The 288,358-nt window shown below is 45.0% G+C and overlaps 1 protein-coding gene across 1 annotated transcript; it reads left to right on the top strand.

The window, feature by feature from the left end:
- Positions 1–94,601: 94,601 nt before the first annotated feature.
- CRHR1 (corticotropin releasing hormone receptor 1) lies at positions 94,602–243,314 on the top strand. The gene is made up of 13 exons (XM_066588102.1): positions 94,602–94,879; positions 170,627–170,708; positions 173,439–173,558; positions 212,949–213,034; positions 217,185–217,291; positions 221,154–221,274; positions 225,259–225,412; positions 226,212–226,272; positions 227,296–227,368; positions 229,204–229,289; positions 229,410–229,545; positions 241,766–241,807; positions 242,455–243,314. Exons 1-13 carry the CDS (start codon positions 94,841–94,843, stop codon positions 242,593–242,595), a joined length of 1,248 nt encoding a protein of 415 aa, XP_066444199.1. The 5' UTR covers positions 94,602–94,840; the 3' UTR covers positions 242,596–243,314.
- The last annotated feature ends 45,044 nt before the right edge of the window (positions 243,315–288,358 follow it).

Genomic DNA, 288,358 nt, shown 5'->3' with positions numbered 1-288,358 from the left:
ACTGCATTAATCACGGGGAAAAGTGCCTGTGTGAGAGAAGCCAAAGGGGTTACAAACTGTAAAACAATCATTAGTAAATATTAAAGGGATTACCCAACTTTTTAATATTAATGGCCTATTCTTAGGATGAGCCTTGAACATTAGATTAGCGAGGTCTGTCTCTCAGCACTCCTGTCGATCAGCTGATAGAAGGGACCGTAGCATTCAGGTGGGAGCTGCAGCTACTTCGTTGTTTACATTGCTCTGTACTGCACAGTGCTGACCTTTTAACAGTGGCTGCTTTTGGTATTGCAGTGTTGTCCCACTCAAGTGAATAAGATGCACTGTCTGATTTAATTTCATTTACACTTTTAAAGAACTACATTAGCCAAGTCTAAATTAAAAGGTCGTCCGGCTGTGAGACGATTTTTAAAAAATGGATCCAAATTTGGTAAAACAATAAATGCACTGCTACTTATATTCCCTCTTTCCCGGCAATCCAGCCCTGCGACCCTCCTGGTCTTTGTTTAGAAACGGCTACCAGCTGACCGCTGCAACCAATCAAGGGTCACAGTGGTCACATGAGCTTCTCCTAGCTTCACCGCTCAAATACTGGGAACCATGATGCCAGGAGAACGGTACCTGCCCGATGCGGCCTTCCATTGGCTGCTGTGGTTAGGTGGTAGCTGTTCATAAACAAGGACTAGTAGGACCAGTCGCAGCGCTGGATTGCTGGGGTAGAAGCCGGGTAATTACAGCTGTGGTTATTGTTTTAACAGATTTGGATCCATTTATAAAAGATTGTGTTACACCCGAACAGCCCTTTTACATTTTACAAGCATTTTACAAGGGGGTGTTCAAACGTAGGAGACTCCAGAGGGTAGGTGGCCTCCACCAGATCCAGCCATTGAATCCATCGGAGGCATCACCAGTAACGGTAACCTTCAAGCGTTCACAAGCCTTACCGGTTATGCGGGTTTGCAGTAGGACGAAGGACATTTTTTTGTTCCGACATCAAACTTTCATAAACCACCACTGTTGAATACGGGATATCAAAGTCTCTCCTGTCTCTTCCAGGGACTATGGTTCGGAGCCAAATTGTAAGAAAGTGGAAGCAACACGCTTCCTAGTGATTTCACCAATCTATAGTCACACCGGAACTCTTACACAGATACACCCAACGCAAAGATTCTGAAGAAACTCCTCTCACGCAGTTTAGTGGAACCACAACCCCTGTCTACCACCTGTGTCCACGGGGCAATGTCCTTTTTATGTGAACTGGACCTTCTTTTTCTTCATCCGCACCGAAGTAATGCTGCCATCCCTGCAATTCCATGTCCTACCTCTTGGTACCTGCAAGGCTGGATTAACAATGGTGCCAATGGAACCCTGGCTTCAGGCCCCGTGTTACCATATGTTCAGGGGGGCCCGCCTGTTTGTTCTTCAGCGGGTTGAGGGGGCCTCAAACAGTGGTTCTCACAGGTTCGGCTGATCCAGTGTGAAGCAGTCAGCCCAATTTTGTAGTCGTATAAAAAAAAAACAATTCTATACTCACCTTGCACAGCACTCCCCCAAGCCACTCCGGACCGGTATTCTTCTCTTCCTTTCTTTCGGGGTCAGTGTGGTCACGTGATATATGCTGTGACACATCACTGGTGCTGGAGGAGTCATTGTGGTGGTCTGGGTGTGGCTAGACAAAAAAACGGAGAGAGAATGATACCAATCAGGTATGACTCTACCCGTGATCACTGGAGGTCAATGCACTGTAATCAATGTCACTATGTAGAGCTGGTAAATATTATGTAGAGATATACTATCACTATTAACCCTCGCTCAGCTTAAATCCTCTGAATGACTTTTAATGCCTACATAGAGGCACCTGTAATCTTTTCGCAGTGTTGGCCACTGCAAAAATGCCTCATCCTCTGTTTTTTCCCCTGCTCCCATAGGAGTCTATAAGACCCGCCGGCGTATATTGGCCAAATGATAGTTCCAGAACTATCTTGTTGCCCAACGTATATGTGCCAGCACGTATTTTGGTTGCATTTGTTCCATTTTTCAGTTTAACATTTTTTACAAACCGTATATTCGCCATGTGAAGGGATGCAATGGAAACTAATGGCTCAGATGGTCGCATAGATCGTCCGGGCGTAAAGACATCGCTGTTAATGCACTCGTGTGAAAGAGCCCTTAATATGGCCCTGGCACAATACGTAAAGGGATTCTCCAGTTATGCAAAGTCGCTGTCAAATCAAGGCTAATTAACCCCTTCCCGCTCCATGACGTATCGGTACGTCATGGAGCGGCGGGGTATGTATGAAGAGAGGTTGCGTGGCAACCTCTCTTCATACAGCGCGAGCGTCAGCTGTTTATAACAGCTGACACCGGTGGGCAATATCCGCGATCGGCCTTTCGGCCGATCACGGCTATTAACCATTTAAATGCCGCTGTCAATTCTGACAGCGGCATTTAAATCCCCCGGCATTTAAGTCCCGCACAGATCAGAGGAGCCGTGCAGGTGTCATGGCACCCGTGGGTCTAATGAAAGGCCCCAGGGCTGCCTTACCAGACTGCCTATCAAGCCATCCCCGTGGGGTGGCTTGATAGACTGCCTGGTAAATTGCAGTATGACGTAATGCTATAGCATTACGTCATACTGCAGGCGCGATCAAAGCATTGCATGTTAAAGTCCCCCAGGAGGACTTCAAAGTAAAGTTTAAAAAAAATCAATAAATCAAAAAAAGTTATAGAAGTTTAAATCACCCCCCTTTTGCCATATCTATTATTAAAAAATCTAAATTATAAATTAAAAATATGTATTTGGTATCGCCGCGTCTGTAAAAGTCCAAACTATCAAAGTAGTGCATTATTTTTCCGGCACGGTGAACGTCATCCGAAAAAAAAAATTAAGAACGCCAGAAATACACTTGTTCAATCACCCTGTCTCCCAGAAAAAACGTAATAAAAAGTGATCAAAAAGTCGTATGTATTCTGAATTAGTACTAACAGAAACTACAGGACATCCCGCAAAAAATGAGCCCTCGCTCAACTACCTCGACGGAAAAATAAAAAAGTTATCGCGCACAGAAGATGGCGGCAGAAAATAATTGAAAAAAATTAAATGTCTTGGCAAAAAAAGAGTAGTATAGTAAAAAAAAACCTATACAAGTTTGGTATCGTAGCAATCGTACCGACCCATAGAATAAAGTTATCATGCCGCTTTTGTTGCCGTTTGTGCGCAGTAGAAACACGACACACTGAAAGATGGTGAAATGTCGTTTTTTTTTACATTTTACTCCACTTAGAATTTTTTTAACGTTTTCAGTACATTAGATGGTACTTTAAGTAGGACCATTGAAAAATACAACTCGTCCCGCAAAAAACAAGCCCTCATACAGCGACGTAGATGGATAAATAAAGGAGTTACGATTTTTTTTGAAGGGGGGAGGAAAAAACGAAAATGGAAAAAGAAAAAGGGGCCGCATCATTAAGGGGTTAAATGTTATTTAAGTTTGCAACGTGGTTCTGTTTCGGATTTTGTGTTTGTAGCTCTATAAACCATCACCTTTTCCTGGCACTTTAGAAGTGTTTATTCACAGGTTGCCGTGGATACGTCCTGTAGACATTCCAGTGCTACAAGTAGGGCTTGCTCAGTAAGAACAGCCAAGAATGGCTTTTTTGGGATTTAGCTCATCGGATCAGACTGCTGACCAATAACAGGGCAACACTTAGTGGAGATGCACAGAGGAAGGAAGTAAAGAGCAGGGAATTGTGGTGAATGTAGTTTTGGGTTGCATGTCAGCAAAAAGATAATGGCTGCGCGATTTATACCCATAAGCGGCTGTTTATAAACATGGCGCAAATACCTGTCATATCTAGAATTTTTGGAAATTCGCTTCACAACCAGAACACCTGTTTAAACAAACTTTGCAAATGACTGAACACTGGGACTCCATTACACACATCTTGTTTCTGTCCCAGGGTTATTTCTGTATCCCCAAATTTGGAAATTAAAATTGAAAATGAAATGCTGTTAATTTCCAACATTTATATAGTTTGGTCAGCTGGTAATGTTTGCATACAGATAGCAGTGATTGTTCTCAGTAAGAGAAACCAGGTAATCTTGTAGATATGATAGCTTTTAATGGCTAACAAAAATACATGATGTCACAGCGAGCTTTCGGGTTCTTCTTATCAACCCTTCATCAGGCTGTTGAAACAGGTTTGGATGGGACACAAATAGACCATACAGATGCAGAGTAAAATACAAAAGATGAGAATAGCGCTCCACAGAGTAAACACTCCCAGCAGTCTAATTTTCGCCGTCTAATGGCCAAATTAGACGCGCTTGCGCAGTCCGGGTCTTCTTATCTTCTCAATGGGGCTCCGTGTAGCTCCGCCCCGTCACGTGCCGATTCCAGCCAATCAGGAGGCTGGAATCGGCAATGGACCGCACAGAAGCCCTGCGGTCCACCGAGGGAGAAGATGCCGGCGGCCATCTTCAGCCGATAAGTAAGAAGTCACCGGAGCGCGGGGATTCAGGTAAGCGCTGTGCGGATTTTTCTTTAGGTCCCTGCATCGGGGTTGTCTCGCGCCGAACGGGGGGGTGGGGTTGAAAAAAAAAAACCCGTTTCGGCGCGGGACAACCCCTTTAAATAAATCCACAGCTATTGCTGGAATCCCGCTGAGCTAGAAAGCAGGAGAGCTATGCGGATGTTCTTGTTCCCTCTCGGGAACCAGATCAAAGGAATGCCTGAATATAGTAAAGGTAAAAACCAACCCGCGCTCCTTTATGCAAAAAAATCTTTCAGATGGTGCTCCCGGCTTGGGATGTAAAATCTTCTTTTATTGTACAACGCGTTTCATCTCATAAAGAGACTATATTCAGGCATACAGATGCAGATGGAGGGGGGGGCACCACTTTTGGTCTAAATAACTGTTCACACACAGAAATTTGAGACTTAAAATAACACCAGACAATCTGAGCAAAAAGATAAATAGATAAATACTTAATCAGCCCACTGAGCTGAGGAATGGGACAATTTTATGATGTCTGTTATCTCTACATTACAAGCTGCACATAGAAGGAGATGGAAACACTACCTCTGCAGCACCTATTGGATGTCATGTCAACATTCTTGCAATCAATTTCTGAATTTTTAAGAAAAAAACAAAAAAAAAATCAAACATGGATTTGGGAAGAAGACACCCGTCTTGTAGCAAACCTTTTTATTTTAATACAAATAGCTGTCCAGGATGTGTATGAGATCAGTTACTAATGTATGGAGGTAGCTATATTTACTCTTCTATTATCCAACCATTGCAATAACAGCTCAGCTATAAGACTGCCAGATTTGTCACAAACTGATTTGATTGATATCTTATGTGAATGGAATAAGCCTCCATTAATAACCTTTCTTCCAACACACGAGCGCTCAGTAACCCTCCGCTCAGAATATAAATAGTAATGTTGGCCTCACTTACAGATCCCTCACTGAGCCGACATTAATTACCATGAATGCTGAGGACTTGAAATGCAAGGTGAAAAGCAGAGGACATTCGTGGGGTCTGGGTGCACTAATTACCATTCAGGACATATTAAGGCTTGAAATGTTCATGCCTGAAAAACAGGCTAAAATAATGGTTAACGATGTCACCGGCATTGACACAGTGGGTGATGTTTTCTTACTGCAAAGGTCCAATAAAGATATATATATAATATATAATAAATATATTCCAGCAACTCCTTACTATATCTACCTATTACTGAAACTGTTCCATGTGCAAGAGTAATGCTCATGCTCTATTGTACTTGTACGGTCAACAGAATACACTTAGGACCTGGAAATGTCAAATGAACAACTGTGGCATGCTATGATATTAACCCTTTCCAATCCACTGTCCGACGTCTAAAGACATTCTATTTGAAGGCTGTACAGCTCCAATGTTGGAAGACGTCTGGCCGGGTATTCTTACTGTAGATTACTAGCCACTCTGTTGTCGGGGGCCTCTGCAGCAAAGCCGCAGTACTGGCTCCAGCCAGCAGATGGCGCCATTGTATAATGGCAGAAAGAGAAAGCCCCCTAGGAAACCCTGAATCCAAAATTGGATTGCAAAGGGTTAACATAGTGCATTGTGGTGTAAGGGGGTTTGGCGGCCTGTTGCCCAATGGGTGGGCTTGTTTTGTTCCATTACAGAATTACTGTGAAAATTTATGATGGACAAGCTTTGGCTTACTTTACTCTATTTACAGCATTATGGCTTCTCCTCTGTTGCTGACCGTATAGTTAAGGGACCTATACATGGGGTGGTTATCGCCTGAATTCTCGCTGGAAACAGTTGTTCCATGTACATGCGGCCACGGACAGAACTAAAGACCAAGCGACTATCGGGACATGTAAACAGGAAACACTCAATGCTTGACCCCAGCTGGCGAGCCTTCGCTTTTCTGTATTGTGGATGACCACGGATGTTCTCCGCCAGTCATGCGCAGTGCAGATTATAAAAATATATATTTGTCTTTCCCGTGCCGCCGCCAGGCGGTGACGCGATTACCCGCGGCCTATCTGCAATGTCAATTGCGGATGCACCACAGGTTGGACGGCTTCCATTGACTTCAAAGGAAGCCATCTGTGCGGATTCAGCAGAAAAGTAGAGCATGCTGTGATTTTAAATCCGCTCATTGAAAACGCAATCGCTATCCGCTCATATGAGCGGATAAGCAAATGTTCTATTTTTTCAATGTGTGCGGAATACCGCGTATCGTCCGTGTGGGTGACGATTCCGCAATTGAAATCCAGTCTTGTAAGACTGACCTTACTGTGAATGGAGGTGGGTGGACCAGAACAAGATCCGGTACTCCGTCTCCATTCACTTGAACGACTTCAGCTCCTTTGTAAAGCACAGAAGTGATAGTCAGGCAGTGGCCCATGGGATGGCTGTCTGGCGCTTATGATTTGCGCTTTTACTGGTTATCACACTGGCTAAAACATAAGCACCAGTCTGTTCAAAGTGTAGAGCCCATATAAGGTTGCCACCATAAAAGACAGTTATTTTATCAGGATTTATTTATTAGGTCCGGTTAATCTGATATTCAGTAGAACCCAATGGCCAGGGGCGTAAATATAGAGGATGCAGGGGATGTGGTTACACCCGGGCCCAGGAGCCTTGGGAGGCCCATAAGGCCTCTCTTCTCCATATAGGGAGCCCAGTACTGTGAATAAAGCATTATAGTTGGGGGCCCCATTCCAGGTTTTGCATTGGGGCCCAGAAGCTTCAAGTTACGCCCCTGCCAACGACCCAGCATAGATCTCACCCTGCTGTCACCCGAATATTGAAAATGTACAGCGATACCGTATGTTAACCACTGAACATTCGCACAGGATCTGACTAGAATTCCTTTGTGCCCTGGATTTCTACATGGAAGTTTCCGACTTAAAATATTTTATGAGGAGGATTATTCCCATCATACAAACTTCTGATGCCAAAAACAACAAAACTCTAAAATAAATGTCTACAATATAATTTTTACCTCAACATCGTACATCTCAATGTCAACCTGCCTTCCTTTCGAAAATTCAAAAATGCAGAGCCCCGGTAAGGTGATCGAGAGTAAAACAAATTTACGGGCAAGTCAGAGAAATGTTGTTCAACAACTAGTGTTTGGCTACTGTATTTAAGGAACGCTTTCTACCATTTTATGACATCTTGGAGCTTTATGGTCAACATTTAGATAACTTTGACAATGTACGTGGCAAAAACATTTTTGAGCTAAAACAAACCACCTTGATCGGAGCTAAATAAGACACCACTGTCTATTTAAGGATAGGGAATTAAAATTGAGGGTAGACATTTATAAAATGCTTGTTGATGCATCAGGAGAAGGATTGGAAGAGGTCACATCATCCAAAATTGGTCATCGAAGACCGACACAAAAGGCAAGAATCCCGATTAACTTTATTCAGATAGATGATTATATGCAAAATGAAAGGAGTCGTCCAAACAGGGGGCCCACTGCTTGGTCTACCCACCAATCAGCTGACTGGCCGGCTCTTTGTCAGTGCAGCAGGCTAGACGTTGTTATCGTTGGTCAGGACAACCCTCCAGTCTGGAGTGCATAATTGATATGCAAGTCAGTACCTACATAGTATGAATATCTGAGGTTCTAGGATAGGGGCCTTTCTCTAAATGCACCTTTTCCTGGGTGTTGGCAAGTACCGCCAACAGTGGAAAGGGGCTCCTCTCTCTCAGGAGTCAGGATCTGGGATCACCGCCTGGGCTCGGACACTGGTCCATAAAGATGGAAATAAGCCTGCTCACATGCCTGCAGCAGGAGGGGCAGAGACATAGTAACATAGTATGTTAGGCTGAAAAAATAATCATGTCCATCCAGTTCAGCCTATTGCCCATTGTTGATCCCTATAAGATCCCAGGGACATTCACATGTTCTACGTTTGATGTTGTGTACCTGATCCGGCAAATGTCCTGTTGGGGGTCTTTATGTTGTGGAAACAGGTCAAAAACTTAAAGCGAGGATGAGATCTCATCGTCATACGATTAGAGAGGGAAAGACGGAATTCCCTGTGGCCGAGCACTTTTCTAGTCACAGACACCACATAGAACCTATGAAAGTTATGATACTGAAGGGTGATTTCAAGTTACAAAGCCATAGAAGAATTTGTGAATATAAATTTATAACAACTTTTGATACTAAAGGTATCAATTCTGCAAGATTACTTGGTTTCTCTTGCTGGGAACAATCACATTTTCCTCAGTATCGAGAAATGACAGTATCTCTCTCTCTCTGGCCTAAGTCTGTGGTCACTTAGCGGACCAATACTAATAACGACGCCTCTCTATGAACAACTTACAAATGTCTCTGTTGTAAGGTCCTTGTTGCAATATCTCAGTATCAAGGTCAGGTGCTGAGTTGCCACTGCCAGTGGTGGGTCTCACAGGTGACTACAGTCATCAGAGGCACCAAAACCTGTCAATCTTGATGCAACGGGGATGCCCCCAGAATGCAGAAGCTCTCTACCACATGCTTCTTGGCTTTTCTCTTCAGGCTAGGTACCGACCAAGTGAAGGCCGTGCCAGAAGGCCAGAGACAGCACCCAACTAGCAGCCACAACTCAATTTTAGCTCCTTCTGGCATGGATTTCTTCTAGGGTAGGAGCTAAAAATGGCCAATGGCAGAGCAGATAATTTACTCTATATAGAAACCCAAAAAGAAAACAATAACAATACAAGACCACTAGGGGCAGCATTTTACAAAACATTTTGTCACATCAACCCTGATAACATAAACAACACTTTGAATATAAATACACGGAGTACTTTGGGCCCATTGATTCATGAACCCATCTAGACATCCGCCTTATACTTGGTTGATTTTCATTGCAGCTCTAGTAGAACAGAGTTGTAAATTGTGACTATAGTTTAGCTACTTTGATCTAGTCTGGGAAACACCCTCTCTCATCATTGGCTCAGGCTGCCTGTTCTGTAACCTGAACCAATGATTAGTCAGGGGGTGTGCCCTGGACTACCTTAGATCAGGCACTGTAGCTAAGCTATAGTCACAGATATCAGTTTTGTAGCTGGGCTTAAAAGCAGCCAAGGAGGAAAAATAAATAGCAGACATAAGCACTGACTTGTATATCAATTTTTCACTCCTGACCGGAGGGTTGCTTTAAATCTATGGACCCCATTTAGCTTCTGTTCACATAAATGCAGCCTACAAATACAGCTAATGTCACAAGATTGTCATTGTATTCCTCTCACAAGGTTCAATAGTCGTGTCGAGCCATTCCATCAATATACTATAAATATATGTAGTATAGCTCTAGTAAGACCACCTTGGCATAAAAAAAAGTGAAAACAGGGGAAATTATTTCTGCACGCCATACCAAGTCAGATATATAGAGGAGTTTTTAGTACACTATTGAAAATAACAATTCTCACTGACAGATAAGTAAAAATAGCTGGAACTTTTATTTCCAGCAATAACTTTTACATCTGTCCTTCTTGCCGGCTTTATTTTGGTTATGGCTAAGTTTAAGATGCAGCCGACAAACATCACGCCGGGTGATTTAGCACAGGCAGTCAGTATGAACTCTGTTGTCAGAGCAGAGACAGCTGCGATTGGATGCAGAATGACTTATCTTGAGCATGGAGATAAATTTATACAGCCGAAACTACCTTTTAACAATCCCAAACTCCCCTCTTAACCCTTGCAGAAGCAAGTTGTTGTGTCTCCTGAGTACATTTCTACTTACTTCTCCACCCATATTTCAGCCAGTCTTCAGTTAAGTTTGCACATAAATATATAGCCTGTAATCAAACCCCAAGGACCATTTTTACGCTAATGGACACAATCAGGATCTTAAATGGAGTACTGGGCTTTATTGACTGCCGTTCCTGTTGCATACAGAGCTTAAAGAAAAGCGATATGACCCCGGCAAACCTAAATGCTATGGAGGCCTGTGCTGAACAGCTACAGACAGTAAATGATCAAATCGTAAATCTACCATCTTCTAAAGCATTTGGTCAGGGACTACAGCGTGGCACAGCTCCCCCCACTTACAGGTGCATCCATAATGAGATTGCAGCCTGCGTTCCTACATTAAACATTGATTTCTTGGAATGTATGAGAAGCTGGATCGATCACTGCTCTCCACCTCTTTTCCCAATGGCAATTGCGCTACTCATTGGAAATTGGAGGTAAGTTCTGGATATAGATAATTCCAATCACCTTCTAAATATGCTCATGGTCAAAAAAATCAAGGAGGAGTTGTTGGAATCAAATGAAACTTTCTCCGTGTGATTGTCATTTTGATATAAGGAAGTGATTACAATATCAGAAGAAAAGGAGAGTTTATTGGTGGAAAACTGACCCCTCAAAGGGAGGTTCTAGTACCCCTGTTGTACCGCCTCTAGATTGGATACAAGATGTGATACGGCATAGAGGCTCTAGTACCTTGTTGTACCGCCTCTAGCTTGGATACAGGATGAGATACGGGCAGGCATGGAGGCTCTAGTACCCCGTTGTACCACCTCTAGCTTGGATACAAGATGTAATACAGGCAGGCATAGAGGCTCTAGTACCCTGTTGTACTGCCTCTAGCTTGGATACAGGATGAGATACGGGCAGGCATGGAGGCTCTAGTACCCCGTTGTACCGCCTCTAGATTGGATACAAGATGTGATACGGCATAGAGGCTCTAGTACCCTGTTGTACCACCTCTAGCTTGGATACAGGATGAGATACGGGCAGGCATGGAGGCTCTAGTACCCTGTTGTATTGCCTCTAGCTTGGATACAAGATGTAATACAGGCAGGCATAGAAGCTCTAGTACCCTGTTGTACTGCCTCTAGCTTGGATACAGGATGAGATACGGGAGGGCATGGTGGCTCTAGTACCCTGTTCTACTGCCTCTAGCTTGGATACAAGATGTGATACAGGCAGGCATGGAGGCTCTAGTACCCTGTTGTACCGCCTCTAGCTTGGATACAAGATATGATACGGATGGGCATGGAGGCTCTAGTACCCTGTTGCGCCATCTCTAGCTTGGATACAAAATGTAATATGAACAGGCATGGAGGCGTTAGTATCCTGTTGTACTGCCTCTATCTTGGATACAAGATTAGATACAGGCGGGCATGGAGGCTGTGTAACACTGTTGTACCACCTCTAGCTTGGATACAAAGTGTGATATGAACGGACATTAAAAGGGTCTCGTACCCTGTTCTACAACTTCTACCTTGGATGCAAGATGTGATATGGGTGGGTATGGAGGCTCTAGTACCCTGTTGTACCGCCTCTAGCTTGTACACAAGTTGTGATACAGGTGGGCATGGAGACCCTAGTACCCTGTTGGACCACCTGTAGCTTGGATACAAGATGAGATATGGGCAGGCAAGAAGGCTCTAATACCCTGTTGGGCCACCTCTGGCTTGGATACAAGATGTGATATGAGTCAGCATGGAGGCTCTAGTACGCTGTTGCACCGCCTCTGGCTTGGACACAAGATGTGATACGGGCGGGCGTGGAGGCTCTAGACCCTGTTAGGCCACCTCTAGCTTGGATACAAGATGAGATACAGGTGGGCATGGAGGCTGTAGTACCTTGTTTGGCTGCTTCTAGTTTGGATACAAGATGTGATACAGGCGGGCATGGAGGCTCTAGTCTCCTGTTGTACCGCCTCTAACTTAATTACAAGATGAGATATGGGTGGGCATGGAGGCTCTAGTACCTTGTTGGGCTGCCTCTAACTTGGACACAAGATGTGATACATAGAAGTCCAGTTTCATTGTTCACAACACTACTGTAAACATAGTCAATGGTGGGTGTCAAAGGCAGTACTCGCAATGGGTGCTGTGAGACCAAATGACTGGTAATGGTTCCAACAGACATAGGGGCCTGTAACGATGGTGCCACCTGTCTCTGGATGGCAGACAAAACAGTTGGAGCTGCTTGTGCTTGTCAGAGGATCAGAAGATCCTCTCTATTGGTGCATGCCCTAAGCCCTCATGTATCTACTGGTCCCAACACTTCCTAACCATCTGATCAGAACGGCCAGGTGGCGGGCAATTTGTGAATACAACCATCCAGTTTCTCACATTCCAATAATGCGCCCCTCTCAAACTCTGTTTACGGGGTGAAAGCTCTTTGATTGCTTCGTAGAGACATGTACTGGTCAAGAAACTCTACACAAGTAGACCACAAAGTCCTCTATACACAAGTAGCCTCTGAAAGCCTTTCTAAAGGCAAGGGTGAAACCACCTTTAGGGCCTCATGGGGCAAGACTGTTCATCTAATCACACTGCAACTCTAATCATTAGCATTTCTGCTTGAGGTCTCAGTCACACGGGCGTTCTGACGCACGAATTTTTGAACCCATCAGTTATGCGTTCAAAAATTTGTGTGACCGAAGCGGGCATCACGGAGGAAAAAACGCTGCTAGCAGTGTTTATCTGCTTAAAAAGAGCACTGCCCGCTATCCCGGCTGCGGCTGTGGCAGCTGCAGCAAGGGATTCCTTGGATGTGAAATCCGTGGATGCTGTCACATCCAGGGGTTTCACCTATGGTCAATGGGGCTGGCGGCGGCTGCAGCGGCCCCATTGAAATACAGAGAACATCACGATCCTCTGCTACAGCTGTGACAGCTGTGGCAGAGGATTTCTTAATCTCCGCAGTGAGTCCCATTGCCACTGGACACTGTGACAGCATTGTCACAGTGTCTAGTGAAAATGGGACTCCCCACAGAGATGAAGAAATCCTCTACCACAGCTGTCACAGCTGTGTCAGAGGAGAGCAATGTTCTCCCATTGAATTCAATGGAGCCAGCAATACAGCCGGCTCCATTGAAAGCAATGGGATGCCGGCAAGCGGTGCAGTGATTTTCAGGAAAGGGCTTAAAATATAGGCCCTTCCCTGAAAATCAATCCAAAAATGTGTAAAAAATAAAAAAAATCTATACTCACCTCTCTGCAGCTGCCGGGGCTCAGCAACGTCCAGCCGGCTCTTCTCCTGCACTGCTCTGAGTAGTATTCAGCAGGCGGGAATTTAAAATCCCCGTCTGCTGAATGGGCTGCCTCTGATTGGCTGAGCACTTTGACCAATCAGAGGCAGCTCTCAGCTATTGAATGACAGCTAAGAGCTTCTTTTGATTGGTCAGTGTGCTCAGCCAATCAGAAGCAGCACTCACTCATTCATGAATTCATTATCTCTCCCAGTCCTGCAACCATTCAATCCACATAAATCTAATGCACTCCACAAAGAAGACACTGACAAGACATTGAGACATGACAAACATAGAACATTATGGCGGGGCCCTACTAACTCTGGGCCACTACACTAACTGCTCCTCTCACTATAATTGCTGATTCTGTGTACCGACCTCTGGCTTCTCTTTGACTATACTACCTGCCTGCTCCTTTTGTACTGCAACCAATACTACCTGTGAACCCACCTCTGGCTTCCCCTGACTATATTACCTGCTGCTTCTTTTGTACTGCAAGTTGCAACTGATACTACCCGTGTACCGACCTCTGGCGTCTCCCTGATTACGCTACCTGCCTGCTCCTTTTGTACCGCAACTGATACTACTTGTATTTCGACATCTGGCTTCTCTTGACTACGCTACCTGTCTGCTCCTTTTGCAGACACTGATACTACTCGTGTATGGATCTCTGGCTTCTCCCTGACTAAGTAACCTGCCTGCTACTTTTGTACTGCAACCGATACTACCCGTGTACTGACCTCTTACTTCCCATATCTTACCTGCCTGCTCCTTTTGTACAGCAACTGATACTACTTGTGTAGCAATCTCTGGCTTCTCCCAGACTAAGCTACCTGCCTGCTCCTTTTGTACCACAACCAATACTACCCATGTACCGACTTCTGGTTTCTCCTGACTATTTTACCTGCCTGCTCCTTTTGTACCGCAACTGATACTACTTGTATACTGATCTCTGGCTTCTCTCTGACTACACTACCTGCCTGCTCCTTTTGTACTGCAACCGATACTACTCGTATACTGATCTCTGGCTTCTCTCTGACTACACTACCTGCCTGCTCCTTTTGTACTGCAACCAATACTACTCGTATACCGACCTATGCCTTCTCCCTGACCATGCTATCGGCCCGCACTGGTCGCAACAAGAGACTCCGAACCTGCACCTGGTTGTAACAGTTGCTTTAATAGATAGACTGCCGCTTTCCTGCATGGAATAAAGCCGTGACCCCGGAGTGAAGCATAAAATCATGTGAGAAGTTTTCTGTGGATTAGTTTCAGTGTGAATCCTCATTAGATGGGAAAATCCAGAGAACTGAGTGACCTCCAACAAGGCCGGGTCATCGGTGCTAGACTAGCCAGGATGTCACTGCCAGTCTTGTGGGGTTTTCTCTTGCAGTGATGTGGAAGGTATATGGAGAATGGCGGTATTTGAGGAAAAACATCAGCAAATAACTGAAGTGTGTGGCGTCAAATTACAGAACGCCATGCAAGTGTTGTGTACAAGCATTGCTATGCGTTCTCGTAATGTATCCTATTGATTTTGGCTTGCTGTGAGATCAATGTTGTGCAGAAGTTTGTAGCACCAGCGAGTAAGGTTACATTCACTCGTATAAGTATGGGGATTGGCATAGGTGTCTGTCAAGGAGCATTAAATGTGTGTATATATATATATATATATATATATATATATATATATATATATATATTGTGAGGGATTAGCGTTTAGGATCGGTAGCAACCTGGGCATAAGCAGTCAGAGACAGTGACACTTGCGATAAGGTCTTTAGTCCAGGCTTCGCCTGGGTTTATTTCAGTGCAACCAAAGCAAAATACAAGCCTTAACTCCAGGTAAACATAAAGTAAATCCTGCTCGTCCGAGCACTTACTAAACATGTAGCGTCCCTGTCTACATACCGGTAACCAGATGGCTCCTGCACACAGCCAGCCAGGACTCTCAGACCTGCAAAGGTCTCAGCTCTCCTCCTGGCCCTGTAGGTCCAGGCTTTATAAGGCCTGGTACCAGCCTCACCTGGTACGTGGGAGTGACCATCCCACCCTTCACTTTGGTCACTCCAGGAAAAGCCGGCCCGGATTATGCGGCTTGGAGCCACTTACTTGCTACAACGTGTCAGTAACTTAGTGTTACTGACACCATACTGCCGGCTTCCTCCACCGAGCTCAGGCTGCTCGGTGGCATGTATCTGCCCAAGTGCTCCCTAAAGCCGCATAGGAGAGCATCCTAGGCAAAATGTAACGGCCCTCCAGCACTTTGCCGGTCACTGTCTCACAATATATATATACTACTATCCAAACTGGAGATACAAAAGCCATGTACTAGAAGTGAGTGTGTCACATGTCACATACGGGCAGTTTATAGCAAATTCACATTTCGTCTGGAGGGATCACTAATGAAAGGGAATCACCTTGTATTCTCATTAGTATATGTTATGCTGTTAATTCTCACCTTCCTCCCCTGAGTAGCAATTTTGACTGCTTTGTGGACAAAGGTTCACATTTTTGCACATTTTCCATTCTTTTTCTCTTTTTTAAATCTTTTCTCAAAATTGTAATTGTGCCATGAAAATAAAGTTTTACTATCAGAAGAAGGGTTACACACTGACCACTTTATGAGGGATACCAGTCCTTTCACAATTGGAGTGTCACATCTGACAGGAACGTGACAGTACAGCCAGAGGCAGATATTTCTGTAACTAAGCATGTTATCAAACTAAAGGACGAATAAACTGAATATTTTATGTACCAACATAGATGACTAGGTATCATCTTGTTTTAGTAATAATATATGTATTCTATTATATGTACATATATATCTGTAATTTCTGTGATTGTTTCTCAAATCAGCCTATGCTAATACGCTTACATATATATGTAGTGGTATTGCCTCCTGTTATAATAAGTAGCAAGTAAATAACAGCAGCTAAATGGTTAACTTGTCAATATTATACACTAGTATGTATTAATGTATTATTGTCCTCTATCTCCTAGGCATGGTTCTCAGGTTCAGGCTGCCCTCCTACAGGCTTTTCTCATGAGAGAGACCTAAATTCTGACAAGAGAAGCTACGCATCCCCCACCTTCGCATTTTTAGGATAATGAACACAGTATAAGTTAAATTTCTTCTTGCTTCTTAGAAATCACGTGTTTTAGTAGTAACACACACCTTAAGGCATTAACATATGTTAATTATTAGAACCTAGAGCCTTATGAGTTCTTATGACTTTAGGGGTATGTATTTCTATTTCTACATCATTTGGAGTATATCTGTACCATGATGCTATCAATAAATCAGAAGAGTACTGGTTTTGATAAAAGTATTGTGTCAGTCTCAGTTATTCTGCATGCACGCACTTATTAAAAAACAATTTGGAACAGGCAGTGAAGTCACAAGGACCTAAGTGTTGCCATAACAGTCTGAATCACCCAAACCAGGCAAGCCCCTTAAACAGAGAACCTGCTCCAAAAAGGGTGACCCAAAGCAGGAAAGTAGTCAAGTCGTAGTCTGAGTTGAACAAGCAGCACTGACTGCAGAATGCTAAATCAAAGGTTACTTAAATACTAGGCCCAGAACTGATCACTAGTTTTCAGAACACTGAGCACTAAGACCAGTAAACACAACCCTGGCCAGAACACTAGAAGTATAAGCAGCATCAGTTTAAGTCAGTTCAAGTCACCGGTACAAAAGGAGCAGGCAGGTAGTGTAGTCAGGGGAAGCCAGAGGTCGATACACAAGTAGTATCCGTTGTGGTACAAAAGGAGCAGGCAGGTAACATAGTCAGGGGAAGCAAGAGCTCAGTACACAGGTAGTATCGGTTGCAGTACAAAAGGAGCAGGCAGGATACTTAGTCACTGTGATCAGTGTGGGCCGATAGCATGGTCAGGGAGAAAGCCAGAGGTCGGTATACGGGTAGTATCGGTTGCAGTACAAAAAGAGCAGGCAGGTAACATAGTCAGGAGAAGCCAGAGATCCATACACAAGTAGTATCAGTTGCAGTGCAAAAGGAGCAGACAGGTAGCGTAGTCAGGGGAAGCCAGAAGTTGGTACACAGGTAGTATCAGTTGCGGTACAAAAGGAGCAGGCAAGTAACATAGTCAGAGGAAGCCAGTGGTCGGTACACGGGTAGTACTGGTTGCAGTACAAAAGGAGCAGGCAGGGAGCATAGCCAAAGAGAAGCCAGAGGTCGGTACACAAAATCAGCAATTATAGTGAGAGGAGCAGTTAGTGTAGTGGCCCAGAGTTACTAGGGCCCCACCATAATGTTCTATGTTTGTCTTGTATCAATGTCTTGTCAGTGTCTTGTTTGTGGAGCGCATTAGATTTATGTGGATTGAATGGTTGCAGGACTGGGAGAGATAATGTCTGGTATGTTCTTTCCAGTCTGAAAAATGTGTCATAATTAGTGTATGTTTGTGGTCATGTAATCATGATAGATATATATATATATATATATACTAGCGTACCCGTCGCGCGTTGCTGCGAAGACAGACATACATACATACTTCGTTTTTATATATATAGATGACGGCAGCAGCGACCACTGAGGGCTGCTGTGGCTTCTTGGGAAGATAGCCTAGTACATGTTTGCCCACTTCTAACTCCAATGGAGACTGACTGTAAATGGCTGGCGTGCTCTAGTATTTATGTTTGCCCACTTCTAACTCCAATGGAGACTGACTGTAAATGGCTGGCGTGCTCAAGTATTTATGGTTTCAAGCTGTACGTGTCATTGCATACAGTCTATCTATCTATCTATCTATCTATCTATCTATCTATCTATCTATCTATCTATCTATCTATCTATCTATCTATCAGGGTTATTGCATACAGTCTATCTATCTATCTATCAGGGTTATTGCATACAGTCTATCTATTTATCTATCTATCTATCTATCTATCTATGACATCAGGAAATGAGAGAATTAGATTTTGTAGGCCGCTGCTTCCCCCTTGCAGGCTGAATAAAATAGCCGTTGGGTGGAACATACAATTTATCCGGCTGCTGTGGCTTCTTGGGAAGATATCCTAGTACTTGTTTACCCACTTCCAACTCCAATGGTAATTGGCTGGCGTGCTCTAGTGGTTCCAAGCTGTACGTGTCATAATACAGCCTTAATGACATCACAATGCAGCTTTATAGAACATGTTGGGGCATGTTCAAGGGCGTCCGATGTTGATGACATCAGTGATGACATCACAATAGCAGGTGGCTTACTTACTCGATCTACGTGGGGGGGGGGCGTAACTTTCGACGACGCTCGCGTGCCATTTATCGTAGGATATTTGTACTATGCCTATAATCTTCCCAGGAGTGTACTTAACAACTTCCCAAAGTTTCATGGCGATCGGATGAATGGTGTAGTAGCGCATAAAGGACAAACACACACGCAGACACGCACGCACGCACGCACGCAGACAGACATACATTCAATTTTATATATATAGATGTGTGTGTGTTTGCAAGGATGAAATGAGAGGAGAGTTAGGGAGTCGAGTCTAGCAGTCTAGGAGTCTAGGAGACGTCTGGCCATACAGAAACCAGATGGATCGGTCTGTGTGTGGAGCACAGAGGAGGCCAAGCAACTTCCTCGTGCTCAGCCTGGGCCCATTCGACCCAGGAGGCCTTGGCACTTCTGCTGAATGCTGAGAGAAGGACCAACCACTTTATAGTGAGAAGAAGAGAGAGTGAGTGCTTGCTAGTATAGAGAGTTTGTCATGAGAGGAATTTCACACATAACTTGAACTGTGGATTATCTGGATGCCCTGGGAATCCTCCCAGTTGCACCACTATGACTTGTTGTTTCTGTACAAAGACTGTTTGTGTGGATCTAAGTTCAAAGGTTTACAGTAAATTAACAGAATTGACTATTCTCCGAACCGCTCTATAGTAAAAGGAGGAAGAAACAGCAGAGTGAGTGTTGACCGGTGGAGAGAGACTTTACCGGGAGGAATCACACAGATAACTTTGACTGTGGATTATCCGAATACCCTGAGAATCCTCCCTGTTGCACCACTTTGGATTGTTATAATTGTACCAAGACTGTTTGTTCTGAATTACGTTCAAGAGCTTTGCAGTAAACGGACGGAACCAACCTTCCCGATTCTTGTTCAGAAAGTTACCTTGTTTGTGGACTACTTTATTACATCTGACAGATCAGCCGCAGAGGATGGAACGGTGGCGTCACGAGTGATAACTGGACTTAAGGTAGCCCTCGGTTACAACCACTGTGATCTCCCCCAGCAGTATCGTGGTCGGGTCCTGAGCTAACCCCAGGGGAAGAGATGGTAGAGCCCTGTGACAAGGTCATTCTCTACCTCGCTGTCTCCTCGGCTGTGAGCTCAATCCTCAGATTCTGCATTAGTAGCAGAGCTTGACTAAGGGCTGAGAGCACAATCATCAGGCAAGGGAGGGAGGTACAAGGCCAGGTTTAAATAGGAAGTTTAATCAGGAAACCAGGGTGGAGCAAAACAGGAAAACAGGAATTAGATTAACAGGAGGAAGTGCAACGGCCGAGCCAAGCGGGACAAAGTTAGGGAGACCACGGGTTTTGCAGAAGGGTTGTCACGGGTGGCTCTGTGGTCCCTCCTGACAGTGACGTCAAGGGGGTTCTGCAGTGGCCCAAAGAACGTACCATGGTACGCTTAACAGGAAGGCCTGCTTTGTCACGGGTGACGCCAGTACTCCAACCGGGACCCTCAGGATGGAATGCCGATGAAATAATTGAGACGAGTCCAGTAGGTTGTGGTAGTAATCTAGGAGTATGCAGATTTACTAAGCTGAAGTTTGTAACAGTTGAAAATACTGAATCTCCAATGCGGTACTTGGTAATGGTACAAGTAGATACAGCAGTATACCTTGAACTGAATACGATGAAGAATACAGCAATATGGACTTAAATAGAAAACTGACTTTGATGCTCTTGCCTTTCCTTTCTCTGTAACTGATTTGCAAGACAATTTCCCCACTAGTTGCTCTAGCTGAAGGGATGATTAAGATTTAACAAAGTGTAGGTGAAGCAGAGTGTAAGGTGGTCGCTAGACTAATCCTGGCTTTGAGTTCACCGGGTAGGTTCGAACTCACTGTTTTAGTGGAAGACAGACCTCAGAAAGATCCTCCTCCTCTCTGTTGTGGATCACCAAGGGAGCGGAATGAGACCTCACTCAACCTTGGGAAGAATGTGTGATAACTGCTTGTTCTCTTGCACAAGTACCTCCTCTTCCTCCGACACGACCTCTCTCCTTTAACGCCTGACTACAAACTGCTCTAACTGCTCACTCTCTCCTCCTTTTATCTCCACTTACTCATTCCCGCACTTCCTCTACTCCTCCCACTCTGCATAGGGAGGTGTCGCTGTTTTCCCGTCCTTATACTCTGTACCAGTGAATTTGAAGCTGACTATCAGCCAATAGGGCACCAGCTGCCATCAGGGCTAAGCTCGAGACTTAAGGGAGAAACAGGGTCTCTCCTACGGACGGCACCTTCTATGTCAAAGGACGGCACATAGTCAGGTGTGACAGGACAGGACTTCCTGTAAGTGTTCTGTAGGACCTGCTGGGCCACTACAGAAGGAATAAGGACAATGTTCAGCAAATGAGCTACCCATGTCTCCGAATAGCTCAGCAGGATGGGCCGCCACCTGGAGCACAGGAGCTCCTGGGTTTGAGTCCTGACAGCAACAGTCCAATTTCAAGACAAATTGAGTTCCAGGTCAAGAGAGGCATGGGGATATATTACCTGCATTTGTTCTTCTCCGCCGTCCCTCTGATCTGCCATTTTCAGGACCTGTTTTCGGCCGTTCCAGATGGCTGCAGAAATTTTCTATCTACCTGATCACATGAACAACTCTGGCCAATCAGAAAGCAGTATAATACATTATTTATTAGTATAACATAGTATAGACTTCTAATGTTTTATACTGCATTATGTATTATTAGTGCACTATGGGGATTAGGTAGTCTGAAGATTGTGTCGGCTAACTTGGAAAACCAAAAACAGGACCTGAAACCGGCGAATCGGAGAGATAACAGGGAAGGACAACTGCAGGTAACATGCCCCCTGCCCCTCTGAGACAGAAGTTTTTTCGGAAACCGGAGGGTCATTTTACCTAAGTTATGGTGCTTACAGTTTAGGTGACACACTCTCTTTTCTTACTCACCTAGTCTCTCATCCCTGCATTGCTCCCCGGAGAAATCAGCGCATGCGCACCATCCTGACTCTTTTCAGAAGGCTGTGCATGCGCACTCCCATTCATCTCTATGCACGCCCTGACTTTGCCAGGGGGCACACCCCAGGAAGAGGAGACAGGGTGAGTATGAAGAGAGGCTCCCTGGACTCCATGTCACCTAAAATATTGTATAAGCACCATAACTCAGTTTATGGTACTTATGGTTGATGGCGGGTTCCCTTTAACTGACACTTAGCAGTAACTACCTCTTTCCTCAGAATGTAGGAAATGCCTATAGATAGACACCGTAAATATTTTTAGTCTGGAGATTCCAAACCAGCATGACCCGAATCCACCAAGAATAGATTTTTTTTTCTGCTCTTAATTAAAAAAGAAATTCTCCTTCATTGAGCGGTGTTTCCCAAAGCTCTCGTCTGGAAGCCAATTAGATGTACCCCTGCCTGAGAACAAATGGGATAATTACAGGCTCAGTCAGTCAGACCATTCTACCTCTTCATATTCTGTTCTAGGAGGGGCACTTGAGTGAAGGATCAAGAAATATTGATCTACAACAATCATGACATACAGCCTACCTCTTTGTCACCATCAGGCTCCGTCGTGCGCCGCAGACGACACACTATACATTTTGGAAGGTTGGGTATATGCCTTATAAGGAACGGATTTGCAAGGTTGGGGAAAGAATCTGCAAAGCTCACTGGCTCAGATAGCCTCTGCAGCAATCTCCACGGCAGAGAATGGATACAGCTGCACCTTCTAGCCATCCAAAAAAAAAGGAAAAATCAATGCCAATATGTGCTGGGGCACCCTGGGGACAGCAATTTAACTTGGCTGATATTACCCGCGTAGTAAATTAGTTTGAAGGCCGCCAGCTGGTTACTGTTGATTGGTTAGCTGGAAATTTTAAGCCAGTCTCTGTAAAACACTGCAAACATGGACAATTAACTTGTGGTTGCTTATTTCAGCATAAGCAGTTAATTACTATGGCTAATTAACAACTACTAGTAACCGTAGCAACCAAGTTCAGCATTGCAGCAATTCTTTTTTTTTAGCCAACTAGTTATTATGTATTACCGCCATTGTAAATAGTACTAATTGTTCTTCCTCTTTGTCATCTTTCTCGATTTTTTTCCAAATCGTTTATACTGTGGCACATAAAAGGTTGGTATATATATTGAGAATGCTTGGTTTGGTCGAGAATGTGGGTAAGTAACTGGTCAGTGCTAGAAAGCAGAAGGGGGTTATGAATGGTACATACTCTGATTGGGTCACCGTTACTAGTGGGGTATCACAGGGGCAGTGCGGAGGGGTCACCGTTGCTAGTGGGGTATCACAGGGGGCAGTACTGAGGGGTCACCGTTACTAGTGGGGTATACCAGGGGGTAGTACTGAGGGGTCACCGTTACTAGTGGGGTATCACAAGGGCAGTACTGAGGGGTCACCGTTACTAGTGAAGTACCACTGGGGTCAGTACTGAGGGGTCACTGTTACTAGTTGTGTATCACAGGGGCAGTACTGGATAAATTGAAGGCTTGGGCTGAAAAGTGGCAAATAAGGTTTAACATTGATATATGTTTTGCACATGGGCAGGAAATCCATGTCACCATTACACACTAAGGGCTCCTTCACACGGGTTTTTTTCGTATCAGTTTTTTGCGAGCCAAAATTAGGAGTGGAACTTACAGAGAGAAAGTATGATGGAAAGATTTGCATTTCTACTGAAAAAGTTAATACTTGTGTGAACCAAACCTTATATAGATGTCTTAAGGCCCATTTACACGCAACGATTATCGCTCAACATTTTCTCAAAAGCCATCGTTTGAGTGATAATCATTATGTGTAAATGCTCCCATCTTTAACTTTTCGGCTGAACGATGATTTTTAGGTGAGCATAAAATCCATTGTTCAGCGAGAGAGAAGATAACACAGACCACAAGCTGTGTTTGCTGTCCATGATGCTGTATTCTCCATGGGAGCTGCTAATTACATTGTATTCAGCTTGCAGCCTCTTGGCAAAACAAAGGAGCTGAATGCAAAGAATAGACCACCTGCTGTTTTCTGCATACAGGTCCTGGAGGCTCATTTACATGCCAATGAAGGTGATAAGCTGCTAATGGACATTAGTGTCCGTTAGCAGTTTATGCAAAACAATCGCTCACAATTAGAGATGAGCGAACCTAATTGGCCACGCCCCTTTTTCGCCCGAGCGCCGCGATTTTCGAGTACTTCCGTACTCGGGCGAAAAGATTCGGGGGGCGCCGTGGGTGAGTGGGGGGGTTGCAGCGGGGAGTGGGGGGGAGAGGGAGAGAGAGGGCTCCCCCCTGTTCCCCGCTGCTACCCCCGCTCCGCCACACCTCCCCCCGGCACCCCCCGAATCTTTTCACCCGAGTACGGAAGTACTCGAAAATCGCGGCGCTCGATCGAGTAATTACTCGAAACGAGTAGATTCGCTCATCTCTACTCACAATCTGTCTTTTTTTGAATGATTATCTTTGCATGTAAATGGACCTTTAGAAGGGAGCATCATGTTCCCTAGGCAATCTCAGATCAGTGCTGGGGTTTTAGAAGCTAAATACATACAATTAGCTTATTCCTGGGGTGGCTTTATTACAAAACGGTTTATCCTCATGGGATAGCCCATTTAAATAACAAATAATAAGAAAAATAGAAAACAACACTGACCAATTTTGAAGGTTTCCACATCGAAATACCACTCAGAATAGACTTTAATATTTCTTCTATTTAATTAAACAAAAAGGTTTCAAGATGTCTGGAGTGCACAATCACCTTTAGCTTTGCAGAGATGTAATTCTCTTATCTTCCAACCCTGAAGAGACCGAGCATTTGAGATTAAATCAATATACCTGTTTGACAACGAACTTAAAAAAAAAATCACTGGTTTTCCTGCGTAAAGACGATGATCACTCATCTGTCTAAATCTGTCACAAATGGGAACAGTGGAGAGTGACAACCCATAAGTCATTCTCGGAATCAATAATTAAAAAGACAAGGCAGGATTAGTTTGTGGACTGTGCTACTGCATTTGTGAGGGAAGGTGAGTCTAAGACAAGATATACGATTGTTTAGTAAGGGCGCGTGGGGCGGTACGGTATCACCTTGGAACTGCTTAGGAATGATCTTAGATTTCTGTTAAAATGGAATAAGGGGACGTCAATGACACATTTCATACACTTGCAATCAAAGTTATTCAACCTCTGAATTTTTTGCCAAATTTACAAACTTTTAGCTGTTAAAAAAAGTAAAAACAAACAATTTAAATATCTCAAAACAAATAACAAGCAGTTTCTCCAAATTCAACCCAAAGTGCCACTTTTACTGACAACTGCAGTCTCAGAATTATTTTACCTCCCTGAATAGAATCCCTCAAAAGGGCACATTTGCAAATCAGGTGTTGTCTCAAGTACACCTGATGCAACTAATCAAGGCTTTCATTACTTGCATCAGGTGTGCTTGAGATAAAACACATCAAATACCTGGACCGGTGAGGGCTTTGTTGACTCTTTTTTTTTTTTTAATTAATATTTATTGAAATTTTTCATATAAACATACATACTAACACAGAATGGGTCTGAGCACGGTATCCACCTGGCTCGCCAAGACAGAATATATGCTCTTAGTGAAGCAAATAATAGCTTGAGCTAGCACGCAGTCCCAATGCGGGAATAAACTTAAACGACGCGCCTGGGCACAAGAGAACATTTTCAATAGGAGACATAAACATAGACGTAGACCCCTTATACATAAGAGAAAAGGGGGAAACAAATGGGGGCGGGGGCTAGGGGGGGAGGGGGAGCGAGGGACGGGTGGGAGTAGGGAGAGGGGGGAGGGGTTAGGTTGGGTTAAGAAGCTCAGTCTGCTCCATGGGGTTTACATAGAGCGTATCAGAAAAAAGGAGGGCAACGGATGAATTCCAGAGAGGAGAAGCCTCTAAGAGGGGGGGTGACGGCGGGGGGGAGTTGGGACTTCGTGGTGGCCCAAAGTACTTACATTGTGCAGGGTCAGTGCAAGGATCTCAACTTGTCGTCTGCTCCACGTTGGCTCCAGGAAGGACGTACCCCACTGCTCGCCAGGGGCCCCATGTCTCTATAAATTTATCATGGGTCCCATTCACCCAGCTTGAGAGCTCCTCTAGGTTAGCGAGGAGGTTCACTCTATCCCTCCATAAGTCTACAGTGGGAGGCTCTTTTTGTTTCCAAAGCAAGGGAATTAGGGCCTTGGCAGTGTCCAATAGCAGAGCGATCAATTTGTGTTTGATGGGGTGAAAGGTAGAGGTCGGTCTCCACAGGAGAACCACCCCAGGGGAGAGCGACAAACCAGGTGACAGCTTTTTCAGAACCTCGCCCACGTCTCTCCAGAAGGGGGATATACGGGGACATTCCTACCATATATGTAGATATGAACCAGTATCCATCTCGCATCTCCAGCAACTGTCTAGTGCAGCTAGTTTGTGGTCATAAAGCCATTGTGGGGTTCTATACCACCTTGCTAGAAGCTTGTAATGTGATTCCTGAGAGGTGACGCAAGGAGAGAGACCAAACGCAGTCTCTAATATGAGCTTAGTATCACTAGGGGATAATGATATATGAAGTTCTCTCTCCCACGAGACGAGGAAGGCAGGCTTCGCAGGCTTTGAGGGGGAAATAAAGTGTTTACGGATGTAAGATATTTTTCTAGAATTGGAGGAAAGCCCCTCAATTACCGATTCAAATGGGGTGAGTGGTCTGGGGGTTTTGTGTGTTTTCAGAAAGTCATTTAGGACTTTCAGCAGATGGGTAGAAACGAGGAACGAAAGCGTGCGACCCGGGAGAAGGTCCTCTAGGGAGGAAAGGGGGGCCACATTTGCTAGGGACAAAGCATCTTGAAAGTTTTTATTGTCTAGGATCTTCCAGACTCCCGCGGAGCAAGAGTCTATCGATAGGCCCATGAATCTATGTAATGCTGACAGGGGTGCATATGGGGAAGGACCAGGGGCGAGAGTCTTCCCTAGCGTTGCCCAAGTCTCTATTACACCTCTTAAAAGGGGGTTGCTTCTCTGTCTTCCCCTACCTCTCCCCCGCGGGAACCACATATCCTCAAAGAAGGTGGGACCGTAGGCTCCCTTAGCCAGGGACTGGATCATAGGGTCTTTAATCGGGAGGACCAACTCTAACCAGTGGTTGAGTTGGGTAGCCAAATAAAGCTCCCGAGGGCATGGCAGGTCCACTCCACCTTCCGATCACCTCTTGATGAGTAGACAGTGAGCAAGCCTGGGTCTCTTGCCCGACCATAGGTATCTGGTAAAAATTGTGCGTAGAGCCTTGAAAAAAACTGGAGGGGATGTGGATCGGAAGAAGTCTTATTTTGTATAGGATAATAGGGATAATGTAGGATTTTAATATATTTTTTCTTCCTAGCCAAGATATGAACGGGAGATCATAGGAACGCAGTAATTTTTTAATTTTCGGCAATAGCGGGGGGAAGTTAGTCTGGTACAGGTCATCAGCTTTTTTTTGTGAGCTTAATGCCCAGAAATTCCATGTTTGTGTCCGTCTAGGCAAGTGGGGATCTATTTTTAATGGCCTTGAAGCTTTGTTGACTCTGATGTTTGATTGCATGTTAGAAATATGGTGTCAAGAGAGTTTTTCAAAAAGTTAAGAGAAGAGATTATTGTCTTATACAAACAGGGAAAAGGATACAAAACATAACAAAGACAAGGAAAGTTCCTAGAGATACAGCTGAAACATAGTTTGCAAGTTCAAAGTTAAATGGCACACTGGCTACAGTACCTATACGTGGCAGAAAGAGAAAGCTATCATCGGCTGCCACCAAATTCATGAGGAAGCAGGTGGCCAATAACCAATAATGCAATATTCATGAACTGGAGGTCATTGTCCATGAGGAATGGGGTAATATTTCTCAGAAGTGCTGTCAGAGGCTGCTGTCTGGCTATACATCACATCTCCAGCAGCTCATAACAGCCAGAGGTACTCCACTAAGTACTAAAGACACTTGTTATGAAGGGGTTGGATAATTCTGTCAGTAAAGGTGACATTTAGTGGTTAATTTGGAGAATCCGCCTGTTAGGATAGTTGTGTCGAGCTGTTTAAATTGTACTTGTTTTTTTGCAAACAGCTGAAAGTTTGTAAATTTGGAATGTGGGCGGAATAAGTTTAATTGCAACTGTACAACATGACCTCTTAGGAGTACAAGCCATTCAGTAATAGAGAGAGATTACTAGTAAACTGCGGGGCTAGCCCTTCTTATCCCAACAAACATTGGACATTACATATAAGATATGGCATACAATGTTGCAATTTTACATCACTTGTAACTTTTTAACCTCTTAACGCCACAGTTTACTTCATGGATACATGATATTTAGCATAACAGGATGTAATCTTATGTTCGGTGTTTAAAGTGTGGCAATCGCAGCCACACTGTAGTGATGGCTATCACTACTTGCTGCTGTGGGACCAATGACAGCAATTGAGGTCAATGACTGACCAATCAGAGCGCAGGAGCCCCAGCTCACGCTCTTTATAGTGTGTCATTAGAGATTCAAAAGAGAGATCTGAGAGAACATCGTGTTAAAAAAAGAAGAAGGCTGGATTCACACGGGGCGGATTCTCGACGGAAATCTCGCGGTTTGGCCGCAGTGAAAAACCGCGAGATTTCCGCCGGGAGTACCGCTGTTTCAAAACCGGAGGCAGTTTTGAAGCGGCCCGGCTGCTCGCTCTTCCGCTGCGGCCAGCGGGAAAAAAAATGCTGCGGTTGGCAAATCAGCGCCGCAGCGGCGGCTTCTGGCGGCTTTGCCGCAGCGGATTTGCCGTCCCGTGTGGACGAGATTCTGAGAAATCTCGTCCACATGGCTGGCTAATCCTGGGATTAGCGGCCACATGCAGATTTGCCGCGGCGAAATTCCGGACGGAATTTCTGCGGCAAATCCGCCCCGTGTGAACCCAGACTTACAGCGATCGTTGCTAGTGCAGTGTTCGTGTAGGTGGTGTAGTGTGATCAGTGTATCAGTGTAGTTAGTAAAGTGTGATCAGTCACTGTAGTGTTAGAGTAGTCAGTGTATTTAATATAGTGTCTGATCCTGTCGGTGTAAAACACAAAAACTCCACAAAAACAAAAAAGAGTTCCTACTGTGTCCCCGTCTCCCTGCCTGTAGACACGCATGCTGTGGTCAGTCAGTGTAATAATAATAATCTTTATTGGTATAGCACCAACTTACAGTGTCAGAGTATCGATCAGTGTAAAAAACAAAACAAAAAAGTTCCTGCTATGTTCCTATTCCGTAGTCACCCATCCCGTCATTCGTCGGTGTAGTGTCAGCGTAACAAACTAGAAACAAAACATGCAAAAAAAGTTCCTGCTGTGTTCCCAACCCCGCCCCATGGTGGTCACCCTATCCCAGTGATCTCCCAGTGTCCTGTGGTCACCCACCCAATAAAAAAAAAATGTTGTGCTTTTTTTGGTTGCATAATGAATTTATATCTCTACAGTATAGTCGCAGGAAGTTTACTACGGAGGACGCTTATGCAATAACTGCGCCTGAGTCAGACTCAGCTAGTGAGGATGACCCTCCTTTCTGGCATTATCCTCTTCATCATCAAGCAAGTCTGAACTCCCTGTATTCCTGAGACTACGACCAAGGACTGCCACTTCAGAGAACCCCAATTCATCTCATGCTCAATGGACTACACAGAAAATTTCGACCCCAGATCCCTAATTTACTGGGAACTCAGGGATACAATTTTAGGCCTTATTCCCACGAGAACATATTAGCCGCCGTTTTCAAGGCCAGACGAAACACGCTACATTGGGTGAGAAAAATCTGGTGAACGGGCGCACAAATCAAATGTTTGAAAACCGTTCAGATGGCCTGGTGAGGCTTAGCTCCGCCCACATCCCGCCCCTTGTCCATAGCTATCAATAGGATGAGGCGGGGCTTAGCTCCACCCCCGTTATGCCCCATCCCATTGCACAGAATGAGCGGTGAGCCTGCACGGGGGGGGGGGGAGTGGGGAGGAGAACAGAGGGAGGGACTTTAGCAGCCACACTGCTAAACTTCCTCCCACTTACAGCCGCTGCCATGGGCTCCATCTTTTCTTTGTAAATGGGAGAGGGATTTAAAACTGGTATTTTCTGTAGATCAATAGGTTATATACAGTGACTCATAAATCATCTACTGCTAGTAATATACAGGAGGCGGGTTATAAGGCTTTATCTCGTTGGTACAGAGTACCTTCTAGAATATATACTTTATTTCTAAATGGGAGACCAAAAAATTGGAGAAACAATGTGTTTCTACTAAAACTTCCTAAATATAATACCATTATCTCTTCCGCCTTGGAAGATTATTTTTAAAATAATGTCACTCCTGTTGTGTCTCCACTTAGTATCTGGAATGCTCACAAGACATTTATTAGAGGGGTCCTTATTAACACCTTCCCGCCCCATGATGTAAGGGTACGTCATGGGAGCTCCCACTGTGACAACCAGCTGGCTCTCGCGATAACATCGCGAGAGCCCGGCTGGTTGCTATGGCAACAGGACGCCAGATACCGCTGTAATAAGGGCGCCTAAGATCGCTGTAATAAGCGATAAGGTATGCCTTATCACAGCAATCTAGAGTGCAGTGGTGAAAGTCCCTCAGAGGGACATTGATGTTGTAAAAAAAATAAATAAAAATAAAGATCAAAAAATAAAAATGTAAAAAAAAGTTACAAAAACCCTTTTTTTTATGCTTTTTCTTATATTAGCATAAAAATGTAAAAAAAAATAAAAATATCCCACATATTTGGTATTCACGCGTCCGCAACGACATGTACAATACATTGAACATGCTTTTTATCCTGCATGGCAAAAAGCATTTTGCATCCCAAAAAACGCAATAAAAGTGATAAAAAAAAGTATGTACCCCAAAGTGGTACCAATAAAAACTACAGCTCGTCTCGCAAAAAATAAGCCCTCATAGGGCTCCGTCCATGGAAAAATAAAAAAGTTATAGCACTTTGAATGCAGCGATATAGAAAAAAAAATTATTTAAAAAAAAGGGCTTTTATTGTGGAAAAGTGGAAAAACCTAAAAAAAATATAACAATTTTGGTATCGTTGTAACCGTACCGGCCCGCTGAAAAAAATGTAGTGTGTCATTTATGCTGCATAATTAACGCTCTAAAAAAAAACCCGCAAAAATCTATGGCAGAATTGATGCGTTTTCTCTCCCTACGATCATAAAAAAATAATAAAAGTTTTACCATGTAGTCTATGTACCCAAAAATGGTACCAATAAAAACTACAGTTCGCCATGCAAAAAACAAGCCCTCATACGGCCGCGTCGACGGAAAAAGAAAAAAGTTATGGCTGTTGAAAAATGGAGATGAAAAAATACCAAAAATCGTTTTGTCCTCAACGCCAAAATAGGCCATGGCATTAAGGGGTTAAAATTGGTGCACAACACAAAAGGGGAAAAAATCTATACTAACAGATTGATAGACCAAATTTCCACTATTGAAGACCAAATTTCAAGAGCTCCCTCTGAATCCTTTCATAAAGAACTATTTAACTTGAGACAAGCGCTCAGAGTTAACATGATGGACAATTTCGACCAAGAAATGAGATCCTCGAGGACATCTTTCTATGCATCCAATAACAACCGTCACGAATGATGGCTGAACTTGTTCAAAAACTGATTCTAAAACCCCGTACATTTTTGACCCCCAAAATCCATCAGTTAAATTGCATCACCCCTCACAGATTATTGAATCTATTCGTCAATATTACGAAAAACTCCACAATCTGAATAATAACAGCACTCCCCAGCCATCCACCATTACTATTGAGAAATGTCTAAGACACATTAATCTCCCAACTATCTCGGAAGCCCAACTTAATTTTCTTAACACTCTATTGCTCCCCTCAGAAATCACACATACTATTAAAACTCTAAAATCTCAGAACATATACTTTATTTCCTTCTACTCCATCCATGTGTTGGAGATGTTGGCGAGAGGAGGGTAGACCTACTACACATATTCTGGGACTGTTGGCAAACTTTTAGCCAGAGGTACGGTGTATATCTTCTAAATTCACAGATTTTTTCTTACCAAAGTCTTCTGCCTTTTTTCTACTCTATCTCAGCGATATAACCCCATCTACATACAAATGCTCTGTGATTTGTCATTTAGTTAACCCATTCCAATCCAATTAGTATCCTGGTTTTCCTAGGGGGCTTACTCTTTTTCTTCCGTTATACAACGGCGCTATCTGCTGGCTAAAGCCAGTACTGCATGAGGTGACACATTGGATAGGTTCCGACAGCAGAGAGGCTGACAATATACAGTAAGAGAACCCCGACGGATGTCTTCCAACATCAAAGCTGCACAGCCTTAAATCATAATGTCTTCAGAGGTCAGACAGTGGATTGAAGATGGTTAGTGCTGCCAGGGTTTTTATACCGGCCCTTTGGAAGCAAACTAACCCACCTACAGTAGACTACTGGCTTACGGTAAAAGGTCTAGGAGATGATGATGATGATGACGGAGGATCTCACTTCCTGTATTAAAGATAACCAAAAGAAATTTCTGAAAACATGGCATCATTGGATCTGTCTCCAAGAGTCGCCTGAATATAAATGTCTTCTGTTAATGATATCTGGGAAGAGTCCAGCAAGAGCTTCAGTTGGTAAATACATTTTCTCTTTTTCGTTTCTACTTCCCTTTCTTATTTAGACCCTGGGGAGCATTCTTTCTGTTTTCTTTTAGTTGCATTTAGATAATAGTATATAATAACTTTGTCATATACAGTGAATAATGTACTTTAACCCCTTAAAGGCATGGCCCATTTTTATTTTCATTTTCAATCTTTCCTTCTCATTTTCAAAAAATCATAAGTGTTTTTTTTCCCATTTACATAGCTATGGCCTCATGCAGACAGCCGGGTTGGATCCCCCTGCAGCGACTTGGCGGTCACCTCCTCCCAGCGTCTGGCTGTTGCATAGACGCGCATGCAAAGACCAGAGCCTGCGCGTCACCAGTGACGTTTATGTGTGAGCCCCGGTGAGGTTTGCACAAAAATAGGACAAGCTGCGATTTGTTTGCTGCGAAGGTTTCACGCGGTCATATCGCAGCTGTCTGCAGAGGATTGCATTATCTAATGCAATCCTATGGCAGCATGCAAATTCTGCAGGAAATCCCGCAACAGAATTTCCGTCCAAGTGCATTTGGCCTATATGAGGCTTGTTTTTGTGGAACGAGTTGTATGTTTCAATGATACCATTTAGGGCTCAGTCACACGGGCGCATCGGCATCCGTACACCGGCGCCGATGCACCCGTGTGACTGACAGTTAGAAGACGTCCGTCTCTCTCCAGCGCTGTTGAAAGAACACGACTGGCAATGGAGCTGGTCACATGTTCTTTCCTCCGGCGCTGCAGAGAGACGGCCGTCTTCAGGTACGTCCGTCTCCTTCCTGCAGTAACACGGGCGCCGATGCGCCCGTGTAACTGAGGCCTTAATGTACCACATAATTCTTTGGAAAATGAAAAAAAGACCCTTAATTCTGCCATCTTTGGAAAGGGGGGTCTTGTTTTCACGGTGTACATATTGTGGCAAGAATGACATGATAACTGTATTCTATGGGTCAGTACTGAAAGGGAAGAGGAGACAGTTCAACAGAAAGACTTTACCTAATCTGAGAGGAAAGTTCTCTGAGGGCATAGCCCTAATTTTTTCGGATCTGGTTCGTCTAGATCCACAATAAACACAATTTTTTGGGACTTCAGAGTGTAAGTCTACTCTTACCACAACCTTATAATTTTTCCTGAGTGCCATTGCAACTCCACTTATTCATGAGTAGCGGATAGACTATACAGATGGCAGACTGAATCCCTATAGTGTGGAGGAGAGCACCTCTCAGCTCACGGTGCGTGAAAACACTGAAATACCTTAAGACCACCATACTCCAAGGTTTCTCTTACAAACAACCACAACCCCGCTCACGCAGACCAATAGAATAAAATGGTTAAAGTCGCAAGAGAAAGGAGCTGTGAGCCGCCAGAGACACCAAGAAGACAAAAAACCAGGCAGATATGCAGAAATTCCTTAAAAAAAAAAAGCTCCCAATCTCCTGGCGTTATTACAAAACCACCTCCATCACAAAATGCTCCAGACCTCGTGTCCCAAGACTCAGAGCCAGACAGCGAAATGGAGGAAGACGAATACGACCTCAGCACTCAAATCTCTAAATGCTTTCTGCAGAAAGCCCTTATTAAAGTGACTCAACCAATAATGTCGGAACTGGCCGACATCAAATCGAAATTAAAACAAATGGGCCACAGAGTGGAGGATCTAGAGGAATCTTGTTCCGCCATTATTAAACACGCAAAAGCCACCTCACAAGTAATGGAGACCCACCGCTCAAATCTGGACAGAGCCCTCACACTAATCGAGGACCAAGAGAATCGTAGCAGACGCTGCAATATTCGAATAAAAGGTCTCCCCGAATCTTGGACAGCGGAGTCTTTACGCAAGGTCGCTGGCGAGATCTTCACAGACCTTCTGGGAGAAGAGCGGGCTGCACAAACCCAAATAGAGTGGTTGGAGCAGCGCCTGGACAGAAGGAATGAGAAGAGGTGAACTTTTTTTATGGTCTTCTCTGAGGTCTGAAGGGGGACTGAGGTTCTATTCATTATGGGGTCTGATCTGGGGTTTCTTTTAACTATGAGGTATAATTTGGTCTGGGGGAAATTGCCAGGATGTTCTGGGCTGAATGGAGAAGAAAAGTAAAGTGATTCACCAGATTAAATATTTATTCTGCCTGTATCGGTTTCTTTTAAAATGTGTTTAAATCTCTTTTATTAGAGGTATAAGGTGATTTTAATTTGATTCGGGGAGAGCACAATTTTCCCAATTTGTTAGGGCACCAAATCATCTTGTCCCGGCCCCGCCTAAAGGGCAGAGGTGATCTACTCTTTACTGTAGGGTTACTTCTATGTCGAGATTCAATTGTGTTGAAACACGGCACACAATTATTCTAACCAAGACTGATGCTCTACAATCAATTATAACTGAGAACAGCTAAAATCCAGAAACTAAAAACTGCATGTACAGTTCCTGACCTCCCGTGGCAAGCCAATTTCCATCTCTCAATTTTAATACTTTAGCACCTAAATATGACCTGAACTTCTCATTCAGTATGGATAAAAGACAAACGCTACATTCCCACTGACTGCACGTTACCATTTGTACAATATGTATGAACATTATATCTTGTAGTATAAAAGGAAGAAATGTTGTTTATTGGACACAGATGTTTGCCTGCCTTCTGGGCCATTCTGACCAGACTGTTAGGTGATTTTGGGACAAGTGGATGCGTGAGGGCATGCACACAAAAGGTGACTGGGCTCAGGACTCCCTCAACAGATCACCAGTTGAGAGGATCATCTGATCATCCGACAAGCACAAACAGCTCCAACTATTCTGTTGTCTGCCATCTAAAGACATGTGGCACCATCATTACTGACCCCTGTGTCTGTTGGAACAATTTCTAGGCACTTGGCTGAAGAACATTTGGTGTCCCAATGCCCATTATGTATGCTGTCTTTTGACACCCACCATCACCGTTGTTTGCAGTGGTGGCATGAATGACAAATCTAGGCTGCTCTGGAGTGGAACCGAGTTGTTTTCAACAATGAATCCACGTTTAGTTGGGATACTAATGACGTCTATGTTCATGTCTGAAGACCTCAGGAGGAGCACCTCTATCGTGCCTTTGCTGTGAAGCAGCACACTGCTCCCACTGTTGATGTGATGGTCTGGGAGGCCATGATATACGACAGTCAGTCACCCGTAGTAGTGGTACGAGGGACAATGACAGATCAGCAATATGTTCAGGATATCCTGCAGCCACATGTGTTCCTCTCATTGCTGGGGTTCCAAGACGCATTTTCCAGCAGGATAATTCTTGGCTGCACACCACAAGGGTGTCATATAAATGTCTTCACACAAATTGCCACTATGGTCTGCCCAGTCACCAGATTTAGTGCCAATGGAATATATGTGGGGCCATCTGGGACACCAAGTTTGGCAGGCTGCAAGTTTGCTTGATCTAGAGGATCAGTTACAGCAAATGTGGACCAATATTTGCTGCAGAATACTATACAGAACTGTATGCCTCTATGCCCGCCCGTATTACATCTTGTATCCAAGCTAGAGGTGGCCCAATAAGGTACTAGAGTCTCCATGCCCACCCATATCACATCTTGTACTCAAGCTAAAGTCGGCCCGACAGGGTACTAGAGCCTCCATGCCCACCCATTTCACATCTTGTATCCAAGCTATAGGCGGTACAACAGGGTACTAGAGCTTCAATGCCCGCTCATATCACATCTTATATCCAAGCTAGAGGTGGTACAACAGGGTACTAGAGCCACCATTCCCACCCGTATGACATCTTGTCTCCAAGCTAGAGGCAGTACCACAAGGTACTAGAGCCTCCCTTCAAGGGGTCAGTTATCCTCAATAAATTATCCTTTTGCTCTGATATTGTAATCACTAATATCAACATTACAATCACACAGAGAAAGGATCATTTGATTCCAACAACTCCTTCTAGGAAATGGATTTATTTTTTTTACAATGAGTGTATTTAGACACCCCTGTCAGTAGAATAGATTGCATGTTATTACCATGTCATATGTCCTAAACCATGCTACATATGATGCAGACCCTTGAAGACTCTTGTATTTATTTCCATATGTTAGTACTTAGTGGGGCTCCATTTGCTCCATAATGACATGGGATACTCTCCATGGCATATTTTCAACTATGTCTGATACACTTTAGCTGATATTTTCCTCCATCCTGCAAACATCTAGATAGTTCTCTCGTTAAGTTGAACGTTGTTCATATTTGCTGACCTGACCTTCCAGTTCATCCCAAAGATGTTCAGTCTGGTTCAGATAAGGATCCTCTGCAGCCGGTCCAATCGTGGATTATCCATATCCTCAAACCAATGTTAAACAGCTTTGTCTTGTTGGAAGTATGGCTGACCATTCATAGAGTATTGTTACATTTTCGGCAGCATATTTTTATCTATAATCTGAAGGTACACCTCCGTGTTTATGGTTCTTGCCACTACAACCAATGGACCGAGACCATGCCACGTAACACATCCCAGACCATAACGGAACCTCCTCCATACTTAACTGTTGATACAACAGATTCAGATAAAAGATGTTTCCCAGGATCCCCCACACCCTGCCATATGATGTGAAGATGGCGTATTGTGATTCGTCAATCCATAAAACGTTCAACTGTCCAATGATGACGCTCCATGCACCATTGTAGATGAGCAGATGCATTGCATATAAACTATGGCTGACACCTCCAAGGCTATGCATCTCTTGTAGAATGGCTTAGGACATGTGACATTCTAATAAGACACAATCCATTTGACTAATAGAGGTGTCCAAATACTTTTGGTAGGCTAGTGTATATAGGACTTTCCTAACTTAGAAGACTGTACATGTCTCTAGTATTGGAATAGCTGGCAGTGTAACAGATATTCAGCTTTTTAGGTTTGGTTCAGCAACAACTCTGGAGCATTATTGATTTTCCTCTTAACTGTGGCTCTGCTTAAACCCCTCTATAACTTTCTAGGGTGGAGTGGTCTGGATAATTGCTCTGAGTGCCTATCTGTAGACTTCTGAGTGGTCATCACTTGGCTTGTTACAGAGAGTAGTGAGAGAACTATGATATTGCGGAGAACACAAAATGCAGAGCTTTACCACCAGAGAGGAGTGCAATGGTTGCCTGAGTCATAATTTGCTAATCGAGCTTCTCCCATCGTAATCTATGTTCTGCAAAATATGTGAATCAAGGGAAACAATTGGCTCTTGTTATAAAGTTTAGAATCCTGAAAAGACCATTTCGAAATATTAACCCCTTAGTGACGGAGCTTTTTTGTTTTTTTTCTATTTTCGTTTTTTTCATCACCCCTTTTAAAAAATCTTGGCTCCTTTATTTATCTATCGACGTTGCTGCATGAGGGCTTGTTTTTTGCGGGACGAGTTGTATTGTTCAATGATATTATTTAATGTACCGTATAATGTACTAAAAAACTTTAAAAAATTCTAAGTGGAGAGAAATGGAAAAAAATGACATTCCGACATCTTTCGGTGCGTCTTGTTTCTACGGCGCGCAAACTGAAACATAAATTACATGATAACTTTATTCTATGGATCAGTATGATTACTACGATACCAAACTTAGATAGTTTTTTTTTTCTGTACTACTTGTATTTTTTTTTTTATATTTAATTTTTAAAAATTATTTTCTGTCTCCAGCTTCTGCGCACAATAACTTTTTTATTTTTCCATTGACATAGCTGTGTGTGGGCTCATTTTGTGCGGTACATCCTGTCGTTTCTGTTGGTACCATTTTTGAATATATACGACTTTGTGATCGCTTTCTATTACATTTTTTTCTTGGAGAGAGGGTGACCAAAAAAGCGAAATTTTGGCGTTCTTTTTTGGACGACGTTCATCGTGCAGGGTAAATGATGCATTACCTTGATAGATTGGACTTTTACGGATGCAGCGATACCAAATATGTATTTTTGTTTTATTATCCAGATTCTCTTACTGTAAATTTGGCAACAGGGTTTTTTTTTTAAATAATAATTAGTAAAACTTTACTGTTCTTATTTTTAGATTTTCTTTTAGCCCCCCTAGGAGACCACAACATGGGATGCTTTGATCGCTCCTGCAGTATGATGTAATGCCGCAGCATTACATCATACTGCGATCTGACAGGCAGTCTATCAAGCCATCCCCATGGGTAGTCTGCTAAGACAGCACTGGGGCCTTTCAGAAGACCCCCAGCTGCCATGACACCCATACGGCTCCCTGCGATCTCATAGTGGGGGGCCATATGAGACTCCCGAACGTCGTTCGGGGGATTTAAATGCTGCTGTCAGAATTGACCACAGCATTTAAGGGGTTAACAGCCCCGAGCGTCCGTGCAGCTTGTCGGGGCTGGTGCTGTAAGAAACAGCCGATGCCCACGATGTATGGAAGGAGACGGCAGTGCAATCTCCCTCCATACACGTCCTGCAGCTGCAGAACGTAAAAACATTATAGGGCAGTCACTAAGGCGTTAAGTGACATAAGATAGCTGTCATGTATGTGACAACTGGAAACGGTGGCAATGTTTCAGGGGAATGGCTTCCCACCCAACAATGGCCAAATTTAAATTTTGTATCCGGGGAGGATACTATTAATGACCTATCATCAGGATAGGTCATCAATAGTTGATCGTCCGGGGTCAGTTCCTCGGGAACCCAACCGATCAGCTGAGCTGGCACATGCTGTCAGTGCTGCAAATACACACGTGCATTTGTTGCGCTGCGATGCAATAAAAAGACCTCCATAGGGAAACATGTTATCAAGTGCTATAACTTACTCTCAAGTTCCAGTTGGGATACTGCTGTGGCGCTCAGAGAAGATCCTACTCCTTACCATGGCTCATTTGTTCAAGCTCAAAGTGTATGCAGTGCAGATGCCAGAGAGGAGCTTCACTAAGTGCTGCAGCAGCGTCCCATCTGGAACTTGAGAAGGAATTATAGCGCTTGATGATACTGTTGCTGCCTGGCCAGAGGTTTAGGGGTGGGGTAGGCATATAGAGGGGGTCGTATTACTACTGGAGCCACTAAAGGGAGCACTAATACTATTGGGGCTAGTAAAGAGGGCCCTATTAGAGATGAGCGAGCACCAAAATGCTCGGGTGCTCGTTGCTCGAGTCGAACTTTTCGTAATGCTCAAGAGTTTGTTTCGAGTAACGAACCCCATTGAAGTCTATGGGCGACTCGAGCATTTTTGTATGGGACCGATGCTCCGCATAGGTGATGACTTATCAAACACCAGAAAACATCAGAAAGTCATGGAAACACCACAGAAACGGATAGGGAAGGGCAGGGAAAGCATGCAGGGCTGCATCTGAGGCTCCCAGGTCCCACTATTAAGCCAAAATGGGGGCAAGAGTCTGGCGTCACCCCCCCCCCCCCCCTAACAATTTACTTCGGACAAACCCTCATTAGTAAGGCACACACGCTGGCACATCTTAGCTAAGCACCCTACCTGCAACCAAGGACAACCACTGCCTGCGGGTGACACCATTGCCTCTTCTCCTGGGTTAGTTCCTGGCATTTCTGTCCAGCCCCCCTGCACGACCCTCTGTCTACAGCGCACACAAAAGTTTCCCTGCACAGCGTTCAGCTGCCCTCATGCCACACGCTTGCTTCATAGCTACACCACCCTCATGTCTATTTATAAGTGCATACTGGATGAGGAGGAACCGGAGGCACACACTGCAGAGGGTTGGCAGGGCCAAGTAGTGACCCTCTTTGAAAGTGTGGGCGATAGCCCACAATGCTGTTGAGAATTGATGATAAATTGATGTACGATCAATTGTACGATACAATCCCTTGCCACCTCTGTCACAAAATTGTCAGGAGCCGCAAACGTGGGCATAAAGGAGACTCAGGTGCCAGCACTTTTACACATCTCCACAATGCAGCAATACTCTGTGTGGGAAGCACGTGAGCGGGTCCAGGGTCAGGCTCGGTCCCAGCCTCCACCTTGTGTGACCCAAAGTGCCGTGAGTTATATAGCAATGGGAAATGTTTCCTAACACAATTCATTCTGTGTAGGTGTCAAATAGCTCAACACTGCAATGGGAAGTCTTTGAGTTCCTTGGGCTCGCCCATGGCAGAGTTTCACCCCGCCCAGGACCTTGGCCCACATTTCTACCCTAGTCAGTCAGTGTATTTGTGCTAGACAGGTAAAACAACGCAATGGGAAGTCTTTGTGCACCCACAGCATAGGCGAGCCCAAGGAACTCAAACATGGTATTATACATGAGGAAATCAGAGTGCCCAAACATGGCAGAGTTTCACCCCACCAAGAGCCTCGGCCTCGGCCCACATTTCTGCCCTAGTCAGTCAGTGTATTTGTGCCAGATAGGTAAAACACCGCGATGGGAAGTCTTTGTGCACCCACAGCATAGGCAGACCCCTGTAACATTTCTGTAGCAAGAGTATAGGCGGACCCCAGTAACATTTCATTCTATGTAGGTGTCAGATAGCTCAACACCGCAATGGGAAGTCTTTGAGTTCCTTGGGCTCACCTATGCTGTGGGTGCACAAAGATGATATTACAGAGGAAGAAATGAGAGTGCCCATACATGGCAGAGTTTCACCCTACCAAGGACCTCGGCCTCAGACCACATTTTTGCCCTAGTCAGTCAATGTATTTGTGCCAGACAGGTGAAACACCGCGATGGGAAGTCTTTGTGCACCCACAGCATAGGCAAGCCCAAGGAACTCAAACATGGTATTACACATGAGGAAATCAAAGTGCCCAAACATGGCAGAGTTTCACCCCACCAAGGGCCTCGGCCCACATTTCTGCCCTAGTCAGTCAGTGTATTTGTGCCAGATAGGTAAAACACCGCGATGGGAAGTCTTTGTGCACCCAAAGCATAGGAAGACCCCAGTAACATTTCTGTAGCAAGAGTATAGGTGGACCCCAGTAACTTTTCTGTAGCAGAAGTATAGATGGGCGCCAATAACATTTCTGTAGCAAAAGTATAGGCGGAGCCAGGAAAAATTAGTTTGCTAACAGTATTGGCAATGGCCTGAAAAATTGGTGTACCAAGAGTACAAGTGTACCCCTGAAAAATTGCTCAACCACGAGGGCAGGTGAAACCCACAAACATTTTTTAAAGATACAGCTCGTTATTGGTTAATTTGTAACAGAGCCTGGAGGCCGAACTTCGCAAAAGTTGGTTTAAGTTTAACTTTTAAAACTTTAAAAACTGATAAAACATTTAAAAGTTTTAAACAAAGCATTTTGGGCCGCATAGAAATTGGCAGTTCAGCGTGATCACATGCTGTTTTAGGAGGAGGAGGAGTAATAATATCCAAGAGGGATACACAAAGCTAATTCTCCCCTTTTTTTGGGTGATAGAGGATGCATTTTTCTCCTGTTGCAGCAAAAAGATTCTTTAGGATCCGCTGCTTTCCACCGGTGGAGAAGAGAAGTCTGGGGAAATCCAGCCTTTGTTCATCTTTATGGGGGTAAGCAGGTTGACGCTGTCAGTTGACAGGTGGGTATGCTTATCCATGATGATTCCCCCAGCTGCACTAAACACCCTCTCTGACAAGACGCTAGCGGCAGGGCAGGCCAGTACCTCCAGGGTGTACAGCGCAGGTTCGTGCCACGTGTCTAGCTTTGACACCCAATAGTTGTATGGAGAAGAGGCATCACGGAGGACAGTGGTATGATCGGCTATGTAATCCCTCACCATCTTTTTACACTGCTCCTTCCGACTCAGCCTTGACTGGAAAGTGGTGACATAGCCTTTCTGGGGAGCCATAAAGCTGGCAAAGGCCTTGGAGAGTGTTCCCCTGTCTGCACTGGACATGCTGCCTGATCCCCATGCCTCCCCTGCTAGTGGGCCTTCTGAACTTCTGCCACTAGCGCTGTCAGATGGAAAATTTAGCATCACTTTTTCCACCAGGGCCCTGTGGTATTGCCTCACCCTCGTACCCCTTTCCTCTTCGGGAATGAAAGTGGAAAGGTTCTCCTTATACCATGGGTCAAGAAGGGTGTACACCCAGTAATCCCTGTTGCGTCTAACGTGAGGGTCACGGAAAGGCAGCCTAACATGAAGTCAGCCATGTGTGCCAGGGTCCCAGTACGCAACACATTGCTGTCCTCACTAGGAAGATGACTTTCAGGATCCTCCTCCTCTTCAGCCCATACATGCTGAATAGATGAGAGGCAAGCAGCATGGGTACCCTCAGCAGTGTGGCCAGCTGTCTCTTCCTCCTCCTCCTCCCTCTCATCCTCCTCCTCCAGAACGCGCTGAGATATAGACATGAGGGTGGTCTGGCTATCAAGTGACAGGCTGACTACGACTCCGCTGCCCATGTTGCAGCTGGTATTCCACTATTGTTCTACGCTGCTCGTACAGCCTGGCCAACATGTGCAGCGTAGCATTCCACCTTGTGGGCACGTCGCACAACAGTCAGTGCTCTGGCAGCTGAAACCGACGTTGCAGGGTCCTCAGGGTGGCAGCGTCCGTGGTGGACTTGCGGAAATGTGCACAGACGCGTCGCACCTTGCCAAGCAGGTCAGACAAGTGGGGGTAGTTTTTCAGAAACCGCTAAACCACCAGATGGAAGATGTGGGCCAGGCATGGCACGTGTGTGAGGCTGCCGAGCTGCAGAGCCGCCACCAGGTTACGGCCGTTGTCACACACGACCATGCCCGGTTGGAAGCTCAGCTGCGAAAGCCAGAGATCAGTCTGCTCTGTCAGACCCTGCAACAGCTCGGGGGCCATGTGCCTTTTGTCACCTAAGCTGATTAGTTTCAGCACGGCTTGCTGACGCTTACCCACCGCTGTGCTGACGCGCGCTACCAACTGCTGGCGAAGTGCTCACACTTCTTAATTGAGAGGTAGAGGTGGCGGAGGAGGAGGAGGGGGAGGGTTTGGAAGAGGTGGCATAAAACGCTGCAGACACCAGCACCGAGGTAGGACCCGCTATTCTGGGTGTGGGTAGGACGTGAGCGGTCCCAGGCTCTGACTCGGTCCCAGCCTCCACCAAGTTCACCCAATGTGTCGTCAGGGAGATATAGTGGCCCTGCCGCCAGTACTTGTCCACGGGTCCGTGGTTAAGTGGACCTTTTCAGTAACCGCATTGGTGAGGGCACGATTTATGTTGCGGGAGACGTGCTGGTGTAGGGCTGGGACAGCACACCAGGAAAAATAGTGGTGACTGGGGACCAAGTAGTGCGTGACCGCTGCCGCCATCATGTTTTTGAAAGCCTCCATTTCCACAAGCCTGTATGGCAGCATCTCCAGGCTGATTAATTTGGCAATGTGCACGTTTAAAGCTTGTGCATGTGGGTGGGTGACGGCGTATTTTCGCTCCAACGCTTGTGTTAGCGACAGCTAAACGCTGCGCTGAGAGGCATTGCTGGATGGGGTCAAGGACAGCGGAGGTGAGGGTGTGGGTGCAGGCCGGGAGGCACTCGTGTCTGTGTCCTGGGAGGGAGATTGGATCTGTGTGGCAGGTTGTGGCACAAGGGAAGAGGCAGTGGTGTGACCCGGAGGTGGTGAATGGCCTTCGTCCCACCTTGTGGGGTGCTTGGCCATCATATGCCTGCACATGCTAGTGGTGGTAAGGCTAATAGTGGTGGCTCCCCGGCTGATCTTGGTGCGACACAGGTTGCACACCACTGTTCGTCGGTCATCCGCACTCTCACTAAAAAACATCCACAACTTTGAACACCTAGCCCTCTGCACGGAGGCTTGCCGCAAGGGGCTGCTTTGGGAAACAGTTGTGGGATTCTTCGCTCTGGCCCTGCCTCTACCCCTGGCCACCCCACTGCCTCTTCCAACCTGTCCTGCTGCTGCACTTGCCTCCCCCTCTGAAGACCTGTCCTCAGTAGGCTTAGCAAACCAGGTGGGGTCAGTCACCTCATCGTCCAGCTGCTCGACCCTTACCCCTACTCCTCATCGTGGCAGATTAAGAATAGAGCAGGGCCCAAATAAATTCCCCCACTGTACAGCACTGACAACTGTGGCTAATTCACCGCACACAGAGACTTGTAGACAGCGGAGGCTCTATGCTGTGACTTGAAAAAGGTAACCTGCTGTCTTGCGCTGATACCTTGGGGTAATTTACTGCTCACAGAGACTTGTAGATTATAGAGGCTGTATGGAGTGGGAGAAGACTCTAAAACCAGTGGATAGTGCTGGTAACTGCGGCTATCTCAACCCCACCAAGGAAATGGTATTGTGAGACGCTCTGCACAGCGGCTGAGCTGAAATACTTTGCAGTGGCCCAGGAAATATTACAGTACTGTTTAGCGGTGAGATCTCTGTTTAATGCACTGCAGACACAGAACGGTATAACTGAAGTCGTTTGCAGTAGGCTAGGAAATGTTAGAGTGCAGTTTCACGGTGAGAGCTGGTTGTACGACACTTCAGGCTGAGAACGCTATTACTGAAAGGCTGGGAACAGGCCTAGATGTGTAATACAAAAGTTGATGCACTACTGCTCCCAGCAAGCCACAACTGTAAAGCACACAGTCAGATGTAGCCCTAAGAAGGACAGTTGGGGTTCTTGTATGGAGGATCAGGACTGTATAACTTTCCCTATAGAAGCAGCTCTGTCCCTAAACTCTGCATAATACAATGCAGACTGAGAACGCTATAGTTGAAATGGCCTGCACAGCCCAAGATGCTTAAAAAAAAATTGGTGCACTACTGCTCCCAGCCAGCCACAACAGTAATGCACACTATGAAGAGTAGCCCTAAGAAGGACCGTTGGGGTTCTTGAAGACTGGATCCTACTCTAACACTTTCCCTATATCAGCAGCAGCACTTTCCCTAACCTCTGCCAGCATGCGTCTGAGGCGAGCAGCGGGAGGGATCACTTTAGGTACTCGACGGTCACCTGATCGGCCAGCCACTCACTACTGTGCGGGGGGGAGGGCTGGCTCGTCACAGCAGGAAGTGGTAATACCTTCTCCGCATGTCATGTGCAAGGAAATGCTATTGACTCGAGTACCACGTGGTGCTCGTCTCGAGTAACGAGCATGTCGAGTACCCTAATGCTCAAACGAGCATCAAGCTCGGACGTGTACGCTCATCTCTAGGCCCTATTACTACTATGGCTACTAAAGGAGGCACTATTACTATTGGGAACACTGAGAGGGGGCACTATTGGAGCCACTGGAATAAAAACATACATTATAAGGCATACCCCAAAACAACACCCAATTTCACCTGTATTGGTGGAAAAAAGTGGCAACCCCTTCTAGGGACATTCCGAAAGCTGGTGTTTCTGCAAACTATAAAGCTGTTAGAGAACTAGCCACTGCCTAAAATACATTCAAAAACGTATATTTAAGTACAATACAGCACTTATGCATCAACATTTCTCATATAACACCGTGTGCAGATCTTCAGGGTGCCAGCTGCATGTTTCGGGGTACCACATGTATAAATATTGGTCCGAGATTTGTTAAGAAGTTAGTTTAAATAAGTCTTGATCCACCTATGTGTACTTAAACACATACACACTGTGTGGAGGAGGATGAGTGGGAAGACGTTGTCAGGTAAATGTTCTTGAGTCAGAAAGTAATTTGAAGAATTCTGAATAATTTACTGACTGCAGAAGCACTGCCTTCATCACACATTACTATCAGATGGAAATAAGTGCTCTTGCTTGGTGATGAAAGCATCTTCAAGCCCATTTTTCTTCATTAATGAAACCACTAGGTTATTAGCTTAAATCAGAGGCTCTTCCTCTTATAGACAGTAGTTAGGAAAGTTCTGGGTTATTATCTGCCCAGCACAATGCCCCCTATTATTAAATGGGTTGTCAGAGGTAATAAAAAAAAACATGTTGCTCATGCTAAAACATAATGATTAAGCTTATACTAACCTAGGTCCCTGCATGTCCTGCGGTGCAGCTCTCCCCTGTGACATAATAATTACAGGCTGCAGCAGCCTCTTCCTGAGACATCACAGGCTGCTGCAGCAAATCACAAACCTCAGCAGTTTGAGGGAAAAGTACAGTAGCAGCTTCAATGGTAAGGAGTGGATGTGAAGGACAATTGTTCAAACTGGAAAATAGTAGCCATTAGTGGCCAATTTCTTTAAAAAAAAAAAAAAAGCAGACAGAATCCCGATAAAGATGAACCAGCCAGAGTAATTCACATCTAAATGTGCCATTTCTCTCTGAACTGCTGGCCTCTTTTACCGGTCATGTGATCTCAGCTCAGGTTTACTTGGGGTTATGGGTTTAGTTTCTAGTCAATTTCTCAGTCTGTGTGATGCTGTTACATGGATCCTATTACAAAAAACTGCCTAGAGGGGAACATAGTCACTCCTATCACAGTTATTGATTATGATCACACAGCTACTGTCATACATTTATAATAGAGGAGATCACAGCTTGTCCCCCTGACTGGATACTTCTGGTCTGTAGTTTATTTAGGGGAATATAGATGATAATGATAATTAAACTGTCTCCCTAGCAGGTGGAAATAGTATAGCCTTTATCGAATACTATTATTACCACGAGGCCGGTCAGGGATCCTGGGTGGCAGTGGTGCGGTTCGCCACAGCGTCCTGAGATGACATTGCGCCCTCGTTCAGGTCGGCGAGTGGTGTGTGGGCGCTGCGTGTGGCAGGAGCAGCCATGCGCGCACGTGTGCCTGCTGTGAGAGGCGCACGCACTCTATCTCTGTGAGTTATAGTGGCTGGCTGGGAGCTCCGGTCAGCCAGCTTGATTAGTCTCCGCCCTAGGGGTGGAGACTCCCAAATATAGTCTGGCAGCTGCTGATAGCAGTTGCCAGTTATTGGTTCCATCCTCTGTGTGTTTGACCTCGGTCCTGCTCCTGTGGAACTTACCCTGTCCCGATCCAGCTCTGCCTGTGTTCTGTGGTTTTCTTTCCTGTTTCTTATTCTATTTGTCTAGCCTGTCAGTACTAGTGAGTAGTCAGCTGCATACGTACGACGGTTCCTTCCTGTCCTGCCATTAGGCAGCATAGGGCCAGAGTTGGCAGCCTGGACGTGTCCACCTTCAGGGCTATCTCCAGGAAGGGACATTGGCGTGGGTGAGAGTCAGGGACCCCGCATCATGTGTACCTATGCACCCCACTAGTACTGTAACAACTGTGCTAATGCATCATGGGATTGAAAAAAAGGAAACCAAAATCTCTTACCATCAAGATGGTGCCTGATAAGTATCAGACAGGAGGCTGCACTGAATGGAAGTGAGGGAACCAATATCTCTTACCATCAAGATGGTGCCTGATAAGTATCAGAGAGGAGGCTGCACTGAATGTAAGTGACTTTAATATACATAGTAGACCTACAGAGTGTCACAGGTGAGGGAGACAGGGATGGAAATATGTGTTTTTGCTGGAGCAGCTGTCAGGTTGTGCTGCTGGACTCTGTGTTGTATTTCAGGGTTCCAGGAGTACACCTTCACAGGTAGGGGGTTAATTGAGCTGGCTGAGTGTGGTTGTTCTGGTCAGCCAATCTCCTAGGTTTGTGGGTAGATATATACCCCGCCCCTCTGCAAGAGGAAGCTGTATTTCCTCAGTCTTTTCTTGTCTTCCTGTGTTTGTGTCATGTCAGCTTGCAGCTTGCTGTGTATGTAATGTCTGGTCAGCTTGCAACTTGCTGGGTGTTTTGTGTCTTGTGCTGTCTGTTTTGTGTCTTGCTAGAGTAGGGACCGCAAGACACGAGGAGCCTTGATTGCGACCTTGCGGCTTAAGTTCATTAGCCAATTTACGAACTAATCCCTTGCTTTTATATTCAGCTTTACCATCTGCTTTAGTGTGCGAGGTTGAGTGGTAAGTGTGTTTATCATCTGTCAGTTACCATTTTGTGCATTGGGTTTGTCTGTACTTATCCTGGTTCCGTGTACCACCTATTCAGGGAGAGGCAGGGCCGAGGTTTTAGCTTGGGGCTGCCTTTATCAAGGCGATTGCATAGCTTGTAGGTAGGGCCTAATCATCTTCCCTGCAGCATAGGGTCAGTTTCCCTATCCTACGTTCGTGTGGGCCCGGTTGCCCGCACGAACGTAACAGCAGCTATTTAAGAAGAAAGAAAACTATACCAAAACTATATAAAAAGAAAAACAAGAACACATTTGAGGGAAAAGCTGCAGTCTGGACAGTACATGGACAGTATTAACCCTTTCCAACCCACTGTCTGATGTCTTAAGACATTATGATTTAAGGCTGTACAGCTCTGATGTTGGAAGACATCCATCGGGGTTCTCTTACTGTATATTGCCAGCCACTCTGCTGTTGAAACCTATCCAACGTGTCACCTCATGCAGTACTGGCTTTAGCCAGCAGATAGCGCCGATGTATAACGGCAGAAAAAGAGTAAGCCGCCTAGGAAAACCAGGATACAAATTGGATTGGAAAGGGTTAAACTTTCATTAATCTGAGGGATGCCCACTGAAATGTAAAAGTTATCTGAGCCATGCAGGTCTTCTTTACAAGTAGAATTGACGTATAACAAGGTCAGCAATGACGACTCCTCTGGTCTATCCACCCCTTCAATCTGAGTAAACATATTAAATTAGTAAAACCGTTCTATATACCTTACAGGAACTTTAGCGGTCAACTGCAAATTTAAAGGGCTACTCTGGTTAATGTTCTTTAATTCATTATGTAACTAGTCCCCCAGTGTATCTAAGCCAGCCAATATTACCTTGGTTAGTTGTTCCTTTCTCTATAAAATTACCTGGCGTCCTTCTACTCAGGTGGGTCATGTGATCTCATTCTGACCGCCTGGGAATTACTTAGCTTATGTTTTTTCAAAAGTTAGTTTTTCAATCAGCATAATTCCTGTGTGATGGACCCTACTATATGAGCTCTTTAGAGGGGAAACACAGAAACTCCTATCACAGTCACTGCTGATGACTAGAGGCTCCAGTCACAGTTATAATGAAGGAGATGATAGTTCATCTTCCTGATGTTATACTTATGGTCCTTAGCTTATTTAGGGGAATATACAGAGTAGTGGTAGTTACAGTGTCCTCCTAGCAGGCAGAGATGGTACAGGCTCTAGCTGGTCATGTGGTGTGCTAATGCAGCAATGAATTGACAATATAGAATAGAAAGAAGGGAAAAATCTCAACATCAAAATGGTACCTGGTAATCATCAGATGGGAGGCTGCACTGCAAGAAAGTAATTAAAACATACATATGAGACATCCAGAGTATAGAATACTGTAGTTAGACCAAACATTATAAACACCCACACTGTCATTAAAATAGACCACTGGCACCTGAGACAAAATCGGGTATTGACTTACCAATTTCAGAGAGACCACAGGGCTAGCTATCAAAGCCAGACAAGGCCCTACCTTCACAGGATGCCATTGAGCAAACGCGTGTTTGCATGCTCAAGCTCAAACTTGAGTGCGAGAACCAAGTCATTTTCCTCTTTTAACCCTTTCCAATCCACTGTCTGACGTCTGAAGACATTCTGATTGAAGCCTGCACAGCTCTGATGTCGGAAGATGTCCGACTGGGTATTCTTACTGTATATTACTGGCCGCTCTGTTGTCAGGGGCCTCTCCGGCATGTCACATACTGCAGTACTGGCTCTACCCAGCAGATGGCGCCATTATAAAATGTCAAAAAGAGAAAGTCCCCTAGGAAACTCTGAATCCAAAATTGGATTGCAAAGGGTTAATTACTAGAGATGAGCGAACACCAAAATGTTCGGGTGTTCGTTATTTGGAACGAACTTCCCGCGATGTTCGAGGGTTCGTTTCGAACAACGAACCCCATTGAAGTCAATGGGCGACCAGAGCATTTTTGTATTTCGCCGATGCTCGCTAAGGTTTTCATGTGTGAAAATCTGGGCAATTCAAGAAAGTGATGGGAATGACACAGAAACGGATAGGGCAGGCGAGGGGCTACATGTTGGGCTGCATCTCAAGTTCACAGGTCCCACTATTAAGCCACAATACCGGCAAGAGTGGGCCCCCTCCCCCCTCCCAACAACTTTTACTTCTGAAAAGCCCTCATTAGCATGGCATACCTTTGCTAAGCACCACACTAGCTACAACAAAGCACAATCACTGCCTGGATGACACTCCGCTGCCACTTCTCCTGGGTTACATGCTGACCAACCGCCCCCCCTCCCCCCCACAGCGCACACCAAAGTGTCCCTGCGCAGCCTTCAGCTGCCCTCATGCCACACCACCCTCATGTCTATTTAGAAGTGCGTCTGCCATGAGGAGGAACCGCAGGCACACACTGCAGAGGGTTGGCATGGCTAGGCAGCGGCCCTCTTTAAAAGGGGCGGGGCGATAGCCCACAATGCTGTACAGAAGCAATGAGAAATAGAATCCTGTGCCACCTCCATCAGGAGCTACACACGTGGGCATAGCAATGGGGAACCTATGTGCCACACACTATTCATTCTGTCAAGGTGTCTGCATGCCCCAGTTAGACCGGGCTTTTTAATTCATAGACACAGGCAGGTACAACTCCCTATTGTGAAGTCCCTGTCGACCCACAGCATGGGTGGGTGGCAGGAAGCCACCGGCGGTACATAGAAATATCCCATTGCATTGCCCAACACAGCTGAGGTAGTAATGTCGTGCGTAATACAGGTGGGCTTCGGCCCACACTGCATGCCCCAGTCTGACCGGGGTTCTTTACAAGTGGACACATGTAGGTTACACTCCGTGTGCACCTACAGCATGGGTGGCTCCCTGGAACCCACCGGCGGTACATAAAAATATCCCATTGCATTGCCCAACACAGCTGAGGTAGTAATGTCGTGCTTAATGCAGGTGGGCTTCGGCCCACACTGCATGCCCCAGTCAGACTGGGGTTCTTTACAAGTGGACACATGTAGGTTAAACTCCCTGTGGACCCACTGCCTGGGTGGGTGCCAGGAAGCCACCGGCGGTACATAGAAATATCCCATTGCATTGCCCAACACAGCTGAGGTAGTAATGTCGTGCGTAATACAGGTGGGCTTCGGCCCACACTGCATGCCCCAGTCAGACTGGGGTTCTTAAGAAGTGTACAGATGTATTAAAAACTCCGTGTGCACCTACAGCATGGGTGGCTCCCTGGAACCCACCGGCGGTACATAAAAATATCCCATTGCATTGCCCAACACAGCTGAGGTAACGTCAGCTGTAATGCAGGTGGGCTAAAAATTAATTTGATTACACTGTAGGCGAGGGCCCACAAAAATTGCTGTATCAACAGTACTAATGTACATCCGAAAAATTGGCCATGGCCAGCCAAGAGGGCAGGTGAAACCCATTAATCGCTTTGGTTAATGTGGCTTAAGTGGTAACTAGGCCTGGAGGCAGCCCAGTGTAACGAAAAATTGGTTCAAGTTAAAGTTCCAACGCTTTTAAGCGCATTGAAACTTATAAAAATTGTTCAGAAAAATTATTTGAGTGAGCCTTGTGGCCCTAAGAAAAATTGCCCGTTCAGCGTGATTACGTGAGGTTTCAGGAGGAGGAGCAGGAGGAGGAGGAGGAATATTAAGCGCTGCGGAATATGTTGGCGCTATACAAATAAAGATTATTATTATTATTAGACACAGATTGATGAAGCAGAAATGTCCCCGTTTTGGATGGTGAGAGAGAACGTAGCTTCCATCCGCGGGTGCAGCCTACGTATTGCTTACGTATCGCTGCTGTCCGCTGGTGGAGAACAGAAGTCTGGGGAAATCCAGCCTTTGTTCATCTTGATGAGTGTTAGCCTGTCGGCACTGTCGGTTGACAGGCGGGTACGCTTATCTGTGATGATTCCCCCAGCCGCACTAAACACCCTCTCCGACAAGACGCTAGCCGCAGGACAAGCAAGCACCTCCAGGGCATACAGCGCTAGTTCAGGCCACGTGTCCAGCTTCGACACCCAGTAGTTGTAGGGGGCAGAGGCGTCACCAAGGATGGTCGTGCGATCCGCTACGTACTCCCTCACCATCCTTTTACAGTGCTCCCGCCGACTCAGCCATGACTGGGGAGCGGTGACACAGTCTTGGTGGGGAGCCATAAAGCTGGCCAGGCCCTTAAAGACTGTTGCACTGCCTGGGATGTACATGCTGCTCGATCTACGCACATCCCCTGCTACCTTGCCCTCGGTACTGCGCCTTCTGCCACTAGCGCTGTCGGCTGGGAATTTTACCATCAGCTTGTCCGCAAGGGTCCTGTGGTATAGCAACACTCTCGAACCCCTTTCCTCTTCGGGAATGAGAGTGGGCAGGTTATCCTTATACCGTGGATCGAGCAGTGTGTACACCCAGTAATCCGTCGTGGCCAGAATGCGTGCAACGCGAGGGTCACGAGAAAGGCATCCTAACATGAAGTCAGCCATGTGTGCCAGGGTACCTGTACGCAACACATGGCTGTCTTCACTAGGAAGATCACTTTCAGGATCCTCCTCCTCCTCCTCCTCCTCAGGCCATACACGCTGAAAGGATGACAGGCAATCAGCCGGTGTACCGTCAGCAGTGGCCCAAGCTGTCTCTTCCCCCTCCTCCTCATCCTCCTCATGCTCCTCCTCCTCCTCCTGTACGCGCTGAGAAATAGACAGGAGGGTGCCCTGACTATCCAGCGGCATACTGTCTTCCCCCGCCCCCGTTTCCGAGCGCAAAGCAGCTGCCTTTATGGTTTGCAGGGAATTTCTCAAGATGCATAGCAGAGGAATGGTGACGCTAATGATTGTAGCATCGCCGCTCACCACCTGGGTAGACTCCTCAAAATTACCAAGGACATGGCAGATGTCTGCCAACCAGGCCCACTCTTCTGAAAGGAATTGAGGAGGCTGACTCCCACTGCGCCGCCCATGTTGGAGTTGGTATTCGACTATAGCTCTACGTTGTTCATAGAGCCTGGCCAACATGTGGAGCGTAGAGTTCCACCGTGTGGGCACGTCGCACAGCAGTCGGTGCACTGGCAGCTTAAAGTGATGTTGCAGGGTGCGCAGGGTGGCAGCGTCCGTGTGGGACTTGCGAAAATGTGCGCAGAGCCGGCGCGCCTTTACGAGCAGGTCTGACAAGCGTGGGTAGCTTTTCAGAAAGCGCTGAACCACCAAATTAAAGACGTGGGCCAGGCATGGCACGTGCGTGAGGCTGCCGAGCTGCAGAGCCGCCACCAGGTTACGGCCGTTGTCGCACACGACCATGCCCGGTTGGAGGCTCAGCGGCGCAAGCCAGCGGTCGGTCTGCTGTGTCAGACCCTGCAGCAGTTCGTGGGCCGTGTGCCTCTTATCGCCTAAGCTGAGTAGTTTCAGCACGGCCTGCTGACGCTTGCCCACCGCTGTGCTGCCACACCGCGCGACACCGACTGCTGGCGACATGCTGCTGCTAACACATCTTGATTGCGAGACAGAGGAGGAGGAGGAGGAGGGTGCTTTAGTGGAGGAAGCATACACCTCCGCAGATACCACCACCGAGCTGGGGCCCGCAATTCTGGGGGTGGGTAGGACATGAGCGGTCCCAGGCTCTGACTCTGTCCCAGCCTCCACTAAATTCACCCAATGTGCCGTCAGGGAGATGTAGTGGCCCTGCCCGCCTGTGCTTGTCCACGTGTCCGTAGTTAAGTGGACCGTGGCAGTAACCGCGTTGGTGAGGGCGCGTACAATGTTGCGGGAGACGTGGTCGTGCAGGGCTGGGACGGCACATCGGGAAAAGTAGTGGCGACTGGGAACTGAGTAGCGCGGGGCCGCCGCCTCCATGATACTTTTGAAGGACTCCGTTTCCACAACCCTATACAGCAGCATCTCAAGGCTGATGAATTTTGCTATGCGGACGGTTAACGTTTGAGCGTGCGGGTGCGTGGCGGCGTACTTGCGCTTGCGCTCCAACAGTTGTGCAAGCGACGGCTGGACGGTGCGCTGAACTACACTGCTGGATGGGGCCGAGGACAGCGGAGGTGAGGGTGTGGGTGCAGGCCAGGAGACGGTAGTGCCTGTGTCCTGAGAGGGGGGGTTGCATCTCAGTGGCAGGTTGGGGCACAGGGGGAGAGGCAGGGGTGCAAACTGGAGGCGCTGAACGGCCTTCGTCCCACCTTGCGGGGTGCTTGGCCATCATATGTCTGCGCATGGTGGTGGTGGTGAGGCTGTTGGTGTTGGCTCCCCGGCTGAGCTTTGCGCGACAAAGGTTGCACACCACTGTTCGTCAGTCGTCAGGCGTCTCTGTGAAAAACTGCCAGACCTTAGAGCACCTCGGCCTCTGCAGGGTGGCATGGCGCGAGGGGGCGCTTTGGGAAACACTTGGTGGATTATTCGGTCTGGCCCTGCCTCTACCCCTGGCCACCGCACTGCCTCTTGCAACCTGCCCTGCTGATGCCCTTGACTCACCCTCTGAAGACCTGTCCTCCTGAGTAAGCGTTGCACACCAGGTGGGGTCAGTCACCTCATCATCCTGCTGCTCTTCCTCCGAATCCTCTGTGCGCTGCTCCCTCAGACTTACTGCCCTTACTACTACCTCACTGCAAGACAACTGTGTCTGATCGTCATCGTCCTCCTCACCCACAGAAAGTTGTTGAGACAGTTGGCGGAAGTCCCCAGCCTCTTCCCCCGGACCCCGGGAACTTTCGAATGGTTGGGCATCAGTGACGATAAACTCCTCTGGTGGGAGAGGAACCGCTGCTGCCCAATCTAAGCAGGGGCCCGAGAACAGTTCCTGGGAGTGTTCCCGCTCCTGAGCAGGTGTCATTGTAGTGGAGTGAGGAGGCTGGGAGGAAGGAGGAGCAGCAGACAGAGGATTCGGATTTGCAGCAGTGGACGGCGCAGAACTGCGGGTAGACGATAGGTTGCTCGAAGCACTTTCTGCCATCCAGGACAGGACCTGCTCATACTGCTCATTTTCTAATAACCGTCTCCCGCGTGGACCCATTAATTGGGCGATGAATGTGGGGACACCAGAAACGTGCCTCTCTCCTAATCGCGCAGCAGTCGGCTGCGACACACCTGGATCAGGAGCTCGGCCTGTGCCCACACCCTGACTTGGCCCTCCGCGTCCTCGGCCGCGTCCACGTCCTCTAGGCCTACCCCTACCCCTCAGCATGCTGTATTACCAATGATTTGATTTCACAGGCAGCTAATAAATTGGTGCAAGACTGCAGGCCAAATATAATTTTTTCCCTTATTTGAAAACGAAAGGCCCCACTGCCTCTAGTGAATGTATAATCTAAGTTTAATAACTGTGCTGTTTTCCTGCTAATGTGTCACAGAACGTGAGGGTAGCAGAGTTATTAACTGTGGCAGAGCAGGTATTTTTTTTCCCAATTAAGGAAAGCAAATGGCGAAGCCAGGAGTAAAACGTAGCTGGGTGCGTCTGATTTTTACAGGTTGCACACGCAGCCGACACGTGTCCACCGCCCTTAGGACGGACAGAGGCAGGACAAATAGAATTATTTTCCGTTTTTTTGCACCAAAAGGCAGCACTGCGTATATTCTATGAACATGAGAAGTTTAATAACTGTGCTGTTTTCCTGCTAATGTGTCACAGAACGTGAGGGTAGCAGAGTTATTAACTGTGGCAGAGCAGGTATTTTTTTTCCCAATTAAGGAAAGCAAATGGCGAAGCCAGGAGTAAAACGTAGCTGGGTGCGTCTGATTTTTACAGGTTGCACACGCAGCCGACACGTGTCCACCGCCCTTAGGACGGACAGAGGCAGGACAAATAGAATTATTTTCACTTGTTTTACAAGCAAAAGGCAGCACTGCGTATATTCAATGAATAATAACTGTGTTGTGGCCCTGCCTATACAATTCTTTCCCTGCAGTATCAATGGAGGGTGCAATGCTCTGCAGAGGCGATTTTGAGAAGCAAAAAAAAATGCAGCACAGCTAACAGCAGCCTGGACAGTACTGCACATGGTTAAATATGGCCCTAGAAAGGACCGTTGAGGTTCTTGAAGGCTACACTCACTCCTAACACTCTCCCTGCCTATGCAGCACTTCTGTCCCTAATGCCGGGTGCAACGCTCTGCAGAGCCGATTTTGAGAGAGAAAAAAATTGCCACTGCTAACAGCAGCCAACACACAGCTATCAGTGGCCCTAATAAGGACCTTTGGGGGGTCTTGAAGCCTACACTAACTACCAATTCTTTCCCTACAGCAGCTCCAGTACAAACAGCACTGTCCCTCATCTAACTCACACGGCATCTGAGGCGAACCGCGGGAGGGGCCGACTTTTATGTTCGGGTGACACCTGATCTTCCCAGCCACTCACAGCAGGGGGGTGGTATAGGGCTTGAACGTCACAGGGGGAAGTTGTAATGCCTTCCCTGTCTTTCAATTGGCCAGAAAAGCGCGCTAACGTCTCAGGGAAGGAAGTGAAAGTAACCAGAACACCGCATGGTGTTCGTTATGAATAACGAACATCCCGAACACCCTAATATTCGCACGAATATCAAGCTCGGAAGAACACGTTCGCTCATCTCTATTAATTACCTGTGTATGGTCCCCCTCTGCTGGTCCCACTGTGCATCATCCCTCAGTCAAGGCAGATACCAAGGACTACAAGAAAATGGAAGGAAACATTGCCAAAAGCAAGAATTTAACATGAATTAACAGTTGCAAACTTGAGCCACCCTCCTACATCCTTCATTGCCTCTTGCAGTCTCCAGCAACAAGGGAAATTTACTTGTAACCATTAACTAGCATCATAAGTGGTTAGTCTAACAAAGACATTAAAGGGGTTGTCCCGCGCCGAAACCTAATTTTTTTTTTTACACAGACCCCACCTTAGTAGACAGACAAACAGCATCCATTTGTTATTTAAAAAAAAAAGATTCGCTTACCTGGATCCCCGTTCTGCAGCTTTGAAGATTCTTCTTTCAAAGATGGCACCGTTGGTCTTCTCCCACGGTGCACCGCGGGTCTTCTCCCATGGTGCACCGTGGATGTTCTTCTCCAGTCTGCGTTCCACTGCCGATTACAGCCACCTCATTGGCTGATCGGCACCATGTGATGGGGCGGAGCTACGCGATGACGCAATGAAGAGGGAGGAGCCAGGACGCAGCTCGTGAGCCCGGACCATCAAGAAGAGGATTCCTCTCTGCGCAAGCGCGACTGTTCGTGCGACCAGAGAAGAAGTTTGATCGTCGCCATGGAGACGAGGACGCCAGCACCGGGAGGGGGTAAGTGTATAACTTCTGTATGGCCAATATTTAATGCACGATGTATATTACAAAGTGCATTAATATGGCTATACAGAAGTGCTTAACCCCACTTGCTTTCGTGGGACAACCCCTTTAAGTTCCTTATTTACGCCCATCATTCCCAGTAGCAGGTCCTACAGGAGGAGAGCTTCCCTTGCCTACCAAGACCAGATGAAAATGGACATTAATTGCCTGTCTTGTTGTTGAATGTCGGTAACTAGTGAGGATTCACTTTAAGGTGTATGTCTAGTGGCCCCTCTTTCACCTGTACCACCAAAAGTCGGGGAACTTCCAATCCCCAGTCGGGGCTAGTGCATGAGCTTGGCTGATGGTAGCCCTTCTATATTATTCGCAGGTGGAGTGGGGGCAAGTTCTCTGGATCAACATAATCATTCTGGAAGTCCCAGTCATCTTAAACTGGGAACTCTCCTCCCTGCTCCTCAGACCAGTAAACGGTTGCATCCAGGCCCCTCTCGGCCCACTCACCCAAGTATAAAAAATTGTCTAACCTATCTCTAGGTTGTGGCAATGGAGAGAGAGATCATCTCTGGCCACAGACATCTCCTAGGTAATAGTCCTTCAGAAAACCAAATCCTTGTAGGGGATCAAATTGCAAATGACGCTGCTCCGCACCAGTATACAATTTGAGTTCAGCTCACACTTCAGTCTCTACGATGAGTCATTGAGACTTAGATCAGCTAATCGTGCCCTTCTATCTCCTCCCACCATTGAGGCAGTTCCCTCCACACCACAGATGCTGGTCTATGACATAATTGCTGTTAACTGGAAGATATAACTGGTTGAGGTCTCTGGATCATGGCACCTGGAACAGTGTCCTTGGGACTTACTACCCCCTCTGTTTCATCAAATGACTTAGGAAGCAGCTCTTCTCTCTAGGTAGTAATGTCGATCCTGCCGACTATGCCAGGATAAGGAAGCCTCCAGCCAGGGGCACCTCAGGCAAAATTGTGCATCGCCGTACCACTTTTGGAAAGACTGTGGGATTATCTATCGAGGCAGGGCAAGAACCCACGGCCATCAGTGCCATTGAGCAAATGCTCGGCCAAAGCCACAGTCTTGCTTTGTTGGATCACCACTCGCAGACCACATTATCGCAGCAAAAGGAACAAAAAACTTTTATTCATGAACACTTTGGCTTTTGTTTTTTGTTTTTTCCTGGCATCTTCCTTGACCTCCAGAAGATGTAGTTGGATTAAGCAGTAACAGGTACTCCATCAGACAGACCTCCATTTCCACCAGTTACTTTCAGACCTCTGCAGCCTACTAATGGTGTTCTGTCTCAGCTGCTGCAGCTCATAGACCCTGCTCGCTTCCATCAGCATGAGCTCAAACTTGGAGTGCGGCAACCATACCCCCAGAACCCTGATCAGCTTTTAACCACTTGTGTGTCACCAAGCAACACCTACCTAGGCCCTCCTCTGCTGGTCCTGCTCTGCATCACCCGTCAATCAAGAAAAAAGTTTGGTACTGATTGATCGGCCCACATACCTCAGATAGGACAGTTTCCATCCTAAACACATCAAAAAGTCCATTGTCTAAAGCCAGGCCATCAGATACAACCGGATCTGCTCGAACCCAACAGACAGAGAGGAACATGTATACCATCTTAAAAGAAAATTTTTAACTCAGAGCTACCATCCCACCTCAATTGATGACCAAATCACCAGAGCCACCAGGATATCCAAAAATCAACTACTCCAATATATGGAGAAGGAAGGAAATGGACGTGTGCCTCTAGAAGTGACCTACAATCCACAGCTAGAGGTACTAAGGAAGACTGCAAAGAAACTCCATCATACCCTATACAAGGATGACCATCTGAAAACCATATTCCCGGACCCTCCACTTCTGTGTTACAGACAACTTCCAAATTTGAGGAACCTTATAATCAGGAGCGCACTGCCCTCTGACACACAAAAAGGAACTTATCCCTGCAATGTAAGGAGCTGTAAGACCTGCTCACATGTACTGACTGCAGACAGGATACGGATCCCCAACACACAACAGGACTATAAGATCCCAGGGACATTCACATGTTCCACATTCGATGTTGTGTGCCAGTGCGGTAAATGTCCTGTTGGGGGCCTTTATGTTGGAGAAACAGGACAAAAACTGAAAGCGAGGATGAGATCTTTTTTGCCACACAATTAAAGAAAGAAAGACAGAATTCCCTGTGGCCGAGCACTTTTCTAGTCACGGACACAACATAGAACATATGAAAGTCACCATATTAAAAGGCAATTTCAAATCACAAAGCCATAGAAGAATGTGGGAGTACAAACTTATAACAACCTTTGACACTTACAACAGAGGCATAAATTCTTCAAGAGGATTCATACGTGACCGAAAAGTATGAGAAATCTACAGCAGAAATAACACTCGGGCCTGGTGACCCCCTAACACTAATTCTGAGACCATAAAACTTTCACATCTTTATCAGAGGACTATTTAAGTACTTATTTATTTATCTATTCATCCTGTTCAGATCTATTTCATTATGCCTGAGGAAGAGCCCTAAGTAGGTTCGAAAGCTCACTAATAACATCATGTATTTTTGTTGGCCTTTAAAAGGTATCATATCTACAAGATTACTTGGTTTACTCTTACTGAGAACCGTCAATCAAGGGTACAAGAAAATTAAAGTCAACAATGGCACGCTGCTGTCACCCTCTTACACAAATCCCAAAAAGTTAATGAGTAAAAGTTTCAAAGCAGATCCTATGCAGTTGCGTAATATTAGAGATGTTGCATTCTCCTCATGTACATAAGCCTGACTCTCCATTACTTCTTCTTTTCTATATATTTGAGTCTGTGTGACACAATGTAATAAGTATTCGCTATTTCTCTTTCCCACCCAAGTATGTCTTATTGATTTCACTCAACTTGTAACTTAAAGAGTGCATACTGAAACCAACCGGCCCCCGAGAACAGCGCTGAGTAATCCCTCTTTCTTTCTTCCTCCCTTGAGTGAATCTCTCTTCCAGCAGCCATTCTTCAGCTGGTGCACAGTTCTCACGTCCCCAGTCCCCTGTGGCTCTAAGTCTTCAGTCTTCCTGTGCTCGCTGTCATGTTAAACACACTTCCCGCTTGTTCTGCCATTTTCTGCTGTCACAATTCTATTTAATTTTACCTTTCAAGTGGAGCGCTGTGTTTCCTCCCTTAGGTAAATAACTGCAAACTCCTGCAGGGATGGGGAGGTGTAAACTAAATCTGCTCACCCCATTACACTAGGGGAAATCCTGAGATTCATGCACACATTTTATCTACATTTATAGAGCACAACTTGCCTGGAGCTTTTTAGCAGTTTTCCTTCAGGGTGTGATGATCTGGATTATATTAAAACGGGAGTTTTGTCACCCAAAACATATTAGATAGACCCAGAAACAAGACCGGGGAATGCAGTTTGTTATTCTAACCCCTTTCCACCTATATATGCAATGGGTGTACAGGTGTGTCCTCCAACTGCAGTAGTGGGGATGGGTGAGAACACCGATTCCTGCTTTTAAACCCCTACTTGCAATCATCCATGTTGATTGCAGCATAAAAAAGTTGCCCAGAGGAAGGGTGCTCCCTCTGTGATGTTAAGCTCTTCTGCCATGTAATTACAGAGGGCCAATGGGATGCCATGGCAAATGGATGCCAGTCAATGACATTCGGGCCTGTCATGGCCTCTGTGTAAGCAATAATGCATTATAGTGCAGGAGTCCCACAGTACATGATCAGAGAATTGTAGGTTCAACTCCCTTACACGGTCATAAAAAGTTGTACAAAGAATAATATATATATATATATATGTATAAAAGAAGTAGTGAAAAAAACTTTTTTTTCGCACTTTCCCCTGTTTTCTTTCAAGAAGAAAAAAAACACAATTGGTATCATTGCATCCATAACAGCCCCTACAATAAATTCAGCACATTTCTTATCATACATGGCAAACACTATAAAAAAAAAAAGCAAAAGCGCAATGCCAAAATGTTTTTTTTTTGTTGTTCATTTTACTTGACCAAAACGTGAAATAAAAGTGGTCAAAAAAGCCATATGTACCCCAAAAGGTTACCATAAAAATTAAAAAACAATAGCTTGTCACACAAAAAAAAAACAATCTGTGACAGAGCTCTGTTGGTGGGAAAATAAAAAAGTGATGAGAATTTGAATGTAGTGATACAAAATCTATAAAAGTTTTCCCCAAAAGATTTTATTATGCAAAAAATGGAAAAGCCCACAAAAAAATTATCATGTTATTTATGCTGCATGATTAACTTAAATTGCAGAATTGATGTTTTTTCTCCCTGTCCTCCATAAAAAAAATGAATTAAAGTTATACAATACATTATATGTACCCAAAAAATGATACCAATAAAAACTACAGCTTGCCACGGAGAAACGTCGCATAAGGCCATGTCAGCGGGAAAAAAAAAGTTATGACTCTTTCATTATGGAGATTTCCAAACACAGGAGGAACAGAATTATTACCGAAAAGTGCTACATACAGCAAACATAAGTGAGTGTGCGAGCTGAGTGAGTGTGTTGTATTCTAAGTGTACTGTATTCTAAGGCCCCATGTCCACGGGGAAAATCAGGCCTGCTACGGATTCTCCATGGAGAATCCGTAGCGGGTCCCTCCTGCCCCGTGGACATGAGCGCTGAAAATAAGAATAAATAAAAATAACTTACCCGCAGCGGACCGGGCAGCTCTTCTCTTCTTCACGGCCGGATCTTCTTTCTTCGGCCGGCGGATGTGCTCGGCACGCCGGTTGCGTGCCGCGCGCATGTGCCGGGCACATCTGCGGGGCCGAAGAAAGAAGATCCGGCCATGAAGAAGAGAAGAGCTGCCCGGTCCGCTGCGGGTAAGTTATTCTTATTTTAGGTCTCCCGCGGATCCGGACGGCTTCCATAGGCTTCAATAGAAGCCTGCGGGAGCCGTCCCGGCGGGAGACCCGCACGAAAATGGAGCATGGTCCGGATTTTTTCATGCTCCATTTTTTTTTTATTCACTTTTATTGACCATCCGCGGGTATTTATCTAACCGCGGGTGGTCAATGCATCCCTATGGGGTGCGGATCCGCGTGCGGGTGATCCGCTGCGGATTTAAATTCATCTTTCGCCCGTGGACATGAGGCCTAAAGTGTGCAGTTTCTAAAGTGTATCACTTGGGATTAGTGAGTTTGGATTCAAAGACTTTGGAAGAGTCGCTTGTATATATTTACCAGTAATTATTAGGACATTATAGTAGCAGTGTTTCTGGTGGCACATCACACTCATAGTAGCTTGATTACCACACAAGACAAATACAGCTTGCCTCCTCCCACAGCAGTGACATCACCACAGATCCTTTAGCCCACTGGATCTCTGTGGTGGTGGTAGGTTGTTGTCTTCTTTCAGGACTGCTGAGTTGTGTCTTCTGAAATAATAATGGCTTTGTTGTATTCTCATTGTGTTATTTGTGTCCTCCCCTTCCAAGAGCCCTAACTGTGTTCTTCTGTCAGTCAGATTCTGTGTTTTATATATGTTGTAGGATCTTCAATGGCGTCACCGGGGGCGGAGCAATGACATGAGCAGGGGTGGAGCATGAGAAGCACTCACACACATACAGACAAGTGGTCATTAGTAGTTTGACTGCTTATGGGCTCATGTCCATGACCATGCTTTCACCACGTATTATGTGTGTGTTGCACGGCCGTGTGATACATGGTGATTGTAGTCAATGAAAGTCAATGAAGTTTCATTGATCCATGCACATGACTGTGTAGACACTGCGTATCGATACGCATGAGAAATAGATCACAGCATGCTCTATTTCTCTGCCTACTATGCAGCTTGAGCTCTATACATTTGTATAGGCAGCATATGAAATGCTGTCCATATGCAGGGGGAGGGGATTGTCTTTATGTAAAATCCTGTTTAAAGCCCAAAATACGGGAAAATATATGGGAGGGAGAGAGATATAAACTATAGATCTCATAAATGTAACAACTTTCTGTCAATGATTACAGATAATGACCCCACCCAACTTGTACAGGACCCGACTAGGGGGACGGTCATTTTGGACATAATATTAAGCAACAGACCTGACAGAATAACAAGGGTGCAGGTTGAAGGCACCTGGGAAGTAGTGGGGAGCTACAAAAATACTAAAGTTTAGGAAGGCCAAGTTCGTTCGGCTCAGAGATGGCCTTAATCCTATTGACTGGGATAATGTCCTCAAAAATAAGAGTGCAAACAATAAATAGGAAATGTTTAAAACAATTTAAATATTCACTCAATAAATACGTAAAGAGGGCAATAAAGAGCAAAAGAAAGGGTTTAAACTACTAAAACAAGAAGGCAGCAAAGAAGCACTAAAAACGTATAAGGAAAAAAGATAAATGATATAAAAAGCAGATAAAAGCAGCAAAGATGGAGACAGAAGACACATTGTCAGAGAGAGTGAAACTAACCCTAAACTATTGTTTAACTATATAAATAGTAAAAATATTAATCCTGAAAGTGTTGGCCCTTTAAAAATTAATGTAGATAAAATAGTAGAGGGTGATGATGGGAAAGCAAATCTATTAAATAGTTTTTTTCTCCAGTGTATTCACAGAAGAAAATGAAATGTCAGATGAGAGGCTGAGTAATCAACTAAACTCTCCGCTAAATGTCACCAGTTTAACTCAGGAAAAACTTAAAATATTGAAATAGACAAATCGCTGGACCCTAAAGACGAATATTCCCGAGTTTTAAGTAAATTAATTAATGTGTAAGACGGACCATTACTTTTTACTTCTATTGTGAGTAAAATGTTTAAAGGGTTTCTAAGAGATGCTAGCGGCTAGTGCTGCTAAACCACGCCAGCTGACTCTATTGAGCTATTAAAAGTATTTAGGGCGGCCGAAGATGCATCTTCCAGCCGCAATCCGGTCATCCGAAAAAGCGCAGTGCCCGTGTGCAAAAGGCCTTAAGGTCACTGTTACTACTGGGGACACTAACAAGGTCAATATTACTACTGGAGCCACTAATTGGGTCAAAATTATTACCTGGGTCACTAATGGGGTTACTATTAGTACTTTGGACCCCTAATGGGGTCACTGTTACTGCTGTGGCCATTAAAGGGGTCACTATTATTATTACATTATTATTATTATACTTCAGATAAGTCTTCAGATATGTGTTGGGTGCAGCGTCCTGTAAGGTGACACCAGACACATGGCATACATTGAGGAGCTGGAAGAGCAAGATGCTGGCTTGTCACCACGGCACTGACCACGCTCCCTCCCGGAGGAACGCACACAGCCAAGGCCAGGGCAGCGCTGGGCCTCTTCCAGACACCCCCGGTACGGGATGCCCAATAAACGTTAGGACAGGTGAAGGGGTTGTCACAGGTGACGCTACTGTTCCGGTAACCCTCGGCATCAGCATCGGCGGGGAAATAAAGGAGCCATAGACAGTAGTATAGTACCTCAGGACCCCGGGAACGTTCAGGGCCTGGAATAACTTTTACTTGAAACTTTAACTTTAGCAATACAAGGCACATATGACAGAATTTGAATAGTGCAGGAATTAGAGAAGCTAGAGTACCTCCACATGGCAGATCCAGACTTCAGGCCGCCTGTGTGTGACTAAATAAAGACGCGTACCTCCACTCAGCAGGACAGAGACTTCAGGACTCTTGAGTGTGAACAATGACTGTAGAATACCTCCACTGGGTGGTCCCAGACCTCAGGAAGCGCGGGAATGAAAAACAAATAGTTGAGTACCTCTGCACTAGGCCTTGTAAGACTGTACTTGCTCTCTGCTCACTCTTTCTCTCTGGGGCTCACTTACAATTCCTGCTGATTCTTGCGCTCAGGAAACCTCTCCTCCTCTTCCATCTTCAACCCATGAGGGCTGAAGGTGCCCCCATGTGCCATGTGCCTCTGCCTCTGAAGATGGACCCTTTTTCCCGCTCTCAAGCACTCACTTTTGTAGCCTCACTCATACCACATGACAGGATAGAATGGATAGATTTACCAGACAGGCAGCTCACACCAGACATTAAAGGGGTTGTCCCGCGAAACAAAGTGGGGTATACACTTCTGTATGGCCATATAAATGCACTTTGTAATGTACATCGTGCATTAATTATGAGCCATACAGAAGTTATTCACTTACCTGCTCCATTGCTAGCGTCCTCATCTCCATGGTGCCGTCTAATTTTCAGCGTCTAATCGCCGGATTAGATGCGCTTGCGCAGTCCGGTCTTCTTCTTTTCTGAATGGGGCCGCTCGTGCCGGAGAGCGGCTCCTCGTAGCTCTGCCCCGTCACGTGCCGATTCCAGCCAATCAGGAGGCTGGAATCGGCAATGGACCACACAGAAGACCTGCGGTCCACCGAGGGTGAAGATCCCGGCGGCCATCTTCACCAGGTAAGTAAGAAGTCACCGGAGCGCGGGGATTCAGGTAAGCACTATCCGGTTTTCTTTTTTAACCCCTGCATCGGGTTTGTCTCGCGCCGAATGGGGGGGCTATTGAAAAAAAAAAAAACCCGTTTCGGCGCGGGACAACCCCTTTAACTCATCATTTACTGCAGCTATGCAATACACATACTAGAATGACAAGACAGTTTTGCACAGCACACCAACACAAGACATTACATGTATGACATTTATGGAGGGGGCCAGGAAAGCATGTGCTGGGCCACTACATTGAGTATCTTATGTATTACTGCTTTCAATGCCTGTATAATAAATGGGGTATTTTGTCCCATTTCACACTTTCCCTTGGGCAGCATTAAGGCTTGACGCATCCCTGACACTGATTTATCATTACCTGTTTCAGAGGACTGCAGCAAATTGCTACGTGGTGATTCTATAGATCCTTTTTGCCAACTGTATATACACTATTCCAAACCATCACAAAAGCGCTTGCATATGTCAAGACTACCGGTTCTCTCATAGAAGTCAAGAGAATCAGTCTTCTTAGTCTTCCTCCAGCTATAAATATCTCCCGGTATAAGCTAGGTGTTTTATTCTTGACTCTTATTCCTCCTTACATCCCCCATGCGTCAGGGGAACCGAAGCAATCTCATCTTACACAATTACTGGTCACAAGTGAGACAAAGCTCTATAAGGGGACAGAACATGGACACACATCACACCGTAGTCCCAATTATGACATCCCAGCACAAGGCTGCTTTCTGCGACGTGGGGGCTTATGTGAAGAATTCTGCCGCATTTCAGAATAAACATACTTTGATTCCGACGTCGCTCTGAGTCGCCGCGGTGGAGCTGCGCGCCTCTCCCTACCCACATCATCTAGAGCAGGGGTGTCACACTCATTTTCACAGCATTAGGCTGTGTTCCCAAGAGGCGGAATTGACTCAGAATTTCCTTGCAGACCTTCCACGCGAAAACTCCGCTGCATTTACAGTAGCAGCAAAGTGGACAAGATTTTGAAAATCTCTTCCACATGCGGCAGAAAAAACTCGCACAAAACCCGTATGGAAACTTCGTTGCAGCGCAGAATTTAAATTCCCCTCCTCAACGAGGAGGTGAATTCCGCACTGGAATCCGCAATGAAACCCACTTCAAAACCTGCGCCAAATAGTGCGGATCTGGAGGCAGGCTGATCTGCAGCTGGATGTCAATTCCGCCCCGTGGAAACCCAGCCTTATGGTTGCCTTTAAAGGGCCAGTTATAAGGCCTCATTCACACGGGCATATTTGCGCTTCATATCACCCGCATAATTTTTAAACCCGTAATGCAGGCAACTTAAACCCCATAGATTTACATTGGGTACTCAGGCATTCAGTTTTCACATATTTTTTGCACTTCAGTCCATATTTTAGACCGAAATTGCCCATTAAAGTCAATGGGATTGCATAAATATGCATGATAAATGTGTATTTACACATGAAGATAGGAGAAATCTACGGGACCTTCTTGTGGTTTTTTTGCACACATGAAAAATGCAATGATGATGCACGCAAACAGAGATTGAATACGCACAGTTTCAGGCCCTTTCCCATGAGCGTATAGTGGCCCTCCGTTTTCACGGCCGGCTGATTCCAATGCATCAGATCACATGGCATGAATCCTGAGACGTAAAATCGCCCGGCTGGCCAATATAGCGCCGGACGTTTTTACGTCTGCTCAAAAGATAGTCCTGGAACTATCTTTTGGGCCAGAATACGTCGGCCGCTGCATGGGCTCCCATGGCCGGAGGTGGGAGGTGGGAGGGAGTTTAGCAACGTGGCTGCTAAACTCCCTCCCTCTGCTCTTCTCCCACCATGCAGGCTCACCTCTCCTCTCCCGCCGCTGGCTCTTTGCGATTGGAAGGGATGGGGAGGGGGCAGAGCTAAGCGCCAGCCTGTCCCATCTCCTCCCATTGCTGGCTGCCGACAAGGGGTGGGGTGTGGGTGGAGCTAAGCTCCCACCCTCTTCCCACCCCTTGTCCATAGCTATCAATGGGAGCAGGCGAGACCAGCCGGCGCTTAGCTCTGCGATGGGGAGGGAGGGGAAATTGGCGACAGTATGGTAGTCCTGGCGCCAGGACCCATGCCATCTGAACGGGCGCACAAATTTGTGTGCCCGTCACCAGTTTTATCTCTCCCAACGTAGCGTATATCTGCTGGCCGTGAAAATGGCCGGCCAATATACGCTCGTGGGAAAGAGGCCTCAGTCTGTGAAAACTGCATATTTCATGGACCGAAACTGCATCCGCCCGTGTAAATGAGTCTTAAATGTAATTACTCCTTACCATGGATAGGAAGCTCTCTGCAATATGATGTGGTTTCTTCCCTTCTACCTCTTGAGCTTCCTAGGGTGCCCGGGTGCCCTATGGCTGTCAGAGCTGCGGAATAGTGCAGTGAGAAGGTGTGCAGGAGCTCAGAATCCAAGATGGCACCCACTCCCTGTGCTGGCACTGCCATCTCTGCCAAGTGTTGGCTGTGTCATCTGGGAAAAAAACACTAGAGGGTAGGCACCCCGACGAAGGAAAAGAAAACAAAAAGTGCATAATGGTTCATGTTTAGACGTAACGATTATCGCACACTTTCTTTTATTTGAGGGACTTTTGAGAGATAATTGTTACTTGTAGATGGGGCTTAAGAGCCAGGTTGTTCAGGCGAAAGAGGCGTTCTGTTTTGGGGTTTTTTAGGTTTGGTTCCTACATTGCTTTTTAATATCATGTAATAAAAGTAAAGTTTAAAGTTTTGAGCGCTGGAAGACTTCTAAATTTTTAGCATGAAGCCAGTGACAGCTTCCCTTTATGGATTCAGGAAATTTTTCCCCTTTTTTTTAACCCTTTCCAATTCAATTTGTATCCTGGTATTCCTAGGGGGCTTACTCTTTTTCTGCTATTATACAGCAGCGCTATCTGCTGGCTAAAGCCAGTACTGCATGAGGTGACACGTTGGATAGGCTCCGACAGCGGAGAGGCTGGCAATATGCAGTAAGAGAACTTCAACGAACATCTTTCAACATCGGAGCTGTAAATCATAATGTCTTTAGATGTCAGACAGTGGATTGGAAAGGGTTAATTTTTGGATTACAAAAGTCATAATGTTTTTATTTTTTCATCACTATAGATGTATAAGGGCTTGATTTTTTAAAGATGGGTTGTTTTTTTCAATTACACCCTTTTGGAGTCACTGTTTTTCTACGATTTAAATTTCGACCGTTCATCATGTGTCATAGAAGTTACATTTAGGCCTCATTCACACAAGCGACGCGCCTCCACGCTGGCCGCATCGCGGCCGAAAATTGTGTGAATGAAGAATAGCTGCATTTTCTCATCCATTCACACGAGCCGCATATTTACGCCGCAGCCCGGAAAACCCTCGGTCGGCATAAATCCTCGGAATTACTTCTAATGGCTCAATAGAGCCAGCTGTCATGTTTTTGCAGCATTGATCGCTGCTAAACTCCCTCCCCCTGCCTTTTTTAGCAGCTCCCGTAGAAGCATATGGCAAGACCTATCTTTTCCGTCCGCATGTAAAATCAGTTGCCGAATTAGGTCGCCGATGTTCTATCTTTCCCGACATGACATTTTAACACGCCTAAAAATCCAATGCTTTAGATGGTCACAATTTTTTATTGCGGCTTAATTTGCCATGTTAAAACCGCATTATTCTGCGGTTCAATAAAATTTTGGCAAAACCAACTTTAAAAAAACTTTTTTTACATTTAATTCAACTTGATCCTGCAATCACCTGTGTAATACACTTCAATACCTCTGTATTGCAGTGTATTATACAGTACCTGACAGTTTTTAATTAATAGGCATCCTATTGGACCTTGCATCGGGTAGGGCCTATTAGTCTTCTGGATATGGCAGCCATAGTATGGTCTCCAGCTTCCATACAATATAGTCAGAACCCAACAGTCAAACTGTGAGGGTCCATAGGGCTGTCAGAAAGAGCCCCCTTCCTGTGTCAACCACCTAATTAAACTAGCAGTATTGGAATTTAAACAGCTTGTTTCCAGATCTGAGTTCCCAAAACCTCACCTTTTGTGGTGACCCAGTACACCATCCTGGTCTCCTCCATTAATGTCATACATGTATGTCTTATGTTGATGCACTGTGCAAAGCTGTCTTGTCATTTCCAGTATGTGTGTTGCACAGCTGCAGCGCCTGAGAGGTTAATATCTAATAAAATCCAAGCCTGCATGTAAATGTATCAAGTCTGTCACGCCATGTGGTATGAGAGAGGACATAAATAGAAGTGATTGAGAGCGGGAAAGTGGTCCATGTCTTCAGGAGTGTTGCTGTTCAGGAGGTCCAGGTACATGGGGGTGCCTTCAGCCCTCATGTGCTGAAGCATGGAAGAGGAGGAGAGATTTCCCGTGCTGCTTGTGAGTGGATGTTAATGGAGTGAGCCCCCAAGAGTGAGAGAGCAATTGTGAGTAACTACTTCTTCTCAAGACCAGTGCAGAGGTACTATCTCCTTATCTAAGTTTCCTAAGCAGCTGCCCAGAGCCAGGATCACCGCGTAGAGGTACACCCTTTAATTGTCCCACCCACACGTCTTCAAGTCGGGGTGGAGGTACTGCAAGAAAATAGTCTTTGTTCACACACGTGTGCCTTTGAGCCTATAAGAGCCATGTGGAGATACTACATTTTTAAGTCAATTGCCTGCATTTGAACTGCCTTGTATCATCTGTTTCAAGTTTTACAAGTAAAAGTCTATGCCGGGCTCTAACCATTCCTAGGAACCCATGGTACTCAGAACTGTTTGTGACTGCATTAATTCTCCGCTGAGAGTCATTCCGGTGTGTGTAGGAATGGTGGTGTCACCCTTGACAACTACAATCCCTGTTATCCTGTTAGTGAGCATTCCCTATCCTAGGGGTGTCCTTGGTGGCTTGTAGTGATACTCTGGCCTTGGCTGCGGTAACTCCCTCCGGGAAGGAGTCTAGTAAGTGCCACCATGACAAGCCATCACTTTACTCCAAGCTCCCCACGCATGTCACACTGTACTTTTCTCAGCAGATTCAGTGAATACTTTAACCCCTTACGAACATGGCCATTTTTTTTGGTTTCTCCTCCCAACCTTCAAAAGATTATTTCTCTATTATAATAACTCTATTTTCCCACTAACATAGCTATCTAAGGGCTTGTTTTTTTACATCACATGCTGTATCTTTCAATGGTAATATTTAATGTACCATATAATGTACTTTAGAACATCTAAAAATGTTAAAAATTCTAACCGGAGTAAACGGGGAAAAAAATGTAATTTCACCATATTGAAAGGGAGGGGGTATTGTTTTTACGGTGAAATTCTGTGGGCCAATGTGCTTACAATTATACAAAAAGTCTATTTAGATTTATTTGTTTTTTGAAGTATCTACTTAAAAAAAACAACTAAATATTTTCGGTCGCCATCTTCTGACCACCATAACTATTTTTTTATTTCCATAAAACTCCAGTGTTGTGTATTTTTTTCCTGCTCGCCTCTACTGTTCTTTTTTTTTGATAGATTGGACTTTTATGGACATGGCAATTCAAAAATTTTTATTTTTTTTCATGATTTTATTAGAAATACAGGAAAAAGGTTGTTTTTTTACTTTAAATATCTTTTATTTTTTACAATAATAATCTTTATTTCAACTTATTTTTTAGTTCCCATGATTAGATAGTTCATATACTGTATATCATTTCTGCCAGCCTTCTATTAGGACAGGCCACAGGCACGTTCTAGAAGGCAGAAATACATGGCAGCCTTGGGGGCCTTTAGAAGCCAACTGAATGGCACCTCGTGATCTTCTCATGGGTGGTTGTTTGGGACTCCTGAACTCCGATCAGCGCATTTAAATGCCGCTTTCAAAATTGACCTAAAAAATTCTCTTCGGTGGACAATAAGAAGTCTCTTGTAGGTGCGGGCGCTGTCATGTAGGGGGACACCCAATCAGTGATCGCCATGTGATAATTTCCCTTTATTACATCTAGAGGCTCACAATAAACAGTAAAAGATTCATTACAGCTCCTTGGCAACCCGCACCGTCTGGCTAAAAATAAAGTCTTGTCCTGTGGATAAAAAAGCTGTCCGCTTTTCGCATGTTAATTAGCCGGGATGCGGCGGCGTTCATTACTCTGTATATTTTATTGTCCCCCTATTAGTAGATTTGCTGTAATCACATCTCACTGCTATTGAGCGCAACACAAAGACTCTGCTCTTATCTTCACCTTTGTGGATATCTTTCAGTCTGCCATTATCACATCTCATAGCCCACCGCTTGCTATATGTGTAAAAACTATATATCAACCATTACTCAGTGTCTCTTGTCTTGCGGGGGTGTGTGGACTCCTGCAACTACAAGGGTCTGTCCAGACTGGGCGGACATTGCTGCAGAATGTCTATAGCAGACCTGCAGCGCAAAATCCACGCAAATCTGTGCCGTTTGATGTGGATTTTGGTCCGGAATTCACTCCTTTATTTGAAGAGGTGGAAATCTGCTGCAGCAAGTCGATATGCTGCAGATTTAAATTCTGCAACGCATGTCAATTTTCGCATACATTTTGGGTAGAGATGAGCGAACGTGCTCGGCCACGCCCCTTTTTCGCCCGAATACCGCGATTTCCGAGTACTTCCGTACTCGGGCGAAAAAATTCGGGGGGCGCCGTGGCGGCACGGGGGGTAGCAGTGGGGAGTGGGGGGGAGATGGAGAGAGAGAGGGCTCCCCCCTGTTCCCCGCTGCTACCCCCCGCACCGCCACGCCTCTCCCCGCCCCCCGAATCTTTTCACCCGAGTACTGAAGTACTCGAAAATGGCGGTACTCGGGTGCGTAAGTACTCGAAACGAGTACGTTCGCTCATCTCTAATTTTGGGCAGATTTTCTCCGCAGTGCATGAACCAGACTTTGAAAATCTTGCTCTATACTGTAAATGCTGCAGATTGACCGTGCAGAAAATCCGCATGGAAAATCTGCAGCAAATCTGCCCTGTGTGGACTTACCCTTAGGCCTCGAACGAGTAGTGCCTTAGCCGAGTATCTCCCCGCTCGTCTCTAAAGATTCGGGGGCCGGCGGGGGGGGGGGGGGCAGGGGCGGGGAGCGGTGGGGAAAGTGGGGAGGAACGGAGGGGAGATCTCTCTCTCCTTTCCCCCCCCCCTCCCGTTCCCCCGCCCAGCCGCAACTCACCTGTCACCCGCGCCGGCCCCCGAATCTTTAGAGACGAGCTGGGAGATACTCGGCTAAGGCACTACTCACTCGAGTAATGTGCCTTAGCGAGTATACTCGCTCATCTCTAATTGTTATGCCTCATTTACTGATCCATAAAATAATGGAAGCCTAGTCATAATATGACTTTAATGTATAAATAAAATGTGCTTATATCACTATCAATAATAGTAGAATTAGAGCTCAAGAAGCAACGACTCTAAACTCATAGCAGCGGCGAACGTAGAGTTAAACTACAAATAACCTTGAGCGTAAAGGTAAAACTGCTGAAGGATGTGCAGATCGGAGTGTGGGTGCATGTCTTAGAAACACATTTTTTATGTACTGTACTTTGATATTTTAAGCATGTGGGAGTATATGTTACTACATTAGAATTAGAGAAATGATATCACACTGAAAAAAGTTTTTTTTTCTTTAGTTTCATAAATATAATTAAGTGGGTTTGCAGAAGTTTGAAGTTTAAAGTGTTTTACTGTATATTTTACAGCCCACATTTAGCAATTACAGCAACTGTGTGCAACTATTAGATCTTGTAGAATCTCTTAAGACATTATGTGGAAACGTGCCTCCCAATGTACAACACATCACTGATTGTTCAATACAAGTCATTAGTAACTTATTCAAAGAGCATGTGTGGGGGCTTCGGTTGGGGGATCGGTGAGGAGTGGGAGGGGTAAATCTCAGGGATGTTTTTCAAGGCAAGAGGAGAGTTTAATATTGGGGTCTGCTGCTTGGAGAGATGAGAAGTGAATGAAGGCAGAAACATGATGTTACACAACTGAGTGTCTTCGGAATCCTGCCAGCATAGAAATGTATGCTTACTCACTGTAGGGGGGTAAATTGAGTCTTGGGGTGAGTTAATGTTCAAAAGTTGAGATGACTGGTCTGTTGTCTCCTCCCTACATGAACCATCAAAAAACTAGTTGTATCTGCTTAACAAATTGGGGTGGGTTTTTAATGGGGAATGTTTGGAATAGATAAAGGAATCATTGAACAATATACATTTTTAGGGCACTTATTCGCCCCAAACCAGGACAGGTATTTATTAAGTAGATATTTAAGTCTCGCATCATCCACTTCGGCAGTTCAGTTGGTATAAGAAAGACAGGTCTGCGGATATGTTCACTACTAAATATTGGAAAGAGGGCAGAGGCTATTTAAAGTAAAATTGTTTCTGATAGTAATCAACCTGGAGAGGAGACCGTCTGTACGTATTTGTGCTGATGCGTCAACACACAGGCAAGGATAAGATCTCGGTTAGAAACTTGGGGCCAAGCCCGAGTTGTTCAAAGGAGGACTGGAGGAAGCGCCAATGTACCCAGTCAATTCTTTTTTAGCATCAACTGCTAGAAGGCAATTACTTCAGTATTAGTCAATAGTGTGGGAGGTCCCTCACAGGTTTCATCTAGCTGACAGGATTCCCTTTTTGCTATCAATTGTGGTCAGATGTTTTATGCATTTGAATATCTAAGTGCAAGAAAATACAGAACATACTTACATATGCCACGCTTGGACAGTTGTAAAGTGATCTAGCACTATTGTAAATAGCTATTAGCAAAAAAACTTTTCTGCGCTCAAAGAATTGTTCGTTTCAACAAGTGATGGTTGTCCAATAAAAAAAAGGGGTTACACTTACTCAGGAGGAGGGGGGTATGATGACAAAAAGCCCCCTCCTTGAAGTGATGTCTCCTTTCTGTCCAAGTAAACGTCACGTTCCAAGCGTTAGATAGGATAATATCACTTTTTTATTCCAATATACGATAAAACGGGCAACGCGTTTCTGTGCTTCTCAAGCCATATTTAGGTAGTACAATAGACATACCTTGTAATACTATATAAAATGTTGATAATCTGTAGTTTTCATTTACTAATCCCTCATCTTTGGTATGAATAGACAAATAAAATCAACTTGTAAGCTATGCCTATAGACATTACATGAGGCTTACCCTTTGGTCCTGGCCAATTAACTGCAACTCTCCTATACAGTATGTGTTCAGGGCTTACTATTTATGACAGACCATCATGAAGTAACACATAATTGGCATGGCTACTACTGTGTGATCTAGGACCATAGACAACTTGTCATCCAAGAACAGGACATCCTATACTGTTGCCCAATTTTCTACCATCTTGACATGTTGTCCCACACATTGTACACATTTATTAGGTAGCCTATTGCAATCCCCAAAGGAGGGGGGATTCAAAAACAGAGTCACCACACTATTTGTGACTTCCACACATGCCCTTTTTGTCCAGGAGGGATAACAGTCTAACAGCATTTTCTTGGGCAAATGAGATGGCAGGATGATGCCCAGTCCATGATTGATCAAGAACCAACCAGGGGTCACCAAGCCATGTTCCAACAATTATTGGGGCAGTTGTGCTCTGGTGTTTTTGTGATAACACAGGGGCACCAAGAATGTTATTAAAACATGACCTGATCTCCTCCATAATGAGTAGTATACATACAAAAAGGCTTAGTGGAGGCGTATGAGTACCTATTCAACAATTATTCCGTTTTTCTTGATTCTTAACAAACTTATTGTCGCAATTATTTTCCAACATATTATTTAAGTCCAAACCCGGGGTATTAGAACCATAATTTAAAGGATATACATGGTTCTAGTGGGTATTTGATTCTTCTTTTTGGACGGAGACTTACATACAATGGTTGACATGGACCCAATTATCTTTGCCTTTCAATTTGACTGAAGTGGTAGTCATCACCTCAACTGGTATGGTCCATCAAAATTGGTCCTTTTGATGGACCATACCAGTTGAGGTGATGGTCCATCAAAAGGACCAATTTTGTTGGTCCTTTTGAGGACAACCCAGTCACCTGAAAACAGAACTATGCGACTCCTCTTTTGAGTCTAGATCTAGAATCGAGGAATATACACATTTATAAGTGACAGTTAACTCCTATCATAAAGCATTCACATAGGAAGTGACATCCTCATGCCAGGACAGGAGGAAGTTTAGGTCTGTTACAGGTGCCCTACCAATTAAAACTTCATAGGGGCTCAACTCAGTCTTACGATTAGGCACAGGTCTGACTGAGTAGGGGGCTATTAAAATGTGTACCTGGCTCCCTATATACACATACATAATTACTTCATTTGACTATTTCTTTAGCCATAGTTTTGGTGCTGATATCTTTATTTTATTTTAAAAGCCATGCCTCTAGCCGAGAAGAGGTCTATGCAAACCAATATAAACTCCAAAACACCTACCTCTGTATGCAGTCAATCCGCAGTCACTGAAACAGATAGTCTGGCCCTGAAGTAAGAGCGAGGAGGTACTTTGACCAATTGGCCTGGATTATGATGGGCGCATACCATGCAGCCCTATACAAACCATATCACAGCCATGTTGAACCCTGGGGTAATCCAAGCAGAAGACGCTATACCACACAGTACCTCCTTGGATTGATCGGTTAGCTCATGGCTCAGGTTTGACACCTTGTAGTAGAACTGCAGTCAGCATTAAATTGTTATTTAATGGCTGCCTATTGTGCGGGACCTCAGGGGGTACTGAGGCGTAAGGAGAAACAGCCCCTTTTTTGAGCTTGACCAAAACAGAAGCTTCCCAATTTCTGTTTTGCTGGTCTCCCATAGCATTTATGGGACCTGAGTATCAGACCCCTTGGACACAAGGGGCCCAATGTTGGCCATTACCAACAGAAGTGATCCAACACCTATTAGCTATTATCACCTACTGCCATGTCCTCATTATTTCAAGGCACCTTTGTACAGAATTGCGCAAGGATCCTGTGTGTGACCAGTAGTTCCGAAAGTCAAGAGGAACTGGGAGCAAGGAGTACCAAAGGGGCTGTCTAGTTATGGGCGACCGATGGCCCACCTCAGGAAAGGCCAAGAATAGCTGCTCGCTGGGCAGCTTCACTTCGGCATTCTGCCAGATTACAATGGACCAAGTTCCCATTGAAAGAAATGAAATTTGTGCCATATGGCTCATCAGTTTCTAATTGCATCCCTACTATTGAGTAATATTATATTACTGATGTCAGTTGATTAAATGGCTATTTCTGAAGTCTGAACGTAGACTGCAATGTTTTATTTATACACAATCTGTATCATACCAACAAAACTCACTTTTTATGCTTCTTGCTTCAAATACATGCACTGTAACCCTCCCTTTTCTAGACAAGTCTATGTCACTGCTTATCCTGAACTTCTAGGTTCATGAATAGAATTCCTGAGCTTCAGTGAAGACTGACACTTAAAATAAGCAAAGGCATAGGAAAGAGGGAGCAGTAAGTGAGGGTGAAATTGTGCAAAATTAAGCTGATCAGAGCAGATTTTGGTTTTAATAAGATAAAACATAACAATAATATCTGAAAATAGCCTGAATAATTCCCATAATTCACCCTCGAATTCCTTTGAATCAATTTGCAGGACTAAATGCAGAAAACGTATCATTCCATACTTAATCTTATATGTATATTTCCCTCTGGATCTATATAATGATAACTATTCTATAATTATTTGCGCCTGTATTTGATTAGTCTGCTTTACTTATTCCAGTCTGTAGCTTCCACTTGTTTATCATTAGAGATGAGCGAGCATACTCGGTAAGGCGATATACTCGAGAGAACATCGCCTTTTTCGAATACCTGCTGGCTCATCCCTGAAGATTCGGGGAAGGGGGGGGGGGGTGCAGGGGTGAGCGGGAGGTTGCGGAGGGGATCGGGAGGGAGAAAGAGAGGGGCACTCATAGGCACTGCAATGGCCTCCATTAAAACTGGTCACATATTTCTAGATCAAGACAACCTGGAAATAGAATAGAATATTAGCAGATGCCTTTGTAGATATTTTCGCTATTGTTTTTAAAATTGCCCCTCATATCTGCCCACGATACCATCCCATATGGGCCATACCCACTCTTAACAAGCACATTAACTGTTCACCCACCTCAGACCTGAGGGTGACAGTACCGTCAGGTGAGAAGTGGAAGGTCTGTAGCACTTCTGCAGTGTTGCTGACTGGGCATTGTGCCCGAATCTTATGCATGGGGAGACAATTTTGCCCCACCCTCCCTAGTCGATATCTAATCCCCCCAGCTTCACTTCCATTAATTCCCCCCAATGTGCTTAAAATCTGCCCCTAACAACCACATGCGGATCCACTGCCGAAACATATGTGGTGTTAGGGATGAAATCTGCTGTGTGGACATACCTGTACTCTGCAGGTCACTAAAATGGAACATTCGTTGCTTGGTACCAACAGGTTATAGCCGGTCACGGGGGCTCACAGCAGCGGGGCACCCTGCGCTCAGCCTATTGTCTGCGGACCTTTCTAACTAAAAGGAGTTTTCCAAAGCCAACTTGTGGCTATAAAAGAGTTTTCCCTTACAGCATTGATGACCAAGATATAACAATAAGGTCCGATGACTACTTTTTCAAGTAAAATATATCTCACACTGTAGAATGAAAAATGGAGAAAATTAAATCTATATACTTGATTTTAGAATTCAGGGTGTTCAAAATTCTATTGTATCATTAACCGAATGGTCTAAAACCATTTTTTTCCTGTCGGATTCCCCATGAATACATCAGAAGATATTGCCATGCCAGAGGAGTAACTTGAAGCTCCCGGGCCCCGATGCAAAACCTGTAATGGGGCCCACAACTATAATGCTTTACTTATAGTACTGGGCTCCCTATATGGAGAAGAGAAACCTTATGAGCCCCCTAAGACTCCTGGGCCCGGGTGCAACCGCATCCCCTATAGTTACGCCCCTGGCCATGCCCCAACCAACACCCTATTGCAGTAGAGAGGTGCTGTACCATATGACAGCACACTGAGTGCCTAGAGCTCCCAGGTGTGGAGTCCACAGCCACAAGCATATGGGCCTTATCTTCAGTTGAAAATTGGGCTCATTGATATATAAGCTTGCTTATATAATTAGCAAGGATATACACACACAAATATACAATGGTAGGGGATAAAAATTCCCATTTGCATGCATCATCTTATAAAATTTGCCACTATCTTCCCTTCCCCCTTTCCAAATTCAGCGAAAGGAGTGCGGGAAGAAGTGTACCCTGGGACGCCAAATCTAGCTGTATTTGGAACTATGGAACTATTTTAATTGTCATGTGAGGGTTCTAGCAGGACGGTTTCATTAATTCGTGCTCAATGCAGAATTCCTGTGCATTCCATAACATTAAAAGTCCTACAAATAATAGTTGACTACTAGTAACCCTTTAATGACCAAGACTGTTTGCACCTTAACGACCAAGTCAAATTTTGGAAAACTAGCATGTTTCACTTTAACATAGAATAACTCCGTAAAGGTTTTGCATATCCAAGTGATCCTGACATTGTTTTTTTGCCACATGTTGTACTTCATTTAGGTGGTAAGAATAGTCCGATAGAATTTGTGTATATTTATTAAAAGTGCCAAAATTGGGAAAATGTAAAAGCAAAAATTGTTATTTTTTCATATTTTCAACTGCAATATCTCAAATACAGTATGTGCAAACATACTGTGCAGGTTTTTATAACATATATATTTCCATCTGTTTACTTTATTCTGGAGGCACATTTGAAAAACTTTAGTTTGTTTTTATCCATTTAGGAGATGTACAAATTTAACATTGATTATCAACATTTTGAGGAACACTTTGTTTTCCTACATCAAGCCAAGATTGCAGACTCATAGGTGTCAGAATGATAGAAACCCCCACAAATGACCCCATTTTAAAAACTACACCCCTTAATGTATTCACTGGGGGGGGGGTCAGGAGTATTTTGATCCCTCAGTTTTTTTTCAAGAGTTAATGAAATTTGGAGGCGAAAAAATAAAATGGATAACGGTGATCATGTGACCGGGAACCGCATACAGCAGTCCCTGGTGACTCTCAACCGTGTGCAGGAGGTCTTAAATTTGCCAAGCTCTCCAGTCTTCTGTGCATGCACGCCCCCACGGCGCATGCGCAAAAGCCCGTAGCAGGTCCAGATTGCTGATGGACATCACGGAGTACCGGTGTAAGTATTCTCAGCTGCCCTATGCATCTGATTCATGAGGGCAGCTGAAACTTTAATTCTTTTTCACTTTTTTGAATTTTTCTGTGATTGCCAGTATCCAATGGATACCGGCAATCACGGGCCCGGGGTCCTCATTCAAAATAAGTTGTGATCCAGAATTCTTATAATAATAATCATTATTTATATAGCACCAACATATTCCGCAGAGCTTATATGGCAGGGGGAAACAAACACAACCACGATAACATGTAGTAATCAATGGATGAAAACCGTAGTGGTGAGGGTCCTGTTCCAATGAGCTTACATACTACAAGTAATGGGGTGATACAGAAGGTAAAGGGGCTGGAGATGTGCACGGTATGGCAAGGTGGAGAGTGTGGGATGCTATACTCATAGACAATGGTCAAATTGTGACTGCAGAGGGTGGTTGATTGAGGCTAGCAGGGATTGCAGTTGGTAGGACAAGGAGCATGTTATCAGGTGGACTAAAGAGGGATTGGGTTTAGGGCATGTGGTATGCCTCCCTAAAAGGTGCGTTTTTAGAGCATGCCTGAAGTTTAGTGTGCCTGGGATTGCTCGGATAGTTTTGGGTAGCGTGTTCCAGAGGACAGGTGCTGCTCTGGAGAAGTCTTGGAAGTGGGAAAGAGAGGTTCAAATTAAAGGGGAGCTTGAGGCCCATTTAGACACAACGATTAACGCTCAAAATTAGCTCAAAAGTCATCTTTTGAGCGATATCGTTGTGTAACTGCACTGACATTGTGCAGTTTTCAAGTTTTCGTTAACGAATCGCTGATCGTTGTCTTTCAGCATGCTGAAAGACAACAATCAGCTTATCAGTAATTCACAGCGGGATACAGCTGATACTATTGTTTCAGCTATATCCGTCTCCATGAACACAGCCGGGGTATGAAGAACACAGCAGTCCAGCTGTGTTCTTCATACTCCGCATGGAGCGCACAGCTGTATACCAGCTGAGCGCTCCACGAAAAGCTGGGGTATGAAGAACACAGTGGTCCAGCTGTGTTTTGCATGCTCCCCTTGGAGCACTCGGCTGAGTGCTCCGAGCAGAGAACAGCTGGATTCTGCATACCCCGCTTGGAACGCAAGGTGATCGCTCAACATTTGAGCATTCACCTTGCCCTGTAAATGCACACAACGATTATCGCTCAAAAGCCTCTCAAAAGACGTAATCGTTGTGTCTAAACTAGGCTTTAGTCTGATTTTGTTAGCGGGGCAGAGGGCGCAGGTTGGCTGATGGATTGAGATAAGGGAAGCAATGTTATTTTAAAAGTCCTCTCTCTTTTGACCCGTGTTCCATGTTTGATAAAGACCCCTCTCATTATGCATTTAAATGCTTTCCACTGGACTCTTAAGGGAGTTGGGTCAGAGGAGTGATGCACAAGAAAGTCACGTATAGTGCCACGTACGTCAGAGCAACAGAGTCTTTCAGGAGATTGTCATTTAGGTGACGATTCCAAGGTCTCGTTTTGGCATTAGGGATGGTCAAAGAGAGAAATACTGGGGCGTGATCTGACTCAAGTGCATTTCCAATAGAGGCCTTTGGGTTCCATGTCAAAGCAGAGTGGCTCAATAGAAACAAATGTGTGCGACTGTATGATTGGTGGGTGAGGGAGAAATGCGTGTAATCTCTATCTCTGGAATGTAGTAGCCACCATATGTCTACCAGCTGAAGTTGTTGAAGGAACTTAGTGAATGATCTCAGTTGCTTAGAAGGGCATGTTCCGTGAGATGTAGAGCAATTCACAGTTGGGTCAAGTTGGAAATTAAAGTTGCCCCCTAGAACTGCCACCCCCTGTACAAAGTCTGACAGTCAAGCTAAAGGGCCATCTAGACACAACGATTATCGCTCAAAAGACATCTTTCACTTTTCTGCCGAACGATGAACAACTTATCCCAAGTTTAATCTTAATGAAAACAAACCAGCATCGGGGTCAATAAGGGTGTCCAGGACCTCATGTGGGGTTACCTTATGAATAGCGACTGAGACTCCTCTATATTTCGCAGTGGGATTTGTGCTGTGGAACCATGTGGTATAACACCTATCGTGGATGGTATGGATGTGCCCAGATCAGAGATCTCTATTTCTGCATTTGATACAACTTTTGTTTTCGTTTTTGTGCAACATTAAGGCCACTCTCACAAATGGCCCCAGCAAAGCGCCGCAATTTAAATCGTGGTGTTTGCTGCAATTTTGCTTTTTTTTCGGAGGCAGTGTTCCTGTCTCTGACAGAGGCTTTAGGGCACCCCATCATTGATGAGGTGTGCTAAATGCAAAACACAGAACAGACAGCGCTCAAAAATCGCAGCGCTAGAAAGTGCCGCGTTCAAGCACATCTCTGCAAGGCTTCATTGAAATCAATGAGAGCGTTATACCGCGACTTTCAAATCGCCGCACTAATTGCGAAAAAAAAGTCTGTGTGAGAGTAGCCTCGTCCTCCTCTGTGGGCCCTGTCATGGGCACAGAAGAAGGTCAGAGGACAGTATGAAAGGGAGAACAGGTCACTCCAAGAAGGTGAAAGCTGCGAAAGGTGGAAGATCTTGTGGGTGACAGAGTTCTTCTATGTGGCCCTCGTGTCAAGCATGGAGTTGAAGGGGAAATCCCCAGGAGTAGGTCAGGTTGTGGTGACGGGATTCCTCAAGCAGAGGCCGTAGAGCCCCATCGTTTTTGGGTTTTGGAGGTCTGGTAGTAATTATTGTCCTTGATAAAGAACAGGCCGTCGATCCCATGCTTTATGCACAATTTATTCCTTCAGTTGGTATCTGTGGATTCGACAAGAATCTCAAGGGTGGTTTGGATCTGAAGGTTGCAGTCCTAAGGATTGGTGAAACATGTCTATTTTCAATGCGGTATCCCAAGGTACTTCAAAGAAGTCATTGAACACATGGAGGAGGGTCTCCTCCAGGTGCTGCTCATCAATCGTCTTAGTCAGGAAGCGGACAATTCACCGGATGACAGGAGCGTGCGTTAGTGCTTTTGGACAGTGGTGAGAGCATCCCCTTTTGTTGTTCCCCATTGTACTTGGAGAGAAGGCATTGTGGAGTCTTTAGGTGGGATGGAGGCCTATCTTCGAGCAGGAGCTGAAGAAAGAAGTATCTTCACTCCGCCATAGCTAGGCCATGCCCCCATTTCACAATTTTGTGATACAGAATTTCACAGATTGGTGAACCTCTGACCATCTTTACTTCTGGGAGACTCTGCCTCTCTAACATGCTCTTGTTATACACAGTCCTGTGACTTAGTAGAAAATTGACCCTCCAGCTGTTTTTCATTTGTGCCATTTACTTTTCCAGCCTTTTGTTAACCCTGTCCCAACTTTTTTGAGATGTGTTGCTGCCATCAGTTTCTAAATTAGTTAATTTATTTAAATGAAATAGAAACATTGGGAATAAAATATGGTTAGATGAGATTTCCAAATCAATGCATTCTTTTTTCTTTACAATTACTTACATTTTACACAGCGTCCCAACTTTCTTGGTATTAGGGTTGTACAAACATCTCCCATATTGCGGACATACTTAAAGGGAGTCTGTCAGCTCAAACTTGCTGTCCAAACTGCAGGCCTCATGTTGTAGAGCAGGAGGAGCTGAGCAGACTGATATATAGTTTATGAGAAACAATTCAGTGTAACTTGTATTTTATTCATTTAAACCTTTGCTCATTCTGAGCTGAACAATCCAATAGGTTGTCCTATCAGTGATTGACAGATTTTTGTATAGGAGTATACATATAGGGGTAGCTGACAATCACTAATAGAGCCGCCCATTGGATTGTTCTGCTGAGAATGTGCAGAGGTTTACATGAATAATATACAAGTTACACTGAATCTTTCCCCATAAAACTACACATTATTCTGCTCAGCTTCTCCGGCTCTATAACATCATGCCTGCAGTTTGAACAGCAAGTTCAGGCTGACAGATTCCTTTTACCAAATGCTACCGCACAGACAGAGGTACAGTGTAGAATTAAACAAGGATACTTCCTGCAGGAAAATCATTAGAAATTAATTTGTTTGGGTATGGGTTGTGTCAGTTTGGGCTTGACTGTGCATTTGGTCTTCTTTGACTCTGATAGATGTGTCAACTGCTGGTGTATACCTAGGGGGCAATTAGTTCCTTTCTGGCCTGGGTTCTGTGCTGGTTAGAGATGAGCAAGCACCCAAATGCTCGGGTCCGCGTTATTCGAGTTGAGTTTTCTTAAAATTCGAGAGCTCTACTCGAGTAACGAATCCCACTGACTACAATGGGAGACTCGAGCATTTTTGTATGTGGGACGCCGGGTGCCGAGCTTTTTTTTTTTTTTTTCTAGGTTCCTCTCTCTCTCACAGAGGGGAGGAGCCAAAAACTGGGGCGAGGTCAAACACGGTTCGATGCTCGTTTGAGTAACGGGCACCATCAAGTACGCTAATACTCGAACGAGCATCAAGCTCGGCGGAGTATGTTCGTTCAACTCTAGTGCTGGTCAATTTCAGTTCAGTCTCCTTCTGTTGTGGAGTGAGGTTCTCTCTGCATCTTTCTGTGGTTCTTTCAACAGCTCTTCACATAAGTTCAGAGATTAATTACTGAGATTTATGCTTTGAAGTTTTGGTCTACTCATGGTGGTTTTTCCTTTGTCAGTTATCAGGGTTAGTGAGTGGCACAGGCAGGAGGCTGGATGCGTCCTTATCAGGGCGGGCCATCCATGAGTAGGTAGGGCTGAACATTGCCTGAGCGTTTAGATTTTGATTTGCAGTTATTGCACGCATGAAGCAGACATGACTGTATGAACTAGAGAGAACAGAATTGAGGATATTTTTCCTGCTTATCTTTCCATGTATTGTATGCAAAAATGATAATGATTATAATCACTGTAAAATACCTCCTCCATGTCTAGCTTTTCTTCACTTGATTTAACTCCTTAGGGCCTATTTTGGACCTAAGTATGTGAGAATATTTGGGTATTTTCATTTCCGCTTTTTTTTAAAGCATTTGTCATACAGGATAAAAAAAGTGTGTTTAATTTATTGTTTGGGTTGTTACTAGAGATGAGCGAGCATACCCGTTAAAGCAAATTACTCGAGCAAGTATCGCCATTTTCAAGTACATGCCTGCTTGCCCGAAAAGATTCGGGGGACGGGGAGCGGCGGGGGAGAGCGGGGAGGAACGAGGGGGGGGGGGAGGGAGATATCTCTCTCTTTCCCCTGCGCCGCCCTGCTCACTCCCAAAACCCACTGCTACCCCCGTTGGCCCCCAAATCATTTCAGATGAGCAGGCATGTACTCGCTTGAGTAATTTGCCTTAACGAGTACGCTCACTCATCTCTAGTTGTTACTGATGCGATGATACCAAACATGTGTTTTTTTTATTTTTTAAACAAAGTGGAAATGTACTGAAATAAGGGTTATTTTATTATTCTTTTAAAATATTTTTTGTGACATTTAAAAATAAAAAAAATGTATGTCTCCATTGGGGACTTGAACCTGTGATCTCATGATTGCCTGGATAATACACTACAGCACTGTACTGCTACTTTATCACTATACTTGCCTATGGCAAGCCCTTGCAGACCCAGAAGCCATTGACTGGCATCCAGTTGCCATCATTGGCCCTCCCTCATTTCACGGCAGAGCGCCCTCTCCCTGTTAACCTTGTACATGTCGCAATCAATATAAATTGTGGCATGTAAAGGCGTAACAGAGGGCATCAGTGTTCTTTCTCGTGAACCCTCTCCTTCTCAGTGTGTATATATATACGTCCTAGGTCGAGAAGACGTTAATATATTGTAGAGGACTAGAATTAAAGACCTGCCTTCTTTTTCTAGAACCAGTGCAGAGTGTGTCCATAGGTTATGTCTGGTATTGTAGTATTCATGTGAATGGGGTTGAGTTACAATATCAATGTAGACAAGAGTATAGTGTTTTTTGTTTTTTTTTAAAAAAAGCAGCAGCTATTTTGCCAGTCCAAGATAACCTATGCTAGCCAAAAGTTTTAGACAGCAACGTCGTGAATGACTTGGCTTGTGAAGGCATTCCCCAGGGACGCCAATGGATGAAGTACACCAATAACTGCACCCGGTCATACAGGAAAAAAATTAAACACATTAGGGCACATAAAGTCAGTAGAAAAAAGTCTAAAAAAAATCAGTATTTATGGAAATCTGAGCTCTACAGTGTATGGCTAACATAAGTCCAGACATCCAGATACTTTAGGAATAATATAACAAAGCATAAATTAAAGGGACTGTCCTACATCAGAGACTTATCATCCATAGAATAGGTAATAAATGTCTGAACTCTGTGGGCCCCTTTATTGGAACTCCGAATAATCATCAGGCTTTGGGAGCCCAGTAATCAAATATTTATCACCTACCCTGTGGGACAACCCCTTAAAGTGTTTATGTATATTTCTAAAGCTGTCAATGCCAACATTATCTCTATTGTTTCTACTGGGTAGAGAGGGGGGCAGCTTGTGAGTAGACTTCTAGGCCATGCAATGCTTCTCTGGGAAATTCAGTATGCAAATGGGAGATGGTACAATGTCTCTGCAGTGCCACCTGCTGGTAGGCAGCTTCCCTGTAAATCTATGTCCGACCTTCTAATAGGCCTTGTAAGATAATGAAGAATATAAGACAGAGTCTTCTCCAGAAGGAAAAGCTAACTAAGTCCAGACAGACTATTTCAGGGTTTTCTGATATCTTTTCCTTCTGTAGAAGACTCTGCTTTTAGCTTATATGCTACTTTACAAGACCTGTTAGAAGGTTGGACACTGACTAATAAGGCAGTTTGCTTCTTATAGCCGATACGGCAGAGGCAATATACCATCTCCCATTTCATCGTACAGTAAAGGAATCACAGAAGCTACATGGTCAGTCATGTCAATCCACTTAAAGAAGAGTACAATGAGTATCCGATCTAAGGGCTCATGAACACAGCCAGATTACAGTTCAGTTTTGTCCAGAGCCAGAATAGTGGTACTATAGAGGGCCATGAGACTCCTACTGTACCTCCGTGTACTTCTAATTTCATACTCAGTTTTTTCCATATGAATTCAAGAGGAAAAAACAATTGGTGCTCTACAGAGATGAGCGAGCATACTCGTTAAGGACAAATACTCGAGCGAGTACCTGCCTGCTCGTTAGAAAAGATTCAGGTGCAGGCGGGGAGCGGCGGGGGAGAGCGGGGGGGAACGGGGGTAGATCTCTCGCCTGCTCACTCCCGCAACACATGGCTCACCCCCGCCGGCACCCGAATCTTTTCTCACGAGCGGGCAGGTACTCGAAAAGGACAATACTCGCTCGAGTATTTGTCCTTAACGAGTATGCACACTCATCTCAATGATGGAGTGAATTAAAAACCGCTGTCGGATGCAGTAATCTGCGTCTGAAAGCGGCAGTAAAATCGTGGCGTTTTGCCGACACCGTGTGTGAGAGTGGCCTAAGTTGGCAAGTTCTCTCTCGATGCGCCGACCTTGGTAGGTCATTCAGGTTATTTCATTTGTCTTGTTCATGCTTGGACTAATTGTTTTCCTACAAAACTCAAGTTTTTAGAGCTTGCAAGTAATCCAGAAAATGTAGGGAAAAAAGATCACGATGCAAAACCAGTACAAAATCCAAGATCCCAATACGTGCAAGAAAATGTCAAGCACAACAATGGAAAACCTGCTGTGGAAACCAAATCCACTATATCTAACCCCCCCCCCCCTCCCAAGAGCGTGTTCACATGTAGCGGATTTGCTGTGGCTTTTGTCATGGACTTAGTTGCAGTTCTGCAGCAGATTTCACCCCGATTCAGTGTGATTCAATTTGAATTCAACTGAGGGCAAAATAACACGGGAGCATGCAATAATACGCTCGCCGCTGTGGAGCATATGAACGCATGAACCAGGGTTTCATTTCTTTGGACTATTCAAACTCCACCCTAGTGTGGCAGGATGATGGCTCTCGCCCATCTTTTTTTGCACTTAGTATTAACGCGCAAGATAGTGAAAACGAAACCATTGAAATCCCGGTTCCGTTTCGCCCCGTTATGCCACCATGATTTTCACGCCCCCTGTGTTTAAGCATGAAAATGTGAAATCTGCTGCAGATTCACACCAAAATCCGCTCCAAATCAGCATTTCCGCCGTGTGCGAAAACAGCTTACGAATGCGTTCACACGGAGCTGATTTGCTTTGGATTTTGTCTCCAATTTTGGTGTGGATCCGCCGCAGATTTCAACCTTACAATTAAATTCAAATTGAAGGGGTGAAATCTGCCGCAGATCGGCACCAGAATCCGCGCCAAAATAAGCATCCTATCAGTTACATATGAACGCACCTTGCAGTAGTTTGTGTTACTGTCTCCTAGCATATGTGCCAGGGTTGTGAGGCGTGACTATGATAGAACCATCAACATGATTGATAGACATGGAGAGAGAAGGGAAAAAAGGGGAGGTGTGAGCAGTAAGGAATCCGGAGGCTGAAGCTACCGTAGGCGCAGTGCAAATTGGGCAGGAGAAAAATTATGTAAAAAAAAGTTATTATTGGTGTTAACCTACAAATCTGCAGATAAAAGGATAAGTTCATTGCTTGGAGCTGAATCATTATAGGAACACCTCTGACCGAAGACCGCGAGAGAGAATGCCGTTCGCAATGTCTAAGACGTAAGGTAATCTTCAGTTGACTCCAAGGTGCTGCTTTCCTTTAAAGTTTGGGAATAGATGGGGCTAACATCTGCATGTCGGTAGAGGAGAAGCAAAAAAAAAAAACCCAGAAGAGCAGCCTTTGGAGCAATGTGCCTGTGAGCAGATATCCAGTATGTGCAGTACATGGAGTGTGTGGGAGAGGAGGAGGAAAATGCAGCGCAGAAAGGAGGAAGCTCCTGTAGGTGAGGATGGTAAGACAGAAGTAAAAAGAAAGAATAATTGCATGGATACAGAAAAGGGGATCTGCAAGAGAGGCGCGAACAAATACAGGGAGGGGTGATGAGAGTTTGGACTATATCCAGCGAATGGGAGACAGAAAAAAAAAGGAGGTAGGCTGCTCTGCTTCTTTGGTAGGAGGTGAAGGGATTCCCCCATATGAGGGGAGCCCCCCCTCCAGGTTAGGAGAGCAAACAGCTGATGTCCCTGCCTTTGCTGACTGTCACAATACGCTTTGCCTCTGCAGTGCGGGGACGTTTGGCTGTGTAATCTCTGGAAGGGACGCCAGGGGCTACGAAGGTCTCGCTGACAACCTGCTGATGAGCTGCGAGGACTCGCCCTGAATAAGACAGGACATTACGGCCATCGAGAGGGTGAGACTTTAATATATATTAGGGGGACCAAAGAGAGGGCTGCAGAATAGAGTTTCTCTCTGCTCGTTCCTAACGAGAAGCAGCAGTGAAACATTTGTAATAACTTATCTCCTGCTACATGCACAGAGACGGGAATATTAGGGTTACGGCAAACTCGGAGGTTTTAAGGCTATTTATTGAATACTGGCAAAATGCTTGTTAATGAGGTTTTTTGTAATATAATGCCAAGCAATGCATTTGAAAAGGTAATGTCTAGTATAGGGTTCTGGTCATGGATACATCTCGCACGTGAAAGCGCAAGACTTGAGATTTAATTATTCTAATCTTTAGTTCTATAGCGCCAACCTATTCTGCAGCACTTTACAAGTCACAGGGAACATGCAAAATAAGATATTACATGCAGTATTCAACCAGTAAGCAGTTTGGACGATAGGGGTGAGGGTCCTGCTCGCAGAAGCTTACAATCTATTGAAAATAGAGGGGCAAAAGAGGTACAAGTGCTTGTTCCGTGCAATGGTCCAGACATGGTTTTTTTTAAAGAATTGGGTACTTTACATATATACATGAAGCTGTATGAGTCGATGATCAGCCTTGTCCATGTATGTACAGGTATGACGTGTATTAGGTACATGGGCTATGAGGGATACAATGAGAAGAAAGGGGTCAGATACCCAAGGTGGAGTGTGGAAGTGGGGTAGATGGAGAAGAGTTATGGAATATGATCAGTCTCCCTGGAAGGATATGTTTTTGGGGTACGCTTAAAACTATGCACATTAGGAATTAGCCTGGTAGTCTGGGGTAGCGCATTCCAGAAAACTGGTGCAGCTCGAGAAAAGTCTTGGAGACTGGAGCGAGATGGTTTGGATTAAATGGGAGCTTACTCTGAGGCCATTAGAGAATGTAGAGGATGGCAGACAGAGATGAATGAGGAGATGTAGGGCAGTGCAGCACTGTGGAGGGCTTTATGAATGAGAGCGATGAGTATGAGTTGTATTCTACATTTAACGGATAACCAGTACAGTGACTGGCACAAGATGGACGCATCTGTGTAGTGATGGATAGAGGGTGGAAGCATCGGTGTAGGGACTGGCACAGGATGGAAGCATCATTGTAGTAACTGCCACAGGGTGAAAGCATCTGTATACTGGCTGGCAGAAGATGGAAGAATTGGTGTAGTAATTGGCATCAGGAAGAGGTATTGGTGCAGCCACTGGCACTAGGATTGAGGCATTAGTGTATTGACTGGCCGAAGGTATAAGCATCGGTGTAGTGACTGCCACAGGGTGGAGGCATCGGTGTAATGACTGCTGCAGTGTGGAAGCATCTGTGTAGTGACTGCCATAGGGTGGAGGCATTAGTATAGTGATTGGCACAGGGTGGAAGCATCGTTGTAGTAACTGCCACAGGGTAGAAGCATCGGTGTAGTGACTGCCACAGGGTGAAAGCATCTGTATAGTGACTAGCACAAGATGGAAGAATTGGCGTAGTAACTGGGTAGAGGCATTGGTGAAGTGACTGGCACTAGGATTGAGGCATTAGTATAGTGACTGGCCCAAGGTATAACCACCGGTGTAGTGACTGCCACAGGGTGGAGGCATCAGTGTAGTGACTGCTACAGAGTGGAAGCATTGGTGTTGTGATTGTCACAGGGTGGAGGCATTAGTATAGTGACTGGCACAGGGGGAAAGCATTGGTGCAGGGTAGAAGCATCAGTGTAGTGACTGCCACAGGGTGAAAGCATCTGTATAGTGACTAGCACAAGATGAAAGAATTGGTGTAGTAACTGGCGCCATGGTAGAGGCATTGGTGCAGTGACAGGCACTAGGATTGAGGCATTAGTGTAGTGACTGGCCCCAGGTGTAAGCATCAGTGTTGTGACTGCCACAGGGTGGGGGCATGTTTATAGTGACTGGCACAGGCTGAAAGCATTAATGTAGTGACTGACTTAGGGTGGAAGCATCGGTGTAGTGACTGGAACAGGGTGGAAGCATCGGTGTAGCGACTGCCACAGGGCGGAGGCATTAGTATAATGACTGGCACAGGGTAGACGTATCGGTGTAGTATCTGGCACAGGGTGCCGGCATTAGTGTAGTGTGTGGCCAAAGGTATAAGCATTGGTGTAGTGTGGAGAGCTTTATGAATGAGAGCGATGAGTATGAATTGTATTCTACATTTGACGGATAACCATTACAGTGACTGGCACAAGATGGACGCATCCATGTAGTGATGGACAGAAGGTGGAAGCATCAGAGTAGTGACTGCTACACATTGGAAGCATCGGTGTTGTGACTGCCACAGGGTGGAGGCACCTGTATAGTGACTGGCACAAGATGGAAGAATTGGTGTAGTAACTGGCACCAGGTTAGAGGCATTGATGCAGTGACTGGCACTAGGATTGAGGCATTAGTGTAGTGACTGGCCCAAGGTATAAGCATCAGTGTAGTGACTGTCACAGGTTGGAGGCATTTGTATAGTGACTGGCACAGGATGGAAGCATCAGTGTAGTGACTGGCTCAGAGTGGAAGCATTGGTGTAGTGACTACCACAGGTTGGAAGCATCGGTGTAGTGACTGCCACAGGGCGGAGCCATCCGTATAGTGACTGGCACAAGATGGAAGAATTGGTGTAGCAACTGGCACCAAGGTGGAGGCGTTGATGCAGTGGCTGGCACTAGTTCTGAGGCACCAGTGTAGTGACTGGCCCAAGGTATAAGCATCAGTGTAGTGACTGGCACAGGGTGGATGCATTTGTATAGTGACTGGCACAGGGTGGTAACATCAGTGTAGTTACTTGCTCAGAGTGGAAGGATCGGTGTAGTGACTGCCACAGTATGGAAACATTGGTGTAGTGACTACCACAGGGTGAAAGCATCAGTGTAGTGACTGCTACAGGGTGGAGGCATTAGTGTAGTGACTGCTACAGTGTGGAAGCATTGGTATAGAGACTGGTACAGGGTGGAAGCATCGGTGTAGTGACTGTCACAGGTTGGAAGCATTGGTGTAGTGACTGCCACAGGGCGGAGGCACCTGTATAGTGACTGGCACAAGATGGAAGAATTGGTGTAGTAACTGGCACCAGGGTAGATGCAGTGGCTGGCACTAGGACTGAAGCACCAGTGTAGTGACTGGCCCAAGTTATAAGCATCAGTGTAGTGACTGGCCCAAGGTATAAGCATCAGTGTAGTGACTGGCACAAGGTGGAGGCATTTGTATAGTGACTGGCACAGGGTGGAAACATCAGTGTAGTTACTTGCTCAGGGTGGGAGCATCGTTGTAGTGACTGTCACAGTGTGGAAACATTGGTGTAGTGACTGCCATACGGTGGAGGCATTAGTATAGTGACTAGCACAGGGTAGAGGCATTGGTGCAGTGACTGGCACTAGGATTGAGGCATTAGTGTAGTGACTGGCCCAAGGTATAAGCATCAGTGTAATGACTGCCACAGCGTGGAGGCATTGGTATAGTGACTGCTACAGTGTGGAAGCATCGGTTTAGTGACTTGCACAGGGTTGAAACATTACTGTAGAAGTTGGACAAAAAGATTAGCCTCGCTGCTGCATTCAGGATAGATCGGAGAGGAGGAGATTAGTGGAAGGAAGACCAATCAGTAGCGAGTGGCAGTAAACAAGCTGAGAATGGATCAGGGCAACAATAAGAGTTTTTGATGTCTTCACAGTAAGAAAAGGGAGGAGTCTGGAGATGTTTTTAAGGTGCAGGTGCCTTGAGCGACAAGTGACTGAAGGAGCAGAGGAAAGGAAGTATGCAATCGTATACAAGCAGGGACAAATAAGGACTCCAAAATATAACACTGACTGGCAATATCTTCTCGAAGGATGGAAGGCAGGTTTCTAATAGGCAGCATTATTTAGCTTCCACATACTAGTCAATGCATATATAAGCTGTGGACAGAACTACAAAGTGTGTTCATAGCATCATAATAGGGCCAATGACAAGAAAGAGCGAAGTGTCCAAGAAACCATTACTGGACACAAGCCAAGTAACGCTTTTACCAGGAAGCTGACAGATTTCTAATACCCTCTCACCCAGATTCAAGGATCCATAGCACATTTTACTTGAGTGAATTTCAAAATGTTCCCAATGAGATAATTGAAGGCTCCATTACAGAAACTGGAGAAACCACGATGGATTTTTTTTTTTATGAGCCATTTTAGGGTCTTCCTGGAAAAATGGTATTTAACCCAGTTTCTGGCAAAAATGTAGCAATTACAGAGGAGAAGCAGGAACATGGAAAGAAATAAGAACCAAAGTAATAATAGAAATGCCCGTGTATTGTAGAGATATGGGCAGTTTATAACCGTGGCAAAGAAAGAGCGCCCATTCACCACAAGGTTACGACGTTCTAATTCATTTATGGTGTCAGACAGCTACCACATTGATTTCAGTTTACGCCGGCTGTAAACCATAGCAGCTTCCATGTGACAGTATTCATAGCATGGAGGCCGCTTACCTCAAGGACCCCAAGGACCGCAGTGAACGTTTACCGCCTATGTGCCATGTGAATCGGCTTCAGTTCCGCCATGCTTCTCTGCTCTTGTAAGGAGAATCTACACCAAAGCAATGCAACAAATACTGAAGAAAGGAGGAGAACCTGTAAGTGGGTGCATGTAATAACTCATAATGTATCGGTGAGGTGCATCTCGTAAGGTAGAATGACATAGCAGGAGTTCACTCATCTGTTATACCTTAAGAATATAAAAGCCTATAGAATTATAAAAAAATATATATTTTTCCTTCTAGATTTTACATTTTCTACGGGGCCAAAGGACACTCGCTTGAGCTGTGATCATCGCATGAGAAGACGGCTACAAGGAGGAAGAACAGTGGGATCGTACCTTGGGAGAGAAGGAGAAGGAGGGTGGGAGAGGAAGGAAAAGAGGAGGAGGGAAAGGGAAGGAGTGCAGAGAAGGATGGCAGAGGTAGAGAGAGATGCAGGAAAGAAAGGAGAGAGGAACTGATAGAGTCTACTCAACCTAGAGTGCCGAAGAAGGGAAGATATAACCAAGTGGATACAAAGGAGGAGAAGGAAGTACAAACGGAAAGGAATGGGATGAAGTGTATAGAAACGCAGTCTTTCGGGATCAAATGCAAATAACAACTGGGGTAAAAAGGTAGGATAAAGGGAAAATTTGCAGAGAAAACCTAGCACATCAAATGCTGTAGTTTACCTATTTCTATTCTGTAGCTCTTCTCCGGATACATCCACCTGCTCTCTTGTTGGACACTGCTTTTACTTGGGACTACTTTGCATCATGTGTTCCTCTGGGCAAAGAATAACTTCTTCTTACCCTTTATTAGCCCCTGTCATGGCATAACTCTCACTAAAATGGTTGGGCGCACATCGACCAGTTAGTCTAGAGAAGAGAACTTCCCTCCTCGGACTTTTGGACCAGTTTGCTCATTTTGTCAATCTTGTTGACCTTTAAATGACAACATGCATGCGGCCAGGATTTCATCGATGCTTCTAGTCCAGGTAAGAATTGCATTTATTGATACAAGGCATTTTGCTCCGACTGTGAATAAATAAGATGTGTGTGAAATCAAAGAAAGCCCAGAACTAGTACAGACGGAGAATCAAAAGCGTTCCAAAGAAAGCGTGCTGCTTCGTGCATTGTCTCCACGGCGTGATGTGGGTATTTAGTAAATAGGTTAATCCCATTGGTTTAAGAAGCCTAGGAAGAAACTTTTGTGGATTTTTTGGGGGTTACTTGGAGACAAGTTTGCATAAAACAAGTAAAACATCCAGCACACATGTTGGTCAGAAAGAATAGAATGCCACATGATATACAGAACAACCAGATGGAAATGCACAAGTGGACAACTTTTACTGATCTATGGATGCTTTTGCATATTACTAATTGCAGGTTACTAAGCACCTCCGAATAGTCATCTAACCTCCCCCTGCCCCCCTTACTACTGTAGGACTAACTACCTCTTGTTACATCTGATCGCGCTCTCTTAGGCTGCCTTAATAAAAGTGTATATCTCATCAATATTCCATCCATATTCTCTCTATACTACACAGCGAAAGTTAATCTATGAGTCTACTTACATAAAATATGCATTATGCACCCGTTTTGCAGGCAGGGAGAGTGAGAGAGATCTCTCTTAACCCCCCCCCCCCTCCCCCCCCCCCCCCCCCCGCTCTCCCCCGCCGCCCCCCAAATCTTTTCGGACGAGTAGGCAGTTATTCAAAAAGACCGCTGCTCATTCGAGTAATTGCCTTCTTAACCGAGCATGCTCGCTCATCTCTAGTAGAGAGTGATTCAGTTATGAAAGCACCTGAACTGCATCCAATTTTGCATTCACAGGTTTTTTTTCTGTTGGCTTAAATGGATCTGTTTTTGCCCAATGGTGGTCCAGATGCGAATACCGATGCGTCCCGTTTCATCATGCGTCTTATTGCGGATCCGTATTATGGTCATTTACAAATACGCACATGGGAGACAGGCCTTAGTGTGATCTTACAAGAGCGCTGGTCTTCCTTGCTGTATACCCTAAGGGCCCATCCACATAGCTCCGTATTTTTTGCTGGAAGAACGTCCCAATCAGCTCATTTACGGGAATCGGCAGATTACGCCCAGGGAATTGTGTAAGGTGCTGCATATTGGCTTCAGCGTGTCGAAAACGATGATCTGCAAATTTGTGTGGATGAGCTGATCGAAGCGCTCTTTATGTGGTGGTGTAACAGCTCCGCACGGCCGTCTGTAACGGGGTTTGTCTTTCACGTCGCTGTTGAAAACTACCATTTGATGGATGTCAGTGGATGCCATTTTTTTCTGCTTTACACCTTTGCTTTATACGCACTTTCATGACAAATGGCATTTTCTAGAGATGCTTCTCCATTGCCATCTGTAACATGGCGACAACATTTACCAGATATGGGCAGGAATGTTTAAACTGCATTTTCATACCGCCAACGTCCGTTTTTGACATTGTGTGCCAACATAATAAGGTCGGAGCCTTAAAGGCCCAGAGCCAGAGTCCTTAGCGTACTAAGAGTCCTGGGCCTTCTACCAGGCCACGACTCGTATTTCAACCTCTGGCCCACTGCTGTCCACGGAAGAAAGCGCAAATGATGGGATGTGCACTGTGTAGCCATGTCTGGTCCCATATATATTAGGACAAGTACTAAGGGTGCACTGTGTAGTCATGTCTGGGTCCCCCATATATTAGGACTAGTACTAAGAGTGCACTGTGTAGCCATGTCTGGTCTCCTATATATTAGGACAGGTACTAAGGGTGCACTATGTAGTCATGTCTGGTCTCCTATATATTAGGACAAGTACTAAGGGTGCCCTGTATAGCCATGTCTGGGCCCCCTATATATTAGGACTAGTACTAAGAGCGCACTGTGTAGTCATGTCTGGGCCCCCTATATATTAGGACAAGTACTAAGGGTGCACTGTGTAGCCATGTCTGGGGCCCCTATATATTAGGACAAGTACTAAGGGTGCACTGTGTAGTCATGTCTGGGCCCCCTATATATTAGGACAAGTACTAAGGGTGCACTGTGTAGTCATGTCTGGGTCTCCTATATATTAGGACAAGTACTAAGGGTGCACTGTGTAGTCATGTCTGGTCTCCTATATATTAGGACAAGTACTAAGGGTGCCCTGTATAGCCATGTCTGGGCCCCCTATATATTAGGACTAGTACTAAGAGCGCACTGTGTAGTCATGTCTGGGCCCCCTATATATTAGGACAAGTACTAAGGGTGCACTGTGTAGCCATGTCTGGGGCCCCTATATATTAGGACAAGTACTAAGGGTGCACTGTGTAGTCATGTCTGGGCCCCCTATATATTAGGACAAGTACTAAGGGTGCACTGTGTAGCCATGTCTGGGTCCCTTATATATTAGGACATGTAATAAGGGTGCACTGTGCAGCCATGTCTGGGTCCCTTATATATTAGGACATGTAATAAGGGTGCACTGTGTAGCCATGTCTGGGGCCCCTATATATTAGGACAAGTACTATGGTTGCACTGTGTAACCATGTCTGGGCCCCCTAAATATTAGGACAAGTACTAAGGGTGCACTGTGGAGCCATGTCTGGGCCCCCTATATATTAGGACAAGTACTAAGGGTGCCCTGTATAACCATGTCTGGGTCCCCTATATATTAGGACTAGTACTAAGAGTGCACTGTGTAGTCATGTCTGGGCCCCCTATATATTAGGACAAGTACTAAGGGTGCACTGTGTAGCCATGTCTGGGGCCCCTATATATTAGGACAAGTAGTAAGGGTGCACTGTGTAGTCATGTCTGGGCCCCCTATATATTAGGACAAGTACTAAGGGTGCACTGTGTAGCCATGTCTGGTCTCCTATATATTAGGACAAGTACTAAAGCTGCACTGTGTAGTCATGTCTGGGCCCCCTATATATTAGGACAAGTACTAAGGGTGCACTGTGTAGCCATGTCTGGGGCCCCTATATATTAGGACAAGTACTATGGTTGCACTGTGTAACCATGTCTGGGCCCCCTATATATTAGGACAAGTACTAAGGGTGCACTGTGGAGCCATGTCTGGGTTCCCTAAATATTAGGACTCGTACTAAGGGTGCACTGTGTAGTCATGTCTGGTCCCCTATATATTAGGACAAGTACTAAGGCTGCACTGTGTAGTTATGTCTGTGTCCTCTATATATTAGGACAACTACTAAGGGTGCACTGTGTAGCCATGTCTGGGTCCTCTATATATTAGGACAAGTACTAAGGCTGCACTGTGTAGTTATGTCTGTGTCCTCTATATATTAGGACAACTACTAAGGGTGCACTGTGTAGTCATGTCCGGGTCTCCTATATATTAGGACAGGTACTAAGGGTGCACTGTGTAGCCATGTCTGGGTCACCCGTATATTAGGACAAATACTAAGAGTGCACTGTGTAGTTATGCCTGTGTCCTCTATATATTAGGACAAGTACTAAGGCTGCACTGTGTAGTTATGTCTGTGTCCTCTATATATTAGGACAAGTACTAAGGCTGCACTGTGTAGTTCTATCTGGTCTCCTATATATTGGGACAAGTACTAAGGGTGTACTGTGTTGCCATGTCTGGTCTCCTATATATTGGGACAAGTACTAAGGGTGCACTGTGTAGCCATGTCTGGGTCCCCTATATATTAGGACAAGTACTAAGGGTGCACTGTGTAGCCATGTCTGGTCTCCTATATATTAGGACAAGTACTAAGGGTGCACTGTGTAGTCATGTCTGGTCTCCTATATATTGGGACAAGTACTAAGGGTGCACTGTGTAGCCATGTCTGGGTCCCCTATATATTAGGACAAGTACTAAGGATGCCCTGTGTAGCCATGTTTGTTCTCCTATATATTGGGACAAGTACTAAGGGTGCACTGTGTAGTCATGTCTGGTCCCCTATATATCAGGACAAGTAGTAAGGGTGCACTGTGTAGTCATGTCTGGGTCCCCTATATATTAGGATAAGTACTTAGTGTGCGCTGTGTAGTCATGTCTGGGTCCCCTATATATTAGTACAAGTACTAAGGGTGCACTGTGTAGCCATATCTGGGTCCCCATATATTAGGACAAGTACTAAGGGTGCACTATGTAGTCATGTCTGGGTCCCCTATATATTAGGGCAAGTACTAAGGGTACACTGTGTAGCCATATCTGGGTCTCCTATATATTAGTACAAGTACTAAGGGTGCACTGTGTAGCCCTGTCTGATCCCATATATATTAGGACAAGTACTAAGGGTGCACTGTGTAGCCATGTCTGGTCTCATATATATTAGGACAACTACTAAGGGTGCCCTGTGTAGCCATGTCTGGTCCCCTATATATTAGGACAAGTACTAAGGGTGCACTGTGTAGTCATTTCTGGTCTCCTATATATTAGGACAAGTACTAAGGGTGCACTGTGTAGCCATGTCTGGTCCCCTATATATTAGGACAAGTATTAAGGGTGAACTGTGTAGCCATGTCTGGGTCCCCTATATATTAGGACAAGTACTAAGGGTGCACTGTGCAGTTCTATCTGGTCTCCTATATATTGGGACAAGTCCTAAGGGTGTACTGTGCAGCCATGTCTGGTCTCCTATATATTGGGACAAGTACTAAGGGTGCACTGTGTAGCCATGTCTGGGTCCCCTGTATATTAGGATAAGTACTAAGTGTGCGCTCTGTATTCATGTCTGGGTCCCCTATATATTAGTACAAGTACTAAGTGTGCACTGTGTAGCCATGTCTGGGTCCCCATATATTAGGACAAGTACTAAGTGTGCACTGTGTAGCCATGTCTGGGTCCCCATATATTAGGACAAGTACTAAGGGTGCACTGTGTAGTCATGTCTGGGTCCCCTATATATTAGGGCAAGTACTAAGGGTACACTGTGTAGCCATATCTGGGTCTCCTATATATTAGGACAAGTACTAAGGGTGCACTGTGTAGCCCTGTCTGATCCCATATATATTAGGACAAGTACTAAGGCTGCACTGTGTAGCCATGTCTGGTCTCATATATATTAGGACAAGTACTGAGGGTGCACTGTGTAGTCATGCCTGGGTCCCCTATATATTAGGACAAGTACTAAGGGTGCACTGTGTAGTCATGTCTGGGTCTCCTATATATTAGGACAAGTACTAAGGGTGCACTGTGGAGCCATGTCTGGGTCTCCTATATATTGGGACAAGTACTAAGGGTGCACTGTGTAGCCATGTTGGGTCCCCTATATATTAGGACAAGTACTAAGGGTGCACTGTGGAGCAATGTCTGGGTCCCCTATATATTAGGACAAGTACTAGGGGTACACTGTGTAGCCATGTCTGGGTCCCCTATATATTAGGACAAGTACTAAGGGTGCACTGTGTAGCCATATCTGGGTCCCCTATATATTAGGACAAGTACTAGGGGTACACTGTGTAGCCATGTCTGGGTCCCCTATATATTAGGACAAGTACTAAGGGTGCACTGTGTAGCCATGTCTGGGTCCCCTATATATTAGGACAAGTATAAAGGGTGCACTGTGTAGCCATGTCTAGGTCCCCTATATATTAGTACAAGTACTAAGGGTGCACTGTGTAGTCATGTCTGGGCCCCCTATATATTAGGACAAGTACTAAGGGTGCACTGTGGAGCCATGTCTGGGTCTCCTATATATTGGGACAAGTACTAAGGGTGCACTGTGTAGTCATGTCTGGTCTCCTATATATCAGGACAAGTACTAAGGGTGCACTGTGTAGTCATGTCTGGGCCCCCTATATATTAGGACAAGTACTAAGGGTTCACTGTGTAGCTGTGTCTGGGTCCCCCATATATTAGGACAAGTACTAAGGGTGCACTGTGTAGTCATGTCTGGGTCCCCTATATATTAGGACAAGTACTAAGTGTGCACTGTGTAGCCATGTCTGGGTCCCCTATATATTAGGACAAGTACTAAGGGTGCCCTGTGTAGCCATGTCTGGCCCCATATATATTAGTACAAGTATTAAGGGTGCACTGTGTAGTCATTTCCGGGTCTCCTATATATTAGGGCTAGTACTGAGGGTGCACTGTGTAGCCATGTCTGGGCCCCCCGTATATTAGGACAAGTACTAAGGGTGCAGTGTGTAGCCATGTCTGGGTCCCCTATATATTAGGACAAGTACTAAGGGTGCACTGTGTAGCCATGTCTGGGTCCCCTATATATTAGGACAAGTATAAAGGGTGCACTGTGTAGCCATGTCTAGGTCCCCTATATATTAGTACAAGTACTAAGGGTGCACTGTGTAGTCATGTCTGGGCCCCCTATATATTAGGACAAGTACTAAGGGTGCACTGTGGAGCCATGTCTGGGTCTCCTATATATTGGGACAAGTACTAAGGGTGCACTGTGTAGTCATGTCTGGTCTCCTATATATCAGGACAAGTACTAAGGGTGCACTGTGTAGTCATGTCTGGGCCCCCTATATATTAGGACAAGTACTAAGGGTTCACTGTGTAGCTGTGTCTGGGTCCCCCATATATTAGGACAAGTACTAAGGGTGCACTGTGTAGTCATGTCTGGGTCCCCTATATATTAGGACAAGTACTAAGTGTGCACTGTGTAGCCATGTCTGGGTCCCCTATATATTAGGACAAGTACTAAGGGTGCCCTGTGTAGCCATGTCTGGCCCCATATATATTAGTACAAGTATTAAGGGTGCACTGTGTAGTCATTTCCGGGTCTCCTATATATTAGGGCTAGTACTGAGGGTGCACTGTGTAGCCATGTCTGGGCCCCCCGTATATTAGGACAAGTACTAAGGGTGCAGTGTGTAGCCATGTCTGGGTCCCCTATATATTAGGACAAGTACTAATGGTGCACCTGGTGGCCATGTCTGGTCTCCTATATATTTGGACAAGTACTAAGGGTGCACTGTGTAGCCATGTCTGGGTCCGCTATATATCAGCACAAGTACCAAGAGTGCACTGTGTAGTCATGTCTGGGTCCGCTATATATCAGCACAAGTACTAAGGGTGCACTGTGTAGTCATGTCTGGGTCCCCAATATATATCAGGACAAGTACTAAAGCTGCACTGTGTAGTCATGTCTGGGTCCCCAATATATATCAGGACAAGTACTAAAGCTGCACTGTGTAGTCATGTCTGGGTCCCCTATATATATCAGGACAAGTACTAAGGCTGCACTGTGTAGTCATGTCTGGGTCCCTATATATTAGGTGAAGTACTAAGGGTACACTGAGTAGAAAAAAAAAAACACAATACATCACCTAATAGCTGCTGTCGGGTCCGCCGCACGTCTCCACCCAGGTCCCCGACACTTGTTTGAAGTCTTCAATGCCATGGCTGTGATTGGTTCATCAAACGCTGACTCTGATCGGCTGAGCCGCGGCACTCGAAAGCAAATCACAGCCAGCATCTCCTGGAGGCGGGGATTTTGAACATCCAATCCAGGTAGCGCTGACAGAAGACTTTAAACAAGTGCCAGGGAGCTGCGAGGAGAAGTGCGGCGGACAGTGGCTGTTAGGTGATTTTTTTTTTTTTTATGCAGTTAGAGCTTACTTTAGGGCTTTTACAGTAGGACTTTCTACTGTAAGAGTTGCGTCGCACCACATGAAAACCGCATTTTTGTGCGATGCAACAGCAAGGAAGGCTCCGTAGGGAAACATGGGCTACAAAACATCGCAAATCGTGGTAATGTTTAGCAACCTGCAATTTTTTTTCTCACGATGTAGCAGGCTACAAAACATTACTCGTGTGGATGAACCTTTGGAAAGCACGGGCTTCACATACATGTGATTTGTAGCGCTGCCACATCGCGAGGAAATTGTGCAATTGTAAGTGGCCTAAATGTAATCAGGAATGCTATATTTTCACCTTAAGGAGAGCACCTAGAAGGTGAGTGAGGAGACTTATAAGGCCATGCATGCTCCTCTGGGTAATATGCAAATAAGGGTTCCATCTCCCTTATTTACATGTAATGTGATAGATCGTAAAAAAGCCTCATGAATGTCATGTCTGGAAGCAGAATTAAGAGCGAGCGGGTAGAAGTCTCTTCTCCCATTTCTTTCTCTGTATACAGACAGCAATATGTTTTGCGCACCCCGGGCAGACAGCTGCATCCCTGGAGAGAGACAGAGACGCAGCAGGTCAAGCGCCGCTAACAGCAACGAAGTCCTGTTCTACAGAGGGGAGGTGGAGAACTTCTACAGCACCTTCTATATACTGTATCTTTCTGCAAGGTGGAAGCCGACTGCCAAGGAGGAACTAACCTGCTCACAACCGGCTCCCTCCTGGGGGGACCGTGACAGTGACAATATGGATTTGGTTCCGTTCACAGCACATTCTCATCGTTAATATGATGTACACTGATCAGCCTTAACATTAAGGGGTCCTTCACATTGGCGATTGTAATTTTGCCGCGAGAAAATCGCATCTTTATTCTTGCGATTTTTGAGCATCAGCGAAGCTTTTTCCTAAGACTAATCTCGCATCGCTGCCGCCCACGAATGTTTTTAGCGTGAAAGTCAATGGGACTTTTTAATGTTAAAAGGCATCGCATCATGTGTTGCGATGTGATAAAATGGAGGCTCTATAGGGAAACATGGATGAGAGAAGAAAAGTGAATTCAAATTGAAGGGATGAAATCTGCTACAGATCTGCACCCCAAAATCTGGGACAAAATCAGCAGCAAATCACAGATGTGTGAACGCACCCGTAAACCACCTACCTAATATGGTGTAGCTCCCCCTCTGACCCGTCAAGGCATGGACTCCAACAAGACCTATGAAGGTGTCCTGTGGTAAGCAGCAGATACTTTAACCCCTAAGGGTGCATTCAGATGAGCAGGGTTTACACGCTGCTACAGCAACGTGTAACCCACGCTTCTATAGCGACCAATAGGTTGCTATGGAAGCTCTCACGCGGAGCCTTTTTATTAGCGCAGAATCTGCGTTGGTAAAAATGACAGGACAGTGAGTACCAACTCGCCTGTCAGCTCTATACTGAGGCACTGTCCATGGTGCTGAACACAGGCTCCTATGGGACCCGTGGCAGCACTCTGCCTACAGCATGGACATGTGAATGGGCTGCTCCTTGGAGCATGGAACAGGTCGTTCAGCGCAGAATCCCTGCATGTCAGCAGCGTGGTTTACATGTTGCTGTAGCAGCGTATAAACCACGCTTGTATGAATGCACCCCAAGGCTGCTCACACATGCGCACAAATATGAAATCCATTCTTTTGATTGTGTTAATTCACATCTGCGATGTTTTCCTGCATGGCACTGTGTTGTGATACAATGCAGAATTATCGCAGCATGTTCTTTTGCCCATGGTTTTCAATAAGGCCATCAGCAGCAGGGCTAAAATCAATAGGAGACCATCACAATCCCCAGCTGTGGCTGTGACAGCTGCAGCAAGGGATTCCTTCAGCGATCTTCTTCCTGTGATTTCAATGCGGCTGGCGCTGCTGCCGCGGGCCCCATTGCAAACAGTGGAGAACATGCTCACCTCTACTCAGACCCCCGAAGCGCATCTGAGCGCTTCGTACTGCCCTGGTGCTGTCTACCAGGTAGGCGGGTGGGCGGAAGCACGTGACCACTATGACCAATCAGGATTTCAGTGCTGATGCCAGGAGTGCCGATGGTGACTCTGCGGCCTCTGATTGGTCATAGTGGTCACGTGCTTCAGCCGGGCCGTCTACTCAGAAAGCGGCGCTGAGGCAATGTTAGCTGCTGAGCTCCGCTTCGGTGGTCCGAGGAGAGGGGAGTATGATCTATTCTTTTTATTTTATAACGGGCCCAGCTCCTGGAAAAGTTTTTATGGTCATCATAAAACCCCTTTAATCATATGGTATACACAGGGGTGTAGCTAAAGGCCCATGGGCACGGATAAAGGGCAGCTTGATAAAGAAGGTCTATCTTACCACTGTATTTTCAAACTCGCGCAGAGTTTGAAGAGTCCAAGAAGAAAAAAAGCGCAACTATACTACGTAGCAGTGAGCATAATTTCGCATACGGCCATGTGTTTTTGCTCTTAGGGGCTAACTCCACTGTCTTCGGCGCCATCCGTTTTATGTACAGAGTTCGGAAATGTGTCCCAGCCCCAGAGCTGAACTCAGAGCATCAAACGCATGATGTCCTTTTAGAAAGGGTTCCTTCCCTTAAGAACAACAAGTAGTCTGTAACAAGGAAAATAAGGCCTCAACTTACATTCAACATACCATTCATTTGGAGACCAGGAACATGCAAGGCCCTGAAAATTGCCTAATAGCTTCAATATTATCAATAAAATGAGACCATGATCAGGTTTCTAGGACAAATAGTTTGCATTTTATAGAATTACTGTGATTTTTTTAACATTAATTCCCCCCAAATTATAACTTCAATGTTATCCAACTGATTATGAAACTTTGGGAACCTCATTTTCTTACCAATTGGCAACTTTTAGAAGGGTCTCCCAAAAGAGATCACAAGAAAACTTTTTCTCCATGTACCATGTACTTTTTTGGTCCTTCATCCGTCTATTGCCATTGCCAGGGAGGAGGGGGGGGGGCTGATGATCGGTGCCCGTAAAGCAGGAGGTGACTAGCCACGCCCCCGACCCCTCTTCATCTCGTCCACTTTCTGGTAACTGCATTTCACTTAGCAATGGAGCACTGCTCCAGGTTTTGCCTTGCCATAATGGACCCTCTCCTCTGAGTCACCAATTCGCATGACACTCTATGCAGACATGGGAAAAGAGCACTGGCTCTCACAGTGAAATGCTGCGCAGCCTATTCAGTGTGGCAAGGAGGACCTGTCGGCCCCTGTAGCTTAGTTGCCGGGTCACAACCGCCTCTGAGCATACATGACATGATACATTTTTTCTGCAGGTTGGTATGATTACGACAATACCAACATTTCTTATTCTGTTTTGTCTTTCCCTTTTCATGGGAAATGTCTTTTTATGCATTTCTGCATTCGAAGTCCAAGGACAAAATTAGGTTAAAGCAAGCCAATTCTGTCCTGGAACTGGAGGGGTATCTTACTTGTACTTTAGCTTCACTTTTGCCATTGGCCTCTCGTTTGCCATTTACATATTTTAGATGGCCAAGATGGCCACTGCCACCTTTAGACTACCAGTGTCCATTGTACATTGGTAGTGTTGGGACTACCAATGCACTGCAGCTGCTCTGTGATTGACCAGTACTGCTCACATGATCAGCACTGCCCAATCACAGAGCAGTTCAGTGTTTATTAGAAAATGGTGACAGCCATCAGGGCTGCCCAAAAATAAAGCATCAAACTAGTGCAATGGAAGGGACAAGAAGAGAAGATAAAAGTACAGGTAAGAAACCCCTCCATCCTCCAATCCCAGGACAGAATTTTGTCCCAAACATGGAGGGTTACTTTAAGTCCTGTAAATTGTGCGGTGCGGCCTCAAGTAGATCGGATTGAGATATGGGGAATTTGGGAGCCAAGTTGTCACCCTGAACTGTGCCTCATGGAGCTCAAACCATTCCTAAACATGTGTGCCCAGGCGGATTACCCTGCTGAAAGAGGGCGCTGCCATTAGGAATTACCGCTGCCATGATGATGGTCTTTACTTGGTCTGTACAATGGTTAGGTAGGTGGTACAAGTCACACCCACATGTTACCAGCACCCAAGGTTTCCCAGTAGAACACTACCCAGAGCACCATACTGCCTTCATCAGCCATTTTTGTTTCCATAGTGCATCCTGGTGCCATCTTATAATCATTAATATCTTCAAAATAGTCAATAATCTGGGGATCATTCCGATTGCCAGATTGGAATTAGGAAGGATTATTTCCCTTAAATGGGAAAAATTGGCTTCTACCTCAGTGTATTCTTCTGCCTTCCTCTGGATCAACATTGGTGGTAATAGGCTGAACTGGATGAACATGTCTTTTTTGGGCCTTACATACTATGTTACTGTAGTGGCCCAAAGTTAGTGGGGCTCCTCCATAGTGTTTTATGTCTGTCTCGTGCCATTGTCTTGTCTGTGTCTTGTTTGAGGTATGCATTTGATTTACGTGGATTGCATGGTTGCAGGCATGAGAGGGTTAATGTCTGGTATGTTCTGTCCTGTCTGAAAAATGTAACGTTTTGTATGTGTTATTTGGAGTCATGTGATCGTGAGATATATTTATGTGTTTGCAAGGATGCAAGGGGAGAGTCGAAGTTGGGAGAGCCTAACACCCACACCGGAGAAGTTGGTCAGTGTGGAGTAATGGAGGAAGCTGAGCGACTTCTTTGTGCTCAGCCTGGGCCGAACCAACCCAGGAATCCTTGGCACTTCTAAGGAGTGCTGGGAGTGAAACAACCCGCTGCAAGCAAGAAGAGGAGAAAGTGAGAGTGAGTGTTGACCAGTAGAAAGAGAGAATTTGCCGGGAGTGGAAATTACACAGACTCTTTGCACTGTGGATTGTCCGTACAGCCTGAGAATCCTCCCTGTCACACTACTTTGACTTGTAACGGAACCAGGACTGTTAGCTGGAGTTTACGTTTAAGAGTTTTGCAGTAAACGGACAGAACTGATCGTTCCGTTTTTTTGTTCAGAAAGTTGCCTTGTGTGTGGACTACTTTATTTCAGCTGGAAGATCCGCCGCAGAGGATGGAATGGTGGCGTCACGAGTGAGCAGAAAATAGCAAAAAGTATATTAGGGCGGAAGGTAAAAGGTGAACTATTCATCTAATCTTCCCATCACCAAGAGTATCTATAATGTAAACATGTCATTTTTTTTAAGGATCTCATATTAGGAAAATTTTGCTTTGTGGTATAAATTATATACCAACTTTCTATGCCTTAGCCAATGCAATTATAATACTAAACAGCCCCCCCCCCCCCCTTCCAATATGTGGTAGGCGTGAGTGGCTGCTCTTTAGTATTTTGCACCTGTACAAGCTCCTCCATATGGTACTTTGGCTGCTCTGCATCCTGTTGTTTTTTCACCTGACCCTGTGTTTGCATACCATTACTGTATATTAATCAGCCTGATGAAGAACCCCAAGTAATTTAGAAAGCTTGTCGTAACGTCTTTTTGATAGCCATTAAAAAGGTATTGGTTACATCCGCACAGGCTAATGGACACAGAAATAAACATAAACCATACAAACAACCACAGATGCTAAAACACTTACCAACATACCACAACGCCCAGACAGATGGAAATATCTAATAAGTTAGTATCTACAACATATCGGTTGTATTTTAGCCAGAATACTTGAGCCCATGTCAAGGTTCCTCATTGTCTTGTGATTCCCTAATCTAACATGACTACTAAAACCCAAAAGGAAACCGGCGTACAAATGGGGCGATCGTCCCAATAGGGACGGCCCCACGCTGGAGGGGCTCTAGGTGGTAACTGGCAGGAACACAGCAAATACAAACAAGACAGCAAAGCACAAGCAGGATATTGTTTACACAAGGCATCTGCTCACTTACAGGTGGACAGACAGACAAAACAAGGCTCGGGTGTCCGCCCACCAACAGACAAAGGGGACAGGACAAGGCTTGGGTGCCCGCCCACCAACAGACAAAGGGGAGAGGGCACGGTTCTTGTGCCGGCCCACAAATGGACACAGGAGATAGGACAAGTCGCGGGCGCCTGCCCATCAGCAGACAAAGGGGACAGGACAAAAAAACATGAACCGGGCGTCCGACAACCAACCGACAGGTGGAACAGACAGAATACAGACAAGGGAAATACTCGCAAAAACCAAACCGAAAAGCATGCAGACCACAAAGGAGACTGACAGAGCAAAACTCTACACAGCATGCACCCTAACATCCAGGTAAGTTAGGAGATGGTATAACTAACCAGTACCCTTCAGTAAGAGGGGCTGGTATTTAAGTGCAGAGAGCGATGGTGATTGGCTAGTTGGAGATCCCCACACCATCAGCCAGCCAAATCAACCATACCTGCAGTAGTGTGCTTCGGGAAACCCACAGAATCACAGGTCCGAGGAGCACAATGTGATAGTATCATATCCACAAGATTACCTTATTTCAGTAAGTATGGCCGGCCGCTGTCTATGTTTTCCTTGAACAGTTTTGTTCCTTTTTGCTAGGTTTTGTCTACAGATTTTACACTTTACGGTAGAAGTCAGGCTCATGCTTGTGTCTGAAAAAAGTGAAGTAATGTCCTAAATAACAATTAAAGAGAGCGACTAAACTAGACATAGTGAGGAAGCTGGTGTTGGAAACCTGCTACCTTGGCCTGCCGGCAGAGCACACTGCGTTATAACTTAAACCTCTGCTACGCGTCTACATTACAGCCTTCCGCCCCTAGAGCCTGAAATCAGAGCAAGGAGCCAGTAATCCCTTGCATGCATCAAGACCGCCTCATTGCTCTCTGCATGAATAGAGTTAGTAAGTTATATTGACTCTCTAATCCTTAGATTAGGTCTCCCCATTGGGCACATGGAAATACAGCACAAAGCGGCTGAACACGTACATGCATATAAAGTGTCGCAGCTGCTGGAAATTTTACACCAAAGTTCATATCCATTAAGAAAGATCCCATACTGATATAGAACGTTCCAGACGCCACGAATCAATCATCCAATCTTTCGGTTCTACATATGTAGAGGATGTATATAATCCATAACACTTATTTACAGCATGTACTGATATGTAATGTACCGTTTGTTAAAGGGTTGTACCAGAACTTCAAGTTATCCCCTATCCACAGCATAGGGGATAACTTGCTGGTAGGTGGGGACCTCACCGCCAAGAACCCTGCCGATTAGAGATGAGCGAGTCTACTCACTAAGGACAATTGCTCGATCGAGCATTGTCCTTAGCGAGTATCTCCCCGCTCGGCAGAGAAGGCTCGGCTGCCGGCGCGGGTGAGAGGTGAGTTGCGGCTGTCAGCAGGAGGGAGCGGGGGGAAGAGAGGGAGAGAGAGATCTCCCCTCCTTTCCTCCCCGCTCTCCCCCGCAGCTCCCCGGTGCCGGCAGCCGAATCTTTGCTCCCGAGCGGACAGGTACTCGCTAATGGCAATGCTCGTTCGAGCAATTGCCCTTAGCGAGTATACTCACTTATCTCTACTGCCGATCCCAAGAATGGGACTTCTGCTCTCCTGTTATTACAGGGGTCGCTTCTACCCCCCCATCCTCTCCTCAGTGATGTCAGTATGAAGGGGGCGCTGGCCGCACATGCGCAGTCAGAGCTATACTCATTTCAATGGGGCTGACAGAAATACCCAAGCACAGCGCTCAGCTATTTCTATCTGCCCCTTTGTTCGTATTTTATTTGGCGTTTCTGAGGACAGAATGATGTTTTGTGTATGGGGTATTTTTTTCTGGCATAATTCTCCCAATCTTCTCTCTAGGACTTTGACCCCTTAACGCTACAGGATGTGTATAGACATACACACACATCTCCCTGTGTATAGTCATATGAAGCATGCTGATATAACCTAGGTATCTCCTGTATATAATTATGTATGTACAGCTGGTATAAGTTATACATCCCCTGTATATAGTGATATGGAGCACGCTGGTATAATCTGGGTATCTCCTGTATATAATTATGTATGTACAGCTGGTATAAGTTATACATCCCCTGTATATAGTCATATGGAGCACGCTGGTATAATCTGGGTATCTCCTGTATATAATTATATATGTACAGCTGGTATAAGTTATACATCTCTCTGCATATAGTGATATGGAGCACGCTGGTATAACCTGGGTATCTCCTGTATATAATTATGTATGTACAGCTGGTATAAGTTATACATCCCCCTGTATATAGTGATATGGAGCACGCTGGTATAATCTGGGTATCTCCTGTATATAATTATATATGTACAGCTGGTATAAGTTATACATCTCTCTGCATATAGTGATATGGAGCACGCTGGTATAACCTGGGTATCTCCTGTATATAATTATATATGTACAGCTGGTATAAGTTATACATCTCTCTGCATATAGTGATATGGAGCATGCTGGTGTAACTGAGAAAGAATCAAAAATAGTATTTACCTCCATATGTAAATACTTATTGGAGCTCCATTGGCCGTAATGACATCAGATACTCTCCATGGCATACCTTCTACTAACTTCTGATACACTTCAGGTGCTATTTTCCCTCTATTCATCCTGCAAACGTCTGCCAAGTTCTCTTAAAGAAGATGCATGACCTGTGTACAATGGTGCAAGGAGCGTTATCGTTGGATAGTTGAGCAATGGAAGAATGTCCTACGGAGTGACGAATCATGCTATTCCATCTTCACATCAAATGGACGTACCTGGGTGTGGAGGGTCGTGGGGTTCACACATATATATATAAATATATATATACACACACACACACACACACACACACACATACATACATATATACACACACACACACACACATATATATATATATATATATATATATTTATATTTATAAAAGGCAGCTACATTGACGGAAAAGTAAGACTTACGACTTTTTGAAAGTGGGAGGGAAAATCCAAAAATGAAAAGCAAAACAAGGGCCACATCCCTAAAAGGGTTAATGATTCTACCCCTCCCTAGGCCACCTGTTCTTAATCTCACTACTGTGTGACTTCTGTAGAGCTTTTCTTATCGGCTCCACGATCCTGCGGAATCACTCGCCTCCTCTGTATATGTTCTATACCTGCTGTACTTCAATTGACTAATGCGCTGTTTTATTTATAAGCCCTTATTCTGTAAGTTATTTCATAAAACACGGCTTACTTACATAGCAATAAGAGACAAAGAGGCCGCTTTACCAGTCAACGTAGTTCACTCCGGGCTGTACGGCGCCGTAACAGGGCATATACTAAAGCCACGACCGAAGACACTATAGAATAAACTTAGAAATACATTTAATGTATTTTTGGTGATTCATCATCAAAAATCATCATGACGTGGGCTAAAAAATAATAGCGTACTGAGCTGCGGACACTGCTGAAGAGCAATCTGGTAAATTAGCTGTGGCTACATTTAAAGGGTGTCTCAAAGGCGGGGAAATACCCATATAGAGTGAAAACAGCTTGGCAATCGGTGATGCAATTTTATATACATGCTGTTGGGGAAGGCGGAAACCTGTTATGTAATGTCACCAAAATGTCGGCCATTTTGAATTGCACCATCTTGGATTCAACTGTAATTTTTTTCAATAGGAAGGTAAGTGTGTGATATATGAAACAGGCCAGGGGCGTAGCTAAAGGCTTATGGGCCCGGGTGCAAAAGTTTATCTTGGAGCCCCTCAGCTTCTCTTAACCCCTTATCGCACAAGGATAACTTGAAGCTCCTGGGCCCCAATACAAAACCTGTAACAGGGCCCCCAACTATAATGGTTTATTCATAGTACTGGGCTCCCTATATGGAGAAGAGAGGCCTTATGGGCCCCCTAAGGCTCCTGGGCCCGGGTGCAACCGCATGCCGTGCAATGCTTTTTCCAGCCCCATTGCAAGCAATGAGAGAAGCGTTCCAAGGGAATGCCCAAAGATAGGACATGATGCTTCTTTTTCCTTACACATCGTTTATGCATATTCGTGTGAGATTTGTGCGTCTCGTAACACGCAAATCTCACGCGATTCTCTCGACCGTGTGAAAGCGGCCTTAGGCCAGGGCAGTGGTTGCTGATGGTTTATCAGTAACAGTTTTTGGTTGTCCAGAGATTGGTTCACCATCAACAGAACCTGTTTCTTGGAATTTGAAGAGAAGTTTAGCAACTGCACTGTGGGTACTGGGAGTTCTGCTCGGGTGGCGTTGACTGAGTTCTGCTCCGATGGCAAGTGTTGCTTCATTCACAATCTCAACACGTTGTGCTCGAGACAACGCCATCAATCACATTACCTGTAATTAAGAAAAATGACTGTGTTAACATGAGAACAATAAAGTTATGTTAGAATGAAGCACACCATTGTTTTTCTGGTGGCATTCTCTGCCAGTTTGATATATCACCCACCTACCTTCCCATTGGAAAAATTTGAGTTGAGTCCAAGATGGTAGCATTCAAAATGGCCGACACTTTGCTAACATGACCTAACAGGTTTCCTCCTTCTCCCGCAGCTGGTATGCAAAATTAGGTCACTGTCTGACACGCTGCTTTCATTCTATATGGGCGTTTCCACACTTTTGAGACCCTGTGCATACTGTATGCTGACCTCAGGCTCACCAAATGGACTAGGAAGAATAGGACCAGCTGCTACCAGCATGTGTGGCCTACTCACGGTACCTGCAGGTGACCATGACTTCATCAAGACATACTTCTCATGTGTTGTGCCATGTTGGGTGAGACAGGAGTGGTGGAGAGAGGAGATGTGCCACATGCTGATGCTCAAAGAGTACTTTACTTAAGAAACTTTTAAGGAAACGGTATAACATGTGATCTCTTACTGACCAAAACAGCATATGGCAACGGCACTTGGTCTGCTTGGCTCTCATAGTCTCTGGTAATCACATTGCCCAGGCACTCTTCTGGCAGAACTTGGACTCTTCTTCAGCAGTTTGCCACTCTACAAGGATAATTCAAAATACACAGCTGTCCACGCCATACTCTGCTGAGCGCCATTACAACTTGCCCCTCTTAAAGTGACAGTGTTAAAAGCTGCAAGAAACTTCTCTAATAGCTGTAAGAAGGATGACATAAGAGGCAAAACACCCCTAGGGGGTCAATCTGCACATGCAGACCCTCACCACATAAAGTTCAATGCTGTGGTGTGGTTATCGCTGAGACCCCCACTGACCCCTCTACCCGTGGCTGCAGGATCGCTTCTTCTCCCACAGTGACTTCACAATGAATGGAGGGCCGGCTGAACAGGACTGATTGAAATGCCTGAGTGGATGCACTGAAAATTAATGGGCGCCAGTGCACTTATGCAACCGGCACTGCAGTCTCCTCCTTACTGCGGGAGGTGCAGTAAACTCACAGTGAGGAAGCTGGTAGAAATGGGGCCCCCATTCTCTAGATTGAGACCCCCAATGATCAGCAAGTTATTCCTTATCCTGAGGATAGGGGATAACCTGTGATTCTGGTACAACCCCTGTCAAATGGGCGTATCGGCTTTCATGAAAAATTATTTTATGTTTATGAATAATTTTGGGGAAGAAATGGGTGTCTGCACTTCAATTTACACATGCGGATATGTTTTCCAGATTTCGCATGCGTAAAACAAATCACAGCATGCTCCATTTTAGTTTGGCTGACTTCAATGGAAGCCGTCCGATCTGTGGCCCCTCAGCAGAAAGCCGGAGTTTGAAAAAAAAAAAGTACTGTGCATGTGCACCGGTGCTTCCGCAGACACCTGCAGTGCAGAAGAGAAAAGACCCGGACAGGTAAGCAGGGTCCTTGGCTGTGGGCATGGTCGGATTCCGCTGCAGGCTCCCACATGGATTCGCCCGTGGACATGAGGCCTTAACCAATATTGTTGTTCCCCTCATGTATCCACAGACCACAATCTGTAAAGGTGCACAGAAACAAAAGTAGCAAAACCAAAAAAGTCCTGACCGCAGCACTCATATATCCCAAGGGAAGAAAACACTTGGATCTGTGTTCTTAAGGTCCATTTAGCGCAAGCTCTCCAAAAAAAAAAAAACCAACAACAAAAGCCTGAAAACTGTGTAAACTGTAAAACAAACTTCCTGAATATTTTACAACCCTGAACCGAATCTCGCTGACGGGATTAGGTAGTAGATGTCATACAGCAATTACATTTACAAAGTTTGCAGTACAAGGCTGTAAAAAAAGATGCTAACACGATTTACTCAAGAAATATACCAGAAACTGCATTGCCCTATAATACACCGCAATACCTTTTTTTCATATAGGTCCCCTGCACACGGGCGGAAATTCTGTGGCGGGATTTTCCGCAGAATTTCCGCCCGTGGAAGCTGCCATAGGATTGCATTAAAAAACGCAATTCTAGGCAGACGGCCGCGATTTGTCTGCGTGAAATCACACGCAGAAAACAAGTCGCGGCATGCTCTATTTCTGTGTGGGTCTCGCAGAGGGTCTCTGCTCTGCGCATGCGCCGGCTGGCCGACAGCCGGAACATCAGAGAGCCATGGGAGAAGGTGAGACCCGCACTGGTCCCTGCAGGGACGGGGGTCGGGTCCCGCTGCAAAAATTCTCACAGCAGGATCCGACCCGGACGTCTGCAGGTGGCCTTACCCTTTCTTGACCAAGGGTTATTGATGCTTCTGCCTTCAGGTCACATTCCGCAGTTCTGGTATTCCAACTTTCAAAAAAGTCATAACTTTCATTTTTCCGGTGACATATCTACATGACGGCTTGTTTTTTGCGGGATGCGTTGTATTTTTCAATGCTGCCAATTAACATATAAAATGTATTGTAAATGTGTAAAAGTCTTGGGGTAAAATGGGAAAAAAATGCAATTACACCATTTGGTAGGAAAGGGGTATTAGTGAGTTATATACACCTATGCCTTTCATAATCTTCATAGGCCCGTGGGTAAAAGGTCTCAGCAACTTCTTAGTAAAGTAGTAGAACAGGTGGTGGGGTGGAATATTTAACTTTCATAAGGATTTTGTTTTCTTCAGGAAAAAGCACATTAAAATTCTGTTCCGCATTCGAGAAGATACGGCAATACATTTAAATTGCCTCCGCTTCCATTATCACGAAATTCCGTATGTAGGCTAAATAGATGTGATACAAACAGCTTCAGTCTAAAATGTTACACCTCTTCAGAAATTAAAAATCGACAGTCGTGTCTGGACTAACAATTCACGTTTCAGAAGAAACTTTGAAACATGGGCTGTATTCATGAGCTTAAGCGGTACTCTTTAAATCCGTTCAGAAATCCACCCAGAGCAATTAAATAAATGGGCATCTCTCACCCTCCGCCGCAGCGGCCAAAAATAATCTAGAGCTACTGAGAAATAATGTAAATACATAAAAACAGCAGGTCTCTAAATATTACATTACAGCTCACTAAACACAAGACTTTCTTATCTTGGCGCAAACAAATGCTGAAGGGGAAAATAAGTTTAAATGCTGCTTATAAGCAGATCTCAATGCAATAAAAACAAAGCGTTAGAAAGATAATACATATTTAACAGCAATGAAATGAGAAAAAGTAACTGATATGTATTCACCCGCGACCGGAACACCACAAGAGTCTGATACTTCAGGTCTATAAACAGCTTTCCTGGCTAAACTGCTTCAACACCTAAGGATCTCATTGCGGGAGGGCTGTTCAGGACCCCCAAACTGTAGCCCCCTAAACTGTAAGACGGGCACTTTAAGTGTTTGCGCCTTAATGACCAGGCCAAATTTTGGAAATCAGACATGTGTCACTTTAACATAGACTCATGTCCACGAGGTTAGAATCCGCAGCGTTTCTCCCGCACGCGGATCCGCGCCCCATAGGGATGCATTGGACACCCGCAGGTAGTTAAATACCTGCGGATGTCATTTTTCCCTACAGGCACGGATCCGCGTGCAGGAAAAAAAATGGACATGCTCCATTTTCGTGCGGGTCTCCCGCACACTTCTATTGAAGCCTATGGAAGCCGTCCGGATCCACGGAACACCCGTACCAGAATTAAACTCCTGTCCTGGACGCTGCAGGTCTTCCTTCCTTCACGGCCGGATGTTCTTTCTTTGGTCCGGCGGATGTACCCGGCGCATGCGCGCGGCACGCTGCCGGCGTGCCAAGCACATCCGCCGGGCCAGAGAAAGAAGATCCGGCCGCGAAGGAAGGAAGATCCGCAGCGTCCGGAGAGGTGAGTTTATTTTGATTTTTGAGCCTCATGTCCGCGGGGCAGGAGGGACCCGCTGTGGATTCTGCATGAAGAATCCGTGGCGGGCCTGATTTTCCCCGTGGACATGAGGCCTAAAGTTTTTGCATATCCAAGTGATTCTGACATTGTTTTTTCGCCACATATTGTACTTCATTTAGATGGTAAAAGTAGACCAATAGAATTTGTGTTTATTTAGTAAAAGCGCCAAAATTGGGAAAATTTTGAAAAAAAGTCATTTTTTTCACATTTTCAACTGCATTATGTCAAGTATGTGCAAACATACTGTAGAAATTTTTGATGAGATATATATTATCATCTCTGTACTTTATTCTGGATGCACATTGGAAAAACTTTAGTTTTTTAACCATTTAGGAGACGTACAAATTTAAGATTAAATATTAAAACGTTCTGTAACATTTTGTTTTCCTACATCGGGCCAAGATTGCAAAGGCTCATGGGTGTAAGAATGATAGCTACCCTGACAAATGACCCCATTTTAAAAGCTACACCCCTTAATATATTCACTGAGGGGGGTCAGGAGTATTTTGACTCCACGTTTTTTTTTCCAGGAGTTAATGCAATTTAGAGGGAAAAAAAATTAAATTTCATATATTTGCAAATATGTCATTTTAAAGGCCACCTTTTTTTTCTATAGTGCCCATCAAAATGGGGATTGACACCACAAAATGGATACCCCTATTTGTCCTGTATTCAGAGACATACCCATTGTGGCTCTAATCTTATGTCTCTAAGCACAATGGGGCCCAAACCGAAAGGAGCATTTTGCTTGAAGGAGTTTCAGGCCCCATTGCCAACTTGTAGACCCCTTGAGCGGCCAAAATGATGCAGAACCCCCACAAGTGACCCCATTTTGAAATCTAGACCCCTTAATAAATTCCTCTAGCGGTGTACTGCATATTGTGATCCCACAGTTTTTGAACGAATCTACACAAAGCACAAGAAAAAAAAAGTACAACTTTCATTTTTCGGCAATTGTGTCATTTTAAAAACAGTTTTTTGTACACACATATGAATGAAGACTTGCACCCCAAAATAGATATCCCTGTTTGTCATGTGTTCATAAACATACCCATTATGGCCCTAATCTACTTAGACACATGGCTAGGCCTATAATAGAGGGAACACCTATTGGCCTTCAGGGCAAAATTGAATAAATTCCGCCCCATTGCACACTTTTGTAGAAAAAAAATAAAAGTATTGACTCCCCAAAAATAGCCCCACCCCCTTTTTGGCATCCCCTTAATCTAAGATAAAAAGTAATAATGTAAAACTGTGTGGTAATCTCAAAACAGGGGTAATTACAGAGGCCTGGTTGGGATGGGCATGTGGGGCAATAAAACGGGTATCCCTGCACCTCCCATGCTTGTTGCAAACCCAACAAGTTTTGCGCAGTATTTCTTGACCTCAGCGGCAGGGATGGGGTGTAAAAAGTGGCGCTCTGTGAGGCTCTGTAAGCTTGCTGAAGTGTGTCGGTCTCACACAGAAGGCGCTCAACAAGCTGCTCCTGGAACTGCAGGAAGGTGAGCGTTCCCGGGGCTCCTTGTAAATTACATAGCCATTACAGGTAACGATCAGGGACCACTCTCTGGGGCCTCCGGTCACTGCTCCAGGCTCTCACTGTGACCAATCAGAGGCAGCGCTCAGCTTTTATTCAATGCCTGAGCGCTGTCTCTGATTGGTCACAACGCTCAGCCAATCAGAGGCAGGGCTTTCTGGAGGCAAGGATTTTTCAATCCCCGGCAACCAGAATACAGAAGAAGGGGATAGCGATCCGCTCCCATTGCTTTCAATGGGGCGGCAGTAGTGCCGACCCATTGACAGCAATAGGATAACAACGTGTTCCTCTGCCACAGCTGTGCCAGGGGATTCTTTCATCCCCACTGCAGTCTCCTCATCACTAAACACTGTGACAGTGCTGTCACAGTGTTCAATGATGAGGGGACTCCTTGTGGGGATTAACGGATCCCTCTGGGAGTCCCCTCATATTCGCAGGGACGAAGGACTTAACAGCGGGACAAGAAGTACCTTTTAAATGTCCTTCTGTAAGCAGCGGGAATCTATTCCGTGTGCATGAGTTTTCATTAATTCCTGCTCCCATAGGAGTCAATGGAAACTCCTGCAAAACGCGCACCTACGTCCTATCTTTTTTAAGTGCGCGTTGTTTTGCACCTCAAATTTGCGCATATGAACGCTTCTATAGGAACCCATTGGGTATCAGGGCAAGGGCATCAGGACACACTTGCAATCAAAGCCATTTTCCAGTCAAATAATATTGATGGCCTATCCTCAGGGTAAGTCATCAATAGTTAATGTGCTTCGGTCCACTGCTGTGGACTATGGCCGTTCAGCTGCTGGGGCACCCACTGTCAGCATGACACACAGGGGTACGGTCTAGAGGCTGCCGTTTGTAATTGTAGATGCAGCTCTTATTGATTTTAGTTGGAGCTGTGCCTGCAATTACAATTACCCGCCACTGTACAGAGGTTGGAGCTAACAGCTTCCCCTTTGTGTGTTGTGTTGCTGACAGCAGGCACCTAATTAACTGATTGGCCAGGGTCACTGTGGCCCCATATAAAATTCAAGGCAAACAGGTACAGTACGGGGTTCTGATCTGTCATGCAAATAACAATTACTCTACAAACATGCCACTTATGAAATAATAGATAAGACTGAAATATATAGGACAATCTGGGCCATAAAGGGACATAACCCATCCTTGTAGAGACGCTCAGTCAACACTTCTTCAGAAATCAAGTTGAATGTAGACAGGACTTTGTAGGACACAATTCCCCTTTAGTCGTCCATATACAGAGATCCATCTGTTCAATGACTAAATATTGGCCAATAAGCAGATTTATTGCTGTCCCTCCATCTCCCAGCTCTCATTGGTGGCCATGAGGCTGCTGATTATCACCGCCGGTCATGTTCAGCCATTAAAGCACAAATGTAATTAAAGCAAACAAATAAAGTAGAAAGCTCATATATGGAGGTTGAAAATTAACCTGTTGAGGTAAAATTAACCCATGTGACATATGGGCTAATTACTGCTGTTTCCACATAAAGTTGTTTTTCCTGTTTCAAGACTTTTTGGGCAAGGTAATAATTGTTATAATGCTAAAATAAGGCTAACATTGGCCATTTTGATAATAAATAGCTTGCAGAAGAAACGCACAGAACAGTGATGCACTTGAAGGTAATTATAGGGGTCTTTCCTTTGTCATCAAGAGACCCTTCTAAAGACTAGTAGGGATTGCCCAAAGTGTCCCCATTTCTGGGAGCAATCAGCTGTCATCCGTGAGAAATGTTTAGCACTAAGGGCTCATTCACATGGGGAAGGGGGGGGGGGATGCAATTTCGATCTATGAGAAATGAGCGGATTTCACCGCGTGTGTATGTGCGTGTTGTATGCCTTCTGGTTGCGTATTTATGTTTTTTTTATATCCGTATGCCATCTGTGTTTCACATGCGTGCAAAAAAAAAAAGACAGATTGACTTCAGAAGGGCTCCTGATATGCCAGAGTTTTTTCTGAGTGGCAGGCCTACAGCATCCTACACATGGTTCACATGGTAAAAGGTAGTACCCTGCTGGGCCGCCTCTAGCTTAAATACAAAAACTCATACGGGGGGCATGGAGGCTCTAGTACCCTGTTGTACCACCTCTAGCTTGGATACAAGATGTGATACGGGTGGACATGAAGGCTCTAGTACCCTGTTGTAATGCTTCTAGCTTGGATACAAGATGTGATATGGGTGGACATGAAGACTCTAGTACCCTGTTGTAATGCCTACACATGGTTTCAATGGTGGTCCAGAACCTGGTGGGGATTGGGAACCTCTTTGTTTCAGGCTATCTGCAGCTGATCTCACAACCAGGGCCCACCTCCTGCAACAACCAAACGCCACACAGTTGCCTCGAAAGCCTCTTTTTCCAGCCTCAGACAGTCCTCCGTCCTGTAAGTGAAGTGGCTAAGCTCTTGCTTACTGGTCTGGTGGGAAGTAATGATCCAAAACCTACCAAAAGCTTCTTTAAAGTAAGATTGACCCCGTCCCTTTTCTAAAACTCCCAACTAAATTTTTAGCCCCACAGCAATGCCTACATTGCCTTTTAACCCTGACAGTTTTGAGCGATCACTTTGTATAAGCTCTTAAGTAGCTAATTAGCTACTTAAAGGGGTTGTCCCGCGCCGAAACGGGTTTTTTTTTTTTTCAACCCCCCCCCCCCCCCGTTCGGCGCGAGACAACCCCGATGCAGGGACCTAAAGAAAGCTTACCGGAGCGCTTACCTTAATCCCCGCGCTCCGGTGACTTCTATACTTACCGGTGAAGATGGCCGCCGGGATCCTCTTCCTCCGTGGACCGCAGCTCTTCTGTGCGGTCCATTGCCGATTCCAGCCTCCTGATTGGCTGGAATCGGCACGTGACGGGGCGGAGCTACACGGAGCCCCATAGAGAACAGGAGAAGACCTGGACTGCGCAAGCGCGGCTAATTTGGCCATCGGAGGGCGAAAATTAGTCGGCTCCATGGGAACGAGGACGCTAGCAACGGAGCAGGTAAGTATAAAACTTTTTATAACTTCTGTATGGCTCATAATTAATGCACAATGTACATTACAAAGTGCATTATTATGGCCATACAGAAGTGTATAGACCCACTTGCTGCCGCGGGACAACCCCTTTAAGAGTTTATTAGTGTATAAATGAAGGCTCCCACTGTAAGCAGAAAACAGTGGAAGTGCTGTCATCTGCATACAGCTGCTTTGTTCTGGGAGCTGTCAGCTGGTATCCTGCTGAGCTGATAGCTTCGAGAACAGCAGGAACGCTGACAGCTGCTTTGTTCTCGAAGCTCTCAGCTGTTATCCAGCTAAGAACTACAAGTGGAATACCACCTGAAACAATACTATCAGCGGTATCCCGCGTTAGCGCGGCGCTGATAATAGTCATCGCTGACTTTCAGCTTGCTAAAAGTTAGTAATGAATGAATAACGCACGAAAAGTGCGTGATGGAAGCGCATTTAGACACAACGATTATCGCTCAAAAATGACTTTTGAGCGAATTTTGGGCGATAATCTGTGTCTGAATAGGCCTTTAGTCTTGAGAACAGTACCTCTTTAAGAATAGTATATTTCATTACTACTAAAAAGTTACAGAAGGAGGAAAGAAAGAAATCTTTCACCAGTTACATTTGACATCAAATTTAAGAAAGTAGATCGGAGAGCTGCAAGTATGGAATCGGAAGTCATTAGAACTATGGATCAATGTTCAACGGGGTATTCTGGGCACTTTGATTAAAATGGTAATTCCAAAATTATCAAAATCCTTACATTTTTCTAGAGACCATATTAATTTACATAATTGACATGTCAGACCTGTAAGTAATAGACTTTACTCGCTCGGTATTGGAACAATTATAGGGATTTTCTAGGACTTAAATATTAATCACCTAACTTCAGCACAGATCATCAATATCAGATTGGTGCTGCCGAATCCCAGCAACCCAAAGAGCTGTTTCATAGGGGTCACAGCATTTGGGTGAGCTCCGTGGCCTCCTCACTGTACACCACGCACAGCGCTGTAGGTTTTGGAGCAATGGTGCAGGATATTAGCCCTCAATCCCATTCACTTTAATAGGATAGCTGATGTGACTGATAGTAGTGGCATGGTAGGCCAGAAAAGATGCGAAAGCACTCCCCCAGGGGCCGAGGACTCTTCAAACATCTGATCAATGAAGGCTCGAGAGTCAGCCATCCACCTGTTACTACTTATTACACTCATTGTACAAAACAATCCCTCCCCTAGAAGTTGTCGGAATTGAATGAAACTTTCCCTGTGTGATTGGAACGTTGATATAAGTCAGAGGTTACAATATTAGAGCAAAAGAAGACTTTATTGTGGAAAACTGACCCCTGAAAGGGAGGCTCTAGTACCCTGTTGTACCGCCTCTAGCTTGGATACAAAAAGTGATACGGGTGGGCATGGAGGCTCTAGTACCCTGTTGTAATGCTTCTAGCTTGGATACAAGATGTGATACGGGCGGGCATGGAGGCTCTAGTACCCTGTTGTATCGCCTCTAGCTTGGATACAATATGTGATACAAGTGGGCATGGAGGCTCTAGTACCCTGTTGTACCGCCTCTAGCTTGGATACAAAAAGTGATACGGGTGGGCATGGAGGCTCTAGTACCCTGTTGTAATGCTTCTAGCTTGGATACAAGATGTGATACGGGCGGGCATGGAGGCTCTAGTACCCTGTTGTATCGCCTCTAGCTTGGATACAATATGTGATACAAGTGGGCATGGAGGCTCTAGTACCGTGTTGGCCTGCCTCTATTTGTGAGTTGAGACCTTTTGTCTTCTGTAGGCCCGATTCCCCTTTTTAGCCATTGATTCAATTGTTGAAGGTCACCATCCTCTTGTTGACCCAATTTGATTGAGTATAGACTTCTATCGGATTTTGAGAGTTGCTGCAATGGCTTTTCACTGTCTGTTGTCATTACATGCAATGAGGCATTTTCTATTTCTTCCAGCTCGGTATTCGGAGCTCCCTTTAGAGTACTACAAGTATTTCTTGAAAGGGCATCAGCATTAGTGTTTGCATGTCTTGGCTTATATTTGATAACACGGTCAAATCAAGCTAATCGTGCCACCCATCGCTGTTCTAAAGCTCTGAATGTCGCTGTTTAAATATTCCAGTGGGTTGTTATCTACATTATTTGAACTGAACTCCCAGTGAGATATTTGGTAAAACAATATATCAGCGCCCATACGATTGCCAAGAGCTCCAACTTAAAAGAACTGTAGTTTGCTGGGTTCCTTTCAGATGGTCATAGACTTCGGCTACCATAGACAATAAGGGTGGAAACTCACTGGCGATATTTTCTTTCTTGCGCTGCGAGAGCACGAGAAAACTCTCGCCTCACAGCGCAAGAAGGAAGCCGGTATAGAACCGGCATATCGCTAGTGCTTCAATGGGGCCAGCGGGGGCAGCGCTAGCCCCATTGAAAACATAGGGAGAATGCCGCAGACTTCTGCCACAGCTGTCACAGCTGTCACAGCTGTGGCAGAACTCCGTGGCATTCTATCCCATTGCTTTCGATGGGATCGGCACTGCTGCCGATCCCATTGAAAGCACTGCTTTTGGGCAAGCCCCGCAGTATGATTATCGGGGAAGGGCTTGAAATATAAGCCCTTCCCCGATAATCATCAATAAGTGTTAAAACATTTTTTTTTTAAATTACTCACCTCTCCGGCGCTCAGCCGCGTCCTCCTGCTGGCTCCCCTGCACTGCTGTTAAGCTCTTTCAGCAGGCAGGGATTTAAAAATTCCCGCCTCCTGAAAGGGCTGTGCTGATTGGCTGAGGGCTCAGCCAATAGCAGCTAGTGCTTAGGTATTGGCTGAGCGCTCAGCCAATGACACATAGCCCTTAGCTATTCATTCATGAATAGCAATATCTAAGCTATTCATGAATGAATAGCTAAGGGCCATGTGTCATTAGATCGCTCAAAATTCGTTCCTTTGTAAAGGAATTTTGAGGTGGTCCAAGATGGGGTTTGTTTGTCTTCCATACATAATGAGTACACTGTTTACTCATTATGTACTTTGCCAGGAGTAGACAATGGAATCCTGCTACCCAGATAGGTATCGCGTAAACACACGCCCAGCTGAGCAAACAATTCATGGAGGAAATGCAGGCGATTAAAAGCCATTATCTGTACATGTCATTTTATTAAAAATGTTGGCAGTTTGTTCAGTCATGTGGTTGTTTATGCGATAATTGTTGCGTGTAAAAGGGCCTTAAGCCCTTTGCTCTCTATTGATAAAAAACTGGTCTTATGGTTTGTAGATGTCCTATCTCCTTCCTTGGACTGATTCTCAGAGTGACCCTTGGAGAACTTTAGCGAAGTAGAGCATTTAATTATCGCAGTTTCCTTAGTCTGCTCAGGAGTTTGTTTCTCTATGTAATATTTGGGTAGATATGTTCGCATTTTCCTCGTTATCTCGTTGGAATTCAATGGCCTCTTTAATTACATCAACAAAGGTAGTATAGTCATTTACTCTTATCATATGCTTTAATGTCCTTTTCAACCCCTTAATGACACGGCCTATTTTGGGCTTGGCAGATTTTCTTCTCCATTTTTCAAAAGTCATAACTTTTTTATTTTTCCGTTGACGCGGCCGTATGAGGGCTTGTTTTTTTGTGTGGTGAACTGTAGTTTTTATCAGCACCACTTTTGGGTACATTGACTATATTGTAAAACTTTTATTATTTTGTTTATGATAGCAGGGAGAGAAAACGCATCAATTCTGCCATAGATTTTTTTTACAGCATTAATCATGCAGCATAAATGACACAATCCATTTTTTCTGCGGGTTGGTACGGTTACAACGGGACCAAAATTCTAACTTTTTTTAGGTTTTTCCACTTTTCTACAATAAAAACCCTTTTTTGGGATTTTTTGTTTCTAAATCGCTGCATTCAAAGTCCTGTAACTTTTCAATTTTTTTATGTACGGAGCTCTATGAGGGCTTATTTTTTGCGCAACGAGCTGTAGTTTTTATTGGTACCACTTTGGGGTACATACGGCTTTTTTAATCACTTTTATTGCGTTTTTTAGCGTATTTGCTAAAAATTTGCATTTTGCCTCAGTTTTTTAGTGTTTTTTTAACGCTTTTTTCCCTGCACAGTCAAAAGCATGTGCAACTCATTGTATGCGTCATTACGGACACGACAATACCAAATATGTGAGGTTTTAATTTTTTTTTACCTTGTTTTATGCTAATATGAGAAAAAGCATAAAAAGGTTTTTTTTCCTTTTTTTTTTACATTTTTCTTTTTTTTTTTTTTTTACACAATTTGTGTCCCTCTGGGGCACTTACAGAATAGCACTGATGATCGCTGTGATAAGGCATAGCAGGGCTACTGCCATGCCTTATCACAGAGATCACAGGCTATGGCAATACAGGACGCCAGTGTCTGGCGTCCTGTTGCCATAGCAACCAGCCGGGCTCTCTGCGATTATATTGCGAGAGCCCGGTAAAGTCGCTGTTGCAGCGGGAGGCCGGTTATGACTGACAGCCGGCTCCCGCTGCGGGATAGCGCAAGATCATAAGGGATCTCGCGCTATCCCCAGGACGTAAGTTTATGCCCTGCTGCGGGAAGGGGTTAAAGTATGATTGCATATTTCAGAAATGAATTGATTCCGCAATAATCTATCTTTATTGGGAACTGACTCCATAAATCCTGCGAACCGCTGTACAGTCTGTCCCTCTTTTCGACCACGGCCATGACACGTATTTCTTACCTCTGTAGTAGGCGTTGTGTCGCTGTGTAGGGTTTCCAGGTGGCTGATGATTTCTTCCATAGTTCTCCGCTGTTCCTCTGAGAATGACTAACCTTCAGTATGGGTACAGACGACGGGGCGAGCAGTCTTCTTCACATAAACAGGCCCTCTCCTCCTCGGTCAGACCCTATGAAGAGCTGGCAGTCAGAGCGGCAATTAATCACACAGCTTGACTGTCAGCCAAGTAGTAGAGCTGTAGCAATGCCAGCAGGACCGTTCTGTAAGGCTACATGTGCAGGAGCGCGAATCTCGCGGGAGTTTTGTGCATTGCAAGACGTATAAAACTCACGAATACGCAAAAATACGAATTTTTGAATCGCGTTATTTACATGAAGGATTCTATTTCCTTACAGCGATGCTGCGAGGTTAAAAATCGCTGCATGTCAAAAATTGTTGCATGTCCTATTTTTTGGCGTTCTCTCTGAATGCCTCGCTCATTGTTTTCAATGGGACCTTTAAAGTCATCGCATGCTGTGGGATGTGATGTTTCTCTTGAAAACAATGAGAAACACTTGCGATCCTCTGACGCGCGTGACACACCTGCTTGAGGATCGCAATTTCACAGAAGCAACAGTGCAAAAAGTTTGTCAGCCAGATATCGCACTCGCCCCTTGTGCATGTAGCCTAAGGCCTCATTGCGATTTTCGGCCGCCCACATCGCGGGCCGCTGCTAAACTCCCTCCCCCTTCCCTTTTCTGGCAGCTCTCATTGGCTCCCATAGGAGTCTATTGGAACAGCTGGCGTATTCCCGCAAAAGATAGTACAAGTCTTATATTTTCCTGCCATGCGTAAAAGCGGACGACTGGAATGTGCACTGTATGCGCTATCTTTTCCGCTCGGCCGATCTTGCGCACCAGAAAATCACCCATCTAAATAAAAGCATTGGAATCCCATGCTTCAGATGGTCTCAATTTTCGTCTGGCGTTTTATCGTGCTGCGATAAAATGCTAGTGTGAAAGAGGCCTTAATCAGAGAGAGCGGGACCATCACAGCATTGCAGTAGCGCTCTCCCTCCCCTACAGCTTGCTCATAGCTCAACCTGTCAGTAAGACTCTCTGACTGCACTGGGGAAAGTCATTGCGATTTCAAATATAAGCCCTACACCAAAAATAATCCCTAGCTGCAGAAAAAAAAATATATATACATACATCACCTTAGAAGAGCTGTCCGGCTCCGCTGCGTCTTCTTCCCGGTCCCAGGACTGTTCTTCATCTCTTTTGGCCGGGGATTGAAAAATCCCTGTCTCCTGGAAGTGCTGGCTATGATTGGCTGACGCTTAGCTAATCAGAGCCAGCGCTCGATGAATGGCTGTGATTGGTTCATCAAGCGCTGGCTGTGATTGGCTAAGCATCAGCCAATCAGAGGCAGCACTTCCATGAGGCTGGGATTTCTTTCATGTGCAAAAAATGATGCAGTGTGAAAGCAGAAAGTACAGTAAAATACGCTGAGACATGCGCCAAAAAAAGCCTCGCCCATAGCGCAAATATGTTGTGCTGAATCGCGCACAATTGCGCATATCTCCGTGTCAATCCAACGTTAGGCTCCTTTTACATGGGGCAATAAATCGTGCGAAGGATGGCATAGTTCGCTTGTGCAGCCTGTTTATACTGGCAGGAATAGCGTCTGTTATCGCATATCGTTCAGTAGTTCACATTCGCTCTACCAGTAAATGTCAACGGCTAAACGATCGCCGTTCACACGCAACAACGTGCAAATGATTATTGTTAGGCCTGCATAAAATGAGCGAGGAACGAGAAGCGAATGAATTCTCATTCATAGTTCAATCGTTGGCACACGGACGCTAATCATTCTGTGTAAAAGGGTCCTTAATAGGAACAGCACATCAGCAATTAGTAAAATAGTGACAAGTGACATGTATTGATCATGGGGGTTATAGCTAGGACCAGGGGCGTAACTATAGAGAATGCAGGGGATGCGGTTGCACCCGGGCCCAGGAGCCTTGAGGGGCCCATAAGGCCTCTCCTCTCCATATAGGGAGCCCAGTACTATGAATAAGGCATTATAGTTGGGGGCCCTGTTACAGATTTTGCATTGGGGCCCGGGAGCTTCAAGTTACGCCTCTGGCTAGGACCATCCCTTACACACCGATCTGATATTGATGACCTAGCGGGAGGAGGGATCAGCACTATCGTAGTCCGCTGCGGAATAAGTTGGCGCAATACAAATAAAGATTATTATGATTAGTCCCGAATAACTTCCTTATGTCCCATGCTGAGGATCGATGCTGTTCACATTCAGGGAGAGGACTGAACTAGAGATGAGCGAACGTACTCGTTTAGGGCGATTTCGCAATCGAGCACCGCTTTTTTCGAGTAACTGACTACTCGGGCGAAAAGATTCGGGGGGGCGTCGGGGGTGAGCGGGGGGTTGCAGAGGGGAGTGGGGGGGGGGGAGAGAGAGCTCCCCCCTGTTCCCCACTGCTACCCCCCGCTCCATCACGCCGCCCCCCGAATCTTTTCGCCCGAGTAGTCAGTTACTCGAAAAAAGCGCTGCTCGATTGCGAAATCGCCCTAAACGAGTACGTTCGCTCATCTCTAGGCTGAACCCAAATGATCCGTAGTCAGAACTCTAATTCTATCTGAATGATGCAAATGGATTCCTATAGACCGACTGATTAGCCAGACATGACCTATGAATAGGGATTGCTGACAATTACCCGCGCCATGTGCCGACGGGAATATTTCAGCCCGCTGGAGAGGTGCTCTTTAAAAAGCAGCTGCAAATAGACTTAATTACTGCATTAATGTGCTTTATGTAAAAAGGAAATCGCAGAGCGCCTCCGTTGGCATCCATCAGGCCAAAGATCTCTAGTGGCGGCGGCTGCTTGTGAGCGTGCAAGTCCTATCCAAAAAGCCGTGTGCCGGTTTGACGCAGACGGCTAAAAGCAAATGTTTAAAAGTCTCCCGTACAAGGAAGTTTTTACGTCTGTGAGTTCCTAGGTATCAGACAGGTATGCCATGGTGTCTGTCAGGACGGCATCACACGGGGGGCGTATTCGTGAGTGTAAAATTTATGCTTACAATACGCAGGGAATTTTCGGATGTTTGCGCAAGAAAAAAAAAGAACATGCTGCACTTTACTACGCACTTGTCCACCGGAGGTCCCCATAAAAGTTTATGCAGGGTGTGCGAATGCGTACGCAATATGCAAGCAGATGCTTGAAGAACTATCAAAACTTGACTCATTAGCTAAATAGCCATTTAAATGGAGGCGTAGTAGTGTGCGATGCGTAAAAGAACATGCCCGGCGAGTGCAAAAAAAAAACAAAATAATACACAGATACGCAAAAAAACCATTCATAGCACACTTGCGTTGTGCTGAGTCGCATATGCTCGTGTGAAGAGAAGTACTAAGAGAAAGTGCAAGACTGCGGTGCTGTTGGCGAATCAGACTGATACATGTTCGCTACACTGCAAGCTTCACGTCTTTGGCCAATGGAGAGCGCCCTAGCAGAGGTGCAGCGACAGGTCATGAAGTGCCCATGATAATACTTAAAGGGCCAGTGCAGTGATGTTTTATTGTCATTCACTATGGAGCTATCCCCCCTGTATATATAAGTGGGGTAGTGTTACCTTGGTTAGTTCTTCCTTTCTATCTGAAACTCCTGTCCACTTTCTCAAGTGGGTCATGTGATCTCAGATCTGACCAGCTTTTTCGCACACGTGTGCGAATAAAATACAGTAAAATACACATAGATGCCCACAAAAACACAACTCCCATTGTACAAGTAAGGCTTCTTTCCCACAAGCTTATATCATCTGGCCATTTTCACAGCCGGCCGATATCCCCCAAGACTACCATGCCGTCGCCCCTTTTCCTTCCTTCCCTATCGCATGCTCACCTCTCTTCTCCTCCCTGCTCGTTCTTTGCAGTAGGATGGGGGCGGAGCAAAGCACTGCCCTGTCCCGCCTCCTACCATTGATGGCTATGGACAAGGGGCGGGGAGAGGGTGTGAGCTTAGCTCCGCCCACATCCTGGCCCTTGTCCACAGCCAGCGCTATATTGGCCCAGCCGGGCGCTTTTACGTCTTAGGAATACGGCCATGTGATCCGATGTATTGGAATCCAGTGCATCAGATTACAGCGTATATCAGCCGGCTGTGAAAACGGACGGCTGATATACGCTTGTGGGAAAGAAGCCTAAATAGGCTTATGTCCGTGTGAAGCCGCCCTAAGGGCGCCCACCCACTGGCGATTTTTTTCCCTGCGGAATTCGCAGCATTTTTTTCTCTGCAGGGGTCTATGGGACTTGTAATGTTAAAATCGCGATCGCGCAAAATCGCAATTTACCGCGAAATCGTCAGTGGGTGGGCGCCCTTAGGGTGACTACCCACTACAATTTTTTTTCCCTGCAAAATTCGCAGCATTTTTTTTCTCTGCAGGGGTCTATGGGCTATGGGACTTGTAATGTTAAAATCGCGATTTTGCGCGATCGCGATTTAACATTAAAAGTCCCATAGACCCCTGCAGAAAAAAAAATGCTGCAAATTTCTCAGGGAAAAAAAAAAACTGTAGTGGGTAGTCACCCTAATAGAAGTGTTTTCCTGCAGCAGCTGAAACATGTAATGTGCTGATGCACCCTGGGATTGGTAGCACAGAATAGTGAAAGCAGAAGATGGTGCCTGATAACTATCAAACAGGGGGCTGCCCTACATGGAAGTGACTGCAATATGCAAAGGAGGCCTACAGAGTGTGATAAGCAATCAAGTGCAGGGGGCAGAGATGGAAAAATGTGTTTACACTGGAGTGGCCCTTTAGCTCGCCCACCCACGGGCGATTTTTTTTCCTTTGCATTTTGCGTTTTTTCTCAAGAGCAATTAGTTTTGAATGTACTCCTGTCCACTGGCGATTTTTGTTTCAGTCCGTTGCAATTTTTAACATAGGAACTGTCAGTTGCATATGTGTCCTTATTTTTCTCTTAATGCACCCATGAATGTCAATGTAAATTAACGCAAAAAGCCGCGAAAATGCCGCGAAAACGCCGCGGAAAACGCGCCAAAAACGCGACGAAAACGCTGCGTTTTTCACGCATGAAAATCGCAAACGCCAGTGGGTGGGCGCCCTAAAAAGGATTCCAGAGTAAAAAAAAGAAACGTAAAAACACATTTGTACCCACAAACCCCTTTTTTATGGAAAAAACAATGGGTATTGTCATGTTCATAATTACCTGAACTATGTAACTATATAGAAATCACTGAAGGCAGTAGAAAGCTCGAAGTAAAGAGGGAATCGCTGAAAAAAGCCCCTATTAAAATATAACTTAATAAGTAGATATAAAAATAATGGCCAACTACAGAAATACAAACAGTAATGTCACGTAGGCATTCTTCATACACGGTGCAGGTAGGAGCAAGGGCACATCACACCTGAACGAGCTGGGAATAATGTAACACGTCAGGACTAAACCTCAGCACACGGGAAGGAGGGCTGAGCAACAAGAAAGAAGAACAAGATACAATGATTCAATCAGGTCTCAGTCCCCCTAGATCGGGAGGGGTATTGTCTCACCTTAAGGAGAGCACCTAGAAAGTGAGTGAGGAGACTTATAAGGCCATCCAGCATTCCTGTAAATCAGTGTTCGAACCTTTATACAGGCTTTTATAACAATGATTGGGAATTGAAAACTAAGCCAGAATCCATACACAGACAGCTGTTTCAGGGTTTTTGCCCCTCATCAGTGTGCAGTAGGATCCTGGCTTGGCTAGTGAGAGACCTAGGACATGGGTCGGGAGGGGTATCATCTCTCCTTTGAGAGAGCAGCAAGAAGGTGAGTGAGGAGACTTATAAGGCCATCCATGCTTCTCTGAGTAATATTCAAATAAGGAAGATGGAATAATACCTCTGCAGCGCCACCTATTGGATGGTAGCATTCCTACAAATCAATGCCTGACCCTTTATAAAGACCTGTAGAGCAATAATTGCGAATTGAAAACCAAACCAGAATCCATACACAGACAGCTGTTTGGGGCGGTTTGCCCCTCATCAGTGGGCAGTAGGATTCTGATTTGGCTAGTGAGAGGCCTATGCATGGCCTTATAAGTCTCATCACTCACCTTCCAGGTGCTCTCCTTAAGGATGATACCCTTCCTGAGGCTTTATTCCCACGAGTGTATATCAGCCATCCATTTTCACGGCCGGCCGATATGCGCTGTGATCTGATGCATTGGGTTCCAATGCCTGAGATCACACGGCCGTATTCCTGAGATGTAACAGCACCTGGCTGGCCAATATAGCGCCTGGCGTTTTTACGTTGGGCCCAAAAGATGGTCCTGAAACTATCTTTTTAGGCCAGAATACATTGGCCGCTGTATGGGCTCCTATGGGAGCACATGGCAGCGGCCGGAGGTGAGAGGGAGTTTAGCAGCGTGGCTGCTAAACTCCCTCCCTCTGCTCTTCTCACCCCTCGCAGGCTCACCTCTGCTCTCCTCCCCGCTGGCTCTTTGAAATGGGAGGGCGTGGGGCGGGGGTGGAGCTGGGCTCCGCCCCTCATCCACAGCCAGGAATGGGAGGTGGGGCAGGGCGGCGCTTATCTCCACCCCCGTCCTGCCCCCTCCCATTGCTAAAAACGAGTGGGAAGGAGAGCAGAGGTGAGCCTGCGAGGGGGACGGAGGGGAAAGGGGCGACGGCATGGTGACCTCGGCGTATACACGCCGGGGCTCATGCCATGTAAATGGATGAACAAATGGTAGATTTGTGCGCCCGTTCAGGAGCTTTTACGCCCCAGATGGTAGCATATATCGGCGACTGTGAAAATGGCGACCGATATACGCTCATGAGAAAGAGCCCTGACTCACATCATAGGCCTCTTACTAGCCAAGCCATAAATCTACTGCATAGATGAGGGGCAAATACCCCGAAACAGCTGTCTGTGTATGGATTCTGGCTTGGTTTTTAATTCCCAATCATTGTTGCAAGATTGTTTTGCAGGAATGCTACTATCCAATAGGTGGCGCTGCAGAGGTATTCTTCCATCTTCCTTATTTGCATATCAGTCTCCCTATAGATGCAAGAAAACTGACTGACAAAAGTGAGCAACACGCACGCACTGTGTTACAAAACATCTATAAAAATGTCAGATCCCCAACTCAAAAACCACTTGTGACTCAAAATGCCAACGACAGGAACCTCCGGCTGCAAGCAGTTTTGGATAGTAGTGGTGAATCATTGTGGTCACAAGAGAGCTCTAGAGGAACATTAATAATGGCTGTCTGCAGAATACCAATGTAATGATCCCATAGAGCGAACAGGAAGAAGAGCAACAGGCAGTAAGAATACGTCCTATCACTGGACTGTAAATAGGCAACAAGATCTTAAAGATGGTGACAACCGCCTCGACGTGCTTCCCTCAAAGTTCATCAGGAGCAAAATACAAATATACAGAAAAGTCAGGAAAAAAATCCAAACTTCTAGAGCCAAGACTGCATTCACACGAGCGCGGGTTTTGTGTGTTGCGAGAAACATGATTAAACAGTCACCGGAGCGGCGCGGATAACGGGCGAATAAAGCAACCCAAGTCAGACACAAAATAACACCTGTTCTAGCAAACAACGTATGAAACGGACAACATCCGCGCAATGTAGCAAAGCGGAGGGAATAAAAATATTTAGCGGTCAGAAATATGTTATAGAAAACACAAACAGCAACGATGCTCAACACAAACAGCAACGATGCTCGCACCAACAAACTAGATATTCATATAAAGGGCGCAAAAAATAACTTTCCGTTAAGGTCCCAGGTTAATAAGAATTAAGTCTGAAGATCTAGGCCATGTCGTTGCGTAACAATTTATGGTCTGTCACCTCTTCTACTGTTTGGCCGCATTAATTCAATTCCCTGGAATCTCAACCGGCGTACATCATTGTTGTGAAAGGTCTTCAAGGCCACAGATATTTGCTCTTCTCACAACAGAAACCCCCATGGGCTAATATATCCGAGACGTCCCTATACTAGGATAATTGTTCATTCTAGGAATATATAGATTTGTATAACTAGAGGGGGCCCAGGAACCCATCTGGGGTGCGCTCACATGTGGCGGAGCATCTTCTGCAATGGAAGAGATCTGCAGCATAATCACACGTTATAGAAATGCTGCAGATTTTCCGCAGCTGAAGATTCTACGGCAAAATCTGCTGCATTTCCGCATCAAAAACAGAGTCAAAATCCACATAATTGGTGCAGATTTTAACTCAAAATTAGCTACGGATCGGGAGCTGATTTTGGCCTCTCACAATCAGCAGTCCCTTTACTACAGTGCACGGATCAGGCCTCCACCGACAACCACTACTAAGATCTACGGCAGCTGGACCGGTGATGCGCCCATAGCAAATAATAAAATCTGCAAAAAAATAAAAAGGCCAAAAAAAACATCGAGAAGGAAATTATGAACAAGAAGGTGCATATATTACATAGGGATTGCGAAGACTACTGATCCGAAATTATAAAATTTTGGCTAAAAAACAACGACTGAGAACTCCCATCGACCCTGCCAATACCAATCCCATCAATACAAGAGATAAGTCAGCAGGCCTCAAGGGGAAAGACCAGAACGGTAAAATCTTCTCTGGGAACTATTTTAGATACCCTCCAAAAAATCCTATCACCTTACTTATGGACCCTACAATCTCACGGCCAAAAGCCCCGCCATCACATCAGAATACCCCTTTAGGGGCACGTCCAAAGACCCACCATCGACCATCCAGTAACCAACACACAAGAGCCAGCATGAACCATGAGCCAAATCTTGCACCCAACAAAACTCATAATCCTCTCCCAATCATCATTGAACCCCTAACCTAAAAATAGCAAGGAGATACTAGACCTAATTATTGAGGAGGCCAAGGTACCATACTATTCTCCATCTCACTCCCACCCCCCAACTTCCCTACCATCAACTCCCCCCCCCCCCCCCTCCATCCCTGCAACCTCTCTATCTAAAACCGTAAACCCTACCACAGAAGTTTCCACCACGTCCATCTTCTCCTCCACTTCAAAGACTCCCTGGTAACCATTTACAACACTCCTGGGGCCCTTTGCAATACAATAGAGTCCCCTACAGCAAAACCCATTGACACTCCACGCAGCCCCTCAACGTCCATGCCACTTAACAATTCCACATCTTTTTTAGAGTTACCCCCATCTTTAACCCCCATTCCAACATACCATATTCATCAGAGCCCAATTCAAAAAGAGAACAAATTAACACAATGAAGATGTTCAGCCTTTCCAACCATAGGCTCTCTCGAGCAGAAGATGAACTCAACAAGGAACTCTCTTTCTGCCCAAGCATTAAGTTTAATGAATTTGATTCGGTCATAGATCTCAATATGTTGATCAGGAACTTGGCCCTAACTAGACATTTTTCAATTAGCACCATTCCATACAGATCTTAAACCAAAATCCTCCTATCCCATACACCATAATTCTGATACCTTTGACTCTCTAGCTTCAACAGAATTTAGAAGCATAAAGCAAAATTGTACCGTCAAGCACAATCTGAGCGGGGAGGAGTATTGAGCACTTAATTCCTTTATGAATAATGCATTTATTAGATTTGGGATTCTCAATAAACAATTTTTTAATGATAAATTTTTTGCAGTTCTGTCTTGGACATTTATTTTTTGGGTCTGCTATATCGGTTGATGTATGGGACTGACATTTTTTGGTGGGTCTATAGTTGCCTTCATATAGGATTCAGTTACCCATTGAAGTCAATGCATATGCAAAAAGCAAGGCACACATAGATATCATCCATACACACTTACTTTTTCATGGATTGTAGCTAATCAATGCTAGGATTTAAAAAATTTGGTCTTTTTTATTTTATTATTCTTTCACTCGAGAAAAATGCATATGTAGTGGCCCGGAGTTGGGGTGTCTTGAGAGTAGCTGTAGGTCCGTTTTGTGTAAACTGTCTTGTGTGTACTTGTGTACTGTGTAGGTGCTAACAAGCTGTGTTGTGGCAACTCTGTTTCACCTAACTTGTGTGTTGTGCGTGGTCTCGTGGGAGTTTAGTCGAAGGCCTATCTCATTTTGCCGTGGGATAGCTCCCATCCGGGGACTAAATCTTAGTGTGATCGAAATGGGAGGAGTAATTAGCCGACAAGGAAAGGCAAGAGTTGTGTGTTGACCCACCATGTCAGGAGTGTACCCACAGGGATTGTATATCAGATAACTTGGACTGAGGAAATCTAGAAACCTAGAATCGGGAAGGAAAGTGCCTTGTAGCGAAAATGTGTGTGTGTAACAGAAGAGAAGCAAAGGAAGAAGTTGTGGCTGAAACTGTCCATTTGCTGTGTTCTTGGAAAAATCAAAGTTGGATTCCGTGAGTAAAGAAAACCGTGTACCTCCGGTTTTGAAAACTATCTTTGTTTGTGGACTTTTTTCTTTAGCAACAAGTAACTTGGAAAGAGGTACTGGCGTCACGTGACAATATTCATAGCACTGTTCACTATCGTTTACATCTGCCTGTTCTTTTTGTACTATGCGCGACCGATCTGGGCCACGTTCCACCATTCTTGGGGAGAGATCACAGAGCCACCCGTGGCAACCACCTTGAGTACCCCATAGTCTCACCCGCAACGGCCGGTCTTCCCTTGGGTGCCGCAGATGACACCCAGACGTAACAAAAATGGACACGTGCAATGCATACAAATGACGGATGGAGATACACATAAATTAAATCAGTCCATTTTTTGCAGGCTGAAATGGGTCTGATTAAAGGGAACTTGTCTCCGTGGTCATGCTGTCTGAGCCACAGGCAGTATGAAGGCAGGACGGGTATGCCTATGTGGTGTTCGAAAATGGAGCGGTGTTTCCAAATAAACACATTTGAAAATTTGACTCAGAATAGAGCTTTGAGTCAAAGAGGTGGTCTGCAGCGGCCTCTCCCCAACCGCAGCATGACGACTGACAGCTCTCTATAGGCAGAGAGCTGCCATTCAACATCCTGCTGGTTTCGGAGAGTCCCACCTCTTTGACTTGGAGCTCCATTCCAAGTCAAACTTTAAAATGTGTTTTTGCAGAAACACTACAGAGTTTCAGAATAACACATACACTGGGCAATGGGCATACCTGTCCCGCATTCATGTGGCCCGTGGTTCAGGCCAGTGACAGGTTCCCCTTTAAGGCCTAGCATGGAGAGACTAAACTAAGCAAGCCTGAAAGTCATGCATGTTGAAATACCCTAATGGAAAGCAAGGGAAGCTGGCATGCCATACTATAATCTCCGCGCCGATAGGCTTTCTACAATAGCTTCATTGAAAGTCTTCCACTTAGAGACGTAATTAAAATGTTTCCCAATACTATACTGCCAACCAAGTTAATTAATGGCTTTAGCAGCATCTTACCACGGCGCCCCTCTCTGTCCCGTGACCCGACACGCGACTAGAACATTTTCATACAGTCTACAAATATTCATCATTGTACATTTTCCGGGCATTCGTCCAGGCTGACCACTGTGCACAATAGCAGCAGCAACACTATTTAGTGTCCAAGACAAAACCTCTGGCTACGAGCTACACGCAGGAGCGGAGCTGGCAGACAACACATTGACCATTCAACACACTCCTCCATTATGATGTATAGACAAAGCCATAAATCACATCATGCACACCTGTGCGGCTGTGCAATCTGTCGGAGCCTTCTCCCAGCTTCTGCCAAGCTTTTGTGATTGCAATATTAAAAATTTGGGGATTCTTACAATTAGTGTAAGGGAAAGGTGGGAAGATTTGTCAATGGCGGCCATACAGGCTACGGCTGTAATTACTCAGTGGCCCTTTATAAAATGAACACAGGGACCCCATTGCTAATGTTGGGAAACTACTCTACCTCTATGTTGTATTACTTTCTTTCTTTCCCACTTTAACTTAATTTCTGACTGTCTTGCACAAAAATGGCAAAAAAAATATGTGTCCAAAACGTAAATTAAAGGGTCACCCCAGTGGCATTACCTGGGTTATTTAATCTTCAGATATCATGTGATCTCATTCGAACCATCTGCAACTTCCTTGGCTTCATGTTCTCTCAAGTCAGTTTTTCAATCAGCATAAATCCTTTGTGATGATATTACATGGACTGTACCACGCAAGCTCTTCATAAGGGAACGGGAACTCCTATCACAGTTACTGCTGATGATTAGAGGCTCCTATCACACAACTATAATAAAAGGAGATCACAGCTCATCCTTCTGATTGTATAATTATGGTGTGTAGTCTAGTAAGGTGATAATAGAATACAGAAGGTAATGATCGTGTCCTCCCAGTAGGCAGAGATGGTACCATTTCTAGTTAGTCATATAATGCTTTGCTGATGCTTCATGGAAGTGTTAGCAGATCATAGAGAAAGTGAGCAGTAAGAAATCGCAGTGTAAAGTAGGTGCACAATAAGTATCAGGCAGGAGGCTGCACTGCATGAAAGTGACTGCAATATACAGAGGAGACGTCCAGAGTGTGGCAGGCAATCAGGTGAGAGGGGAAGGCCAGTTAGCTGGCATCTGTAGTAGTTAAACTATTGGAAACTGTCCTGAAAGAGGATAGCTAACCATCTATAAACAAAGAACTTGTGCTCAATTTGACATATGCACCGACATAGCCCCCGAAGTGTATGTCAAAAGGATGCATAGGCCCCCCATTTACCAGAAGGAGGCCCGTTTGGCCACCGTTCAGCTAGTAACAGTCATGAAGTGTTTTTTTTTAATGGATAGAATAGTGCAGCAGACTGCGCTATTTCATCCAGATGTATCCTATAAAAAATGGTATCGGTAAGGGTGCATGCGCACGGGTGGATTTGCATTGCGGAATCCACGGTGGGAGTCCGCCTCTAGATTCTGCAGCAAATACCACCCATAGCACGCTATGGAAAAGTGATTCTTCATGCCCACGAGTGGAAACCAATTGCGGTTTCTGCTCGCGGATGAAGAATTGCAGCACGCTCCATCTTTGCGCAGATTACACGCATTGAAGTCAATGGAAGCCATCCGATCCGTGGCCTTTCCCTAATTGACATTGCGGAAGGGTCGCGGATTTTGTGTCATCGCCTAGCGAGAAAACCGGGAGTTTAAAAAAAAAATCTGCACTACACATGTCCAACGGCGAGCCGTGCGGATGAAGTAAAAAGAAAGCAGATATGCGCAGATGCTACTGCTGCCAGGGCCAGATTCCACTGCAAGATTCCGCATACGGAATCCGACCCCGCCGTGTGCACATGGCCTTAAACAAATAGTATAATAGTCCTATGGGTGACAGGTGCCACCGGCATTGATTTAATGGATATATCATGGGCGCTTCAATAGCTTTTCACGACATTTCTGTTTAATGGATACCAGGAGTGACCGATGTGTTAAACTAATACCTAGCAGGGGTATCTGTCACCCATTAACCCTTTCCAATCCACTGTCTGATGTCTGAAGACATTATGATTTAAGGCTGTACAGCTCTGATGTTGGAAGATGTCCGTCGGGGCTCTCTTACTGTATATTGCCAGCCTCTCTGCTGTCAGAGCCTATCCAACGTGTCACCTCATGCAGTACTGGCTTTAGCCAGCATAAGCCCCCTAGGAAAACCAGGATACAGATTGGATTGGAAAGGGTTAATGCAGTGTAAAATTAGAGTTCTGCAATGTGATAATTGGCCATGTGTTTTTTTTACAGGTGAAATATTGATTTTAGGTCTCATCTGTAAAATAGTGCAACCCATTACCGCATCGCATCACAGGCCATTGTTCTCAATGCGACGGCAGAGGATCCTGCATCCCCAAAGTGATGTGAGGCTATTTTCCCATGAAACCGCTTTGCATCCACGGGGTTGTCACATGATGCGGAGTGCTACATGGGGGCGGGATTCATGGCCCCATATCGCACTCACCCGTGTGAAGTTAGCCTAAGGGATTAAGCCATTAAAAAGCTATTGGTCCAATATCTTAAGGCTGCTGTTAAGCCATTTAAATCAGGGTGATTCCCCCGTTCATGTGAACTAGCAGTGCCTGCGCAAATACGCACAGTATTTGCACAGGCATGCGCACAAGTACACTTATTCTCTGCGCAAAAAAAACGTATTTTGGATACGCTCGTCTGAAGGAGGTCTAAGGACGGCTCCACATCCGCATGTTTGTGTGCGTTTTTTGTGTTTAAACAAGAAATCGTTCGGTCATTTACATTCGATGTGTAGTTGTGAACGACTGAACGATCGGCATTTAAACCGAACACTTAGCGAACGAGCCAACGATGATTTTTATGCTGCGTAGAATGAACGATGAATGAAAAGCTAAAGATGTATCATTGTTGCTCACGTAAACGATGTTTTGAATGACCTTGTTCTTTGTAAAAGGCCCTTAAGTGGGGAATCCAGACGCCGCAGATTTGATGCAGAATTTGTGCGGACCCAAAGGAGCTGCAGAGGGGGTACGAAAATCTTGTCAACAAGCTACGGAATAATCCGCAAAAACTACATGCAGAACTGACATGCAGCATGAAATTCAATTGCACAACATGTCAATTGTATCTGCGGAATTCACCTCTTCTCAATAAGGGGGCGACTTCCACACAGGAATGTGTGAGAAAACGTCCTTCAAAATTTGCACCAAATGGCGCGGTTTTTAACCCTTTCCAATCCAATTTTGGATTCAGGGTTTCCTAAAAGGCTTTCTCTTTTTGTTGTTATACAACAGTGCCATCTGCTGGCTAAAGCCAGTGTGTGCGCAACAGAGAGGCTCCCACACCAGAGTGGCTGGCAATAGACGGTAAGAATACCCTGTCGGATGTCTTCTGACATTGGAGCTGTACAAGCTTCAATCAGAATGTAGGAAGACGTCAGACAGTGGATTGGAAAGGGTTAAGGCAGGCTTTCCGCTCCTGATCTGCAGAGGAATGCCTGCAGCCAATCAGTTCCCGTGTGGGGTCAGCCTTAGACCAGGTTCACACGAACATATTTGGATTGCGCAGCACACGCATATGATACATGGTAATTCAGGGGCATTCAAATACATTGATTTATGCTCAATGCGAGCGTCTGATGTGAGCGCAACATGTTCTATTATGCCGTGTATTGCTTGCGATAGAGCCCATTGTTCTCTATGGGTGCATAATAAACACTGTACATAAGCAAGTACATTGTATATGGGTGGCGTTTATATGCGCTGTTGCCTAACTGGCCTAAGGACCCCCTCACGCAGGCGCTTTTTACACTCCCATTGTTTTCAGTGGGACAGCTCTCACAGCCGCTCGAAAAATACTGAATTACAGGAGAGCGCCTCAGATAGTAGGTGGTTTTTAGGGCTCCCCTGGTATAGGCTCCTAGACTAGCGCCATCCACTTCCCTCCTGCTGCTCTCCGCGGTTCCAGGCAGGCTTGCTGGCAGTTGTCAGCGCCGACAGACCGTCTCCTGTTTGTATCGGGGATTGAAAACCCTGCCTCAGATTGCTCTCTGATTGGCTCTCGATTAATGCATGGCTGTGATTGGTGCATCGAGTGCTGGCTCTGATTGGCTGGTGCTCGAGAACCGCTGGAGGCGGGGCTTTTCAAAGAGATGCTCTGTCGGCGCTTTTTATTCCTCGCTCTGTTCATAGCAGGGATGAGTATCGGAATTCAGCCCATATGCAATGTATTGTGAAGGGACAGCGTATCATACGCAACCCATGGAAGGGCTGCATATTATACGCAGAGATATAGAGAATGCAGCGATTTATTTCTCCTGCGTGCCGATTCGCAGTGTCTACACATAATACGCAATGACAATACGCCTGTGTGATTGAGCCCTAAGGCTGGGCTAGCACAACCAGGTTTGAATTGCAGATTCCACGGCCGCGGTCTGTGTGGACTTTCCACAGTAAAACGCAGTCATTGAAAGGTAGACATTTTCCTTCACATTCACGGATACGAATTGTGTATTCCGCGAGTGGAAAAAAGATCACAGCATGCTTTATTTTATCACAGCAATGGAGGCCCCCGACCGCAGCTCCCACGCAAAAAAAACCCGTACTGCAAATGACCGCCTGCGAGCCTCTGCAGTCATCCACAATACAGTGAGGCCCAATGTCCACGGCCGGATCTGATTTGTGGAATCCGCGCAGATGATTCGCAAATCAAGCCGCCCATAGAGAAGCATGGGCGTCCGTAGCTTAATTAAATCATGCGGCTTTGATTTGTGCACCTTTTGGTCCAGAAAACAAATCACAGCATGCTCCATTTCAGTGCGGATCCCACATGGAAGCCGTCCGATCCGCGGCCTGTCTGCATATCAATTCCGCAGGAAAGCAGGGGGTTAAAAAAAAACAACCCCACTGCGCAGGTGCGGCGGTGTGACGGCCGGTACTTTCGCACACATCCGCAGTAAAGAAAATACAAGACCCGTACAGCATGCAGAAAACCCGAGAGGGTAAGCGGTGTCCTCGGCCACGGGCAGGGTTGGATTCTGCTACGGGCTCCAGCATGCGGATTCCGATCCGCCCGTGGACATGAGGCAATAGTTTTTATTTTTTTTTAAACTCCTGCTTTCCTGCGGCCCGTCCGCAATTCACTTGTGGACAGGCTGGGGATCAGATGGCTCCCATTGACTTCAAATCAGATCCACTCATGGACATTGGGCTTAAGGCCTCATGTCCACGGGGAAAATCAGGCCCGCAGCAGAACTACTTTAACATCTCACTAGGGGCTCCTGTCAATGATTAGTAGCGCTCGCCGCCGCTGCTCTCCCTCCTCCTCCCTTTTTCTGATGGCCTCCATAAGAGTCTATGTAGCCTCCTGCGTTGTGTGGTCCAAAGATAGGGCAAGACGTATATTTTGCAGTCCGTTTTTTTTTTTTTTTGGCGCACCAAAAAAAATTGTTCGTCTGAAGGAATCCATTGACAATCCTTGGTTCTGATAGTTGCGACTTTACTGCCCAGCTACGGGAAATGACGCTCGTGTGAAAGCGGCCTGAGTGCGTGAAAACGCAGTATTATGAGACCAATGCTTTTCAGTGGTTTTCTTCACATTTACGATGTTTTCACTCATGCGATTTTGCCGCGATTTTCTCGCGGCGACATTGCAATCACTAGTGTGAAGGAGCCCTTAGAGATGAACAACTGATGGACCCAGATTTGCTATCCGCCTATTATCTGCTAAACACACTCCGGTCTTGTACTACTACTCCCATCCTCCCCCACGCGGTTCGCGTTCGGCTTCCTGGCCTCCGTTTGCCCTTCTGTGGTTATTTGTGCTAATGTATTACAGAACAAGTGACTTTTAGCATGAGCGGACGGAAGGTGAAGGGGTTAATTAGCGTGCTTCTATAAATACCGCTAATAACACTGGAGAGATATGATATGTCAGCGGGGTTTCATATCCGTGAGCCGTACACATGGGAGGCCCCCGCTGCATCCGCCTGCCGCACATTCACATTATTCCTCTTAATCGTTTGAACATCTGCTGCTTTCACAATTTCTATCAAAGCCCTAATCCCCAGAGCCACCCCTTGTTAACCCCGCTCCTGGCCGTCCACCGCACTCCTTCATTAATGGATGAGGATATCTTATCAACCTGGCTTGTGGTTTATACATGTCATCCGATGAGCCGCCCAGTAGAAAGGCGCATCCTCGGTACTTACACCGTAAGAGATGTCATCTATATACATTATTACATTAGGGGATACTAAGAAGAATGGGATGTGTGATATGTGGTGTTGGTGTCCTCATAAAACACCCTCATATCTTGCAAAGTTATTCTGTTAAAGGAGTTTTGCAGGTAAATACTATTGATGAATAGCTCAGGGTAGGTCTTCTATGGTCGATCTGCTGGGCTCTGACACTTGGGACCCCAGCTGATCAGGCGCCTGCTACCACAGGGAGTGGAAGCAGTTGGCTCCAACTCCAATTAGTGGCCAACACTTGTAATTGTAGGTGTTATTGATTTTAATGAGAACCCAGCCTGCAGTTACAAGCTCCGGCCACAAGGGTTGGAGCAGCAGCTTCCACTCAATCCCAGTGTATTGTAGGGCTGACAGCAAGTGCCCGATCCACTGATCGAAGGGGGCGCAGGAGGTGGACCCTTGCCAATCAACTATTGATGACCTAAGGTGACTTAAATTGGTGTAATGACACCACTAAGACACTGCACAACAGAACTGGACTTCACCTATAGCAGTTGCCTTTCCCGGGTACTGACCTTATCTCCTAGTACTCTCATACTTTCAGGACTTACAGTAGGGCCGAAGAGTGTGATAAACGCAAGCTACAATGAGCAAATATAGTATATGATGCACCTCTAAATAGGAACTCGCCAATAGATGACAGGAACAGAGTGGTGACGGTAATGGGCACCGAAGGATGATGATATCGGACAGTGGAGCAGGTGGGTGATGTAAGCAGAAATATCAACCTGACGGTTAGAGATGAGCGAGCATACTCGCTAAGGACAATTGCTCGATCGAGGTGAGTTGCGGCAGTGAGCAGGAGTGAGCGGGGGGGGGGGAGAGGGAGAGAGAGATCTCCCCTCCATTCCTCCCCGCTCTCCCCCGCCCGCCGCCAGCAGCCGAATCTTTACTCTCGATCGGGCAGGTACTCGCTAAGGGCAATGCTCGATCGAGCAATTGCCCTTAGCGAGTATGCTTGCTCATCTCTACTGATAGTACCTTAACCTAAATCGTTGTTCACAAGGATAGTGTAAGCAAAGCAGATTTGTTGCGGGTTAACCCTTTCCAAGCCAATTTCCCTGCCACTCACCCAACCCCTAGCTCTTACTTATTTTGGGTGGAAAAGCGCATTGTGGATTCTTTGGAATTACTCAACAGAAATGCATAAAAATGGTCCGTCGTGATGATTTTATTACCATTTTTCGAAAATTACACGTGTTATGAGTGTTTCACATCGGAAAGATCATTTGTAGTAATCCTTTCATTATATATATATATTGATGATAGATAGATAGATAGATAGATAGATAGATAGATAGATAGATAGATAGATAGATAGATAGATCTGTAAGGCAGTGCCATACAAAGGCATCCTTTAACTGCATACAATGTGTACAGCATATGTTTCTAATACTATGCAGGACCGTTCTCTGATGTCGGAGGCTGTTCTGCACATCTATATTACAGTATGTAGGTCAGTGCTCCGATGGGCCAAGCCACAAGTCCAAAAAGAGGACTGGACTAGAACTAACCATGGGAACAAACTACTCTGACAAGAATCAACTTTGACTAGCAGCGCGATACAAGGAATGCTGGATTTTAGACACATAGCTCACACTATAACCAGCAACACACCACAGATGCCAGGCAAAATTTGCATCCTAAAGTGTCCCATTAATTTTAGTGGTAATCTGTCACAGTGTAAACAATGTCCCACCATCTTATTTAAAATCTACATTGTCAGAAAACAATTAACGTGTCACTTTATGACAGAAATTTGGTGTCAGAAAATACGCCCACAGATTTTTCCCATTTTCATTGAAATCCGTATATGAACAAACTACTCTGATAACAAACAAGCTAGACTAGGAGCAAGACAGAAGGAATGCACATAGCTAACGCTATGACCAGCAACTAATTGTAACAATATTCATTAGGTGCTCAAAGTATAATCTTGAGATGGTTAAGGATTAGAGATGAGCGAACACCAAAATGTTCGGGTGTTCGTTATTCGGAACGAACTTCCCGGGATGCTCGAGGGTTCGTTTCGAACAACGAACCCCATTGAAGTCAATGGGCGACCAGAGCATTTTTGTATTTCGCCGATGCTCGCTAAGGTTTTCATGTGTGAAAATCTGGGCAATTCAACAAAGTGATGGGAACGACACAGAAACGGATAGGGCAGGTGAGGGGCTACATGTTGGGCTGCATCTCAAGTTCCCAGGTCCCACTATTAAGCCACAATACCGGCAAGAGTGGGCCCCCCCCCCCCCTCCCAACAACTTTTACTTCTGAAAAGCCCTCATTAGCATGGCATACCTTTGCTAAGCACCACACTACCTCCAACAAAGCACAATCACTGCCTGCATGACACTCCACTGACACTTCTCCTGGGTTACATGCTGCCCAACCGCCCCCCCTCCCCCCCCCCCACAGCGCACACCAAAGTGTCCCTGGGCAGCCTTCAGCTGCCCTCATGCCACACCACGCTCATGTCTATTTAGAATTGCGTCTGCCATGACGAGGGACCGCAGGCACACACTGCAGAGGTTGGCACGGCTAGGCAGCGACCCTCTTTAAAAGTGGCGGAGCGATAGCCCACAATGCTGTACAGAAGCAATGAGAAATAGAATCCTGTGCCACCGCCATCAGGAGCTGCACACGTGGGCATAGCAATGGGGAACCTATGTGCCACACACTATTCATTCTGTCAAGGTGTCTGCATGCCCCAGTCAGACCGGGCTTTTTAATTCATAGACACAGGCAGGTACAACTCCCTATTATGAAGTCCCTGTCGACCCACAGCATGGGTGGCTCCCTGGAACCCACCGGCGGTACACAGAAATATCCCATTGCATTGCCCAACACAGCTGAGGTAGTAATGTCGTGCTTAATGCAGGTGGGCTTCGGCCCACACTGCATGCCCCAGTCTGACTGGGGTTCTTTATAAGTGTACAGATGTAGTAAAAACTCTGTGTGCACCTACAGCATGGGTGGGTGCCAGGAAGCCACCGGCGGTACATAGAAATATCCCATTGCATTGCCCAACACAGCTGAGGTAGTAATGTTGTGCTTAACCCTTTCCAATCCAATTTGTATATGGTTTTCCTAGGGGGCTTACTCTTTTTCTGCTGTTATACAACGGCGCTATATGCTGGCTAAAGCCAGTACTGCATGAGCTGACACGTAGGATAGGCTCCGACAGCAGAGAGGCTGGCAATATACAGTAAGAGAACCCCGACGGACGTCTACCAACAACGGAGCTGTACAGCCTTAAACCCTAATGTCTTCACAGGTCACAAAGTGGACTGGAAAGGGTTAATGCAGGTGGGTTTCGGCCCACACTGCATGCCCCAGTCAGACTGGGGTTCTTTACAAGTGGACACATGTAGGTTAAACTCCCTGTGGACCCACTGCCTGGGTGGGTGCCAGGAAGCCACCGGCGGTACATAGAAATATCCCATTGCATTGCCCAACACAGCTGAGGTAGTAATGTCGTGCGTAATACAGGTGGGCTTCGGCCCACACTGCATGCCCCAGTCAGACTGGGGTTCTTTAGAAGTGTACAGATGTATTAAAAACTCAGTGTGCACCTACAGCATGGGTGGCTCCCTGGAACCCACCGGCGGTACATAAAAATATCCCATTGCATTGCCCAACACAGCTGAGGTAACGTCAGCTGTAATGCAGGTGGGCTAAAAATTAATTTGATTACACTGTAGGCGAGGGCCCACAAAAATTGCTGTATCAACAGTACTAATGTACATCCAAAAAATTGACCATGGCCAGCCAAGAAGGCAGGTGAAACCCATTAATCGCTTTGGTTAATGTGGCTTAAGTGGTAACTAGGCCTGGAGGCAGCCCAGTGTAACGAAAAATTGGTTCAAGTTAAAGTTCCAATGCTTTTAAGCGCATTGAAACTTATAAAAATTGTTCTGAAAAATTATTTGAGTGAGCCTTGTGGCCCTAAGAAAAATTGCCCGTTCAGCGTGATTACGTGAGGTTTCAGGAGGAGGAGCAGGAGGAGGAGGAGGAGGAATATTAGACACAGATTGATGAAGCAGAAATGTCCCCGTTTTGGATGGTGAGAGAGAACGTAGCTTCCATCCGCGGGTGCAGCCTACGTATTGCTTACGTATCGCTGCTGTCCGCTGGTGGAGAACAGAAGTCTGGGGAAATCCAGCCTTTGTTCATCTTGATGAGTGTTAGCCTGTCGGCACTGTCGGTTGACAAGCGGCTACGCTTATCTGTGATGATTCCCCCAGCCGCACTAAACACCCTCTCCGACAAGACGCTAGCCGCAGGACAAGCAAGCACCTCCAGGGCATACAGCGCTAGTTCAGGCCACATGTCCAGCTTCGACACCCAGTAGTTGTAGGGGGCAGAGGCGTCACCAAGGATGGTCGTGCGATCCGCTACGTACTCCCTCACCATCCTTTTACAGTGCTCCCGCCGACTCAGCCGTGACTGGGGAGCGGTGACACAGTCTTGGTGGGGAGCCATAAAGCTGGCCAGGCCCTTAAAGACTGTTGCACTGCCTGGGATGTACATGCTGCTCGATCTACGCACATCCCCTGCTACCTTTCCCTCGGTACTGCGCCTTCTGCCACTAGCGCTGTCGGCTGGGAATTTTACCATCAGCTTGTCCGCAAGGGTCCTGTGGTATAGCAACACTCTCGAACCCCTTTCCTCTTCGGGAATCAGAGTGGGCAGGTTCTCCTTATACCGTGGATCGAGCAGTGTGTACACCCAGTAATCCGTAGTGGCCAGAATGCGTGCAACGCGAGGGTCACGAGAAAGGCATCCTAACATGAAGTCAGCCATGTGTGCCAGGGTACCTGTACGCAACACATGGCTGTCTTCACTAGGAAGATCACTATCAGGATCCTCCTCCTCCTCCTCCTCCTCAGGCCATACACGCTGAAAGGATGACAGGCAATCAGCCGGTGTACCGTCAGCAGCGGGCCAAGCTGTCTCTTCCCCCTCCTCCTCATCCTCCTCATGCTCCTCCTCCTCCTCCTGTACGCGCTGAGAAATAGACAGGAGGGTGCCCTGACTATCCAGCGGCATACTGTCTTCCCCCGCCCCCGTTTCCGAGCGCAAAGCAGCTGCCTTTATGGTTTGCAGGGAATTTCTCAAGATGCATAGCAGAGGAATGGTGACGCTAATGATTGTAGCATCGCCGCTCACCACCTGGGTAGACTCCTCAAAATTACCAAGGACATGGCAGATGTCTGCCAACCAGGCCCACTCTTCTGAAAGGAATTGAGGAGGCTGACTCCCACTGCGCCGCCCATGTTGGAGTTGGTATTCGACTATAGCTCTACGTTGTTCATAGAGCCTGGCCAACATGTGGAGCGTAGAGTTCCACCGTGTGGGCACGTCGCACAGCAGTCGGTGCACTGGCAGCTTAAAGTGATGTTGCAGGGTGCGCAGGGTGGCAGCGTCCGTGTGGGACTTGCGGAAATGTGCGCAGAGCCGGCGCGCCTTTACGAGCAGGTCTGACAAGCGTGGGTAGCTTTTCAGAAAGCGCTGAACCACCAAATTAAAGACGTGGGCCAGGCATGGCACGTGCGTGAGGCTGCCGAGCTGCAGAGCCGCCACCAGGTTACGCCCGTTGTCACACACGACCATGCCCGGTTGGAGGCTCAGCGGCGCAAGCCAGCGATCGGTCTGCTCTGTCAGACCCTGCAGCAGTTCGTGGGCCGTGTGCCTCTTATCGCCTAAGCTGAGTAGTTTCAGCACGGCCTGCTGACGCTTGCCCACCGCTGTGCTGCCACACCGCGCGACACCGACTGCTGGCGACATGCTGCTGCTAACACATCTTGATTGCGAGACAGAGGAGGAGGAGGAGGAGGAGGGTGCTTTAGTGGAGGAAGCATACACCTCCGCAGATACCAGCACCGAGCTGGGGCCCGCAATTCTGGGGGTGGGTAGGACGTGAGCGGTCCCAGGCTCTGACTCTGTCCCAGCCTCCACTAAATTCACCCAATGTGCCGTCAGGGAGATGTAGTGGCCCTGCCCGCCTGTGCTTGTCCACGTGTCCGTAGTTAAGTGGACCGTGGCAGTAACCGCGTTGGTGAGGGCGCGCACAATGTTGCGGGAGACGTGGTCGTGCAGGGCTGGGACGGCACATCGGGAAAAGTAGTGGCGACTGGGAACTGAGTAGCGCGGGGCCGCCGCCTCCATGATACTTTTGAAGGACTCAGTTTCCACAACCCTATACGGCAGCATCTCAAGGCTGATGAATTTTGCTATGCGGACGGTTAACGTTGGAGCGTGCGGGTGCGTGGCGGCGTACTTGCGCTTGCGCTCGAACACTTGCGCAAGCGACGGCTGAACGGTGCGCTGAACTACACTGCTGGATGGGGCCGAGGACAGCGGAGATGAGGGTGTGGGTGCAGGCCATGAGGCGGTAGTGCCTGTGTCCTGAGAGGGGGGTTGCATCTCAGTGGCAGGTTGGGGCACAGGGGGAGAGGCAGGGGTGCAAACCGGAGGCGGTGAACGGCCTTCGTCCCACCTTGTGGGGTGCTTGGCCATCATATGTCTGCGCATGGTGGTGGTGGTGAGGCTGTTGGTGTTGGCTCCCCGGCTGAGCTTTGCGCAACAAAGGTTGCACACCACTGTTCGTCGGTCGTCAGGCGTCTCTGTGAAAAACTGCCAGACCTTAGAGCACCTTGGCCTCTGCAGGGTGGCATGGCGCGAGGGGGCGCTTTGGGAAACACTTGGTGGATTATTCGGTCTGGCCCTGCCTCTACCCCTGGCCACCGCACTGCCTCTTGCAACCTGCCCTGCTGATGCCCTTGACTCCCCCTCTGAAGACCTGTCCTCCTGAGTAAGCGTTGCACACCAGGTGGGGTCAGTCACCTCATCGTCCTGCTGCTCTTCCTCCGAATCCTCTGTGCGCTGCTCCCTCGGACTTACTGCCCTTACTACTACCTCACTGCAAGACAACTGTGTCTGATCGTCATCGTCCTCCTCACCCACAGAAAGTTGTTGAGACAGTTGGCGGAAGTCCCCAGCCTCTTCCCCCGGACCCCGGGAACTTTCGAATGGTTGGGCATCAGTGACGATAAACTCCTCTGGTGGGAGAGGAACCGCTGCTGCCCAATCTAAGCAGGGGCCCGAGAACAGTTCCTGGGAGTGCTCCCGCTCCTGAGCAGGTGTTATTGTAGTGGAGTGAGGAGGCTGGGAGGAAGGAGGAGCAGCAGACAGAGGATTCGGATTGGCAGCAGTGGACGGCGCAGAACTGCGGGTAGACGATAGGTTGCTCGAAGCACTTTCTGCCATCCAGGACAGGACCTGCTCACACTGCTCATTTTCTAATAACCGTCTCCCGCGTGGACCCATTAATTGGGCGATGAATGTGGGGACGCCAGAAACGTGCCTCTCTCCTAATCGCGCAGCAGTCGGCTGCGACACACCTGGATCAGGAGCTTGGCCTGTGCCCACACCCTGACTTGGCCCTCCGCGTCCTCGGCCGCGTCCACGTCCTCTAGGCCTACCCCTACCCCTCAGCATGCTGTATTACCAGTGATTTGATTTCACAGGCAGGAAATAAATTGGCGCAAGACTGCAGGCCAAATATAATTTTTGCCCTTTTTGGAAAACGAAAGGCCCCACTGCCTCTAGTGAATGAATTATCTAAGTTTAATAACTGTGCTGTGTCCCTGCTAATGTGTCACAGAACGTGAGGGTAGCAGAGTTATTATAACTCTGGCAGAGCAGGTATTTTTTTCCCAATTAAGGAAAGCAAATGGCGAAGCCAGCAGTAAAGCGTAGCTGGGTGCGTCTGATTTAGCAATGTTGTTCACGCAGCTCACACGTGTCCACAGCCCTTAGGACGGACAGAGGCTGGACAAATAGATTTGTTTTCAGTTTTTTGGCACCAAAAGGCAGCACTGCGTATATTCAATGAATAACAACTGTGTTGTCGCCCTGCCTATACAATTCTTTCCCTGCAGTATCAATGGAGGGTGCAATGCTCTGCAGAGGCGATTTTGAGAAGCAAAAAAAAATGCAGCACAGCTAACAGCAGCCTGGACAGTACTGCACACGGATAAATATGGCCCTAGAAAGGACCGTTGAGGTTCTTGAAGGCTACACTCACTCCTAACACTCTCCCTGCCTATGCAGCACTTCTGTCCCTAATGCCAGGTGCAACGGTCTGCAGAGGCGATTTTGAGAAAAAAAAATTTGCCACTGCTAACAGCAGCCAACACACAGCTATCAGTGGCCCTAATAAGGACCTTTGGGGGGTCTTGAAGCCTACACTAACTACCAATTCTTTCCCTACAGCAGCTCCGGTACAAACAGCACTGTCCCTCATCTAACTCACACCGCATCTGAGGCGAACCGCGGGAGGGGCCGACTTTTATGTTCGGGTGACACCTGATCTTCCCAGCCACTCACAGCAGGGGGGTGGTATAGGGCTTGAACGTCACAGGGGGAAGTTGTAATGCCTTCCCTGTCTTTCAATTGGCCAGAAAAGCGCACTAACGTCTCAGGGAAGGAAGTGAAAGTAACCAGAACACCGCATGGTGTTCGTTACGAATAACGAACATCCCGAACACCCTAATATTCGCACGAATATCAAGCTCGGAAGAACACGTTCGCTCATCTCTATTAAGGATATATATGCATTTTGAGGCTACCAAACCTCTTGCTCAATTTTTTGTTGGTTTTACAATAAACATAGAAGTTAAGCAAAATTTTCCAGGTTGCACCTCATACCCAATTTTTTAGCTTTTCTGGTATGTGTTACTTAGACATCCACTGTGAAGGTTGTGACGGTTGCTCGGGGCTCACTGCACCTGATATACAGAGAACTGTCTCCTATTTTAGGGTGGTTTCACAGCTACACTCGGGATTCCACTTTCCCGCTCCGTACAGGGGGCAGGAAAGGGGATCCCTGGACAGAAAGGACGGAACCAAACAGCGTTGAAAAGGACCCCATTGACTCTAGTGGGGTCCATTCAGTTTCTGCTTAGCTGCCCGGCTTTTGGACAGAAGAAAAAGCCCGACGTGCAGTGCACCTTTTCTTCCGGTATTTTGGGCCAGACCAGTGATGGAATGTCCAACTGGAGGGTCCAACGCAGAAGTGAAACCAGCTTAAAGGATTCAGTCCATACACTCCTACGAAGCATATTGTCCGCATGTCTTTCTTTCTTATTCGGGTTGCTCCACCTTCTTATGCTATACTTTTCTCTATAGCATACGCTTCTTTTCTCCTACACGTTCCCTTTGATGCCTTGAAACATGATATTATGTGACTCCTTAGGATGCCAGTAAAAAGACGAGGAAAACCGTTCAAGCGACGCAGAATCGGCAGTGGATGCCTGTTTCCATTGAACATAATGACATCCGATGACAAGAATGCGTTAAGTGTTTAATAAAGATTGTTATTTTCTTGCATTGTAGAGGAACCACAAGGGCTTATTTAATTGTCCTCTGTACCTGGTCGTTGTGCCGGGGAAGTCGCTGCTGTGCTCTATTAGGTGCTAGAATCCATCTAAGTGCTTTCTGCAGAGATAAGGATATATTGCAGAAAGGGTCGTGAACAAAATACATTCCCGTCTGAGGAATTTGTGCTTAGCACATAGAAAAGCCTTCCCTCGCAGACTCTAAAGCTCAACCTTTTGCTTCCGAATTAAAATTTCCCAGCTAATGAGAAATGTACAACTCAGGCCAAAGTAATCAAAACTCTGCAGAGTAAGATGCAGTACATGAAAATCTCATCCCAGAAGAGGGCCGACTCGTATATTCAGCTTATTAAAATGACAAACTGCCACCTTTCTCTTTTTACATTTTGGGGACTTTATTGTTTCAAGGCAGAATGTGCCCTCAGGGATACGATGACACATACGGCATTGATGGAATATCATTAGGTTGTCCACTTAGTTGGGGTGTTACTGCTACAGTAGAACAAAGTGGCAGTAGTGCTAGCAAAGCACTGCAACCCTTTGGCTCCTTTCCATTTTACCGTGGCCAACTTTAGCGTCATGTAACCTGTACAGCTGCATAGGGTGCTGGCCACCAGCTTGTAGGTGGGAGCACCAGGCAGATGCAAGCTGGGAGACGAATGACCCCATTAGGTCCGCCTAGCCAGATGGTCTAGTTCCTCCATGCAGTAACGTCTTATGGAGCTATATCCTCATCCTGGCTCTGTTTCCTCCACTCTAATGTTTCCTTTGGCACCCCAACAACATAATCACTTAGTTCCACTACTGTATTTATGTTCTGAGCTTGGTTTTGGTATTGTATCTATGTACTGAGGTTAGTTCTGGGATTGTAATGTATCTATGTACTGCATTTGATGTGTGCAGTATTTATGTTAGGAGCTTGTGTTTGGTATTGTATTTATGAACTAACCTAAGTACTAACCTAACTCTTGAACTAACCCAAGTACATAAATACAATACTAGGACCAAGCTCATAACATAAATGCATCATAATATATATATATATATATATATATATATATATATACACACATTACAAATCTAGAACTAATCTATGTGCTGAATTTAGGTTATGAGCTCGGTTTAGAAGCTTGTTTCTGGTATTGTGTTTATGTACTGAGGTTGGTTTGTGCTGTATTTATGCTATGAGCTAGGTTCTGGTGCTGTATTTATGTACTAAGTAGTCCTGCTAGGCTTCCAGTGCAATATATACAGTATATATATATATATATATTGCACTGATAGACAGCCTAGCAGGACTACTTAGTACATAAATACAGCACCAGAACCAAGCTCATACCAAAATACAGCACCAGAACCAATATATATATTTTATTTATTTATTTGTTTTTATTATAATGGGGAGCAAAACAAATTCTGCACAGGGTGCCATCTAAGCTAGAGCCAGCATCTTTTTCTCAGAGGTTGCATACCCTAGTTACAATCTGTGTACACTGCGTTTGAGCCTTCCTTCCTAAGTATATGTCAGGAGAATTATCCTCTGCTATAGGCTACTGAGTAGGCATAAATTGGTGTACATCAACCATAGGATCCCATTGCAACTCTCCCTATTTTTTCTTCTTTTACTGTATGGCTCTGTATAGTATAGTTACGTCTACTTTGTTATTCCATACAAGGGGGAGGGGGGGGGGGGGGACAGCTCCACAAAGGCCACTAGGATTGCACAGTCCTACAGGACAAATCACAATGAATGTTCCACCATGTCAGTGGCTTAGTCCTATTCAGACTCCGTTATTTCCTCCATCCAGGGGTCCCGTCAGGGTGTCGGTTTAAAGTCCTGAAAACAGCACCACTGAACATAATGTATATTGACTAATATGGAAAAGTGCAGAAAAGGAGACCAATAGGTTCACCATGTGATTCTTTCTAGCACAAAATGCCAGATATTAACGGAAACCTGCCAAAACGGAGACCGATTGTCTTCCGTGGGCTGGCTGCATAGCCTTGTAGCCCCACTAACTCTACCACAGCTTTTCCTTGTTGCCATGTCCCCCACACGTCCCTTCAGATTCACCTCCTGGCTCTTTGAATCTGTCAAATGGGCAGTCTCTTTGACTCACTGCCAATGGATGACATCAGATTTGATTGACAGTGAGCAATGCAGACCGCCCACTTGACAGGTTCCAACGCAGAGAGCCGAATCTGACTTGGAACTGGCTGAGAGGAAGTAGGAACAAAGAAAAAGCATCGGGAACACAGTGCTAAGGGCGGCTTCACACGGGCATATGTGCCAAACTGTTTGCGATAACGTGTTTTTGCGCAGTAAAGGTCGCGCTATTTTACTGTACTGTTTGCGCTGTCGCGGGCCGTTCACATTGGCGTGGAACACACACCATGCCATGATTTAAAAGGCCGTGCAGACTAATTAGTCCCTGGTCTTAACGATTTCTACGCGAAACTGTGTAGTTGATTGCGTAATTTTGCAGGGATCGGTTGCGCATTTGTGCACCCCCATAGACTCCTAGGGTACCTTAGGAGTAGGTTGCGGCATGTCCTATTCTTGTCTGTTTTTCAGATGAGTATAGCACTGGTCAATATACAGTTTCCACACATTGGACGGCACCTAGACAGGATGTCCATGTGCTGTACGATTAGAGTTGTGCCTGAGAATCTCGGTCGCAACTTTTTTTCAGTCCGTGTGCATGTAGCCCTATTTAAGTACCTTTATTAACTGCATTATGTGTGTGTGGGGGGGGGGGGGGGGGTGTTGGCTTCCTCTGGATCAACATAGGCTGAACCGGATGGACGTATGTGTTTTTTCGGCCTCCCATATTATGTTACTACCGTGTTTCCCCTGAAAATAAGACAGTGTCTTATATTAATTTTTGTTCAAAAAGGTTTAACCTTTTTACATGTATAGCTGCCTGGACACTATTTAAATTGACTTTTTTTATTAACTGTTAGCAGGGCTTAATTTGGAGTAGGGCTTATAGTTCAAGCATCCTCAAAGAGCCTGAAAAACCAAATATTCTGAAAAAAAATCATGCTATGACTTATTTTCAGGGGATGTCTTATTTTCAGGGAAACAGGGTATGTATTACAGAGCTGATACTTGTATTGGCTAACAAGACGATTGATGTATAAGTATAATCTTGTGGTTGGCCCACACCGCTGTCACCTCCGGAATACTTTTGTCTTTTTTCTACAAGACTATTTAACACCATGCTGACTTTTCCCGGTTAACATCTTACCGCGCCATTTTTGCTGCACATCGTTAATTACATTATGAATAACATTTAATAGCGAGTGCTTTCTGCCCGCTAATGGAGGCTGAATTATTTTGTATTGTTAAAAATGTAATTGCTTTTGGTCTTTTCTGGTTTTATTACACATAAAGAAGAGGGGAGAAGCCTGTTCTCTGGTGAGATTTAATACCAAGCCCATCCGAGCGTGTCCTCCAGCACAGCTGGAAATGAGCGCTGCTTAAAATAGGAAGAAAACTGACATTACGGGAAAAAGCCGTGAATAAATCATGTGGTAAGGGGATTATTCCGATGTAACGTATACATCCGTGTTCCCTGTCACATGTACAATGCGGGGAGAACATGGGATTACTGTCCGTCCAGACCTGTTCACATCCCCCCCGCCTCGTGTGGGCGGTAAGTGACGTGTGGTCAGCAGAGCGCGATCTTGCTTGAAGGCTTTTCCAGAAATATAACCATTCTGTTTCACGAAACCTTCAATTTTGAACATAATAGGGCCGTCAAATTTTCTTTTGAAGTCCAGTCTGAGGTGCAATATCGATCTGCGTGGATGAAATGTTGTTGTATCTCCGATCCTGTTGTTAGACCTGAAGATCGCCGTTACCTGAGGTGCCTGGCCAGTGGCAGATGAAGTAGACACTAGTTCTTGGGCTGTTTCCCAAACTTGGGTCTCCCCCTTTTTTTAAATGGTTTGTCTGGTTGCAATTTAAAGGGGTTGTCCCCAATTTAAAGACGACCCCTCTTCAATAGGGTTAAAATGAAGGGGTTAAAATAATAAACTGAAACATACTTACCCCTCCATGGCTGGCGGGATCCAGCACTGTGGGATCCGGTGGGTGATGAGATCACTAAAGTCAGAGGAACTGAGGTTGCAGCATCAAGTTCATAGAATGGTAGAGTTGGAAGGGACCTCCAGGGTCATCAGGTCCGACCCCCTGCTCAGTGCAGGATCACTAAATCATCCCAGACAGCTATTTGTCCAGCCTTTGTTTGAACACTTCCATTGAAGGAGAACTCCCCACCTCCCGTGGTAACCTGTTCCACTCATTGATCACCTCACTGTCTAATATCTAATCTGTGTCTCCTCCCTTTCAGTTTCATCCCATTGCTTCTAGTCTTTCCTTGTGCAGATGAGAATAGGGCTGATCCCTCTGCAGTGTGAGAGCCCTTCAGATATTTGTAGACAGCTATTAAGGCCACTCTCACACATGCGCTAATTATCGCTTCGAACACCGCTGTAATCACAGTATAATGCTCCTATTGACTTCAATAGGGCCTTGCAGACATGCAATCGAACACGCCGTTTTCTAACACCACAATTTTCAAGCTGTCTGCTCTATTTTGACGCATTTTTGTACTTTTTAACGCACCTCATCAGCAGTCACAATGATAGGGCGCGTTAAAAACCTGTAAAATCACAGCATTTTGCTGACCCTGTGTGTGAGAGTGGCCTAAGGCATCATGTCCACAGGTAAAATAAAATTTTAAATCCGCAGCGGATCACCCGCACGCGTGAGCCGCGCCCCATAGGGATGCATTGGACACCCGCAGGTAATTAAATACCTGCGGATGTCATTTTCCCTTGAGGCGCAGATTGCATGTGCGGGAAAACACCCGCAGCATGCTCCATTTTCGTGCAGGTCTCCCGCGGGGACGGCTCCTGCAGGCTTCTATTGAAGCCTATGGAAGCTGTCCGGATCCACGGCACACCCGCAGCTGAATTCCTGCTCTCCGATGTGGGATTGCGGGAGAGCAGGAGTAAAAAAAAAAAGAGTGCACAGCGCATGCGCGCGGCACGCTGCCGGCATGCTGTGCATGCGGGCTTGAAGAAAGAAAATCCGGCCGTGACGGAGGGCAGATCCGCAGCGGCCGGACAGGTGAGTAATTCTTATTTTTAGGCCTCATGTCCGCGGGAAAGGAGGGACCTGCTGCGGGATTCTGCATGAAGAATCCACGGCGGGCCTGATTTTCCCCGTGGACATGAGGCCTAAGTCTCCTCTCAGCCTTCTTTTTTGCAAGCTAAACACTCTCAGATCCTTTAACCGTTCCTCATAGGACATGATTTGCAGACCGCTCACCATCTTGGTAACTCTTCTCTGAACTTGCTCCAGTTTGTCTTTGTCTTTTTTAAATTGGGGTGCCCAGAACTGGACACAGTATTCCAGATGAGGTCTGACTAACGAAGAGTGGAAGGGGAATAATTACCTCACAATTCTGGGATGTATTAAGACTCTGTGCTTCTCTTAATACATCCCAGAATTGCGTTTGCCTTTTTGGCTGCTGCATCACATTGTTGACTCATGTTCAGTCTATGATCTATTAGTATACCCAAGTCTTTTTCACATGTGCTGCTGCTCAGCCCAATTCCTCCCATTCTGTATGTGCTTTCTTCATCTTTCTTGCCCCGATGTAGGACTTTGTATTTCTCCCTGGTAAATACCATATTACTTGCCACATACTGTTCAAACTTGTCTAGATCTTTTTGAATCCTCTCTCTCTTCCCTAGTGTTAGCTATCCCTCCTAGATTTGTGTCGTTGGCAAATTTGATCAGTTTCCCATCAATTCTGGTCTCCGGATTATTTTTAAAAATGTTGAACACCACTGTGCCTAGTACAGAGCCTTGTGGTCCCCCACTTGATACATTCTTCCACTTGGATGTGCAGCCATTTATGACGACTCTTTGAGTACGATCACTCAGCCAGTTGTGAGAACAAAAAATCGCGGCATACTCAATATTTCAGCGATTTGCAATTTTTTTTTTGTAGCCCATGTTTCCCTATGGAGCCTCATAGTTTATCACATTGCATCTCACGAACAAGCGATTTTCGTGAGATGCGAAACATTTCCCTCCCCCTAAAAAAAACGATGGCTGATTGGTTTATCTAGCACTACTCAGCCAATCAATGCAGCGCTCAATGAACCAATGCGAGGGCTGTGATTGGTTAATCCAGCTATGCATTGGCTGGCTGAGCAGAGTTGGAAGAACCAATCACGTTGTGGAGTTGGGATTTATGAATTTGCTGAACCACGGCATTGATTGGCCAATTCATAAGTTCAGGACACACAGCAGAGCTCCAGACAGCAGCAGGAGGACCCGGACCAAGCCTGCTAGGTAAGTATTCCCTTTTTTTTAGGGAATACAGCTATGGCTTATTTTAGGAGTAAGGCTTAACAATCTCGTGATACAATCGCACGTGTTTGTGGAGGGTGATGGGGATAGTGTGCAGGGTGATGGGGATAGTGTGGAGGGTGATGGGGATAGTGTGGAGGGTGATGGGGATAGTGTGGAGGGTGATGGGGATAGTGTGGAGGGTGATGGGGATAGTGTGGAAGGTGATGGGGATAGTGTGCAGGATGATGGGGATAGTGTGGAAGGTGATGGGGATAGTGTGGAGGGTGATGGGGATAGTGTGGAGGGTGATGGGGATAGTGTGGAGGGTGATGGGGATAGTGTGGAGGGTGATGGGGATAGTGTGGAGGGTGATGGGGATAGTGTGGAGGGTGATGGGGATAGTGTGGAGCGTGATGGGGATAGAGTGGAGCGTGATGGGGATAGTGTGGAGCGTGATGGGGATAGTGTGGAGCGTGATGGGGATAGTGTGGAGGGTGATGGGGATTGTATGGAGGGTGATGGGAGTTGTATAAAGGGTGATGGGGGTAGTGTGGAGGACGAAGGGGGTTGTGCAGAGGATGATGTCTTGCATCGCGAGTGTTTGTATATCTAATGTGCTGTCCAAGACAACTCCTCTTCTTCCAATGTGGCCCAGATGCACCAAAAGATTGGACCCCCCTGTTCTACATCTATTCTTTGCACTCTACCCCCCCCCCCCCCCCCCCACCGCGCACCACTTAGTCCATTGCATCGTCTCTTCTCCTGCCTGCTCCGGCTGTTATCTCCCGCACCTCCTGTCTGGGCATCACCCCGCTGCACCCCTGACTTCTCTCTTATCACACCGCTGTCACCCTATGTCTCCCTCTCCGGTACGGCAGCGCACTCGGCTCTCAGCCCTTCTATCTGTACTGCGCAGATGACACAACTATCACTCAGACTGCTGCAAGAGAAATGTATTCATTACTAGTCCCTGTGTTTGCAAGTTAAAGAGGCTTGGAGAGGTCCATCAGTCATCCTGGCACTGCGTTGTCAGATGGTCCAATGGATTGTAAGGCCGGGGGGTGGGGGGGCGAAAACGTCTGCTGCCTGGATAGCAACAGCAATTGCTGCCTTCCCCTCCTTGACATCAACTAACAAGCGTTCCTATTAGCGCGGCGTGCATTATAAATAGCACATATTGACATTTTAATTGTTATTATCTCCAGCAGCAGTGAAGGGCCATCACACGCCGGCTCTGGGAGCAACGAAATGTAGATTTTATTATCTGATTTGTAGCATTTGCTCTCCTTGGTATTGCTGTCAGAGATAGCTGCATCATTATAATGTAACCCATGTGGGCAGCCAGCTAACAAAGCCGGACCTGCTTTGTCTCCTATATAAGAAGCTAATCGTTTCAACCCTAACTTCGGGGGTTTGGCTGATGTCTCTATTGGGGGTCCTTGGTAGATCTATATGACCCAATGATAATAGCTGTAGTTTTTTAGGCTATTCTAATTCATTTTCTGCTGCAAATATGTATTCTACAGTGGTATTTATATGGTTATAGCGAGGTACTTACTGCTATTTTTAAGTAGAAGTATCATTAAAAAGGTTGGCCACTTGTAAACTATTGATGCCCTATCCTTAGGATAGGCCCCTACTACTAGATCAGTGGGGATCTGCCACCATCTTCGAAAGCTTTTCGCTGAGTTAGAGTGCTGGTGCACTGAGATGATTTCTACAGGAAGCAGACAGCTCCATTCCCATTGCAGTGGCCAGGTTTGGTATTACAAGGAAAGTTTCCATTCACTTCAATGGAAACTTTGCATGCAATACCAAGCCTGGCCACTGCAGTGGAAATAGAGCTGTCTGCTTCCTTCAGAAATCAGTGCAGTACACAAGCACACTGGCCATTCAAACAGCTGATCAGTGGGGGTCCAGGTTGGCAGACCACCACCTGTCTCCTACTGATGGCCTATCCATCAATAATTTACAACTGGGCAATCCCCTAAATGATTAAACGATTGTTCGAATAAAGAATAGTCCTAGTCAACGCTGTTAGCACAAGCAGGATATATACTGAATGGCCATTTTATTGGAGCTCCCAGGCCCTTTCACAGTTAGCGCTTCCCTTCATGGAAATTAGAGCCGTGACCCCGGAGTGCAGCATAAAATCACGTGACAAGTTTTCCATGGATCAGGGGGAATCCTTATGATAAGGGAAAATCCAGCGACCTGAGCGACTTCCAACAAGGCTGGGTCATTGGTGCTAGACTAGCCAGGGCCCGGATTTCACTGTCACACATATAGGGTTTTTTCGTGCAGCAGTGAAGAATATAACGAGAATCGCAAAATCAAGGGAAATGTCAAGCAAAAGGAGATCCTGTGAATGTAAGCAACGTCACAAGAAAAGGAGTTGAAGGAGGATGTCAAGAATCGTTTTAATGAACAGACTTGACTGCACAGTCAAGAAAACTGTAAATCGATACAATGCTGGTGCTCCAAATATGCAACTCGTAGTTCCTTAGCACAGATGGGATATAACAGCTCATGACCAGTTCCAGTGCCAATGCCAGCTCCAAAGGCAAGACTCCAGAGTGCAAAGGAGCGCAAAAAGTGTATCACGAGCAGTGCAGATATATTTCCTGGTCAGATGAATCCACATTTCTGTTGCACTGTGCTGATGGGAGATCAGAATTTGGCCCAAGCAGCATGAACCGATGACCCCTTCCTGTCAGCTGGTCAGAACATGTCACTTCCATCTAGTTTGTGGCAACTAAAAGAAGTTTCCTGTCCACAGGGGCCGATATGCCTGCAGAGGTACTTCAACACCTAATGGAATTATTGCCATTGCTGCCGATCTGAAGGCAAAAGGAGATCCAATGTTCTACTAGATGGGGGTCTTTAACAAAGTGGCAATTCGGTGTACATTAAAGATAAAAGAAACCAAGGGCTTATGTAACATAGTCGCAGCACAAATTTCAAAGCAATGGATTTATCCTTCTTTTAGGCAAAATGCACACTTAATTTTTGCATACATGGAGGACAGGGCAAAGATGATAATTTAGTAAAGATGGTATTTGGGGTTTATAGTACTTAGGGTATGTTCACACAGCAGAATCAACCATGGACTTGTCCACGTAAATTCCACTTCTAAAAACTGCGTCAAAATCCACGTTTTCTGCTAGCAAAGCTTAGCAGATTTGATAATAATTTTGGTGCAAAATATGTGCTGAAACCAGGGGCGTAACTAAAGGCTCAGGGGCCCTGATGCAAAAGGTGAGCTGGGGCCCCCCCTCTATCTGTATCTGTACCCGTACCCATACCTAAACCATGCTGCACAGAGGCATAATTTGAAGCTTCTGGGCCCCAATGCAAAACCTGTAACAGGGCCCCCAACTATAATGCTTTATTCATAGTACTGGGATCGCTATATGGAGAGGAGAGGCCTTATGGGCCCCCTAAGGCTCCTAGGCCCGGGTGCAACCACATCCCCTGCACCCTCTATAGTTACGCCCCTGGCTGAACCCCTCATTAATATATGAATGGGCTCTACGGCTGCTGTTCAGACAAGCATCATGATTTCCGTAGTTACATCTGTGAGGCACCTGAGGAGCACATATGTAATATAGTTATGATCCCTGTGATAGATTTACCGTAATGATGGTCAGTAAAATTAAATCTTCATGCTTTAATAAGTGAAAAGATTTTATGTAAACCATAAAAACAGCAAGTTAATACGTTTGGGACTCAATTTGATTCCTTAATCATAACAACCGTTTGCGCAGTTACATCCTTGCAACCCGTCTATTCTGATTAAGGATTCGTCAACTTGCAGTTTTTATGGTTTGCATGCCATGAGTTTTTAAAATCTGTTCACCAATTAAGTTTTTAATCTTTACCTTCAGTGCTGCAATCTACGGTTGTTACAATGTATCCTTACCTGGGAAGCAGTATGTTCACTCCTCCTTGCATCGATGCGTGTAACCTCTTGTATAAATGGGAGTGAGCTGATCTGTTCTTTGTATATGTATACTGTGAGTACTACAAGAGTATGGTTCTTATATAGCATCTCGGACTAGTAAAGACTAAAGTCTTGCTCTGATGCATTCAGAGCCTTTGTCAAAGGTTTCCATTAAAATTCAGGATGAAATAGCGCCGCAAGCAGCACCACTTCATTCAGGACATCCAACGAAAGTCGAATGCATCCCTATGAAAGTCAACAGGATCCATTTGGTTCTGTCGTAGGATGGATCTGTTCCGGCCAGGAATTCCGTTTTCCTTTTCCAATGACAGAACAGGAAAATGGGATCCATGTGAGCAAGTAATTCTTTAGAGTTCAACTTGTCATGTAGTTTATGAACTGTTATATTAGTCCCACTATTCCTCTGGCTCAGGCTTGCCCAAATGCTGACTGTGGGTCACAAGTGGCCTGGCAGGCAAATTCTGGTGGGCAGACGACATGACTATGATATCAAGAGGAGAGTTGCTAGCCTCCTAACATCATAGTCATGTCACAGTCCTTGGCATAGTCATATCATGCTAGCCACGAGTCGTAAACTTTGCTGGGTAAAGGATAGAGATGAGCGAGTATACTCGCTAAAGGAAATTGCTCGAGCGAGCATTGCCTTTAGCGAGTACCTGCCCGCTCGAGACCAAAGGTTTGGGTGCCGGCGGCGGGCAGGGAGCTGCAGGGCGGAACGGAGGGGAGATCTCTCTCTCCCTCTCTCCCCCCCGCTCCCTCCTGCTGACTGCCGCTACTCACCGATCCCCCGCGCGGGCACCCGAACCTTTGGTCTCGAGCGGGCAGGTACTCGCTAAAGGCAATGCTCGCTTGAGCAATTGCCTTTAGCGAGTATACTTGCTCATGTCTAGTAAAGGACCTTCAGAAAATGAAAGGCATGTGACCAGCCGCGCTATGCAACAAAGGAGGGGATAGCGGGGATCAGCTGTGTGACTTGGACTATGCATTGAACATGCAGCTGCTGCCCTCTATTGCCTCCCTTGCTGCATGGCCAGTTACATGGCTAGTAGTCAATTTAGGGAAGGTCCTTAGAGCAGTGGTGCAAGCAGCAAGGGGCAACTTGGTGATAGAGAGCTCACAGGAACGCCACTTAGATCGGTGGTCGCACCTCAGTAACCCACATCCAGGCCAGAATTGTGGTAAAACGTAACAAATCTGTATTGTGGTGCTAGAACAAAGAACATAATAACAGATTCTTCGTACTGTTGTTAAGCATCACGGTACACACGTATGTCAACATATTGACTGGCTAAATAACACATGTTGTCTCTCTAACAAAGGCCTAGTGCCTAAACCATATAACACAGATCATCACTTGTTTTTACCCAGCAGGGTGTCATCCTAGGGGGCGTCCTCCCCTGTCAGGACCTTGGCTTTCAGACACCATTTGGCTCCACGCTCCTCAGAGCTACAGGCTCGCAGAGACCTCAAAGGGTCCTCTCTCAGGGACTCTGAGTGCAGCAGGTCTGGAGGTTTTATTTCCTTTCTGCCGCACCCACACACTGGTGTTTGCTCTAATTTACTAGTAGAATGACTGCTCTACTATCTTCTGCTGGATACACAGAGGGTGGCAAAAATATGGAAACACTGTACGAAATGCATGCCTTAAATTACATGGGATTATAAATCAGATTTTAATAAGACCTGTAAAGACTAATATTAAGTGGAGGTAATATGACACAGATGCTGCCAGGCAGAATTGAACATCTGCCCAATCAACAAGGTTCCAGGGGTTTGAGCCGCTCAGCTGCTGTTACCAGCTGGCTCTCAAAACCACCCAGAGCAGGACAAGAGGTGAAGTCAACACAAATTGGCGGCAAAGCTCTCAGCCAAGCAGGGTTCAAAAGGGAAGCTCAGTGCTTATGATTAAAATCCCTTGCATTTCATACTGTGCTATTTTTGTCCACCCCCTGTGTGTGTGTGTATATAATATACCCAGCTTCGCCTGAGTTATGTTGGTCCAGGTGTTTACGTGTGGTTTGAATGGAAAATTGTATTAAGTCGAGGTTACTTAAGAGAAACCGAGGAATAAAATATGCATACACATAGAGGAGCAGTAGATTCTCCTCAGACTGCATGTACTGATGTCCCTCTGCAGTATGTGCCACCCCTCCCACTCTCCTCACTATTTACCCTTAAAGGTAACACACCTTTTTATTCGAATTTAACCCCAGACTGGAGGTTGCAGACCCTTCTCAGCCTTAAAGGCATGCTCCATCTCTGCAGTCCATGGCCGCTTCCTTATGTACCTTACAGGTTTTTAGTATATACACACACAAAGGTCAGCTATATTCTCCGCAGTATATACACATAGAGGTGAGGTAGATTCTCCTCAGTATATACACATAGAGGTGAGGTAGATTCTCCTCAGTATACAAATCATTTCTCTACGCTTTATGGTTTCTGAGAAAAGAACTATCTCATGTATCGCAGATTTTTCATGCTTAGAATTGAATATTGAAGTCGCGACCCCTTTACTTTGCCTATTTAGGATGTAAAGAATGGTCGTGGCAAATTTCATGTCTGTGCGGTTCAGATGTCTGTTATTAGTTACATTACATAGGGGGTCCCTTACTTTGGCACTTAGAATTTAATTATCAAGTTGCAACCCCTTTGCTTTTCCTATTTAGGACCTAAAGAATGCTCGTTACAAATTTCACATTTGTACGATACAGATGTGTGTTATTAATTACATTACACAGAGGATCACTTAAAGGGGTTGTCCCGCGCCGAAACGGTTTTTTTTTTTTTTCAATAGCCCCCCCGTTCGGCGAGAGACAAACCCGATGCAGGGGTAAAAAAAAAACAAACGGATAGTACTTACCCGAATCCCCACGCTGCGGCGACTTCTTACTTACCTTGCTAAGATGGCCGCCGGGATCTTCACCCACGGTGGACCGCAGGTCTTCTCCCATGGTGCACTGTGGGCTCTGTGCGTTCCATTGCCGATTCCAGCCTCCTGATTGGCTGGAATCGGCACACGTGACGGGGCGGAGCTACGAGGAGCAGCTCTCCGGCACGAGCGGCCCCATTCAGAAGGGAGAAGACCGGACTGCGCAAGCGCGTCTAATCGGGAGACTAGACGCTGAAATTAGACGGCACCATGGAGACGAGGACGCTAGCAACGGAGCAGGTAAGTGAATAACTTCTGTTTGGCTCATATTTAATGCACGATGTATATTACAAAGTGCATTAATATGGCCATACAGAAGTGTATACCCCCACTTGCTTTCGCAGGACAACCCCTTTAATTTTGCACTTAGCATTGAATAAGCAAGTTGCTACCCCTTTACTTTTGCTATTTAGCGCATAAAGAATGGTTGTGCCAAATTTCATGTTTGTACGACACCGGGAAATTAGATAATTATATTAGGTACATTACATAAGGGGGCACTTACTTTTGCTCTTAGCATTGAATAATCATTTTGTGACCCCTTTACTTTTCCCATGTAGGACCTAAAGAATCGTTGTGCTAAATTGCATATTTATTTGACACTTGGAAGCTAGAGAATTAGTGGCGAGCTAGTCAGTGAGGGCTTTCACCTTTAGGCCTCGTTCACACGAGCGTGGTTTTAGAGCAGTATGGGTGTGTGAAAAAAATTGCATTTATACTCACCAAAAATTACGCGAATGGCAGCTGCGTTTAAAAAAAGCATAGCTGCTCCAGGAGGAGAGAGAAAAGAAGCCCTGCAGGGCTTCGGGATTTCTCCATAGCAGGGAGAGAGAGGGGGACTATGGGGGGGGGGGTTAATCCATAGCCCCACTCTCTTTCCCTGCTCTGGGGATCCCTGTGGGATATCCCCATAGCGCAGAAAGAGTGGGCAAGGCTAGAAAGGGGCGGGGCTATTGGGCTTCTCACAGGAATTCCCCATAGCAAAGAGAAGGGGCGTGGCTAAAGGGGACGGTCCCTCTAGCCCTGCCCTCTCCTCTCATGCTCTCCGGGAAGCCCTGTAACCCCACTCCTCTCTCTCCCCCCACTATAGGGAAATCCCTTGGCGAGTGAGGTGGATAGAGTCCCCTACTGCCCTCCGTTGCTGGAAAATTGCCCAGCAGCGGGGGTTGGAGGAATTCCCAGCTGCTTACAGCAGGACATTTAAAACGTGCTGCCCAGAAGCCCATTTTAAAAGTCCTGTTGTAAATTCTTGTTAGTCCCCGCTGAGATTACGTGAACCCTCAGGGCTTCCCCTCATTCCCGCGGGGACTAACTGGAGTTTACATCGGGACATTTAAAATGTGCTTCTGGGCAGCACGTTTTAAATCTCCTGCTGTAAACTGCAGGGAATTCCTTCCATCAGCAGAAATCCTCCTAATGAGATTTGTAATCTCATTTTCCTGTGCAGGAGTTTCCATAGACTCCTGCTCCCACAGGAGTCTATGGAGACATCTGCACAGCACCAAAAGACAGGTCAGGTCTTATGTGTTCTCGCACCATGGACTGCAAGCTTTGCAGTCGCATGTCCTATCTTTGATTGGTGCAAGTATTTAGCGCATCTAAAACTCCTTCGTGTGAACGCTTCTATAGGAAAACATTGGTTCCTATAGAAGCATTCTTTTGCCTCTAATGCACGAAAACAGCGCTCGTGTGAACGAGGCCTTATATGTATAAATGTACCATAATGCTTTGTGACCTTACAGTAATAGAATAGAGTGGCTCACTTTGTAAGTAAGCAAATAAAAACCTATCTGCAGCCCCAAGGGGTTCGCCCAATGTTACTTCTGGCCCCTACCTTCTGCCAAGTTGTGCAGGCCTCCTGTAACTTATCATATCTATGTCCTTACGATTGCCTGAAGTCTGGCAGTGTGACAACTTTTTCATTAGTGCTCCATAGATCTGATGTCGAAATCCCGGCAGAGTGGCATCTGCTCTTCCCATGGTCACAATAACCCGTATTTAGTTCCAATTTACCAAAATAGTTTAATAGACAATTGAGAACGGTGGAACAATAGTCACACGTGTGGGGTGGCTGCATTCTGCTTAATGGTAAATTGGAGGCTGGCATGTTTCATGATGGTGTGTGGGCTTTGCCGGCACCAAAACGCGTCGTATAGAAGTGGCTGTCCATGCATTTCCTCCACTGATTTAAATGATTAGCCGGCTGCAGACTTTCTGCTGTCCCTGCCTGGGTCCAATTAGAGCAACAAATGAAGCTTAATGAAGGCTTGGAGATGCGTGTCACATCCATGTAATGCGCTGATCATTTGAGTCCTAAGACACCAATCTCCTAACACTTCGCTGTCATAAAGGCCCGGAACAGATTGCACCGTGTCATTGTCACTCCGAATAGATAATATGCAAGGCGATATTATGATGGGTAAAGCGGGTAATGTATGAATGTGCAGACGGATAAAGCATATTGTCAGAGTGAGAATAAGAGATATGGAATCGCAATTCTCTCTGCATTGATCAACAATGAAGCTGATGAGGATTTGGTGACGATACTCTATAAATACAAGTCTAGAAAGTTATTACAAGCAGTAGTCAGTGACTAAAAGGGGCTGGACTGGAATAACATGGCTGACTTCCTGTTGCATAAACTGCTAATTGGTACTAATGCCTATTAGTAGGTTATTAACCCTTTCCAATCCAATGTCGGGCCTGCCCCGACATCATCATTTCCCTCCAGAGCTCTGATGTTGGGACAGGCCCGACCTCAGTGCAGGAGTGCATCTGCACCCGATCATCAGACACATCAGGTGTAGATGCACTCCTGCACTGGTCCTCATCAAGGATCCCCGAGGAGAAGGCAGAAAGGGTTAAAAACCCTTTCTGCCTTCTCCTTTACACATTACATAGCGCTCAATTAGCGCTATGTAATGCACAGAGATTCCGGCCGGCGATCATGTGACCGACGGTGTTTCCTGACCCCCAGCGGTCACATGAACGCCGAGGTGGGAGCCTGCAGCGTGGGGGGAATGCGGAAGTATTACTTCCGCATTCTCCCTTCTGCCTCCCGACTCGGCGATCATGTGACCGCTGGGTGCCACCTGACCAGAGCGGTCACATGATCGCCGAGCCGGGAGGCAGAAGGGAGAATGCTGAAGACGCTGGACAGGTAAACAGGTCCCCCCACGGTGCAGTGAGCACCTGCACCCTCCTGAACTCTGTCAGTTCAGGAGGGTGCAGAGAAAATGTATTTTTTCTCATCTATTCTCCCCAGCTCCAATTTATTTGGAGCTGGGGAGAATAAATGAGAAAAAAATAAATGGATTGGAAAGGGTTAATGCGTGTGAGCCATAGGGAGCTATATTCAGAGAACAGCGGGTGGTCTGTTCTCTGAATACATTCCTTTTGTTCTGTTTCGTGGCTGACACAATGTTATCAGCACTCCCCGCGGAGAACACAGCGTGAAGTCCCTGCTATCAGCTCATCTGCCGAATGATGGATTTTATGCCGAACATAAAATCATCGTTTGGCAGAAAAGTGAAAGATAGGCACATTTACATGCAACGATTATCATTCAAAAGATGGCTTGAGCAAATTTTGAGCGATAATCGTTGTGTGTAAAAGGGCCTTTAGGATCACATGAGCTGGGGCTGATATCATAACATCACTCCAGATCCAATCCCCCAATACAGCTGGCACGCCATGACAATTATGGAGGACATTCAGATGTGATTCCAGTAGTTGTAACACAATAATCACTTACTATGACCTGCAGCAGCATATCTGTGCATCTGTCTCCCTCATATCCTCTTCATAGACATCTATGGGCTATCTGAGTTAGCACCCACATCCTGTCACCCCTCTTGGTGTGTTTGTTACTAGAGATGGACTTTCCTTGACAACAGGCAGTGGACAGCAAGTTAGAAGGAAAAGAGAGACCCCTAGTGGCCAGTACTTTAAAGTACATTTTGTGCACAAAAATGTCATTTTATGTAAGAAGAATAATTTGTGCTTTTGCTAGATATCACATAAACACAAGTTTGTTCAAACTACAGGGACTATTTATACATACTGAACAAGTACGTAACTGTAGGTGGTGCAAAGGTAGCAGTTGTCCTAAGCCCTGGTCTCGGAGGGGTCTAAAGCCTCTCTGTCACTTAAGACGTCACCAGAATTACAAGTAGGTGGGCACCTGTACAGAATTTGCACATTGCATTGAGCCAGACAATCTGGGTTCAGTCATTACTGTGGAATCAGCAGGCCTGGCATGGACTGCTGATACTTGTAGTTTCACAAACTGAATGCTATGCCCTGTACTGTATGGTTATGTATGGAGCTGTTGGATAGTAATATATCGGTTCTGTCTTCCATTAAAGGTCGTGGCAGCGGGAGTCAGTCTTGCTCTCACCTCTATCCCGGACCAGTGCGAGATTCTGCAGAATAGTTCTAACATTACAGGTGAGTCATAAATGTGCAGCGGGGAGCGCAGATGATTCACCGCCGGGGCTCCACATCAGGTAGGTGTTTTGTTACTGATCTAAGCTGGATTTTGGTGATAGATAACAAAGCCGCCGCTCGGGGTGCCGGTTCGCATCCATGCTGTTTATGAACGTCTGACAATGAAATGCTGATTTATGTGCTAAGCACAGCGAAGACGAGCTAATTATATAATGAGATGTACAAAAAGTGCGGTCATAGTAAATAACATTTCTCATCATCTACTTTCATCCTCATATCATTGCTTTCATTTCAAAACATGCAAGATGCCGTTATAGGGATTGTAGCAGAGTTATGTCCTATCCACAGAATAAGGAATAACCTGCTAAGACCCCCACTGATATCAAAAGCAGGTATCCTGTGTCCCCCTTTGATGGGGCAGATGTAAATACCCGAGCGCTTGCTGTGGGGCTATCTGCACTAGTCCCTTTCAAAGGAAGGGAGCATCAGTGGGCTTGCGCAAGCAGCGCTCCATTAAGGCCTCATGTCCACGGGCAAAAGAACAATGAAAATCCGCAGCGGATCACCCGCACGCGGATCCGCACCCCATAGGGATGCATTGACCACCCACGGGTAGATAAATACGCCCGGATGGTCAATAAAAGTGAATTAAAAAAAATCTGGAGCATGAAAAAAAAATGAACATGCTCCATTTAGGTGCGGGTCTCCCGCGCGGACGGCTCCCGCAGGCTTCTGTTGAAGCCGTCCGGATCCGCGGGAGACCTAAAATCAGAATATACTCACCTGCTCCGGATCTTCCCTTCTTCGCGGCTTGGTCTTCTCTCTGTCGCGGCCGGATCTTCTTACTTTGGGCCAGTGGAAGTGCCCGGCGCATGCGCACGGCACACAGCCAGCATGCCGAGCACATCAGCCAGGCCGAAGAAAGAAGATCCGGCCGCGACGGAGAGAAGATCAAGCCGCGAAGAAGGAAAGATCCGGAGCGTGCGGAGAGGTGAGTAATTGTTATTTTCAGCCCTCATGTCCGCGGGGCAGGATGGACCCGCTACGGATTCTCCATGGAGAATCCGTAGCGGGCCTGATTTTCCCCGTGGACATGAGGCCTAAGTCTTCTCCTCACTGCAGGGGTGTAGTAAGCCCACATTAAGCGGACACAGGACCCCTATTATCATTGGAGGTTGCAATGGTGAGACCCCCACGATCAGCAAGTTATTTCCTATCCTGTGAACGACCGAATTTGCGCATGTTTTTGCACACGTATAAAATACGCACGCGCAATACGCAGAGACTAGCGCACATAAGTACTTGCAGGTATGCGCAAAACACTATGCATACCTGCCAAGACCGGCACTCCATTTGCCTTAATGGACATTTAAATCAGGGCGGGAGTGATTCCTCCGCCCAAGTGAAGAAGTGGTGCCTGCACAAAAATGCACAGTTTTGAGCAGGCATGCGCGCAAAAAACACTCCTTTAGGCCGACTGCACACGAGCGGGTCGGATTCCAGATGCAGGATCCTGCACCAGAATCCGACCCTATGCCCAGCCAGTGACCCTGCGTACATATTTTTTCGCGCCGATGCGGATTACGCAACTTTTCCGCAATGAAGTGCTGAGGGTCGAATGGCTTGCATTGACTTCAATGGAAGCCGTCTGAGCGGAAACCACTCAAAAATAGAGCATGCTGCGATTTCTTTCTTTTTTTTTTTCCTCCACGAGCGGAAAATCGCGGTTGATTTCCGCTGGTGTACAGGAAAAAGCGCTTTTCCATTGCATGCTATGGGCGATATTTACTGCAGAATCCGGAGGCGGCTGTCTGCTCCAGATTTCACAATGCAAATATGCCCGTGTGCAGCCGGCCTTACTGCGCAAATACGTTGCGCAGAAGCGAGTGTTTTTGCACTTACGCTCCGATTACATAACAGGCAAAGAAACACTGATTGTGACCGGCACCTGGACTTGTCATGGTGATTGAACTAAGGTCCAGGTGCCGGCTGCAATTAGCATAGCTCTACCTATGTTTTGCAGGGAAGCAATGCTCATGTAAGGGTGCCTTCACACTTACGATCGTGATATCGCTGCGCTTTTTTAATGGAAGTGTCAATAGGACTTTCTAATGTTAAAAATGCATCACACAAAAATCGCAAAGAACAAACTTGCGACTTTTGCGCAATGCGTTTTTAACATTTGAAAGTCCTATTGACACTTGGGTTAAAAAAACGCTGCAATATCACGATCGCAAGCGTGAAGGCGCCCTAATAGCACCATTGGGGTGCTATTAGGGCGCCTTCACACTTGCGATCGTGATATTGCAGCGTTTTTTTAACCCAAGTGTCAATAGGACTTTCAAATGTTAAAAACGCATTGCGCAAAAGTCGCCTTCATATGAGCGGAATATTTACACAACACAAGACACACCTAATCTGCCACTGCGGCGAATCAATGTCTGACCCTTTTTACTGGTCTTTGGAACAATGATTGGGGATTGGTAACCCATGAAGGTCTGTAAAGGAACAATGGCAGTGATTTTCTGATAGAGCGCTGATTGTACTGGACCCACTTTAGGCTTCTACCAGTAGGATACCATCCCTTATTACTACCGCCACCCCATGCTAGACTCCTTTCTGCCCCCATTGTTCTCTTCAGCACTTTCTACAAATATTTTCAGGCCGGTGAAATGGACTCCTTTTGTATTGCCGTATACTGTAACAGTAACTTCCATTGTTCCTTTCCAGGTCTTGCCTGCAATGTGTCTATCGATATGATCGGAACGTGCTGGCCGCGCACACCGGCTGGACAGTTGGTGTCCAGGCCCTGTCCAGAATACTTCCAAGGCGTCCAATACAATACTACAGGTAATTTAGGAATAATGGTGGGGAACGGTTGGCGATGAGAATGACACAGGCAGAAATGGTAGATTATAAAGAACGCCAACACATAGAAAGCTTCCTATTGGTTATGAATTCTTCTGTACTAATGGTTTTGTGTCTCACTTTCTGTAATATCCTTAAAGGGGTATTCCTAAAATCAACATGTATCACCTACCCACAGCTAGGACCTCTACGATTATAAGAAAGGGGTTTTCATGTCTCCCTTTCCTACTCAATGCATTGAAGAGTAGCTTGAATGGAGCTGTGGTTGAATATACGGACTACAGCTCTATTCCCTTCAATGGGGCCGCCAGGGATAGCCGAGCGCTTCTACCCATCTGCCTCTGTCAGTTCACAGCGTGCATGGTTAGCCATCACTCAATTCAAGCTCCTGTGGGAGCTGTAGTGAGGACTAAATGGGGACACAAGACCCCCATTCTTGTGATCATAGGGGATCTCAGCGGAGAGACCCTCACTGATCAGACATTTATCACCCATCCTGTGGAAGGATAATAAATGTTTATTCTGGGTCAACACTTAAGAATAAGACAATTCCTGTCTTAGGGTGCATTCACACGACCGTATATCGGCTGGGTTTTCACGCCCAGCCGATATACGGCATCCCTCTCTGCGGGGGGGGGGGGAGCTGTAAGAGCCGGGAGCAGTGCACTGAACTCCCGCCTCCTCTCCACCCCCTCTCCGCCCCTCGCCCCTATTTGCAATGAAAGGGGTGAGACAGAGGCGGAGCTAAGTTCCCATGCGTAGCTCTGCCCCTTCCATTGCAAATAGTGGCGAGGGGCGGAGAGGAGGAGGGAGCTCAGAGCACTGCTCCCGGCTCTTCCAGCTTCCTCCCCCTGCAGAGAGAGATGCCGTATATCGGCTGGGCATGAAAACCCAGCTGATATATGATCGCGTATATATTTTGCGCGATCACGATTTTAACATTGCAAGTCCCATAGACCCCTGCAGAAAAAAAAGACTGCGAATTTCGCAGTGGAAAAAAAAACTGTAGTGGGTAGTCACCCTTATTCTACTCTCCCCATTGAGAACACATGCACACTCAATTGAACATGCTTGTTAATGGGGGGTTGGAAGGAGCAGCTGTCAATCAAATGAACTATCTAATGCATATTGCCACCTTTACATTTTTAAGAAATACACTATCCAACCAAAAGGTATTTGGATCCCTATCAGTAGAATGGATCATGTCTTATTAGTATGTCATGTCCTAAAGCAAGATGCAGACCCTTGGAGGTGTCAGCTGTAGTTTGTGATAGGAACTGCATGCTGTTGGATATATGGGTTACGCCGATGCACACAAGTCATCCATCACGAAGAGCAATGCAGCGGTCCGTCTACAATGTTACAAGGAGCGTCGTCATTGAACAGTTGAGCAATGGAAGAACGTTCTATGGAGTGATGAATCATCCTATTCCATCGTCACATCAGATAGATGTACCTGGGTATGGAGGATCCTGGGGAACTCCTTCCACCTGAGTGTGTTGTGCCAACAGTAGAGTACGGTGGAGGCTCTGTTATGGTTTGGGGATGTGTTACGTGGCATGGTGTCGGTCTGTTGGTTGTAGTGACAAGAACCATGAACACGGAGGTGTACCCTGACATTCTAGACAATAATGTGCTGCTAACAATGTGGTAATACTCTGGGAATGGTCGGCCATACTTCCAACAAGACAACACACCTTGTCACACATCCAATGCTGTTTTATGTTGTTTGAGGATATGGATGTTCCATGATTGGACTGACTGCACAGAGTCCGACCTGAACCCTACTGAGCATCTCTGGGATGAACTGGAACGTCAGGTCAGCAAATATCAACAGCATCCAACTTCTTTGAGAGAATTGCTCAGACGTTTGCAGGATGACTAGAGGGAAATACCTGCTGAAGTGTATAAGACGCTAGTAGAAAGTATGCCACAGAGAGTATCTGATGTTATTACAGCCAAAGGAGCACCACTAAGTATTAACATACACAAATATATACTACTGTTTGTTCTTGCTCACGTGTCCAATCACTTTGGGTAGGATAGTGTAGGCAGAATATGTTTGGGCTTCTGCTTAGTAATAGAAGATCTCTGTATCTCTATCACCCTCTGTGTGATCTCCATTCTGCAATGACTTTACAGTAAAAGCCTCCTTAATCCAAACTTCGCACTCCTGTCTTCAAGAGTTTTTTCCGTGCTGCACCAGTTCTCTGGAATGCGCTAGCCCAGGTAATAAGGTTAATTCTCAGCGCCCCATAGTTTAGAGAGAACCCAGTGCTAAATGTCCTAGTATGGGTTTACAGACTTACTGGGAGTGCATTATCAGAGTCGGCAGTCGGACCCTTCTGTCATCAGATTATTTTTTATATTAATCCACCACCATAGGAGTTTTGAGCACATTTAACACACTCTGCACATAAATGTGTAAGAAAAAATATTAGAATGTGCGTTACTGTAAAAACTTACTTTTATTTCGTGGTGCCCTCTATACAGATGGACTGGCTTTGAGTCACGGAGGCAGACTGCTGTAGGCCTGAACCACACCGCCCCCTTTAACTGCTCGGCTGCCTCCCCCTCCACACCCCATGTCTGCAGCCAGCAATGGGAGGGGACTGGACAAAGCTTAGCTCCACCTCAGTCCCGCCCTCTCTCATTGCAAACAGCTGGAGGAGAGGTGAGAGGCAGAGAGTGGCGAGGGTAAGGGAAGGGGGAAGACAGCTCAGATGGTAGCGTATATCGGCCGGCCATGAAAACGGCGGCTGATATACACTCGTGTGAATAGCCCCAACACTACGTTCTTTATGACAGTGCATACATGGCAGTATATTGAGTTACTAAGTGAAATTTAGGTAACAGACTTCCTTTAATTATGTAAAAGGCGGCGATGCCCAATTACTATAGATAAAACTCAAGGTTTCCCCATCTGTGTCCATAGTGATGACTTATACAGATGAGTCCTATTATTGCTCACACTACAGTCTTGGCGGACCGAGCTTTTGATACTGCTATAGCATTATTTATCTTTATTACCGTGGCCTGTTACCAGCGCGGTCTTTGATGCCTGCAGCAATCTTCACTCATTCTGATGGCTTTGTGATTTGTGATGTGCCGCCAGAAGCTCACTATATCTGAAGCCTGATATGACAGTGGGCGGTGGATTATACTCTCCCCACCGTAGGGCGTCAGGGGCTGCATCTGTCCGGCAGCTGAAAGACGAAATATCAGCTGCACGCAAGCTGGAGGTTCTCCCCGGGACGCTGGCCTGCACAATGTTACTGGGGGGGCTAATCTATGAGATGGTCATTGATGAAATGCTTTAAATGGCATTCCTCCAGAGCGTGACACAGTTCTCATTTCTAACTAATAGAGGGGGTCCTCATCAAGGTCCCCATTTATCAGCTAAAGACTACAATGTCAGCTGCAGGCGGACAGGGGGTTCTCGGTGGGACATTGGTCTGCACTATACGAAGGGATCAATCCTAAAAATGCTCATGTTTGAAATGAATCTGTTGCCTTTTGCTAGTATTTTTCTATAATGTCAGAAAGTAAAAATTACAAAACACGTTTTTTCCATTCCTTAACCCCTTAAGCATACTGCCCTTTTTTTGATTTTTGTTTCTCCCCCATCTCCACTTTCAAAAAAATTATACATTTTTTATTTTTCCATTGACACAGCTGTCTGAATACTATTTATTAGTAAATCGTAATTTTTCAATGCTACAATTTAACGCTCAAACGCTCATTCCATCATCTTGGGGGGTCTTGTTCTTAAATGGCGGAAATGATGCGATAGCTTAGTTCTGTGGGACGGTATAATTACTACGATACCAAATTCATATTTTTTTTTTGCTATACTACTGAAGGGCGTATTCAGACGACTGTATATCGGCCGGGTATTCACGCAGGCCGATATACGGCGTCCCTCTCTGCAGGGGGAGGAGGCTGGAAGAGCCGGGAGCAGTGCTCTGAGCTCCCGCCCCCTCTCCGCCCCTCGGCACTATTTGCAATGAGAGGAGGCGGACAGGGCGGAGCTAAGTTCTGAGACTTAGCTCCGCCCTGTCCCACCCCTCCCATCGCAAATAGTGTCAAGGGGCGGAGAGGGGGCGGGAGCTCAGTGCACTGCTCCTGGCTCTTCCAGCCTCCTCCCTCTGCAGAGAGAGATGCCGTATATCGTCCGGCCAATATACGGTCGTCTGAATAAGCCATTAAAAAAATAAAATCTTTGAAAAAGAAATGTTATTTTCAGTTTGCCATTTTCTGACCACCATAACTTTTTATTTTTCAATCAATATAACTGTGTGGTCATGTTTTTTCCTGGACTTCCTGTAATTTCTTTTGGTACTGTTTTAGAGCGCATATGACCTTTTGATCGCTCTTTATTACATTTGTTCTTGGAGACCAAAAAAAAAAATTTGCAGTTCTGGCAATTTTTACTTCTCACAGTGTTTGCCATGTAGGATAAATAACGCGTTATTTTGATAGGTTGGACTTTTACGGGCACGACAATTTCAAATCTGCTTCTAGGTTTTTTGTTTTAATTTTTTTTTATAAATGATAAATTTTAGGAAAGGATTTTTTTTTTTACTCCTTATATCATTTATTTTTTTTACAAGAATAAAAAATGTTTTTCACTTATTTTTAATTTCTTTTTTAGTCCCATAGGTACTTGAACTTGTGATCGTTTGTTCGTTTATAACATATACTGCAGTACTTAAGTATTGCAGTGTAGGTTTCTTTGTAGGCATTCTATTAAGACAGGTCTGTCTTGATAGGCAGAAATACATGGCAGGCACAGGGGCCTTCCGAACGCCATGTGTTGCAATGACAACCAATATCATTGTAGAGGGGCCTTTCAGGACACTGAACGCTGATTGGGGCATTCAAATACCGCAGTCAGAATTTACAGCAACATTTAAAGGGTTAACAGCCACGATTGTGCAGGGGTCCTAATTACAGCAGTTGTGTCCAGTTGTCATCTGTCAAAGAATGCTTACACCAGCCGTGTATGGAGTGGACTCTGCTATTGATCCCACTCCACATAAACGCCACACACCTGGGATGTACATATATGTTCTGTGGCGCTAAGTGGTCGTCCAGCTTTAAACTATTGATGGTCTATCAATAATAGATTTGCGAGGGTCCGCCATCTATGACCTCCGACAATCAGCTGTTTGCCAGGCTGGTGCTCAAACTGATTTGTACAGTGGCCCAGCTTCGTATTATACATGTTACATGTTATACATTGCTGGTCCTCCCGGGGCAGCGTTTTGCGGGGTCCCACGGTCGGGGTGTGTCCCCCCGGCTTGTTGTCCGGATGCCGGGGGAGCAGGTGCCTGGCCGGAGCGGGCGGCGCTGTGCGCGTGCACCAGTCAGTGCAGCTGCCGTGCACGAGCTCCCTTTTATTGTGTTCTGTTGGGAGTTGGCTGTCTCCCTCTCAGCACCCCTGGGCCAAGGCTTTTGTTTAAAGGTCAGGCAAAGACTGACAATCACTGTCAGTTATTGGTTTCCCTCAGTGTGCCAGCTAGTCTGCCTCTCTTGGCCTCCTGCTTCTGTCAGCTTGTCTGCTATACTTTGCTATTATCCGCCAGGTTTTTCCATCTGCCTCAATTTTGCTTAGTATTGTTCGTGTTGGTTATTTACATCTGCCTTTTCTGTCGGTGTTCTACCCTTTCTGTCCAGGTACGCCAGTGTCCCTTTTTCGGTCCCTAGTGAGAGTAGGAATCGCCGCCCAGTTGCCCACCTGGGGTTAGCCAGGAGTGGAGTCAAGTAGGCAGGGACAGGGGTTGTGGGTGAGATCTAGGGCACCCGGGCTGGCGTATCAAGGGTAGTATACCGTAACAATACACAAAGTGGTTCCTAAGCAGCAGACCTATCTACTCCTGAGGATAGGCCAGCAGTAGTGTAAAACTGGACAACACCTTTAAGCAAAGTGCATGACCTGGTGCATAATAAACATCAATGATATAGGGCAGCCATAGACTGGCATGTACAATAGGGCTGTTGAGATATATCTCTTGATACAAATCCTTTGTGTTCATTGTAGGGAGATTTGCTAACATATAACATGGAGTCTTTAGTACATGCTGAAATTCCCAGCGATCAGCTCTAATCTGTGGTTAAAAATGAGAGTTAGTTTCCAATTTCCCTACAGCGCTACTACAGGTGAAATGAAGTATTGCGCAGTACCCATTCACATCAGGGTGTCTGTGTGTTAATCAGGACAGTGCAGGTCATCCATAGCGAGAGACTCTTTTATAATCTCTCCACTCTGACCAAGAGATGAGAATCCTTAAGAGAGGACCCATCTGTTAAAGTACAAGTAAGCTTTCTAAAGAGACTATGTCGCCTATTGTTAGCCATACAAGCTAAGCTTATGTGCTGAAAGTTGGTGACCCACTGAGTATGGGAATGTTATACTTACCTCTAGAGATGAGCGAGCATACTCGCTAAGGACAATTGCTCGATCGAGCATTGTCCTTAGGGAGTACCTCCCCGCTCGGAAGAAAAGGTTCGGGTGCCGGCGCGGGTGAGAGGTGAGTTGCGGCAGTGAGCAGGGGGGAACGGAGGGGAGAGAGGGAGAGAGATCTCCCCTCCGTTCCTCACCGCTCTCCCCCACTGCTCCCCGCCCGCCACCGGCAGCCGAATCTTTTCTTCCGAGCGGGCAGGTACTCGCTAAGGGCAATGCTCGATCGAGTAATTGCCCTTAGCGAGTATGCTCACTCATCTCTACTTACCTCCCATGTGGTTTCCCCAGTGTAAACGCTGAAAGCCGTTGCTGCAGTGCATTGCTGCTAAGGGGTCCACTCGTTATAAAATTAGAACAGGCGGACTACTTTGTGCTGTGAGGGAACCTAAGTCAGAGGCCCGCCATGACGGGGGGAGGCATATTACCATCTTCATCTGCACTTCAGCCCTATTTAGCAATTCCAGCAACCTGATTGGTTCTAATTCACAATTCCAGCAACCTGATTGGTTGTTTGGGTTGTCTTTCTCACAATTGCAGCAACCTGATTGGTGAATAGGGCCGAAGTGCTGATGAAGATGTAAATACGCCGGGGATGGACCATGGGGAAAGAAGATGGATGTCACGGGTGGCTCTGCTAACTCTCCCGCCAGCGACGCCAGCTTGGCCTAGCTCAGCTGCCTGCAGTGAATAGGAAAACGTAGAATTGAAGAAGTTGAATGTCACGTGATGCCAGCACCTCTTTTAGGCCGCTATTCAGATGGTGCAAAATAAAGAGTCCACAGTCCAATAACAAATTTCTAGGAAATACTTTTCCCTCAGTCCCAGTTATCTGATAGACCGTCTGTGGGGTATTCACTCCAGATTCAGTAATCAGCATTCACTCAAGCTTTCTATTTTGCTCTAAGGCTTCTCAGCGGCTTCCCTTCTTTTTGTCATGACAGAAGACCCGTTACTCTACACCTAGCCCACCACACCAACGTCTCCGACTACTTTTTCTCAACTCCGCTCACTAAACTCCACCTCTCAACTACCCGAGGCGTTCAACTACATCGCTCATGCAGTTAAAGGGACACACACACAAGAATCACTCACAACAGCCCTTCACATGCATCCACACCACAGCTTGAGGCCACTACATTAGCGCTCAGCTCAACGCCGGCTTTCAATGCCCATACCAGGAGGTAAGTATAACACTCCTCCGGACCCAGGCCGGTCATCTGCTTTCAGCCTATAAACTTAGCTTATGGGGCTAAAGGTAGGTGACAAATTCCCTTTTAAAACTTCTGATATGTCGTAGTGACATGTTAGAAGTTTTGATCAGTACGGGTCTCTATCCTGAGACCCTAACTAAACAAAAGGGCAGAAGAAACACTCATTGATCTGTTTTCAACAAGTGATGTACGGACTCCTAGGCATTCTGTGGAGTCTATGCACCACTCCAAGCAGTGATGGAGACACCTGAACAGGCACCGTACTCAGATGGGTACATCTACCCATTGTTTTTAGCAATCGGTGTGGGTCTCAACATTCAAAACCCCACTGCTCAAAACTTCTGACATGTTACTATGGCTTGTCAGAAGTTTCTAAAAAGTTTAGTTACCCTTTAAGTCCCTAATAGGATATATAACCATGGGTGTTCTATGCAAGATTAACCCTTTAATACTGTCGGCTGTAAACTAATCTACTGTCTTCTGCTAGAAATCTTGAGCCAGCAGTTTGCCACTGCATAGGCAGCACTTTTTAATGTTTGTCAGGGGAAGCATTACTTTTATAGTTGCTTTTATTAGCATCACTATTTGTACAATACACATCCAGATAGCAGGTACGTCCCTTCCTTAGAATTAGGACACTGATTTCATATGCGGAGTAAATTTGAAGCACGTAAAAGTATCAATCCTTGCTGTCTTACAATCCCTGTGGTGTCTGCTTATCATTTACTTTACATTATGAACAGTCCTTTCCGATATTTTTATTGCGGAGCCTCCGAGAACAAGGATCATTAATGGCAAGAATTCTGGGAAAAATCGGTCAACAGAAAAGATGCAAAATCTATATATATAAAATTGAATGTATGCGTGTCTGTCTGCGTGTCTGTCTGTCTGCGTGTCTGTCTGTCTGCGTGTCTGTCTGTCTGCGTGTCTGTCTGTCTGCGTGTCTGTCTGTTTGTCCTTTATGCGCTACTACAGCATTCATCCGATCGCCATGAAACTTTGGGAAGTTGTTGAGTACACTCCTGGGAAGATTATAGGCATAGTACAATTATGCTATGATAAATGGCGTGCGTGCGAGAGTCGCCGACAGTTATGCCCCCCCCCCCCCACGTAGATCGTTCGATTTCCAACATTGCCACTAATTCTCTCACTTCCCGATGTCGTAGAAACATGAAATTTGGCATGAGCATTGATTATGTCATAAATAGGAAAAGCTAATGGGTCCCAACTCGATTATTCAATTCTAGCGCAAAAGAACTAGCGTCCAAATTTTACGTACGGAATCTAATTCTCACTTTCTGATGTCATAGAAACTTGAAATTTGGCAGGAGCATTGATTATGTCATAAATAGGAAAAGGTAATGGGTCCCAACTCGATTATTTAATTCTAAGCGCCAAAGAATTAGCGTCCAAATTTTACGTACGGAATCTAATTTTCTCATTTCCCGATGTCATAAAAACTTGAAATTTGGCACAGGCATTGATTATGTCATAAATAGGAAAAGTTAATAGGTCCCAACTCGATTATTCAATTCTAAGCGCCAAAGAATTAGCGTCCAAATTTTACAGACGGAATCTAATTTTCTCACTTCCCAATGTCATAGAAACTTGAAATTTGGCACGAGCATTGATTATGTCATAAATAGGAAAAGTTAATGGGTCCCAACTCGATTATTCAATTCTAAGCGCCAAAGAATTAGCGTCTAAATTTTACGTACGGAATCTAATTCTCTCACTTCCTGATGTCATTTATATATATATATATATATATAAATGTCTGTCTGTTCTTTATGCATTACTACACCATTCATATAATCGCCACAAAACTTTGGGAGGTTGTTGAGTACACTCCTCCGAAGATTACTGGCATAGTACATCTATCCTACGATAGGTGGCGCGCGTGCGAGCGTCATCGACAGTTATGCCCCCCAGAAAAAGATTGTTTGATTTCCATCTCAAGCACGAAAGCAAAAGGCATTACGAGCAATGGGATGCGTGTTCAACTACAAAATGATGCATCCACCGAACCTTTTGCAAGACAATTTCTGGATATTGAGAATCCTGAGGTAAAATGAAACCTGTGCTGTGATTGGTTGCTATATATTATACTGCTGAGGTCACTTGAAAGCTGCGCTGTGATTGGTTGTTATCTAGATATATAAAAACGAATGTATGTATGTATGTATGTCTTCGCAGCAACGCGCGACGGGTAAGCTAGTACCAAATAATGTTTTATGAGAATAGTAGAATTAGTGGCTGTACTGCATTACACAGACCCCAATTCTAATATGTGGGCCCAGCTATTTCACTTTCATCCACTCAAACCTACAACCATGCAATCTCTGTAGACAGTTGAGTGCAGAACCTCGTATGCTGCAGAGTGTAAGCTCTCACCTACGACCTGAAGGTTTCAAGTTCAATCCCTGCATGGTTCAGGTAGCCGGATCAGGGTTGACTCAGCATTCCATCCTTCTGAGGTTGGTAAAATGAGTACCCAGCTTGGTGGGAGGGGTAATAAAAAATTAATTACCTGAAAGCACTGGGTACTATACAAATAACAAGATTTATTTATCCTATTGAAGTGCCAAGTTAAATGGAACCTGTCAGCTTGAACCTGCTGTCCCAACTATAGGCATTGTGTTATAAATGAGAAAGAGCTGAGCAGACTGATATATAGTTTTTCTGTATTCAGTAGCACTTATTTTGGGCTTTAGAGTCCATTGGGTGGTGCCATCAGTGATTGACAGCTATCTGTGTACGATTGTGCATAGAGAAATACGAGGGGGTGCTAAGATCTTGGCTGTGACCAAAAAAAGTGACATATAACAATGACATTTCCATTCTTCTACATAGTCCCCTCAGATATCAATGCTCCTCTGACTGCGGTGTTGCAATTTCTTCAACCCATCCAGATAGAATTTCCTTTATTGGGTAGAAAATGAAGTGTCAATTGCTGCAGTTGCCTCAGTAATGGAGGCAAATTTGGTTCCCGTGAGGTATTTCTTCAAATTAGAAAACAGATGACAGTCCGAGGGTACCAGATCAGGTGAATAAGGAGGATGGTCCAGCACCTCAACGCCCAGGTCAGCCAGTTTGCTCTGAATGATCGCCGCTGTGTAGGATGAGGCATTGTCGCGTTAGAACATGCTAATTTGGGTCAGTTTGCCTTTTTTACTTCAATGCCTCCTTCAATTTATCTGGAAATGTTGCAATGCAAATCTGGCCGTGTGCAGCCCGCCTTAAGCTAATTTCACACGGGTGAGTCTGATACCAGGCCATACAATTCTGCCTGATAGCTCTCTCACCAACGTGCGATATCCCCATGGATGTGAGGGTTTTTTGCATTAAAACCAGCTCACATTACATCGGGGAACTAGCTATGCTTTTTGCCACAGTGTAGGATCGCAGAGTGTTTACCATTGTTTTCAATGGGTAAACCTTGCATCACACTCGCATGCACCTCGTACAGCGTGCGATGCTGTGCCGGCCCCATTTAAAACAATGGGCAATGCGAGGCATTCCAAGGGAACACCCAAAATAGGACATGTCACAATATTTCTGTGTGATATGGGGAAAAAATTGCTCATGTGTATGACCCTATTCAAAAGAATGGGGTTCATATTCGTGTGCAATTTGTGCATCTTGCAACACACAAATCTTGCGCAATTTTCACACACAGTTCATAAACAAATTACTTTCCAGAAACTGTGTGTAGCTTTCAGGAACTAAGTTGGAACCTCAGGGATAGCAGCCGCAAGTCTGGGGAGTAGCCAGGGGTCAGCAACGGGAGGTTTCGTGTCGCGGTACAAATGGAGGAGGCAGGTAGTATTGTCAGAAGGGAAGCCAGAAGTCGGTATCAGGAGGTCTCAGTTTAGATAGCAGAGGAGCAGGCAGCAGTGGCGCTATATCAAAGAATGTAAAACGCAATAATCATGTACTTGAGCAGTGGCTTTTATAGTTAACCTAATTGAAAAATGAGCGGAGCTAGAACAGGGGAACAAGCCAGGGAACATAGGATCATTGCTATGCTTTAGCAGAGGAGCTGTCCAAGTTCTAGATGGCCTAGTGGAGAGAGCTTTCAACTGGAGAGCAGGAGGTCTTGGGTTCGAGCCCTGCACAGTGCATTTAAAAAAGTTCTAGCACTAACATGCAATAGTTCAGACTGGATTCTGGTAAAATTTACAGTCCCAGTACTCAGCCAGATATTCAAACCTTTTCGTAATATCCCGTGTCGCAAAGAATCCTATTTGTTTTACTACCATGATAGCAGATCTGCTTAGTTCTGTAAAAGTCTCTGTAAGTGTGCACACTATTTGTTTTTTTATGAGGCCAGCCTCACTTACATGCATAGTGTGGGAATACTGAGTTAACTGACCTCAATCTATTCTGGAATCAGGAGCATTCCTTGATCATAATCCTCCAAGCCCCCTGCTGCTTGTACTGTCACCCTGACATTAGGGGTTCAGCATGGTCTTCTATTCCTGCATTTATGCTCCCTAGCAATAGCCTAGCTCTTCCAGAGCAGCTACGCCCCTGTACAACAGTTCCTGCTGCCTCTTAGCTAAGGCACTGCACACTCCTGCTCTTCAGGCTCCCTGCATGCTCTGTGGTGATAAGACAGCAATTCAGTCCAAGGGAATACCGTACAATTCCACATTGTTTCATTCTGAATCCATCAAATGAATGTTGGCTGCTGGTTTCTGTATACTGTATTCTGCGGATACCTATGGTTGTGACCTCCTATTGCCCCTGCAGAATAATCGGCACTGTTGCCTGGCTGTATAGCTTGCATACTGGCATACCATTAGGAATGACCATGCACCATTGCATCACAGAACAAAGTAGTTGAACACAGATAGAACTCAAAAGTCACATCATTCCGACTAACAACCCAACAAACTTATTTGATTGACTACGAAATGTGGTTGAAATAAGTAATTTTACTATGTGACATCTGCGGTATAGCGTGCAAAGGACAGAGCATGAAGTGCAACGGAATACATTACACAGTAGTTCATACACATCATCACGAATAGACATTTGCTCTAGGATATGGAAGGATAGGAGATGGGCCAGCTGGGTCCTGAGATGCTCATTCAGCAATAGTCATAGATCTCTGTAGCAACATGGAGGTAAGTAAGATTAGCGGATGAAATAAGACGAACATCATGACTACAATGTGTGGATGTGTCATCTTTGAAAACAATTATCATGCATAGTATAGCTAATATCTGTTAATGTATGGAAACCCTCTACAGATTAGGGCATACTTAAAGCCCATTTACACGGAACGATGATCGCTCAGAATTCGCTCAAACGACAGTGTGAGTGACAGTTTTGAGTGATCATATTTGTATAACTCTAAGTAGCTAATTAGCTATTTAAGAGTTATGCAGGCAGATTCCTTGGAGAACAATGCAGCTGTTTTGTATATGCAAACAGCTGCTTTGTTCTCGGCGCTTTCAGCCGGTGGCCCACTGAGAACTGACAGCGGGATACCAGCTGAAAGAATGCTATTAGCACTGCCCGATTAGATATCATCTAATCGCTCATTTCTAGCTTGAGCGATGAACGAAAAGTGCACGATGGCCGCGAGTTTAGACGCAACAGTTATCGCTCAAAACATGGCTTTTGAGCAATAATCGTTGTGTCCAAATGGGCCTTTATGAAATAGTGTCATTTTGACACTCTACTATTCTCACAAAAAGGGTGATGGACATAATGGAATTTGGCACTATATATTACAGTGCAACTGTGTATTTTACAAACCAAAGGATGTAACTATTGGGGGTGCAAAGCTAAAAGTGGCAACTGGGCCTTGGTGCCCGATGGGTATCAATGACTTTTCTGACACATAAGAAAACACCATTATTATAAATAGGATATGATAGTTGGGGACCTGTCCTTGAGCTTAACGTTAGGCCCCCTGCACACTAGCATATTTGGAGCCATGTGCAGTCCATGTTAAAGGGGTTGCCCAGTTGTAAACAAATGATTATCTATTCTCAGGATACGTCATCAATAGTAGATCACGGAAGTCCATCTCCAGGGACGCCATCTATTAGGGTGTTCTCTGGGCTCATGCACTGAGCTGATTTCTGCAGGATGCAGACAGCTCCATTAACAGTGCAGTGGCCAGTCTTGGTATTGCAGGCCAAGTTCCTATTCATTTGAATTGGTACTTAGCCTGCACCTACTGCACTGGCAACAGAGCTGTCAACGTTTTGCTTAAGTCCACTCAGTTCACCAGTGCATCGACTCAGAGAACAGCTGATCGGTGGCGGTCCCTGATGATGGACCCTCGCAAATCTGCTATTGATGACCTATCTTGAGGATAGACTATCAGTAGTTTACAAGTGGACAACCCGTTTAATCCAAGGACAGCACAGGCCCCTAATAGGTCTATAAGGCTATGCACATTCATCTTTTTTCATGGGGACAGATGGTCCGTGGGGAAAATCGCATGGCTTGTACTATCTCTGTTCTTTTCCCGGATGAGAAATAGGACATGCCAGTGCCTGACAATGTGCTGCCTCTGCATAAATCAGCCAGTACACAGACTACTGTCAATGGGCTGTCTGGGGCAAGTTGCACCCCAAGCCTCTTGGGAACGGCATGCTCTCACAGTTGTGCACCCAGCCTTATGTTCCTGCTCAAGGACACAGGGAAAAAATCCATACAGAATTCAATGTGCTTACCAATAGAATAGAATTAATCAATTCACACATGTAACAGGACAAAACAGTTTAACCCTTTCCAATCCACTGTCTGACGTCTGAAGACATTATGATTTAAGGCTGACAGCTCTGATGTTGGAAGACGTCCGTCTGGGTTCTCTTACTGTATATTGTCAGCCTCTCTGCTGTCGGAGCCTATCCAAGGTGTCACCTCATGCAGTACTAGCTTTAGCCAGCATATAGCGCTGTTGTATAACGGCAGAAAAAGAGTAAGCCCCCTAGGAAAACCAGGATACAAATTGGACCAGAAAGGGTTAAAAACACTTAAAAAGCAAAAATTTGCACAATGAATTCAAATCTGCCAATCTAATATAGGGCAAACCACCCACAGTATAATAAGCAGAAATATGATCCCAAAAGGCTCAAAAATATATACAGAGTGCCCCAAAAACATGTATACACACTTGGTTGTCATTTTATTCAGGTAGAGTATTTCAGCTTACCTCGTTCCAATTTCTAAGCTTCTGCTTTGAGCAACTCTTTTTTTTGTTTGTTTGTTAGCACAGTCTGCAAAAATAAGCTGGTCAGAGGATGTCTCACTGCTGGGAACCACCAGTGGTCAGTTGGAATCTACTGGGAAACTGAAAGAAAGGGTTAAAGGGTTCTCCCATAAAGACATGTGTCCCCTATCCACAGGGTGAAGGATAAATGTCTGATAGCTGGGGGTCCGACCGCCGAGATCTCCAGCGATCCTAAGTACCCCAAAAGCCCAATGTGAATGGAATGGTGGTACATATGAATGACTACAGCTCCACACTCTTATATGGGAAGAAGGGAGATTGATGAGTTCAGTAATCTTCCTTCAATGGAGCCGTGGTCACGCATGCTCAACTCCACATTATTCCCATGGGGCAATTAGGGTGGACCGTTCTCCGAATCCCTGGGGTCCCAGGAGTTGGACTCCCAGCAATCAGACATTTCTCTTCTATCCAGTGGATAGGGAATAAATATCTTCAGTGAGAAAACCCTCTTAATAGTATTCAGCAAATTGAAATAGTCGAATTCTGTTTCGAGTCAAACTTTGCTAGAAGTTCAGTTTGGCACGAAGCCACTAAAATTTCTTCTTCCTCCTTCTAGTTCTTTTTGCCTTCTTCCTCTTATTCCTTTTTCTTCTTCTTCCTTCTTTCTGTCTTCATCTTCTTTCTTTTTTTCTTCTTCTCTTGTTATACCGGGCTTGTATGGCTCCTAAACAAAGTTATACATCAGTTTTAGGGGTATCGGTGAAGTTCTCGGTCATTTCGAACTCATTCAGACCAAACTTTTTCCCGAAATTCAGCTAGCCAAATTTTTGAAAAGTTTGCTCATCACTGCCCCTTAAATCCCCCTGCAACGCTACTACAGGGCAAATGAAGCGTTACATGGTACCCATTGAAATCAATGGCCTGACTGTGTAAGGCATAGACGTGTTAGGCCCTCCAAAGTACAACACGTTCTTCGCAGCTGCCTTCTACTCTAGCTAATTGATGGAGGTTACAAATATGAAATCCCCTTCGATGAACTCAGAATACTCTAAAAGGATGATTGAAAACAGGTATTCTGAACCCGTCTTTTTTCCCTTTTCACGCACGTCTTGCTCTTCTAACTATGCAAATGTCTGATTGTTTCTGAATGTGATTCTTTACGTTGGATAGAACCCTTGACCCCAAGAAAATGAGACACAACATGCTCCTCATTTCACGACCCAATCTCTAAACCACAAGAAAAATGCATTTGTCTGCAAGTAATGAGAAACCAAGGCAGGCTGAAAACCAATTATATGCTTATATATACACCACTGCAGTGTATTAAATATATCTCGCCTTGTGTGCAATACTGAAAAAGTTTTCTGCGTATAATAGAGATAACCACGCTAGCGAAATACAAATCAGCTCCGCGGATGGTTAATCTGTCCGGCAAAGAATTTTGAGACAGTCTCATGGGGGAGAATTGATTATGTTGTCGGTACAAGGGCATTGTGAAGTACTGGGACATGGGGGGGGGGGATTTTTGGCAAGAGTCATCAAACCTGCAGTTGCAAATAGTACCTTCTCGAACCCTGTTGGCCTCTCCATTCAGCCAGCACTTAGCTTTTTGTTCATGCAGCCTGCAACCCGCTGGAGCCAGCGTGGGCCGTGGGAATGTCACAACATCAATCTTCTCCCTTCTACATGAACCTGCAGGTCCTTGGCTGCAGAAGGTGACAACAGCAAGGGTGACAGCTAACTCAAGGGAAGAGCAGGCCATGCATAGAAAGCAGAATCGCTTGGTGTTATTATGATGTGCCACTTATCAGTTCTGGAGTAACGCGGACCTAAAGGAGCTGGAGACATTCGCATCAGAGATTGATTGCCGCACCCGCAATGTCTAACCGGTAAAACAATTTGGCAGTGGTGGAGACCCAGCGGTAATGATTCCAGAATCTGCTGCATTTAACCCCTTAGTGATTCCAATACGCCTTTTTACGGAGGTCACTAATGGGCTTTAAACCTGCGCATACATCTTTCTAGGGTGGTGGCTTGGTTGACTACTGACAGCCAGGCTCCTTCTGCAACTGCCAGGAGTGGAGAAACCTCAGATCCTGGCAGTTGAACTCCTCGCATGCCACAATCAATAGCAAGTGTAGCATGTAAGCAGATGACTGGTGGAGGGAGCTCCTTCTGTCACCCATCAGCACCAACAATATGACCGTAAGGTACCAGTCAGTTCACTGCCAGCCCTAAAAAAAAATTGCAAAGAATAGTCACGACTTGGTCACGGCTATTCTTCGTTTCTGCGATTTTATGCTATGATTCTTGCGTTTTTTTAGTGCGGCTATCAAAGCCTCAAAATGACGCTCGTGTAAAGGAGGCCCAAGACTGTACATTCACATCCAAGCATGTATAAAACTTAGCAAAGTCAGTAGCCACCCAAAACACATGTTGATCATTAGCAGCAGAGGACTACAGGAAAAACTGTTGGTTACATTCAAACCAGTCTCATCCATGCATGTTTTCTAAAAAACGTTAAGCATGACAAAAGCGGGAGGAATCCATTAGCGTGCACACTGAAACGGGGTGAAGATTCCTGTCCGGACGTTGTGCTTTATCCCATAAGGTTTTATTGCACGATAGGCAGAAATCAATGTGTTGTGGAAGCTTTGCAAAGAGGAACGTGCCAGAAGACCTCGAGGAGATGGCGAGGTAGACAACGGTTTCTGTCACAGTAGCTCTACCATCCAAGTTACTGCTGGGGGGGTCACAGGGAAATGTAGTTGGAAATTACCTTGAGTCTCTTTTGTCACTCGTGACGCCACCGTTCTGTCCTCTGCGGTGAAACTGGATGATGTAATAAAAGAGTCCACACACAAGGCAACTTTTCATGGACAATGGTCGGTAATGTCCATTTACTTCAACTTCAGAACAGTTCCAACAAGCATTGGGGTATTGACACAAATTACCCTTCCAGAAGGTGGTGTGACAGGGAGGATTCTCGGGATGACTCTGGGCAATCTACAGGCTAGTTATCTGTGAGATCCCACTCCCAGTGACTTTTTACTCTCACTCTTGAACTCTTTACCAGTCCACATTCGCTCTTCAGGGGGTTTCCTGTTTTCCCTCTCTCCCTCGGTGTTCTGGCAATGGCACCGGCACATCCTGGGTAAAGGTAGTATCAGGGTAATAAAATTCTAAGTACAGCACCAATCGGGCCCACCCCACTTGCCCCGCTGCCGGCGGTAAAGAAAAAAACACCACACAGAGGTCTGGTATCATTCCTCACACGGGGCATGGCTGCGCTTTGCCGATGTGCTTTACTACAGATTACATGAGATCTTATACCCTTTGTCCCATCCCCATCAAGGGGTGATGGGCTTATAACCATATATGGGCAGTCCGGATTTCCGGCCTGACAGTGAAAATTATGTACATGGTTGAACATCTTGATATCTTGTTCCAGCGCTTCTGGGGAAACGGCCAAGTACATGCGGCCTTCATGTCTGGTTCTTCTTTGCTGTGTTTAAGATACATTTTGTTCAAGATACGTTTTTGTCTTCGCCTGGCAAGGCCTCTTGGAATATCTGATGTAAGGCGACATATAAGTTTTTTTCATTTGGAATTGAATAGAACTTGCATACAGGTATAAAGCATAAAAAACATATGGCAATATATATATATATACCCTCACAAACCCCCCTAAAAAACTTATATGGAGATCAAGCATCAGACTTTGTACTCTTCCTTGGTCGTCTCTCCCTTGCGTCAGGGTTTCTCCACTGCCCGTAAGTCCCTACTCCTAAAAGGGAGGGATCCCTACCTCACCTCAGAAGGAGGCCATGGATTCCCTGGGCTTATTTCCGGGCATCCACACCCTCTATCTGTACGAGTTAACACCCCGCAGGGTGTGCCCTCGCCGGAACCTAAGGTCTTCTGCACTTTCCCTAGGCAAATGGGAAGTCCACTGACAGTCCATCTTATGAGACCGGGGCAGGCGCAGTACTAGTACATCTCTCCATTCTTCTGGTAACGTACGTGGTTGGCATTATCGGAACTGACTCTTCATCTTTTTTCAAACAAGGGAAATTTTGGTCACATTAAAGGGATAATACACAAACAGGAAATTACATACCCCACCTCTTTCTGCTAAAATCATATCCAGGGCCACTCTATTTTGGAACGCCATGGTTGCAGTGGGCCCTAACTGGTCAATTAACCCTTGCAAAGCATCTCTGGTGTAGTTTACAAACCTCTGCTGATTGTAATAGATATAATTCATCCAATCTACATTATTATTAACAGTGACAATAGCAAATAAGGACTCAAAACCTGCTTTAACCTGATCTCTAGAATTAAATTAATCTGGCACCCCCCTTGGCACTCCTATTGTATCTATGTGTACATGTGGATCAAAGTTACCACCTGGAGCATCAACTTCTCTCTTAGCACGATGCGGTGTTGGATTCTCACCCTCAGTGTAGGCTTCATATTGCACATTTGATTGTATTAATTTGTTCTGAAACAGGGGGCTAGTGTATAGTAGTCAAAGGTGTGTGTTAGAGGAATTGTACCCCATTATAGCATGTAAAGGATATACAGGATCATTAGTTTTTGCAGTGCGAAGTGTGGATCCAAGTGGGTTTTCCTTCAAGCTTGACTGCAGTTGGGTGAACAACATCTGGTAAGGACATTCAAACCGGGTTTCTCTCTCAAACTTTTTCACATAGACCCTGTCACCTGGTTTCAGATTGTGACACTCATCTGTAGGACCTGGGAGAAAAGCAGAGACTACAGAATGCATTACTAACAATTCCTTGGAGAGACCTATTACAAAATTAACAAGAAAATCATTCCCCAAACTCTGCTATTGTGGCATGTACCCTCCTGAGAAAAAGAAAAACTAATGGGAGACACTCAATTCAAAATTTTACCATTTTCTTCATTGCCTTTTGTATCTACTTTCCCACTACTCTGTGGATGGTAGGGTGTGTGAAAAGCCTGGAATATACCCAAAGCAGACATGATGTGTTGCATTATTTCACCTGTGAAGTGTGTACCTTTGTTTGACTCAATCACGTCCGGTACCCCATATCTGCAGATTACCTCATTCATGAGCTTCTGTACGATTACCTGCTTATTTACTTTGGTAACAGGGTAGGTCTCCAACCTGAAAAACATCAACAACAACAAGCACATATTCATGCTTCCCAACAAGTAGGAGCTGAGTGTAGCCAATTTGCAATCCCTGAAATGGGTAGAGTGGTCCTGGCAAGTGTGATGTGGCAAATTTACTTCTGCCCTGTTGCTTACGGCAAAGATCATGCAAAACTGGACAAATGATGCAGCAGCTACAGAAAACCAAGGAGCCACCCGTCCTTGTTCAAGTGTCGACATCATTACTGCTTCGAGAGGTGCGTCTTTTCGTGCGTCAGCTGGGCCATCATGGGGCACAGGGACTATGGTAAGCAAGTGCTGTTGACTGTTCACCATACACCGTCCCTTTTTAGTCCATTTGTAGTTTTAGTCAAAGTCCAAAGTTATAATCAAAGTCCAAGTTCATATCAAAGTCCAAGATTTTTATCAAAGTCCAAGATTTTATCAAAGTCCAAAGTTATTGTCAAATTCTTCTTTCTTCTTTCTTCCACGGCTTAAGGGCCGCTGCTTTTGCTGTGTGGTCTGTGATGGCGTTGCCTTTTGCTTCTTCGGTGTAGGAATTGGTGTGAGCTTTCCACCTTGTCAGGTAGAAGTAGGGTCTCCATGAGACTCTGCACCACTGCAACATTCTTAATTGGCTGTCCTGCTGTGGTAAAAAACTGTCTGGCCTTCCATGTTGGGCCGTAATCATGAGCTATGCCAAATGCATACCGGGAGTCAGTGTAAATGTTTGCAGTCTTACCTGTGGCCACTCTGCACGCCTACGTGAGTGCTTTTAATTCTGCTTCTTGTACTGCGACATGCGGAGGCATTCTGCTTTTAGGACATCTTGTTGTGTAACCATTGCATATCCAGTGTGGAGTCGTCAATCACCCTGGGTACCATCTATAAAAAACAACTCAAAATATGCATTATTAACAAGGGCTTTCAGTAACTTTTTAAAACTTAAATTTTCTTGTTGCATCACTGCTAGACAATCAGGCTGATATTCTATTTTAAAAAGATCAGAATCTTGTTGCAAAAAATTTAAAAATGGCTGACTTGCAATACCTAGATCACCTATGCCTTCTCCTCCCCCCCTTTGAAACCAGGGTACGCAATTGGAACAAGAGTACCCGGTTTCAAGGTAGTACAACATTGTAAAAAGATTTGATGGATGCAGATAAGGCCTGTAAGATGTTAGCACCTATAACAGAAACATGAGTTACACCGGGGCAGAATAATCTACAAAACATCTATTCATATTTGAAATGTGATATCCCTTTAAGTGAATTCATTATTAGTCTGATCCTGCATGCAATGTCTTAGACGGGAGAAAAAAAAACAAAACAAAAACTTTTACTAGCTGCTCACGCTCCTCACCCCTCCCTTGTGGAGAAGAGGGATGAAACATTACGTACTATTACATCATCTAGCTCCACCCCTTCGATATTGGCACATTGCGTCCGTCTTCTCAGCTCCATTTCAGCGTAACAGTCCACACGTCCACATCTCAACCAAGCAAAGTCCCATGCATGGGGAGGACTTTTATCCCCAATCATTATCCACATCACACATTCCACACAGCTTGAACACGGGTCACTAATTCTCATCCATCCATGCTCTCAAGTCTGCTCCGTCACCCCCCTTGGAGGTGTACCAGTACACACAGATGCAGGGACAAAAAAAAGTTTGACAAACAAACATACATCAGTTGAAAAACATTGAGGTGAGTGCTATAATTTTATAAAGTACATGATTCTATTGAGATGAGATTGTGAGCGCTATCTTTAACAAATTATGTGAAAAAGTTTGCTGAGTGACTGAGATATTCTATATTTCTTATCTACTGAAGCTATTATATGCTGTATTAAACGCTGAAGTATTTTAGAATCTGTGGGTATTTTTCAACCCCCCTGCCTTTCTTTCTCTGTATTTCTCTGTATTTGACCCTGAACAAAAAGTGAAGTCTGAAAGCCCCCACCTTTTTAAAACAAACTGTTATCTCTCCGCGAATATGAAACACAGACTGAATTGTTTCAGCTTAAACTATTGCCTGCATTTTGAAATCATAATTACAGCGCAACATGTTCTTCATTTTCAACCCCTGTATAAGTAAGAATATACCTTAGAATGCTAGGTTTCCTGCCTACTAAGACGGTATAATTAATTAAATTCATTTCAATTCTTCATTCCTTTACAGCAAGCAGAGATATTAACCAAGGTTGTTATTGCATTTTCTCTCTCGCTGTTATCTTCCGACCTTGAAAACTAGACAGACTGAACACAAGCTCGCAGCTACATGTCAACAATCTTTCTCATCTAAAAGCAAGCTCAGTTAACTATTTGCACATACAGTATATACATATATATACACACACATATATATCTATATCTATTATCTATCTTGTATTATACACATTTTCATCTCTCTTTGCCAACAAATCACATGCATTGTAACTTTCTTATCGACTTTGCCTGCTCCCCTTATTTCTCTCCCCTACCTAACTGCCAATATAACCTTTAATAGACACTCTCCTGACGCCCTCTTGATCACTTACTGCACTTTTCAACATTTCACTTACGGATACTTTCTTAAACAAATAATGTGTACATACGTAACTTTCTCTGACTGTCTCTCTGCTTCTAGCAAACCTTGATCTTCCAAGGCACCTCTCGGTCCTAAAGACCTCCCTCCCAGACACCATTTTGTAATCTGCCGTGCGGGTCGGTGTCACACATTTTCATAAGTTTTGTTACATTTTACAGATTCATCCACACGGCGGCAGCCCTTGAGGGGCTCTATCTTCTTTAATAAGATCTTACGCATATTACAACAACAACAATAATAATAATAACACGCTCCATAGAATGTATCCTTCTTAATTCCAAATTGTCAGGCCCTTATATACTGGCAAGACAACCGAAGGTCTCTTCTCCTATGGAACCAACTTCACAGAATGCATCCCTCTGAAATCAAATCGTTAGCCCCATATATAAGGCAAACCGACCGAGGGTCCCTTCTCCTATGAAGCCTATCTCACAAAATGCATCCCTCTCTGCTAAACCATTAACAACTAACTAAACTAAACTGAGGGTCCCTTCTCTTGTGAGACTAAATGAAAAGAAAGAGAAAAAAAAAAAAAAAACTTCTGCAGATACAACAATCTCCACTATTATTAAAACGTTAAAACTTCAAAGTACAAATAGACTACAGACTAGTTTCTGGGTGACCGATTGGTGCGCATATCACGGTCAGTGGTCCATGACGGCAAACCCGGAGCCCACACGAGTTACCGTGTAGAACTCTTAACCCAACCCGTCGGGGTCACAAACCACAGATAGTCCGTCCTGCTGCAAGACTTCGCAGTGTAAAACACAACATAAATATATGCTGGCCTTACCTGAAGTTCTAAGTGAGTTGATCAGGCTCGGTTTGCAGCAGGATGGCTTCCCCGTGGCGTGGATCCGGGTGAATTGCGCTGTAAGCTCCTGGTTTTACCGCCCCACGTTGGGCGCCATTTATCAGGGTAATAAAATTCTAAGTACAGCACCAATCAGGCCCACCCCACTTGCCCCGCTGCCGGCGGTAAAGAAAAAAACACCACACAGAGGTCTGGTATCATTCCTCACACGGGGCATGGCTGCGCTTTGCCGATGTGCTTTATTACAGATTACATGAGATCTTATACCCTTTGTCCCATCCCCATCAAGGGGTGATGGGCTTATAACCATATATGGGCAGTCCGGATTTCCGGCCTGACAGTGAAAATTATGTACATGGTTGAACATCTTGATATCTTGTTCCAGCGCTTCTGGGGAAACGGCCAAGTACATGCGGCCTTCATGTCTGGTTCTTCTTTGCTGTGTTTAAGATACATTTTGTTCAAGATACGTTTTTGTCTTCGCCTGGCAAGGCCTCTTGGAATATCTGATGTAAGGCGACATATAAGTTTTTTTCATTTGGAATTGAATAGAACTTGCATACAGGTATAAAGCATAAAAAACATATGGCAATATATATATATATACCCTCACAGTAGTCCCAGGCCAAGCTGATGGATACCTCTCAGCTTCTTCCATGCTCTCTTCACAGCCCAACCTGTGGCTGTGTGGCCCACTCACTTGCAGACTGGGAAAAACAATGACTCCCCTAGACTGTGTACCAAAGGCTGAAGACTAATTCTCTCTCTCTTACATCTTTACCAAACATATATATAAGACGTAGTCACATGACATACAACATGATAAATTTATCAGACATAACCCAGACATTAACCCATTTAGTGCTGCAGAGGTGCAATACACATCATATTCATACCACACAGAAGACGCTGACAATACGATTGCACAAGACAAACACATTTAACATTATAGAGGGGCCCCGTTAACTCTGGGCCACTACACATGCGTAAATACGCTCCATAGCAGCAAGCATATTAGTGCATGCCCCATGTGTTTTTGCCCTAAGGGCTTCAACAGATGAACGTATGGGGGGGAGGGTAAAATGAGAAATAGTGGGGTAGCCAGTGTAACTAGCGACCCGGGTCCAAGCAAAGGGAATGGGGGTCGAGCAGAGGTGGGGTTAGTACAGTTAGAACTGATAGATTAGCCATAAGTACGAATAGCAACAAAACAAATTTAAAAAACAAAAAAAATGATATAAATTGTATGACCACGAATGCACGAAGTCTGATTGGTAAAGTGGGCGAGCTTGAAGTGAGAATGACTGATGAAAATTATGATATAGTCGGAATTACGGAAACATGGCTTGATGATAAGTGCGATTGGGCGGTGAATTTGCAGGGGTACAATCTCTTCAGAAGGGACCGAAGGAACCAGATAGGGGGAGGGGTATGTCTGTATGTCAAATCGAACTTAAAGCCGAGGCTACGGGAGGATATAGGGGTAGGAGAAGAACAGGTGGAATCTCTGTGGGTATAAATACAGGGAGGAAAAAATAGCAAAATCCTGATAGGGGTTTTCTATAGACCACCAAAAGCAACAGAAGAAACGGATAACTTACTATTAGGGCAGATAGAAGAGGTGTCAAACTGCAACGAAGTAATTATCATGGGGGACTTTAATTATCCAGATATAACATGGGAGAACGAAACCTGCAAATCTCACAGGGGTGATAAGTTCTTGAGAGTAATTAAAGACAATTACCTGAACCAACTGGTACAGAAACCAACAAGAGGGAGGGCCATTCTGGACCTAGTACTAACTAACAAACCGGACCGAATAAAGGGGGTACAGGTTGAGGGGCACTTGGGGAACAGTGACCACAATATAATCAATTTCCAGCTGTCAATCAATAGGAAGCCTAATCAGGGAGCGACAAAGAACCTAAACTTTAGTAAAGCAAAATTTGATCAGCTTAGAACTACTATCAGTAACATTAATTGGGACAACATCCTCAAAAATGACGGTACAGAGGACAAATGGGAAAAGTTTAAAAGGATCCCAATCCCCTCATGTGAGCAGTTCATTCCCTTTAAAAATAAAAGAACTTCAAGTAAAAGGAAACCAATGTGGCTCGACAAGACGGTAAGAGGGGCAATAAACAAAAAAAGGCGTTTAAACTACTAAAACAGGAAGGCAGCGAAGAAGCGCTAAAATCATACAGGGAAAAAAACAAAATATGCAAAGATGAGATCAAAATTGCTAAGGAGGAGGCAGAAAGACTAATCGCCAAAGTGAGCAAAAACAACCCGAAACTATTCTTCAACTATATTAACAGCAAACGGATTTGCAGGGAGAGCACTGGCCCTTTAAAAAATAATGCAGGAGAGATCATTGATGATGACTGAGGGAAAGCAAACCTACTAAACAGTTTCTTCTCAAGTGTATTCACAAACGAAAAGGAAATGCCACACGAGATGCAGGGGAATAAAATGAACCCCTCACAAAATATCTCATACCTAACGCAGGAGGAGGTGCGGAAGCGACTAAAGAAGACTAAAATTGATAAATCGCCGGGCCCAGATGGAATACACCGAAGGATACTAAGGGAACTAAGTGACGAGATAGCTAGGCCGCTATATCTAATATTTCTAGACACTATCAAGACCGGTGTAGTACCATTGGTTGGCGCATTGCCAACGTGGTTCCAATTTACAAAAAAGGGAGCAAAAGGGAGCCTGGTAACTACAGGCCAGTAAGTCTCACTTCAGTAACGGGAAAAATTTTCGAGGGGATTCTGAGAGACGCCATCGATGAGTACCTCAAGGAGAACAAGGGAATAACTCCTCACCAGCATGGATTCATGAAGGGTCGCTCATGTCAGACAAATCTGTTCAGTTTCTACGATGAAGTAAGCTCTAGGCTGGACCTGGGAGAATCTATTGATCTCGTATATCTGGACTTCTCTAAAGCCTTTGACACCGTGCCACATAATAGGCTAATATACAAAATGAGGCAGCTCGGACTGGGCGAAAACGTGTGTAATTGGGTAAAGAATTGGCTCAATGATAGAAAGCAGAGGGTGGTAATAAATGGTTCGTACTCCGATTGGGTCACAGTCACTAGTGGGGTGCCACAGGGTTCAGTATTAGGCCCCACTCTATTCAACATATTTATCAATGACCTGATAGAGGGGCTGCACAACAAAATATCAATATTTGCAGATGACACAAAATTATACAATATAATTAATGCAACGGAGGACAATGTACGGCTACAAACGGACTTGGATAAGCTGGGGGCTTGGGCAGAAAAATGGCAAATGAAGTTCAATGTTGAAAAATGTAAGACTATGCACATGGGCAGCAAGAATGGATGTTACCAATATACACTAAATGGGGTACCACTAGGGAAAAGTAAAATGGAAAAAGACCTGGGGGTACCAGTGGATTGTAGACTAAACTGGAGTAACCAATGCCAGTCAGCTGCTGCAAAGGCAAATAAAGTCTTGGGGTGCATTAAAAGAGGTATAGGGGTGAGGGATAAGAACATTATCCTTCCATTATATAAGGCACTTGTCAGGCCTTACATGGAATACTGCGTACAATTCTGGTCACCGGTGCTAAGGAAAGATATTACAGTGCTTGAGGAGGTTCAAAGAAGAGCGACTAAACTAATACATGGAATGACGGGACTGGAATACCCAGAGAGGCTATCAAAATTGAGATTATTCACTCTAGAAAAAAGACGGCTAAGGGGCGATCAAATAACCATGTATAAGTACATGAGGGGACGATACAAGGATCTCTCCCAAGATCTGTTTACACCCAGGACCACGATGGTAACAAGAGGACATCCGGTACGATTAGAGGAAAGTAGGTTTCATCACCAACATAGAAGGGGATTCTTTACTGTAAGAGCAGTGAGACTGTGGAACTCTCTGCCTGAGGAAGTGGTGATGGCAAAATCCATAGAGGAGTTTAAAAGGGGACTTGATGTCTTTCTGGAGAGGAAAGATATTATAGGCTATAAATCTAAGATTATTTGTTAATCCGGGTATACAGGCAGGTAGGAACTATTAGGGGTTGATCCAGGGAACAGTCTGATTGCCATTAGGGAGTCGGGAAGGAATTTTTTCCCCAAAAGGGCTAATTGGCTTCTGCCTCTTGGGGTTTTTTGCCTTCCTCTGGATCAACAAAATAGGAGGCTAGACAGGCTGGACTAGATGGACATTGTCTTCATTCAGCCTTACATACTATGTTACTATGTTAAATATGCTCACCGCAATGGAGCATATTTGTGCATGAACGAGGGTTGTCCGCAGGGCCACATCCTTCGCCTTCGCCTAGACTTCTATGGCAGCTTTCTGCGTAACATGCAGAAAGATATGGCAGTTCCTATCTTTTCTCGTGCGCGAGAAACACACTTGTGAAACTGAGCTCATTGAAATCAACGGCTTCCATTTGTCACGCTATATGAGCATGTGTTTTACGCGCGCAAAACCTGCACAAACACGTTCGTCTGTTTAAGCCCTAAATCAGCAAATTCTGAAAAGACGCCATTTAAGTGACTGTGAACATTGGTTAAAACAGACTTATTTTATCCGTTCTCATTATCTAGTATGCAATGGGGAGGTTGATTCGCTTGTGTGTCTGCCCATAGAGCTGTACGCGTTTACGCAGACATGGCCAGTTCATATGTGCGCCACTCCCCCCTGATTTAAGGTCCAGATGTGTTCTTCTTCACTCGCTTTTGTGCATGTTGCACACACATTTGCACACCTACCATAGACTTCTATGGGGCCCTTTGGTGCGCAGGCATGCAATAAAATAGGGCCGGATCGCTCATGTAGCTTCCCAAAGCAAGGAGTGGATTCAAAAGGAATGAGAACTATAAAGAAAGGACTTCTGCTTCCTCTTCCTGCTGGAACCTCTTTTGGCTTTTGCTCCAAAAACTGCACTGCATCAAAAACTGCCCGTGTGATTCCAGCCTGAGGGCGAAAAAATGCGCAACATGCTCTATTTTTGTGAGCATTTGCACACCCGAGGCTCAATAGGAAATGCGCAGTTACATGTGCGATTTCACGGTGTTAATTGTTAACACTAACTAAGCTGCTGAGTCCGTTTAAAACCGTCACAGGTGTCTCCCACGCCGATGGGAACGGGCCTGGCCGTGCAAAAATGTACAGTAAGATGCGCGCCAAAGCACCTGATCGCACTCCATTCAGAGTGCAAATACGCCATCCTTTTGCTAGCGTATCTACAGCCTGCAGTGTTTTTACGGTTGTGGAGCTGGTTGTGACCCTGCGTACTGCCCCGTATGGCGGCAAAAGTGTACTGCGCATAACAGCATACCAATGCACACTGTAATGTGCAGTTCACCTGTTTTATCTTTATATACTTCCCACGACGGCAAGTATATACGCCACCCGTACGCAATCTATATATGCGCGCCCATGGAGAACAATGGTCCCTATTTCACGTATAAACGTGGCAAAACAGAACATTCTGCGTTCTTTTTTGCTCTTGCGTATTACGCAATTCAAACATGCTAATGGATTTCCTGCAAGTAATTGCATATTACACGGGCGTACAGAGCTCACTATGGCAAACAAGCTACATTCACACGGGTGAGGAACGCACGAGAGTTTTGTGCGTTGCGAGACGCACAAATATGAACTTCATTCTTTTGAATGGAGTTATTCACAGGAGTGTTTTTTTATCCTTACAGCAATGCTATGGGGATAGAAGTCACTGCGTGCTCTATTTTTGGCGTTCTCTTGGAACGCTTCGCCTATTGTTTTCAATAGGACCTTGAAAGACATCACATGACACACGCATGGCGTCCGATGTGCATAGAGTGCAATGTGATGTTTCTCAATGAAATCAATGGGAAACACTTGCGATACTCTGACATGCGTGATATACGCACCTGAGGATCACAATTTCACAATTTTGAATGAAAAACGCCTTGCATCAGCGTGAAAAACGCACATTGGCAAGTGTGATACCGGGCCAAGCTTCTCGGTCCAATATTGCGTTCGCCCGTGTAAATGTAGCTGTCGCAGCTTGTCAGTCGTGACAGCATCATGGCATGGTGGCCTTGACGCAGGCCAGGTCCTGTCGCCTGGTTAGGCAGGTAAAGGGTTAATGCTCTATTTGCAGAGACTGCTAGTTGCTGTCTCACGATGCTGCATGGTACATGCTGACTATTAGTCATTCCTGGGAGAAGGTTGGGGATGTGTTTTTTTAATTGCTCTGCCAGTCCTCAGGTGTGGGGAGCTTAATATTCTCACCCTTCCCTTTGCTCAATGCTGCTTATTCAGTTTCCTAGACGAAAGACTGGAGTCTGTTGTTCCTTTAGGCTGGGTGAGTTTCTACGTATACAGATATGTTCTGTTGTTTGCTATCTGTTATATTTTGGTTTCCCTTATTGTTGTTGCTTGGTGGTGTCAGCTCATCTCTCCAGGGATTCCTATAGGGACAGTTAGAGCCCAGGAAGAAGACAGTGAGGCCGCCTCTATCGAGGCGATGACTCCGCTTTAGGCAGGGACCTGTAACCTCCCTGCTAGGCTAGGGCCAGGCTTCCTTTTCCCCTGGTGTGGTGCTACTGATCCTCATAGTGTGTTTTTCTATTTTCCCGCAGTGTGTATGTTATCCTGTGCCGTGCTGAGCGTGGGGCTCTTGTGCCACACAGGCTTTACACACTGGCTCTCATATTTCTGGCGCAGCACGCACTGTTCTACAGTGCATAGTGTTACAACTGCAGTGGTTGTGAACGTCACCCTGCATCCGTGCGGAGCGTGGTGCTCGTGTGCCACACAGAAGTGACAGTAGCCTTATGACAATCAATTATTCATAATTAACACTAGATAATGACTAAGAGGTCGTCCCTGTAAAGACTGTGATGACATTGCTAGGCTTTCATGATCAATGAGGGTCAGACCGCTGTGACCCTCTGTTAATTGCTAGAACAAGGTGGCAGGAGTGACAGGACTGTACGGTGCCGTTGCCGCTTCCTTCTAGTGATGGGTTATTGATATCAAAGCCTTGCAAGATCCCATCAATGTCTTCCTTGAGGCAACACTTTTAACATGACAGTGCAGCCCCACCTATTGGAGGGTAGCTACCCTATGAGTCATATCCAGACTGTTAACGGGCCTTGCAAGATGACTTTGGATGTGGAATGGTCCATTTACACGAGCCGATGGTCATGCAATTAATCATTAAGAGGGGGTAGGGAGACTTGTAGGCCATGCAATGCTATCTGGGAAAAAGTTTTGCAAATGAATGGAATAATTCTATTCCTGCACAGCGCCATCTATTGGAAAATTGCTACCCTATGAGTCAGTATCCAAACTTTTAAGAAGCCCTGCAACATGACTGGAGAGGTAGGCCAAACCTTTATACAGTGACACACCTGCATGGTCCCCGGGAGATCTATAGGTGTCTTCTACCAGTCTTCTCCGCCTTCTGGGTAGCGGCGCCATGACCGGCAATGTGTTTTCTCTTAGTTATGTAAGTTCCTTTCACACCACCCTCAATACCTGTGACTGTTTCTTTAGTTCAAAAGTACATTAACCCATTCAAGACCAAGAGTTATTCCTACTCCTGCGTCCAGGTCACATTCTGCAGTTCTGGTATTTTCACTTTCAAAAACCATAACTCTTATCGTGGCATGGCACATTTAACCCCTTCAAGCCCCATGGTGTACAGTTATATCCTGAGTGTGTTGGGTATGGGTCTGGATTGGAAGCCTATCCTGGACCAAACATAACGGATGCCAGCTGTCTTTGGCAGCTAACACCTGCTGGCAATAGCAATTTAAATGCCCCAATCAGTGTTTGGGGGTACCACAATGAGATTGCGTGGTGCCATTTGCTTACCCTGGCAGCCTGGGGTCTTTTGAAGGCCTCCAAGGCTGCCATGACTGATTACCTAGCAAGACATGCCTGTCTAAATGCAGTATAATCCAGTACTATGCTTTTAAAATTTTACTGCATGAGCGAACAATCACAAGTTTAAGTCCCCTATGGGAAATAAAAAAAATATATAAAAAGGAACCCTTCCTTCAAAAAATCAGACTAGACCCCCTGATACAAGGACTAAGAGTAGGGGGAGAGACCCTCACGGCCACTGCCTATGCAGACGATTTTATATTCCTCATTACAAATCCAGAATCTGGCCTCCCCCGTCTCATCTCCCTTCTCGAGAACTTTGGAACCCTTTCCAACTTTAAAATTAACCTGGCCAAGTCGACAGCCTTAAATATTTCAATACCTCTCAATCGCTTTAAGGCCATTAAAAATAGATCCCCACTTGCCTGGACGGACACAAACATGGAATTTCTGGGCATTAAGCTTACAAAAAAAGCCGATGACCTGAACCCGAGTAACTTCCCCCCGCTATTGCCGAAAATTAAAAAATTACTGCGTTCCTATGATCTCCCGTTCATATCTTGGCTAGGAAGAAAAAATATATTAAAATCCTACATTATCCCTATTATCCTATACAAAATAAGACTTCTTCCGATCCACATCCCCTCCAGTTTTTTCAAGGCTCTACGCACAATTTTTTCCAGATACCTATGGTTGAGCAAGAGACCCAGGCTTGCTCACTGTCTACTCATCAAGAGGCGATCGGAAGGTGGAGTGGACCTGCCATGCCCCCGGGAGCTTTATTTGGCTACCCAGCTCAACCACTGGTTAAAGCTGGTCCACCTGATTAAGGACCCTATGATCCAGTCCCTGGCTAAGGGAGCCTACAGTCCCACCTTCTTTGAGGATATGTGGTTCCCGCGGGGGAGTGGTAGGGGAAGACAGAGAAGCAACCCCCTTTTAAGAGGTGTAATAGAAACCTGGGCAATGCTAGGGAAGACTCTCGCCCCTGGTCCTTCCCCATTTGCACCCCTGTCAGCATTACATAGATTCATGGGCCTATCGATAGACTCTTGCTCCGCGGGAGTCTGGAAGACCCTAGACGGTAAAAACTTTCAAGATGCTTTGTCCCTAGCAAATGCGGCCCCCCTTTCCTCCCTAGAGGACCTTCTCCCGGGTCGCATGGTCTCGTTCCTCGTCTCTACCCATCTGCTGAAAGTCCTAAATGACTTTCTGAAAACACACAAAACCCCCAGACCACTCACCCCATTTGAATCGGTAATTGAGGGGCTTTCCCCCAATTCTAGAAAAATATCTTACATCCGCAAACACTTTATTTCCCCCTCAAAGCCTGCGAAGCCTCGTGGGAGAGAGAACTTCATATATCATTATCTCCTAGTGAGACTAAGCTCATATTAAAGACTGCGTTTGGTCTCTCTCCTTGCGTCACCTCTCAGGAATCACATTACAAGCTTCTAGCAAGGTGGTATAGAACCCCACAATGGCTTTATGACCACAAACTAGCTACATTAGACAGTTGCTGGAGATGTGAGATGGATACTGGTTCATATCTACATATATGGTGGGAATGTCCCCGTATATCCCCCTTCTGGAGAGACGTGGGCGAGATTCTGAAAAGCTTTCACCTGGTCTGTCGCTCTCCCCTGGGGTGGTTCTCCTGTGGAGACCGACCTCTACCTTTCACCCCATCAAACACAAATTGATCGCTCTGCTATTGGACACTGCCAAGGCCCTAATTCCCTTGCTTTGGAAACAAAAAGAGCCTTCCACTGTCGACTTGTGGAGGGATAGAGTGAACCTCCTCGCTAACCTAGAGGAGCTCTCAAGCTGGGCGAATGGGACCCATGATAAATTTATTGAGACATGGGCCCCCTGGCGAGCAGTGGAGTACGTCCGTCCTGGAGCCAACGTGGAGCAGACGACAACCTGAGATCCTTGCACTGACCCTGTACAATGTAAGTACTTTGGGCCTCCACGTAATCCCAACTCCCCCCGCCGTCACCCCCCCTATTAGAGGCTTCTCCTTTCTGGAATTCATCCGCTGACCGCCTTTTCTCTGATACGCTCTATGCTAAACCCCATGGAGCAGACTGAGCTTCTTAACCCAACCCCTTCCCCCCTCTCCCTACTCCCACCCCTTCCTTGCCCCCCCCCCCCCCCCCCTAGCCCCTGCCCCCATTTGTTTCCCCCTTTTCACTTATGTATGAGGGGTTTACGTCTTTGTTTATCTCTCCTTTTGAAAATGTTTTCTTGTGCCCTGGCGCGTCGTTTAAGTTAATTCCCGCATTGGGATTGCGTGCTAGCTCAAGCTTTTATTTGCTTCACTAAGAGCATATATTATGTTTTGACGAGCCGGGTGGATACCGTGCTCAGACCCATTCTGTGTTTGTATGTATGTTTATATGAAAAATTTCAATAAATACTGATTTAAAAATAAATAAATAAATAAAAAAATAAAAAGGAGAATTTTAATTAATTATTAAAAATAATAAAAGATGAAAAGTTAAAGAAAAACTCTTTCCCCATATTTATAATGGGAAAAAAATTGTATCGCTGCACCTGTAAAAGTCCATAATCTATCGAAGTAAGACATTCTTTATCCTGCACGGTGATCATCGTCAGAAAGAAAATGCACAACACCAGAGCTGCGCTTTTTTTTGTCTTTCTGTCTTCAAGAAAAAATGTAATCAAAAGCGATCAAAAACTTATATGAACTCCAACAAGATACAGGTGGAAACTACAGGACAACTAGCAAAAAAACAAGCCCTCATACAAGTATGGGGACAGAAAAATAAAATAGTTGTGGTTGTGAGACGATGGCAGCAAAAATAATGTTATTTTTTTCTAATTATATTATTCTTTAACCCTTTCAATCCACTATCTGACGTCTGAAGACATTCTGATTGAAGCCTGTACAGCTCCGATGTCGGAAGATGTCCGGCAGGGTATTCTTACTGTATATTACTGGCCACTCTATTGTTGGGGGCCTCTCCAGCATGTCCCATTCCGCAGTACTAGCTCTAGCCAGTAGATGGCGCCATTGTGAAATGTCAAAAAGAGAAAGCCCCCAAGGTAACCCTAAATCCAAAATTGGATTGCAAAGGGTTAAAAGTAGTACAGCAGATAAAAAATATATAAACCTGGTATCGTCGCAATCGTACTGATCCACAAAATAAAGTCATCATGTCATTTTTGCCTCAACGCCATAAAAACAAGACTTCCCCTGAAAGATGCAGTCTTTTTTCCATTTCACTCCACTCAGAAATTTTTTTAACTTTTTCAGTACATTATATGGTGCATTAAATAGTATCATTAAAAAATACAACTCATCCCACAAAAAACAAGCCCTCAGACAGCGGCGGTAATGGATAAATAGAAGAGCTTTAATTTTTTTGAAAGTGAGAAGGAAAAAACAAAAATTGAAAAAAGGGCTGCATCATTAACCCTGTCCAATCCACTGTCTAACGTCTGAAGACATTCTGATCGAAGGCTGTACAGCTCCAATGTTGGAAGACATCCGGCAGGGTATTCTTACTGTAGATTACCGGCCGCTCTGTTATTGGGGGCCTCTCCAGCATGTCCAATACCGCAGTACTGGCTCTAGCCAGAAGATGGCGCCATTGTATAATGGTAGTAAGAGAAAACCCTCTAGGAAACCCTGAATCCAAAATTGGATTGCAAAGGGTTAAATGCATCTGCCAGGATTGTTCGTGGCATTTAAGAAATTAACAGCCATGATCAAAGTTATCTCAGATCGCGGCCAGGGAATAGCTGTCAAGGACAACCAATACCTGCCTTGTATGTAATGGGCTCATCTCCCGAGCCCACTGCTGCATACAGCGCATATGCTGTGGATGTCTATATGCGTCCTAACTGCATGGGGGCGTATGCAGTTAGGACCTATATAGCCGTATTGCTGTTGGGAAGGGGTTAATATAGGCAACATCTATAGATATTTGGAGCTGTTCCACAGTAACTTTCTTCTTCCGCTATATCTAAGACGAGATCCTGACAGCACCACCTTGGGTTCCTGATGAAGTCCTACTCTATGGCTTACCGCCTTCAGGCGAAACGCGCAGTAACCAGCTTTATGTTATTCTAATTTTGGCTTATCCATCGGAGAATAATAGTAACGTAATATTTACAGATTGAAGTCTAGGAACGTTCGCATCTTATTGTTTGCTTTGGAATCGCGTTTGCTCATGGGGGGGAAGCATTAAAGTATGCCATAGGGATATAAAAGGAGTAGAGCGCCATAAACCAAGTGTAATGCTTTGCTAACAAGCAGTAGGAATCCAGCGCCGTGCCTTTGTACTGTAGGCTTTACCGTAACAAAAGCATTAGAAGAAATAGGCTGTCATACCGGCGCCGCTTCCCTTTGTAGCAAGCTTCACGTTCTTATTGGACTTTTCAAAAACAGTTTTGCTTGCCGTAAGTGAAGCTTCTTTTATCTCCTACTTCCCTTTTCTCCCGATGGATAAAGACTGTTTGGTATTTCCTTTGTGTATGTGTCACATCTGATGCAAGGACAAATACAGTGTTCTGTAGCCGGTAGACATTGGGAAATGGTATAAACATAGAACTGATACCAAGTATAATACTTGTTTTCGATGAATTTCCTACACTACATTACAGCTGATGTCGAAAATCTTTTCAACTGGTCCATAGTTAAAGTGACCCTCCAGTCCCGAGACAAACTTTTGTCCAGGAACCAAAGTTAAATTAACCAGCGGCCAATGCTGGCCTTTGGTTAGATGGTGTTGAATATACTTTGGTGCCCCCAGAGGCATAACTTGAAGCTCCCGGTCCCCGATGTAAAATTGTAACAGGGCCCCCAACTATAATGCTTTACTCATAGTACTGGGCTCCCTATATGGAGAAGAGAGGCCTTATGGGCCCCCTGAGGCTTCTGGGCTCGGGTGCAACTGCATCCCCTGCACCCTCTATAGTTACACCCCTGGGTGCCCCCATCATTAGAAGAAAAACTATATTTATTGCACTAATAGGCAGTCTGTCTTTATTCTGGTTGTTACCAGCATACACACACCAGAACAGCTCCGTGAATAAATGCTGTACTAGAACCAAGCTCATAACATAGATACAGTACCAGAACTAAGTTCAGTAGATTTATGCAACACCAGAACCAAGCTCAGTACATAAATACATCACACACGAACCTCAATACATAGCTACAATGCCAGTACCAAGCTACTAGCATAAATATAGCCCCAGAACCAGGCTAATACCATAGCAAAACTCAGAACATCAGAGGGGAGGAGGAGGATTCATGTAGCTCCATAAGATCATCTGGCCAGATGGACCTAAGGGGATAATCGCCCCCAGTGTACATCCACCTGGTGCTCCCTTGACAAGCTGGTGGTCAGTGCTCTGTGCGACCACATGAGTCACATGTAGCTAAGGCTGGCCGTCCGTGCTGCCATCCCTTCTCTTCATTCTTCTACTGACCTGCTTCTTTCTGAGGGCCTTTTTCATTCTTCCAACATGGCGTAAGTGATTCTTAAACTACAAGATGCACACCGAGCCCCGGTGGTGTATCGGTAGTCAAAGACACTACAGACTGCTCCAATTGGCAAGGGGAACTCATGTGAGAAGCATTGACTAATTCAAACAAAGCATACAGTGTCTGACTACTAATGCACCATGACATGAGTGCTGCGGCCATATTGGAAGAATGAAGAGGGGCCCCAGAAAGAAGATCGGCAGCAGAACAAATAGAATAGTTCATCAGTAGTTAATTGAAGGGGATTTCCATACATCAGCTGGTCGTCCAGCCCACTGTAAGTGCAGGGGGCCGGACATGGTCATCAGTGGTCAGGGGAGGAAGTGAAAGTGCTGGCTTCACTCCTATTGAACTCAATGGAAGTGCAATACTTCTATCACACTTCCTACTGTTAAGTCAGGACCGTTGTCTATAGTCAACACCACCTTTTTGTGCTATCATTTACAACTGACAAGGGGAATATTAACACCCAATTGTTAGCTAGGCTTGGGCTACACAAAGATTTATATATTTGCAATATAACCATTTACTAAAACGGACAGATCAGGATTGTGGACTAGTCCTCTTAAATGCAGTGACTCATAGGTGAATAGTTCTTTGAGTGGAAATATTCTCATTCCTTTTCTTCTCCATCCGAGCCAGACTGCCATGATAACTTCTGTTCATGACTTCAGAATTTCCTAGCAATACGTCTTTGGCTCCGCAGACCAGTCCCCAAAATACAGTTGGATCCAAGACCAGACTAGTAAATTGTTTCAGACCCCAGCTTTTATAGCAACACAAATAAATTCAGAACCCCAAATTAATGCAGAACCCAGACTAGACCCCTAAATTATTCCAGGCTTCAAACCAGTCCATTAAATTAATACAATACCCAGACCTGATCTCTAAATGAATGCAGACACCAGACCAGACCCTAGAATAAATACAGATCATTCAGACTATACTCTACCTCTATATACCTGCGGTTTAAAACAAAATTGTAGCATGTCCCATTGCTGTAATCTTCCCTATAAGCATAACTTCTAACTTTACTCTTATGCCACCATGGGGCATATTTACCTAAACTGGTGTTCATACAGCAGCCTAATTAATTGGGCATCCAGCGTCAAGCAACAAATGTATTAAGAGTTGTAAGCCTCCGTGCACCTGATGGAAACCCACACCAGCTAAAGTCTGGAGAAGGTTTCTAGTACAATATAATGTATGCCAGCTTCTGGTGCACATTTAAGTATATTGACCGGACACATATTGCCACACCAACACTGGGCATCACTCATTTTTTGACTTTTTAATAAACTGTGGGGCCTGCTGTAAATATCTGAAAAGTTGAGATTTTTCACAAAATTGCGACTTTTGTAAGCCAGAAAACTGTCATACAGGGCGTAATGGATATTCCCCAATGTGGTGGCACTCAGAATGCCTATAGCTTCATTTTACAGAGCCATCAGGATTCAGTGTGCTACCGTACCGACTTCATGTACACAAGGCCTTATGGACTGAACAGAAGTATGGGTTAAATATGATAATGCATAATTATAAGTTTTATACTTTTTTTTTTTTTCTTATATCAGGCTCCCTTACTATATGAGGACCTATTGAATACCTATACTCCGCAGGGTCCCACATGATCAGTCTTGAGTAACATGATCAGCCAGTGATTATTTTGTAGAAAGAGATTAAGCAAGCATATGCAAAAAAACACTTCTGCATTGTCTTTGGAGCTTTTGCTCTACAGCTTTAACTATGTGATACTAATCTAGAATCCTAGAATGGTAGAGCTGGAAGGGACCCCCAGGGTCATCGGGTCCGACCCCCTGCTCAATGAAGGATTCATGATTAGAGATGAGCGAGTATACTCGCTAAGTCACATTACTCGAGCGAGTAGTGCCTTAGCCGAGTCTCTCCCCGCTCGTCTCCAAAGATTCGGGGGCCGGCAGGAGGCGGGGAGCAGCGGGGAGAAACGGAGGGGAGATCTCTCTCCCTCTCCCCCCCCCCCCCCCCCCCGCTCTCCGCCGCAACTCACCTGTCACCCGCGCTGGCCCCCGAATCTTTAGAGACGAGCGGGGAGATACTCGGCTAATGCACTACTCGCTCGAGTAATGTGCCTTAGCGAGTATACTCGCTCATCTCTATTCATGATACTATGCAGGTAGGAGTCATTTGACCTGTCATGAAGAGGTTAAAATATATATGACATATGTTACCGTATAGTGATTTAAATGCAAAAGGGTAAAAGAGAAAAATGATAACTGTAATGTCTGCTTCCTGTCCATATTAAAGCATTTCTCTTATTTACATATTGCCAAAGTTGGCAATTGTGTAAAGCTTTGTCATCACTAACATGCAGCCATTTCATTTTTTTATGTTTGGGGTCATTTTTTTCTTCATTTGCTAACTGTAATAATAAGAGCAGTGATGTATCTTTCTAAATGTGTTTATAAGGTGATATCCTCCTTCTACAGAATCTTTGACGCTTCATCCCGTTCTATAATAATCCCACCAATGTGGGGTATTAATCATACGTTTGCTAATGAGACGTTTTGTGCTTAGGTAACGTCTACCGAGAATGTCACCTTAATGGCAGCTGGGCAGGAAGAGGAGATTATACACAATGTCAGGAAATACTGAAACAGGAGGTAAGACGGAATCTTGTGTTCACAGGTCATCAGCTAAAGAGATTCTCCAGGAACACGATGCCTAGAAAAAGTATTTTATTAGGACATAATAAGATGAAATGCGTACTGAGAATAAATGCATCTATTCAATAGGGGCTGCTGATTGTTTTTCCAGTTGTTTACAATGTTGAAGGGCTCCGCATGGGTGGGACTATAAATAATGTGGGTGTGTCTACAAAGCTCCGATATGAAATTGTGTTATGTTCCAGTTCAGTGATAACTTCATGTCAGCCAACAGTATAAAACATAATTTTCACAGATAAAGGTACAGACTGATGACTGCTATGTGTTGATCTCACAGCATAAATACGCAGCAGCGCAGCAGTACAAATAGGTACACAGTACTAGTAGAATTACCCGGATTCACATGGGTCTGTTTTGTGTAACTGTTTGTTGTTTTTGTGCGTGTCTTTGCTGGCTACTTATATGAAGCCAACATAATCAAGTACAGTCCACTCACGGTGAGTATAGAAAAATCGCTGGGTTCTTATGCACAGAAATTTGACATTTTTACACTGGTGTCCCAAAGAGATTTTAATTAAAGCGGTTATCCGGTTACTGGACAATCCCACTTCAATATGACCCCCATATTAAAATAATAAAGTGAACTAAGCTTAGCCCACTACGGCCGCCAGGATCCAGCACTACAGCCCCACTGTGGTCCCTGTGATTGCTGTGACAGATGATGTCACAGGAAATCAGGTGACTGCTGCAGCCAATAAGAGGCTGCGGCATCATCATTTGTTCTCATGGAATTGGTGCTCACATCCTGAACACCATGATGCCAGGAGTGAAGGAATGTGACCCTGCGCCTTTCATTGGCTGTAGCAGTCACCTGATTTCCTGTGACATCGTCTGTCATAACAATCACCGGGACCACAGTGGGACTGCAGCGGCTGCAGAGGGGTAAGTATAGTTCACTTTATTATTTTAATGCATGGGGTCCTATAGAAAGGGGGTTGTCCAGTACCCAGACAACCCCTTTAATATTGGCATTTTTACTCAGACTTTTTGCTATTTCATCGAGAATGGAAAGTCCTAGAGAGCTGAAACCCATCTAAAACCTTCAGAAGCGCCTGATTTAGACTCCCATTGAAGGTAAAGGTAGTAAAAATCTGCTTCACTAAATTGCCCTCTAGAGAGAGATGTGTGTTCTCTCTTTGATAAATGTGGCTCAGTGGTTCGCACTGTTGTCTTTCAGTGCTGGGGTCCTAGGTTTAAATCCTATCAAGGTTAACATCTGCATGAACTTTGAAAAACTCCATCCAAATGTTGCTTTTGGGCAGATTTGAGCCCAAAATTTCTCTGCTCTGCTCTAGAGGAGGAGGAGAACAACAAGAATAAACACAAAGAGACCTTAAAAATCTATCCTGATGTTGTCTTGGGCATAATTGTGTCTACAACTCCAGTACTGCAAGCAAGCAGCAGTGCCAACAACTGAGCCACCACACTTGTCCTTTCTGCTCCAGAGGAGGAGAACAACAAAAATAAACACAAAAGAACATAAAGATACCATCCAGATGTTACCCTTTGACAGATTTTAACCTAGAATTCCAGTACTGCAAGGCAGCTAACAACTGAGCCACCACGCTTCTTTCTTCTCCCTTTTCCAGAAGAGGAGAAGATATTAAAGAACAAGAATAATAAACACAAAGAGAACATACAAACTGCATGCAGAAGTTGTCAAAAATCAGCGAATGAACTTAGAAACCCAGCATTACAAGCCAACAGTGCTATTCACTAAGCTTCTTCCTTCTTTCTACTCCTGCTTCTTTTTCTCTGGAGGATAAGGAGAAGATGATCTTTTTATTCTACTTAATTTCCTTCTTCCCTTTCTTCTCCATTTCCTCCTTCTTAGGGTGACTACCCACTACAGTTTTTTTTCACTGCGAAATTCGCAGCGTTTTTTTTCTGCAGGGGTCTGTGGGACTTGTAATGCTAAAATCGCGATTGCGCAAAATTTTGGTCTGTATTACGGACCAAAATCGCCCATGCAAGTCTATAATAAAAATATGCAGTGAAGATGCATTATAACTGCTTATTAAGGGTGCATTCACACGAGCGTGTGCCGTGTAGTTGCGCACAAAACCATGCACCCACGTTCGTGCACAAACTCGTGTGAAGGCAGGTCCATATCCATTGCCTTCAATTAGCTGCCGGCAAGCCCTGCAGTGATTTTCAGGGAAGTGCTTTAAATATAAGCCCTTCCCTGAAAATCATCCCTGTTTGTGTAAGAAAAAAATTAAAAATAGAAACTATATATATATATATATATATATATATATATATACACTCACCTCTCCTCTGCTGCCATGTAAATATTCCCCATGGTGAGTCCCTTTGTCACTGAACACTGTGATAGCACTGTTATAGTGATCAGTGCCAAGGGGACTTCCCCCTCAGCCAATCACAGGCAGGGCTTGGCCATTCATTGAATTCAATCAATGGCCAGGTGCTGCCTGTAATTGGCTGAGTGCTGTGACCAATCACAGGCAGCACTCAGCTATCATTCAATGAATGGCTGAGAGCTGCCTGTGATTGGTTGAGTGCTCAGCCAATCAGATACAACCCTTTCAGCAGGCGGGGATTTTAAATCCCCGCCTGCTGAAAGGGCTTCAGAGCAGTACATGGAGAAGCCAGGGTAGACGGGCCTGAGCCCCGGCAGCTGAGGAGAGGTGAGTATAATTTTTTTGTTTGTTTTAACACATTCTAGGGATGATTTTTCAGGGAAGGGCTTATATTTAAAGCCCTTCCCCGAAAATCCTTGCAGGGCTTGCCAGCAGCTAGAGATGAGCAAGCGTACTCGGTAAGGACAGATACTCGAGTGAGTATCGTCCTTACCAAGTACCTGCCTGCTCGCCCGCGAAGATTCAGGTGCCGGTGTGGATGTGTTGCGGGAGGGAGTGAGGGAAGAGACAGAGATCTCCCTCCTGTTCCCGCTCGCCGCTGCGGAGCATAGTTGCGCATGAATGGTGTTTTTCTTCTTCCTTCTTGGGCCACTCAAACTCCACGCCATAGCACAGGAGTTTGAAAAAAAAAACAGCGTGAAGATACGTATTAACCCTTTGCAATCCAAATTTGGATTTAGAATTTCCTAGGGGGTTAACAATGTGCGGTAAAGGGCAAGTCCTATCTTTTCTCAGGCGTAGTACACACGCCCAAGAAAAGAGTTAATGAAACCGAAACTATTAAAATCGAAACTAGTGATTATCAGGGCCGCATATTGAGACAAATACGTGTCCATGTGCTAAAGCCCTAAATATGCAGAAATGCATGCAGTGAAAATACTGCATATTTTACGGGCAGTACACGCATACACCCATGTGAATGAGCCCTAAAAGTAACATGACTGCTCTGAAGGATGAGAAGCTGCGTGCTCTTTAATAGGCTTTACTCATAATGTCGGGGAGAAACATCACTCCATCTCCGAAATGGGAACCTATCTGTATCATTAATGGATGCGCCCATATTCCCTGGCTGGCGTCCTCTGCTAAAATGGGCATTTATGGCTGATTTGCTGTAATTATGGTTTTGCCTCAGGAAATGAGACCACCAACGTGTATCAGAGATGTCTCCAAGCATCTATTTCCTCCATAAATGCACCTTCATGAAAGCACGAGTACATAGAAACCCCTGAAATGCCACGTACGGGTCGCGGTCATTAGAAATGGTCTATAGAGCCGTTTTTCAGCTCTTTTAACATAATGTACAGTGTTGTTCAGTCCTACTTGCTGCGGCCAGACCTAATCACTAATCATCCTCCCTTTACAATCCTATTGCATAAAGTTGCCAATTCTTCCAAGTTCCTCTGATTCAGTCCAGACCTGCTCTGTCAGTGACCTTGTACCAAGTGCTATAATATCTGGTGTGCCCAATCAGCAGATCACAGTGGAAATGAATGCAAAAATCAAGCAAATTTATGTAACCGTTTATTTAACAGATTGTTCTCATGTAACCTTGGAGCGTCAGTAACACTCCGCGCCTTGTTGATGGCCGCTGTCGATGACCCTTATAGACTTCATTCACAGCCACTGGTCTCCGCAGCCTCCTCGTCGGGGATCGGATCCAACGGTGATTATATTATTGATGATTTTTTTTTCCCTCCTTCTAGAAAAAGAGCAAGGTTCATTACCACGCAGCCATTGTGATTAATTTCCTGGGACACTCCATCTCTCTGTGCGCTCTACTGATGGCCTTTACGCTTTTTTTAAGATTGAGGTAAGCCTATGGATTAGTTCAGTATGAGATAGAATTACTTATACAATCACATTGGGTAATAACTGTGGATGGAACGGTACTTAATGGGCTATATCAGCGGTATGCAGCCTGCGGTTGTCCAGCTGTTGCAAAACTACAAGCCCCAGCGTGTAATGATAGGCGTCACATGAAGACAGCATAACCAATGCTAATGCAATAGTACAATGCAACATGCAAAAAGATGATGGTGCACCAACAAGATCCAATAGAAGAGTCACACGCTGAGGCCTCATTCACACGAGCGCTGTTTTTGCACATTAGAGGCACGTGAAAAGAGTACTTCTATAAGAACCAATGGTTTCCTATAGAAGTGTTTACATGAAGGAATATTAGACGCGCTAAATACTAGCACCAATCAAAGATAGGACATGTTCTGTGTTCGAGGAGCCGGCCCTCAGCTGAGGAGACAGCGGGGTAGAGAAATAACATTGTCACGTGTGGCTCTAATGTTCCCTCAAGATGGCTTATTAAGAACCCATCCTTATTACTACTGGGGGCCTAAATATAGTAACCGGGCCTACCTGTTTTGTCACTCGTGACGCCAACGTTCCGTCTTCTGCGGCGCATCTCCCAGATGAATAAAGTAGTCCACACACAGAGAATATTTTCTGAACGAAAATCAGGAACGTTCGGTCCTGTCCGTTTACTTAAACTCTTCAAGTAGTAACAATGAACAGTTCTTGCACACAACGATTCACATAGTGTTGAATAGTGAGGATTCCCGGGGCCTTATGCATCTACAGTCCTAGTTATCTGTAGGCTTTTCCTCCTAGTTGAATACTCTCTCTAACTACTGTCAAACACTCACTTTTTCTCGCGCATTTGCAGTTCCTCTCTTTCTCTGGTTACATGCGGTTCTTGCGCTGTACTCCTACGCAGTGCCAACATGTGTGGGTTTCCACACTCAGGTCTTCTCCGGATCTCGCAGTGCAAATACGCCTATGGGCATTCAGCTTAAGGCAGGAGGAGCAGGATGTACGTTGCATATCAGAGTAGGGAAAGCATCCAAGTTTTCAGGGAAAGCAGATCACACAGGCTGTGTATAGAGAGAAAGGAGAGCACCTATGATACACTTTGCAGGGAAAGTGATGGGAAAATCACACACTCCTCAGCATCAGTGTCTGGCAGTGGAAAGGAGAAGCTGTAGAAGGAGAAAATGCTCGTCTGTATCCGACAGCTGGTCTGAAGCACAGGCATGTTTTTCCATCTCAGCCATGAAAAGCCGAGATGGGAATACCCTCTTAACTTTCTCAAATGCTTAAATTGCTGAAATACAGTATCTGGGCTTCAAGATAGAACTGAGAGAGCCAGTTCACAATATACAAGTGGTAGATGGACAACCTCATTTGTCTTCATGTCTACAACCAGTAGAAGTGCAACAAAGCAAATGTGCTACTACCATGCCCCAACCACAGATATAGCTGCTTCTTCTCGCACGAGAATCACACTAGTCAAAATGAACCCTTGAAATGGTTTTGTTTTGTCACATTTTGTGGCTGTGATTTTCACAGCCGCAAAACCTGACAAAATCACGTTGGTCTGTTTAAGCCCTTAGTGTCTATCAGGACAAGGAAGAAGAGATCCCTCAAGGACTCTAGAAGAAGAAAGCAGTCCAAGAAAGAGGCTGATACATTAGAGCTGGTGAAGGTAGCAGCATCCTGGACACACAGACCTCACATCCAGCATGTATTACAGGGAGGGACAGGATGAAACTACCTATCAGGGGTCTGAAATAAAATGAAGGAATGGAAATTGTGCAAGAATTTAGTAGAAACCACCAACATACAGCATAGAGAAATCATTGTTTCCATGTGGCATTAGTGTATTTTCGCTGTGTATTTTGGTTGCATTAAAAAAAAACGTAAAGAGAAGGGAATGATGGGAAGCAGTTTGTTTGAGTGGTGAGCAGTCTGTGAGATATGTCGGCATGGGGAGCAGTCTGTGAGAGGGGTTAGCAGTCTGTGAGATATGTCAGCATGAGGAGCAGTCTGTGTGAGAGGTGAGCAGTCTGTGAGGTATGGCGGCATGGGGAGCAATCTGTGTGAGAGGTGAGCAGTCTGTGAGGTATGGTGGCATGGGGAGCAATCTGTGTGAGAGGTGAGCAGTCTGTGAGATATGTCGGCATGAGGAGCAGTCTGTGTGAGAGGTGAGCAGTCTGTGAGATATGTCGGCATGAGGAGCAGTCTGTGAGATATGGCAGCATGGGGAGCAGTTTGTGTGAGATTACTTATTAGAAGATAAAGCTCGTTTGCATTATTAGAGAGGTCAGCAAGATGAAAGCTTGTGAATAGTATAGGGATGTGGTGTGTGGTAGGAAAGTCTGGAGCCAAAGATGTCTGTGTTAGAAATTCTGCAAGAGACGAGTGGTTGCTGGAAAAAGTCGTCATGGCAGTCTGGGCCAGGTAGAGGTGAAAACCGAAAGTGAATGATACTAATCAGATATGATGTCACCTGTGATCACTGAAGGTAACTGCACTGTAATCAATATCACTATGAAGAACTAGTATCTTACCATTATATCCCAAGTCCACTATAAGAAGTAGACTAGAGCCAAGCTGTTGTATCTGAGCCTGACATGGTATGAAAGTTATCTAATGTACAGTATATTCTTTGCTTTTTGTGGGGGAAACAAAACATGCATCTCGAAGCCGGTGCCGCATCGATGAGTCACTGGCAAGGCCAGCGATGCTGCTAAAAGTGATGGGTAAAACACGGCCATGAAGTGACTACAAGCTGAACTTTTGCACCCGGGCCCACAAGCCTTACGGTGATTTTAGACAAATTGATTATCATTAAAACAATCATTCAAACTAGCGAAAGTGAGCGAGAATCGTTCAGTCTAAACGTGAGTCAACGATGAAACTGCCCGTCAAAAAGGCTGCATGAGAGCTGGTGATGACGTCACTAGCTTGTTCGTTTGTGCAAACGACAATCATGCCGTTTAAAAGGGCCCCTCAGCTACGTCCCTGGCTACCGCCAATCCTGTGTAATATCACTTTTTTTTGCAAAAATGTACCAAACCTCATATTTGTACAAGACCACCTCCCAGGAAATAAAATGTGACCTTCCTGGAAATGTTGAAATCTGACATATTCTCAATTGTCCCTTTAAACCTCCTTTAATGATTTTTTCTATTAGCGTCGATGTCGAGGGTCACCGGATTTATTTTTTCTTTATGGCCTTCAAACGACAGCGTAGTCTCATGATGACATTTTTATACACTCCTTCAGCAAAACCCAAATTATGGGTAAAGTTGTGCGTCACATTGTCACATCTGACAACCAGAGGGGTAACTTGAAGCTCCCGGGCCCCGATGCAAAACTTGTAACAGGGCCCCCAACTATAATGCTTTACTCATAATACTGGGTTCCCTAAATGGAGAAGAGAGGCCTTATGGGCCCCTAAGGCTCCTGGACTCGGGTGCAACCACATCCCCTGCATCCTCTATAGTTACACCCCTGCTGACAACGCCGGGGACGAGAAGGGATTCTTACATCCTTTACCAGCCTAATGGTTGTACCTGCCGGCAGCGCACAGGTTAAGGGACATCTCATACTCTCAGCCCATTACATCCCATGAGATTCAGCCCGGTGCGCCGGCTAATCACAGTAAACTGTCCTAGAAAACGGAGATACAAGGCAGTTCCAACAAAAGATTCTGCATCAATAGGAACATTCGGGCTGCAGAAGTGTCTGAGTTTTGCAACAATGTTGCTCCCATCAGTCTCATGAGATACAATATATTTCTAAGTGCTGTTACAGTCAGCAAGCAATCTCATCCTTCATAGACCAAAGAGCTGACACTTTCTTCCTTTCTATTTCAGGAGTATTCGTTGCCTGCGCAACATTATACACTGGAACCTTATAACAGCGTTCATTCTTCGGAACATCACCTGGTTTGTGATGCAGCTCACACTGAGCCATGAAGCCCACGACAGCAATGTGGTACGTGACCTTGACCTGCCCTCTAAAGGCTTTGCTGCACTGCGGTGATAGGAAGGGTTCTTCGCTGTCTGTGCCTCACCCGTACCCAGGCTTTACTGTGTGGTTGATCTAATAGCTGCTGATGGCCTAAACTTCTGTCTGACTCTTTATTTAATTCACACTGGTGCATTCTGGCAAAGCGCTGCCATTGTAATACCGCTGTGAGTCTTTTCAGCATCTGCTTTGTCTAAGTCAGCAATTTCCCGTATGTACTGTATATCAATTTTGTGCAAAGGTGGCAGGAGCAAGATCTCTTTCCCAGCATTCCAGCGCGTAGAGCCCGCAGAGGCGCCGAGTGCCAGCTGCTGCAGGATGCCACTATGACTGCTTATCATGTTACTGCAAGTGGCATCAGCATATAAGGCAGAGAAGAAACATGCTGGGGACTAGAGGGCAAGGCTGTAGCAGGGAGAAGCAGATATAGGCTGGAGGGGTAGATAGATATAGTCCCATAATTAATGGGACTGAGCTGCAATATAACACATAGCACATGGACAGAGCGGCCGTGATTTTAATCCCATATGGAGTCGGGAAGGAATTTTTCCCCGGATGGGGCTAATTGGCTTCTGCCTCTTGGAGCTTTTTGCCTTCCTCTGGATCAACAAGGAGGTTGAAACAGGCTGAACCAGATGGACATTGTCTTCATTCAGCCTAACATACTATGTTACTATGTATATAACCTGCAATGGTCTGGTCTAACCTCCTGATTAGAGATGGGCGAGTATACTCGCTAAGGCACATTACTCGAGCGAGTAGTGCCTTAGCCGAGTATCTCCCCGCTCATCTATAAAGATTCGGGGGCGGCGCGGGTGACAGGTGAGTTGCGGCGGGGAGCGGGGGGGAGAGAGGGAGAGAGAGAGATCTCCCCTCCGTTCCTCCCCGCAGCTCCCCGCCGGCCCCCGAATCTTTAGAGACGAGCGGGGGGATACTCGGCTAAGGCACTACTCGCTCGAGCAATGTGCCTTAGCAAGTATACTTGCTCATCTCTATTCCTGATCATTAGGGCTTATTCAGACGGCCTTATTCGCATAAAACGGGACCGTACGACGCATTAACTTTCAATTGCTTCATTCAGACGAACGTGTTTTTTTCACGCAAAATATTTGCGCAAGAAAAAATCGGACCTGCTCTATCTTTCTTGGACGTATGTTTTATATTGGGCGTGAAAAGATGGGGCTTGCTCTATCCTTTTACTGTAATACGCAGCGAGCTCCCATAGACTTCTATGGCAACAGAAAAAAAAGGGAGGCGCAGGGAGTTACCTGGCGTACAACACTGGGTAAAAAAAAGACAGCTGCCCTAATTAGGCATTAAGTGTCATTCCGAGGGTTTATTCCGGGCGTTGCTTGCCATCGCTTCAGCGTGTTTCTTTTACATTCGCGCTGCCCCCCATTGTGAATGACTTTAAAGACAGTGTGAAAAATAGGACCTGCTCTATCTTTTTGTGTTTGTGCACCAAAGAGCCTCATAGGGGTCTATGGGAGGTGCGTAAACACGCAATCTGTCTGCATGGGTTTGCGTTAAACGCAGTGCATACCAACGATCACCGGTACCACGTTAGGCTAATTAGCCTTTTAAAATCAGGGTGGGGTGATTCCCCGCAGTGTAAACGAGTGGTGCCTGCGAAATATGCACAGTATTTGCGTAGGCATGAGAGCAAAATACATTTGTTCACTGTGCAAAGAAATTGCGCAGGAGTGAGCGTATTGTGTAACACGCTCGTCTGCCTAAACTCCTAATCTGTATTCACACAAGGGATGTTCCCATGCGAGTTCTGTCCAATTCCGACAACTCACACAGAAAAAAGAACCCATTCTTTTGAATGGCGTAATACACGCAAGCGACTTCTTTCTAAGGCCAATGGTCCGAGTTAGAAAAATCGCTATATGTCCTGTTTTTTGCACGATTCTTCTTCAAGAATCACTTATGACTTTCTATGGGAGCGCTAAAACAAGCGCATCACCATTACATGCACTGCAATTTGCATGCGATTTTCATGCAAGTGCAATGCGATTCTATGGCAGGTTACTATGGCAACCACATGCAAAAAAGGAACCAGAAAGTGTAGAGCAGAGAAAAACGTGCAGTTCAAATGCGCCATTTACCTGCAATTTTTCAGTTTATATTTAACAGAATCCGTATATGCGCCGCACCCAGGCCATCTGAAGCGGCGCACCAACGGCATATTTGTGCGCCCGTTCATGCTATTTTCAGTCACGCTTTGGCTGTGACACGGCCAACAGAAAATCGTTATGCTCGTGTGAAACAGCCCTTAGCAATATACAGCATGTGTTAATAAGGGGATATACGCACTACTTATGTCTTAAAGTTCTGATTGGTGGGGCCTGACTGTAGGGACTGCTACTGATCCGCTGGATTCACGCGAACGTATATCGGCTCGGTTTTCACGCCGAGCCGATATACGGTGTCCTCATCTGCAGGGGGGGGGGATGGAAGAGCCAGGAGCAGGAACTGAGCTCCCGCCCCCTCTCTGCCTCCTCTCCACCCCTCTGAAGAGGCTGTGACGCATGATTGAACACTGCGGTCTCTTCTCAGGCCTGTGACGTCTCACGTTCATCAGTCACATAACCTCAGAGCAGCTTAGACCCATTCAAGTGAATAGGATTGAGATGCAATACCAGGTACAGCCACTATAGAATGTACAGCACTGTGCCTGGTATAGACTGAAGTGACAGCAGCTCTCACCCAAGTACCACTGTCACTTCAGTCAGCTGATCGGCAGGGATCTTGAGCAGTGGAACCCTACCGATGCACTATTGATGACTTATCCTGAAGATGAGCCATCAATAGTCTATCGCTAGAAACCCCCTTTAAAGTGTCATGGTTGTGCCATAACAGTCCTTTTTTAGAAAACCCCTTTTAGAGATAAATGCCACGCTACAACATCCAGCAGTAATCTGCCATCATGCTTTTATTCCAGAATCCTTGGTAGCGACTTTCCATGCATTGAATATTTCGGTGAAACCTCTCGCCTTGCTCATCACTCACTGCTGAGTGAAAAAAAGTTGAGGTGGGAATGCAAAAAATGCATTTTCAAAGACATATCACGTCCCATTTTCTGAAATGCATCGAGCAACCTTAGAACACACTTTCATAAGCACAAGACTTATGGTCGCCCAGAAAGTTTTCACAAACTCCCCTCAAAGGCTGCCATAGAATCCTAGAATGGTAGAGTTGGACGGTACCTCCAGGGTCATCTGGTCCAATGATGACCCTTCAGGCCATGCTTCTAATAATATTGATTACATAGTACTCATATTACAACCAATACAGAAGCATAATCCATGTCATCACAAAAATGAGACGTGCTACAAAAAAACTGAAAAAAGATTTGAAATCAACCAAAAACAATCTATGTAGCCCATCTGAAAGCAAGTGTTATCCAGTGTTATTAATATAATCAGTATTTCTGAACTCAGGGTTGAGAAGAACATAGAACTGGAACATATAAGGTAAATATGGGAATATTTTTATGTTACTCTCCTAAATACTCCTGTGTTGTTTCTTTTCTGTTACATCAGTCTGCTGTTACTTTGTACAGGGTCTGATTGTTCTCAGTAAGAGAAGCCAAGTAATCTTGTAGATATGATACCTTGTAATGGCTAACAAAAATACATGATGTTATAACGAGCTTTTGAACCTACTCAGGGTTCTTCCTCAGACTTAAATGGAATGATCTATTCTACTTGAGCCTGAGGAAGAACCCTGAGAGGTCAGAAAGCTCGTTATAACATCATGTATTTGTGTTAGCCATTAAAAGGTATCATATCTACAAGTTTACTTGGTTTCTCTTGCTGAGAACAATCGCACTTTGCTCTACTGGCTAACACCGTACCAAACTTTTTTAGTTTGTACAGGGTGACATGTTGCCAGTAAGTCACTTCCTCCCTGATGCTGATTCTACTGTCTTTTCTTTTTCCTTAGGTTTGGTGTCGCCTGGTCACGATTGCTCACAATTATTTTTATGTCACTAATTTCTTCTGGATGTTTGGTGAGGGCTGCTATCTGCACACGGCCATCGTCCTGACCTACTCCACTGACAAACTGCGAAAGTGGATGTTCATCTGCATCGGCTGGTGTGAGTCCAGCACATGTTTGGTTTTGGAAACTTGTTTTCAAGCAGTTTTCCCATTTATTATAACGATGGCATTTTGCTAGGCTATGCTATCATTTTTTAATCGGTGGGGCTCCAACCTCTCTGACCCTCACCATCCTTCGAATGATCGAGACACAACACACTGCATCCACTTCTAAGTTTTCCGTCCATTGTGTCATTCCTGGCCTCTTTGCTGTGCAGGGCTCTGTAGCCGGCCACATACTCTTGAATGACACCACTGTGCAGGGGACATAGCAGTACATCATAGCTGCGCCCCCTTACTATTCAGGGTCGATGGAAGTCCCAAGAGTCCTAGTGACAGGCCATCACTTTATGAGATGGAAATTTTTTTTTAAGGAATTCTGAGCTATAAGAGGAGATTCTGCTGTTTAGGACCCTAATCTATTAGTCTGATTGGAGAATGACTACAAAGGGCGTCTCTCTATTTATCTCTGAAGGATCTGGTACATCAGTGCATCACATGGACGGCCCACTGGATTCAATAGGAGTTCAGCAATACGTTTTCCTGTGGCAGTGCATGGGAATGGTTGTCAAGTTTCCAAACAAATTTAAGTTGTTCAAACTGGCCGTACAAGTCCGATAAAACCGCCAAGTGATGCACATATGATCTTTCTGGAACCATTCTTTTAACTCCTTAACAGCCGTTAAGATTTATAGATTTCACGTGACGAACAATCGTTTTGGTTGAAATTGTCACAACTTTAGTCTAATGTGTATAAGAACCTCTAGATGTTAATGTTCCTTTTACATTTCATTGCAGGTATACCATTTCCCATCATTGTGGCGTGGGCCATTGGCAAGCTGTACTACGACAATGAGAAGTAAGGACTGATCATTGGGAAGAGCAGGGAAGACATACTGGGTAGATAAGGAGAAGAGCAAGAGATGTGGCATCTTTTTTTTATTAACCCTTTCCAATCCACTGTCTGACGTCTAAAGACATTCTCATTGAAGGCTGTACAACTCCGATGTCGGAAGACGTCCGTCAGGGTATTCTTACTGTAGATTACTGGCCGCTGTGTTGTCGGGGGCCTCTCCAGCATGTCCCATACCGCAGTACTGGCTATAGCCAGCAGATGGCGCCATTGTATAATGGCAGAAAGAGAAAGCCCCCTAGGAAACCCTGAATCCAAAACTGGATTGCAAAGGGTTAATGTGCTAATAACTTCATTAGCTGTCCTTATACATAATGTGCAATGAGAACGGCAGATTAGTTAACGGGGTTTTCTGGGCAAACACTATTGATGACTTCTCCTCAGGATAGATCATCAATAGTTGATTGGCCAGGGTCCATCGCTCGGGACCCTAGTTGATCAACTAATCGAGCTGTCAGCACCACACAACACAGGGAGTAGAGAAGAAGTAGAAAACTCCGACCCCCGTGTAGTGGCCGGTGCTGGTAATTGAAGGCTGGGGTCCCATTAAAATAGAGCTGTGCCTGCAGTTATTAGCGCCAGCCAATACACAGGGGTCAGAGCTTTCTGCTTCTACCTGTGTTGTGGCACTGACATGGGGGCATCTGATTAGCTGATCGTCCGGAGTCCCCAGCAGTGGACCCCAGCCAATCAACTAAGAGTGACCTATCCTGAGGATAGGTAATAAATAGTATTTCCCTGGAAAACCCCTTTAATGATTTATTTAAAGGGTCATGCATTTATTCTGCATAAAGGGTAGGTCCTCATAGTCACTACTCCGGAGGGCTTTAAGCCTCTCCAGTTCAATACTGCTACCATTTCCTAAACTGGTCAAATTGTAGAAGTGCCATTACTACCCTCCCAATGCACTTTATACCAATATACAAAAACTACAGTGGCAACATATCGCACCCTTGTGTTCATCTCCAGGTGCTGGTTTGGGAAGAAGGCCGGGGTGTACACAGACTTTATCTACCAGGGTCCCGTCATCCTTGTGCTACTGGTAAGGACACAAACTGCTGACATTTCTGAGCTCGCATAGACAAACCAACATCTATTATTCATGTAGTGTGTCTAGCGCATAAGCCATCATGTATTCAGGTGCGCACAAGGAGATGACTAAACCCCAGACATTGAAAGTTTGTCTATAGTTGCTTACTCACTCCGAGCCACCAGGATCTACCCAGTCACTGGAGTAATGCTTGCACTCATCAGAATCATCCAGTCCCAAACTAGTCATCCGCGGGTTGTCCCAGAATCAGCATTAATTACCTTTCTCCAGTTTCTGGTCGCAGGGCTCCCGCCGCTAGGACCCCCCCAATCATGACCTCCATTCATCTGAGGTCCTGGTCGAGCATGTGCACTGCTGCTCCATTCTTGTGGATAAGTGCTAAGTGCTGATTCAGAGACAGCCCCTTTAAGGGCGCCTTTACAACTATCATTTGAATGGTCACTGGAAATAGTCGCTACTGTGAGTTGTTGGCGTGCGAACGAATGTTACGTGTGTGCAATTACACAGAGCAGTTGTTCATTTGTTGCTCAGCTTCTCGGTTGCTGCAGCGCACACCTCCCTGTAAAACCACCTATATATACCAAAGGGCAACACAATTCCCAAAAATACATATAACACCTCCTATACATAATATAAGCCAAACAACCAACATAAGATATTACCAAAACTCTCTTGTATCAATAAAAAATCATAAAATAACAGACATACTGATTAAATAGCCGGACAGACCAATATAAAGTGCAACATGTCTATAATCAGATCCACATACCAACATATAGCAGCATATAGTTTGAGTGTAACAGTACACCTAATGCCCACATATCAGTCCCATGCCATAGGACATAAAAATAAGGAAGATGGAAGAATACCTCTGCAGTGCCATCTATTGGATGGCAGCATTCCTTCAAATCAATGCTTGACCCTTTATACAGGTCTGTAGAGCAGCTGCCATCCAATAGGTGGCGCTGCAGAAGTATTGTTCCATCTTCCTTATTTGCATATTACCCAGAGGAGCATGGATGGCCTTATAAGTCTACTCACTCGCCTTCTTGGTGCTCTCCATAAGGAGAGATGATACCCCTCCCGCCCACGTCCCAGGCCTCTCACTAGCCAAGCCAGATCCCACTGCGCACTGATGAAGGGCAAAAAAAAAAACGAAACAGCTGTCTGTGTATGGACTCTGGCTTGGTTTTTAATTCTGATTCATTGTTAGAGAGTAACCTTATAAGGAGACTTATAAAGGCTCAAGGGTCTATAGGGTCAAGCATTGATTTGAAGGAATGCTGCCATCCAATAGGTGGCGCTGCAGAGGTATGGTTTCATCTCCCTTATTTGCATATTACCCAGAGGAGCATGGATGGCCTTATAAGTCTCCTCACTCACCTTCTTAGTGCTCTCTCTAAGGAGTAATGTTACCCCTCCCGACATAGAACATGAAGCAATGTATAACCAGTATAACCCCCGGAAGAAGCAGCAGCGAAACACATGTCAGAGATTATACCATGTAAAGCCAAGATTTGAAGATTCCCGGTGCTTTGTATGTAATGCACTGCATCAAAAAGCTCTAAGCAGTCGTACATAATACTGAAAAATGGACAGGGCAACCAATCAGATTTCATTTGCCACCATGCAAAATGCCTGCATGGAAGGTAACTGCATTCAGAATCGTGGCTGGTTCTGTGTGTGCCGTTTTTGCACATCACCCCACGTGTTTCTTCTTAAAATGTGTAACCTCAGTATCTGCAATGGTCAGACCTGTAGGTGCCAACTATGACGTACATTGTGGTATCAGTCCTGTACTGACGGCTGCTCTCCTTTTCTTCCAGATAAACTTTATATTTTTATTTAACATTGTGCGGATCCTGATGACAAAGCTGCGGGCCTCCACCACGTCCGAGACCATCCAGTACAGGTTGGTCAACTCTTCGAATCTTTCTGCCCTCCTACTTTTGCTTCATGCCATCTCTTATATTTACTTGTTTGTCGAAAGTCACTTCTGAATTAGGTTATTTTTTGTCTGCCTTCCCTATAGGAAAGCAGTCAAGGCAACTCTTGTCCTCCTGCCACTTCTGGGAATCACTTACATGCTTTTCTTTGTAACTCCGGGAGAGGATGAAGTCTCAAGAATTGTGTTTATCTATTTTAATTCTTTCTTGCAGTCCTTCCAGGTAAGGAGGAATCATTTTCTGCCGTGCTTTAACCCCCCTACAGTATAAAATGAGTTCTGTTTGTTCAACAAGAAAAGGACATTACAGTTTTGGACAAACAGAGCTTATTCTATTTCACATGGCTGTAGCTCCGGTTCTATAAGTGTCCCAGCATGCTTTAGGGGTTATATAAAAGCCAAGCTTTAGAACTGGAGTTACAGCAGTTTGAAGTGGGGTCGGGAATACTGAATTTATAGTTGTCATTTCAGTGTATGTACAGAGGGGGGTGAGGGGGCAGCGGACAAGCAGGCAGCAAAGAAGATCTGTGATTCTCCTGCCTTTATCCTGTCCCTAGGGAGGGTAACATTGAGTTTTGTTTATCTAATCACCCCATGTCTTTATATTTGCTCTCTGATTGTCACATATGGGTCTTTTTTTATCCCAGAAAGAGTAAGAAGTTTGAGGAATTACTCATCTAATCGCTTCTCTATGCCTTTTAACCCTGTAGGTGCTGCAGTTATTACTGACTGCAGCATCTAAACACTTTTACAGAAAAATAATTGAAAAAGTTTTTCTCCCTTACACAATGCTTTAAATGCTGCAATGTGAGTGGGCGGGACAGGGGCGCAGCTAAGCTCTGCCCCTTGTCCATAGCCAGCAATGGGAGTGGGCGGGACAGAGCAAAGCTTAGCTCCACCTCCATCCTGCCCCCTACCATTGCAAACACCGGAGTGGAGGAGAGAGGCAGAGAGCCGAGTGGGAGGGTAGTGGGGGACTGCTTAGATGGAAGCGTATATTTGCCGGCCGTGAAAACGCCAGCCGATATGCACTTGTGTAAATATGCCTTAAAGCAGTAAATTCCATTAAAATAAAAAAAAATGTAAAAAATAAAATGTCAAAATTACAAGTCATCCTGCAAAAAACAAGCCCCCATACAGCTCTGTCCATGGAAAAATAACATTGCTCTGATCCTGGAATATGGTGACACACAAGAAGGGTATTTGTAAAAAGAAAAGTGCTTTCATTGTGTACAAGTAGTAAAACATAAAAAAGCATATAAATTTGGTGTTGACAGAATTGTTGTAACCCAGAGAATAACGATAACATAATATTTAGAACACACAATGAAAACTGCAAAACTAAATACCAAGAAACAATGCTGAAATAGTTTTCCATTAGCCCCACAAAAAAATTTTTTTTAAAGTTATTTAATACGTTATATGGACCCAAAACTGCTTCCTATAAAAACTAGAACTCGTCCCGCAAAATACAAGGTGTCTTATAGCAACGCCGAAGCAAAAAATGAAAAGGTTATGGCTGCTGGGACACAAAAGGGGAACCAATTTACTGCTAAAATTAGTTCTGTCACTAAGGGGTTAAAAACGGAATAAAGGCGACTGAGTGCTGCGCCAAATATATTTATATGAGACATTAATTCAAAATCTAAAATAAAAAAGTGACGTTTATGAGAGGTTTTTTTCAATTTTAATATGACCGTTGGAGGATTAATTCATGCAGTCACATCATTAGCAAGCCAAAATAGCACATGCCAACATTGGAATCCAAAAATTCAAACCCAAGTTCTAACCATACTCCCAATAGTATCTTTCAACCCCTGTCTCAGTTTGCAGAACAGTCCTGCACATATATGTGGACTGCTGGCAGACATGAGTAAGCAGAACCTGCACAGATAAATGAGCTGCAGAGAAAGAACTTCAAGGTCTCCAATGCCAAATCTGTAACATGACCCATCAACTTTCACATGACATATAAACTACTGCTGGTGTAATAAGACCTATCAGCTATCACATGATATATAAACTACTGGTGTAACATGACCCATCAGCTATCACATGATATACAAACTACTGGTGTAACATGACCCATCAGCTATCACATGATATATAAACTACTGGCGTAACATGACCCATCAGCTATCACATGATATATACACTACTGGTGTAACATGACCCATCAGCTATCACATGATATATAAACTACTGGTGTAACAAGACCTATGAGCTATCACATGATATATACAATACTGGTGTAACATGACCTATCAACTATTACATGATATATAAACTACTAGTGTAACAAGACCTATCAGCTATCACATGATATATACACTACTGGTGTAACATGACCTATCAGCTATCACATGATATATAAACTACTGGTGTAACATGACCCATCAACTATCACATGATATATAAACTACTGGTGTAACATGACCCATCAACTATCACATGATATATAAACTACTGGTGTAACGTGACCCATCAACTATTACATGATATATAAACTACTAGTGTAACAAGACCTATCAGCTATCACATGATATATAAACTACTGGTGTAACACGACCCATCAACTATCACATGATATATAAACTACTGGTGTAACATGACCCATCAGCTATCACATGATATATAAACTACTGGTGTAACATGACCCATCAACTATTACATGATATATAAACTACTGGTGTAACAAGACCCATCAACTATCACATGATATATAAACTACTGGTGTAACACGACCCATCAACTATCACATGATATATAAACTACTGGTCTAACATGACCCATCAGCTATCACATGATATATACACTACTGGTGTAACGTGACCCATCAACTATTACATGATATATAAACTACTGGTGTAATGTGACCCATCAACTATTACATGATATATAAACTACTGGTGTAATGTGACCGATCAACTATTACATGATATATAAACTACTGGTGTAACATGACTCATCAACTATTACATGATATATACACTACTGGTGTAACATGACCTATCAGCTTTCACATGATATATAAGCTACTGGTGTAACAAGACCTATGAGCTATCACATGATATATAAACTACTGGTCTAACATGACCCATCAACTATTACATGATATATACACTACTGGTGTAACATGACCCATCAGCTATCCCATGATATATACACTACTGGTGTAACATGACCCATCAGCTATCACATGATATATAAACTACTGGTGTAACAAGACCTATCAGCTATCACATGATATATAAACTACTGGTCTAACATGACCCATCAACTATCACATGATATATAAACTACTGGTGTAACATGACCCATCAACTATCACATGATATATAAACTACTGGTGTAACGTGACCCATCAACTATTACATGATATATAAACTACTGGTGTAACATGACCAATCAACTATCACATGATATATAAACTACTGGTGTAACATGACCCATCAACTATCACATGATATATAAACTACTGGTCTAACATGACCCATCAACTATCACATGATATATAAACTACTGGTGTAACATGACCCATCAACTATCACATGATATATAAACTACTGGTCTAACATGACCCATCAACTATCACATGATATATAAACTACTGGTGTAACATGACCTATCAGCTATCACATGATATATAAACTACTGGTCAGGGGCCCTGATGCAAAAGGTGAGCTGCCCCCCCTTACCTGTTTCTGTACCCATACCTAAACCATGCTGCACAGAGGCATAACTTGAAGCTCCTGAGCCTCAATGCAAAACCTGTAACAGGGCCCCCAACTATAATGCTTTATTCATAGTACTGGGCTCCCTATATGGAGAAGAGAGGCCTTATGGGCCCCCTAAGGCTCCTGGGCCCGGGTGCAACCGCATCGCCTGCACCCTCTATAGTTACGCCCCTGCTACTGGTGTAACATGACCCATCAACTATCACATGATATATACACTACTGGTGTAACATGACCCATCAGCTATCACATGATATATAAACTACTGGTGTAACACGACCCATCAACTATCACATGATATATAAACTACTGTTGTAACATGACCCATCAGCTATCACATGATATATACACTACTGGTGTAACGTGACCCATCAACTATTACATGATATATAAACTACTGGTGTAACACGACCCATCAACTATCACATGATATATACACTACTGGTGTAACACGACCCATCAACTATCACATGATATATAAATTACTGGTCTAACACGACCCATCAACTATTACATGATATATAAACTACTGGTGTAATGTGACCCATCAACTATTACATGATATATAAACTACTGGTGTAATGTGACCGATCAACTATTACATGATATATAAACTACTGGTGTAACATGACTCATCAACTATTACATGATATATACACTACTGGTGTAACATGACCTATCAGCTTTCACATGATATATAAGCTACTGGTGTAACAAGACCTATGAGCTATCACATGATATATAAACTACTGGTCTAACATGACCCATCAACTATTACATGATATATACACTACTGATGTAACATGACCCATCAGCTATCCCATGATATATACACTACTGGTGTAACATGACCCATCAGCTATCACATGATATATAAACTACTGGTGTAACAAGACCTATCAGCTATCACATGATATATAAACTACTGGTCTAACATGACCCATCAACTATCACATGATATATAAACTACTGGTGTAACATGACCCATCAACTATCACATGATATATAAACTACTGGTGTAACATGACCCATCAACTATTACATGATATATAAACTACTGGTGTAACATGACCCATCAACTATCACATGATATATAAACTACTGGTGTAACGTGACCCATCAACTATTACATGATATATAAACTACTGGTGTAACATGACCCATCAACTATCACATGATATATAAACTACTGGTGTAACATGACCCATCAACTATCACATGATATATAAACTACTGGTCTAACATGACCCATCAACTATCACATGATATATAAACTACTGGTGTAACATGACCCATCAACTATCACATGATATATAAACTACTGGTGTAACATGACCTATCAGCTATCACATGATATATAAACTACTGGTCAGGGGCCCTGATGCAAAAGGTGAGCTGCCCCCCCTTACCTGTTTCTGTACCCATACCTAAACCATGCTGCACAGAGGCATAACTTGAAGCTCCTGGGCCTCAATGCAAAACCTGTAACAGGGCCCCCAACTATAATGCTTTATTCATAGTACTGGGCTCCCTATATGGAGAAGAGAGGCCTTATGGGCCCCCTAAGGCTCCTGGGCCCGGGTGCAACCGCATCGCCTGCACCCTCTATAGTTACGCCCCTGCTACTGGTGTAACATGACCCATCAACTATCACATGATATATACACTACTGGTGTAACATGACCCATCAGCTATCACATGATATATAAACTACTGGTGTAACACGACCCATCAACTATCACATGATATATACACTGCTGGTGTAACATGACCCATCAACTATCACATGATATATAAACTACTGTTGTAACATGACCCATCAGCTATCACATGATATATACACTACTGGTGTAACGTGACCCATCAACTATTACATGATATATAAACTACTGGTGTAACACGACCCATCAACTATCACATGATATATAAATTACTGGTGTAACACGACCCATCAACTATTACATGATATATAAACTACTGGTGTAACAAGACCTATGAGCTATCACATGATATATACACTACTGGTGTAACATGACCTATCAACTATTACATGATATATAAACTACTAGTGTAACAAGACCTATCAGCTATCACATGATATATACACTACTGGTGTAACATGACCCATCAGCTATCACATGATATATACACTACTGGTGTAACATGACCTATCAGCTATCACATGATATATAAACTACTGGTGTAACATGACCCATCAACTATCACATGATATATAAACTACTGGTGTAACATGACCCATCAACTATCACATGATATATAAACTACTGGTGTAACGTGACCCATCAACTATTACATGATATATAAACTACTGGTGTAACATGACCCATCAACTATCACATGATATATAAACTACTGGTGTAACATGATCCATCAACTATCACATGATATATAAACTACTGGTGTAACATGACCCATCAACTATCACATGATATATAAACTACTGGTGTAACGTGACCCATCAACTATCACATGATATATAAACTACTGGTGTAACATGACCCATCAACTATCACATGATATATAAACTACTGGTGTAACGTGACCCATCAACTATTACCTGATAAATAAACTACTAGTGTAACAAGACCTATCAGCTATCACATGATATATAAACTACTGGTGTAACACGACCCATCAACTATCACATGGTATATAAACTGCTGGTGTAACATGACCCATCAACTATTACATGATATATAAACTGCTGGTGTAACATGACCCATCAACTATCACATGATATATAAACTACTGGTCTAACATGACCCATCAGCTATCACATGATATATACACTACTGGTGTAACGTGACCCATCAACTATTACATGATATATAAACTACTGGTGTAATGTGACCCATCAACTATTACATGATATATAAACTACTGGTGTAATGTGACCCATCAACTATTACATGATATATAAACTACTGGTGTAACATGACCCATCAACTATTACATGATATATACACTACTGGTGTAACATGACCTATCAGCTTTCACATGATATATAAACTACTGGTGCAACAAGACCTATGAGCTATCACATGATATATAAACTACTGGTCTAACATGACCCATCAACTATTACATGATATATACACTACTGGTGTAACATGACCCATCAGCTATCCCATGATATATACACTAGTGGTGTAACATGACCCATCAGCTATCACATGATATATAAACTACTGGTGTAACAAGACCTATCAGCTATCACATGATATATAAACTACTGGTCTAACATGACCCATCAACTATCACATGATATATAAACTACTGGTGTAACATGACCCATCAACTATCACATGATATATAAACTACTGGTGTAACGTGACCCATCAACTATTACATGATATATAAACTACTGGTGTAACATGACCCATCAACTATCACATGATATATAAACTACTGGTGTAACATGACCCATCAACTATCACATGATATATAAACTACTGGTCTAACATGACCCATCAACTATCACATGATATATAAACTACTGGTGTAACATGACCCATCAACTATCACATGATATATAAACTACTGGTGTAATGTGACCCATCAACTATTACATGATATATAAACTACTGGTGTAACATGACCCATCAACTATCACATGATATATAAACTACTGGTGTAACATGACCCATCAACTATCACATGATATATAAACTACTGGTCTAACATGACCCATCAACTATCACATGATATATAAACTACTGGTGTAACATGACCCATCAACTATCACATGATATATAAACTACTGGTGTAACATGACCTATCAGCTATCACATGATATATAAACTACTGATCAGGGGCCCTGATGCAAAAGGTGAGCTGCCCCCCCTTACCTGTTTCTGTACCCATACCTAAACCATGCTGCACAGAGGCATAACTTGAAGCTCCTGGGCCTCAATGCAAAACCTGTAACAGGGCCCCCAACTATAATGCTTTATTCATAGTACTGGGCTCCCTATATGGAGAAGAGAGGCCTTATGGGCCCCCTAAGGCTCCTGGGCCCGGGTGCAACCGCATCGCCTGCACCCTCTATAGTTACGCCCCTGCTACTGGTGTAACATGACCCATCAACTATCACATGATATATACACTACTGGTGTAACATGACCCATCAGCTATCACATGATATATAAACTACTGGTGTAACACGACCCATCAACTATCACATGATATATACACTGCTGGTGTAACATGACCCATCAACTATCACATGATATATAAACTACTGTTGTAACATGACCCATCAGCTATCACATGATATATACACTACTGGTGTAACGTGACCCATCAACTATTACATGATATATAAACTACTGGTGTAACACGACCCATCAACTATCACATGATATATAAATTACTGGTGTAACACGACCCATCAACTATTACATGATATATAAACTACTGGTGTAACAAGACCTATGAGCTATCACATGATATATACACTACTGGTGTAACATGACCTATCAACTATTACATGATATATAAACTACTAGTGTAACAAGACCTATCAGCTATCACATGATATATACACTACTGGTGTAACATGACCCATCAGCTATCACATGATATATACACTACTGGTGTAACATGACCTATCAGCTATCACATGATATATAAACTACTGGTGTAACATGACCCATCAACTATCACATGATATATAAACTACTGGTGTAACATGACCCATCAACTATCACATGATATATAAACTACTGGTGTAACGTGACCCATCAACTATTACATGATATATAAACTACTGGTGTAACATGACCCATCAACTATCACATGATATATAAACTACTGGTGTAACATGATCCATCAACTATCACATGATATATAAACTACTGGTGTAACATGACCCATCAACTATCACATGATATATAAACTACTGGTGTAACGTGACCCATCAACTATCACATGATATATAAACTACTGGTGTAACATGACCCATCAACTATCACATGATATATAAACTACTGGTGTAACGTGACCCATCAACTATTACCTGATAAATAAACTACTAGTGTAACAAGACCTATCAGCTATCACATGATATATAAACTACTGGTGTAACACGACCCATCAACTATCACATGGTATATAAACTGCTGGTGTAACATGACCCATCAACTATTACATGATATATAAACTGCTGGTGTAACATGACCCATCAACTATCACATGATATATAAACTACTGGTCTAACATGACCCATCAGCTATCACATGATATATACACTACTGGTGTAACGTGACCCATCAACTATTACATGATATATAAACTACTGGTGTAATGTGACCCATCAACTATTACATGATATATAAACTACTGGTGTAATGTGACCCATCAACTATTACATGATATATAAACTACTGGTGTAACATGACCCATCAACTATTACATGATATATACACTACTGGTGTAACATGACCTATCAGCTTTCACATGATATATAAACTACTGGTGCAACAAGACCTATGAGCTATCACATGATATATAAACTACTGGTCTAACATGACCCATCAACTATTACATGATATATACACTACTGGTGTAACATGACCCATCAGCTATCCCATGATATATACACTAGTGGTGTAACATGACCCATCAGCTATCACATGATATATAAACTACTGGTGTAACAAGACCTATCAGCTATCACATGATATATAAACTACTGGTCTAACATGACCCATCAACTATCACATGATATATAAACTACTGGTGTAACATGACCCATCAACTATCACATGATATATAAACTACTGGTGTAACGTGACCCATCAACTATTACATGATATATAAACTACTGGTGTAACATGACCCATCAACTATCACATGATATATAAACTACTGGTGTAACATGACCCATCAACTATCACATGATATATAAACTACTGGTCTAACATGACCCATCAACTATCACATGATATATAAACTACTGGTGTAACATGACCCATCAACTATCACATGATATATAAACTACTGGTGTAACATGACCTATCAGCTATCACATGATATATAAACTACTGGTCAGGGGCGTAACTAAAGGCTCAGGGGCCCTGATGCAAAAGGTGAGCTGCCCCCCCCCCTTACCTGTTTCTGTACCCATACCTAAACCATGCTGCACAGAGGCATAACTTGAAGCTCCTGGGCCTCAATGCAAAACCTGTAACAGGGCCCCCAACTATAATGCTTTATTCATAGTACTGGGCTCCCTATATGGAGAAGAGAGGCCTTATGGGCCCCCTAAGGCTCCTGGGCCCGTGTGCAACCGCATCGCCTGCACCCTCTATAGTTACGCCCCTGCTACTGGTGTAACATGACCCATCAACTATCACATGATATATACACTACTGGTGTAACATGACCCATCAGCTATCACATGATATATAAACTACTGGTGTAACACGACCCACCAACTATCACATGATATATACACTGCTGGTGTAACATGACCCATCAACTATCACATGATATATAAACTACTGTTGTAACATGACCCATCAGCTATCACATGATATATACACTACTGGTGTAACGTGACCCATCAACTATTACATGATATATAAACTACTGGTGTAACACGACCCATCAACTATCACATGATATATACACTACTGGTGTAACACGACCCATCAACTATCACATGATATATAAATTACTGGTGTAACACGACCCATCAACTATTACATGATATATAAACTACTGGTGTAACAAGACCTATCAACTATCACATGATATATAAACTACTGGTGTAACACGACCCATCAACTATCACATGATATATAAACTACTGGTGTAACATGACCCATCAACTATCACATGATATATAAACTACTGGTGTAACACGACCCATCAACTATCACATGATATATAAACTACTGGTGTAACATGACCCATCAGCTATCACATGATATATAAACTACTGGTGTAACATGACCCATCAACTATTACATGATATATAAACTACTGGTGTAACAAGACCTATCAACTATCACATGATATATAAACTACTGGTGTAACACGACCCATCAACTATCACATGATATATAAACTACTGGTCTAACATGACCCATCAGCTATCACATGATATATACACTACTGGTGTAACGTGACCCATCAACTATTACATGATATATAAACTACTGGTGTAATGTGACCCATCAACTATTACATGATATATAAACTACTGGTGTAACATGACCCATCAACTATTACATGATATATACACTACTGGTGTAACATGACCTATCAGCTTTCACATGATATATAAACTACTGGTGTAACAAGACCTATGAGCTATCACATGATATATAAACTACTGGTCTAACATGACCCATCAACTATTACATGATATATACACTACTGGTGTAACATGACCCATCAGCTATCACATGATATATAAACTACTGGTGTAACAAGACCTATCAGCTATCACATGATATATAAACTACTGGTGTAACATGACCCATCAACTATTACATGATATATAAACTACTGGTGTAACATGACCTATCAGCTATCACATGATATATAAACTACTGGTGTAACACGACCCATCAACTATCACATGATATATAAACTACTGGTGTAACGTGACCCATCAACTATTACATGATATATAAACTACTGGTGTAACATGACCCATCAACTATCACATGATATATAAACTACTGGTGTAACATGACCCATCAACTATCACATGATATATAAACTACTGGTCTAACATGACCCATCAACTATCACATGATATATAAACTACTGGTGTAACAAGACCTATGAGCTATCACATGATATATACACTACTGGTGTAACGTGACCCATCAGCTATCACATGATATATACACTACTGGTGTAACGTGACCCATCAACTATTACATGATATATAAACTACTGGTGTAATGTGACCCATCAACTATCACATGATATATAAACTACTGGTGTAACATGACCCATCAACTATCACATGATATATAAACTACTGGTGTAACATGACCCATCAACTATCACATGATATATAAACTACTGGTGTAACATGACCCATCAACTATCACATGATATATAAACTACTGGTGTAACATGACCTATCAGCTATCACATGATATATAAACTACTGGTCAGGGGCGTAACTAAAGGCTCAGGGGCCCTGATGCAAAAGGTGAGCTGCCCCCCCCCCCCCTTACCTGTTTCTGTACCCATACCGAAACCATGCTGCACAGAGGCATAACTTGAAGCTCCTGGGCCTCAATGCAAAACCTGTAACAGGGCCCCCAACTATAATGCTTTATTCATAGTACTGGGCTCCCTATATGGAGAAGAGAGGCCTTATGGGCCCCCTAAGGCACCTGGGCCCGGGTGCAACCGCATCGCCTGCACCCTCTATAGTTACGCCCCTGCTACTGGTGTAACATGACCCATCAGCTATCACATGATATATACACTACTGGTGCCATTTAATGTGGCTGATAGTCCACTAGGCTTAATATTGCCCCACAAGCCAAGGGCAGCGGCAACCTTCGCACTCTCTATTGTCACCTAGTCACCCCTTGCCTGTTGAGCCTTATATGATACATCTTGGAGTTGACTAGACCAGAAGGTCACAAAATGTTGTGATTTCTATCTTTCATTGTTCTATTTCTAAGATTTCTTGCTGTATTTATTCTACAGGGATTTTTCGTCTCCGTCTTCTACTGCTTCTTAAACAGTGAGGTGGGTATTACCGGCCCATTACTTGAGATTTCTAGCCATGTATGATGGTATGAGATCCATACAGGGATGTTCCGATGTTGACAACACGTGCCCATGTTATACATCCCCACATGTTAATATTAAAGTATATTGGAAGTTTTATTAAGTCTATACCCCAGTGTTAAACAGAGGTTCGTTGTCGTAAAATGCATTAAATGCTGATGATTCACCAGTAGCGCTTTTTTGGTCATTTAGATTTTGGTTAATCAGTGACAGTACCTGTTTCTTGGAATTTAGAAAGAAGTTTGGCCACTGCACTGTGGGTACTGGGAGGTCTGGTTGGGTGCATTAAGTGAAATCTGTTCACATGACATAAGGACGATCTCAGCATGTTCTGCTTGGGATAACGTCATCATTCACATTGCCTATAATGAAAAAAAATCCCTGTGTTAGCATGAATATTTTAAGGATACGACTATTGGACTTAATGCACCCCTGATGCTGCCGTCTCGTTGATCCTTGTTGGTCTTATGCAGATGGAAGGTCCACATCCCTTTCTGCATCATTCCCTATATCGTATGCTTCCTCTCCGTTTGGAAATTCCGCGGAGTGTTGGTGTCTAAACGTATTTTATGGTTATGATGCTTAATGCTCTTCTTTTTTCTTAGGTACGTTCCGCAGTCCGAAAGCGTTGGCATCGCTGGCAAGACAAGCACTCAATCCGTGCCCGAGTAGCCCGAGCAATGTCCATTCCCACCTCACCCACCCGGGTCAGCTTCCATAGCATCAAACAATCTTCTGCAATCTGACCCACATATTGAAGAACGGTGCAGTTAGCCCCTCTGGAGTTCTGGAACAGGAAGGTGCAGAGGATTGAGCCTCCTGCATGGCCAATATAGCAAACAGAACCCTTAAGGCCACATTCCATGTGTCCAATGAGTTGCACCTTGACAATCAAAAAAAAGGGTGGAGGGAGCAAAGAGTACCCTAACTCTTAGTGCGATATTGGTCCTGCCAGGTACGAGGAAACTAGGACTACTAAAGCAGATAAACCAATAAACCGAACACTGCACACAGCACAATCCATAAACTTTTCTGATATATCACCAGCCACAACCAAATGATTGCTGAGTAACCTGCATCCAAGGCTGTAGAGCCAATCCTCCGTGCCTCGCAGTGGAAAAAGACCAGCATCAGGCTGAGCCATTGCACGAATGATAACTTTGATGCTTCTTGTCCTGTCATATACTAACTTGCTACAATGTATGAGCACAAAATATAATCTGATAGTGTGCTGAGCAGAGAAGGTTGTATAGAGTGCCATATGATTGTATACCATGGGGACCAAATCCAATGACAGAGTTATGGGACAAGCCTCCACTGGAGGTCAATTCATAAGTGAATGCGGCGCTGCTTTGGACAAATGTTGATAACTTGAGAGATTAGAGAGAGTAAAATTGTATCATTCGAAATCACATTGCAATTATCGTATTCCCGATCATCCGAAAAGACAGGACGGAGCTTGTGACCAGTCCATCAATCAGAATAATGGGTAAGCGATACGTAGTATTTTCTGCAGCTTTGTACAAAGAGATTCTATAAGTGAATGTTCTAATTCCGGATCTATATGATGCCTGACTGGGTCAGAAGAAAAAGTGCCGCTGTGGACTGGATCTGCAACTCAAGACGTTCCGTATTCTAGGTATTTTTTACTGCACAAGTATGAAGTGTTCTAGTGCCGCACTGCAATCAGACAATGTCTGTATATGAAGTCCTCACAGTATACAAATGAATTCTTAAAATCGTGATGAACGTTGTCGAGTTCCGTGTACCGATGTTCGCACATCCGGCTGCTTCTCCAACAAGACGTGTGTCATTCAGAAGTGATCTTATGGAGTGGACTGTATCGAGCTACTATAATAAATGGGAATATACAGATCGTTCAGTGACTTGTGTCCGCTGTGTTTCATTCTAGTGTCCATGCACCCTTCGTTGCGTTGACCGGTTGGATCATCTGTAGACTCCTTGTGTAAGGGGGGGACGGTTGGAGCCATGCTTCTTATCTCATTGGCTGCATTGTTGGTTTAGGGCTAGAACAGATGAGCACATGTGCAGATACGTCGCCACTACGGAGCGTGTTTGTGCATGAATGAGGTAAAATTCTTTCTTTTGCCGTTCAATTTTCGCAATGTTGCGCGTGGGTAAAAAAAAAAGACTGGAAGATAGGTCCTGCCCTACATGCGAGAAGGATAGGGCAAGTCCAGTGGTGTAGTATTAACGCACGAGAATCCTGCTAGTCAAAGCAAAACCATTGAAATCGATAGAGTTGTTTCATCATGTTTTGTGGCGGTGAATTTTAACGGCCTAATGGCCGCAAACTGTGAGGAAATCACGTTTGTCTGTTTTGGCCCTTATTGTATAGAACATGGGTTGTTCATGTGACGCCTGTACCTTTAAGGGCAGGACAGACTGAGTTTCTCCAGGCTGGGCAGTGCCACTTGGCCGTATGGCTAAAGAAAGATGAAAGTAGTTATGTTAGACACCTTATGAGCAAATAGAACAGAGAGCTATAGCAAACCTGCATCGGAAGTGAGTGCCTCCTATGTGGAAGCTCCCGAACACCTAGCATTGCGTCACCAGACACTAGCCAGATTATTTTCTTCATTCACTATGTAGCTATCCCTCTAGTATATGTTGGTGGGCTAGTGTTACCTTGGTTAGTTATTTCTTTCTACCTGTACTCCTGGCCACTTTTTCCTTAGATGGTCATGTGATCTCAGTTCTGACCGGCTCAGATCTACTTGGGGTTATGTGTTCCTTTTCTAGTCAGTTTCTCAGTTTTTTTTTATGCTTTTAAATTGGATCTACCACTGGAGCTGCCTAGAGGAGGACACAAACACTCCTATCACAGTTACTGATGATGATTACAGAGTTATAATAGAGGAGATCACAACTCATCCTTCTGACTGGATACTTATAGGTTGTGAATTATTTAGGTGACTATAGAAGGTAATGATAATTAAACTATCCCCCCCTAGCAGGCAAAAATGGTATAACCTCAGCTAGGGCTCCTTTTACATGGAGCAATAAATTGTTCACACGCACAAATGATGACAGAGTTCGCTCATGCAGCCCGTTTACAATTTAAACTAAATAATTCACAATTTATTTCAGAATTACGTTCGCAAATTGTTCAGCTGTTCACATTCATGTGAATGACTAAATGATTGCTGTTCACACGCAATGACGTGTAAATGATTTCTTTATGCATGTTTAAATGTACATACACGAACGACGAACAAGCAGCGAATTAATTCTTGTTCGTCATGCAATCGTTGGCCGTGTTTACAATGAACGTTCAAAAAATTGGTGGATCATGCAAATTTGATTGATAGTTGTTCTGGGAAAATGGCCTTTAGGACGACTTCACACAGGCGTATGCGTTTTGCACATACTTCAACGCACCATATTTCCACTATGGACGAGTATTTTTTGCGCACATATCAGCACGTTTTATTGTACTTTTCGCACATGCATGCTCATTTGCACAGCAGGCTAGCGCGCTCCAATTTAGATGGCTATTTAGCCTAATGAGTTCCAGATGTGTTCTTTTTCTCCCAAAATTGCGCAGCGTATTGCATTTCCCCCATAGACTTCTATGGGAACCCTTGGTGCGCAAATAAGCAGAAAGACAGAGCATGTTCTGTTTTATTGAACGCAAAATCAAGTAATGTATGCAATCCCATTGACATCAATGAGTTCTATTCTCTGCATATTGTGCACATAAAAGTTATGTGCACAAAATGCGCACAAATACGTTCATGTGAAGGAGCCCTTAGGCTGCGTGATGCATCCTGGGATTGATTGAAAGTGATAGTAAAAAATCTCACTCTCAGGGCGCCCACCCACTGGCGATTTTTTTCCCTGCGAAATTCGCAGCATTTTTTTCTCTGCAGGGGTCTATGGGACTTGTAATGTTAAAATCGCGATCGCGCAAAATCGCGATTTCGCGGTAAATTGCGATTTTGCGCGATCGCGATTTTAACATTACAAGTCCCATAGACCCCTGCAGAGAAAAAAATGCTGCGAATTTCGCAGGGAAAAAAAATCGCCAGTGGGTGGGCGCCCTTAAAATGGTACCTCAGAAACTTGAAAAAGGGGGCTGCACTGCAGGGAAGTGGCTGGAATACACAGAGGGGGCCTGCAGACGGCCGGGCAATCAGGTGAGGGAGGCAGGGATGGAAATGTATTTTTGCTGGAGTGGCTCTTTAAAGAAACATGAAAAGGACTGTATAAGGCCTCATGTCCACTGGGAAAATCAGGCCTGCCGCGGATTCTTCATGGAGAATCCCGCACGGTCCCTCCTTTCCTGCGGACATGAAGCCTAAAAAGAAGAATTACTCACCTGTCCGGTCGCTGCGGATCTTCCCTCCGTCGCGGCTGGATCTTCTTTCTTCGGCCCAGCGAATGCGCTCGGCACGCCGGCAGCGTGCCGCGCGCATGCTCCGTGCACTCTATTTTTTTAACTCCTGCTCTCCCGCGCCGGAGAGCAGGAATTCAGCTGCGGGTGTGTCGCTGATCCGGACAGCTTCCATAGGCTGCAATAGAAGCCTGCGAGAGACCCGCACTAAAATGGAGCATGCTGCGGGTGTTTTCCCGCAGATGCAATCCGCATATCAAAGGAAAATGACATCTGCAGGTATTTAACTACCTGCAAGTGTCCAATGCATCCCTATGGGGCGCAGATCAGGCGTGCGGGTGGCCCGCTGCGGATCTGTCCCCGTGGACATGAGGCCTAAGTAAGGCCTGGAGCACAGATAGACTATGCATCAGTGTGACCATCCAATCAGGAGTTATAAAAGACAGTGGCCCAGTTCTTGGTGTCAAAGGTCTCTACTGCTCATGTTGGAACCTGAGTTACGGGAATTGTACTGACAGCTAATTGCTGTTACCCATCTTACTGGAAATTTACAGACCAAACATGGTAATTTGTTGTTACTGGTTATCATTAATAAAAAAAAGGTTCTTGAGCATTGTTGATGTCCGATTACAATACTTATTCAAGACGACTCTGCTATTTGGGCATGCCTTGAGCCCACTATTGTGACAAAGCAACAAACCATGACTTGGACAGGGGTGGCCATAACCTGCCTATGAGAGCCTTCCGTAATTGCTACCAACGCATGAGGGCAAGGCTGCTATGACCCCTCATTTTGAATGGTTCAGTCATTGATCCAATTCAAGTTAAGCCTCTCACTCTCAGACATGAACCAAACCATTGCAACGGCCCTGTTCCCTCCGGAGGCTGGGGGTAAGCCATAACCTGAGCCCCAGTCCGTCCCAACACTTGTGTACCCTGACAGCCACTTGTCAAACTAGAAGGAGCTCACTGTATGCAGATTTCTTTAAAGGGAACCTGTTGGCAGTTCATGCTGCCCGAATCACGTTTCAGAATAACATATGTGGAAACTGTGCAGATCTCTCCAGGGTTCATGCTACACGTGGTTTGGACAGCATGTAGCCGCTGATAGGTTCCCTTTAAAGTCGTTTTACAATTCTGCTTCAGACACTTTACCTTACCATGGTCATGGTGCACGTTCTCTCAGGCTTCCCTGCAGGCATCCAGCTCTAGCATCTTCTTTATATCTCTCTGCTGCCAAGAGGGTGTAAGCACACTTATGCTGTCGAAGGGCCAGCGCGCATCTTCCTATTTTGTCCTCTGCAAATCTCAAAGCACCTCTAGTTATATCAGGTACCTTCTAGCTAAGGTAGGTGCCTAAGCTTTTGGTCTTCCTGGTACAGCTGATGGTGTATTTGTTCATACTGTCTTCCTTGTCTATTCCTGACCTCTGCACTCTCCATTCCTGATCTCTAGTTCATGCAAACAAGAGCCACTCAACTTTGAGCGACTCCTGTTTACTGCGAATGGAAATAGGAAGGCCAGAACGATCCCTGGCCCGCTCTGCCTCCATTTACTTGAACGACTTTTGCTTCCATGTAACGCTTAGGAGTGATAGTTGGATGGTAATCTGTGGAACAGCTGTTGGGCACTTATGTGGCCAACAGTCCCCCTGTGTACAGGTACCTTTGGACCCTATCCGCACTTGGTCAGCGCTTTCTGGATTCTACACTGATCATAGAGACAACAGCATTGGGAATCAGCTGATCTGCAAGGATTCGACCAGCGGGTCCCCACCAATTAGCTATTGATGACGTGTTGGCAATCAACAGAGAAACTTAGCAAAGTCCAGGAATACCCCATTAATGTAGTATTACCATATAAATCACCAATTGCTTTGCCGTTTGGAGATAAAGACTCACATTGCTGTGCTCTGTTACATAGCAGAGCTCCAGAACTTAAACATGGGGCCATTACTTTTGAACAGAAGCATTACATAGACATTCCATAGACTAGACAGTAAGTCTACCTTGTTCTTAACGGGGTTACCATGGAAGAATAACATTTTCAACCCAGCTCAGAGTGGTGGCAAAACATAAAATTCCCACACTCGCCTCACCTGAAGCCCACTGCAAAGGAAAAGGTGAAATCCTGACCCAGTACAAAACTCTTATGAAGCAACACACAACATAATCCCCTATATAGAGGCGTAACTATAAGCTGCTGGGTCACAGTACAAGTTTTGTAGCAAGACCCTCCAATTGTAAGGCTTTGACTCTATTTTTGGTCTACTCACATAGGCAAGAGAAACCTCAAGACGTCCAAGATGTCTAAGGGCATGAGTACAAGCATATCTTTTCCACCCGTTACAGTTACGCACTTTTCAGCTATTTTTCCTAGATTCTCAGCAACGAGACGAAAGCAGGCCAAGCAAATAAAATCTCATTAAAAAGCAAAGGCCTCTCCATGACCCCTCTAGCCCACCTTCCCATCTCCAATACAGGTGTGCCTTCTACTATGGAAGGTAAGTAGAAAAATTGTTTCCTCAGCCCGCTCAATATTTGGGAAAAATTGGACAATCTAGTGCAGCTCCTCAAAATTGACTTTGTAGAGCTGTCTAGTTTATATTTTTGATCGTTCCCTTTTGCCCCGGGCACAGAACCATTTTCGTTTTTTCCTCCCCACTTTTAAAAAATCATAACGCCTTTATTTATCCATCGCCGCCGCTGTCTGAGGGTTTGCTTTTTGTGGGACGAATTGCATTTTTCACTGGTACTATGTAATGTATCATATAATGTACTGAAAAACGGTGAAGTGACATGGAAAAAAATTGAAATTGCGCCATCTTTTGGGAGTCTTGTTTTTATGGTGTATACTCTGCAGCAAAATGACATGGTTACTTTTTCTGTGGGACAGTTATTACTACAATACCAAATTTATATATATATATTTATTTTTATTTTTTTTGGCTCTACTATAAAAAAAATGAAAGTTAGTCTGTTTCCAGCTGATCGGCTGTTGCATGCACTTTTGGAAGTTGATCCTTTCCCAGCTGATTGGCTGTTGGGTGAGCTTCTTCTGGAAGCTGGTCTTTTCCCAGCTGATTGGCTCTGTTGGGTGAACTTCTTAGGGAGATTGGTCTGCTTCCAGCTGACCGTCTGTTGGGCGATCTTCTTTTGCAGCTTGGTCATTTCCCAATTGATCAGCTGTTGGGTGAGCTTCTTCTGGAGGTAGATCTGTTTTCAGCTGATCAGCTGTTGGGCAATCTTCTTCTGGAACTTGGCTCGTTTTCAGATGATCGGCTGTTGGATGAGCTTCTTCTGGAGGTTGGTCCTTTCCCAGCTAATGGGCTGTTGGGTGAGCTTCTTCTGAAGGTTGGTCCTTTACCAGCTAATTGGCTCTGTTGGGTGAGCTTTTTATGGAGATTGGTCCATTTCCAGCTGATCGGCTGTTGGGTGATCTTTTGGAGGTTGGTCCTTTCCCAATTGGTCGTCTGTGGGTTGAGCTTCTTTTCGAGGTTGGTCCGTTTCCAGCTGATCGGCTGTTGGGCGATCTTTTTCTGGAGCTTGGTTCATTTCCAGCTGATTGGTTGTTGAGTGAGCTTCTTCTGGTGGTTGGTCCACTTTCTGCTGATCAGCTGTTAGAGCAACCTCCAGAAGAAAATCACCCATTTCCAGTTGATCAGCTGTTGGTTATTGAGCGGTCTTCTTCTGGCTCCTTCTCTGGCAATGGGCACAATTCCATCACATTGTGAGGTCAGAATTCCTAGCTGCGTCTACCTCCACAACAACTTGTCTCACCACATTCTCTAAACCAGAACTTTTTAACTTTTTCTTTGCTTTTTTTTGTTTGATTGAGTGGGAGAGGGGTGGGGTGTGGGGTAGTGCAAAGGAAGACCCTCTACTTTTTGATTGCCTTCAATCATGGTATTACCAGGGTGAAATAGTTGCTATCTGAGTTCTTCCCCCATCCCAGCTGAACTTTTGCACCCGGGCCCCTGAGCCTTTAGGTACGCCCCTGCAGCAGCAATGAGGTAGTAGTTACTTTTACTCTAGCAACTGGCAGCAACTGAAATAGCTGCAGGATACAGGATGTTTCCACCATATACTTATTATGTCTTTCTGAGGTTATTTAACCCCTTAATGGCATGATCTATTTTGGTCCTAAAAGCCATAACTTTAAATTTTTCCGTTGACATGGCCATGAGGGGTTGTTATTTGTGTGGCAAGCTGGAGTTTATGTTGGTACCATTTTTTGGGTAGATGTAATGTATTGTATAACTTCTTTTTCATTTTTTGGAGGGCAGGGAGAAAAAACATCACATGAGCGTGTGCTTGTGTGTACACAGGTGCGTACATATGTGTGCACCCCTGTACGCGCAAAAACATGCGTGTGTGCAGGTGTCTGCCGGCACCCTGTGGTGGAGATGAGCATCGGTCAGTGTAAAAAGTCTACTTGTTGCACAGCTATAGTGATTTGACATTACAGAGACCCGTGACAACATCTTTCACCATGATGGCTGCTGAACAGCACCATGATGAAAGATGTGTGCTGCATTGGCTGCTGAGGATGGGGTCAGTAGTCAGGATGATGAGGGGGTAGTCTTTCCAGTCTCCGAACTACCCTCACATCAGCCAACTTGAATCACATGACACACGCACACACACTGACTTCATTCTTCCTACCCTCCCCCTTCTCCAACAGCGAGCTGGACAAAGGAGAAGCTTGTATCCAGACCACATGGCAAAAGGACAAAGGACCAGTTTGCACATGGCATTACACAGATGCTGGGAGCGGGGGAAGGAGAGGAGGTTCTATATAGCTTAACCTATAACAATGACTATATACCATGTATGTCATATCTTATACGCCCATAAAGGGCAGGTATTATGTGTTTAGATAAAAGGAGCTTCATGCATAATAAACGAGAGCTCTCTAGACTTCAGACTGAATTGGTTGTCAGTATGAATTCTTTCTTTGTGTGCACATAAGTCAGAATTTACAATCAGGGGGCTACAAAATACCCCAGACCCTGCTGGAGAAATCTTGATCCAGAAGAACCCCTGAAGTGATTTCCAAGGAAGAGCTTTAAGTATAAGCTCTTCCCTGAAAAACAGCCCTTTTAGTGTTAAAAATAAATATATATATATATATATATATATATATATATATATATATATATATACCTACCGTGTCCTCCGCTGGGATGAAGAACACATCTGCCACATGCAGATGCTCAGCCAATCACAGGCAGCTCTCACTGAATGAATGACAGGCCTTCTCAAAGAACTTCAGTGCAGAGTCGGGGACAGCGCAGACAGGACGCGGCTGAGCCCCGGCAGCTGAAGAAAGGTGAGCATGTGTTTTCTTTTTTATTTTTACACTAGTTTGGCTTATTTAAAGCCCTTCCCCAAAAAACAATTAAGGGGTACCGGCAGCTGGATCCCCTACCGCAGCTGTCATCTGTGACAGCTGCGGTAGGAAATTCTTTATTTCTCGTGGGGATGAAGAATTCCTTTGCTGCATCTGTCACATCTGTGACAGGTGCAGCAGGGAACTCTTTATTCCCCGCGGGGATGAAGAAGACATCTGCCCCATGTGGTAGATGTGTTCTTCATCCCCGCGTGGGACATGGCAGCGGCAGACAGGTAAGTGTGTGTGTGTATATATATATATATATATATATATATATATATATATATATAATTTTTTTTCACACTAAAATGGTTGATTTTTCAGGGAAGAGCTTATATTTAAAGCTCTTCCCTGAAAAACAATTAAGGGGTTCCGGCAGACCATTGCCTGCAATGGAGCCGTCGGCAGCAGCCGCGGCTCTATTGAAGCCAATGAGCGCATTCACTATGGTGCCGACATGTCCTATCTTTGCAGTTGCATGCCAGTAGAGCACGGACATGCGCACACACCATAGGGAATGCATTGGTTGTAATAGACGCGTGTTTTTGTGCGCACGTATGCATGCACATAAACAGGTTTGTGTGAAGCCACCATAGGACGACTTTTTGTAAGGAAAATTGCGCAGGAAAATACATGCATGCGAGCGAAACCCAGCGTCTTTCAGATTAAAACTGGTGCATGAGGCGCCAGTCTGACAAAAAGGTTGTTGGGATGAATTATATCAAATATATTAAAATGTTTGCTTGCCTTAAAAATTTTGCCACCGGAGTGAAGGAGTCAAATTTTGCTCCATTTTGTCCCTATTCTATTATTGATTCTGCTAAATGTTTGGGCCGTGCCCCTCCTGGTGGACCACAGCTGCTTTTTTAACTTTTGACAGGCACAGTGCAAGAAATGTAATTGGTGTGTACTTGTGGAGCTTGCAGTGATTTGTGACAGCCTTTGGCATAGCTTACTGGCGCAGATACATCGATAAATCCCCCATTGTCCTTGATAGAACTGGAGAGTACCAATAAAAACTACAGCTCGTATAAAAAAAAAATAAGCCCTCACAGAGCGCCGTCCATGGAAAAATAAAAAAGTTACTGGACTTTGAATGCAGTGAGTTTAGAAAAAAATAATCATTTGAAAAAAAAGGGTTTTTATTGTGGAAAAGTGGAAAAACCTAAAAAAAAAATAACAATTTTGGTTTCATTGTAACCGTACCGACCCGCAGAAAAAAATGTAGTGCGTCATTTCTGCTGCATAATTAACGCTCTAAAAAAAAACCAAAAATCTATGGCAGAATTGATGGGTTTTCTCTCCCTACGATCATAAAAAAAATAATAAAAGTTTTACAATGTAGTCTATATACCCAAAAATGGTATCAATAAAATCTACAGTTCGCCACACAAAAAACAAGCCCTCATACGGCCACATTGATGGGAAAAAAAGTAAAAAAAGTTATGGCTTTTGAAAAATGGAGATGAAAAAATACCAAAAATCGTTTGGTCTTCAACGCCAAAATAGGCCGTGTCATTAAGGGGTTAAAGAATGAATTATAATTGGCTGTAGTTGAAAGCATTAAAGGTCTGCCCTTTGACACTGCACAATTATATCCCAAAGGGTTTTCTCAATGCGGGAAGCGGGGAGGCAGCACTAATCCCTTTGTCATGTCACTTTCATGTATTACACTAAGCACAGGCTTGATGGGACAAAAGTGCGACTTGTCTGAATAGTTTCTACTGCAGGCGAGAAGCTCGTCTCTCACATCGCTAAATGGTCAGAAAGTCTTCAAACTTTACCCCTAATTCTGTCACCATTGTACCTGAGCAACAGGTGTTACGCGTCACCTTGAAAAGGAAAATGGTGCTTCGTGGAGGGTCCCAATTACCACCTACCTGGTCTGCAAATATTATCAGGCTTGGGCATCAAAAGAATAATGCTCATGCTTTCAAAACGTGCAATAATCACCCCATCATCTGAGACAACATAAAGCCGGGATACGAGTGTAACATCAGCGCCGGAGGGAAGACTGTAATGTGAAGCGAAAATCACAAGGTCAGCAGAGAACATCCCGCAGGGGACCCGGGAGTGAAAAAAACGTCATTCTGACGAGCAAATCCTCGCTTCACATTCACAGCGTTATCACACACTTAGAATAAAATATAGCGTTTATTACAGCTGTCAGATACATCATCCGACGTGAGGGGTTTAATTATCAAAATGTGACCCCGATCAACAGCAGAAAACAATGGAGGACAAAGTGAATAATATACAGTAATTTAAGCTGAATGGCCCCCATCTAGTGGGACTTCCTTTGGCTTTCAGAACCGCAGCAATTCGTTGTGCTGTAAATTCCACTAAGTGATGAAATCTTACTGCAGGGATATCGGCCCCTGCGGACAGGAAGTTCTTGTAGTGCTGCAGATTAGATGGAGCTCCTGACATTTTCTGACCAGCTGACAGGAAGGGGTCATCCATTCATGCTGCTTCTGTCAAATTCTGACCTTCCATCATTACGGGGCAACAGAAGTCTGGATTCATCTGACCAGGAGATGTTTTGCCACTGGTTGATAATCCAATATTTGCTCTCTATTGCCCACTGGAGTCGACTTTCTGTTTAACACAACGGCGCTGGAACTGGTCATCTGCTGCTATAGCCCATCCATGCTAAGGGATGAGTTGTACATTCGGACCCATTAGTTGGAGTCAATTTCCTTGACTGTTCATCAAAACGTTTCTCGACATCCTTCTTTGAGTTAGTGGGGATGGAGCCAAAAGCTGACAGCTCTGTCAACATTGCTGCAGCTCAGGTTGGTATTGCATTGGATTCAATGGGAGCTGTGCCTGCAATTCCTAACCTGGCCTACTATAATACACCACTGTAATGCAGACAGGGATGTCAGCTTCCGACTCCATCCCCATTGACAGTTGGCCCAGTATCAGCTGATCACTGGGGATCCCAAGCAGTAGATGCCTGCCAAGCAATAATTAAGGCAACACACCTCAGTTTAGCTAGAGACAGTTCAATCATTACACAGAGGTCCGCAAAGCTGGCCCACAGCGGAGGGGACGGCGGGGGTAGAGATGGGCACTTGTTACGGTGGCTCTACCGTCCCCTCCTAAGTTATGGGGACCCGAACACATTTCTGCAGGGGAAGGTCCCAGGAAAGCAGAAGGGGTAACTGGCAAAGTTACCTGTTAGTCCAAGGTTTGTCATGGGTGACGCTACTGTTCCTTTCTTCTGATCACACAGAATAAGTACTTTTCTGGACACACTGGGAACGGTCGATGATGTCCGCTTTACTGAACGTAGGAATTCCAACACGAAAGAATTAAATGATGCGCAAGTGTAGCAACAGTGGAGGTACATGGGGCATTCACACAAAGTCCACAGTCCCAGTTATCTGTGTCTTGCGTTCTCTGCCGGCTTCAATTCTCTCAACACTAGCTAGGTCACACTGATTCTCCGCACTCTTGCATGCAGGTGACTCTCTTTCTCTCTCAGTACCTGACATTTGTACCGGAGGCTCCTTGTCTTCTCCACTCAGGCAGAGCATCCAATAATCTCTGGGCTTCATCTATCTTCTCCACACACAGACCGATGGTGTCTGTGTGCAGGTAGATTCTCTCCAGACAACTCCAACAACAACCAACCAAACCACTCCCTAACATAACCTTGCAATCACATATATAAAGCACGAACACGTGACTAAGGGTGGCTTCTCACGAGCGTGTGACGTACATAGCTGCGTACAAAAGTTCGCACCCACGTACGTGCACAAACACGCATGAATGCAGGTCCTTGCCCATTGCCTTCAATGGGGCTGCATTCATTTTAAATCCCCGCCTGTTGAAAGGGCTGTATCTGATTGGCTGAGCGCTCAGCCAATCACAGACAGCTCTCAGCCATTCATTCAATGACAGCTGAGTGCTGCCTGTGATTGGTCACAGCACTCAGTCAATCACAGGCAGCGCTTGGCCATTCATTGAATTCAATTGAATTCAGATACAGCCCTTTCAGCAGACGGAACTTTTAAATCCCCACCTGTTGAAAGAGCTTCAGAGCAGTGCAGGGAGAAGACAGACTAGACGCGCTTGAGCCTCGGCAGCTGATGAAAGGTGAGTATAATTTTTTTTTTTTTTAACACATTCTAGGGATGATTTTCAGGGAAGGGATTCTATTTAAAGCCCTTCCCCGAAAATCCCTGCAGGGCTTGCCAGCAGCCCATTGCTTTCGATGGGACTGCAGAAGTGCTGGTCCCATTGAAAACAATGGGAGAACATCGCGATCTTCTGTCACAGCTGTAACAGGGGATTCTTTACTCCCCGCGGTGATGAAGAAATCCTTTGCCACAGCTATCACAGCTGTAACAGGGGATTCTTTACTCCCTGCGGGGCGACATCTTGGCACTGATCACTGTGACAGTGCTGTCACAGTATTCAGTGACAATATTGACGTGCACCACGGACCTATGGTGCACACATGTCCTGTATTTTGCAGGTAGGTGCGTTTACACGCCTGTAAAACGCTGACATGTAACACACCATAGGGAACCAATGTTTCTAATAGGAACGCGTTTTTGTGCACACAACTGTATACACATAAACACGCTCATGTGAAGCCACCCTAACAAATGATACACACAAACCGATACACATTCCAGACAGAACCAGCCAATTAACCCTTATGGTGCTGCAGACATGCAATACACATAACTTCTGATGCATGCTACAAGCAAAACAAGGACATTAGAAAGTCACAAGACCGACATAAACCATTCAAGCACACTTTGGAAACTTCTATTAACTTCAGGCCACTACAGAGCCTCCGCAGGCTTCATAAGTGAGAGATTGTATGAATGGAGAGTCCAGACGGTAGTTGGAAATAGGAATACACTATCCTACCAAAAGTATTTGGACACCCCTATTAGTAGAAAGGATTGTGTCTTATTAACATGTCATGTGTCCTGTGCCATAAGGTGCAGACCCTTGGAGGTGTCGGTCGCAGTTTGTGAGGGGAACTGCAGGCTACTGGATATAAGAGATATGCTGCTGCACACAAGCTGTCCACCATGAAGTGCAATCTTCGGCCCATTTACAATGGTGCAAGGAGCGTCATCATTGGAAGTTGAGGAATGGAATAATGTTCTATGGAGTGACGAATCACACTACCCCGTCTTCACATCAGATGGATGTACTTGGGTGTAGAGGATCCTGGAGATGCTTTCTACCTGAGGGTGTTGCGCCAACAGCTAAGTACGGCTGAGGTTCCGTTCTGGTCTGGGGATGTCTTACGTGGCATGGTCCCAGTCCATTGGTTGTGGTGGCAAGAACCATGACCACAGAGGTGACATTCTAGACTATAATGTGCTGCCAAGAATGTGGGAATACTCTGGGAATGGTCGGCCATACTTCCAACAAGACATAACAATAAAACAAAACAGGCACAGAATGAATGAAAGAAAATCCCAATTAAGGGGATCTGAAAGGCAACACAATGTCAAACATCAAAGAGTATATATAGAAAAAGCTCAACACACCAATATTAATATAGCTCCTGCTCACGGATAGATATCTGCTGCAGAATCTGCAGCGGTGTTCACACCGTAAAAACCGCCACAAATACTGCCCGTTACTTTCTATGGAGATCCGCTGTGTCCTCCACACGGGCGGAAATCAATAGTGATTTCCGCTCACTGAGGAAAAATCGCAGCATGCTCCATTTTCGTGCAGGACCCACAAAGTTAATGGAAGCTGTCCGGAATGTCAATTCCGGAATGGCTGCGGATTCCACATCATTGCCTAGCAGGGAAATCTATACTGCGCATGTGCTCCGGATGTCTGGGCAGCAAGAGCCTCAAGGAGCAAGTAGGAAGCCGGGTGCTGTGCGGGTCATAGTCAGCCTGGGCAGCGTGGTGATGTTAAAGGGGTTGTCCCGCGAAAGCAAGTGGGGTTGTACACTTCTGTATGGCCATATTAATGAACTTTGTAATATACATTGTGCATTAATTATGAGCCATACAGAAGTTATTCACTTACCTGTTCCGTTGCTAGCGTCCCCGTCGCCATGGTGCCGTCTAATTTCAGCGCCTAATCTCCCGATTAGACGCGCTTGCGCAGTCCGGTCTTCTCCCTTCTGAATGGGTCCGCTCGTGCCGGAGAGCTTGTCCTCGTAGCTCCGCCCCGTCACGTGTGCCGATTCCAGCCAATCAGGAGGCTGGAATCGGCAATGGAACGCACAGAGCCCACGGTGCACCATGGGAGAAGACCTGCGGTCCACCGTGGGTGAAGATCCCGGCGGCCATCTTCGCAAGGTAAGTAAGAAGTCACCGGATTCGGGTAAGTACTATCCGAGTTTTTTTTAAACCCCTGCATTGGGTTTGTCTCGCGCCGAACGGGGGGGCTATTGAAAAAAAAAAAACCCGTTTCAGCGCGGGACAACCCCTTTAAGTGCGGCCAACTGCAAGGCAGGGTGATCAGGATCCTTCCCTGCAACAGGTACAATCCAGGGCACACTTGGGCTACGTGACAGCTACCTAATTGGCAGGGAGCAAAGCCTCCATGTAAAGCCTCCAATAGGCTCAGGCAAAATGGTGCCACCTGAGGGCTGCAATATGGCATCGGCGTGCACCTATACTGCTCTCCCTGGCTGCTTGCTTCTGGTTGATGGACTGGAAAACCATCATAACCAGTGCTGCAGATACTGGGCAGATCAGTGCTGTTTGCTGCGCTGCCCTCCGTCGCTCTCCCGGTTGGGTAGGACTCAAGCTCGCGGCCATCAGACCCAGCAAATCTCCCAAAAGATCCATGTGAAGACTGTTACCTAGGAGATACTAAAACAATTGGTGTTATTAGGAGGAAAGCAAAAAATTGATAGTAATGCAGTTAAAATTTGCTGGCGCATTAGTACCCGGCGCTCTGATTATCGCACTCCATTATGCTAAGTAAATGGTTTTACGGCAGAAAGCATCAAACTGTGGAAGAATGTAAAATTATACGGCGGAAGCTTTATAACCTAAATGATTTAGACTCGGCATTTCATTTCCTTCCTTTGATTACATTTTGTTGAGCTGCACAAGATATTTATTGTGTTTTCAATACATTTTTTCTATCATTACATTAACAGACGCAAAGACCAGATTTGTTTTTTTAAACAGGAAGCGATGAGACCAACGGGTGACAATTCTATCCATCAGCATTAATTATAAGGAACAACAGTTACAGTTTTTCAGAAAGCACAAAACACATACGACTAATCATCCAATCATAGAGACATGCTTTGCTCCAAACTCTATACTGTGATGTGCCAAAAGTCATGGGACGGAAACTAATATTGTGTGGTTCTTCTAGCCTGGTGCAATGCAGCACACTGATGTAGCATCGATTCCACAAGTGGAGGGAAGACATCTGGAGGGATGTTGGGCCATCTGGGTAGTCACCCACAGCTCTGTGGTATTTGTAGGTCAGGATCTTGGGTGTGAATGGAGCTCTCTAAAACATCCCATCCATGCTCAATTGGGTTGACATCAGGTGAACGTGCAGGTTACACCTTTTATAGGAATGCTCCTCAAACCAATTCTGGACAAGTTGGGCCCAATGGCATGGTGCATTATCCTGTAGGAATATCCAATCATTGTGGGGGTACATGAAATCCATGAAGGGCTCTAAAAGGTCACCAAGCAGTGAGACCTAGTGGGCATCAGTCAATGACATGTTTAGATGGACAATTCAACCGAACCCATGCCATGAGAACACACCACACCAGTATGGAACCACCAGAAGCATGTACAGTGCCTTGATGACAACTGGTGTCCATGTCTTCACGGGGTTTGTGCCACATACAAACTCAACCATCAGCAATTGGTACCGTGACTGATCAGACTTAACCACAAGTTGCCAGTCCTCTAGGGTTTCGTTAGCAATCTCATGAGCTGTGTCCGGTGTTGTGATGTTAGCAGTCCCTCTGGTGGGTCTTCTGTTCCCATAACCCATGGAAGCTAAATAACGCTGCACTGACCTGCCGGATATACATGTGGGGTCTCCTGCATTGAACACGGATGGGATTTCTGAGTTGCTTGTCCGTTTGTACGGGTAATTCTAGCCAGACGCTGCCAGTTGCCATCATTAAGCACCCATGGCTGCCCACTGTGCTGTCCACTATGGGTGGTAATGACTTCTATGACGTATTCATGGTACACACATGACACTCTGGACTGATGAATGTTAAATACCCACACAACTTCAGAAATGGAATATACCACCCATCTGGTGCCCACTATTCTGCCTCATCCAAACTCTGATAATTCATGTCACCTTACAACGAGCATATTGGCCAGTGTTCTTCCTCACTCATAAGATAACACATCACAACGTATACAGGTGTGAATGTTCCTAAGCAATGAAGGGAGGTAACGACACTTCATAATCAATTTATGTGCTGCTATCCCATCACTTTTGGCACGTCAGTGTAGAAACACCCATTTTTATGCATCGCTACACAAGACTGAATTGTTCATAAACCCATTGCGGGACTATCCCAAGTACAATGGGACTTTAAGAGGCATGCATTTGTAATGTTTCCCAACACCAGTCCTCATAAGCCCCAACAGGTCATGTTTTCAGGATTTCCTCAGTATTGCTGAGGTGATGTAATTATTGTCAGCGCTGACAGCCGCGGCGGAGGATCGCTACTTCCCCGAAGTGATGGGTAGCTGTTCTGACATGATGATTTCACACGGTGCGGAGTGCGATATGGGGCCATGATGGGACAGTGTGAAGTTAGCCTAAAGGCGGCTTTACATGGGTGTATGCGCAATTACGCCTGACTCAATGCAACTCATTTGCGCTAGGAGTGAGTCTTTTCGGTATGTCTATCAGCATATCCCACTATACATTTTGTGCCCGTTTTTATGCACAAGGGACACAACCACGCCCCCATTTTTATAGCTAATGAGTTTCAGATGTGTTCTGTTTTTTCACAGACCTGTCAGCACATTGCGCATCCCGTTGCGCATTGCACGTTTGTGCGACCCCCATTGACTTCTATGGAAACTCTTGGTGTGCAGATGCACAAAAAGGTGGAGCCCACGAAATGTGCTCACAAAAAAAGAAGTAGGTTCTATTCTCTGTGTATTATGCGTGCAAATTTTGCGCAAGCCAATACGCCAGTTCGAAGCCGCCCTTAAAACAGACACAAACATGGATCCCATTTATTTCAATGGCAGTGTGCTTTAACTAAAAAAAACGCATTACTTAGTGTCTGCGGTGTGATGGCCGTCATTTAGGATCTGGCATTGTAGCGCTCCTCATCTCATTTGTCGGGCTGATTTCTCTTAGCGTTGACCTTACATTGATTTCAATGTAAGAATGTTGAAGTCCAGGACTATAAGAACACCAACCAGCCTGACCGTATAACAGGATGTTATCTGAGTATGGGACATACTAGTAAATAGCAGCAGAAGGAAATAATGACCCGATGTTCAGAGAAAATCCCTCCCTGGAAGATCACAATGAATTACTGAGCGGTAGATCGGCTCCAGCGCAGAAAAGCCGCGGAATGAGATGGCATTTTTAGGTGGCTGTTTTTCTGATTAAACAGCAATTAGCCGCCTAAGCGGCGCAGCCCTCTGTTATAGTGATGAGCACGTCATGGCGGCTGATAGAGATGAGCGAGTATACTCGGTAAAGGCAATTGCTTGAGCGAGCATTGCCTGTATTGAGTACCTGCCCGCTCGAGATGAAACGTTCGGGTGCCGGCGGTGGGCAGGGAGCTGCGGGGGAGAGCGGAGCGGATCTCTCTCTCCCACTCTCCCCCCTTCCCCGCTCCCTCCTGCTGACTGCCGCTACTCACCGTTCCCCCGCGCCGGCACCCGAACCTTCCATCTCGAGCGGGCAGGTACTCGCTAAAGGCAATGCTCGCTCGAGCAATTGCCTTTACCGAGTATACTCGCTCATCACTAGCGGCTGGGATTTAAGGCATAAACCTTGTTAGCCGGTAAAGGAGAGCTCTGCACCGAGTCTATTCATTAGATCAGATTATGCAATTATATAGGAAGCCACTCAGGTTTCTGCTGTTTAAAGGTAAGATCACACATCACGTAGTAAATCTGATGAAAAATCCATTGTGAGGATTTACTCTGTGAGAGGAGTGTGTTAGAACAGTGATCAAAGAGAGACAGTCCTGCCACCGGAGGATCAGGTACCGCATGCAAGTCAGCATCAGCTTAGTAAAGAAAAGGCACCTGGTGTAAGAAGCAACCAGTGGAGAAAGGACAGAGACTGATACAAACTATCAGATCTTAATAAAGACTTTTCCACATCTGTATCGTTCCTTGTAAAAGCGGTCCTACATCCCACATCGCTATGCCTGTTGCATCACTGTATTTGTAAATTATCAGGAAATTGACAAAGGGTCTTGCAGTCCTTACCTTGGTCATGTTGTCACCAGGGGCGTAACTATAGAGGATGCAGGGGATGCGATTGCACCCGGGCCCAGGAGCCTTAGGGGGCCCATAAGGCCTCTCTTTCACATATAAGGAGCCCAGTACTATGAGTAAAGCATTATAGTTGGGGCCCTGTTACAAGTTTTGCATCGGGGCCCGAGAGCTTCAAGTTATGCCTCTGGTTGTCACCATTCTCTTACATCTGTGGCTTTTCCATGCAGAATATAGATGGCGCTGCCTTAGTAAATGGGTTATGTGAAATATCCCATTCTCTGACATTGCGGACCTGATGGGGATTCAGGTGTGGGATCCTCATCAGATCTGAACATGTAAACATGGCCTTAAAGGGGATATCCAGGACTAAACTAATGATGCCCCATCCTCAGGATAGTTGATCAGAGAGGGTCAACCATTTGGGATCCTTGCTGATCAGCTGATTGACGAGGTCGCGGCGCTCTGGAGCAGCTCATTCCCTTTCAGGTGAATGGGATTGAGCTGCTATACAAGGCATCGGCGCTATACAATGTACGATGATGCCGTGTCGGGCATGGACTGGAGTGACAGCGGCGCTCACTTGAGTAATGCAGTCACTTCATTCAGCTGATCAGCAGGTATCCTGAGCAATGGACCCCAGCCAATCAACTATTGATGACCTATCCTGAGGATGGGTCATCAATATGTTAGTCCCAGAAAACCCCTTTAACCCTTTAATGCACCATAACATATAATTATGTCATGGAGTCACGGGGTTTGTATGGATCGGGGGCTGATCCGGCCTTGTATAATGCAGGTATTGGCTGTCTTTCACAGCTGACACCCACCCACAACAGCTGCGATCAGCACTCACGCTGATGGCGTGGGGTTCTGGATCCCAAACAGCGGAGTGCCGTTTGGTTGCTATGGCAGTTGGGGAACTTCTGAAGGCTCCCATGGCTGCCATTGCAGATTGCCTATGAAGCAGTGCCTGTGGCATAGCTTGATAGACTGCCTGACATATTGCGGTATAATGTAATACCATAGTATGCAATACTATGGTATTACATTATACTATAGGTGTGATCAAACAATTGCAAGTTCAAGTCCCCTGTGGGGACTAAAAAAAAAATGTAAAGTGAGTAAAAAAAAGTTTTATTAATTAATAAAAAAAGGTAATAAAAGTTAAAAAAAAGTTCCAATCTGTCAAAGTAATGCATTATTTATCGCATATGGTTCATGATGAACATTGTCAGAAAAAAAACCGTATCAGAATTGCACTTTTCAGGTCACCCTAACTCAGAGAAAAAAAATGTAAAAAAGGCGATCAAAAAGTTGTATTTTACTCCAAAATTGTACCAATAGAAACTTCAGAATGTCCCGCAAACGAACTCTCATCCAAGTACGTTGGTGGAAAAATAAAAAGCCTTATGGCTGTCAAAAGACGTCGGCAGAAAATAATTTCCTTTTTTTCAAAGATATTTAATTTTTTAAAACTAGCAAAGCAAAAATAAAAACAATATAAATTTTGTACAGTTGTAGGGTTTATCCACACGTCCGTATATCGGTTCACGTCCGGCCGATATACGGTGTCCCTTTCTGCAAGTGGAGGAGGCAGGCCAGGCTGGGAGCAGTGCACTGAGCTGCCGCCCCCTCTCCGCCCCTCACCATTATTTGCAATGGGAGGGGGTGGGGCGGAACCTAGCCCCACCCCCGATTTACGGACGTGTGAATAAGGCTGTAATTGTACTGACCCACAAAATAAAGTTATCATGTCATTCTTGCTGTAGTGTGTGCACCATAGAAACCAGACCCCCCAAAGATGATGGAATTGCGTGTTTTTTTTTAATTCCTCTCCGCTTACAATTTTTAAAAAGTTTTTCAGTACATTATATGGTATAATAAATGGCACCACTGAAAAATACAACTCGTCCCACAAAAAACACTCCTCAGACAGCAACGTGGATGGATACCGAGGAGAAACCGAAAATGAAAAAAAAAGGATTGTGTCCTTAAGGGGTTATTAGGTGGTGGACGTGTTCTTAAGGCTAATTTCAAACGGGCGACTGCGATATTGGACCATGAATCACAGCCCAATATTGGGCTCCAGAACATTCGATTTGCCAGCGGATGTGAGGCGTTTTTAATACTTCGGGGAAGTAGCAATCCTCCACCGCGACTTGTTTTCAATGGTCGACCTCGCATCGCGTGAACCTAGCACACGGGGTGTGATGCTGTGCCAGCCGCATTGAAAACAATGGGCGATGCAATGGCACGCCCAAAGATAGGACATGCCGCAACTTTTTTTGCTGCGCCTTAATATGATGTGGGGGAAAAAAAAAAAATTCCTCATGTGTTGACCCCATTCAAAAGATCTTCAGAAATCTTGCGTGATTTTCTCACCGTGTGAAAACGGCTTCATCCAGCATAGGGCTGAGAATGAAAACTTATTTCTGGTACGTTGCTACAATTTACTGTAAATGAGTTTAATTTCTAATCATACTTCATATTTTTTATCCCTTTTCAGTAATATGAGAGACTCGCAGCTTATGACAGCTCCCCCCCCCCCCCCCCCAGTAATGCCCACCTTGTCTGCCCCCCGCAGTCTAGACACTACACAAATTGCATTTTCTGGCATCCTGTTATTTTGATGCTTTCTTCCAAATTATCCTCATCTCCTGCACCGGGGGGCTTCATCTGCGTCTCTCTGACAAGAACATAACATAACGACAGCAAAAAGCATCCGTTAAAGGCGAAAACACGATATTCTGCAGCTTTCTTGCCCTTCTCACAGTTCATTGGTTATAATCAATGCTTCTTTAATTACCTAAAAGTAATTAGAAATTCTTCATGGAAATCACATTGTGCTGCCAGATAGTATCTTCAGATACTTCCAAAGCAGAGAGAGATTCTTAGGGCACTTTCACACGGGCGCTGCGATTTTGGGCTGCCCAAATCACATGAACAAGAGGCAGCCATGACCAAGTGGCGGCTGCTTCTCTAATTTTTTGCCCATTCAGACAACCGGGTGTGGCGTCTATACGCCACAGCCTGGAATACCTTCAGCCGGGGGGAGAGAGTTCAGCTCTGCTAAACTCTCTCCCAATCTCTGTTTCTTGCCAGCTGCCATCAAAGGAAGAGGCCTGGGGCAGGACGGGGTGGGAGCATAGCTTAGCTAGTCGTGCTAAACTCCTTTCCTTCCCAGCCTATGGGAGCTGCCGCAAGGGGAGGAGGAGGGACTTTAGCATCGTGAGCCACAGCTAAACTCCCTCCCTCTTTCCTTTCCTGACTGCTCTCATAGGAGTCTATGGAAACGGCCGTCACATTCTGGCAAAAGATAGGACAAGACCTATCTTTTCCGGTCGGCTGGAATGCGCACTGTGTGTGCTGTCTTTTTCGGACGGCCAATTTCACACATCGGAAAATCTACCATCCGATCAAACGCATTGGAATCCAATGCTTCGGATAGTCACAATTTTTGGACGGTGTTGTATCGCGGCAACATCGCCACGATAAAACACTTTTGTGAAACTAGCTTTAAACTGCATTCACACGGGCGATTTTCCCGCACACGTTCTGTCAAATTCCAACATGCACAGAAGTTAGAACAATGAGCAACTTTTCTCTTGGACCGATAATCTCAGTTAGGCTCCCTTCACACGGGCGTATTTGCGCATACACAATTTTCGCACGCAATATGCAGAGAGTAGAATCCATTGATTTCAGTGGGTTCAATCACATGCAGTAGTAGTGATCATTATTTGTATAGTGCCAACTAATTCCGCAGCACTTATTTTTCTACGCACAGAAAAAAAAAAAACACAGCATGCTCTATTTTTTGTGCATTTTGCATTTGTGCACCAAATGCCCCCATAGAGGTCAATGGGGATGCGTAAATGCGTGCAAAAAGTACTTGACTTGCAGGCGCAAAACAGTATAAAACGCCAATGCGAGCGCAAAAAAGAATAGATCATTTTGCAAATAGACAGCGCTCAGGCGTGCACAAGTATGCATACACTACATATCCTCTTCTTGGAGGATTCTTGTTTGATCATTGTGGATCCAACCACTATAACCCCCAGTGATTCCAAGAGTGGCATACCCCGAATGTCCCATATGACTGGAGCGTCAGCGTGCATGCTCAACCACAGTTCCATCCACTTGTATGTGATGGAGAGAGATGGCCAAGCATGACGATCTCCCTCCGTCTCAGAGAATCGCATGTATCACCAATGCTCCATTCACATGGGGCATTTAGATTGCACCGCTCTCAGGATCACTGGGGGTCCCAGCAGTTGGACCTGCAGCATTGAGATATTTAAAAGGCTGTAGTGTGAGAACCCCCATTAACAAATCTTGGGAGTCAGGTTGCCAATTCGACCAGAAGTTTACTGTTTTAGGTTGTTTTCTCTTGATGTCTACAGAAGTTCTTATGGTCTTTCTGCAAACAAATGACTGAAACCATAAATCTATGATTTCCTGATTACATAAGGAAAGTCACCTCAACTATCCGCGAGTAAAGGAGATGTCAGTTGAGTCTGTAAGATATCAGGATCTGGTTGGATTGTCGATCTGATCCAAAACATGGCATCCATACAGGGGCGTAACTAAAGGCTCAGGGGCCCTGATGCAAAACGTTAGCTGGGGCCCCCCCCCCTCTATCTGTATCTGTACCCGTACCCATACCTAAACCATGCTGCACAGAGGTATAACTTGAAGCTTCTGGGCCCCAATGCAAAACCTGTAACAGGGCCCCCAACTATAATGCTTTATTCATAGTACTGGGCTCCCTATATGGAGAAGAGAGGCCTTTTGGGCCCCCTAAGGCTCCTGGGCCCAGGTGCAACAGCATCCCCTGCACCCTCTATTGTTACGCCCCTGCATCCATAGCTTGCGAATGTATATGGAGGTACATAAAAGCCATTTCTTACAGATTCATATGGACCAAACAAATATAAGCATGTTCCATCACACGCCATGCTTCAGGGCTATTCTATTTCAGAAGGACATCTTTTCACTGTGCCTCACTTCTGAACCCTATGGTGGCACATGGTGGGCGCAAGGCTGTACGTACTCAGTGCAGTTAATGTGCTGTAAGGGAGTAATTCTACAGCGTTCTCCTTTGCAGAGGAATGGCATGCTGCTGCCCTATCAGAGTGGCCAATGGCCACCAGTTTGAGCCCAGTCTCCCTCTGGCACTGGCCAGAAGGGGGAGCAGGAAGAGAAAACCAGCGCTTGCCAACGCCAATCTAAAGAGCACTGTTGCACTTTATAAGAAGCCTTCTCTCTGCCGGACAGAGCCTTGACTGAGGAGGGGAGATATAAGAGGCTATGCAGCCAGCCATACTAACTTTACAAGGTGACCAGTCCTGGCATATGAAGTGCCAGTCTTAGTAAATTCCCCCTACTGCACTCCATTATACACGGCTGGTTCACATGACGCTCCATGTGTATGAGTCCCACAAGAGAAATTTTCCTCTAACTTCCAACTTTTCTGCCTTGAAAATGAGGTCTGTTAACCCTTTCCAATCCACTGTCTGACATCTTCCTACATTCTGATTGAAGCTTGTACAGCTGCAATGTCAGAAGACATCCAACAGGGTATTCTTACCGTCTATTACCAGCCACTCTGCTGTCGGAGCCTCTCTGGCGCGCACACACTGCCTTTAGCCAGCAGATGTCACCGTTGTATAACAGCAAAAAGAGAAAGCCTTTTAGGAAACCCTGAATCCAAAATTGGATTGGAAAGGGTTCAAGGAGTTGTCCAGGACATTTTGCTATTAAGAACCTATCCTCCAGATAGGTCATCAATAGTTGAATTCAATGGGAGCTGTGCATTTAGTACCAAACAGAGCTGCTACAATGTTGACAGCATAACTTCCAGCGCTATTCACACCAACAGCAGGACCATCAATCAGCTGATCAGCAGGGATCCCGAGCGGCAGACCCCCACTGATCAACTATTAATGACCTATCCTGAGGACAGATCATCAATAGTAAAAGTCCCAGACAACCCCTTTAGACTAAGGCTAGCAGGTATTGTATGTATCCAAGCATTCTGAATGCCAAAATCTGGTGATCCATGTCCAAGTTTCAATTAGCTAATATAATGGGAGTCATTTACGGTGCTTGGTATTCCAGACCCCAGTGCTGTCTCCATCTGATAAATAGGCTGTTGGTGTTCGTTTGCATTATGATATTGCAATATTTCTCTAGGGAATTAAGTCTTCAGACACTAAAATCAGCAATCTTCCTCGGGAACAGGTAAGAAACTCTCTGTATTGTGGAGTGAAATATAAAAGTCAGAAGTGGAATTATTACATTTAAAGACACCTTGCGGAGGCTTCTCATAAACGGCATGTTAATTACAAATTACTGCAGCTTCCAGATTGTAGGCATATATAAAAGGAGTTTAACATTTTGCACCTGGCAAGTGTTTTTGGGCTGATGAAGAACATGATGTAATGTGCTCCAGGAGGCCTGATTTATCTTCACTCCTCTCAGGGCTCCTTCTTTATACATTCATATACTTAAAGATTCAGTTGCAACTTAAGGCTTCTCTCCCATGAGCGTATTTCAGACGTCATTTTCACGGTCGGCCGATATACGCTACCAGAGGCGTAACTTGAAGCTCCCGGGCCCCGATGCAAAACTTGCAACAGGGCCCCCAACTATAATGCTTTATTCATAGTACTGGGTTCCCTATATGGAAAAGAGAGGCCTTATGGGCCCCCTAAGGCTTCTGGGCCCGGGTGCAACCACATCCCCTGCATCCACTATAGTTACGCCCCTGTACGCTACCATTTGTGGCGTCAAAACTTCTGAATGGGCACACAAATCTAACATTTGTGAGCCTGTTCACACAGCATGGGCCCTGAGGCATATACGCCAAGACTACCACGCCGTCGCCCCTTTTCCCCCCCCCTCCCTCTCGCAGGCTCCCGTTTTAGCCACGCTACTAAACTCCCTCCCACCTCCCGTCGCTGTCATGGGCTCCCATAGATCACAGCATATATCTGCCGATCGTGAAAACAGCGGGCCGATATACGCTCGTGGGAAAGAAGCCTTAGGGGCATGTTCAGAACATTACGGCAATGTAGGATACTTAGTCGTATACAGGGTGGGTGACAGAAAAGTAGCGCGAGTCTGATCACAGCACCACATGCTTATGAAAGCTGACTAAAAGATAATGTCCTGTGATTTGGCATTCAAATATTGATAGGTATGTACACTACTGGTCAAACGTTTTAGAACACCGCACCTTTTCCAGTTATTTTTGACATTAACACAATTAAAGTCCAGCAAATAGCGTGAAATGGTTCAAAGGTTCAAAATTAAGTTACAAAACATAAAAATATTATGAAATTTTAATCTGAAACGCAACAATAGTCTGAATTTAGGATTTAAACCCAAGGGCTTTTTTCAGGGAACACATCAAGGACAGCTGCTCCGCAACACAGAAAGCAAATTATGGTTTGAAATTGGATGCAAACTATTCTTACAGGTGTGTCAAGTTTTGTAGATGGCTTTCAAACCATCTGATAAATATCTATATAACCAGTGTTGGAACAGACTGCATAAAAACACCCTATACGGGAGGATTTGGACAGTTTTGCTCTTCCGGGTAGAGCACATTGATATCATAATGGCAAGAAAAAGACAATTAATCAAAGAAGACAGACCATTATAACCCTTAGAAGCATAGGTCTGTCCTACAGAGAAATTGCCAAGAAAGCTAGAAGGATGAAAGTAAAGCAAGCTACAAGTGCAGCACATTGTGGGAACTTCTGCAACAATGTTGGGAGGAAATTCCTGAACAATATCTGAATATACTTATAGAAAGAAAGCCTCGATGGTGTAAAGCTGTTATATCAGCTAGAGGGGGCGACTGTGAAGAATGAAAAATCTAGATTTAATTGGCTGCAACAAAGTTAATTCCTTATTTTTCTTCATCTTTACTTATTTGTTCTCTGCTCTTATTTGAGACAATTAAACTGTAAATATCAATGAAAACTGGAAAAATTAAGGTGTTCTAATACTCTTGACTGGTAGTGTACATGCAACCATTGCTTCTGAAGACCGCCAGACTACCCTACACCAGTCTCAGCAGGAGCAAGGAGTGCTAGTGTGGACACCTACTACTTATGCCCCCTGTTGCTACTCAGTAGTCAACATATATGGATGAGTCACTGTATCTTCACCGATGACAAACTCTGATAGACTATGGATACCTATGGGTCAAAAAATGATATTCACTAGAGATGAGCGAACCTACTCGGCCACGCCCCTTTTTCGCCCGAGCGCCGCGATTTTCGAGTACTTCCGTATTCGGGCGAAAAGATTCGGGGGGCGCCGTGGGTAAGTGGGGGGTTGCAGCTGGGAGTGGGGGGGAGAGGAAGAGAAAGAGGGCTCCCCCCTGTTCCCCGCTGCTACCCCCCCCCCCGCTCCGCCACGGAAGTACTCGAAAATCGGGGTGCTCGATTGAGTAATTACTCGAAACGAGTACATTCGCTCATCTCTAATATTCACTTAAATGCATGTATTTTGAGCTGACAATCCTTTTTGCAATGGGGTTTGATTAAAAATGTTGCACAGTTTGTCTTCTGCTGCTCAAAATGAGAGAAGACCTGGAAAACAGCCACTTCAGATGATGCGCATGCTATTTATGAAGAAAATAAGCAAAAAAAGTCTTTGATAGGTGGTGCTGCAGTGGTCCAGGTCTACCAAGACAGACTTGCATCAGTATCAGATCTGCAGTAGAGCATTGATCAGCAAGTTGTAGCTTTTAAGGCAGACTTATTGTGTTCAGCAATAGAAAATAAGGCTTTGTGAATGGAGATTATTGTTGAAATCCAAGGGAGACCTTTCTTTACCCTAATGGGAAGATGGAACAATACCTCTGCAGCGCCACCTATAGGAAGGCAGTATTCCTGCAAGTCAATGTCAGACAAGCCTTATAACAATGACTGGCAATTGTAAGGTAAAGCCAGAATACCATACACAGAAAGCTGTTTCGGAGTGATTGCCCCTCATCAGTGTGCAATCATCATAGTGGCGCTGTAGAGGCACTGTTCCATCTTTCTATTTGCATATTTCCCAGAGGAGCATGCATGGCCTTAAATGTCTCCTCACACACCTTCCAGGTGCTCTGATTAAGGAGAAATCATACCCTTACTTTACCCTGACATCATATGTCAAAAGAAAGCTGAGCAGCTTCCATACACATTGGAGAGTTGCTAGCAGGTTGGGACATTTAAACACTAATTTGTATGGTCTCTTTAGGCTGTTCGGAGGCATACAGAATCCCTTATGGACCCATAGGCACTGTATGAGCCATTATATGGTGCTCCATACAGTATGGGCACAATGCTTCCAGGGCATGATACGTCTGTAATAACGTGTCTAATACTGCCTGACACAACTCCAGAAGTCTACAGGTACCCTATAATGGTCCCGTCCACCACTGAGGTTGGATGGAGCCATAATACACCCCTGTGTGCATGATGCTTTATTTGTATTCTTCCTCTTTCTTCATAATCGTGTCATGCCACAATTGTACCTTTCAGAACCATATAACTGTCAGGGCCCTTATTCCCTGATTGAGTAACATATAAAAATAGCGGCTGCGTGACTCGATGTTTGTCTGTCCACTAAATATTTCATAGCCAGTTCTTCATTCCCGTCTCTCTCAAGCCAAGATCATGGCAATATAATCACATAGTGTTTGTCAAATAAGATCAAACATTTGCGGGCAATTTTCTGCTGTGTATTCTCCGTTAACATCATTTTTCTGCTAACGTCCCGCCTCCTCACCTCAAAAGAAAAAAGGCAGAATTTAATAAATTGCCAGGAAAACCTATAAGACAAAGTGTCAGCGTGTAATGATGAAATGGAGACACTATATAGTATTTGCCGGAAAAATAATTACAGACAGTGTCACCGGCTTCCTTCAGAAAAGACAGATTTCTCTTCTCCGACTCTACGTGGAAGGATTTCGGCAGTTAGTGGGGGAATCCCGATGGAAATGTTAACTTCAGTATATTAGATTTAACACGTCCTGTGAGGAGCGGAAACTATGAAATGAGTGATTTATTTATGGCAGGGATGTACAGGATGCATATTGTACAGGGTAAAAGAAGCAATATGATTACCAGTTGGGGGCTGATGGAAAACATAATGGTGCTAATATTATAGGTAGCATGCGTTTCCTTCTTTTACTATTAACCCTTTGCAATTCATTTTGGATTCAGTGTTTTCTAGGGGGCTTTCTCTTTCTGCCATTATACAATGGCGCCATCTGCTGGCTAGAGCCAGTACTGCAGTATATGACATGCTGGAGAGGCCCCCTGACAACAGAGCGGCCAGTAATCTACAGTAAGAATACTCTGCCGGACGTCTTACGACATCAGAGCTGTAGAGCCTTCAATCAGAATGTCTTTAGACATCAGACAGTGGATTGGAAAGGGTTAAAGTTGCCTGACAGACAGTACAGTTGCAATAAAACTTATTGCAAATTAAGGTTATTGGCCGAATCTACAAACTTTAAGCTGCTTGCAAAAAAAAGGACCACATAGCTAGCTCAACACAACTAATATAACAAGTGGTTTCTCCAAATTCACCACAAAATGCCACTTCAAGTGACTACTGCAGTCTCAGGCATATTCATCCCACTGCAAGCAATCCCTCATATAAGCGTATATTTGCAAGTCAGGTTAGTCTCATCTCAAGCACACCTGATGCAAGTAATCAAGGGCTTCATTAGTTACATCAGGTGTGCTTGAGATAAAACACATTAAATACCTGAACTGGCGAGGGCTTTGTTGAATGTGATGTTTAACTGCACAGCTAAGTTAGGAGAGCAGTCCGAATTTTTATAGAAGAGATCATAGTCTTGTACAAGGAAGAAAAATTAAAAAGAAAAAGATAATAGTAAAGGCACTGAGTGTTCCTGGAGATTCAGCTGGAAGCAGTTCATGCGTTCAAAGATAAAGGAATACCAGTGACACTACCTGGATGTGGCAGAAAGAGGAAGCTATCACTGGCTGCCACTGGATTCCTGCGGAGGCAGGTGGTCAAAAACTCTGTGAGTGACTGCAGAATACTTGCAGCAAGATTTCGGAGCAGCAAGCACTGAGGTTTTGTTTGCACAGTAAGGCGCATACTTGGAGCTGAAGGTCTTCATGGATTCCAATGCATCAGATCACATGGCCATATTACTGAGATGTAAAAGCGCCCTGCAAGGCTAATGTAGCGCCGGGCAGTTTTATGTCAGGCCCAAAAGATAGTCCTGGAACTATCTTTTGGGCCGGAATACGTCTGCCGCTGCATCGGCTCCCTCTGCTCTCTCCCCCCCCCCCCCCCCCCCCCCCCCATGCAGGTTCACCTCTCGTCTCCTCCCCGCTCTTTCTGTACTATGGAACAGGTCGGGGGTGGAGCTAAGCGGCAGCCCATTCCGCCTCCTCCCATTGATAGTTTTGGACAAGGGGCAGGATGTGGGCGGAGCTAACCTACCACCCTCTCCTTGCCCCTTGTCCAAAGCCATGAATGGGAGGAGGTGGGCAGGCCGCCGCTTAGCTCCACTCCACCCCGCCCCCTCCCATTGCAAAGAACGAGCAGAGAGGAGACAAGAGGTGAGCCTGCGATGGGGAAGGAGGGGAAATGGGCGATGGCATGGTGAGCTCGGTGAATATGCACCGGACCCCATGCCGTGTGAACGGGTGCACAAACCTTAGGTTTGTGCACCCATTCACAAACCTCTGCGCCCCGGATGGAAGCATATATTGGCTGGCCGTGAAAACGCCAGCCAATATGTGCTCATGTGAAAGAAGCCCCAGGATGATACTTGGCTGCTACTGATAATGGTCATTGCAATAATTTAAAGGGGCTTTCTGCATTGCAAAATCGATTTTAATTGCAAGAAATTACCCCAAGAAGCTTAGCTGGAGGATCCAAGTGAAAACATGCGGTTTACCTGCAGCGCCTCTGAAGGGAAAATGAACCATTTGCTCGGAATGCTACTGAAGACAAAAAAACACATTTATGAAAACTTTGATGCCAGAATTCTAGAATAAAAAAGTCACACATGTTGTGGTTGTACCAATACCAGGCTGCCATCTTCCCAGTGCATTTCCAATGAGATCTATGGGTCCATGTATTTGCACTGAAGTAACACTGATTTCTAGCGCACACAAAAACGTCTAAAACATCATTAAAAACTCACCAAAACCACCAAACTTACCTGTTTATTGGAATTTTGTTTCTGTTCCACCAATGACACAGAGCTGTGTCCCTCCTGCTGAACCACAGAGTAGCCATGCAATCATTAACCCCTTAATGCTGCAGCCTTCTGCGTACCTTCTAGTTGTTTTATCTGCCTCATCTGCCTCATCTTTATCTGCCTGTTGCATTAGACCACTGCTGTCCGTGGTGCTGAAACATTAGACAGCATGAGACTACAGGATGACAAAAAGTAATCCTATATCGAAAACACATCATTGCTTCTATTTGAATCACATGAACGGAAATTCTATATTGCTATACGTATATAATATAGCAGCATTTGTTGCCAAGGTCCTATGGGAGCTCTGTCTTAATACAATACGGTTGGATGCAGCGAGACACATAAGTGTCACTTAGATCACAACCATGCTACATTAATATGCATCACTTACAGTATATTCCCCAGTATATTCATGACCTCCATAGTCAATGATGCTGGAAGGTAACTTCATACATAAAAAGATGCATAATTCATAGGATAAAGAAGGAGTTTGCAAACTTCATATTCTGGGGATTCACCAGTTAAATCATGATTATCCCTGAGCCTCACTGGTGGTCAACATCCATGCCAAGGAAGAGACATGCAGGTTTGGATTAAATACCATGCTGTAACACATTGCTTAGTTTCCACAGTGCCAAGAACAGTGCTAGATACAATGCCCCTCAATGCCAGCTATATTACTCCAGGATCAACTTCAATGCCACCAGTGCTATCAGTAATGCTTCCAGTAAAAGCCACCATGCTCTCAGTCAACACAATGGAGTGCTAAGGATGTCTTCCAGTACTCAGATACCCCCAAGACTTACTGTAGGGATATATTGTGTAACAATCAGACAGTTGAATGAGCAATAATGTGAAGCATGTATGACCACTAGTATGTAACAAGAAATCAAAACTATGAACTCGTCGATAGATGAGAGGAACAGAATAGTGATAGTAAACAGATGATGTTGATACGATGATGATGACAGATAATAGTAGAACATATTATTGATGGAAAAATTCTGACAAACCTAACTGTAACTCTAGCTTTCCCTAAGCCTTCCCATAATCTATCCTTGATGCTGACCCTAACACCAGACACCACTGTCCATGAGTAACCCTAAAAGATCCCTAATGGAAGTCCTATCTGAAATCCAGTCCCTGACATTCAATGAGAATATATGGAATTAAAAAAATGGCTACACCATGTAGGATACCAAAGGATGATGTAAGCAGGTGCCAGTGCAACAACCCAGAGGGGTGAACCTGGGCACCTAGCAAACAAAGATCTGGGAGTAATAAGTGCTGACTTGTCATGGCGGAACTTTCCAGGCTCTGGTCCCAGGGGGATGACAAGCAGCCAAGGCCAGAGTAGGATCGCAGGCCTGCTTCGACAGGCCAAAGATAGGGAATGCCAATAAATGGGATGGGGGGAGTAGTACTTATCACTCGTGATGCCACGATTCCCACACACCAGTATGCTACATGGTGGAGAAATGAAAGCAGAGACTTGTGTATAGTACTTCGGGTCCCCAGAAACAGTTAGGGCCCGGTATAACTTTTACTGAATGAATAAAATTTTTACAACAGATAATGCAGATACAATTCACTTTAAACGTTTAGCAGGCTATAGCTCAGAGGTAGGGAGGATACACAGGAAAAAATACTGTCCTACAGTCTACGTTATCTGTATGTCACTGGTTCTGGATTGGAAGCACTCCAGAAGAGGAAGGGGGTAGGGGTCACTCCGCAGACTCTCTGGCAGACTATTAATAAAGAAGGCTTAGCCAATAAACACCCCGCATGGCAGGCGCATGGATGTCACAATAACGTACCTCTGTGCGGTGATCCTAACTAAGGACAGCTGCACAGGAAAAGCTTGCAGTGTGAACGGGTACCTTGATTAGAACTTTGGTAGGGATCTCTCTCTCTAATGATGGGACTCAACCCTCTCACATCCACACTTCAAACGCTACGGGATGTCACTCCTCTTCCTCCATCTTCACCTTCATGGAAGCTGAAGGTGCTTCCATGTGGCGCTGTGTTAGCACTCTGTAGCAGGCAAGATGAAGCTATTTTCCTGCTTTCAAACACTCACATTTATAACCTCATTCACACCACATGACATGACAGACTGATACATCTACATGCAGGCAGTGATTTTATTACTGTTATCCTCTCAAGCACCTCAGCTGTGCAACACACAAACTGGATATGACAGGACAAGCTTTGCACAGTGCATCCACATAGGACAAAACATGTGTTACATTTATGGAGGGGACCAGGATGGTGTTCTGGGCCACTACACCAGTGGAGATGGTGCAGGCATTCTATGAGGCACCTGCCTACCACCTGGTACTTAAAGGGATCCTTATCCTGTGGATTATTTGACTCATATTTTCCAAGACTTACAAACTCCTGAAACGGCCTGACCTTACAGAAAAGGGGTCATTTCAAATGTGAAATGCGTTGCCGAATAAAGATTCCTTGTCTGTCATCCCAACTGTCTGTGTCTCTGCTGTCATGGTCATTCTTATTTTGCACATTAAAGTGGCCCCAGTGCTTGGATGAGTGCCGCAGCCCCTTCAATCAGCTAATCGGCGGTGGTCTTAGGCGGCAGATCCCCAATGAGCAGATATTCATAGCCTATCCTGAGGATAACCAGGTAGCCCCTTTAAGAACAATAAAAAGACCTGTAAAATCTTACTAAAACACAGTAGATGGATTTAGAGAAGACGCTGACCTCTCCTGAGCGAACGGTACATTTTCCTCATGTAATTATTATATTTCCCGGATACAGTATATAATAACAGTAATGTCAGCAGGCTGCAAATAAGCTTCTGATAGACTGGCAGCTTATTTTCCACTCTGCAGAAACACTCTTAAAGGCTTGATAAACTTGTACGCTACTAAACTTTTGAGCGACAAATCGAGGCTTGTGTTCTTCACAGCTTTCCAAATCCCCAATGGGAGTCTAAAAAAAATCTATTCCTTGCAACTGTCATAAATCTGCTAATTAAATGTCTTCATGCAGAAAATTTGGAAGGAAAGATTCTCATTCCTCTACTTTTTCGCAGATTGGAGATGTGATAATCTGGTGTGTTAGGACAAGGCCTCTCTACTCAGGGATGTGCAAGGGATACTGAGACTATCTGACAAGCCTGAACTTTGTAAACTTTGAACCTAACTTTACATAGAATGCCACTAGCTAAAGGCAATGCTATAATCACATTTGTGCAGGTGATTGCTGTGATGGCTCTGCTACAAAAAGGATGATTAAATCTGAGACTCCTGCAGCCAAAGTCTTATTAGTTTGGGTTAATATTAAGTTGTTCAAGTCAATCGAAATCAATCAGTAATCATAAGTGCAGTGCTTGCTGGGTTGATTGAATAAAATATCTATAGTAAAAGGATTATCCAGCCTTTAAAACTTGATCCTCAGTATAGGCCATCAATATCTGATGGATGGGTGTCTGCCACTCGGGACCCCCACTGCTGATTGAAGGGGCCACAGCACTCAGTTGAGCACCGCTACCTCTTCGGTGTTTAAATCTGAGCGCATTCCTGTCAGTGGCATGCCGTATTATGTATAGTGGCATTCCAGAGTACTACAGGCTGGTCCTAAGACAATAAGACAAGCCTCAGAACTCAGAATGAGGCTTCTTTCCCACGAGCGTATATCGGCCGCCGTTTTCACGGTCGGCCTATATACGCTACCATTTGTGGTGTTAAAGCTCGCGAAGGGGCGCAGAAATCTAATGTTTGTGCGCCCGTTCACACGGCATGGGCCCCAGCTCCGCCCCCGCCCCTTATCCACAGCCAGCAATAGGAGGAGGCAGAATGGGGCAACGCTTAGCTCTGCCCTCTCCCATTGAGATCAGTCGGAGGGGAGGAGAAAAAAGGAAGGGAGTTTAGCAGCCATACTGATAAACTCCCTTACTTCTCCGGCTGCTGTCATTGGCTTCAAATGCCACAGTAATCGCGGAAAAAAGCATCTGTGTGAGAGCAGTTGGGACACATACCATCTACTACATCTGCCCCCGTAGTAGTTACTCTCATGCCCCTATTTAATTAGTACAGATGGTGGGGTTTCTTGAACAGGGGATGGCCATGTCTGTAAGGAGGTAAATACCCATGCCTTTATATCTGTGCATATTATTACTGGACTTTATATATCCTTGATAGAATATAGTTTTCCTGAATTAGGGTCACTACAGCACTTATGTGGTCACTTCATGTTTAAATATGTTTATTACTTCAAGTGTTAAAAGTTATTTTTTGTGCTCATAATCCGCTTTTTCCAAGAAGAGAGAAGCCAGTGCGGTGGGAAGAAGGAAAAAGTGTGAGTACAAAAGCCAGTTTATGCTAAAAGTACAGCTAGAAAGCAAGAGAGTTATTTTATGTAACCAGTAGAATATAGAAAAGAAGAATTCCCATTCAAGAAGAGTTAAAGAGAGAGAAAGTGAAAAAGATCTTTATAGTAAAAACCAGGGAGAAAAGCAGGAAGATAAAGCAATGTGTACAGATGTGTGTTCCTGTACTTATCCCATGAAAATATCGAGAAATGGTCATTGGATGTAACTGTAATAATCCATCTTAAAGAAATGTAATGCCAATTGTATGAAACAGCCGAGCTGAAGATCTCTCTCTGTCTGAAAATAAATCAGCTTTATTGTTCACCCTACCCTGACTGCTGGAGTCCCTTCCCACAAATGTAACACCTGCAGTGTGAAGTACCACACTACACCCTCCAGGGGAAAGGACTACTACCCCCATTTTTGTTTATTTTTCCCTTTTTTATTATTGTCTGGCACAGGTTTCGGCCTGTATACAGACTGGTGTCACAAACTTGACAACCTTGCTACCTTACACAGTCCGTCTTCGCAGGTGACACCAAACACCAAACTAGAACACCATTCACACTGCAGTGTTTTTCTTGCAGGCCATTGCTGTCACCAGATCCCCTCCTTGGTCCCGCCGTGATTGTGGGGCCCTACAGAACCTTGAGAGAGGTTACATGATGGTATTTCTTAAATTCTAACTTTTCTGCCATGGATTAACAGGATCTGAGCTGCCCGTTGATTGACTGATGGGCTATGTATAAAAGACAAGTCCTGTTCCCGGGCTCTGGTATGCAGAAAGCAGAGAATCTTTTGAGGAGTGAGCTGCCCTAAAAAAGAGCCCTCACACAAATATGTCGACGAAAAAATAAAAAAGTTATGGCTGTCACAAGTTGGCGGCAGAAAATAATTGTATTTCTTTCAAAAGATTTTCTTTTTTTTCTTAAGTAGGACAGTAAAAAAAACCTATAAACATTTACTATCTTAGTTATGTCATTTTAGAGATGGCCGCATAATTAGGGGTTAAAGACCCCCTTTTTGTAGCATATGGACCGAGTTATAGCCCTGATAGTAAATGGCATTGTATCCAAATAATACTGCTGTACATATTTCCCATATTACTCTTTATCGATCCTTCAGTAAGGTATTGCTTGTTCAGCTGAACTGGTGTAAAGCCTCTCCATCACTGGCCTCATATTCCGCACCTGTTACATATGAAGGGATATTCTAGTCAGGAACTTCAGGTAATAACTAGAGATGAGCGAGCACGCTCGTTTAAGGCTGATACTCAAGAGAGCATCGGTCTTTTCGAGTAACTGCTTACTCGTCCGAGCACCATGCAGGGGGGAAGCGATGGGGGGCAGCGGAGGGGGAGAGTTAGAGAGATCTCTTTCTCTCCCCCTGCTCTCCACCGCCGCCCCCCTGCATGGTGCTCGGACAAGTAAGTAGTTACTTGAAAAGACCGATGCTCTCTCGAGTATCAGCCTTAAACGAGCGTGCTCGCTCATCTCTAGTAATAACTTATCAGACTTTATGTAGTACAGGCGTATTGTGGTTACACTTGGATACGGTGTTCCTACCTGATCTCAGGCCTCTCTCTGATTCATTTCTTCAGTCTGTACACCCAGAGCCCCCCAGCTTCCTTACCACTGCACATGTTCTGCATCACTGCTCAGCAGGACTTAATGAGCGCTAACTAGAACCCTCCCAAGGACGCTTCCAACTGACCTTTAAATGTGTCTGTGTCACTTCACTGAATATCTGTGTCCTCAGAGGAAGGAGTGGGCTGAAAGCCAAATCAGGGGCAGTGGCTGCTGTCCTTTTGCACTGACGCCAAGGTCCACTTTTTATCCTCTGTTGCACTTTTCAAAATCACAATGTTGTGTGACTAATGCAAGCTGCAGTAGAAGAAGCTGTCATCTGACATGTCGTGATGCAGTCCTGGGAATGTGACAAAGTCCTTCTAAAAGGAAACAATGCAGCAATTAAACTGCCTTTAGTAACAAATATCTTTCAACATTTGACACGTTGTTCTTTACCCCTGCCCTAATGCATTAGGCTATATAAGCTTGACTTCCAGGAAAGAGGAAGTGGGGGTAGGATTTGTATAGTATGTTCCAGTTCTACTTCAGTCCTGATTGTTAAGCAGTAACTGTACTTTTTTAATATACAGAATAATTGATTTAAGTTTTATTACCCTATTCTGTGCATTGTTCATACCAAAACCCTTTTCACCTATGCAGGTAGGTGAAGACAGTGCTGAGAAATCCATCTTGAGTTAGCTACTGTAACTGCATAACTGCAGAGGGCGCTATAGCTGTGCCTGCACTGTTCTCTCTAGTGCAGACACAGCTGTTCCATGTAACAGTGTACTAATAAATAGCTGCTTTATGTATTTTATTTTCAACACTACTTGTACTCACAAGATGTGTCGCCCAGTGCTGGTGGACACATCTGTCTCTGCTGCTCAGTTCCCAGCACTGTGTAAGGAGAAGCCATTATGTGTTGCAGACGGCTTCTCCCCTTCACAGTGCTGTTTTCTGCTGAACCCAACTGCACCATCAGGGTCTCAGTGCATTGGGTTGTGCTAATCCGCAGTACAGATAACAAAAATCCGGACAGGTACACAGGGGTCCCTGACTGGGCACAGGGTCAGATTCCGCTTCTGATTGGTCACAGCTCTCAGCCAATCAGAGGCAGCGCTTAGCCATTCATTGAATTCAGTGAATGGTTGAGCGCTGCCTCTGATTAGTTACAGCACTCTGCCAATCAGAGGCAGCGCTTTCTGGAGGCTGGAATTTTTCCATCCCCGGCCACCAGAATACAGATAAAGACTGATGGGGGGGGGGGGCAGAAGAGCCAGACAGCACTTCTAGGTGAGTCAATTTTTTTTTAACAGCTATGGATGATTTTCGGGGATGGGCTTATATTTCAAGTCACCCCCCACCCCCACCCCCCAAAAAAATCACCGCTGCAGGGGTTGCCTTTATCCCATTGCTTTCAATGGGGTGGCAGCAGCGCCGGCCCTATTGAAAGCAATGAGCTAGCATCGCGGTCCTTTGTAAATATCTTCTGTCTATGAACTCACATAACATAGTGGTGCAGAAGGTAGAATACTAATCAGTGTCTATCAAAACTATCTCACCTGGACAGCAGCCAAAGAGCTTCACCAGCAAACTTACACTGGGATCGCAGGCCTGGGAATAAATTGGTCCGGCAGAGTTAATCTCATATTGGCGCTGTCAACAAAACTTCATAGTACAAACTTTAAAAGTTTATTTTTTGTGTTGAGATGAAACTGACACATTTTAGAACATTTTATCAGAGCATTGAGAGAAACTATTTATCAGGCCACTTATGATACTATCTTGGTGCTGTATTATGCCGCTCCTCACAGGGGCGCAATTTTCCCACGTGTGAAACGCAATACCAATAACTCATTGATTTCTATTGCCAAAAAAAAAAAAATCACAGTTCTGGCATTCCGTCCTGTTTTTCCTCCACCCTTCACAGTTCAGGAGAAATATTGTTAGATTTTATTAGTTGTGGCGGGTTTTAGTCATAGGACAATTCCGTTGCCTGCTTAGATGGGAGGTCGGCTTTGACTGTGGCAGCTAAATATTTAACACTCATGATCATAAACAACAATTATCACTCAAAATTCACTCAAAAGCCATCTTTTCAGTGATTGTCGTTGCGTGTAAATGTGCCCATCTTTCACTTTTCTGCCAAACGATGAATTTCAAGAAATCCGTCGTTCGGCAGAACAGCTGATAAGCCGGATCCACACGCTGTGCTCTGCCTGTGGAGCGCTGATAACATTGTCTCAGCTGTCAGCCCCATGGGAGAACAAAGGGAATTTATTCAGAGAACAGCGGGTGGTCTGTTCTCTGAATACAGATCCCATGGGCTCACATGCTACTAATTGGTACTAATAGGCATTAGTACCAAGTAGTAGTTTATGCAAAATAATCGCTCTAAAGCCATCTTTTGAGTGATTATTATCTTTTTGTGTAAATGCACCTTACTGTGATCATGGCAGTTACAAGGGGCTATCAGAAGCAGCAGATAGCTGCAGGGTATGGAGCAGATTTGGCTCTCAAGCTCGCCCCATACACGCTTCAGGACTGCAGGACTTTTAGGCCGGTTTAACATGGGCGACAAAATCACGTGATTTTCTCACGATGTGACAGTGCTGCATGTATGGGAAGCCCGTGCTTTCCAATGGGTTGCATCACATTAGTGATGATTTGTAGGCTACTACATTGCAAAAAAAAATCACATCTCCTCAGGTCCCTGGCAGACTTGCTTGTAGTTCTCCAGTGTTTCCTGGTCAGGATTTTGATAAACCCCGCCTCCAGGAAGCGCTGCCTCAGATTGGTTCTCAAGCACCGCAGCTCAGCCAATCAGAGCCAGCGCTCGATGAACCAATCACAGACATTCATTTCAAACTCCTGGCCAGGAAGCGCTGAGGGAAAACTACAAGTAAGTGCTGGGGACATCAGGAGACATGCAGCTAGGGCTTATCTTCGGGGTAGGGCTTATATTTCAAGCCCCCCTTAAAAATCCTGACAAAAGAGTGCTATAAAGTTGCTCGACTTTGTAGCATCACAAAATCGTGATATCACTGTGAGAAAACGCAGCGATATCGCACAGAACACTCGCGGCGATATAGCTGTCACTCTTGTGAAAGAGGCCTTACAGTCATTCGCTGTCCTGAAGTGGTTAAAGAAAAGTGTTGCAATCCGGTAATGATAATTAGAACTACTGTCTATGCAGCCTTTTTAGAGCAGGTGACTGCAGTGGGAGGAAAGCTTGGAGGGGACTCAGCTGCCATAGTATAAAAGTTGAAATATGATGGCCGGTGTAACTTCTGCTGATCATATGCCTCTCTCAGCCTCTGGGCCTCATTAACATCACGGCTCCCATAAAGGCTGAACTTCCATTTCCACCAGTTTGATTAGCTTTATAGCCAATTCTAGTAATTAAAAACACTACTGAGTGTTATTTATGGTTCTACCCTGCGGAGTAATGGCCTCAATCACATCAGATGCACCAATGATACTGCGGCCAATGCATTTAAAATGCAGATTTGGCAGAGCCGGGCATTTTCCCATTCTCCAGTATAGATTATACAGTTCCTTATATCTACAGGTTCTCTCGGAACTTGTCCCAAAAACTCATTGGAAGACACTCTCACATAACAAAAACTGCACAGATCATCTGATGCTCACATCTCTACTCTCCCAATGGAATCCTGGGCGCAAGCCAAGCTCATCATTGGCCTTTATCACTTTAACCCCTTAAGGACCGGGCACTTTTTAGGGATTTTACCCATGTGGTGGTTTTACAGCCCTATTTTGTTTTCTTCAGCTACTTCAGTTGTTTTTGCTGCGTTTTTTTTTCTCCCTGTAACATATAGGGCTTTTTTAATACAGTTTTTCACAGAATTTTTATTTTTCCCGTTTTTTGTTTTAATGAGAGTTAAAAAGCAAAAAAAAAATGTTTTTAGATTTATAGTTGTTTGTTTTTTAAAATTAGTATATTTACACTAAAATAAAGTAATGATTTATTTTGTTTTGGATGTTTTGATATATAAATTGTATAGTTTTGGATTACAGGGTGCATATGGCGATAGTTTTGGTTGGTGTCAGGTCATTTTATTATATATATATATATATATATATTTTTTTTTTTATATATATATATATTTTTTCTATATTCCGTGATTTTTTTAAACTTATTTTTGTAACTATTTTTTTACCTTCTATGTCCCCTATGACATCATATAAGACCTTTGGGGGTCATTCACATTTTTTTTCTTATTTCATACTTTTTCACTGTAGCTGGAGCCCCAGTTACAGGGGAAACATCCCCCTGTAGTGACAATAGTATATTCATAAATCCTGCCTTCAGACGACTGTATATCGGCCAGGTGCCGATATACGGCGTCTCTCTCTGCAGAGGGAGGAGGCTGAAAGAGCCGGGAGCAGTGCTCTGAGCTCCTGCCCCCTAAGTTCTGGAACTTAGCTCCACCCCCTCCTATTGCAAACAATGGCGAGGGGCGGAGAGGGGGCGGGAGCTCAGAGCACTCCTCCCGACTCTTCCAGCCTCCTCCCCCTGCAGAGAGGGACGCCGTATATCGGCACCCGGCCGATATACAGTCGTCTGAAGGCTCCCTCAGGCCTGTGAACCATACATGGGGATGGGCTTGGGCCACACTCAGTCACACATGAACAAAGTGAAATCACACAGCAGACATCAGCAATAAATGATAACCTTAAGGCCTTATCCACACGACCGTACATAGGAGGCTATTTAGCCGCGTCAAAAAATTGCGACAATCTGAAACATTGGATTTCAATGTATTCATTCAAATGGCCAATTTTTGGCCACACAAAAAATAAATTGCGCTGCGAAAAATAGAACGTCAGCGACTGCTTTTGGTCGACGATTTTATACACATCATCAAAAGATAGGTCTTGCCCTATCTTTTGCCGAGATACGCTGGAGGCTCCCACAGACTTCTATGGGAGCTGAAAAAAAAGGGAGGGGGAGGAGGTTTAGCCGCGTCCGGCGCTCGGAGAAGAAGACAGCTGGCTCTACTTAAACATTAACGGTCATTCTAAGGATCTCTGTCAATCTAGGAATTTCCGCGCTGCAGCACATCCTTCTGCCGGTGCGCTGCAGACGCCCGTGTGAATGGCCAAAAATAGGCTAAGATCAGGACCTGATAGCGACTATTCTTTATTCATGCATTCTTTTAGCGTGTACAGCCGAACATAAAATCATATGCGGTTGTTTTAAAGAGGACTAAGGCCGGTGTCACACGGGTGTAAGCATATTTACGCACTCATTTGCGCAGAATATTTGTGCATTAGGCATTAAGTATTTACGCTTGCAAGTGCGTGTTTTACTGTACTATTTGTGTGCTCAAATGATGCGCATTAGTGCGCACTAAAAAACATGTAAGTGCACTCCCATTCATCAAAATGGGCAATTAGGTTCATTACTTCAATATCCCAAATTTCCTATGCCAACGAATCTATTGTAATCAATGGCTTCTACTCACTGCATGCTGCCGCGCAAATTTAGCAATTGTTTTGCGCAAAAAAATACACATGTTATATTTTTCTGCACACTTAGGGCTTATTCCCACGAGCGTATATCGCCTGGCGTTTTCACGGCCAGCCAATATACGCTTCCATCTAAGCAGTTCCCCCCTTTCCCTCCCACTCACCGGCTCTCTGCCTCCCTCCTTTACTCCTGCGTTTTCAATGGGAGGGGGTGGGGGCGGAGCTAAGATCTGCTCTGTCGCACCCACTCCCATTGCTGGCTATGGACAAGGGGCGGGGACGGGAGCTTAGCTCTGCCCCCGCCCTGCCCACTCCCATTGCAAACCGCTCGGAGGAGAGAAGTGAAGAGACGGTGAGGGGAAGGACAGCTTATATCGGCCAATATACGCACGTCTGAATAAGCCTTTGCCAAAGTGAGAAGGTACACCTCCGTGTTCATGGTTCTTGTCACTACAACCAACCATGCCATGTAAACCATCCCCAGACCATAACGGAACCTCCGCCATACATAACTGTTGCACAACACACTCAGGCAAGAGGCTACCCCAGGATCCTCCACCCCCAGGTACCCCCATCCAATGTGAACACAGGGCATTACGATTCATCACTCCATAGAATGCTCTTCCATTGTTCAAGTGTCCAATGATGACTCCCCTTGCACCACTGTAGACAGGCCATGCATATTCTTTGAGAGAACTCTGCAGACATTTGCAGGATGAATAGAGGGAAATACCAGCTGACATATATCAGATGTTAGTAGAAAGTATGTCACAGAGAGTATCCAATGTTATTAGGGTCAAAGGAGCCCCACTAAGTATTAAGATTTGGGAATAAATCCTTCCTGTAATTCTTGCTCAGGGATCCGGCTACTTTTGGTAGTATGGTGTATGATGGATTAGTAAGAGCTATCAGACCTTCAGTTTAGTTTATGGCTTAGACCAAGTGGTATAAGATAGATGGCATCTCAAGAGCTCAGCATGCATCCCCATGTCATTGACATTGACCTTTGGGAAGGTGATAAATCTGTGAACTTCTGCCTTTTCTACATCCTACAGTTATCACACCGGCTAATTAGATTTATAGAGCCGTGTATAATTGATAGGAAAGCTTTATATTGACAAATGGCAGCCGCCTTGACCCTTCAGCCCTTTTCATTGCCGCTGCATTCATGTGGAAGGTGCAGCAGCCTGTGACCAGGAATGACTGTCACTGCAATCACATCCAAAGTGCTTTATGGGAGCTGGCATGAATAATTCTCCCTAATTGGGCACAATTACCATCACGGTTTTGCTGTTGCAAAGTCACCTGCGTGAACTTAGCTTTATTCTTTCACATGCAATCGCTGTCTGACACGTTATCTACCAATGTCTGAGCTCCCACAAGAGGGCGCTGTCAACAACACTGTGCAATCCATACTGCTTATTACTCACATTCTTGCAACTGCCAATTCATCATTGGGAACAGCGCAAATTCTAACGGTGTAAATCACAGTAGCGTGGCCAGAAAGGTTCATTACATAAAGGGCTTTTCCAGGACTAAACTATTGATCAGCATAGGTCACCAATAATTGATTGATGGGAGCCCGCCGCTCAGAATCCTCACCAATCAGTTGTTTGAAGTGGCTGCAGCGCCTGGGTGACCCCCACGACTACTTCAGTCCATTGTATATGCTAGAGCAGCTCAATCCCATTCACTTGAATGGGACTGCATTGCTCTCAGGCCATGTGACTGCCAACGAATGGGTGAAGTCTGTGATATTGAACTGATGTGATGATTTCTAGAATTAAAGGGCTCTATACCAGTTACAGGTGGACCTCCATTGGCCTTCAGAACTGCAGCAATTCATCATGGTGTCCATCCACAGGTATCAAAAGATACTGCAAGCCATGGCTGTATTTCCTCTATGCACTGATGGTTCAGTGCCTAAGGCGGCTGCTCCTTTCAGGAGGCAGCTCTAATCCAGCGAATTACAAAAAAATAAAATTTTGTTTTAAGCCCCCTCCCTGCTAGACTTCGTAGCAAAAATGCCGAAACGGTGGGGAGTCATGCGGGAGGGAGTGGAATATTCACGTCTTCATGGACAGACTCGCCCTGTACCTGTTGTAATCGCTTATTCAGTACAGAGCTGCTGCAGGGACCGGTGGAAGGCACTGTGTGCCCCCACATTCCTCTTCCCATCTTCACTTCGGCGTTCCTCTGAGTAGTCAAAGAGGAGGAGAACTTAGGGGTGGAGGAATGCGGGTACGTACAGTATCCTCCATCAGCCCCTGCGGCAGTGGTGAGCTCTTTACTAAAGAAGCAATTACAACCGGTACACAGAGAGTCTGTCGGCTGTTTTGCTCGGATGTCCGATGGGGAAGGGGTTAAACAAAAGAAAAACAATTGGCCAAAAATATAATGTAGAGCATGCCCCAAAGGAGCAAGCGTTACTTGGGAAGGGGGTCAGATGCACAGAGGGACCACTGTAATTTGATGAGGGGGTCAGAGGTACAGAGGGACCACTGTTATTTGATGAGGGGGTCAGAGGTACAGAGGGACCACTGTTATTTGGCAAGGGCGTGGGGGCATAGATGGACCACTGTTATTTGATAAGAGGGTGGGGGCATAGATGGACCACTGTTATTTGATGAGGGGGTGGGGGCATAGATGGACCACTGTTATTTAGCAAGGGGGACAGCAG

Source organism: Eleutherodactylus coqui, chromosome 13 (genome assembly GCF_035609145.1).
Source record: "Eleutherodactylus coqui strain aEleCoq1 chromosome 13, aEleCoq1.hap1, whole genome shotgun sequence".
NCBI classification, from domain to species: domain Eukaryota; kingdom Metazoa; phylum Chordata; class Amphibia; order Anura; family Eleutherodactylidae; genus Eleutherodactylus; species Eleutherodactylus coqui.
This window is presented reverse-complemented; position numbering and strand designations above follow the sequence as displayed.

What these genes read in the sequence shown, in the direction of transcription:
- CRHR1 (XM_066588102.1), top strand. Translation starts at nt 94,841, where the DNA reads ATGCATGCGGCCAGGATTTCATCGATGCTTCTAGTCCAG. An exon ending in CGTCCAATACAATACTACAG is followed by an intron (nt 173,559 to 212,948) that starts GTAATTTAGGAA and finishes TTTTGTGCTTAG; the next exon opens with GTAACGTCTACCGAGAATGT. An exon ending in CTTTCTTGCAGTCCTTCCAG is followed by an intron (nt 229,546 to 241,765) that starts GTAAGGAGGAAT and finishes TTTATTCTACAG; the next exon opens with GGATTTTTCGTCTCCGTCTT.